A 288,358-nucleotide genomic window follows, 5' to 3' on the forward strand; every position below is an offset into this window, starting at 1 on the left:
ACATCAAATGACTGTGCAAAGAAAGGCCATTGCTGTTGTTTAGTTCCATGCGCTGAGGTCTTAAAACAGACACTGTCAGATTAAACAAATGAAAACAAATACTAAAAACAGACACCTGTTAGTCCTCTCTTTGATTGCCTTTCATTTCTTTACCACTCAGTTAAAAATGTACTTACCCAGAGAATGAAACAAGAAAAAAGATTGTATGTCTACTAAAAGATTACAAGTTCAGTGACCAGTTCAAAAATGGGCATATCAGATATATGGGAAACTGTCTTCAAGGCCCTGCTTCAGTGAACAACTTCATATTTGATTGCAAAATCTGTAGGTGGCTATGACATGCTCTGGAGAACTTCAGGAGCTCTATCCCAAATCAAGCAAAAAAACCCAAAAAGCATAATAAATTTGGTCTTCTGTAACCAAGCTGGGTTCTTCCAACAGCTGAGCACAGCAGACTCAACAGTTACCACCCTCAGACTTTTTTATGAAGGTGGGCATCTTAGGCACTATCTCCAAGCCAATTCTCTTGTGTTGAGTCACCTGTATGAATTAGCAAGATAAATCCCAAAGGTGTATGGGCATTCCTTTGTTCTACACAGCCCACACAGAAGTGATCCTGCACATGCCTGCCAAGACATGTATGGACAGAGTAAGAAAGCCCTGTTTTTTGAAGATCATAGAATCACAGAATGGCTTAGGCTGGAAGAGACCTTGAAGGCCATCTAATCCAACCTCCCTGCCATGGGCAGGGATGCCTCTCAAATAGACCATGTTAGTCTTGAACTATGGTCAAGACCATGGCCTTGAACATCTCCAGGGAGGGGGCATCCACAACCTCTCTGGACAATCCATTGGAGAGTCTTGCCACCCTTGTAGTGAAGAATTTCTTCCTAAGATCCAGTCTAAACCTATTCTCCTTCAATTTAAATCTATTTCCCCTTGTCCTATCAGCAGACACTTGTAGAAAGTCCCTCTCCAGCCTTCCTGTAGGTTCCCTTCAGGTACTGGAAGGCAATTATAAGGTTCCCCTGGAGTCTTCTCCAGGCTGAACAATCCTAGTTCCCTTAGCCTATCCTCATAGCAGTGGTGTTCCAGCCCCTGGATGATCTTTGTGGCCCTCCTCTGGACTTGTTCCAACAGATCTATGTCCCTCTTACGGTGGGGACACCAGAACTGGATGCAGCATTCGAGGTGGGGTCTTATAAGAGCAGAGTAAAGAGGAAGAATCCCCTCTCTTGATCTGCTGGCCACACTTATCCTGATGCATCCCAGGATACAGTTGGTCTTCTAGGCTGCATGAGCACACTGCCGGCTCATGTTGAGCTTCTCATCTATTAACACCCCCAAGTCCTTCTCTTCACAGCAACTCTCAACCCATTCTGTATCCAGTTTATATCTGTGACTGGGATTGGCCTGTGACTGGGATTGACCAGGTGTAAGACCTTGCACTTTGACTTGTTGAACTTCATGCAGTTTGCACTGGCCCATTTCTCAAGCCTGTCAAGGTCCCTCTGGATGGTATCCTTTTCCTCAAGTGAGTCCACCACACCACACAGCTTAGTGTTGTCAGCAAACCTGCTGAGAGTGCACTCAATGCCACTGTCCATGTCGATGACAAAGATGTTGAATAGCACTGGACCCAGAAGAGACCCCTGAGGAACTCCACTTGTCACTGGTCTCCACATGGACATTGAGCTGTTAACCACAACTCCTTGAGTGTGACCTTCTAGACAGCCTTATCCACTGAGTGGTCCATCCATCAAATCCATCTCTCTCAATCTTAGAGACAAGGATGGCATGTGGGACAGTGTCCACAAGATCCATTTGTTTGATTTGAACGCTTCCTAAGGCAGTCAGGTATAGAAATCCTCCTAGTGAATCCAGACTTGTTTTCACTTCTAAAAACATACATTTAGAATATATAGTCTAGTGCTTGTTTCATGAACTGAAAGGGAAGAGATTTCACTGACTTGGTATTAAGTATCTCTAATTAATTTGCTCCAAGATAGCTTTATGTAAGAATAATTCACTAGAATAGGGCACTCACTCATGTCTTACATCTTCCTGATGTACTTTATTCAAGCAGAGGCTGAGCTGTGTAAGCTATTTTAATTAACATTTTAAGCTGAGCCTTCACCATCTGCTCTCCTTTATAATTACAAATGTAAAGGGAATCGTATTCAGTAGTATCATTAAAATTCAAGATATTAAAGGAAAGACATAAATGAATGCCATTTTATTCATTCCGAGGGTACTCATTTGCTGCATTCCTTTTTACTGCTTCTGTCTCATCTAGGACTCAAAGGACAAAGCAGTGCTAAATGATGCCAAAATATTTCCTTGACTGAGCTCTTGGGACTGCCTTTGAAATCATGGATGACTCACATGAGCTTCTGAATCATAGAAAAGAAACACGTACTGTGGCAGTACTGCTTTCATGAAATTTAATGGAATTTTTCTATGTCAAATTCCCCAGCTTTATCTGTTATGGGAGAAAAGAGGATTCGTCAAGAACATAAAAATAAAACCAGGAGTTATACTAGCGAAAATGAAAAAAATTAATAACAGAATTACGGTTTCTTGTATTCTGCATGGACCCAGCAACTTTTAGAACAGTCTAACCATCGTTTCCTTGAGCATGGTCATCAGTGGGGAATATTCCTGGCTAGCTTCCTCAGAAATGTCCCACTGCCTCCTACAGTATCAAACAGCCATAAGCTCTACAACAAAGGGAAAACTGAGTTAAGACCCCAGGTGTGGGGGAAGAGTTCTTTCAGCAGAATTGATCAAGGATTTTGTAAAATAAACAATGACATTCTTTTTAGTTCCCAGTATATGTTGGGAAAAGTTTATTTCTAACTGTCTTCACTGGTAAAGATTACATGAAAGAGGGTATTCTATGAGTTTCTCTTCCTAACGGAAATCCAAAAAAGGACTGTGAATACTAGTTATTCTCTTGACTCCCCAAAGTCCCTCTGAAAGACCCTTTCCTTGACTTCTACACTGAAAGACATCTTCTAGAGATTTTTTCTACTGTTCATGTACACAGACAGTTCCTTCACAGAAAGGGCACAACTGATATTTTGAATATGATGAGTTATACTTGCAATTAAATGATGACTACTTTTATATATAAATAAAGAAGATGCCATGCTATAAATTATTCAACAACTGTTATACAGAAACACTAAACTCACAGAGGTTTTAACTTGTCCAGAATTGGAGTCTGATTTGTTTCCAAATGCAGAAGCAGCAGAAACAATATTTTGGAAATTAATTCAGATACAAAATTCAAATAATATATTCATATTAGATGTATAGCTATTAGTATTCCATATTTAGCTTGACTTCTTTTTTCTGTAGTTTTTGATGGTTAATATTAAATATTTTTAACTCATTACTGTCTCTAATATTTAGACTGAATTATTTCATCTTTGTTGGCTGATGTTTCCATTAGAGTTGATAATTTCTCATACAAGCACATTCCATTAATCAAACTGAAAATTGCATATAGCAAATGCTAGTAATAACTTTGGTATGATCTATTATCTCTTCAGTCAGCAATTGATTTGTAGTCTATTTTTATTTTTTAATTTCATTGTTCAAGGTAAGCTAGCAAAATATGTAATGTCATTCTAAATTTCTTGGCAAAATTAAAAGAGACGAATACCACTCCTGATTTTCTGCTTTGTAATTTGATGATCTCCCTTATAGAAACATGTCAAAGTTGTATGAAATTTAACTTTGAAATTCTTCCACTCACAGCTGGGCTTAGGACAAAACGAATTTCAGAGATGCCCTTCAAATGTCTTGTTCCATTGTTTGTATCAGTGGAACAAGCCATTCTAATGTGATGTTCAAACCTATGTTGATAAAATACATCAACACCAGCAGAAGCAGACAGACTTCAGATCTTGCTTCTACCCACCCAGGTGCCTTGATAGAACTTAGTTCCCCATCAGAAATATTACGTCAGTCTAGTGCTAAAAAGGATCTAGAAGGAGCTCAGGACCATCACTTTATTCACACTCAGACAAAGTCTCTTGCCTATTGCCTTCCTATCCCACAAGGTTGTTACGTTGATTGAGAAGTTCATAAAATAATACAGGACTCCATGGAAAGCATAAAATATACATTTTTATTTTTTGGAGTTGGTGCAACCACTGTATTTAAAGAATTGTACTTGAACATGATGAAATTAAAACGATCTGAAGAGCTTCTAAAACCTACCCAATTGTGAGTCACCACAGAGAATTTACTGGCTTAATCTTGTTCTCCAGTTTTTATACCAGCTCTTATAGGATGTTTTTTTAGAAGCAGGTGGACATTTTACAGAGTGATTTTCCCCCCTGCAATTTTTTTGGACAAAATTTCTTGTTTGCCTGAGAGTACACAAACATTTGGAAAATTATACAAGGATGCTGCATACTCAGATCTTCAACGCTACTAAATGAAGCATTCCGTACTCTGAAGATTACAAAGAGGCAATGAAATGAGATTATGGCTCTAGGAATTTGTATTCAGATGCAATAACACCCCTAGAAGTATAAGCTGTCAGAGTTACATACTTCTGATTCCTGTGTGTTGCATAAGGAGAATCAAGCACTTAAAAAAATAGCTTAAAATATAGCATGATGACTAGGGAACTGTTTAATGTTAATAATAGAACGAATATAACCTTTCTTCATAATTAGCATAAGGCACCCAAGAGGTTGCAGAAGAGCAATGCATTTTTTGTCTCCTTTTTTCCCAAAGGGATTGCTGAAAGCACCAGCACTGCTCCTGAACACTTCTGCTATTGTTGCAGTTACAGCATTGATTCAGTGGTTCTGAAACAAGGAAGGCTGAAGACCTTACTACCCTAAGTCATGAGCCTAATAGTGGAACTTCTGGATTCTGATTTCTGCTAAAGAGAGAGGTCTTTGTTGACACTAAAGTGGTCATAAAATTGTCTTAGGCATCTACAGGCTCAGGGCTATTCTTGCTTGTCCTATTGCCTCAATGAATCTGTCATCTTCTGGTAATATAAATGCACCTAAGGAATATACCTCCTTGCAGCTGTAAGACATAGCTACTTTTATGGGCAAAATAGTAAGACTTAGCTACTTTTATGGGGAAAAGAAACCCTCAGCATACCTAACAAGTGTGCACGTCACAGAAGGTTAGACATGGACACTACTGAAGAAAAACTAGACTATTCACTGCTTTTCTGTCTTCAGCACCCCAGCTCAGCTTAGCCAGAAGATATTTTATCAGATGCAGAACTTCAGCTGTATCATATACAGAATTTGCAAGCTTATCTGGGAGATGACTAATGAATTTGAAATGTTTAAAGTTCAGTTAGCAATTGAGCAGATGTTTCTCATTTGTAATTTTGAAGCTTGAGACCTGAGATTTTTCTCTATATTGTATCTGGCACTGAGGGTCTTTCCTGTATGTTTTTATTATTTTAATTACCACTGAAGAAGATTATAGTTGCTCTTTCTTAATGCCAAATTCAATTTCTGCCAGAAGCCTTTTAATTAATTCTGATGTTCAGCAGACCAATCTTCAGAGAAAGGCAAAAAGAGGCTCAAAAGATTTCATTTTGCCCATGCTTACTCCTACTTAAAATTATGACTCAGTAGAGGAGGAGGCCAATATGTAGCACTGAATGATTCATTACAAATACTTCAGAACTCTGACAGCAGTTATCATTAAAGATTTTTAAAAAGTGTTTCCTGGAAAGAATCCCATGGTACAGTGTAGGCAGACTCAGTTTCACCCAAAACTAAACTGGGCAATGGCATCTGCAAGCTAGGCTTGTAGTCTCCCAAGTTTCTACCTTCCTGTGAGATAACCTTGAGAAATTTTGGACTTATGTCCATTTCCCCCAAGCTTTCAGAACTAGCAGGTAAAGACTGCATGTGTTTCGTAGCTGCAATACAAACTTTTCTTTGTGTTCTGAGAAAGAACAAATTCTAAAGTTGAATAGAAAACTGAGTTCTTCCTGGTGTGTAAACAAACAAAAAAAAGCATATTCTTATACCTGATCATTTTGCTATGACTGATGAAGCCTTTCCATCTGAATCTCTCCAGCTGCTGTATTTTTCTTCCATTTCTATGTGTGGGTAGCCAAAGTCACCTGTAAGAACCAGATTGTGTTGACCCAAAGCTTGCTTAAGTTACTCAAATATTTCTTCGCTGGCATTATTGTCTTAGTTTGGAGGCCAGTGGCAGATGCCTACTGTAAGATCCCCTTTGGAGATACTTCTCTCATCTTGTTCCAGAGGCATTTGATAGGGTTTTTACACAATTAAGCACTGGCTGGCATCACCACTCTTCTCATAACTCCTCATGAGCCCTTCCCTGCCCAGGGCTCCTTGGCAGTCCAACAACACTGCATGACAACACCTGCCATAAAAAGTACTTCCATACAATTGCCATATTTTCCTTCCTTGATTTGCATCAAACTCAGTATTTTCAGGCTTCCTTTTGATGTATATGATGTGGATTTTGTAAAACTCTTCCGCTGTTTGTGCTGTATTCATCAGGTCTTGTCAGAAACTTTAAAAGTAACCCATTATAACCTGTGCAGATAGTCAGTAAAGACTGTCTGTTAGAGAGAAGTGTGTTCTTTAGTCTTAATTTTAAATACCTACTAAGTGCCTCCCAAGCTACCTGACTTTGTAAAAAGTCCCTTTTCAGCTTCCTTCTAGGTCCCCTTCAAGTATTGGATGGTCACTACAAGGTCTCCCTGGAGCTGTCTCTTCTCCAGGCTGATCAATCCCAACTCTCTAAGTCTCTCATTGTAGGAGGGGTGACCCAGCCCTCTGATCATTTTTATGGCCCTCCTCTGGACCCACTCCCTCAGGTCCATGTCCTAGAGCTGGACACTCCAGGTGAGGTCTCATCAGAGCAAAGTGGCAGAATCATCTCTCAATCTGCTGGCCATGCTTCTTTTGATGCAGCCCTGGATGTGATTGGTCTTCTGGGCTGCAACTGTGTATTGTTGGCTTACGACCAGCTTTTTATCCACCCGTAGCCCCAAGTCCTTTTCCACAGGGCTGCTCTCTACCACATTCTCCCTGAGCCTGTATTGATAATGGGGATTGTCCCAACCCAGGTGCAGGACTTTGCACTTGGCCTTATTGAATCTCATGAGTTTGACCTGGGTCCAGTTCTCTAGCTTGTCCAGGTCCCTTCTGGATGATATCCTGTCTCTTTGGTGTATTGATAGCACCACTCAACTTGGTGCCATCTACAAACTTGCTGAGGGTGCACCAAATCACACTGTCTGTATCACTGATGAAGATATTAAGCAGCACTAGTCCCAGTATGGACCCCTGAGGGACACCACTTATGCTGCGTTTTGGCACAAGCAACAGGACTAGATGAAATGGTTACAAGGTGTGCCAGGGGAGGTTTAGGCTGGATATTAGGAAATATTTCTTCAGTGAAAGGGTTACCAAACATTGGAATGGTCTGCCCAGGGCAGTGGTGGAGTCACCATCCCTAGGGGCATTCAAGCAGCTTGTGGACATGGTGCTTCAGGACATGGTTTAGTGTTGACCCTTCAGTGCTGGGTCAAGGGTTGGGCTGAATGATCTTTGAGGATCCTTCTAACCACATATATTGTGTGATTCTGTGAATACCATTACATCACCACAGAACAAAACTGGGATCTTAATTGTAGCTGTTATGGGCCCAGCTTCATAGATATTAATGTCTAGCTACCTGTACTCACCACTAAGCTGAATGCTGCTTTTCTCCTGTTTTCTTGCTGATCACAGAAACCTCAACTTCAGAAAAGCCCTCAAAGATTTGCCCACCCTGTTGGAAACCGAGTCCATCAGTGTTTCTCTCATTGTCCTTGTACCAGAGCAGTGTCTTTCACGTGCCCATTTCCTACTGAAGAGTCAGTCTCTGCTGGTCCCCTGGATCCCTACAGCCCTTGAAAAACCACAGCACTTGCACAGACAGTTGCCACTTTGGTTTCTCAGCATTGTCCACGTTGCACCAGGCTGAGAGCTGGCTGGAACACAGAAACTCATCCTCGTTGCTCTAAGACGCTCTGGGAAGGCTTGCAGGACATTCCATCAGAAAAAAATATGCCCCTTTGTTTTCTACTGGAAACCTTCTTGCACCCCTCAAAGGATCTTGTGCTCCTCTACCTAAGGTAGAATGGAGTGAGAAAGGTGATCTGTCAGGAACATCAATCAACTCGTTCTGGTTCGGCTCGAAAAGAAAACGAACACAGCTCAGGAACACGTCCCAGAGGGAGAAGAAGGTAGCGACTCTGGCCTGACCAGGGTAGTGAGGGGCTTCAGCACTACCCACGGCGGCGGACCGTCCCTGTTGGCCTGGGACGTCACTAGTGCTAGCACGGCTAGAGAAGCTTTCCTTGCCCGGCCCAGACGTCGGGATCGAAGCGGTTGGGGCGCGGCGGGACGGTATCGCGGACAGCCCACCTCTGCGGGGCGTCCATTTTGGGGCGGGGGTGGCGCAGTGAGACTTCCGGCTCTCCCCTAGGCAGGCGCCGGTTGTGAGGAGCGGGAGGCTCCGGCAACCTCCTAAACCATGTCTGGCGGCGCTGCAGCTCAGGCTTCCGCGGACCGAGGGGCTGTTAACGGGACCGTCCCGCTCTGCCTGCCTCCGGCTTGAGCCCTACTCCGACCCGAGGCTTGCCTTCATCTCCCACCGGAAGGGCTCGGCAGCCGCTCACCCGCAGCAGCGTCTTGCGGCGCAGCACAATACGCGTGATGTCTCTCTCTGCTGCCGGTCACTGCGTCCGCTTCGCTGATTCTTTTATTTGGCTTTGCCGCCCCATGCGGTCGTGGTATGTTTCTGCTGGCGCTGCTCAGTGCTCAGGTGGAAGCAGAGGTGCCGGTTCGCCGCTAAAAGGGCTTTCGGGTCAGGCACCAGCTGTGGGCTGGAAGCTAACGGCCGGGTAAGGTTCAGGCACCTAGGGACCTAATGCAGCACCTGTCGTCTTTGTTTATCCGCTGGTCTTGTGTCCACAGGCAAGTGCGGCTTGGACTGGAGCTGCTGGCCTTTGGGTGTCGGACAGTCTCTACTGCTTCAAGACAGATGCTGAAGCCAAGTTGGAGAGCAGGTTTTTTTTTTTTTTTTTTTTTTTTTTTTTTCCTCGATGACAGGCAAAGAGCTTGCCATTTGGATGGATGCTAGGAGAATCTCTGAGGGCGTGTGGGGCCAATCGTTGGCCTTTGCATAGGGCTGCTGCGAGAGTGCCGTTGGCATGGTATCTTCTCTGGCCTGTTCCCTCTTGAGTTTCCTCAAGTACTGGCAGAGCTCTAAACACCTTTGCTGTCCCAAAGTAATTTTACCTGAGTCCTCCAGCGCTCTAAGTGATGACATTTCTTCCTTTAGCAGAGATCTTCTGGAAGATGTTAGGTGGAAAAAAGCACTCTGAAAGACTCTGCCCATTAGGTGAAGCCCAGTAGAGCTCAGCCTGTTCATCTGGGGATGCTGATCACTTTTAGAGGAAACTTTGATTGTGTTAGTCTAAGCCACAACATGCAGTGGAGGTGGAGACTGCACATGCCAACCAACAGTGAGTATGATTTGATTCTAGGTTTCTGCGTTGATTCTAGGTTTCAAGCTGAGGGGTAGATTCATTTATGAAAGTACTTTTCTACAGCTTGAGTTGGGTACTTTCAGAGAAAGACTCTGAGCAATTATACCCTCACAATCTAACTTCCCTAGCCCTCACATGATAGTTTGGACCAACACTAATAAATATTAAGGGTCTGGGGTCTTCTTGCTTTTTACTGCATTGATTTGCTGTTTCATTACTAAGTGGTTGCTAAGTGATCATCTACAATATTACATCCCCTCAGATCGGTTTCAGCTGATTCTGTAGTTGGTTATTTGGCATATTGTAATTCAGTTGTTAAAGTTCATATGTCACAATGTATATAGGCTTTGTCTGCTTTAGCTATTATGAATATTTCAGCTGCTAGCTCTAAATTTTGACTAACTTTTTCTGAGACAAGATCCATGATAGTGGAAACCCAATAAAGTGCAAAGGAGAGAATCTGGGATAATTAGGTCATGCAGTATCTGATGAACCAACTAGTGAAATGACAGAAAGGATGGTTTGATGTTTCTTCGCCCCTGATACCAGGGAGAGCAGGTGGTTTGGGTTATTATTTCTTGGACTCATGTCTCAGCATAGCTAACATTTATGTGCAGCTAAGAGCTCCTAACAAGCAGCCTGCCTTAGGACAGTTTCCTTACACCTATGAATCTGCACATGGAGTCACTTCAGTCAGTGTCCTGTGCACCTTTCGTGTCATAATTACTTAGACTGTATTTTTCTTTCTTGTCTGCCACTCCATTTCCCCATTAATGAGGATTTATTTATTTTCTTTTTGCTTGCTACAGGTTGAGAAAGTAATGTATCAAGAGGTAGGGTAACTGGCAGAACCCTTTCGAGATAGAGCTTTCACTGTTCTCTCTTATGCAGGATTCATCTGAGGCCTATCAGACGGTAGATATTCTGTGTATAAATCAATAACCCATTTGTGTCAGGTCATAGATTTGCATCATGCTGCAAACTTTTTAAGTAACTTGTCTAACTTGGTGGCTAAAAATGAGAAGTAGAAATGAAATGTAGGCATTTTGATGTGAGGGAGAAACTGAAAATTTTAGTTGACCATTTCATTCTTATGGCTGAAGTTACCCCAAGAACTTTAATCTTTTCTCATTGCAGATTCAGAGCCATCATCATCTGAATCAGCACCTGCAAGCAGCAACTCAAAGCCACTGCTTCATGGATGTAATAACTAACTTAAAAGACTATTGGGGAAAATAAAGCTTTATATGGCTTATAGAGGTCACTATTCACATGTTTGTTAGATTGCTTTTAATAGTTGAACTCATCTCTGACTGAGAGGTTCATTTGGTTTATTATATGGATAAACTTCAGTCAGAACTTCAGCAAATAGTAAAGATGAGGCAACAGCTGTAGGTGTGTATTCCAAGACATTTTCTTAATAAACAAAATAAAGCAAATCCGAAGTTTTTTCATACATCAGCCTGGTGCTGCTTTGTTGTTGCCAAATAGGGTTACCATATTGCTATTGATTTGAGTAGGTGCAGGCATGGTATCAGTGTGTCCAACAAGATTCTTCATTTAACTACAGCTATACTTGTGACATATAGGTCACAAAGAAAGGTGGAGGAGGACTGTGTGTTATAGGATTAAATGTAAATAGAAGGAATTGAACTGTGAAAAAAAAAAATCAAGCCTCCACTGGAAAGATGGCTTCTTAGTCTCAAAGCACATTTAGGCCACATATTCAGCTTTCTAAGACAATTCTATTGCTATGTCTGCTGCACAAGATTGATCAGTCAGTGTTCAGACACATAAATTAAGTCCTGGTGGCATTTCCTGTTGTATGAAATATATATATTGTTATATAGAACATGAATCATTGGGTAACAGTAGTGTAGGCTAAGCTGTATATGGTGTCTGCACTTTCAGCTGTTAAATAAAAATTTTATTTATCCTGAACTGCAACAAAAATATTATGTGCTAGATCTCCATATTTATTCACACCAGCAAGACAGTTTGAAATAGGAATCTATATAGATTATTTTGATATTTTGAAAATGTTACATATACCGATATTTACCTACTTGGATTAGGATATATCCTTGAAATCTTATGAATAATTAAATATTTTTTATAAAGCCCATTAGGAAGTGAATGTAATTTCAATGAGATCTTTTTGCTAATTCTATCAAAAGTTAAGTGTTTTTAATAAGTAAAATGCTAATTTTTAGTTTCCTTTTCAGATTTGCCTTAGTACATTGTACACCTTTGAATCCAAGAACTGAAAAAAAAATCTATGGGTAATCTGAACCCTCAAAATTTTCAATGAAAGTTTGTGGAATTTTTGCTGTTGATGTCGTTAGACCCAGCATCTGAGTCCATCTTTGCTGTAAATTTTAACAGTTCAACTGTCTAACTTGTATTACAAAAATAAAAGACTAACACCTATGAAAATATCTAAATGTACAGTTACTCGTCAGAAAAATTTTCCAAATTAAAAAAAAAACTTACATCAAGCTGCGTTGCAGGGGGTGGGGGGAGGGAAATTATTGTCATATATGTTTTCTCTTACAATTTATAGTGTAGATTATGTTCAGATACATTGAAACCATTAATTTTGCTGTGAAAATAGAGCTTTTGGTGAAATCTACTTTTCTAGGCTAGGGGAATGCTTAGGAGATGCCAGGGCTGAAGCTCATAGCATTAGTATCTGATCAGTAGAAAAACTGTCACCTGTCATTTGTTATGTTTAACAGACAAATTGTTGATATCTTTAGGATTTCAACTATAAAATTCTACCCTAAATGCAGTCATCACCAGTAGCTGCATGAAGTTCTCATTAAAAAAATATCATTTAATGAATTTTTAAGAATTACGCATTATTTGGAAATTCACCTATCTTTATTTGATAGTTTTTGGATTTTGTAGTGTCTGTAAAAAATCTAATAGTGTTGTGCCCATTAATGGGTAAACTGCAACAATAAAGTTCTGTGAATGACAGCCTTTGTAGCATACTTTAAGGTTGCAGCTATGAGAAGAGTCCTACTTTTCAGTCTCACTTGGATCTTCTGACTCCTATTGTAGGAAACACTTTGCAAGTATGACTTGCAGTTACATGGTTTGCTGGTGAAAAAGGAAGGGGAAATACTAGATGATGAAACTCCCTGGAGTAAAATTGCTTAATGTCAAAGCAGCCGAGTGTTTGGTTTTTTTTTTTTAATGCTGATTAGTTAAGTAAGAAGGATTTTTGTTCTTAAGCATATATTGAATCCATTTAAATAACTTTGAAAAAACATTTTCTAAAAGGTGTTTAGTACATTAATGTGATGACCAAAAAGCCCCAACCAACCCCAAAGTAACTAGCATGGCTGCTTAAAAGTATTTAAAAATGTATAGATCACCTGTTCACATAGACTTGAAGGCGCGTGCTGTGCCAAAGCCCTCAAAATCTATTCCATGAAATAAAAATTATTGTGTGGTTGCAACAATGATGACCTGTAGATGAGCATTCTAATAATTCTATTCTGTATTAAAGTCACCTTTTCTCTTTAAGATCTGTACTAAGCTTCTAAAATAACATTACTTTGTGTTGTTTGGTGTCTAAATCCTCTTCACGTTTGACCCGTTCCTCAGTATTGAAGTTCAGTTGCTATTTTTTTAGTCGGTTGTTAGAAGCAGACAGAAGACTACAGAGATCCTAACTTGGTCACTCTGCACGGTTATTTTGCTTAACTGTAGCTGTGTTCTTAGAATTGTTTAAAATGCCAATTTTCAGATATTTTAAAAGTATATACCATATCCTATTGTAAAAATTGGCTTTTTTTACCTTCGTCACCGTTACGTTATACACACATGACATTCCTCAAATTCTTAGAAGTTTGCTAATGTGTCATTAATGTATATTTAGCTTTCCTTAAGTCAAGCCAAGGAGATGTTTGATCTGCAGTCAGTCAGCTGAGTCTTCATGGATCACAAGTTTGAATACCATGAGTTAGAATATTAACAGCTAAAATTTCTCTTTATAACAACAGGTGGAGAACCCTGGAATTTGTGTTTCTTCATTCAGAATAATTGAGACCTACAGTAGAAGTGTAATTTGCCAGATCAAAGTAGTGTAACAAATAAAAAAGCCCCAACTGAATGCAAGGATAGAAATGTATTGCTCAAGTTCACCTTACCCCAGTAATTATGTTGTTTTATTTACTTCTGAATCAATGCAGTCATGCAACTGGCAGTTTTCAATGTCAGCAGCAGTTCCATGTAAAAGCAGTGGAAGCCTCTGGGTTGAGAAGGGTTTTCAATGTTTGGTTTTCATTCAAAAGCTGGGCATTTACTTACAAAATGTAGCCTTATTGTTTTAAATGCTGAAACATTTAGTTTTGTTGTGCTCTATTTCTGACCTGAATGCCTTAAAGTAATGAGTTGTGGGTTTGTTTGTTTGTTTGTTTTTTATCCTGATTGCATGGCAAGCTCAAAGATAAAACAGAATTGCAGTTACACTTTAGGAATCACATCCAAGTGTACTGAATACCTGAATATTTTCAAAAGAGAATTCTAGATACATATTTTAAAATAACTTGGCAGTTTAGGTACTGAAAAGCAAGTTTGTGGTGCTTATTTTGGATTGTCCACTACCATATCTTTCAAGTGTTGACAAATATCCAGGGAACAGAAAAATGGAAGACGCATTAGGAGGTTGTGCTTCTAGTTTACCCTTTAAGAGATTTAAACAAGTTGAACAGGTGACGTTTTTCTTAAGTTTGTTGAACAGTTTCTCCTGTATGCCATTCATTGGTAGAAACACATCTGTGTGTAGGAGGTTCATCTCATATTCCCATACAAAGTCCTTTGGCCTGAGACAGGCTATTGAGAAATTTGACTCCAAATGCCCAATATGTGATTTTATAATAAATACATCTTGGAAATGTCTTTTGCCCAATCTGTTTACCCTTCTTACAGAAGGTTATGTACCAGGAAAGCTTTTGTTGCTCTATCTAACAAGAATTTTGTGCTATGACAAACTACAGTGTGGTTCTGGTAGGAAAAGTTTTTTTTTTAAATGGTAAATTCTGAATCTAATGTCTTCAATTTATAATCATAATTATGCTTACGGAGTGCTTTTTTTTTTGCTTCATTTTTGGTTTAGATTTCTTGCTAATTAATGGAAAATACTAATCCTTTAATTGTTTAATTTTTTTTCTGTTTCCAACTTGAACCAATTTTGCCAGACTAAGTTTGTCTTGAAAGAACTAAAGTTTGGTGTATATCTCTCTTACTTCGAAACTGTTCAGGAGGACTAGTCAAGACAGGTGAGGTGGAGTTGCACTGTATGTAAGGGAGAAGTTTGATGCCTACTTTCCATCATAATCTAAAACTAATGACAATCTGATGAAGTTCACACTGGCTGGAAAAAGGGAAACATAGCCCCCATCTTCAAAAGGGAAAAAAGGAAGAGTCAGAGAACTACAGTCTCACTTCAGTGCCCAGCAAAATCATATTGTAGATCCTCCTGGAAACTCTGCAAAGGCACATAAAAAATGTGGACATGACTGGTGTCATCCAACATGGCTTCACCAAGGGTAAATTGTGCCTGACAAATTTGGTGGCCTTCTATGACCAGGGTAACATCACTGTTGGACAAGGGATGGGCAACTGATGTTGTCTACCTGGTCTTCAGTAAAGCTTGTGACACTGTTCTCCATGACACATAGAATCATAGAATGGTCTTGGTTGGAAGGGACCTCTAAAGGTCATCTAGTCCTGCAGTAAGCAGGGGCATCATCGACTAGATCAGGTTGCCCAGAACCCTGTAGAGCCTCTCCTTGAATATCACCAGGGATGGGGCCTCAACTACCTCCCTGGGCAACCTGTTCCAGTGTTCCACTACCATCACGGTAAAGAACCTGTTCCTAACATCCAATCTAAACCTGCTCTTCTCTAGTTTGAAGCCATTGCCCCTTGTCCTGTAACTGCAGGCTGTAAACAGTCTTTCTCCATCCTTCTTTAGGCCCCCTTCACATACTGGAAGGCTGCTATTAGGTCTCCCTGGAGCCTCCTCTTTTCCAGGCTGAACAACCCCAGCTCTCTCAGTCTGCCTTCACAGCAGAGGTGCTCCAAGCCCCTGATCATTTTTCTGGCCCTGCTCCATCAGGTCCATGTCCTTTGTGTACTGAGGGCACCAGAGCAATACTCCAGGTGAGATCTTACCAGAGCAAAGTGGCAGAATCACCTCTCAGGATCTGCTGGCAACACATCTTTTGATGCAGCCCAGGATGTGATTTGCCTTCTGAGCTGCAAGTGCATACTGTCTGCTCATGTCCAGCTTCTCACCCATCAGCACCCCCAAGTCCTTTTCTATAGGGATGCTTTCTATCACCTCCTCCCCCAGCCTGTATATATAGGGAGGATTTTTCCAGCACAGGTGCAGAACCTTATGTGTGCTCTTGTTGAACCTCATGAGGTTCATCTGGGCCCACCTCTCCAGCTTGTCCAGGTCCCTCTGGATGACATCCTGTCCCTCTGGCATATCGACAGCTTGGTTCATCTGCAAATTTTCTGATGGTGCTCTTGATCATTGATTAAAAATATTAAACAGTACAGGTCCCGGTATGGACCCCTGAGGAACACCTCTTACCACTGCTCTTCATCTGGACTTCAAGCCATTGAGCACCATCCTCTGGATGGAACCATGCAGCCAATTCCTTATCCACTGAACAGTCCACCCATCAAATCTGTATATTTCAAACTTGGCAAGTAGGATGTTGTGTGGGATGGTGTCAAAGGCCTTGCAGAAGTCCAGATAGATCACATCCATAGGTTGTCCCTTATCCACAGACAGTCACTTTATCAGAAAAAGCCACTAGGTTGGTCACCATCATCTCTAAATTGGAAAGGTGTGGATTTGATGGGTAGACCACTCAGTGGATAAGGAATTGGCTTGCTTATTGCACTCAAAGAGTGATGCTCAGTGGCTTGATGTCTAAGTGGAGGCAAGTGAAGAATGATGTTCCTTAGGGGTTGGTACTGGGACTGATGCTGTTCAGTATCTTTGTCAGTGCTATAGACAATAGGATTCAGTGCACCCTCAGCAAGTTTGCTGATGATACCAAACTGGGTAGTGCTGTCAACTTGCTGGAGGGAAAGACAGGGTCCTTGACAGGGTTGAGATGTGGGCCACTGCCAGCTTCCCAAAGTTCAACAAAGCTAAATTCAAGGTCCTGTGCTTGAGTTGAAGTAATACCAAGAACAAACACAGGCTGGGTAGAGAATGAATAGAGAGCAGGCCTGAAGAGAAGGACTTCCGGGTGCTGGGTGGTGAGAAGTTCAGCAATCACAGTCAATATGGGTTCACAAAGGAGAATTTCTATTTAACCAATTTGATATCTTTCTAAGAGAAGGTCACTTACCTAGTGGATGGAGGTAAAGTCGTAGATGTAGTTTTCCTGGATTTTAGTAAGGCTTTTTATACTGTCCCTCACAGCATCCTTCTGAGCAAGTTGTCCAGCTGTGGGATAAGCAGGTTCATGATGTGCTGGGAAAAGAACTGGCTGAAGGGCAGATCTCAGAGGGCTGTACTGAATGGGATTACACCTGGCTGGCAGCTGGTCACCAGTGGTGTTCTGCAGGGTTTGGTTCTAGCACTAGTCCTGGTCGATGTATTTATCAATGATCTGGATGCAGGAGTTGAATGCACCATTAACAAATGTGCTGATGATACTAAACTGGGAGGTGCTGTTGACTCCCTTGAGTTGAGATGCCTTGTAGAGTGATCTAGATAGATTGGAGCACTGGGCAGTGATTAATAGGATGAAATTTAAGAAGTCCAAATGACACATCCTGCACCTAGGACAAACTAATACTAAGCACAAGTATAAACTGGGAGAGGAGTGGCCGGAGAGTAGCTCCACAGAAAAGAATCTGGGAGGGGCAGTCGACAGCAGGCTCAAGGTGTCCTAGCAGACAGGAGAGCAAGCCATATCCTGGGCTGCATCAAATACTGCATAACCTGCAGTTCAAAAGAGGTGATCATCACACTGTATTCAGCACTGGTGTGGCCTGACCTTGGGTGCTGTGTGCAGGTCTGAATCCCACAATTTAAGAAAGATATGAAGATTCTTCAATGTGTCCAGAGGAGAGCAGCAAAACTGTGAAAGGGCTGGAAGGAAAGTCCTGTGAGGAGCAGGTATGGATTTAGGGCTTGTCTAGTTTTGAAAAAAGGAGGCTGAGGGGTGGCTCATTGCTCTCCACAGATTCCTGAGGGGCTAAAGAGGAGAGTGAGGTGTTAATCTCTTCTGCCTGGTAAGCAGTGATAGGACATGTGGGAACAGTTCAAAGTTGCATGAGGGGAGATACAAACTTGACACGGGAAAACTTTTCTTTACCAAGAGGGTAGTCAAACACTGTCTTCCTAGAGAAGTGGTCGATACCCCAAGCCTGTCAGGGTTTTAGAGACATTTGGACCATGCCATTAACAGCATGCTTTCACTTGGCCAGCTCTGAACTGGCCAGGCAGTAGGATTAGATCATCATTGTAAACCCTTTCCAGATGTAATAGGCCAATCCAGTTCAGTTCTGTTGTATTCCAGTCTATTCTTTTTTTCTTCGCAGCTGTCATCTGCGCTCTTCTTTCACCACGTTTTTTTTGCTGTACCAAAGTTCTATTAAAGGAAATGCACTTAAAGACAGCCTGTGTGGACATACATTTACAGCAACAGGTACAGATACCAACGTCTGTATGAACTGTCCGGGCTCTGCCAGCCCCAGGGCACCGACGTGTTCACGGTAAGATGGCCCTGAGGCCTCACGGCAGCCCCATGGCAGCTCTCCCGAGGAACGGAGGGAGACTCGCGCCTGCAGCACAGGAGGGGCGCAGCTCTCGCTGCCCTCACGCAGCGTGTGCGGCACCGCCAAACAGCCAGTTTCCTTGTAGCCGGGCCGGCCGTCCCGTAGACCCGGCAGCGGACGTTAGCATCTGCCCTCTCACTCCGGGCGGCTCCACCTCTGGCGCGCAGGGAGTTAACCGCGCCCGGTGCTACGGCCCCGTCCCGGGGCGGGGCATTGCACGACCGCCACAGCCGGTAGACGGCTTAGCCGGCGCGCCCCACAGCCCATCGGGGACTAGCGACAGGTCCGTTTTGGTTCCCAGCGGCGGTTCCCGCTGCCTCAGGTGAGAGCTGAGTCCCGTCAGCCGCCTCCACACTGAAGGAGCGATGCGAGGTGGGATGCGAGGAGCGGCGTCGCAAGCGGGGGGACCCTCCGAGCAGTAAAATCCCTTAGGCGTGGGGGGGCGGCGGAAACATGGGTGCCGGCGGATGGAAGAACGGGTGGCTGGGAGAGCGCACCTCGCGGGCTGCGCGAAGGGCCGCGGATGTAGAGGGCTCGTCGGATGGGTATTTGCGTAGTGCCGTCGTTTCCCAGCGGAGATTCGGCAGGCACTTTCTTCCGTCGGCAGTGTTTGAGGAAGTGGTCTGGAAGTGATAGGCGTCGTGAAGGAGCCGTAATGGTTGGCACAGTCTCAAGAGGGAAGACACAGTTACAAAAAATCAATTGTGTAGTGACTTTAGTTTTCCTAATAATGGGTCAACACTAAACTAGAGGTTTTCCTTAAGGATAATATTAACGGAGGTTTTCCTTTTAAAAAATTAAGACGGGGAAGAGATAAAATGCGAGCTTTCCATCTGTCAGAGGATTTGCACACACGTTGAAGAGGGCTATGTGCTTTCGTGAGCCGTGCTGGGAGCACGTTATTCTTCATCAATTTTAAATTTGGCTGAGGAAGGCTGATGAAACTTTTGATGTATGTACAAAAATTTTCATTTATTTAGGTCGTGTGACAGTTTGTGGCTTTATATTAACTGGCAGCTCCTACCTCATTGTTGGAAGGGTCAGCCGTGGGCAAATGGCTTTTTGTTCTCCCCTTCTTTCTGTTCCTGCCAAGGCATCCCCAGTTGAGTGCTGCTGGAGAAGATACTTTGGACCTTTGGACTGTCAGAACTTTGTTCTTATTTTTTTGAAGTATGTTGTTACTTAGGGAATCACAGAACTGAGAACACCGTTAAAGATCATGTAGTTGCCTAATACTGAGAACAGCAGCTGAATATCTTCAATTTATTTGCAGCCGTTTATCATCTAGCTACATAAAAATTACTTTGCTGTTTCTTACCTTCCAGCTCCTTATTGGGACTCACAGCACTATAGTTTTCTTGGCACAAATGAGGCATTTTTCCTGTAATGTACATGGGATAATAGCAATACCCTGTGTTAACTGACTATCCATACAACTAAAGGGCTGCAAAATTGATTCTAAATGCAACTTCTATACTTTATTGCATTGAGCATAGATTCTGGTATACATTTAGTGTATATGGTACATGTGATGTTTAGGTCTGTTTAATAAAGGTTAGTATTTTAGATGTGGAAAACTAATCCAAGCTTATACCTTTTAACATATTCCCATTTTTAGTGGCTTTTAATAAACAGACTTAAGGTTTATTTCATTTGGTTCCTCAGTTCTTGGAAAGTTCAGGTATTATATAATTCTATTACAAGATTGATTTATTTATTTTTCCTTATAGTGTAATCCTGGGGGTTTTAAGGATTACAGTCCTGTCTTTATTATAAACTGTGAGAATCTCTGTGTCAGAAACTTTGTAAGGGAGGGTAAAGCAAAAGTTTGTGATTCAGTATTTCCTGTATTTCCTGTATTCTCAGGAAGGACCAATTTTGGTGTGTCTAGTTAATCACTTCTGAAAATAATAACATGTGAATCATTCTATAACTTGTCATTGTATCAGCACCAAAGCCTCAGTGATACATTTGCCTCTTTAAATGTGAAGGAGAATGCAGAAAGGAAAAGGTTTTTGGTATAAGTTAGAGTGGATTAGGAAATAATATACGAAAGGTGGGTGATAAACTAGAGTGATGTGATTTTTTGGAGTCATGCTTTGTTTTAGTCTTCCTCATGCTTAAATTGGGGCAGACAAACGTCTTAATGTCAGTAGGAGTAGTTTAATGAAGAGGATACTATGGGTAAGGTGTTTCCTTGACTCAAGTTTCAGGTGTATGACAGTTAGAGGTGAGCTTTAGAAACCTTTTGGTGCCAGAGGTGAAAGAATCATGGAATCATAGAATCAGAGTTGGAAGGGACCACAAGGATCATCTAGTTCCAACCCCCCTGCCATGGGCAGGGACACCCCACACTGGATCAGGCTGGCCAGAGCCTCATCCAGCCTGGCCTTGAACACCTCCAGGGATGGGGCCTCAACCACCTCCCTGGACAACCCATTCCAGGGTCTCAGCACCCTCATGGTGAAGAACTTCTTCTTCACGTCCAGCCTGAATCTTCCCACTTCCAGCTTTATTCCATTCTCCCTAGTCCTATCACTACCTGATATCCTAAAAAGTGCCTCCCCAGCTTTCTTGTAGGCTCCCTTCAGATACTGGAAGGCCACAATAAGGTCACCTTGGAGCCTTCTCTTCTCCAGACTGAATGGCCCCAACTCTCTCAGTCTGTCCTCATAGGAGAGGTGCTCCAGCCCTCTGATCATTCTGGTGGCCCTTCTCTGGACACGTTCCAGCATGTCCATATCCCTCTTGTAATAGAGGCTCCAGAACTGGATGCAGTACTCCAGGTGGGGTTTCACCAGAGCTGAGTAGAGGGGGAGAATCACCTCCCTCGACCTGCTGGCCACACTTCTCCTGATGCAGCCCAGGATCTGGTTGGCTTTCTGGGCTGCAATTGCACATTGACAGCTCATGTTGAGCTTCTTGTCCACCAGCACCCCCAAGCCCCTCTCCTCAGGGCTGCTTTCCAGCCAGTCAGTGCCCAGCCTGTATTTGTGCTTGGGATTGCCTCGACCCAGATGCAGGACCTTGCACTTTGTCTTGTTGAACCTCATGAGGTTGGCTATTTAGCAGTTGCTGTCACTGTGGGAGGTATAGAAGAAAGAAGGTAAGTTGGTTAGCTGTGAGATGTACCTTTCCTTGGCCTGTGAGCCAGGGGTTGCTTATACCACAGAAGAGAAATAGTGGTGAAATTGGATTTATGTTAGCCAAGACATCGCTTCAGGCTTCAGTGGTGATGCTTGGCCATAAAAAATTTGAGATGCTCATTTTGCTGTCATTGTGAAAGCTGTAGTGTGCTGGATTGTTTGCGAGGTTTAATATTCGCATTTATATGTGTCATTTATCTAGAAGGTTTTTCTCACTGTTAATGATGCTAACTTTACAGATGGGACTACTTGGATGCATTTATGTTTAATTTTTGAAATACAATTCCAGGTAAAGCATACATGGCTCCTGGCGTCTCAGATGAGAAGAAACCTGATGATGAACAGTCTTCAAAGTAAGATTCTGAAATGAATTATTTTGTCCAAATTTACACTTACCTTCTTCCACATACTCATTACATGTTCATTTACTTTAAGATAATGTTTGATACAAATGCTGATTATATACATCAAATATTAAGTAGAAGCTGTTTTGACAAATGGAGTCTTTATATGCATTAACTGCACCAACTGAGAGGGCTTTACTGGCTAGCCATTTTCATTTATCATAACAGTGGATTTTTCCAAGCACAGGTGATGTTTTTATTTGTTTATTTTTAATCCAGCAAGCTGTTGAAATGTTGACTTTGGTTGGCTGCATATGGCCAGACCTACCTGTTTCATGCATTTAAGCAAATATTTCAATCTGTTTCTCTAATTCTTATGTTAAACTTATTTTATTAAAGCCATATGTACATGTTTAGTCCTTGGATATTTGTTTTTGTGTAAACCCTCAGAAGTGGTAGGTACTTTGCAGCAATGTGAGGGGAATAAATTGTCTGCTACTTAGAGTTACAGGCCACAGATTTTTATCAGGGAAACTTTGCCTCTACTGTAAATCCATGGCATTGATCCCATGTACACATAAAATATGCTTACTTTTATTGCCCATTTTACCCCAGGGTCCAAGTCTGCAATTAGATCTGGATGGGCAGATAACCAGTACAAGTTAGTAACAGTCCCTAGCTGTAGACAGGCAGTGAGTTGAAGAGTGTTGCTCTTGATCTATGAGATTAAAAAAGGTGAACTGTAGACATTGCTGAGAAAGGAAACTATAGGCTCTATGAGGACAGTGGTCATGAATTTCCCTGTACTTTTAATTGGAGCCTCGCCTTTTCCCAGATTATTTCCTGAAGAGCAGTTTTTATTGCTGGTATTCCTGAAACAAAGGAAATATTTTTTACTTTCCTGAGAACAAATTGTAAAGTGATTTCAACTCATATCCTATTTGTGTGTAAAAGCCATTCCAATAAACACCAGCATAGACAGCTATTTGATCTGCTTTAGTGAGTGATCCATTAAACACTGGTAGAGAGTCCCACAAGACCAGACAGGAATAATTCAGAGGAGGCAGCTGGGGAATTCTGCTCATGTGAGCTGGCAAGCTCCTGGCTTGTCAGTGCCTTTCTGAAGAGCAGTAAACCTGCTTGTTGTTTCTCCTCAAGTCAGACAGGTTTCTTAGACCAAAGAACAGAAGCAGCCAAAACTGTTGATTCCATCTCAGGTGGGATTTGTGTGAAGAGAAGTAAATAGGGCGCATGAGAGACATAAAGGAATTAATGCTGAAGCAATGAATGAAACACCAGCTTTGTTTGGTTCTTTTTTCTGTTGGGTTCCTTTTCCAGTTGCTGAAGGTGGTAATCTGCGGTGGAAGGGACAAATAGCGTGGATTGGGATAATGCCTTTTTCTTTGGCTGTGCAGTAGCTGTGACTTTGGAGAGAGGATTTCAAGACCAGAAGTAGTTGTCATACTTAGAGTACTGGGACTGTAACTCTTTCTTTGCTTTCCAAGGAACAGTTCAGTGGGTGTTTAGGCTACTTTAGGATTCTTAAGGTAACCAGTTTGGCACATAAGACCTACGGAAAAGTACTGCCTTTCTGGAGAGACATTAAAAGATAGAGAAGATAACCTAAAACATCTAAAATAGTGCTAAACATCTGTGTTCAGACTTCAGAATTGTTTCTGCAACGTCTTACTAATTTTTTTGCATAAAGTCCAGGCAAACTCTTTTGTTTGTCTTCTCTGACAAGGCAGTTTGAATTTGCTGAGCTGTGCTGTGACTGCAGTGAAGCTTCATGAGGCTCTTAAGTCATGTTCTTGTGTCTGGAAAATATATATTGCTTGCTTTAATCTCTCAGAAAGTACTTTGAAGTATTTGCCATTATTTTGCTTAAGGTTGTGATTATTGACTAGTCTTTTCTGCCTGTTTCAATTGAACTTCAAACATCAAGCACAGAAGGCAGACATTTTATGAATTATTCAGCTTGCTTAGTCCACTACCAAACTTTCCAGGAGGGTAATCCCATGTGCTAAGTAGCTCAGTTTCCCTTCTTTGCCTTGTAATTTCCTGTATCTTCAGAAAGATTTTTTCTATGTCACTTAAACAGCTTAAGAGGAAGTGCATTCTTTTTACCTCTTCCTCTGTTTCCCTTTTTCTTGTATGTATATTTTTCTTTCTCTTCCATGGTTTTATCTTTGCTTCAGATTTCCATTTGCCTCTTTCCTCTCCATTTCAGATCCTCTGTGCTCATTACCAGTCTCATGCCGTATATGACACAGAGTTACAGTGAGCCAAATTGCCAGACATCTCCTTTGGACCTCTCTTTGAAGTCTGAATCTTCCCACCTCTCCCAGGTGGCTAGAAGATCGGTCAAAACATAGAGGTCAGGTTTGCTTTTCAGCTTTGCTGTAAATTGTCTATATAGTAAGGTGGTCTACTGAATATTCCCTAGTCCTTGTCCCATTGATCTGCTCACTATAAAAACCTGTCCTGGTTCACAACTTTAATATTGTTTAAGCTAAAGATTGCAGTGTTGCAAATACGTTCTACCATTTGGGCCTTTCTTCAGTAATTTTATGCTGTGCAATGACTGGAATGTTAAATATATGTGATTAATTATGAGACATAAAGTGGTCAGGAATATAACAACGCATGTGGAACAAAAATAAGGTAAATAAGCATCTGCTCAATGTAAGGATTTGCGTGTACTTTGTATGTTTCACAACACTGCTGTCCTGGCAGAGAGAATTTTATCCAGCTCCACAACCCACACTTGGAGAAAATGAAAGAAGATATCCTGTACCATTTTGCTCTTGGGACTGGTACCCATGATTTTCCAGCATTGTTTGGGGATGTAAAGGTAAGATGTTTCATTTAGCAGGCCTAAGCTTTTCTGCAGATGAAGTGAAGCTGCCTGGAAATTAAGGCTAAATGTATTAGCATACAACAAGCTGAGCAACTAATGGAAAGGGGATAGGATTTTGTGTAACCTAGACACTTTCAAGATCTGGGGATAATTGCTTCTGACCATGCCTTTTCATCCATTAAAAAGGGAAATGCTACAGCCCTTTTCAGGTAGAACTCCCTTTTCGAAAGCCTTCAAGCCAATATCTGTCTTTTGCTAGTTTAAACAAGATGAAGACATTTGAGTGCTACATGGAAGGGTGAGGCTTTTTTTCTGTAGTTTTTCTTCTTGGCCTGTTAGAATGATTATGAGAAAAATCACATCTGGGAATAGCTTTGTGGTAACTGAAGGTGTTTGCATATTCTGCAATGTACTGTGTAATGCAATTGATTCTTTGTTGAATACTGTCCACCTCAGTTTGTGTGTGTTGGAGGAAGTGCTTCACGGATGAAAGCTTTTATCACATACATGGCTGAAGAACTGGGACTTGGGAGCCCTGGTCGTGACTATCCTAACATCTGCGCGGGAACTGACCGCTACGCAATGTACAAAGTGGGACCTGTTTTGTCAGTCAGCGTAAGTACCTCACTCACCAGGCATGGGACACATTTCAGTCATGCTGTTCAAAGCAGAAAATATGAATGCAAATTTCTTTATACACTTAAAATACGTGGAGTCAGGTTTTAAAGTTTTTATCAGCCATGCTCAGAATAACAGCAGTGAGCTAATCAAAAATTCCTTTTTAGCCCTTGTAAGAAGTTAAATCTTTGAGACTGTTGTTCCTTTCTCACCTCTTTTTTCCTCATTTTACCACTGAGGTGTTGCAGGAATAGCCTTACAAACTTTTTGAGCAGACTTACTGTTGCTTTGTCCCTGTTCTGTAGCCTGAATAATAGGGGAAAAAAGGTCACATGATGTGTGTAGGGTATTAGAAAAAATGTCTGTATTACATCTAGAGCTAAATATCTGCAGTAGCATTGTCGAATGTGCCCACATAGCTTACGAGTAGCATTCTGTGGGATTTGTGCTGCCAACTCATGTAGATGTTTAAAAAGTGTATACCTTTATTTTTTACATACTTAATTGCATAACTGTAGTATCGTTCTGCACTCTTCCTTTTGAGCTGTAATTATCACATTCTCATGGAAGTTAAGGTGGACTTGTATTTGCTGAGCTTTATGACTAAACCACAATGTCTGTGTTTGGAAAAAAACTATTCACTAGCACTTCTAGTTGTTAGAATGGAGTTTTTCTTGTGTTTAAGAAAATTTCAGTGATGAAGTGCATTTGTCAGCTTCTAGAAAAGGACACTGCTTATACTTTTGAGAATATGAATATTTTATAATTCACAAATTTTAGAAACATTGTACTTCACCCATAGTCTACCAAAGCCAGTGGGAGCCTTTCTGTAAATCTGCAGTGGCATTTCAATAGGGTTTTTGTGGGAGTGAGTTAGGTGACATTTGTGAAAAAATATCAGGAAGGAGATGCTGTCCAGCTCTTTCTTCTGTGTATGTTTTTCTTGGTCTATGTGACTGTTGAATATGAATTTCTGCTTTTGTTTCAGCATGGTATGGGCATTCCTTCTATTTCAATCATGTTGCATGAACTGATCAAGCTGTTGTATCATGCCAAGTGTTCCAACATCACCATTATTCGCATTGGGACTTCTGGTGGAATAGGTATTTCCCCTTTTGATTTCTTTTTTACTTCAAATGAAAGCATCTTTGTAGGGGAGTAAAGCATCTCTCTGCAAATGATTGATGTTCAGAACAATTTTCTGCAGGAGATGAACAATTTTGCTTTCATAATTTTGATGGAAAAGGCAGTATCTGCCTCTGGATAGAGAAAATGCACTTTGGAGAACTGACAACATGAGGAGAAAGACATTCCTATACTGTATGAAAAGTATGAGATAAGAAAGAATGTATGGTGAAAAATGAAAAAAAAAAACCTTTAAAATTATTTGTAATGATAAAATGAAGCATCATGGACAAAAAAAATCTATTGGTGAATTCAAGGGCATAATTGCCACCTTTAAAAGAAGCAGGATTGGGTCAAGATGAATGTTTTATGTGCACGGAAATAAAGCATTAACTACATTGTGAAGCCATAGCTGTTTCTTTTTGCTGCAGGTCTGGAGCCAGGCTCAGTGGTTATAACTAGACAATCTGTAGATGCCACCTTCAAACCTCAGTTTGAACAGGTTGTTTTGGGAAAGACTGTGGTTCGCAGTACAAACCTAGATGAACAGCTAGCTAAGGAACTGATGCAGTGCAGTAAAGAAATCAACCAATTCAATACAGTCATTGGAAACACTATGTGCACTTTGGATTTCTATGAAGGTGAGACTGGCAACAAACTAACAAGAGTATTAGTAAGCAGCAACAGATAGATGTTGAATAATATTTTAACATTAAGGTTTCAATTCACCAAACAACACCTTCTCTACTTTGTCTTGTCAACCATAATTAACCTCTTTTGCATATGTGTAAAATCAGGCATTGTACTTACCAATTTGCTGCATTGAACTTTTAGTTTTGTGCAGGTTTATTTCCCCCCAGAACTAACAGATTTCTGAAACACATATAATCTATTATAGATTTTTCATGTAATTGTCAGTTAATATGGTTGTCACAAAATCTCTGTGATTTACTGAGGTATCCTAGAGGATTAGAGTGAGAATTATTGGTGAATGGGTGGGTTTTGTTTTTGTTTTTTTTTTTTCCCCCACTGGTTAAGTATTTAAAGTAATTATTTTCTAAAAGAAGTCCTGGAACTTGTTTCCTGTGCACATTTTGAGCAAAACAGTGATCAGACAGTATTTCTCTGAGTTGTGTCAATGCTTCTGCATAGGAGAAGCAAACTGCTTCTTTAGAAAGCTAACTTTGGATAGACATTCAGGGTCTTTTCTGATCTCCCAAGTCTGTTCACAAACATTTTTCAGGTCTTGCAGGAAAAGAATGAATGTGGCACCTGACACTACTTTCTGAGCTGTTACTGGATAGGTGACAGAGGGTGCAGTGCAGAGGTCTTCATAATATAGTGCTCAAGCTTGGTCCAAATGGGTTATACGATGTGTCTCCTCAGACACTAATCACAGGTGCAAGCTGTCAGAAATGTTTTTAACTCATACAATAAAAACTGAGAACAGGCTTAGGGTAATAATTTAGGAGTACGTCTGAAAACAAAAAAAAAACATTGTTCATAACCTGCTGCCATTTTATATATTGATGTTAGTCTTGATTAATTTGAATACACTAATTTTCTAAAAAATGGTAATAGTATTACCTAGTTACCTTAACAGACTCTTCATCTCTTACCTTAGAGAGTCTGTTAGTAATCAAGCGTTCATCGTTTTAAGGTAGCATCAGGAAGGCATTTTCAAGCCTGGCAGTTTTTCTAGACAGTGATTAAACACAGAAAAAATGCAGCACTTCCATGCAGCTTAAAGTTGGTGCTGAATTTTGATACATACTACACATGCGAGAACCTACTTATATTTTTCCTGTTTATGAAGTTGAGAATTTAACCTGCAGAAGACCAATTAAATCACTGTGATTTACATTATAAAAAATACAAGTACTATGTGGAAGTTTTAGCAGTAGCTAAAATCACTGTGTCTTATTTGTCTTGCATGTGAAGTAAAGTGTACAGCTGGATGCTGCATAGGGCAAACTTCCATAATTAGGTGTACTAGAAACGGAATTTATTCTGTGACTTAAGCACTGAAATTTTTGCAAAATTACTTCACAGGACAGGGCAGGCTGGATGGTGCAATCTGCTCATACAATGAAGAAGAGAAACTGCGCTATTTGAAGGAAGCTTATGATTCTGGTGTCAGAAACATAGAGATGGAGTCTTCTGTATTTGCTGCAATGTGTAATCTCAGCGGTGTCAAAGGTAAACTAACTTAAAGTCACTTTTCTGAGGTGTAGGAAGTCTTCTTCATTACAGTAGGTTTCTGGTAAAAACTGCAAATGGGTTAACATACCAAAACTTGGGGGTTTATGTGCAGAAGGTTATAGTTCTGCTGCTGTGATAGTTTGATTTGTGTCATACACATTAAAAATATATGCAAGCTTTGTCACATAGTTCTTACATAGCTTAGTCCTGTTGTGTGCTGTTCCAGTCCATGGCAACCACATAAAGCATTAAAGTACCTAATTACCTTATAGCATTAATTTATTTTCTTCAGTTAATTTTTGAAGTTTACAAGAAGCAACTGGCTAATTTAATCAATCATTATTCTCATACACATAAAACTCTAATCACTTTCTATACTTCCCTATCAAATAAAAAATAGATGTATTTTGTGTAATTTACAGCTTTAATTCTAAAATAGTTAAAGATTTTAAGTCTTATCATGAATAATTATAAAATGACTTTCAAATTTTTATACACGATAACTAATTTTGAGTAAAGATTAGAAGAAACAATAACTGATTACAAATAATCTAATACAGTGCCTTTCTACTTACTATGTTAACTATACTCTCCCACCTTGGCATGGAATTTGCCAATTTAAAACTCTGAGGTCTCTCAATCTTTCTTAAACTCCAAGAGGATGAAATGAAGACACAGAAGCAAAAAGACTGACAGTTATATCAGATCGCCTCAGTTCATAATGACTTCAGAGTGGTTAGAAACCCAGCCCATGCTATCTCTAAGCCTGGTCCCTTTAGCTGTCTCTACCATGTAGGTCTGTAACATATATTAGTGCTTGTGCTCTGCAGGTTGCCAGAGGTGGTACAGAAGAGTGATGGCAGAGTTCAGTCTGAGTAAAAGGAGGGATTTCACCTTTGGGACTCTGATAACCAAAAGGCAACAGATATGCCTGAGATGATCCATGAGATCCTCATGTATTTGCTGTACTCCCCATCCATGAATGTCAAAACAGCTCATCTGATGTTTCCAAAGAGATGGGATTTCAGCACAGAGGTTTGCATTGGGGATAGAGTAGATGGTTGAGGGAGGTAACTACATCTGCTAGAATAGTGTCTGATCGGTTCCTACCAGTCAAGTCCCGGGTACTTGTGAAATACAATTCCTAAAGAACATAAGAATCATGATATAACAGTAAATAAATGCAGATATCTGAGACCTCTTGTTTTTTTTTAATGTAGCTATCACTTGTCTTAAAATATTCGTAACTTTTTTCATATCCTCTATAGCAAGATAGTCCCCTAGCATCTTACAGTACTATGCACCCTTTTTTGGGATTTATTTTCTCTTATATTTCTATCTTCTGGCTGTTTGTTCAAACTGTAGAACTGGACTGAACGTGCCAGTGCCAGAATGTCATTGCTAACTAATGCTGTTTTCTAATTTCTAGCTGCCGTAGTGTGTGTCACTCTTCTGAACCGACTTGAAGGGGATCAGATTAGTAGCTCACATGATGTACTTGTGGAGTATCAGCAGAGACCACAGAAGTTAGTGGGGTATTTCATTAAGAAAAGTCTTGAAAAAGTATGAAATATCCATCTTTGCGTAACAGAAGCAGAAGGCTTTTGCACAGCTGAAGTTGTGGTCACGACATCTGTTCAGTAAAGGTCTTTTGCCTCAGAATACCTTACAGCATTCCATGTGGCTGTGGAAGTTAATCATTTATGTCACTGCTTTGGGAACTGAATGTACTGAATGGAGTTCATTTAAGTTTTGCATAGTTATATGTTGCTGGATATAAGACATATTTCTGTGAATGGGAAAGTATATCTGTTGTAAAGGACAAGCCTGCTATAATATATAGAAAAGCTTTATTTATGCTTGCTGTAAAAGAAAAACTAGGGAGAAAAAAAATGATACTGGCAAGTACTTGCAAACCACCAAATTAAAATTAACTTAATGCTAATCTCTTTCTTATGGTTATAAAATATTAGATAAATTATAATTACCTTTGTTGCCTCACTTGTAAGGAAAAACTTAGAGTGAATGCAGTTTATTTTTTGCAGACTTTGACAAATATACAATACTATTTTCATATAATAAAATCTCATTAAATTGCAAAGTGTGACTGAATTTTCTAAGCATTAAGCATTTGACACTGAGTTGGTGAATATCTGTACTTCCTAAATACTAATCCAACATTTGTATCCCATTTTAACTGCATGATTGGATCAGTATCCAGGAAATGTGCTTTAGGTATTTTCGTGTTGAAGATCTTAAAATCTTTCGCTGTATCAATGCTCCTGCTCACTGAAGAGGAACCAAAGACAGCATGTTCAGAGAACTGCATTGTGGCAGCTATTTTTTTTTCCTTTTACTTTGTTTATTTTAAAATCGGTTTTCTTCTCCATTTCTGCAGGACATAACACTCACTGTTGTATGGTTCCCAGTTCTTTTGAAGAATTGGGGAATACCTATAGACTGTACATACCATCAAAATAATTTCTGCAGTTTTTCATTCCAGTTGCCCTACTGTTTGTTTCTTTTTAAAATAATACTAATTGCTTCCTTGTTACTGTGGTTAGAATATAGTTCCATGGCCGGCTAAAGAAAAATGCATTCACCTCTTTTTCTGCCACAGTGGAAAAAGTGAAGTCACGGGTAGAAGTGTCTGAATAAACTCTTAAAACACCTGGCACACATCCAGCTAAGTGAGATTTTCTTTTCAAGGATTGTGGTCTGCAACATGTAAGAGTTAGATCTAAGAGGGAGTAATGTACTAGTAGGCATATTCACCAAGGAGTGGCAGAAACTCGAAGCAGTGTGATGAGACCATTAAAAAAGGAGTGTGTGACTCCTGTGGAAAGGAAAGCGTCAGTGAGGATTAATCTCCTTTAATTTGATGAATTTTTAACTGGAGAACATAGTGGGGATGCATAGTGGGAAAGACAAAAATACTTGGTTTGATTTTGGTTTGTTTTGTTTAAAAACCTCCAGGGTTTATTTTACTGATTTAGACTTCCTTTGATTTTAAAACCACATTTTCTCAATGTATGCTTGGCATATAGAATGAATGTGTTTTCAGAGAAAACTTTTCTCATCTTAAGGGAGGGAGTCAGGTGGGAATTGCTCCACATTTTGTGTGAATTGTTCTTTTTTTATGTAAAAAGTAACACTAATTAAAAAATAAATCTGTGCTTAGCTATGTCTAGTCTTGCTTGGGTGTTGCAAAAAGCCCTGTGAGTTCCCCTGGGAAACATGCAACAAAGCACATCCTTGCTCAGCAGCCTCCTGTTCCCAAAACAATAGCAAAGAGGTAAAAAAGAGATCACATAAGAAGCAGTGTGCTGCACTCTAGACTGAGTTGACTAACATGGGTTTGGAGGAGGCAGTTTGCTGTTGTAAAATAAGTGCTTACTATGAATTATCTACTACAAAATAAGAGGAGAAAGAATACTTTATTAGGGAAACAAAGAAATAATGTGTCCGTGTGAAGCTTTGAGGAAGCATATTGCAGCTACCCAGGAGGCATAAATCTGAAATTGTGTGATTCGTCTTTTCAAAGGAAGGACAGCAAGAACCTGGAAACTAGTTAAAAAGTTCCTTAACTGAAACTACAAATCATTTGTATTAAAAGTCATGTAAAATAGGCACTTCCATTTTGATAACTAATATGAAGACTCTTAATTGCTATGTTCTGAAATGTGACTAGCATTGTTGACTGGCCCAGTTAGAGCTAAGGTTCAAGCATTCATGGAGTGAGGCAACTATTCTATTAAATCAATTCAAAAGACCCTAGCAGAACTCCCCTGGAAGATACTAGCATTCACTTTTGCCAGTATGGCCTTTCTTCTTCTATTTTTTATGCAAAAGTGTTTTCTGCTAAAGTGTTTTCTTCTGTTCTTCCACAGAAGAAAATGCTGCGGCTTTTTTGCTTCTAATTTTATGTTGTCACACATCCCTGTGCTAATTTTATGTTGTCACACATCCCTGTGCTACAGGGATGTGTCACACGGGGCTGTGTGACAGCATAAAATTAGAATGCAGAGGAGTCCAAATATCTTCCAGTTTCTGCCGGTCACCATCCTGTAATGCTGTATTCCTAATGCAAGAGGGTGCTCTATAGACACATCTTACACACAATAAAATACTTTTCTTAGCTTCAGAGGAAACTTGTCAGAATGTCATCCTGGTATGAACAATTGCATTTTCCCTTATGACTGCAACTGGACAGAGAGATAAAGAAATGAGTCAGCTGTGTGCATCCGGTGGTGAAGTTAACTTGTATGTTTTAACAGACATCTATGAACAGTTATAAAATATTTAATACCCTTTTATATGCAAATATATTGTTTAATATTAGCCATCCGTTTTCCTTTTGAAGGACATGGATCAGAATTTGGAGGAGTGATATTTTTAAAAATATGCATAATATTACATACATGCTTGATATTACATAGTGCAGTGTGTCATGGTAGATCTACAAATCTGGCAAACATTGGAGCTGCTATTTCAAATCAAAGGCCTCTTTTGTTCTCTGTTCCACCCTGTATATAGCACCAGAGATCAGAATGGATGAAATCAAGAAGAAAGGGTGGAAGTGTGAAAGGAGAAAACAGTAGTTTCTACCCATGATTTGTACTATGATTCATGGTGTTATTCAGTTCTGTTCCTAACCTTTGTTAAATTGTTGAGACCGTAAGAAAGATTGGCTAGAATGAATATGTTTCACATTTGCAGGAGACTGAGAATGTATGGATATTAATTTTTGGCATCCATCTTGATGTACTTCAGAGAAGGATTTTCTTAAATGTACCTGGGAAGATCACGGAACAGATCCTTCTAGATGCCATGCTAAAGCACATGGAGGACAGGGAGGTGATTCAAGACACTCTGCATGGCTTTACTAGGGGCAAATCCTGCCTGACCAACCTATGGCTTTCTATGATAAAGTGATTAGATCAGTGGACAAGGGATGACCTATGGATGTGATCTATCTGGACTTCTGCAAGGCCTTTGACACCATTCCACACAACATCCTACTTGCCAAGTTTGAAAGATATGGATTTGGTGGGTGGACTGTTCAGTGGATAAGGAATTGGCTGGATGGTTCCATCCAGAATATAGTGCTCAACGGCTTGAAGTCCAGATGGAGTGCAATGACAAGTGGTGTTCCTCAGGGGTCCATACTGGGACCTGCGCTGTTTAATATTTTTTCAGTGATATAGGCAGTGGGATCAAGAACATCATCAGAAAGTTTGCAGATGAGACCAAGCTGTTGTGCCAGAGTGACCTGGACAAGTTGGAGAGGAGGGCCCAGATGAACCTCGTGAGGTTCAACAGGAGCAAGCATAAGGTTTTGCACCTGAGATGGAACAATCCTTACTATCAATACAGGCTGGGAGAGGAGGTGATAGAAAGCAGCCCTATGGAAAAGAACTTGGGGGTTCTGATGGATGAAAAGCTGGACATGAGCAGACAGTGTGTGCTTGCAGCCTAGAAGGCCAATCACATCCTGGGCTGCATCCAAAGAAGCTTGGCCAGCAGATCCTGAGAGGTGATTCTGCCACTTTGCTCTGGTGAGACATCACCTGGAGTAGTGCGTCCAGGTCTGGAGCCCTCAACACAAAAAGGACACGGACCTGATGGAGTGGTTCCGGAGGAGGTCTACGAAAATGATCAGGGGATTGGAGCACCTCTGCTATGAAGACGGGATGAGGGAGCTGGGGCTGTTTAGCCTGGAGAAGAGAATGCTCTGGGGACACTTAATAATGACCTTCCAGTGCTGAAGGGGCCCTGCTATAAGGATGGAGAGAGACTGTTTACAAAGACCTGTAATGATAGGACAAGGGACAATGGCTTCAAACTAGAGGAGAATATAATTAGGAACAAGTTCTCTACCATGAGGATAGTGGAACTCTGGACCCGGTTGCCCAGAGAAGTAGTTGAGGCCTCATCCCTGGAGATATTCAAAGAGAGGCTTGGCAAGGCTCTGCGTAACCTGATCTAGTTGAGGATGTCCCTGCTTACTGCAGCGGGTGTTGGACTAGATCACCTTTAGAGATGCCTTCCAACCCAAACCATTCTATGATTCTATGGTTTCTCTTTCAAAAATAATTGCCATTTAATGTCTTATTTCAGTGTGTAAGTGCAGTTTAAAAAAGTCTTTTGCCTGAGGAGAAAGGGGTTCACTGAACAAAGCAACATTGGCTCTGAAACTCTATGGTACAATAGTAGCAGAAAGAGTAATGCTGACAGGGGCAATGCAGCAGAAAAAGACAGAGACAGTTTTACAGGACACCGAAACCTGATTCCAGATGTTTCTTGTCATTGCTGAGCTGTGAGAAAGTTTTCAGTTTACTATCAGTCTATCATAGTACAAGAAAAAAATTTTAGAGCTGCCCAGAAGCTCAAATCAACCACTGGCATTCCTTGTGAGATTGAGCTTGTTTTGTTTCTTTAATGTATAGCTCTGTTTTAATCAACCCTATTTGACCTTTCCCACAACTACCATTTTTCATCATCCCCTTGCATGCAGACAGGAAGCATCGCCCAGGAAAGATGCTGCTAATTGATGTCATCCTGCAGGTTCTCTGTCTGTGAAACACGTCTGAGCTGTGTAAATACTTACAAGTAGTACTAAAAAGGAAAGCCTTGTGATGACACAGTAATGCTTGTGAAAGAAATTGTGGGTGGTGGTAGGAAAATATGCTAGTTTACTGGATTCCCAGCCATATTCTGACGTGATTTGACTGCATTCCTGTCTAACAAAAAGTTTTTTGGCTCTTGAGCTTTAACCTGTTTAGCATATAAAACTATGCTTTTCTGAATGTGCTTGCCAACCTACTCTAATTAGCCTATATTAACATTGTAGGCTAGGCACAGTGGATTGATGGGATTAGAGGTGGATGTTGGCAGAAGGTTCTTTGCCTTTTCTACCCCAGTGATTTTGGGTATCTTGCCTATTCTGAGTGACAGCTTTTACAATGAGACAAAGCCTGCTAAAGCGAAGCAAATAAGGGCAAGGTACTATCTTGTCCTCACTTGAAGACCAAATACTGAGGCTTGTGTTTGTTTCCATTCCAGAAGGAATGAGAGAAGCACATAATGGAATATATGACCTTCTAATTTGCTCTGCAGTATTCAAGGTGTTTCTGTTGGACTACAGCCATCCTGTTAAGGAACACTAAAAGTACAGTTTATTTAGCCTACCAGCCATGGTGCTGTATTTGAACTTTTTGAAGCCCTTCATAGCATGCAACTCCTAAACAAAGTTGCTGTTTAAGGCTGGTACTTGCACAGTTTACTGCTTGAAATGGTACTAATGAAACCTAAATCACTCAAAAGAGCTCCCAGGGTGGCAGCAATATAGCTGATGTGTATTTCCAAAATTATTCAGAACTGATTTTTCTGCCTTAACTTTTAATATTATCATCTCATTCAAGGGTTTGTTGTGGGGGGGAGTGTGTGTGTGTGTGCCTGGTGGTTTGATTTCCTATTTCTCATATTTCTATAACCTTGCAAATAATGCAATGAAGCTCATATATCCTGTTTCATCTCAAATTACTTTTAGAAATTATTTCCCAGAATGCCACTATGGGGATTGTTCTTGGGTGAATATTTATGAGGTATCTTTTACTTTTATATAGTTTCTTTTAGGAAAAAACAGGTCTACAGCTGGAGAAAGCCATACTAGGCAAAAAATAATTTCTTAAGGAAAGGACAATGATATATGAGGACAAACGAAGTTAACAGAATTCACTGGTGAAAGGTGTTTGCCTATTGGGTGTGTTATATATTAAAATGAGGAATCAGTAGTTCATTAGTACCGAATACTGATTGCATACAAAAATAGTTGTTTCCTGTATCTGTGAAAAGCTGTTTAGAATTAAAAACTAAAATGCAACAATTATGAGTATGTAATTAAATAGAGCATAATAAATTATTCATGACACACTCCAATGAGCAGAGATTTTGCAAAATTACTTGTTCAAAACAGTTTGGCAAATAATTCATGTGAGCTTCTTTAGCTTATGTACTAGTCAGGACCTTTCATATCAGCTCCTTTGAAAAATAACTGCTTGTAGTTCATTGTGCTGACTGATTAGTTTATAATTTGCTGTAAATCACACACTATAGATTCTGGTCCCCAGATTTTCAAAATGAATGTGTGAACCCATGCACACGCACACACACACACACATACATATTCACAATATTTAGTTATTGTCAGATCTTTGTTTAAAAATGCTTAAATGTGCACAGAATTTTCACCTCAGCTATCTTAGAAGTTTGCCTTTGGTCTTGATGAACAAAATTACTGTACATACACTGAAACAGCAGGGATTTTAGCGTTGCATGGCTAAAAGCAGATACATGCCTTCTGCAGGTGCCAGCCAACCGTGAAGTTGTTTTGGTGAGGTGTGCTCTTACATTTGTGTTGTTTGCTGAACTACACTCTGCCCCCTTTGGGCATGCCATGAGGAGAGCCCCAGAGATGAGGGATGTTGGGAGAGGTGAGATGGGGGGAACATGTCTGTGCATGGAGGAAGCAATGGAGGAAGCCAGAAGATGCTAACATGCTTGATGACCGCTGGATGTGCTCAATAGACTGACCTTCATACAGAATTAATCCTGCCTTAGAGGTACAAACATGCTGAATATCATCACATAAACATTGAACTACTTAGTTTTTTAGTACATTGGGAGGATGTTCACATTTCTTTTTAAAGCTAAATGATTACTTCAGTAATTTTTTCAGTCTCAGAACAGATAAAATAAAAGGAAATCCCGCCATAAAAGAGGAATGAAGGGATTCAACTAGTCATATTCTGCCATAACTACATCTGTGAATTTTGCTTTTCTGGGAAGCAATTTTCACTAGCATGTTAAAATTTATAAACATCTGATACCTATATAATCTGTTTTTTTCTCTAGTCTTTGAACCCATGGAAAAATGTAAAAATTAGAGCACACATGTGCACCATTTCAAATGATTTTAACACACTAATCAGGCAGTGAAGTAACTAAGTTTCATAGCGTGCTCTGGAGGGCCAAAAACTGCTGCTGGGTGACCCAAATATAAATCTTGGGAAAGGGAAGCTCAAGTACTGGGCATCAGACTCTAGCTGATCTTCATCCCATGCAAACTGGCAGAGCTCAGAGGACCTAAAGATGTGCTGTTGCTTTGTGCAGAAGTATCAGACTTAGTTTTTAAAATTATTTCCTTAGTTCAAATCTAGTGGGAGTCAGATTCTTCACTACTGACTTCTGTATCTTACAAACTTCTAGTTTATGGATTTCTTTTTTTAATCTGAATTTGGAAAAAAAGCTGTGAATGTTAAGATCTCTCTCTCATTCAGTAGTAATACATTCTGCAGAAACTGTAACGATACAATTTATTGAGCAATAATAACAAATAAATGATTCAGATTTTAGGTGGTTTGAATCACTTTCTTTAATGGCTGTGTCATGTGTTTCTATTGACTGCAGAGAAAGTATATAGGGATCATCAGATTCTTAGACAGTTAATTTGGGTAGAACAAAGCATACAGAAAGTTTGCTCTGATGCTCAAGGTGGCATTCCTGATCAGTAGGGCAGTCATCCTCACCCCCAGTAAAATGGCGCAGCTCTGCCCCAACAGACACCTTTTGTGTCTCCAGGTGGCTCTGCTGCAGCTCCCCTCTTGCAGCTACCCTTGCACAGCTCCAGGAACTGCTCTCCCTCCTCTTTGCTGAAGGGAATGCTGGAATACCGATTTTCATCCTGGGTGGCATGTGGCAACTCATTTACAGTTTTCTGATGTGTCAGAATATTTTGCCTTTATGTAGGTACTGTATACTGAAAAAGGAGAATGAAATGTCTAACTCATCCCCCTGATAAGATAAAATGAAACAGTCCTATGATGATGCAATGGAACCGGCACGGGTCTAGATGTGTACCTAGGAGGGTGTTCTAGAAGTATATGAACATTTACAGGGCTATGTGGTTAAAAAATGCACCTACTTCCCAGTTACTGTTTTAAAAAATAATCTAAGCATATGCACGCAAAGTGACATTAACACTGAAGTGTCAGAAATTTTTATTCCAGAAAAGTAAAAACAAGAGCAGAAAATATACTCTGGAGTAAAGCACCCTGAAGGCATTTATACAAGCCCATCCCCTTACTGTTCATTGCACTGAGAAACACAGAAAGATGAGATTCCTCAATGAATGCAAAACAAGAGGCAGAAACATAATCTCATCTTTTCTCAACAAGCATGCAAATCTCTTGCATTCTTCCCTACTGCTGGAATTAATCTTCTTCTGAATATTGTATTCAGACTTCTTGGTGAGATGATTCTGAATTAGAAAGTCCTTAAAAAGCCATTCTGCAAGTGGATGAAGGAAGGACACAACGATATGGGGCACGCTGTACACCAGTTCAAGGCTTTATTTTGGAAGAATTGGATCTGCCGTGTGAGGCATCCGGTGAGTTTTTGGAAATGATAAAACCAGGAATATTTTAAATCTCCTTTCAGTATCTGTTGGAAAGAGTGTATCTACTGATTTTCTCTTTTCACTACAGATTGTTAAAGACAGCCTGACTGCAAGTAGTACTTGTTTTGCCTTTAGTGTCCTAATTGTTGACAAGTATGAACATAAGTATGCACTACAAGTGTGTTTTAATTCTAAAATGGCCAAATACAAGCATACCCCCAATTTGCAAATGAGATAGGAAATCTCATAAACATTTTGAAGAGCCCCAGCTTATCTTTACTTCTCATTAGATAATACCAATGCTTGTAGCAGTGGTGAGGATGACAGTATTTTTTTATTCATATTACAGGTGTTCATTGGTAATGCTTTCACTTGCACAATTAGCAAAATCTAGTTATGGGGAATGCAAGAACTGTATAATAAAATTTACTTTCTTATTAATTCTACAAAGGTTAATTTAACCTTTCATATTCCTTTATGCAGAAGAATGTGACAGCTACTTCAAAGTAAAAATTAAAATCATACTCAAATAAGAGATGTCATTGTTTGCTTTCACTGTGATTGATGTGACTTTTTAATTTAAGATAGAAGGAAGTGAATTTTCTCAAGTGACATAACATTATTGTGGAAAAAAAATGTCACTTCAATTAATAGTTCCTCATTGATTTTTCCTGTCTCATATATGCTGGTATTTGGAATGAGACGTATTTGCTGCTTGAAATAGGATTGCCTGTAAACATGGAGCTTTTCTTTTCAGAAATCTTTCACATGAATAAAATTCTGATTTAGACGATGAATTTCTTCTCCAAATGATTTCAAGTGATTTTTTTTTTTAATATAAAAGACATTTTTTGGGGTGGAATACTGTTGGTTATATTATTCTCCATTCCTGAACACTTCTGTATGCTCCCTGTTCATTAAGTGACTTCTCACTATCTCCTGTTCTCTTCCATGCTTTTTTGCCTCTTTCTCTGTCTAGTTTTCCCTTATATATATATTTCTAAATGACAAAATCTTCATTCATGTAAGTTTTCAGTTTGCCTAATTGGTAGCTTTACTGATTGTGTGACGCACTGAATATTCCCCAAATGCCCATCCCCCAAACCAGGAATTACAATGAATTACCCTAAGAAATTTATATCTACCTGTTCAGAGCTGGAAGGTGCTCTGGGGAATTTGCAAAACCTTTCTGTGTGCTCATTGTGGGAACTGCTGAACCACAAAGGTGTTCAATCTGCAGTTACACGAGGAGAAATCCGTGTGTATTGTCCGCCTATGCAAACGGCAAGTTGAACCTTTGTGTATCTGAAGAGAGAAGCATCTCCTTAAAGACGTGATAAACACCAGCTCTGTATTATATTGTGTAAATCTATCTGTAGAAGGCAATTGTCTTCTTATGGTTATTTATCTGCAGTTAGGGTTAGAAGACAGGTGTGGTCTGTTGAACTAACTGTGTTTCAGAAGTGTCATGTAGCATTAGCTGATACTAAACATTGAAGGGTGAAGGGACTGTGAGAGCCTAAGTGTTCTGTAAGGAGTGGGTGTTTGGACTGAAATTCAGACAGGCATCACCACCTCTAAATAACATGGCTCAAAGGCAGCACAGGATAGCATGTGCGTTTGGACATTGCAATTGTGTAGAAGACATCTCATTTTTTTCAGAAGCTTTTGTGTATGAACTACAGAGTCTGGAAGCTCAGGAGATGCATACTAACAGGCAACTGTATTAAGTTTTCTGTCACTGCATTTCTTGACTATCGATCATATAGTGTTTATTACCATCCAAATTTGCAGCTAGGTAAAGGATGAAATGTGGTTGCCAAATTCTTTTGTTCTGATACCCTAATTTAGAGGAGAATTGGATTTACAATCATATTGTGAAATGCTTGGAGTATGTAGTTGCTAATGCATCTAATGGGAGAAACCCATGTCTTAAAAAAATTAATTATTCAAAAACTGATTATTTAAAATATATTTTTTAAATAAATAATATAACACATATATGTTTTAAATTTTGAATGAATATTATGCATGAGAGAAAATGCTGGTATAGTGCTTGCTTTTTATCTGCCCCTTTGCAGAATGTTACATTTCCTCTGCTTCCATCCTTTACAATTCACACTCCTTTCTTCCACATAGTAAAAGCCACAAGCATCCCTGAAACCTGCTTACTGACGAGTGCACTTTGTTTTGCACAAGGATGTTTTTGCATCAGTGCAAAAAAATTAAAAATAAAAGAAAATAACAGTGAATAACAGGTTACAAAGTTACGTGCTTTTATCAGGCAGTTCCTAGTGCTCCATTTCCAAATTCACCATTCTTCCCAGGCAAAAGTGACCAGAATGGCACGAGTTCTCAAACCTGTTTCCCTCAGTGCCTGGGCAAAACAGCTGTGCAAGGGCTGCCATCTTTCAAATGCTCTTTCTTTGCACCTGTTTCTGTTGATGCCTTTCCTATTGGAACAGGATGGGTATTACATGGTGGGTATTACATGGTGGGTATTACTTCCCACCTTTACCAGGAACAACTTGCTCAATAAGATCAATTTTTCTTGCTTAATGTCTGCAGCTTGCTGATGGTTCATTGTGTCTTCCCAACCTATTTCCACTTCAGCCCAACCTGTTGTTGCCTCTGCAGCTGCCTATTCAGTTCCTGGACTGATTTTAGGCCTGTCTGATCACTGCAGGCTCACCTTGAGATCCAGACTCTCAGTTGAACTCAGCTGCTTCAACCTGCTTACCTTGGGGTATGAAAGAATGGGCCCCACTGGCAAGGACCCTGATGGCTTGTCATCCCCTTTGGCTCCCTGCCTTTTAGGGAGTAGCTGGCTGGTGCTGTGCCCTAACTGCCAGCTTAGATTGTTGTGAGCCCTAGGGTGCCCAGCTTGGGGCTGCCCAAGCCTTTCCCCACCCATCATCTCCCACAGCCTGAACCTCCTCCCTGAGCTTCTTGTGGGACATCCTTTCCCCTATCCTGGCCTGGGGAGATGGTGGTGGTGTGTCTCTTTGACCCTTTCCAACCCCTAATGGGAAGTCTGGTGATACCTCCTTCAAGTCTTTTCTGCAGTGTCACTTTCCTCATCTGCTGTACCTGACGCAACCCTCCCTCCCCACAAAACAGCTCACTGGTACCCTGCAGCAGTGGCACCACTCCACAGCAAGATAGGTGGTAGGTATGGGAGCGGACAAGTTAAAGAGGGAAGGCTGCTGCCAGGGCTCTGCTAAGCCCTAATGGCTAGGCCAAGCATGACCTGGGGCCCCACCAGGGCAAATGAATCTTTTGGACTCTCAGCTCTTGCCTGGGAGACGTTGAAGGAGCACCACTTTCCAGCTTCCTCTTGAGTTTGGTCACTGTCATTCTGGCTCGACTGTGGTCCTGCCTCATTACTGTGACCTTGTCTGAGGATCCAGACTGCTGGTTGAAGTTGGCTGTGATGCTGGACTGCCCTGCTTGCCTCATGCAGTCCTACAGGGCAGGTCCCCAGCTTGCAAGGCCTTGGCCCCTGTGGGAGGTAACATACATGGCTCTCTGGGTGTTAGGGAGCACCCCTTGCAGCTCCCTAAAATCTTGAAAACACTGTGCCTTGGCTTTCCTTTGTTTGCTCTTACTAGGTTTTGAGTATGTTTAGTTTAGATAAATGGCAATTTCCCTAAATTTCAAGAGGCCTTTATCTGCTTTCCTCATAGTCAGCAGAGCAGGCCTTTTCCACAGGGAATACACTGCCTTTGGGGTTTTTTGTGTCATTACTCTTCTTCTGTATTTCTCTAAAATACCAAAGTTTAGGAATCACTTCCCCAGGTGGTATTTGAATCAGGTGTGACAGTTTAGAACTAAAAATGTTGGTTGGATTTTTTGTTTTGTTTTGTTTTTTGTTTTTTTTTTTTTTTTTTTAGAAGTGGTTTGTGGGTTTGTTTTCCTCCATTCATTCTGTTTGGGGTTTTTTGTGCTCTCTGTGGAGGCATGAGTGCGCACTGTGTATGTGCAGTTTACTCAGAGGAGACATGCTCAACGTCTGCTAGTCTGACAGTGCAGCAGCTTAGGTACCTTGGCAGGGAAGCATGAGATGTTGCAGCAAGGCTGCTGGCTTCATAGGAGACTCAGATATAGAAAAGCTGGATGTCACTGGCATCATGTTGTTAGAGTCATTGTGTTGACTAGAGGGAAATATCTACAAACTCTAAACAGAAGAAGTAAAAACTACTTTTGTATTCTGAAAGTAGTATGTTTGGCAAAGTTATAAAGATTTTAAATAGAAATTTTACTTACTAATTTACATTTAGTTGTCTTATTTTCCCTTAAATACTTGTAGAGAGCATATTTAATGTTGGTTTTGTGTTTTTTTTTTTTGATTGTTGTTAAAAGGTATATGAATTTTAATTATTTGTTCCAAAATCATGTTTTCTACAGTGCTAACAATGGTTTGATTTCCCTTTTCAGATCCTGTCTCTTACTGAAATACTCTGGCCATGTGTGCTTTTCCTGATTCTGGCTGCAATCCGCTTCCAGGAGCCCCCAAGATACAAGGAAAACTGTATGTTTGTCTCACCTGTGTAATATTTTCGTTGCCTCTGCTTGTAGAATTATTTATGAAGTATTAAAGATATCCTAGGAGGAAAGACTTAAATGTAATGGAACCAATGGAAAAAAAAATCATACAGTGGGATTCAGTCTTGTTTAACTGTGGATCTCAGGAAGTCATATTTAGGCAGAACAAAAATGCAAAAGTTGAGGTCTGATTTGTCAGACCAGTTTTAGATGTTTACTGTGAAGTAAGGTGGATTACTTGGGTTTTAGTTGTTCTCATTTCTTTTTTTACTAAGTGACAGAGTTTAGGTAACTGGTTCAGAGGTAGACAATTATGCAGTAATTAACAGAGAAGATTAACCTTAGCCCTACCCACTTCCTGGGATTTAAACTGAATGTTTTGTAATACTTTTCTTCCATTTCTATCAACACTGCTAAACTCATTATGAGTATCTCCACCCTAAAAAGTTCCTTTTGCTTTTACCTTGTCAAATATTAACTGCATAAAAAACCAAACCAAAACAAAGCCAAAAGCAAACTCAAAAACTTACTGTATTATAGTGTATTCAGTTTATTATTCTGTTATTCACAGATGTCAGAAGCTGGGGATAAAACATCTTCAGCTACACTAGAAACCAATTTAGTAAAACAGTTATAGATCTGTAGAGTGAAACACCTGGAGAGAGTCTAGCCTGCACTATATGTACATTTGCTTTAGATCAGCTCTAGTCTGTGTGTGCAATGTATGCTAATGGTTTGAGTACATTAAGTGTGCTCTTGGAGTACTTCCTCTGCTTTAGTTTTATGACAAAGTGATCTGGTATAAGTGCTTGGAGAGATTTTTACGACGTGAACCGGAGCATGCAAAGTAAAAAGAACTAATCTGCAAATGGCATCTTTCACAACTCAGAATTCATTATTTTGTACATCAGGTACAGTTCCTGAGGAATGAAAGGTGGTTTGACTAACAGTGCATTTCTAATGGTACATGTCTTGAAAATGATGGCACTTGAACATAAATAAAATTAGGATTTAAAAATATCAGGTACATGTAGTAAATTCCCCATTTCTTCATCTCACAGTTCTCAATATTCAGTATGAGTCCTCCAGTATGAGTGCTAGCCCAAACGTTAGCTTTCTTATCTCCTCCTCATTTCATTCTTCTAATTTTGATATGATGGTTGCCAAATGAAGTTTTTCCAAAGGAAAAGGGGAGCGACCCTCCAAGTCTTTCTCAAGTTTAGGTATTTTAAATAGAGAAGTAAAATAGGAAACATTCCTTAAGCTTCAAAATATGCAAAATATTCCCTTGTATTTTGAAGTTTAAATTCTCAAAATTATGGGGAGGTGTGGATAAATTCCAGAGACATAGAAAAGTTACTGTTTAGACAGTCTTGATGGATGTAAGTTCAGACATTGCTGAATACAAGTTCCTTCATCTCATGAAAGCTTGAGAGAAGGAAATACTGTTTTGTGAAGAAGTCTGTATTCTAATCTAGGTCACAAGTTTGGGCAGAAAGCCTAGAAAGCACATGGTGATGCAATGGTGTAACTACTGTGAAAATCAGCTTTTCAAAGACTGCTCTCAAATGTTACACTGTATTGACTCAGTCTGACAGAGAAGTTACTAATTTTCTGTGGTGAATTAGTTCTGAAATGGGACATCTGCCATCAGTTCAACTTCATTGTTTTGCAGGTGAAAAAGCCACTTTCTAGGGGAAGGGAACACAATGTGATGGTACAGGTTTGCAACTGTTATATCACTGTTTTAATTCTGCTGCTGCTTGGTTTTAGGTTACTTAGAAGCTCGGGATTTACCAAGCCAGGGCCTTTATCCTTTCATGCGGACCCTTTTCTGTAATGTCGGTTCAAGATGCAAGAACACTAGCTATTCAACACAGAAAATCAACCACTTACGGTAAGTTACACAAGCTTGACAGAGCTGTCAGTATCACACTGCATCTTTCTACAGCAAAGTTTGTTATTGTTTTGTAGGCAGGTAGAACAGGAACTTAATTACTCTGCTAAAAGTTTCCTTCAGCGTCCTTATGAACGTAAAAGATGCGGGGCTTAGTCATGCCTCCTTCCTAATCTTTGTTATCCCTTCTTGGGCGTTTCATGCTGTTACTAGCTACTGAAAATTGGTTTTGGGGAAAATTGGAGAGAGACCTTGTGAGTACTGCATCCATTTCTGGGCCCCCCCTCACAGGAAGGACATTGAATTATTGGGGCGGTTTCAGAGGAGGGTCACAAAGATGATCAGAGGGCTGGAGCACCTTCCCTGCAAGGACAGGCTGTGAGAGTTGGGGCTATTCAGCCTGCAGAAGAGAAGGCTCCAGGGAGACATTATAGTAGGCTTCCAGTACCTGAAAGGGGCATACAAGAAAGCTGGGGGAGGGACTGTTTACAAGGGATTGTAGTGATAGGATGAGGGGTAATGGCTTTAAGCTGGAAAAGGGTAGATTTAGACTGGATATTAGGAAAAAAGTCTTTAGAGTGAAAGTGGTGAGACACTGGGATAGGTGGCCCAGGAAAGTTGTGGATGTCCCCTTCCTGGAGGTGTTCAAGGCCATGCTGGACAAGGCCTTGAGCAATCTGGTCCAGTGGAAGGTGTCCCTGCCCATGGCAGGGGGTGGTTGGAACTGGTTGTTCTTTAAAGTCCCTTCCAACCCAAACCAGTCTATGATTCTGTGATATTCCTGCCCTTCGCTTCTGCCATGTGAGAGCATACATTTATCCTTCACTAGAATGTCTTTTATCACGCGAGTGAGATTGACCATCACACATGATTTTAATATTTGAATATTTTGGGAGCATGTATAGTGGGAGAAATAAACACGAAAACCCAAACCAAAGATAACCCTTGAGCAAGACCCACAAAGAGCCAAAAAGGAGTAGCAGAAGCTCTGTAATAAAAAAAAACAAAACCCAAAACAAACAAACCAAACCAAACCAAAACCAAAACAAAGCCCCCCACACAAAAAAAAAACCCCACAAATTTGGAAATGTAGTCTGTAAGAGGGCCTTTTCACAGTATCCTAGAGTTCAGAAAAAAAACCTATTAACTTGAATTTGGACTCTTTCTTTTAGAAATGTAGTAATTTAATCTACTTCAAAATGTTGAAAAGCATTGAGATGCAAGGACAGTTTTGCAAATTCTGAAGGGTGTAGTCATATACCAACCTTTCAAAATATATGACAATAAAGTCAAGTTGAGATGAGGTAATCAGAATATGTGTGTGTACATTCATGTTTGTTCTTAGAAAATTAAGAGTATCTACCAAAAAAAGCTCTTAGAGGTTTGAGCCTGGTAAGTGTGTAAGAACATCAAGTTTTTATGGTTTATTATTGTAGAGATTTATAGGTAGTAATACATTCATCACGCAGCAAGTTGGAAAGCTTCAGTATCACAGTAACAGGTCATAGCATCATTTGGTGTAAAAAGCCCATTCCAGTTATTTGTACATGTAAATCACTGTTTATTGAGCATAAGACCTAGTAAAATTAATTCTATTGATGGGCAAACACCTTCTACATAAAGCAGTAACTGGTTAGTAGAATTGAAATCTTAACAGTTTAGGCCACAAATTGTTATTAATGCAGATCTATTATTGCACATACTTACACACAGAAATAACAGTATTGCAGTAATATTCCCAAACAAAAATTCTCCTAATAATAACACAGTTAATTTTTTTTATGCAGCCACTTATTTTCTCCTCCTTTCCCTGGCTACAGACTGGTGGTGGTGGTATGGCAAGTCTCAATGTGGAGCATTTTATCTGGAAGAATGTGCTGCTGATTGCTTTTTTCACTTTAGGCTGCACTTAGAGTCACTTATGTTTGCTAACGTGCATTTACACCTTGCTTGTTCTCCACTGGTCTGCCTCTCTATGATAAATTTGAATATATTTGGTGCATCTGAATGTATGTGGCATCTTTTACATCTGTTAGATATCTGTTCTTTTTTCATGATACTTATAAATTGGCTTTGCCTGGCTATAGTTCTGCAATTTATCTGCCCTTTGGCAATATACAATGACTAATGAAAGTAAAGCAAATAACCATAGCAATCTGTCCAGAAAAAAAAAAAAAAGAAGAAGAAGAAAAAAAAAGAAGTTAAAACAACCACCAGGTCAAAACCAAAACTGCAGGCACATTAAGACAACTTCAGCCACAGCAAAGTTAGTAAGCCTCTGTGCCATGGTTTTGTGAACTCAATACAAAGCCTGTAGCCTGTTTTTCGCAGTGGTAATACTGTATTACTGGGCTATAGAGTTACAATGGCCTTTTAGAAATTGTTTCCTAAAATCATGGTTTTTATTAATATCACTCCTCCATATGCCATCTATGTGTGTGTTAAACCTCTGGAAACTATGAACTATATTGACTGCTCTGCATGATTATTTACGCTGCTTTAACTCAACTGCCCAAATGATATTTCAGCTCAAAAGAAAAACAGGAAAGAATTTCCTGGAGGCAGCCATAGACCTACTTAAGAATTGAGAAAATTATTCATGGCTTTCAGGTCTTCAACTGAAAAATACAATGCATTGCATACATGCATATTTATACACTTGATAGGCCACACTGAGAAGCATATAGACTAAGTAAGGAAAAGGAGTAAAAAGGTAGAGTTCATTATGAGGTCAGTCTATTCCAGCAGGTCCATCAGCATAAATTAAATCAATCTCAGGGCAGCTCTGACTTCTGTTGGCTGCCAACAGCCTTAGGAATACAGACTGTCAGTTTGATAAGACAAACATAACTGAGTCTTACAATGTCCCTGTGTTAACTGGATTGAAGGGGTGGCATAGGAATGGTAATACTAATTATCTTCCCTTTGAGGATTTATGTGAAACCATAGATGATCCTTTATAATCATTTTCAGAGACTTTTTTTTTGCATCAACAATATTGTATTTATTGTTAGCCAAACATTGTGCATAGTTTGCATAGACACTTAACCCATTTGTTTACACAGTATGTACCATATTGCTGCTAACAATTTGATATTATAGTTGTTTTCTTATGGAAAAAGTAATTCTGTTACTTTTGTTGAAGAAAATTGTAAACCACCCAAATAATTGTTTTGTCAGTGAGCAGCCTAAGCAGAGCTGCTCCATGAGTGGGGGCTGAGCCATGAGTTGAGTCATCCTGGTGCAGGCCATGCCTTTGCAGATTTGGCTTCATCCCCTCATGCAATAGGCTCCATTAACAGCCTCTGACATGTTGAAGAAATTAGCCTGGTGAAGACTACAACTACCTCATTAACTCTGATTTGCAGCAAAATCTGCCACCTCCTCTGATACCTTGAAAAACATCAATTTTTCAGCAAAGCCCTGAGGCTTTGCTCCTTGTTCCTCCCTATCAGACACTGCAAAAGCTGCTGGCTTGCAACTCTTCGATGTGATTCCTTAGCCAGTTACAGCCAGCAGTATCTCAAAGCAGAGGAGTAAGGAGATATTTAAGAGGTATATTTAGGTGCTCCCGTGACAAAGGGCATTTTTTTCTGTGTTCTTTTTGTTATCCCCAAAATGGATTCTTCACCCAGTGTGCAAAGTCCAATCCACACACAGAGATGAGACATCAAATTTATCATGATCCTGAACAGGATGTGCTGCTAGCAAGATGATGTCAAGAATGTAAGAAATCTTCTAGGACATAAACATCTTACAGTAACAAAGCAAGGAAGTCACTTTGCCCTTGCAAATTTATTCATGAAGAGAGAAATCCACCACTCCCCTATCTGTTATCTTTTGGGACCACCAGGTGCTTACCTAGGTGTGATACTGCCTTCCACTCCTCACCCCTGGTTGTGAAATCTGGGTCTGTCCAAGGGATGGGGCATCTTATTGTCCAACATTTCTAGAGCGTTCCACTCCCCACCTCATTTTAGTCGAGTACAGAGTAAACCTAAGAGTGTGCAAATGACACAAAATCCATGCAGCACAATGTCCTATGCTCTAACATCCATACCACAAATATGCATGCATAGAAACTTAATGAATTGCCAGTACTCTTAATTCCACTCCAGATACTGCAGAATGTGATAGGATTTGCTCTTGCATCTCAGACCCCTAGATCTGTGTTTGTTAGATTTCTTGATACCTAAAAGAAAATTAAACTTAGGTTTTCTTGGACTCAGAACTACAAAGATCATGAAAACAAAAGTGTTATTTCTAAGCACATCAATCTATTTCTCTGTATTTTCAGAGAGATGTTATCATGGCATTCTAATGCTTAAAGGGATCCTATAAGAAAGATGGCAACTGGCTTTTTAGTAGGGCCTGTAAAGACAGGACAAGATGTAATGATTTTAAACTATAAGAGAGTATTTTCAGAATAGATACAAGGAAGATGTTTTTCACAATGATGGTGGCAAAACACTGAAACAGGTTGCCCAGAGATATATTGTTCCTGGAAGCATTCAAGGTCAGGTTGGATGGCACTCTGAGCAGCCTGATCTAGTTGAAGGTGTCCTTGCTCACTGCAGGGGGTTAGACTAGATGAGCTTTAAAGATCCCAAAGCATTATGTGTTTGTATGGTTCTAAGATTTAGCTACAATGAGCCTCACCCTGTGTGTGTTGCAACCCCAGGTCTGTCTCTGGAACGTTTTCCTGGATGGACACCACAGTCCCACATGGTAGCAGATTTGTCTCCTTTTGCACCTGATTGGACTTCTGAGCTTATCGAGCCATGTTGGGGCTATTGCTGAAGCCTGTGACAAACTCCTGGGTCTGTCTGGTGCTGCATTAGTGAAAGCATGGCCTCCCCCAGAGTTGCCTCACTTCCTAGCTTGGTGCAGCCCCACACATGCTGGTACCTTTCTTGTTACTGTGTTTGTAGATATTTAGCCCTGAGAGATTCTTTAGTGGAGTAGTATCAGCAAAAGTACAAGAGCAGGTATGGAAAAACAAAACTGAGGAAAGTCTAAGCAACAATGCTAACACTTGCATAATAATTGCTTAGAGGGTAAAATTTTTCTTTAATGATGTGTATCTTAATAAAAAAATGTAGTTCTTCAAGACAGCTGTACATCTGCAGCATCTCATTGGGATAGTAACTATCCCAATGAGATGGGACAGCTTTTGCATTCTGTTGCTGGGTAGTTGGAAAACAGAAATATAAACAATTTTCATGATCTTGCTTATAGCTTGTCAGAGAATTGGGAAGGAAAAGAACTTTAAACATGCTTTTTCTTCATTTTATATGCTTCTGTTTGTTTTTTATATTTTTTTGTGTCCATTGCATTTTAGAAGAGTTATAATAGTATGCAACATGGAGGTGAAAGATCTGTTACAGATACACAATAAGCTGTTGTCCAGCCCATGCATTGGTGTTCATAGAGGTGTCATGTTTCCAGGCTGTGCTGAGATGCTGCAGAATGTGAGCCAGCACAACTGGAGCTTTGCAGTTTTAGAGAAATGTTTAATATGGTGACAGGGTTGAGGTTGAGATAAGAGTTTACTGAGAGACTTATGAAAATCACCAGTCTAAATGACATTGCGTATCATAGCTGTGATCTCAGATGAGGTCTGAAATATTCTTACTGTCATTCTAAGTAACTGAGCAATACAGACAGAATTATTCTTTCTGAAGTCATGGATGTAGGAAATGCCTGTTGCTTATATCTGCTTGGATACAAAGTCTGTTTGCTCTTTCACAGTGTTTTTCATGGTCAAAGCTTGTATGAACATATATCTTTAGTTTCATTCTGTCCTCATACATATTTCTGTAAATGTACAACTAAGGGAAGAGTTACTATGGATGGTAGTTAAATTTTATAAATATACACACACCCCCAGCCCTAGTTTCTCTTAACACCTAAGTTATAATTATCCATGTTCTCTCCTACCAATTACTATCTCCCTTCTTTCATATTTTTGTCATTCCATGCTTCTCCTCTTTATTGTTCCTAGCATCTGCTGCTCTTGACTTTCTTTACACATAGATAAGGAAGTTAATATCATCTTCTGCTCCAGAAAACACATATTGAAGTCTTTGGGAGAGTAGAAGTGTAGCAGTTAACTATTTTTGTTGACACACTGTCTTGACCGTTCTCTGCAGCTGGCTTTGAAGTCTAGTTTCTTTAATTTTGCCAAACTGAGCATGATAACTAACATGCCTGCTGCCATTTTATCTTCTAAAGGAGGTTACACTCATCTCCAAGGGTAAACAGAGGAAGGGCTGTGGTAAAGATGGCAAAAGAGGGTCATGAGTGCCAGCTGGCTGACATTGCTCCTGCCTTGGAAATCCCCAGTAATATAAATGTTTGGAAACAGTATGTCCAAGTGGCTGCTGTCACCCTGCTCAGAGCTTGTGCTTGGGAGTATGGGGTTCCTATGAGTTTTTCAGGTTGCACATATCATCTTCTCCTCTGTAGTATCTGGGCCTTACACTTGCGTTTTGGTCCTTCTTTGATGCCCTAAATATTTACACTCCCCTACTGTTTGCCATCTCCCTCTCCAGTTTCACCATCATCTGTCTTTATCTACACTTCCCCCTGGAGCTCTTTAGAGCCCTCACGCTCCAAGTGCTGCCATCTGTTTTCTTTAATGTTTCTAGTCTTTTTATCTATCCCAGTTCTCCCACTGTATGGGACTCTTGACAGGGCTTGTGTCCCCAGCCCTCAAGCCCAGAGACACTGAAGAGACTGCCCCCAGCTGAGCTTGCTGCCCTTCTCAAACAAAGAGCAGAGTAGGAGTGTTAAGCAAGCTGCTGCTGTTGCCTTGCACAGCACCTAAGGCAGCATGACCTGAAGCCTTTTGCCCAGCTTCTTAGTTCAAAGGAAGGGGTACAGCATTCAGTGAAACATTTTGATGCTAAATGATGAAGAGCAGACAGCATTTTTGCTTGCTCACATTAGGGGGGGGGAGGCGTAGTTCAGTTTTCTTCTTGTTTTAAAAGCAATTGGTAAACGGACCCTGGTTCTCTATTACATTTGCTACCTGTCTGCTCTGAGAACTGCTTGCTGCTCTGCTTATGCAGCATGAGGCCAAATGGTTACTGGTTTGGGATTACTTGGTAGAGATTCAAATTAACAGAAATGGTTAATGTTCACATGATTTAACCTGTGTTATGTGCACTTCTGCTGTATATCAAACAGTTGGTGATAGCACACAAAATTAGATGCAAGGCGGCTTTTTTGGGTTGCCCTACTCTTTATCAAGCCTAGCTTTGCAGATCCCAGGTACAGCAGAGTCAACGATAAGGTCAGAGAAATGGAATTACTGACTCATCTTGTCATTGTATCTGTGCAACCTGCCAGTGGCAGTGGCAGGGAGTCTGGGCAACACCAGCAACCCTGGAGTGAGCACTGCGCCCAGACATACATATGAGTAAAAGTGTCTTTGTTCCCCAGAGAATTATTGTTTGCAGTGCTTCTAAACCAAGGAGAATTGTACATGGGGTTGCAGGACCTATGTCCAGTTTGGAAGGAAAGCAACATAGATTGAAGTACTGATGTTATGCTCCACTTCTCTGAATACTTGTGATTACTTTAAGTGACCTGGTTTGTGAGTATAGTTATCAGTTTAAAGTTTGGAAGTATTTTCTAAAGAAAAAGAAAAATGTGTGGAAAATCCCATGGAAACTGAGATAGAGGTTGTTTTTTTTTTTTGGTTGGGTTTTTTTTTTTTTTTTTTTTGGTTTTGGTTTTGGTTTTGTTTTTTTAACTGTTCACTGGATTTGTGTTTTAACCAACGTGGTTGCTGTTATTCTGGTCAACCTCTGGCCACTTGTTCACACTTAAATAGCACAGTGCTAGAAAGTTTTCAGTATGTGGTTAGTATTCCTGTTCTTTGCCAAATACAAATGTTTCTATCTGTTTCAAATTTCAGGCAGTAGAAGTGTTAATAATATTGAAATTTAATTTTCAAAAGTAATAGCGAAAGTGCAGCTATTAATTATGCTAAATGCCGCCTGATGAACAACAGAAACCTGCTTTTTAAAACTTCATTTAAAAGGAAAAATAAAATATTGCAGGTAATTGCTCTGCCTCTGATCCAGTAAAGTTTTACAAAATCCTACTGGCTGTTGGCCAAGTTGGGATCAAAATAAGCTGCACTGAAACAACTTAGAACTTGATTGTTTTAAGATTAAAATTTCCTCTAATCTTATAGTCTGAAATTGCAGATAGCTCTGTGGGTGTCTGAACAAATGGAGATCAGGGAGGGAGTGAAAGAGACATGATTCTGAAAACAGCGGTTTATATTTCTGCTTTGATTTGTGAATCTATCTCATTAGTTTTTTCTTTACCAAAAAGTAAGAATTGTACTGAAAACTGGCATTCATATACAAGTTTGACAAGAAAGGAATGGAACTCTTGATTATGTTTTGGTAACTGGGGCTACGTGCCAGTTAACTGTGTTTCTAATAAAAAAGAGCAATATTTTTGCTATGCAGGATTTCCCTGTAAGATAACTTGAACTTCCTATAGGATTAAAGAGAATGCCACTGCCTAGTAAAATGCTGAAGATGATTATTCCATTAGTTATGATGCCTTAGGAGATTAAGTAGTTTTTGTACTGTAAAGAGATGTTTAGATGATGGACTTCTAATTTCACTGTGGAAGGTTGTTGGAAACTTGTTGTGCTATTGAGTAGCCACCAGATGGTAGTACGATAAAGACAATAGGGGTTTAGCTGTAAGCAAAAATGAGGGGGAATCAGTTGTGATAACAGGATACTATTTTTATAGGTTTGTCCTGCTTTTAGCTGGAAACATGCATTTGGGTGCACATATCCAAGCTGTCATATTCTAAATACAAACTGTATAGGTTTTCCTATCAACAGACACTTTGTTTGCAAAAAATATGTAACCAGAAGCACCATTCTTGCTTTTCAAGCAGAAAAGGAGCATGCCATCTGGAATCAGTGTATGATTTACCTATATTTCGTATGGTGGCACTGACCAACTTACCTGTTCTGATTCCAGCATGTTGCTTTAGATGCAATAAGAAAGGTACAGACTATCAAAGAGCCATCACCTGAACGTGTGATAAAATAGGGAGAAAAGTCAAGTGTGTTCAGAAACATCAGACTTCTCTGTGTATGTCTGTCTTTGGCTGCTGCCAGAAGCGGGTTACTGGCATAGGTGAGCAGCTCCAACTCAGTAGCTTTTCATTCCCATCTTCTCCAAATTTAAGAGTCAGTGCTGCAACTTTCATGCTAATGAGATGAACTTAAAGAAAGGTTGTGTAAATGCATAATAGTTACAAAAAACACAGAAACAGGTTATTGCTGTGATTATATACACATTTTTCAGATACTGGCTTCTAGTTTGTAATTACTTAGCCTTATTACCTCCCAATTTATTTCTGTGAAAAAGTACTGCAGGCACTCAAAGTGGTCCAGAGAGATTCACAGGACCTGATCTAGACTTCATGAAAGATATAGAAGAACTTTCAAAAGGATTTATTGAGACTACAGAGAAAACTATGAGTTTAGAAAAGCTATGGGAGGAAAACTCAAAGTTCTCAGGTAAGATGTGATCTTTCTAATAATAAACTGCTTTGTCTAGTAGTTAGTGATAACCGTGGAGCAAAGGAATACTCTTAAAAATAAATGAACAAGCTAAAATTCTAGGTGGTCTGAGAAAAGATACTTTTGTGATTACTATTAGTGTGGCTGTCATAAAATTATCAGAAAAAAAAAGTTTAGCTTTCTAAATACAAGTCCTTGGTTTACTACTTGATAGTTAACAAAATACTGTGCTGGGAAAGGTTTAAAGGTAAGGATTAATAATCTGAGTGCATAGTGTCTAACCTTGGTCTAACACCTTACCAGGATTTAAGACTTTCTCCCCAGGTTTTCCTGGTTTCCATACAGATGGAAAATCTCAGTAGCTCATATCTGTTTAGGCAAACAAGTCAGTCTTTCACTAAAAAAGTGAGACTAGAAACATGAAGGTCTGATTCCCACCAATGTTACTCAGCTTTGCTGCTGTAGCATGTAGACATTTAATTAATTACCCTGCCTTTCTGGCTAAATGTTCAAGAAGAAAGATTCAAGCGAAACAGTAATTTTCATACTTGAGTGTTTGGGAGCTAGTACGTTTATCAGGTGTTGTGATTATTTTGTTGTACTGAAAGTGAATGGTAAGTTATTTCTTTTAAAATGTTTTTGTGCTAGTAGTAAAAGTATTGGAAAGCACATAAAAATCAAGTGGATCACTCTCTCTATGGTATTGTTTATCATGCCTTTAATTCTGTTGAAATGCCCTTGTACACTACTTGCTATTGCTTATAAAACTGCTTCTTCTGAAGGTAGTAATGATTCTCTGTAAAGGAAAATATTTGATTTTACAGGGCTCCATAACATCACCAAATTTCTTACAGTAAGTATTTTTACAGTCTATTTCTGAATTACAGTGCTGGATTTTGAGGTATCTTTATTGTAATAGTAAGAAATCTGTATCCTATCAAGTTTTAGGAAACTGTCTTAAAAAAAAGGTATGCTGTTCAATGATAAAATGATGTCTTGAGAACTTGATATAGGTTCAGTGATTTCTAGATTACTGATTTAAAATAGTCTAGGTTGTTAGTAGCTATCCACAGCTCTTTGAAGGTTAGCTGTTCTTTACAGGCCATTTAAAGGTGCATCTGCCAGATCTTGTGTAGCTGTATAAAAAATCATATTACAAATTGTCTTGCAAGGAACTCTAATCTTAATGTGCAGTTACTATAAAAAAACCCCAATACAACCAACAAGTCCCAAAACCCCTCAAAACAAATAAACAAGCAAAAATCACCAAACCCAATTCAAAATTTAAAAAACAGGACTGCTGTGAGACTGAAAAGATGAGGCTCTTCCTTTGGTAAGATTACTTTGCAAGGCAAGCAGACTCAAGTGGGGGGTGAAGAAAGACAGAATTACAAGACACAGCTTAATTCCTTCCAGAATCTCTTTGTAAGTATATGTGAAAATAATTTGGTCCTTGTGCTTTCTCTAATACTTTCACCCTTACAATCTCAACAAAAACAAGGCAACTGAATGGGCACAGTAGGATCTCCATTACTGTCAATTTTGTTCATATTGCAGTTCATTGGTTTTACTTTAAAAATATTCTAGAATTAATTTTCTTCATATTTGACTTGTTGTAGCTGCTATTTCATGAAAACTAGATTCCAAATTTATAACTTCAAATTAGATGGCATTTTTATAGTAACATTTCAAAATTGCGCATGAGATACTCCATACAAATGAGCTGTATCAATATGAAATTTCATTTCAGGAATGGAATATAAAATAGAAGAAATTTATTTACCAGCATTAATAAAATATTTAGCTGAAAGTAATCTATCATTACTGTTAATGATAAACTTGTTTATTTATAAGCTATACATATATATATAGTTAATATGTATAAAGTTTATATATTTATATATATATATATATATATATATAAAATTATTACTTGATTTCCCCCAAACCCCTCAAGGAGCTGTGAGGCAAGGATGACACATCTCTAGCAGACCCCTGCTAGAGCAGACCCTAGATTTAGAAATTTATTGCAGTGCTAAAGAGCGACTTGGGTTTGATATCACAAAGGTTGTCCTTCTCTTAGGGAAAGACACTTCTGAGCAGAAAGAGATTACTTAACTTTTCTCCCAGCTTTGTTTTCCATCGCAGCAGAGAAACGTATCTGGAACAAAGCTGGCATTAAGTTCAAAGTGCCACCCAAATGATGTGGGAAATGACTATAGATCAAAGTATGTTACCAATTTAGAAAAAGAGAAAAGTTTAAAGTGGTTTAAAACTCAAGAGGGAAGAAATAGGGTAAAAACAGGCACCTGGGGTTCTTTTTCTTCTAACGGAAGTGTGTTCTCTTAACAAAGATGGATCTGAATGAAGTGGAGGAAATGATTTCTAGGGCAGAAAACCTATACAAGCAACCATATTTCTGGAGCCTTCTACGTTCACTCCCTCATCTTGAATTGAACAGCTTTTATACAGAAGATGAGTTAGTTGCCATAGCACAGTTTCTAAAAGTTATTGAAAAGTAAGTACTTTCACATTCTTGAAAGTGATCTTTTAATATTTTACATGCAATTTTTGTTCTTCTCACTATTTAGCAAGATAAGCATTCTTATCAATGTAAAGAGGCTGATTTTTTTGTCTGTTTGACAGATTCTGCTTTTCTAAAGATACAGTATGGATTTTCACCCCTTCTGATTTTTTCAATGCCTGTATTTTTCATCTCTGTTAAACTCAGCAGAAACTCCCTAGGAATCTCCAAGAAGTAGTTTTATGTTAGCAATGGCTGAAATTAGCCCATCACATCATATGGCTTTGAACTTTAACATTCAACATGTTCCCAGAGGTCAGTGCTGGGGCAGTTCTCTTTAGTGGCTTTATCAGTAATTCAGATTGAAAGCATTCTCATTAAGTTGCAGACTACACCAAGTTAGGCAGGAGTGTTGATTTGCTTGAAGGTAGGGAAGCTCTATAGAGGGATGTGGAGAGGCTGGATCAATGAGCAAAGGTGAATGGTACAAGGTTCAACAAGGCCAACTGCCAGATCTGCACTTGGATCACAAGAACTCCATGCAATGCTGGAAAGATGCCTGGCAGAAAAGGACACAGGGGTGTTGATTGATAGACAAGGTGCCCAAGAAGGCCAATAGCATCCTGGCCTGTATCAGGTATAGTGTGGCCAGCAGGAGCAGTGAAATAATTGTGCCCCTGCACCTGGCACTGGTGAGGCCGCACCTCAAATACTGTGTAGTTTTGGGCCCCTCACTAGAGGAAGGACATTGAAATGCTGGAGCATGCCCAGAGAAGAGCAACAAAGCTACTGAACGGTCTAGAGAACAACTCTTATGAGGAACAGCTGAATGAACTGGGATTGTTTATTCTGAAGAAGAGGAGGCTGAGAGGAGACCTCATTGCTCTCTACAACTACCTGAAAGTAGGTTGTAGTGATGTGAGTCAGTCTTTTCTCCCAAGTAACAAGCAATAGGACAGGAGGAAACAACCTTGAGTTGTGCCAGAGGAGGTTTAGGTTGGATATTAGGGAAGATTTTTTTCAAGGGAAGGGTTATCAACCACTGGAACAGGCTGCCCTGTGAAGTGGTGGAGTTGTCATTCCTGGAGATATTTAAAAGACATGCAGATGTGGTACTGGGGGACATGGTTTATTGGTGACTTGTCAGTTCTGGGTTAACAGTTGGACTTGATGATCTTAGAGGCCTTTTCCAATCAAAATGATTCTATGATTCTGTGAACATGCTTTTGGGAGTCTTTGAAAAACAGACTATTTGCATGTAAATATAAGATGATAGTTTGAATTCTAATCAAGTTAATATGTATGTAGCACTTGGTCAGTACCATGAAAATCACTACAATTTGTTTATCAAACCTCTTGCAAGAAATGTAAGAAAAGACTCCTATGAAAGCTTTCTGCCTCAGGTAAAAGACATTTTTATTCACAGAATCACAGAATCAATAAGGTTGGAAAAGACCTCAAGGATCAAAGGAAGACATGGTATCAAAAGTACAGACTAAGACAAGTATCTACAGAAATTTTCAGTAAAATAACAGAATTTTTAGGAAAAGATCAGTGTAGGTGCACCATAGCCATCAAAACTGGCCACGAACTTCAGCAGCCTTATCTCATGAGGATGTAAGGGCCTCAAGTCTTTGGAAAGAAAATTGCTGTGCTAGTTCATGTCAGTCTTTAGTATCCTACTGTCTTTTTCCCAAAATAAAAAGATATGAAGGCATATTTTTGGGGTGAATTTGGGAAAGAACTCTTTTTTTTTTTTTTTTAATTACAGTGTATGGATTGCCTCTATGTTGAGGTTCAATTTATTGTTTTTTTTTCCTGAATTTTTTCCTCTTTATGTCTGAGTGACTTGTAACCTTATTTCAGATTGTTCCCTGAACTATTAACGTGCAAAGCTGTATTAACTGTGCTTATCATGCTTGCACCCAAAAAGCAGAAGTATTTTGTGAAAGGTTAGCAAACTCCATCTCAGTATTTACAAGATAAAACAGGAACTTGATCATAAGTTTATGGTTATTCTTCAACAGGGGTAAGGAAAGACAGTAGTAACTGCTGGCTGCTGTGCTGGGTCAAGTTGTTAAATGGTTAATATAATCTTGGCAATGATTTCTTTGCCCTGAGCCACAAATAAGAGTGAGAAGGGACAAAAAGGGAGGATGTTCATGGTTATGGTGTTTGTTTTCCCACACAGCTGTTTTGCATACTGAGACCCTGCTTTCCCCAAAGTGGCTGGGATGGGAAGCAGTGAATAAATTCGTTGCTTTGTTTTGCTTTCCTGCACAGCTTTTCCTTCAGCTGTATAACTGTCTTTATTTTGATCTATGAGTCTTCTCACCCTCCTTTTATTTTCTCCCTGTCCTGTGGGAGAAAGGAGTGAATGAGCAGCTGTGCTGTTGCTTGTCTGCTAGTTGGAATCAAGCCACAAGTGATTAATAAGAGGAGACTCAGACATTTACATTTGGGGTTTGGGTTTTTTTTAAGGACTTTGGTGCACTTTAATGGCCAAATTTGCCATAAATGATGCAATTTGGAAAACAAACCATAAAAGCCAATGCTCATTTCTTCACTAGTTTCATGTTACTAACATATGTTTCTAGAGGTCCCGTTTCAGGCAGAACTTAGTGAACTTAGTCAGCAGAATGGATCCTAAATTTATAATTTCTCCCACTTCCTGGGATGCACCATGTTTGTTGTGTCTCCCAGCAAACAGAGACGTAATTAACAGAAACATTTCACACCTACTTAGCAAAGTTAAATAGTGTTAGGTTTTGTTGGCTTTTTTTCAGTAGTTTTCATTTGTTTGATTGTTTTCTTCCTTTTATATATGGTGGAAACTGCTGATCCACCCTAACAAAGCTGCATTCTTATTTGCATAATAACAAAGGAATACAAGATAGGAATTAAGTGGTACATTTGACATTAAGGTGAAATAATAAGTGACAGCCACATGAGCAAAAAAGTTTGTTTCACAGCTAAGGTGACTGAGACTGGGTCTTGTAAGAAATTCAATATATATTGTTATCAGTGTGTTCAGTAATGTCCTTTGTTTAATTTGTTGTGAGAATAAATATTCTGTTGCTTTAAAGGTTCTTTGTTTTCCTCTGCATGTTGAGCTGAAGTAAAATATAAATGATCTGTGTCTGTCCTGCCTTGCTGCAGGAATAACTGGGAGAATGCTTATGGTGTTTCTGCTCTTATTTTTACTCTCACTTTTAACTCTTTCTCTATCTCTCAATGCCTTTCTCTCTTATTATCATTTTTTTTTACAAAACAGCAAATTTTCAATAATAAAAAAAAGTGTTTTAAAACTTAATTGTTTGAATGTCTTCTTTTTCCACCAAGCCTTTTTACTTTTTCTGGGTGTATAGAGAGCTTGAGTTCTTATTTTATTTTTCACTTTCAGTACCCTAGCAGAACTCAAGAATTTGGGTATGATGCCATTGGGCCAAAGTTTCTATGAAGCTGTGAAAACAGCACTGAATTTAACTGTTCCATCAGGACAGGATAGGAGCTTAAAAGGTAAGGAATTTCAGATTTTCTTAGATGTACCTCATAAGCATGCTGGGAATATATGATAGCAGCTTTTGCTAAAAAAACGACCTTTTGTTAAATTACTAACTTAATAGGTCAAAGAGTTGAATTATAGTACTGTAGTACTAACCCATTTATTTATTGATCTTGTAAAAAATACTTGTAACTAAATTTCAACAGATTCTGGAAACTATTTGATAAACAAAGCACTTTGGTCTAAATGTTGTGTTTAGAATGATCTTTTAGTAGTGAGTTTTTGAGAGATTAATTCACTACAAAGGACAGTTCCTTCCATTTGATAGAAACATAGCCTCTTGGTTTGCTCATGTATGTTAAGCATTATGGCTGGCCTCATTAATTTTTTCTGTTATAAATTCTGCTATCAGCTGAAGGGTTACATTTCCCCATCTGCTGCTTGAATATTGCAGATTAATTTAATTGTAGAAGGTAGGCTGGCCCCAGGACAAATCTTTAAGAAAAGGAAAAAAGAAAGTCAGGTTAAGAATTATATACAGTCTAAATCCCACTTCATCTATCAAAAGAAAAACTGAATTTGTACAAAGGTGATATGCTGGAGCTCTTGCACAGGGGGTGAACTTGAATTACCTGAGTCTTTGGGTATTCTGGTGCTCTCCCTCTAGCAATGATGCATATCCATCCCTTGTACTCACATGCATTAGAAAAATCAAAATCATTCATGTCAGGAAGGATGTCCAAGATCATCAAGCCCAGCCATTTTGCCTACTCCACCAAGTCTGTCACTACACCATGTCCCCAAGCACCAGATCCACAAGGCTTTTAAACATGTCCAGGGATGGCAATTCAACCACCACCCTGGGCATTCTGTTCCAGCCCCTGACAACCCTTTCTGTGAAAAAAAAAATTTCTAGTGTCCTTCCCTGGCACAGCTTGAGGCCATTTCCTCTCGTTTTATCAGTAGTTACTTATGAGAAGAGACCAGTGCTTACCCCTCTACAACCTCCTTTCAGGTAGCTGTAGAGAGTAATAAGGTCTCCCCTCAGTCTCCTTCTTTGTAGGCTAAACAACCCCACTTCCCTCAGCTGCTCCTCACAGGACCTGTTCTCCAGGACCCTCACCAGCTTAGTAGCCCTTCTCTGTACCCACTCCAGTTTTTTTATGAGAATGCCATGGAAAACTGTGTAAAAGGCCTTATGGAAGTCAGGTAAACAGCATCCACAGCCTTTCCCTCATCCACCAGACAGTTCATTTTGTGATAGAATGATACCAGGTTTGTCAGGCAGGACCTGCCTTTCATAACCCATGTTAATTGGGCCCGATCAACTGGTTGCTCTGTCTGTGGTGCAGAATTAGACACACAGTTCAGAATGGCACCCTGCTGGGTTTGCTGGCAACCACTGTTCAGGGACGTCTCACCATAATCATACCATCAGCTGTCAGATACCATCAGAATACCATAGACCTGATGGAGTGGGTCTAGAGGAGAGTCAAGAAAATGATGGAGAAAGACTGTTTACAAAGGCCTGTAGTGATAGAATGAGAGGCAATGTCTTCAAGCTAGAGAAGAATAGATTTAGATTGGATGATAGTAACAAGTTCTTTACCGTGAGGGTGGTGGAGCACTGAAACAGGTTTTCTGGGAAGGTAGTTGAGGCCCCATCCTTGGAGATACTCAAGTTGAGGCTTGACAGGACTCTGGGCAACCTCATCTAGTTGAGGATGCCCCTTACTGCAGAGGTGGTTGGACTAGATGACCTTTGGAGGTACCTTCCAACCCAGATTCTATGATTAACTAACCTTGAAATACCACTAATGCAGTCATCTATTTTATCTCAACAAAGCCCAAGTTCAGCTGAGAATATCATGCTTCAATCTCATAAAAAAATGAATCACCAAGAGACAACATGAATAAAAAGCAGCAATGATGTAAACAAAAGATTCTTTTTCTTTCAGGTTTCCAATATAATCTTTCTCTTGGAGATGTTTTCTGGAATCCACATGCTGTGAGAGCAGAACTTATATCCAAGTTTGGTTTTGATGATCTTCATGTTGAAAAACTGCTAAGTTATACAGCACAATTAACAAAGGTAAATCACTTGAAAATTTCAGTGTCCCTCTATTTCACCTTTGTTTTCATTTGTGCCCTGAAATGATTGTTCATGCCTTACATAAGCTACAGTCGTATCTTTGATTTTGAAGAAGCAGCTACAAAACTGCTAAATATCCTGGCTTTGTTCTCATCAAAATAAATGTATTCAGCTTCAGCTGAAATTTCTGTGCGTGGAGATGCTAAATAGGTGCTTCTCTGAAGTCACCATTAAGTATGGCAAAATTTTGAGTTTATTACACAATCCTGTAGAGAATTTGCTAAGCTTTTAAATTAAATTCTAGATTTTAAGCTGCCTGGATTAATTTCGCTGGTGGCATTTTTCATTGGTTTGCTGGATAAAGAATGCCTGTCACTTCTGTCCGTAAATCATGCCATATCAAGATTCCTTCTCATCTGTGCAGTCTTGATATGAATATACTTGACTGAGTTGTCTCAATGGAGCTATTGAAATACACTGGTGGTGTGTCAAATTTTGAAGATTTATCAGAGATGGTCTGATTTGAACTGCAGAAAACTTGAAATATCTTTTGAATTTCTGCTGAATTCCACAGTTTTTTAATAGAACATGGTGTATCTATATGGAACATGTTTGTTCTTTGCTGAGTACAGCCTGGAGTTGTATGCTGGAAGAGCTGTTTATAAAAATAACTGATTTACACAAATGGGTAAATGATTAAAAATATCTGTTTTGAATGACCTTTTAACAAATTATAAGTGATTGTCAGTAATGATCCAAATACAACTGCAGCCTGGTAGCTATGGTTGGCTGTGGAATCCCAGACAACTCACTTGTGCACTTGTGTGAGGTCACTGAAGAGCCTCAGAAAGCATGAGGGGAAAGTCAGTGCTCTGAGCTCTTCAATTCTGTGTATAATGTCCCAGCTCATTTGGTGGCAAAACACTTGCAAAACTTTTAATAAATTTTCTAGTCACACTTCAAAGAAGTTAGGATGTAAAGTATCTCAGAAAGGCATCAATAGGAAGAATTAAAATTAGGAAAATTAGTTTTGTGTGCTCTAATAATATTCATATGATTTGAAATAATCTTTCAACATGGAATTTAGAAGCCAGACTGTGAGGAAGAAGATCTGAACTCTCTGCCACATTGAAGAAACCTGCCAACTTAAATTTAAACCTAGTTTGCTATATGTAATCATTGGTTGAGAGGTACTATTGAATACTTTTTACATCATTAATTTTTATAATTGTTTGCAAATAACTGTAGAAGTAGCAACACTGGTGTAGCCACACAGGGAAAATTCCTTGTATATAAAAGTCTCATCATTCTGCCTGCTGTATAAATCCCATAATAGGGCAACTGGTATGTGATACAGCATTATGTATATAGACTACTTTGAAGTACAAGACCATGAATATGAGGCTGGGTTAAACAGTCTTTGTTCTCAGTGAAGGACACCATGTCATACTTTTTCTTTCTTTTTTTTTTTTTTCCCCCCACTGGGTAAGTAAGCTGATAGCAAAGATAATACTCAGCAGCTCTCTTGAGATACTCATAAATTTTTTATGTCTCTGCCAGGTTCCCACAGAGGAGACACTGGAGCAGTTTGTGTGCTCTGCTCTGTCAAGTGTTTCAAAAGATGAAGCAAATAAAGAGAATAATGAGGAGGACTGTATTACTACATGGCATGAGGCCAAACTGTATCTTGTTCAAGCTGTCAGCAAGATCAGACTCTATGCACAGGTACACTTTAAGATATCAGTAGATTAAATTCCTAATTTTTGCATGTAGGCTGTCAACAGTAAGTCAGTAGAAAGAGCTGAGTTATCTGTTAAATGTTACTGTCATGAACCTTTTTCATCTTCCTAATAAGACGAAGTAATCCTTCAAAGAATTGTTACAGTAGAAGTATAATCTATCACCCTGTGTCCACTTAATCATATTTTCTCATTAACTCAAATACAGATTTGAAATATAATAGGGAATATAGTGAAATATATTGCTCTGCAGAGGTCTGACAGAAGGAAGATCCATTTATTGTTCCATCTGAGCCTGAAGTTTTGGCAAAACTGAAAGCAGACTACATGCCTCCGCTGATAGAGTATAGAATTCATTTATTTTTAATTTCTCTTCATTACCTTGGCAATAGTGGCTGAAGCATGTTGAAGGGGATGGGACTAAATGTCCAGTATAGCATCTTAAAATTCTGGTGTGGCACAAGAGCTTGGCTTGCAGTCTCTATGATGTAGTTGGATGGACAACAGGATAAACCCTTCACATGGTCCTAAGGAAAACACTTGTCTAGATGCCTTAATTCTGGTTGGTTTTCCAATTAAATATGGTATTATTTTTCCTCCAAAATATCATCTGTGTATCAATCTGCTCTGGAGATGTTTGCAGTATCATCTAAAGAAAGCTTGTGAAGCTTAATCTCTATTTCCTCAAAAATGTATCCTTTGATTTCTCCCTTGATAAAGGTTTCAGAGACGTGTGATGACATGAAGTAAAAATTAAATGTGATTACCCAAGTAAATGCACTAATTGATGTTGTAGTGATAGCTGAAATTATTGCAGGATTTTTCTATGATTTTAAAACTTTCTGTAGGACCTGACATCCTAATGATGGCAACTCAAGGTACTGTAAGGTGCTGCCTACTGGGAATTCCCTTGGTGAACAGGACATCTCTTACAGCAAAAATTTGTTATAATCACTTGGCATTGAAAAAAATAATAGTGGAAGAAAGGAGAGCAGTCGGTAGCTTGGCTAGGCCTTGATTTTAGGCTGCACAATGGGAGCATGCAGCCCAATCAGACCCCAAAAATATCAAGGCTGCTGCCTTCCTTCATGTTGGTAGCACAGACAGAAGACTTGTAAGAGAATGAAAGCCTGAGTAATTGACTGTGAAGGTTCATTTCAGTCTCCAGCCATCTTTCCACCTTTCTTGGCTCATGGGGGAAGGACAGCACAGGGTAGGATGTTAATGCTCTGTATGATGTAGGATGCTATATTGCTAGTTTGGAGGTCAGTCCAAATTGTACTAAAAATCAGTCTTTGCGAGACCATTCGTTTCTCTCTAGACACATAGGGAGAAATTTTGCTATCATTGTTAATTATGGGTTTTTATTTAAGGGCATACAAATCCTCTGTATTCTCTAAATAAGAAAGCTTTGATTACCTAATTTGTTTTGTTTTTGCATTCCAACTGCTAGGTATTTGAGCAATGGTTCGGGAGAAGCAGGCTCTCTCAGCAACTTCTTTTGGAACTTGAAAGAATCGTAGCTGGTTTAATGTCTCAGTTTCTAGATGCCAGGGTCACTGGGAAATCTTATTCAGAGATAAATATCCTGATCCAGCAACTAAATGAGAAATCAGATGCCTACTTTTCAGAAGGATATATTGCATCTCATGACCTGTAAGTTATAGTTTGCTTTCTGCAACTTGCCTCAGTAACCTGAGTATTTATTTTCATATCACATTTAATTGATTTCTGATTTTCATCTGTCTTGTGTTTTGTTTTTATTCTGTAATTCAAAGCCTGGTATAGAGTCAAATGACTGTGCTGATGTGCACATTTTGAAAAACAAATTAAATCTGTGATTTGGTTGTAGCTACTTATGATTCAGCAGAGGACCTGAGTACCTGATCAGGACTCATAGCAATCAGCAGCTGTGTATAATTAAGCATGTTGAACTAGGACCTGAATTCTTCATCTTGTTCTACAAAATTCCCGTATATAATTTCTGTGATGTTCCTTATGGATGCATGCTATTAGGATCATGTACAGCAAGTCTAGTCCATCTGAAATCTCCTAGATTTTTGTTTTAAGTCTTACTTATGTAAGTTTGTGCAGGAGATCTTGGAACAGAAGCCTACTATAGAAAACAGAATTATAACGTAACTCTATGTGTTTATGTACATTTACCTTTGAAAATTATCTAGGAAACTCTGAGGCTAAGATTTCTTTTAAAGTTTTTGAACTTTTCCTATATTTTCACATTTCCCATCTGGCTTATCACTTAATGCTACTGTAAGCTGTTATGTGAATATATAGCTATAAATTCTGTACTTATTCAGAATTATTTGTTTTGTTGCAGCTATCCAAATATTTTTGTTATTCTTTTAGCAATTGGTTACTAATGTAGTAAAACCCCTTGGTCTTGCAACTTTGGAAATGCATTCAATTCCCAGTTAGGGACAAGTGCAACTATAAGCTTGCAGAGATTGTGTTTTAATTTCAAGTGTTCTGATTTGCAGCATACATTTTAAAATAAAATGTAGACAAATGTTCTGGGTGATTTATACAACATAAAGTGGTTTAAGAGCTCTATTTTGCTATCCATTAAAAAAAAACAACAGCAACAACAACCAAAAAACCCCAAAACAACAACAACAACAAAAAAAACCCCAAAACCAAAACTGACATATATGATCAAGAAGGTTCTATACAGGATGTGAAAGCTGTAGATGAAGTGAGTTACTGTTTGTCAAAGATGTCTGAGCCTTATGAAAAGTTTGTCAGAACACAGGAACTGATACTTCTCTTTCTAACTGTACAGTGAATAGCATGCATTGCTTCTTGAAGATAGAATATTTGCCTCACTTTGACATTGATTGTAATAGCTCTACTTTAACACAGCAAAAATTGTCCTTTATTGAAGGAGATATAATCCATGCTATTCAAATTAACATCTGAGGATAAATCTGAAAATTACAATCCATTATCTACTGTTAAGAGAGACTGCAGTTGAATTTCATTAAATAGGTGGTACATATAATTTTTAATTTATTTATCAAAGTGTACTGCAATACTGTGGCTGTTGTAAACAGCTGCAAGTTAATTGGTATAGTGACTGCAAACAAACAAATGAACATATCCCATGTTTTTTTCAGCAACTCTACCTTCTTATTTGTAGTACACAATGTTTCTATGCTCTACCTCTTTTGATTGCAGAATCCTGCATCTGGAGAGAATGCAGTCTGTACTTCAGCATATACCTCAGTGGCCTGTTACAAAGAGATTGATTCTGGTAGATGGAGCTATAAGGAATGTAATAGGACAGTATTTACATTTCACTGAAGGTAATAAGCTGTAATCAAATGACTTCCATGTAATAACATGAGAAATGTGTAACATTCTACTTCTAGGAAGGTATTTGGGGTCTGTAATATACTTCACACTATATGATATTTTGTGCTGTTGTGCCTGTTGTTTAAAGATCTAACTCAAAAAAAGATCCTCTTTCATAAAAACTAAAATTATCACTGCCTGGGAATTTTGTGATGCCATCAGTCGCATGTGTGAAAAAGTCTTGGTTTTACATTTAGATGTAGTTTGACTTTTCTGGCTTGTCATTGCAAGTGAAGCAGAATGTTGAATTGGACATAAAGATCTTCTGATCCCTTGGAGTAAGGATTTGATTGAGGCTGTGAAGCACAGAGGCAGGGTTCTTCTTTCTCTGGGAGCTATGCTTTTGGACACAAAGCTGTGCTGATGGTGAAGAAATTGGAAGATGCCATTTGCAGAAGAGACGGGATCATACTGAAGAACTCAGGGCACGTGAAGGTGTATTTTACAAGAAATTGGGGAGGTATATCTATTTTCAGCAGCTTGACAGAATAAGATGAACTATCTCCCATGAAGTTCTTGTAAACATGTCTGTTCAGCAATTGTGACTTTCATATTTGGAATACATTTATGACTAGGATGCAGACTGTGTGATGCTCAGCAACGTGACAACTGGGAGATGGTCAGCAATATTGTCATATTATAAGGAGCATACAGATCTATATAAACAAATTAAAAAGAAGAAAAGAAAAAAGAAAGGAAAATTGATATCTGTCTGTGAAACCTTTTGGAGGAGATCTGCAATACTCTAAATGTTGGGCATATATATATATATATGTGTGTTTGTATATATATGTGAACGCCTGTATTACAGAGTTTCAGTCAGGTATGTGAAAAACACTTGTGTCCTTTTGGAGATATAGATAATCTTAAATACTTGATATTTGCAGATGACTTTACAGTAAACAGTAAATAATACATTGAAAGCACAAATTTTGTCCAAGATGCCACTGAAATAGTGCAATTTTGTCCTTGATTTCTAGCTCTGATATCTTCAGAGTAGAAGTAAAAACCTCTTGTTTGAAGATCACTGTTGGAAATCAGTGCAGACTCTGACATTTTAGTATTTTAGTTCCATGCATCATTACTAGAAGAAAAGGTTATGGAGGTCCCATTACAGCATTAATGGTAACAGCAGGCCCCACTTTCCTTAGATTATGTTGTATAGCACTCTGGGAGTTAAGTGAGCAGTTGTGGTGTTGATAGACACACACACAAACAAAAATATAATACAGTGTACCCTTTAGCTGTATCAGCCAACTGCACTAAACTGTAACATCTGGTTTAGCCTCTAAAACTCAAAAAGGGCTAGGTGCATAGTAGGAAGCAGCTCTCATGAGAAAATAAGTACTCTTTCAATATAATTTTCCAAGGTCCTCATGCCCAAAGATGTGATTTTTTTTTTATCCTGTGGGTTTTGTTTTATAGCACATGGCTGCATGGAGTCAGTACTGCTAGTCATATTACTGGATCCTGATTTCCTGGGGTGCCCAAACCTGTGAGAAAGCTCTGAGAACTTCAGGATAGTTTCTTTACTCTCCTTTCAAGAATGGGTCAATTTGAAGCTTGCTACACAATTTTGCCTCTGTATGGGAGTATACCTTCATGACAGTGGAGTTATACTGATTTACTACAGCTGGACATTTGCCCTGTCAGCTTAGGTCATAAAGTGCTCCTCTGCATCCAGACAAAGGAGTCTAGAGAAACATTAGCAAGGGAGAGAATCAAATGGTACCCTGACCTGGATCCTCCACGGCTGGTGCACGTTACAAACAGGGGATTACTGCCTAGGGGTATGGGACTTGTTACAGAAAACAGGGAAATAATGTTTTGAGATTGTACAAGACTTAGAGTTGTATGCTTGGAGGAAGAGCCAAAGGCCCCTGCCTTTGTTTGGGGAGAAACAAGTATGGGAAAATAGAAATAAGATGTTTACAAGGGCCTGTAGCGATAGGATGAGAGACAATGGTTTTAAATTAGAGAAGAGTAGATTTAGTTTGGGTGTTAGGAACAAGTTCTTTACCATGAGGGTGGTGGAACACTGGAACAGGTCGCCCAGGGAGGTAGTTGAGGCCCCGTTGTGGTAGGTTGAAATTACCCTCCAACTAATTTGGAGAACTACCCCAAAAATAAGTCATCAGACTGGCTCAGTTTGGAAGCAAATAAAGCTATATTTACAAGCAAATTAAAATCTAGAAATATGCAATGCAATGATTATGTACAAAATGTGCAATATATGTATATTTACAATTTATAAACAACACAGAAGCTCCTCAGCCCCCCCTGGATGGATGCAGGGGACACATTCACCTCCTCCCCAACTCCCTTCCTCCTTCCTGTTACCTCATACAGTAGTCAAAACAGAGATACCCTGGCAAGGCCATGGAAGAGAGAGAGAGAAGTTGCAAGCAGAAGCAAGAGAAGAAGAAAACAGAGAAAGAACTGTTTATGCCACTAGTCTATATCCCCATTGGCAAACCAATGAATTATTACTATTTTTCTTTTGTATTCAATGGTAATTACTTTCAGTCTTTGCAGTCAGGAATTAGGCTAAATTTCCCCCTTCAAATGGTAACACCCCATCCTTGGAGATGTTCAAGATCAGGCTCGACAAGAGTCTGAGCACCTGATCTAGTTGAGGATGTCCCTGCTTACTGCATGGGGGTTGGACTAGATGACCTTTGGAGTTGGGACTTGCAGCAGACTGCTTGGTCAGTGTTCTTGCCTGGTAATGCTGTGCATCTGAGCATTACAGGCTGATCTGCTTTCTATCAAAGCTCCATTTCTTTTTCCTGGGTACAAACTTTCTATTTTGTGTGCATGTATGTATGTGTGGTGCTCTCAATGCATCAACTCAGTTCAGACCATGGAACATATAGGGGCTCATACCAACAACTGGAAAGAATGGACTGAGTGAAACCAAGTACCAGCAAATGGAGCAGGATCTGTGTGTCCATGGTGCCAGAAACTAGAGTGAGCAAGGGTGAGCATATCAGTGTGTAATCACTAGATTATGTTGGACTGGGATAGCTGAAGGTGAGTGAGGTGGCCTGTGAGCTGGGGAGGTGTGCACTGCTATGACAGCGAGGAGTTGTCAGCTGTTGGAGGAACCAGGAGGTACAGAGCAATACCAGAGAAACTATGGGTATCAGAGTTGACTGAGAGACCTGTCTGTCTACATCCTATGTCTGAGGCAGCTGGGGAGAGCTGAGGGACCAGGCCCATCTGGAGTGCTGGATGAATTGAGTGTGCAAGAGCAGTTATTGCAGGCATACACACTGTGTATGGGCAAGTACATCTATCTGTACCAGAAGCTGGAGCAGGGCTGAAACCTTAAAGGCTCATATACACATGAGCCAGCAATTGAGGAGGGTGACAGGGATCCAGGGGCAGCTTCTGGACAGAGGTATTTAAGCCCAGCTGTAAATGGCCATTTGTGTGCATGCAGATGCTGCATGCGTTGGTCTGTGTTCGTTTGTGTGGTCAGCCATGTGCACAGAGTTATGGCAACCTCATCTGTGGAGGGCTACTTGATTTGGCAACTCCCTTACATGACCTGGTAACATTTTTGTGGTTGTTTTTTATTTGAGAAGATTAATTTTGCTCGGGAGCTTAAGGAACTAGGCCACTTTTCCATATTTCAGAGTAATTTGATGCCTAAATCAACAGTTACATATGGAAAGAGTCTGAGTTTAATTACAGCATTCATAGATGGAAGCCCCCACAAGACTTCATTTTCCTTTCCTGGAAATCAAAAAAGCTCACTGAAGTAGTTAGAGTTACTCTGATATAAACTGTGGTAGAAGATAGCTCATGCTTTTGCTGGTGTGAAAAGACTGATCTCTTCTTTCTGTCTGGTCTTAGTGGCCCTTTTTCAGTGGTGGTGCAGGAGAGGAGCAGTCTTTGCTCCTTGGAAGTACATATTTTCAGCAAAATGATAAGAGCTTTGAGTAAGGATGTAATCTAAAACAGTGTGGAACATTTATATCTCTGTAACTGCTGTATTTCTACATCATATAGTGCACAATTTTATTTTCCTGGTGCTTCCTACTGTACTGCCTGTGAATTACTCTGTATATTAAATATTTTCTTTCTGGGGTGTGTTTGGGAAATATCTTACAGAAGCTTTACATAGCCTGGAAAAACTGATTCCATTTTCCCAAAGAGATGGATTAATTCATCTAGACATCACAAAGCTCTTTGTGGAGCTAAAACAGGTATGTTGTTACTTAATGTTTGTGTACTGATTTGCATAAAATTGCAGAGGCTCATGTTGGATGATAAAAAGTACTTACTAAAGTAGTGTTCCACTTTTTATTCAGCAGCATTTTTGGTCCAGCTTTCCTTTGTATGTTTTTATCTTTTGACATGTGATTTTGAGGATTAATATGGAATACGAATTAAATCTGTACCCTCACCCTGAGTTCATTTTTAAAGTGACAGTATATTAATGAAATTTTAGATGTTGATGAAAAATGCTTCCTATGCGTGCAATGACGTGCTTACAATGTTTGAGAAGACCCTGAGACTTCCACAGAGCTCAGATGAGACTGACATTTTAGCAGTATATGTGTGTCTTGGCAATGGCTCAGGGGTGACCTTCAAACTGAGTAACCGGATCCAGTCACTAAATGAATCTGTAAGTATTTCTGATTTTTTTTCACACTTAAAGCTTGCAGTGCCTTACTTATATTGCTATTAAAAAGAAAGAAATTAGCAGAAGTTATAGTGTACTACTTAGTGTTTTCTGTTAATAAATGGTTTATTTATTATTTAAAATGATTGAAATATGATTGGGGGCAGGGCACAAGTGGTTCTATGGAGACTCTTGGGTAGATGTGATATTTTAGACATGCTACAGGTTGCTGTGGCTTCTAGAAAAAATTGAGAAGGTTTGAAAGACTCCTTCTTTATTCCATCTTATGTTGGATTTAAATGTCAACAGTAGTGCAAATTTAAGAAGCAGGCCGAAATCTCAGATGCGTTTCCCTTTTACTGATTTCAAATATTACTTTCTTTATTGTGAAAGCTCCTGCTTCTGCAGAGAGTAACTCAGGGACAACAAAGCCTGCCAGATTCAATAATGGATGATTATTTGGGATGGCAAGAAATAGAAGAACAACTAACAAAAAATTATGCTTATTATTGTGATATTGATAATTTGCTGATCACAGAGGTACCATCTGAAGAGGCTATCCATTTCAGGTCTTGTCAGGAACAGCTGCTCTTCTCACTGTATGTATCTTGTATATCTTTTTATGTATGTCATGTATGTCTTTTTATACATAAAGATGCTGATTGATACCAGCCTGTTATAAGGTAACTGCAAGTTATCAGTAACTGCATAGAATAAAATGTTAAATACCTGTGGGGTTTTTTTTTACCGTAGTAGTATTTTTTAGAGTAAGAATGGAAACAGACTGAGGATAGGCAGGTATCTAGGATCTAAAAACCTATTCTCCCTTTTTGTCTTCTCACATTCAAACATTTTCTGCTATTTCTCAGCCTGTTTTCTGATACATACATCTCTGTTACTGTGCTGCTCAAGGCACTTGAAAACTTGGCCCAGAAAGACTCCTGGAAGATGCAGGAAACCATTATAGAGGTGGTAGTTGGAAAGTGCGCCAAGAGGTGTATTGCAGCCTCAAATTGCTTTCTGAACACATCATGTAGTCACCATTGCTCTGTTTTGGCAGAAAATCCTTTCATCTTTTCATTAAGTGGTCATTTGCAATGACTCAATAAGTACTGATCTCAAGCTTTAACAGAGTATATTAGAGAAAAATCCCTGTATAAATAAAGTGCTTTAAAATAGGATTGGATTTTATTTCTCTTGCTTGGCAGTATAAAGCATGAGCATAATGCGTTAAATGTGAAGTTGCATTTATACTGGATAGATGTCCTAGGTCACAAATTTAAACATGCATAGAGGACAACTATGACATTACTGATGTGTATGAGAAACTTGACAGAGGAGTTTGCTATTGCAGCAATAAAATTATCACCTCTAAGCTTTCAAGTATCCGTTAGAAATTTCAGAAGCTGAACTGGCAGCAGGGAATAAATCCACAGATACTAATAACATCTTAGACATTACAAAAATTATGTAATTTTTTTGTCCCTTTTGCTGTTGGTTGATTGCCTACCCTCCTCCAATGTTTCTCTTGTGGAACAACTTCAGATTAATTGTTGAGTGATGCCTCTATTGTTAAGAGGTATTAACTATTTAACATGCTGTACTGATGATCACAGCTGTTAATAGATAAGAATACTTTCTAAATTACATTTCTGGACTTTGAACTTTGTTTTTCATTATGCTGCTATTTAAGTTTTTGCTAAATCATTCCTTTGTTTAGCATATCAAATGGAAATAACCACTGTCAAGGAAGTGAAAGATGATGAATCAAAAGTTTATAAATGGCAAAATTTGAATACTTCCTCCGCTATTAGACAGCTTATGTTGTGCTTTTCCTTCAAGCAGAATGTGACTGAGACCTTAGCAGCTTTATCAATACTGTTTCTAGAATCAAAGAACTTCTGGTTTGGGTTTTCAAAATATCAGATACTCTTGATATCTCGAATGTTCAGTCAGTTTTTTGGTATTCTTTCCCAACTTTGTTACAAAGATCAATATGGACGCATTTGCTAAGGCAAGGATTTGGATTTGGTCCTAAACACTGTTTCTAGAGTATGCACTATTTTGTCCACACATTATTATTAACAAAAGCACCTGACTTATTTGGGTTTTCTTTGCCATGCATGCAGGGGTATTTCTCTGACTTTGAATAGTTCTTTTTTCTCCACCCCTCCTCCCCGCCAATGATTGACATCTTGGTTTCTCTGCTGTAGACGCTATTCCAGTAATTGACACAGAAATTCCTTGACAAAGCTTTTCAATGACTTGTGTAGTTCTGCTTTTTAACTATGAAAGAAAAACATTAAGGAGAAGATCTTTTCAACCTGAGACCTTTGCATTGGAATGCTTAAAGATGTTTGACTTTGTGACTTAGAAGCTTGATAATTATGGATAAATGCACGCTTTAACCTTGCTTCCTACATTCAGATTTTGATTTAAATGTGGCTGTGCCTATTCAGTGATTTTTGTCATGTTTTTGAAAACCAAAATGATTGTAATATGTATTTCAGAATTTGTGGTGATTAATTCGTGACTGAAACTATATTCTAGAATTATAAACTATGTATTTAACTAATTCTTGTCTGCCTGATAAGTAACTAACAAGAAAAAAAATCATGCTTATTTTTTCAGGATTTTGGCATCTTTCAAAGAGTTTTTCAACAGAGAAGAAAACTTAAGGATATCTGAAAAAGAAATGGATCATATTTTTCTTCTTCTAGAGGTTGTTGAATATATTATAATGTTTGATTTCTCAGGTTCTTCAAATCAGTCTCTAATTGAAAATATATTGAATAATACAATTATATGGATGAGAAATTTTGCTGAGGGGAAGGAATCTGCCACCAATTTCTCACTTGCAGTTTCTGAAATCCATAATGAGCTACACAAAAATTTCCAGCTTCTTCAGAGATTATGGATGAAAGAGAAGACAGAATTTTTCTGGCATATAGTAAATATTGTATTATCTGAACTTGATTCTGGACTCTCTCCTCTGAGGCAAGTGGAAGAGGAGAAGATATTTGAGGCCTTATCCAGAATTGTATTATCCATTACAGAAAACAAAATCCATAATAGGAGTATGCTATTACTTCAAAATATCCTGACTGACTGGCTCGAGTTAAAAGTTGCTGCTTTGAAGTATCATGTGCTGAGTAAAACCTCCTCTTCATTTCTCTCAAATGTAACTTTTATATATAAAATACAACAATTAGAAGAAATTGTGCATGATTTCTTCAAAAAATTAAATGGTACTAGTGTGGCCTTGCTTGTTCCAACACTTTTCTCTCTGTATCAGAATGGTGATCTGATCTTAAATTCTGAGAGTAATAGCACTTTGTTAGCATTTCTTTATGAGATTTCAGAAGGTGTTTCATCTTATCAAGTATGGCATGAATTCCAGAATAGGGATCAGGTTTTTGATTTTCTGTCTGAAACATTTTATCTTTTCTGGAACTTCACCAGTAAATCTCTTTGTGAAAAGTTACTAATCATCTACAACTACACAGAGTTTCAGGCCCAGTCTCTTTCAGAAAAAGGGAAAAAAGAGATGCAAGTTGTCTATAGCACTCTGAGCAGCCTTAAAACTTTGTTTGTAGATGAAGAACTTCAAACAGCTGCCTTGTGTTATTCGGAAGAATTTCTTGTTCTTTCCCCAAATTGCCTGGTAAATAATGGGTGCACTGATTTTAATGTATCAAACATTACTTCTGTAGATCATTCAAAGGAGCTCTACAACTTATTTCTTCCACTGGACAGTGTTCTGTCTAATATAACAAACTTGGGAGATAAGATAACTGTGCCTTCTGCTTTGCGTTGCACTTTTACATGGCTTCAAACCTGGACAGAGATTTTTGAAGAAGCATCCAAAATCTTAAACTTGAATTCAACTTTTTTTGTCTGTCTAAGAAATGATTTGGCAAATCTTTCAGAAAATCTTTTAAATGGAACTCATGATGAACTGTGCAATAATACAGCCATGATTATGGCTGAAGCTACAACAATAGCAATGAAACTATTGAAAAGCATATTTGACTTAAATGACTGGAAAGATTTTGAAGTTTTCCTTGCTAATCTTCAAAGCATATTTAACAATGCAGCTGATGCCACAGGCTTACTTAAAAGTAACAGTTCAGAAAGTGTAGAAATGATGTCAGTCATGATAACTGAATTGCAGAAATCAATACTGAAGGTTGTTAATGGAGAGCTTTTGAACTCTTGGCTTGAAACTTTCATTTCAGAAGGATCTAAGGGAGAAGATACTGGTGTATTTTCTATTGGAAATTCCCTTTTTACTATTTTGAAGGTCTCCCAAAAGGAACTTGGAACCATTTTCACTGAGATAAAAGACACAACTGCTTTCTTTTTTCAAGAAAAATATATGGTTTGTATCAGCATTTTCCAGAACATAACCAAGATAATTTTGGACAATACTCTGAAAGACATAACACATTCACAAAGAAATTTTTCCCATCTTCTTAATTCCTTTGTAAACTTTCATAGTACAGTGGAAGAAATAGAAGACTGTAACCAATGGATACATGGATTAAGTAATCTTGCTGAAAAATACAAGTCACATTCTCACTTTGAAAATACAAAACATATTTTATTTCTACTGAAGTCTCTTGGAAATATTGAGACAGATACTAAGCTAATAAACACGATGGACTTTGTTAATTTGATTTTTAATTTGATACTCCCTGAATGTTCCCTGGCTGGTTCTGATGCAATTTGTGTAAATGTTTATTTCAATATTATAGCAAAAACTTTAAAATTTATTCTTCCTGAATTTTATGTAAAAGATGATATTAGTGTGCTTGAATTTATTTTTACACTTTTAAATAACTCTGGAGAACAAATACAAATGGTTGTTAGTGACTTAGTGAGGCACTCATTGCAGGCATTGAATAAGACTCATTTTAATCAGTCACTCCATGGATTTAACAGGACTTCAAGGATGTTCCTTAATCCTTTCCACCATGTTCAGCTTCTGTCAACAGAACTTTTTGCAGAAATTCAAGCTCTTCTGAAAAATAAAACTTTTGAAATCCAAGAAAATAACTCCTCTCATTTGGATATTGAGATTGATTATTTCTTGCATGAGAAAAATGTCAGTTTGTTGATGGAGTTCTTTCAATATGTGATTAGTAAAGTTAACTCAGATTTGCAGGGTGAACAGAAAATATTTCTCCAGAAACTGATAGAAAGAGCAGCTCTGAATATTGAACTGGTAAGGAAGGCACTTAAAATTTTCAAGTCCTCTAGATTTACTGGCTTTCCATTAAGAGATAAAGAGTTTCTAAAGCATATGGTAGCCTTGGTGCAAAATATGAAGAACATGGATGTTGAATTCTTGATAAGTCAATTCAAACAAGTCCAGAGGACCCTAGATAATTTCTTTAAAAACACCAAACCTTTGTATATTGAGAACTCCGAGTTAGGAAAGTTAACAGAATGGTGGGATGCTTTTGAGAACAATTTGTGTAATTGGAATCTGACTGGCTTATGGCAAATAGCAAGACTCTTTGAACAAGATGAGTTCTACGATGCAGAAGAGATGTTCCGTCTGCTCCTTGACGTTGTCAGCCTTATAGACAGATTAGCTCATGAAAACATCACAGAAGCACTGACTGAAGTATATGCTTTCATACTGACTCAGGAAGAAAAAATGCCAATGTTTACTGAAAAGGAGTTCTCTAATCAAGTAGAAGGTCTTTTAATGTTACTGAACACACTGACAGATACGCCATATAAACCTGCAGAGGTCTCAATTTGTTTTTCTGCAGCATTCTGCTGGACTTCCGCAACAGCAACACCCCAGAGTGATCCCACCTTAAAACCTTGTGACTTTGTTTTTAGCAATTCTACTCTTAGTTACGAAGCAGTCTTTGAAGTTATTAACGAGCTGAAAATCATCACACTGAAGGATAGTTCCTCATGCACTGTGGAAGACATTCAGATGGATATCACTCACAATCTGACTTGCTTTTTTCAGCAGATCCAGGAATGGAACTCTATTCTTCTGAAGTTTTCTGAGCTTCGTCATGTAAATGGCTCTGTTCTCAAAGAGCTGACAGATTTTTGGAATGAGCTATCCCTTTACACAGTACCACTGCAGGTGAATAATACATATTCAATCAATTGTTCCTCCACACCAAAGAGACAAGTGGCTTTACAAATTGTAGGAACACTAGGAAGTATGCCAGTAGCAGAAATGGAGATGGCCAAAGGTGTTCTTGAACAGCTGGATGATCTTTATGGTGACCTAAATTGGAACAGGCATTCAAGAACATCACTTATAAAGACTGTTCTTAGTAATGTTAAGAATATGACCAGTGAAATTTCTGGACTCTTGGATACAGAAGCTGTCCTTTCTTTTCTTTCTCTAGTTCAGCCTTTAATGATGCTGTCTTCCCTTGGAAACCAGACATACTCAATGCTTATGATATTATCAACTTTAAATGGAAACAGTAATATATCTGATAACTTTGAGAACTTCTGGTTTCCCATAGTTACAAGCATAGAAGATTTATTGGTGGATTTTAATGTTGGACACATAGTTGCAGTGATAGACCAAGAGTTGCAATTACTAAGGTTAGCCACTGGACAGTCCCCTTCAATGGCTCTTGATGTTCCACTACAGCAGTTTAATACATCATCTGTTGATGACATGTTGAGAAATTTTGAAGACATGCAAGAGATTGTGAACAGCTTTCTATGTGAGTGTAACAGTAAAAATTATTCTAAAATAATGTATACCATAATTCTCCTTATGGCTAATGAAAATTTATCAAATGACCTACTGCTAATCATCGAAGACTTTATTGACTTCATGGAACTATACCAAAATAAATCTAGAAGAGATGACAGTCATATATTTGTTCAGGGTCATCTTAGAGAAAAAATAAATAATACTCATTCTGCTAATTCAATTTTGCTAAACAGTTTACTTCATATAATTGCTGATCTTGCTGTTATAGAAGAAGCTCTGAACACAAAGAATAGTGAGCTTCAGATATCTGACATCATTGATTCATTTTTTGATAATGTACAATATAGACAAGTTTTTACTCAGTCCCAAAACAGAACTCTGGAGATCATGCAAGAGATGTTGCAAATGTTATTTCAATCTACCGCAGAACATGGCAGGAACAAAACAACCTTCTTGCTAAAGGATTTGCATATGGATATAATGGCAGAAATGAGGTGAGCATTTTCTACGTATACATTTTGACGGACCAGCTGAGCAACAGCATGCTAAAGTCGATGTGTTGTCAGCTCAGTATATGCTGTGGGTTCTGCATATTTCTGAAGCTGTTAAGATTTTGCTTATTTTGCTAAGGTACTTTCTAGCTCTCCTAAGTTCTTAAGAAAGCTGGTGACTTGCTACCTTGATAAAAACCCCTGGTGTTTTTTTTCTTTTGTGTTTTTTTTTTTTTTTTTTTTAGTGTGGAAGTATTATGTTCTGATTTTGAAACAGTTCAGACAAATCTATTAATTGTTAATACCTTAATGTAATTGTTAATACCTTACATGGTCCACTAAAGATTGCAACTGAACATAGTGACTTGTTAAAAATTTTCTGAGGTACAGTTTTTGTGAAAATGATGCATTCTTTTTAATCTTTCTACAGATCATCTAATATCTGCAAGATTCTTCAGAAACATTTAGACCCTACTAGTGTCCTACTATTTCAGAAGTTGCAGTTTACCATTTTGAATCTTCTTAACATTTTTTCAGGTTGGTTACCACAACAGTGACTGCATGAATCACTGTATGTGTTAATGCTATAATATTAAGCCTTTACTCCAAGCAACCTTTTATAAAATAATTTAATTTGGGTGAGGCCAAGCAAGGCAAGCATAGTGATGCTTGAAAATTAAACCAACAGAAGCACAGGAAAATATTTGATGCAGATCATATAAAGTGGTGATTTCTTTCTGGAGTGGTCACGTTGAGTCAAAATATCAGTGGAAGCAGGAGATCTTGCAGCTCCTCTTCTTTCATTTTTAGCTGTGTGCTCTTTCCATTTCTCCTGGACTTTGACACAGGAAGACCTCTTCCTGGTTTTTTTTTTTTTTTTAATTTGACTTGCAAATACAGCAGAAGACTGTATATATATTTGGGTTTTGACTTAACTTTTTTAACTTGATATTATTCTGCCAGGCTGCTGATCTCAGTCAAGTCACAGGTGTTTTTTAGATAAGCCAGAATTGCCAACAAAACAGAGCTGACAGAAAGGAAAACTGAGGTAATTGTATAAAGGAAGTGTTACCTCCCACTTCTGGCCATGCTGAACCAAAGGATTGCTAACTGTAGCTGAATACCTTCATCTTCAACTAACTGTTCAAATTTTCGTGTTAGGCTTGTTTTATTCTTTGCATATAGTCTCCTAAGATGAAAGCTTTAAGAAAGGCTCTGTATTGACGTAAGGGTGTAATTTAATTTTATGTTTTCCTCGGGGAAACCAAGGAAAACTTGTCAGACTTCATATTTTAACCCAACTGTGCACAGAATTTGTTTTCAAAGAGCAATTAGGAGGCAGTAACCTGCCATTCTAGAGCAAGGGATAAGATAAGTAATGATTTATACCTACTTAATTTTCAAACAAAACATAAAATGTAATGACAACACATTTCTGACTAGCTTCTCAAATCTCTTGTGATCTGTGTAGTTCCTGAAGAATAAGTGATTCTGAAAACGTGTTTCGGTTTCCTGGGATGTGTCTTTGACCTCATGTAATGGATTGAGCCACATCACATATCTGACACTATTATGAGTAATGGTGGCAACATGACAGAAAATGGGTGTTGCTGGAATAACACTTGTGAGATGTTTGTGGAGTGAAGGCTTGGATCTCTCTTTTTCTTGTTTAGTTTTCTTGTGCAGTGGTTTCCTGTATGGATCTTGGTCAAGTATTTTTTTCCCCTTTTTTTCCTTTCCCCTGTTTCTTTCAGTATAATCCAATACCTCTGCAGTAGAGTAGTAAATCATTTTGAGTAACTGAAGCTCTCCACTTTCCTTTTTTTTTTTTTTCACTTTCCCACCAGTGGGGAAGAGGAGGGGAGCAGGAGACGGGAGAAGGAGGAGTGGGTGGCAGATTGGAGAAAAGCAGTTGGGTTAACCTTTGACATTCCTTTAGGAATTCCTTAGGTGATCACTAAAACTCATTCACCCTTCAACAGCCCCAAGCTGGGCACTAAAAAGGATTGCACCAAAAGAGACAGGAGAAAGAAAAAAAAAATTACTTGACCAAAATTTGTACAGGAAACCTCTGCATGAAAAACAAAACTGGAAAGAGAGACCAGCTCCCACCCCATGAACATCTGGTGAATGTTATTCCAGTAACACCCATTTCTGTCATGTTGCCAACACTGCTCAGGATGTCGAATATATGATGCAGCTGAAACCATTACACCTCTATTTATTGAAAGAACTGAGATTAAGGAGCTAAAGTTTTGTCATTGTTATTTCAATACTCTGGTCAGAGGGGTGTTTCTTGATTTGGTTTACATTACTGAGTTGCATTCTATTACTTCTGTGAGAAAAGTTTGATTGCTTTAGAAGCAGTGGTGAATATTTATGATTCTTCCTTCCTGACTTTATCAAGCAAATGTAAAGGAACAAACAGGGGAAAAAATGAATGTGATACCTTCATAAACCAGGATTCAACTGTCAAGCCCAAATTCTTCCTTCTATGCTATGTGCAAACTTAGTACAGACAGGGACGTAGGGGCTGTGGGCTTGTGTACAAACTTCTCTGTGGAGGATCAGATGATGAATATCCCTTGTGTAGATTCTTTATCCTTAGATATGCAAAAAGTCAGTGTAATGCTATTAACCTCCCCTTGAAGCTAGATTTTGAAACTTACTACTTGCTGGAGGATTGGTAGTATCTTGATGTCTCCAAATTGAAATAGGATCAGGGAGTAAGCCTGAGGAGGAGATAGATGTGACTAACATAAACAGCTTCTCAAAGTTATGCTTTCTTGCTTACACAGGGCAAAAATGAAGTTTTCCTCTCTGGTTCTGTAGCATACATTGCTGTTTTTATTATTGATCAGGAAAGTGTAATGGAGAAGAGTAATGGAAATTTAATTAAAGTGTCTTGCATTGTGCAATGATAAATAAATTTAGCCAGAAATATTCCTCACTGCCTTAACACATACAACTTTCTTTGCTTTTAAAAACTTTTCTTCCCCTAACATTATTTGGTTATTTTGTTTTATCTGATTACAGTAATTTATTTACTTTTCCAACTGATTAAATCTGGACATTTTCTGTTACAGAAGTCCCAGCTGCCAGTGACAACCTTTTTTGTGTTGTTACAAAGTGTAAAGATGGATTCGTGAGTCACTTACTTCTCTCTTTCATTGAAGGAATCACTCTGGTTCAGGATCGTTATCAGGTCTGAGTGGTTTCCACGCCTAAAAGTGTTTTTTAAAATGTGCATTAAACTTTGGAAATGAATGGAAATTTTTTTTTTTCCTGCTGTAAGAATGTCCATTTTTAATTCCTTTAAATTTTGTGATACTGCTAATTTAATGAATCAGACTACATTTACACTTCATATCTTCACAGTAACAGCTGTAAAATCAAGCTGTATTATGAACTCCTTGATCAGATTCATTCAAGATTAAGTAGCAATTGTGGTTACCAATTGGTGTCAATCTGTTTTTCTTTAGCAGTGCAAGAAATTACCAGCAGGAGAGACTACCATTTGGCATTTAAAGACTCATCCAGAATCAGAAGCAGGCCTTTAGATACCACCCACGTGTGTGCACACAGACAAAATACTGAATTCAAGCTTTAAGTATAGAATTTGCCTCCTCTTAGTAAAATACCTCTTCTAGTTTGTCTGCCTGCACATGTTGCTGATATGAACAGCAACGTTAAGCTAAACAGACATCAGAGGCATCACTCATGTCAAAGTAGACTTTTGTGGAACAAATACATTTCTGTAGTCACCACTATTCCATGATCTATTTATGAAAATATTAAAAAAACCCATGCGAATTCAGAAATGTGAATACTCAGGAGAAGAGACAGAAAGGAATACTACACAAGGCATAATGTAAGAAAAACTTTGGATATGGTTATCAAGGTATTTTGGTTTGCTGAATGGAAACTGATGCTATTTACAAAAAAAATTTTTTTTTTTTGGAAAAAGATAAACATCATCATCTTAAAATAAGAAAAAACCCAAACCAAACCAAAACAGCAAACCCCCCCCAACCCTATGCAAAAACCCAATAGAAAATATAATTTCAATGAATTTGAATGAAATTTTTGACATTTCTGTTAATGAAGGAATCTCCTTGATAATCTAGATCAAGTTCACAATTATTAGTATACAGAACTTTAATTTTTAAAAATTCTTTGATTCCTGAAGACCTCTTGCCCAGTTTCAGTTGCAAATACACTGAGTGAAAGACCTTACCCCTAAGGTATGCTGTTTCAAGCTATTTCTTGTTATTATATGTTATTGCGTAATGCCATGAATTTGCTAACTATATTATCATTGTGTTTTGCAGGATATTGAAAGAATGTGGCCTGCTTTCAACAGTGGGGATTGTGAGAGTAGGGCATTTATAAACCAAAAACTTTTCAGTACTTTAGAGACCTTCCTGGGAACCTTGAAGAAAACCAGCAATGACAGCTGTGAATGTCAACTAATGTTGGAACACATCCAGAGACAACTGCAAATGTAAAGCCTTTTACATTTTGGTACCCTAAGCAGTTCTTGATAGAGATGTTTGTGCACATGTCTGTATTTACAGGTGAAATACTGTTAGAGTCTCTTTAAACATTTTTTTTTGTTTATCTGAAGATTGAGGGGATACAATGCACAAATTAAGTAATTCAGCAAAATCTGGATATTTCTAAATGTGCTTACAGTTTTGCTGAGCACTTGCAGGAAATCTTGCTGTTCCACAAGGATAAAGCTTTGAACCGCAGATTTTCAATTTTCCATTACCTCAGCTCAAAATTTTGATACCTTAATTTTTTATTTAAAGCATTTTGCTATGACCCTGTTATCTCAACATCTGGATATCTTTTGCAAAACATTAAATATTAGGTCAGTTTATCAGCTCAAATGGTCAGAAACACAGAATGGTATTTGTAAACTGATAAGCTTATTGTAAACTGACAGGGAATGAGAAGCTCAATATGAGCCACCAGTGTGCACTTGCAGCCCAGAAAGCAAACTACATCCTGGACTGCATCATGAGAAGTGTGGTCAGCAGGTCAAGAGGGGTGATTCTCCCCCTCTACACTGCTCTTGTGAGACCCCACCTGGAGTACTGCGTCCAGTTCTGGAGTACATATTACAAGAAAGATATGGATATGCTGGAACATGTCCAGAGAAGGGCCATGAGGATGATCAGAAGGCTGGAGCACCTCTCCTATGAGGACAGGCTGAGAGAGTTTGGGCTATTCAGTCTGGAGCAGAGAAGGCTGCAAGGAGACCTTATTGTGGCCTTCCAGTATCTGAAGGGGCCTACAAGAAAGCTGGGGAGGGACTTTTTAGGGTGTCAAGCAGTGATAGGAATAGGGGGAACGTATCCAAGCTAGAGGAAGGTAGATTTAGGTTAGACATTAGAAAGAATTTCTTCACCATAAGGGTGGTGAGACACTGGAACAGGTTACCCAGGTGGTGGAAGCCCCATCCCTGGATGTTTTTAAGGATGTGGCTCTAGGCAACCTGTTCTAATGGAAAGTGTCCCTGCCCATGGCAGGGGGGTTGGAAATGGATGATCCTTGACGTCCCTTCCAATCCTGACAATTCTGTGATTCAACATCAAGTAATTTTGAGATATTTCCTGCTAACCTGAGGAAAATTAGTAGATTTTAAGTAAGTGAATAAAACTGTTACTAAAGAGCATTTCAAACTTCCTGCCAGTTAGAAGTTGTCCTTGTTTGACTGTTGTATTGTTTTTCTAATGGGAGTGAAAGGTCTCTGTGAATTCTAGTAATAACACAGAAGAATTTGAGCTTAAATGCTGCTCCTAAGGACCATAGACTGATGTCCAGTTTTTGAATAGTAAATAATATCTGATGTGTCTATACTCTATATTACTTAAATTACAATTAGATAGATTTTATTGTTCCTGAACTGCAGTGCTTTGTGTCTCTAGGTTTTAAAAATATGTGTTCAGTAAGAAACATGTGGATAAGGCATAGTTAGATCTCTGAACTAGACCTGCCTAGCTACTGTTTGCTGAAACACTTGACCATCATGTAAAGATTTCTACATTTGCTGTGTCATTTAGGCATGAAATATGATGATCCCTGCACCACATAAATAGAGCACGAGAAGGACTGTAGAGATGCTTATTGCATGCAGAGCGTGTGCACAGATAACATAATGTGACCCTTATGCCTCATTTAGGGACTTTCCCTATTCATGTTATTCTTTATATACATAGTAATATCAATGACTTAGTTCTTATAATTTGTGAAACTTAGGCTCTCCTTTCAGGGTGGCTGAAAATTTGGAGCTACATTTCTCAGAAAACCCAGCAACAGCTTTTCTCAACAATTTGAATCTTTTGAATGGTGGGTTCCAATGTTCTTTACTTTTTTTGCAAATTACTGCTGTGTAATTTCATAGAACAATAACTGTTTCATTGTGTTTCAGGCATTACAGGGATAATGCTTACAGAGACTACTGTTTTAATTCAATACATTTTCTTTGTACACATGCACATAGGTGTGCTTGATTTTTGCACAGGACAGCATAGTTTACACTGTCAGAGCCCGTCCAATAAGATGTAGGGATTTATTAGAAAGAAGAGTGGAAGAAGAAAATCTAGAAGGACTAAAGGCTGCTTCACTAATTTCAGATGTTCTCATAACACAGGGATGTGGGAAAACCTGAGCTATTATATTATAATGCAAACAAATGTACAAGCCCTTCAAGTCTGCCAGGAAGACCTTTAAATTTGAAGTATAAGTGAATTACATAATAGGAAGTTTTTGTGTCCTTTACCATCCCTCAGAATAATTGTTGTGAAAATGACACAGTCTATGGGCAAATTAATTAAGGAGATTGGTACTGTTGACAGTATTTTGATCTTAAACATGGCTTTCAAAAGAAACAATTATATGATTCTACAATTTTCTTCTTTCCAGATGTAAAAGTCAAAGAGTGTGTGCAGAATCTTACTCAGTTAAGACTGGACATTGCTTCTTCTGTCAATGTTTCTGAAGAAACTATTAGTACCATCTTGGAAGCCAGTATCTCTCATTCAAAGGTAAAAGATTGAAAAGAGATATTAAATTAATGTGTCAACTTATAGCCTGATGTTGCAACTGAAATTGAACACATGACCTTGTTTGTGTGGAATCTTATATTTTCACTTGTCACTTCTAGAATATTTTAGGACTTCATAATAATAATGTAAAGCATTAAGGTATCAGTTTATAGTAGCACTGGTCTTCTGTTCTAAATGACACTACATTGCTATTTTCATCAATGTTTTACCTCTGTTTTGACACAGGATTTGAACTTTACTATCTTGGTGTGCTTTTCACTCTTTTTACATTATCCTACCAGTGTCTTGCCTTACCTCCACTTTATGTATCTGTTGTCTCTTGAATTTTTTCTGTAGGGTTAATTGTGTAAATTTTCTGAGTGAAGAAATGTGTATGTTATCACTGTCGTTTTCTGTGATGCCATTGATGAGTAGAAATAATTTAAAATTCCACCTAACCTAGAGGTTCTCTCTCCTTTAATGTTTCTATGACTGAAAAGAGTCAAGGGGTACATTTTGTATAAACTCACCAGGTCAGCTAAGCAGTCACGTCATGTCACTGATGCTCCACTTACAGAAGCAGTTGCAAGTTTTGTACATGAAAAGTGTGGCTATCGAATTGACAATTTAGACAGTTATAACTACTCATAGATGATTTGGTCTTTTGCTTCTTTGGCAGTGTGACTGCCTTTATTGTTATCTCATTATTTTGATGCCAGTAAATGCTAACGAGAGAATTAATCTGGAAGTAATTCGGTTAAATGGGATTCGGTGCACCTTTGATCTTTTGGAATAATAATAATGCTAATTGAATTGTATTTTCAAATTATTTTATTTCTTGCATTTTTGTTTGTTTGTTTGTTTTGCCAAAGTCCTATGTAGAGTTTAGATATATGTACATATATCAAATTTGCATATCTACACTGAATATTTTGTGTGCTTCAGTGTTTAACTCTTCCCCCAGTCCAGCTGGAACTTTAAAGCCTATATCTCTTACTGATTACACAAGACACACAAGTACTTTTTGAAGTTGTATTTTAGGCATGTCCATTATGTTAATGGCACATACAGCCACTGTCTGATATCCCTAAAAATAGCAGCAGGACCTCTGCAGTCCTACATTTCTGTGATTGTATACTTCTGTTGTGCTTGTGTCTGGGATGGTAAGAGTAAGGCTGTAAGCGGTTTGTGCTTACTGCGCTTACCCCTAATTTCTGCCACAGTATTATGCTCTGGCCATGTTCATTGCCATGTGATTAAGTGTATTGAAACTGCTCAAAAACCGTAACCTGAAGATTGTAAGCATCCATTTACTGAACATAGGAGTTTGAATTAGCTCTGGTACTCACAAAGCTGCAACAAAACTTCAAAGTGAGTTAATCAGAGGGGACTGAAATGGTGATATTCCTATGGGGTATGAGATGATAAATTTTGAATTGTATCACAGAGTCAAATTTCCTTCACAACGCAAAGTACAAGTCAGTATACTTTATTCTGCCAACTTAATTATATTTATATTCATGTTATTCCTTGTACATGCACCAAAAAAGCGAATATTTAAATGTACAGAAAATCCTCTGGAATTACAAAAGGAAAATTCTATTCCAGAATAAAAAATTAAAAGTCAAGTGATTAAGTTGAAAATTAAAATGGTCATAGGAATTAAAGGCTAAATTTGCATGCGTTGACCAATTTTGGCTCCTAATTTGCTTTTTCTTGTGATTCCCTCACTAAAGTACTGTTACTGAGTACAGATACATTCAGTAGAGGCAGTACAGACAGAATGTGTCCTGAGGAATATGACATAGCTCTGAGTACTGTATTTTTGGCTCCTACAGGCTCTGAACTTGTAATTTGTCTGGACTGACATTTGCTTTCCTTCAGGCATTTCAGAAGAAAGAGTAGCTATGAACTCCTGAGATATCTGGGCTGCAAGCATTTGTCTTTTGATGGGACACTAATGTAGGAAGAAATAAACTGTCATTATCCAAATAATTTTTATTTTAGTCTCTCCCATGGTCTGCTTAGGCATTTGTCCCTTTATCCACTAACACACAAAAACATTTCAAGAGAGTGTTGAACTGAGAAGTGTGAGCTGACTTAGGTTAAACATTGTGCCATACAGGCATCCCCTAATGTTACATTTCTGTGTTCTCAGAAAGAAAGAAGGTTCACATTGTTTGATTTTAGTGATCCATACCTCTAGATTTTGATCTGTAGATGTTTTTGGAATAAAGATATGTATCTACTGGAATGGGTATGATCTGCATTGTATGAGTTCTCATAGTGTGAATCACTGACCCGTGCACAAATGAAAGCAAATCTTTATAAGAAATATATTTCATCTTTTTATATGTATATAGAATAAAAAGTAAGAACATACTAATGTGATACAGAGTGGCATAACTAATTATTTCAGGTCTGTTGATGACTGCAAATTGTCATGTTCCTCTGACATGAATTCTCACATTACTGACTATAAAAGGAGTTGATGCATTTCAGAGATTTTTTTTTTAATACGCATACATTTTCATAGGTCTTTCACAGTGCCTTTGTGGTAGCTTTAACTGGAAGATGTGATGAAGAAGTGCTTAGCTTGATGTTAAACCTACCTGAACACAGTAAAACTTCCCTGGTAGTGGAAGAATTATGTTCTTTACCAGCACTGGACTTGTACACCACGTTTGTACTGATTATACAGAATTTGAATTTACGTTATATCATGTACAAGGTAAGATGCAAAAGACCCAAACATTCAGTTCCTAGTTTTACTTTTTGCAGGTGGTCTAAGCATGCAAGTAGATAAATAAATAATTCTATTATTTCTTCATATGTTCTTACTCTGTGGAAGATTTTTTTGTCTTCATTTAGGTTCACAAAGCAAACACAAGACTTGAAGAATAGGGTTGGTTCATGCTGATGTGTTCCATTTCTTGATTCCTCAGGAAAACTATCACCCAGGAGTTAATTATGAAAGCTTCATAGAAAATGCAAGAAGTCATAGATGTAGTTTTATTAATCTTTAGCAGAGTGTGCAGTTCATGCAGGTGATCACTTCTAAATTGTGTGTAGAAGACTAATGTGGCATCATCATAACTAAAACAAGCATAGGAGCTCATGTGACAAGAATTACAAATCTATTTTATAGGAAAAATTCATAACACTCCAGAATGCATTTTATTTGCTGTAGAAATCATGTTGTCAGTGTGCTGGTTTGAGGCCTGCCAGAACATCTATTGCCCCGAAAGGGACAAAAGAATGACACACGCAAACGGATTGGAGAGTGATGGAAAAAGTTTAAATGGAAAAGCGATTGGTGAAAATACAGAAAACTACAAACTACAAAGCATAGTGGAAAAGAACATCCTAAAGCATACAGAACCCCCTCACAGAATTCCCAAAAGCTTCCCAGTCCTCCCTTCTTCTCACCTGAGGGTCTACCCAATCCCTCAGGGCTCTCCCTTCCCCCCCCTCCTACTGCTAGGCAAGTCTCAGGCTGGCCAGGTCTGAGACTGCCCCCCCTCCATTCTCCTCCTGGCATTAGGCCTAGACAGGCCTAAGAGGCCTTGAGGATACTCCCCCGGCATTACCCGATAAGAGAGAGCATCTCCCATGGGAGCAGAGGGAAGAAAGAGGAAGAGAATGACTCTGCAGATGGCCTTATAGGGCGCAGGATTTATGGGTAGAAATATGCCATTTCCTGTGTCCACCCCTCTGGGTGGGCACCCACAACACCAGAGGTGTATCTCATGTAGCAGTGGCAGGGGGCATCCAGCCTAAACTGCCACAGTCAGTTCAGGTGGGTCCTTCAGGAAGAAGCTTGTCCAGCTCTCACGATGAGTCTTTTTTAAGGGCAAACCTATATTTCACACCACCAGAGGATAAACACCTCTAACAAGAATAGTACAGTGCCAATACAATAATGAAGGGAATGCAGAATTAGCTGTACAACTGTAGATAATCTGGGATCTTGTGTGGGGTTTCATTGAGATAATGTACTTGTTATAGTAAAAGCTTTGGGTGGAATTTCTGAGAGTTAGCAGATGTTTATTTCAGTTCTTTGGGGGATGATTGATTTACAGAACATAAAATGTTGTAAATAGAAATAGTTGAATCACAGAATGGTAGGGGTTTGAAAGGACCTTCAGTGACCATCTAGATCACCCTCCCCTCTAAATTAGGTTTGCCTAGAGCAGGTTGCACAGGAATTCATCCAGGTGGGTTTTGAAGGTCTCTAGAGAAGGGAACTCCACAACCTTTCTGGACGGCCTGCTCTAGTGCTGTGTCAACCTCAAAGTAAAAAATGTTTTCCTTATGCTTATGTGGGACCTTCTGTATTCTCGTTTATGCCCATTGGCCCTTGTCCTATCATGGGCACCACTGAAAAGAGCCTATCCCATTCCTCTCGACACCTGCCCTTTAGGTATTTATAAGTGTTGATAAGATCCCCTCTTGGTGTGCTGTTCTCTAGGCTAAAGAGCTCCAGATCTTTCAGCCTGTCCTTGTGAGAGAGGTATTCTAGTCCCCTAGTCATCTTTGTAGTCTTCCATTCAACTCTCTCCAGTAGTTTGCTGTCTCTCTTGTATTGGGGAACCCAGACCTGGATACAATACTCCAGGTGATTCCTCACCAGGGCAGAGTTGAAAGGGCAGAGAACCTCCCTTGGGCTGCTGGCCACACTTTTCTTAACGTGCCCCAAGACACCATTGGTGGTCTTGGCCACAAAGGCACATTGCTGACTCACAGTGAACTTGCCCACCAGGACTCCCAGGTTCTCCGCAGAGCTGCTTTCCACCAGGTCAGCCCCTAACCTGTACTCATGCATGGGGTTATTCCTGCCCTGTTGTAGGGACTCTACACTTGCCCTTGATGAATTTAATGAGATTAATCTCTGGCCAACAATCTGTCCAGGTCTTGCTGAATTTCAGCACAGATTTCTGTTGTGGCATCCACTCCTCCCAGATTTGTGTTATCAGCAAGCTTGCTGAGAGTACACTCCATCCCTTCACTGAGTTCATTGAAGATACTGAAAAAAAAACTGAACCCAGTACTGATCCCTGGGGAACACCATTAGCTACAAGCCTCCAACTAGACTATGCACCATTGATCACAACACTCTGAGCTCTGTCATTCAGCCAGTTCTGAATCCAGTTCACTGTCCACTCATCTAACACATACTTCCTAAGCTTGCCTATGAGAACATTATGGGACACAGAGTCAAAAAGTTAGCTGAAGTTGAAGTAGACAACATCCACTGCTCGCCCCACACTGACCTAGCTAGTCATGCAATCATAGACGATTATCACATTAGTCAAGCATGGTTTCCTCTTCATGAATCAGTGCTTGTTACTCCTAATACTCTTTTTATCCCTCCATAGACTTAGAGATAACCTCATGAATGAGCTGTTTCATCACCCTTTCCAGGTGTGGAGATGAGGCTGACTGGCCTTATAGTTTCCCAGTTATAACGCTGGGAGGAAGAATATTTTGTTCTAATGTCATAGATACCAGGTTATATTCTGGGTGCTGCATGCACAGTTAAACAGGTTGGCCACACACTTTTTAAAACCATGATGATTTCCCAGAATAGGTTAAGATACTAGACGGAAAAGAAAAGATTTCTGCTTTCTGAATTATTAGTCAACATAAAGGAGGTCAAAAAAATAAACCCAAAATTATTAGTGCTTATTCTGATGGGGTTTTCTATTCAACACTACTGAAGCATAATGAATTCCTAACAAAGAATAAAAAATGTTGTCAGCTCATCTTAAATCATTATGGAAGTTCTGCTCATTTTTAAACTGAATAAGATTATTTTGCTGCTTGTTTGATTTTTTTTTTTTTTAATGTGTAAGAGCAGGTAAGAGCTGAGAAGGAAATTAAGCACAGACATTATTATAGCAGGAAGTCAAATAAAACTGGATAAAATAAAGATAATTGGAGGAAGCAGAAGAAAGTATATAATGAGATTATATTTTTATTATCATGCGTAGGCAGGTTACCATAAATCAGTCTGCATTGTCATATCATCTAAATAGCCTATAAAAGCAAAGGAAATAAGAGGGAAACTTCATAATGCCAAAAATGCATGTTGGAATCAGCAAACAGCCAATTGAACTTCAGTCAAGTAGGGAATGAAGGGCACAGAATTATTTCAGGTAAAAGGCAGTGCACATGAAAAATCCAAAGGGAGAAATAATGTGACAGGAAAGTTTGTTGTCTGATAAGTTTCCTAAGGCAACTAAAGTGGCTCCTAGATTTAATTTAACTTGATTTCTTTTTAAAATATTAAACTGTTGCATTGAGCATCTTGAACCTGCTGAAGAAGTTAATTTACAGTGAATTCCAAAAAAGCAGGATGTTGCAAATCTCATTAGCATCTTGGGCAGAAGATCCCTCTTCAACTTGGTGGATATAAACATGTTCTCTGAATTTCAATTCCTGATTTGCCATAGACCAGAGAATTTTTCTTTAGCTGAATTTGAGAATAAATGGAGAGTTATACTAGAAGGTTTGTTAAACATGGTTTGCAGAAACATGTATAATCAGTTTTAGAAAAAGATTGAATAATCTTGAGTGTTTCATTGAAACATTAAAATTTGTGTCTAATTGGAATTTATTATGATCTTTCATTCTTTTCCAAGGTTAAGATACCATCTGAGATAGGCAGTGTGTTAAACACGCTACTGGATGTGGTTTCTAGTATCAACTCTCTTCTCAATGAAGTCCACCATGTCATGGAAAACCTTCCAGCATTCCTCCAAGGAATTCAAAATATTGGTGTGCCTGATATCTCTGCATTGCAGCAGGTATGTGTATAACTTCAATATACATGCTTAATTCTAATTGGTGAGGTGGTTTGTTAGGGATGTGTACCTGGTAAGGAGGAACACTACCAGAAGTTGTTTCCAAGAAAGTTGGGAACTTAGAGAGAAGAGAGTCCATAGACCCTGAGAAGATTCATTTGGTTTCTTTCAAGACCTCTGGTAGTTTTGAGACTATTGATGTGTTATCTCTGTCATCTCATTTTTTGTTAACTTATGAGATCTTAGCCCAAATCACTACTGGATTAGGCTACTGATTAATAATACAATTTATTATCTGTGATTTGGAGATAACCATGCCTTTTCTACTTATTTATTTATTTATTTATTTATTTTTTAAATGAGCAGACCATACTTTGTTTATAAGAAATAGCCTTACTTTTTTAAAGGATAAGATGTTGCTTGCAGTTCTGGTATTTGCTATGGGTCTACCTGTGTCACATTTAAAAAAAAGTCGTGAGATGTGATTGATGATATTTCTTTTGTTCCTGACTTTAAGAGTAATGCCATTTGTGCACCTATACAGCTAGCACAGTGATGGATCAAGTATTAAAAAGAATCAGAAAAAAAAATTCTTTTTCTAAGAAAGAATTCTGTAAGAAGACCTGATCCCTATGGCCTTAACTTCTGGATTAGCTGTCCTCTATGGAAAACTTTGAATTGAATCTGGTTCTAAAATTGCAAAACTCCAAAAGATCCCTCTGGTAAATGGGCAAAATGGATTAATGATTACAATGCAGGGTAAACACTGCCTTAAATACATTTTGCCTGATGTTATGAATCTCAAGATCTTCTAACCTGTGTGACAAAGAGGCATGTTGCAAAATGCTGTTTGATGCATATTAGTTTTAATTTGGGGCCATTTTCTTTGGGGTACCTCAAAAGCTACTCCACATCTCAATTTGATAGAAGACCATCTCAAAAGGTCCTATACAAAAAAAATTTGCAAAGGAAGAAATCGATCAGCAGAGGGCAATCTGGCCACAGTATTAATGCTCCATCCTTTTTTATGACATAGATTTAACCTGGGAATGTTTGTTCCTTTTTACCTGTTAACTTCTTTGGTTACTTTTTCTGACATAGTCTTTATTTTCTTTGGTTTTAGTAATTCCTTTGTTATTGAGAAATTGTAGTTTGGTTTTGTTGCCTTGTAATTTGTGGAGGATTTAAAAAGTCAATGTATACTTCTTTTGTTAATTATTAAATGTTTGATGTTTTGAAGGAATCTTCTTTCTCTGTACATTTGTTCTCATTTTTTAGACTACAAAAAGCATCTTTTCCTTTTCAGGTTTGACTGGACTTTTTTTTTTTTTATAATACATTTAATTATTGATTTTTTAAATTTTTTTTCTTCTGTTACTGAATAAATACGCTACAAAACTTCAGATTTTGCTTATATGCTTTTCTCTTTTAAATATTTTCTTCTATTTCAAAAAACCCTGTATATTTTCATAAAAACTAATAGCCAGGGAGTTCAGTGACCTTGGAAGATTACAAAGTAAAGTATGTAAAGCTTTTTAAAGTAAAAATGTGTTGACCATCAGCACAGAGTGAGACACGCTGTCTCCTTTAAATTCTAATTGAAAATTTTATTTTAAAATAAAAAAATTGCTTCTATAATGAAAAAAATTGTCAATTATGCATGTGGATTTTTGTCTGAAATACAAAATGAAAACCAAGAAATACCTTTGAAATACCTATAAAATGTGAAGTTGAACTGGTATGCTACATACTGTGTAATAAAAGATCATATAAAAATTTAAAATTTGCCAACCAGTAGCAACTGGAATACAGAACCACATCCTACTGTTAACCATATTGGTTGAATGGATAACTCCCTGAGGAAAAACACTCCTGATTTCCATAATGATCTTTGCTTATTTGCTATTTAAAATTATTTGCTTATGTGTCCATAGCTCATTTTTGGTCATCTGTGAATAGATAATCTGGAGGGGGCTTGCTGAGTTATTGAACATTGTTAGCTGTAAAAGATGACCTTGTTCTTTAATCCCTCCACTAGCTTGAACAAATTTTCTGTTAAAACTATCATTACTTAAAAGCCTCCTAGTGTCATAAAGTCTATCCATGGCTAGCAGGTTTACTCTTGTATCAAAAATGTTCTGTAGCTTTTATAACTTCTCTGACCTGTTTGTGTGTTTATGGAAGGCCTTCAGTCATCGTTCTTCTTTGTTTAGATAGGTTAAGTAGATTTTTTGTTTGGTTGGTTATATTTTTTCTTTTATAACAGGCTCTGAGTTGTCTCAGATATCCTAGTGTCATCCTCACGTGTTGTGTTAAGACTAATTTTGAATGTTGGGAACAGGAAATGTGTACAATTTTTTGGGGGGAATTATATCTGGTGACTCTTGTAGTTCGGCTTACTCATGTCTATGCCTCCTAAAAAGGCATTCTTAATCTTGCATTCACCTTTTCAAAAGCTGCATACATTTTTGTCCCTTACTTAATCAAGGATCAGTGATATACTCAGGTAAGTTTCATTTTGTAACAGTATCTCATGATTTCAGTTGATAAATAATGTTCTGCACTAGTTGTCTTTATATCCAGTTTACTTTAAATTAGGCAATTTGCTTCTCGCCATATTGCATTCCAATCATCTTTTCTCCTGCAACGCCTTTGGTATTAAATTATAGGCAAATTTCAGTCATTTGTTTCTTTCAGGGCTAAAAATAAATTGTCACAGTGGATCTAAGATCAATCTCACAAGAATAACACTAGCAACTTCTCTGCGATCCAGCGTTTTGTTTCCTTTTAACAGGGTCCCTGAAATATCTTAATGCCCTTTTTTTTACACCTCACATAGTTGTTGGATTAATGTTGATTGTTGTGGTTTAAGTCCACCTAGCTGGCACTGAAGCACTATGAAGCTGCTTACTTACTCCTAACTGGGATGGGGAGGAGAAAATACCACAAACGGCTTGAGAGCTCACTCACCATTAATGCTCGTGGGCATAAGAGAGACTCAACCTGGGGAACCAGAAATCCATCACCAATTTACCAAGTGAATCAGAGTAGGACATGGAGAGATACAATCAGATCTTAAAACTGCCTTCTTCCCTCCCCTCCCCTCCCCTCTTCCCAGGCCCAACTCATTTATCTCCTCCCCTACACCAGCACAGAGGGGTAGGGAACGGGACTCGTGGTTAGTCCCAGTATACCCCATATTGTTTCTTCTGCTCCTTCCTCCTCAGTGGTAAAACTCCTCACAGGCCTTGCATGTGGCAACATGATGTTCCTCCCACAGGAAACAGTCCTCCACTAGAGTGGATTCCTTCCATGGGCTGCAGTCTTTCCAGCAACGGACTGCTCAGTGCTGGCTTCCCTCAGCATCACAGTCTTCTTTGGGAGTAGCCACCTGCTCCAAAGAGGGGTCCTCTGCAGGCTCCAGATGGGACTCTTCTCCACTGTTGATCTCCAAGGGCTGCAAGGGCTCAGCCTGCCGTCTTACTACTGGCCGAACAGGAATGGCTGCTGTGGTGTACTTCCCTTGATCCTTCCTCACAGACCACTGTGTCCATATTGTTGCCTCCCTCACATTGCAGTCTTTTCCAAAACAAAAGGACTCACCCAAGAGGTTTTTCAGACCCTCTCAAATACATTATTGCTGATTGGCTCAGCCTTTGGCAGAAGCGGGGTCCAGCTTGGAGCTAGAGTAGATTCTTGAAGATTGTTCAGAAGTCATGTCAGTAACCCCCTTGTTCATGACTAAAACCCCAACAGAAACAAACCCAACGCACTGATTAACATTTTCTAGGACAAGAATATTAATTAGTTGTTAGAGCTCACCTAGTTTAAAGATAGCACATGTCTTTTTCTGGAAAATGCACTTGCCTTCTCACATAAATACATCATATTGATCTGGAAATATAATATGGTAATGTATTATGTCCTACTTCCCACATACTTTTTCTCTTTGCTCTCCACTTCAAAATTTATTGTATATCTTGCCCTGTTAAACATCACAATGAGATATCTATTATCTCCCCAAGCATTATGTGACTCATTCTTGAGTATAAATGATTTTTCTGATTTTCATTCAAATGTTGCCATCTCAATTTTTATAGGCTTCTGAAAAATTCTTTGACACAATTGCCAGTTTCAGGATTCCTCCCCGATTCTTTAATTTCTTTACAATAAAGACTTTGTTTTGTTTAGGACTCTACCCAGAAGTAAGAGTATCTATCTCAATGAATATATTTCTTTTTATCCCTTTTGCTTCATCCTTGTAGTTTTCCAGGAAAATCGCATTATTTTTCCCCCTCTTTCTTAATGTAGTGATTCTAAATTTATTGTAGTTTTACGTACAAGTGGCAATATGTCTTGACTTTTAGGTGTCTTTTGTAGAATAACACATATTTCTACTCCACACGAATTATTTGAATTTATTAATATTTGGGTTTTAAAAGCATACAGCTATCTAATCAGGTCAGAAGCTATGCTATGGGGTGTTCGCCCCCATTTGAGAATCCAGTTCCAGGTACCTTTTTAATCTTCAGTATGAGCCTTCCTCTTCCATGAATTTGTTGAAGAGAATGGCTTGATTGATTAATTTGTTTGTAGGAGGCTGCTTATTTGGATTCATCAGACCTACTTCATTTAGTTTAAACTAGAACAACTGGATCAAAGATAACTTCTTGTGTCAACATCCATCCTGTATAGTTCTCCTACTTTATCAAAGCCAAATTTTAGGAAACATATCCTATTGAGTCAGTAGATATTTAGTTGAAAGACAGTAAGTAGATTCAGTCTGTTGGTGGCAGCTTACTGCATAAATATTCATTATTTGAATTTCAAGTTATTTTGATTTGAACTGGAATTAATTAGCAACTTTGTGCTCTTTGACTGAAATAAGCCTCATTTATCCTTCTAGTGCAAGTAGTCACTAATAAGGATTCAAACCCACTTTTATTTATCATTGTGCATAAATAAAATTTATTCCTGCAGTAAAGTTCATGTCATCAGATTAATTCAAGAGCTGTGGATGATAACATTATGAAATATGGATATTATTTATTTACTATGCTGTATACTGAAACTGTATGCAGGTTTTGCAGTCAGATTTTGGGAGCAGCCAACACTGAGTTTTAAATTACACTTTCTAATAGTCCTCCAGTATTACTAAAGAAACACCTGGCACTTCAGTAAATAGATTTATCAGGATAAAACGCTTCTAACAGCACAATCTCTAAACTGCCTGTGATTTATTCCTTATGTAAAGTGCTATACTACTTTTAAAACTGACTCTTGTGTTTTTTTTTTTTAAATTCCAATGATAAAATGCTAATTCATTTCAGTGCCAAACGTATTTAGTTGACATATCACAGTTGTTTTTCTGTTTGCTAGTTGTGCAGAGTTCAAATGATATCTGATAGCTTAGTTATGTTTTTCTTGACAAGTATCTGCAACAGTAATGAGTGTCAGGAAGGCCAATGCATCCTTCAGTTATGCTCTAACAGCATGCTGTCTTGCAGTTATATCCTCTCAGAACCATGCTCCTGTACAGCCTTACATGAGATGGCAGTTACAACTGAGCATGCTATTTGAAAAATGAAGCTGCACAGAGGAGGCTGTGGGTTGTTTTGTTTTTGTTTTTTTCTTTGAATGCAGTGGATGATGATGCTTAAGGCATAAAAGCAGTCAAATTGCTCTTCTCATTAGATTCATGGTAGTCATGAGCAAATGGCAATAGTAAATGCTGGTATGACTCAAGATGTACAAAAGTTAACAAGTTAAAAGAAGTACTCAAAAAAAAAAAAAAGCTTTTTGTGCACATGCACTTAAATTTTATTTTTTTCTTCTTAGCAACTGTTTTTTACTGCAAACATTCATATGCCAAATGATTTTCGTTGTTTCTGCTATCTTTGTGACACAGGAATAATACACCATAAGAGCAGACTTTGTGATAACTGACATTGTAATCAAGCAATCTGTAGTCCATTTGTCTTAGTATTTTCATTCATTTTCTACCTAACTGATAAACAGTATTTATCAAAGTCTAATGTAGTATAATAAACCGTCTTTCATTGAGTATCCTGGCAATTAAAACTGCATTACCTTGACCCTCCCACATGATAAAGGTGATCAAAGGGACAAAAAAGGGCACAACAGGCCTTCATTCTTGTAGGCAGTTTCAACAGTCTAATTTTGTCAATCTCCTTGAATGGTAATATTGAGAGGTCCACAGGGCTACTCCCTAAAGTTACTAAAAGAACTTTTTTTGAATCTGTGTTTCTGTTTTTTTGTTCTAGTTCTTGCAAGGTGGGCAGTTCAGAAGTTCAGCTGTTGGATCCTTGGCATCTGTAATCAATGCAGTGTGTAAAGAAGAATCTTCATTTTTCAGCAATGCAAACCTGTTCATTGACACACCCAGAACTGTGGGACTCTTGGAGGACAATATGGCAAAATATAGCATTCCTGAAGACTCAAGTAAGAAAACCTGTCAATCATAAGTCGCATGTATGCATTTCCTAAATGGAAATGTTTGTATATCGGCTATCATCTCAGATGACATGATAAACCTGAGAACAAGGGTTGATGAATAGAAGTTATGGAAACAAGATAATTGTGGATGAGACATGAATGATTCTGGTTATTTTCTATCTTTGAAAATTATAAATAAGATTATTCCTGCCTTAGAGACCTATTTTTTAGAATTTTTAATGCACTTGGTATTAGAATACATCTTTGAGATACAGGATTGAGAATTTACTGCTCCACGGTGAACACAAAATTGTGGTATTATTGTGGAGGAAAATATCTGAGCTCACTGACTAAGATAAGTTTTTATATAGTTTTATAAGTTTTTAAATAGTTGCTATTCCTATTATTTTTGTCAAATGCCCAGAAAATCTCTTAGCTCTTCTATAATTTCACCTTTGCTCCTTTTCCTCAATATACATTTGACTTACCATGATTAATATTGTTAATAACCTTGTCAGTGCCTCAGTGGCCCTGGAATACAATGACAGAGTGTTGCTAGGGAAGGATCTATGACTGTGAAAATCGTAGCTCTATCATCTATCAATTTCTACAGTCAGAAACTGATTGATTTGTCTGGGACCCTTGGGAGAGAGCCAGAGCTCTGCTCTGGACTCTTTATGTGTGTGTGATAGCAGACAGCAGCAGACCAGCTTTTCTTTCCTATTTGAAGAATACAGTTAGCAGGTGGGTTAATTAGAGAGATTGTATGGGACTTAGTTGTCTTCAAAGCTGTTTAGACCAGAAACACTATTTCTTGCTGATTTTGTCTCTTAAATATTGTCATAACCCTGGATTGTTGTAAGACCTTTTACTTTAGGACCTTGAAATATCTTTGAAGTATCAGTTCCAACATTCCTATGAGTGAATTAATACCTTTTCCCATATTTACAAATTGGAAAATGAGGCAGTGGAAAATGAAAATAAAATTTATATCAAGCCACATAAACTTGATTTGTCCTCCTTCACAGTGATTAATTTGTCTATATTTTGTGCATCAGACACTTGCTAATGACTCTGAAAATCACAGCAAAATCATATTAGCAGGTCTTCTATATATCTAGCAAACTTCTGTTTTTTTTTTACCCCTGACTGGCCAGCTCTTAATACTTTGTGGCCATTTAGCAATGACTGTGTTTATTAATGACTGTTTCCTTGAAAAAAGTAAAAATAAGGACAAAGAACTAGATGTTGATATTGATATATTTCTTAAATTTCTTTCTTTGACTTTCAACAGAAGTTTAAATGTTTTTGGCCTAGTTTTCCAGTATGTACAACATTTTGTCTTCCTTCAGGAGTTGATGACATTACATAATATTTCCTCACAGCACTGGAAATGGGATATTTTGAAATCCACTCAATAAATAATAAACCCCCCAAAATACATGGGCTAGGCATGAAAATCTAGATGTTTCTCACAGGAAACTCATTGCCTTCACTTGAGCCCATGTTCAGTGCAGTATCTTGGAAGCTATTCCATGGGTCTAAGTTCTGAAGAACATGCACCCTAACACATGAATAAAATCATCTGATGTAGGAACGTGTTTTTCAGTTAAGGAATAGAAAAGAGTATCAGTTGCATTTTTCAAATTAAGTAGTTAAGCATCATGACAATTTTTTTCTATATTTTTCATAAATTCTTATGAAATTATATGAATAAAAAATGTCTGTATTTGTGAGAGAATTTGTGTATTTATACTTTTTTCTTAAATAGGAATAGGAAGTTATGGAACAACAGAGGGCTGTGAAGTAATTTTTTTTTTAATCCTGCAGCATTTATTTTGTGGGCAGGGGTTTTATATATCTGTCTTTCCACTCTAAAATGCACTGTTATAACTTGAAGGGTAGATGGGGTTCATAAGTGGCTTCCCACAAATGTGAGAAGCTCTTTAGATTCTGATTCTTTTCTTGTCTAATGTTTACAGTTCTGTATCCTCAGCACTATCATAGAATGTGGTTGAACAATTTCTGTTCAGGGATGGCTTAGTGGCTGTTGGACAGTATTTGGCACGGTGATGTGGCAGATCCTACATTAAGACTCAAGCTTTAATCTGAATTAAAAAAGAAAAAGAAAAAGAATCCAACCTCATCTGTGCTGTCTGTCTTAGATGTGAGTCTATCTTTTGCAGCTCCATTTTGCCTGAAGATTTATCAGGAGATTTTGCAGTCTTCTAATGGGGCTTTGCTATGGACTTTCCTGAAACCTTTATTACATGGGAAGATACTGTACAATTCTAACATCAACATGATTGACCTGGTGATGGAGAAGGTGAGTATAAAAAGGAATGCTATTTCTGTTTATTGATTTTGGGTTTGTTCTTCATTTTAAAGGTCTGCTTCTTTCAAGGTAGGTAGAAGCAATTGGATAATTGTCTTTCAGAGAACTGGATTCACCCTGTCCCCTGAGTTCTCACCTTGTTTCTGCTTTAAGCTTACTATTTCTCTTAAATTTTACCCTGCTTGTTACAGTGGTTTCACTTCAGTGTGAATAGAAGGATTTTGTTCAAAGTCCCTTAAAACTTGTATAGAGAGATTAGAAGGAACACATTAGCAGAATTGTCATATGAGTCATGCTGTATCAAGGCGTAGGATATGTGTACTTGAAGTGATCTTTTGTCCTCAATATTTTCTTATGATGTGAGCCCTAATGGCATGGCACAGGGGAAGCAATGCCCCAGGAATGTAAGCCTGTTCTGAGGGAGCTGCATTTAAAAAAAACCCACAACAGCAAACTTACAGTGCATCCTTTCTGATTATGATTCTAACATTAGTAGTATGAAAGACCAATAGTAGTTGATGACTTGATGTTATGCAATAGTTTTACTGATAGCAGAGCAGAACATAATTATCTACAATGAGACATTTGTCACATTTGTTTGGAATTGGGGCACTTCTGTGAGATGAGGGATGTTGACTCATTAAAAATACACATTGGAGTTCTGGGCAAATTTTGCAATTATCTTGCAAGTGTATAATTTTTACTCTGATATATTAATTATTGCAAGATTAGTAGTTTATGTTATTTTAAAATCTAGAAAAAAGTGTTACTGCTTGTAGGTGGTACAGAGTAATACAGTTCAGAATTAAGTTTGCTTGTGGGTTTGTTTTTTGATTTTTTTTTTTTTTTAATGCTCTGGAACAATACAGAGATTCTGGTAGATGCCTCTAGCACAATCTCTCATTCTCATTATGTATTCTCAGGCTCACAAAGGTTCCATCACCTTATTGAGGAATCTATTTAAATACACTCCCACCCTTCTCCCAAACCTGTAGGTCTAAGAAGAGATTATGCATCTGTATCTGTTAATGTGTAGATATGAAAGTAGCAGGAAAGTTCAAAGATTTTGTTTGCTTGTTTTACTACAGAAGCCTATCAGATATTGCTGGGACAGAAACAAAATTTAAATGCAAAATAGTGTCCCAAATATCTTGATCAACACTACAAAATCCTGACCCTGTAGACACAGCCAAAATATCCTGATGAAATTACAACAGAAGTTTTAATTTCCACATGGCATCTATTTACTAGGAGAAAAATAAAGAAGATTCAAGCTAAAAAGAACATTGATGTTTGTATACTAGATACATTCTACAAGCTTTTCACATAGACTATTTTGTGTCAGAGTTGTGTAGTTGACCATTTTTTGATAAATTGTGAGATTGCTGGTTTCACCTTCTGAGAAGTCAACACTTCTAATATGTAGAATAACATTGACCATTGACAGGCTGCTGACCAAGAGTAAAACTGTTCAGAGACAACTAACATCTAGGAGTTCAAAGACCATATGTGATGTCTTTGATCTTTGCTTTTACTATTGAACTTTTTGCTACTCATGAGCTGATCTCATGAAAGTATTTCTTATTTCAAAAGATTCCTTGATCTGAACTTATATTCAGGCAATCACATGGAGACAAATTTGTGGTATTTCCTTGTAATTGGAACAGCCTGAATATATACATATATATGTGTTACAGACAATATTTATTTTAATGGTTCTTCATTGATTAGGAAGTAGAGACCTTGAACAGAGTTTCTGTTCAAAGTCCAACTAGCCTTTAGTGTAGAATCTCACAGGAGTTGCTTTACCATGTAAGATTTAACATTTGTCTTACCCTAGGTTCTGATTCCTATTGAAATCAGTAAAGGCTGTATAGGCAAGAACTGAAGAACAAGTCAGTAATGTGATATTACCCCCAATACTCTCCCAAATTCCAGACTTGTAAGGGTCAAGCTTGCGTGAACTTCTCTGCTATGATTTGTTCTCTTGCTTTTTGAGCCTATAGGTGAGATGTTCTGCATCAGCCACCCCTTCCTAACTTGTTCTTCAGCTTCAACAGAGGCAACTCCTTTTTTTTTTTTAAATCCTGTGTTTATATCTCTCAACTATGTTTATTTCTATTCTCTATTTCCATTCCTAATGCTTATGGTGAATTATTGTTGCAGGCCAATTAAAATTTGCTTAGTACAGATTTTGGAGTTCTTAGTCTGTAGTCTTTTGGTTCCTTTAACACATTCTTTTAAAAACAGCATTACATTTGTATCTTCCAGTTCCCTAATATCAAGGGAATTTTAATCTGGAGGTTACACTATAGTGAGTACTTCAACTATTTAATCCTTGATCACTCTTACAATTCTTGACTGGATGTTATCCTGTCCTGGAAACTACCTATCATTCATTTTGTTCTCTAGTGTTCTCCATGTAGGAGGCTTCTGATACGGAAACTTCCCCAAGGCCTACTGTGGTGAATGAGAAAGCAAAAAAAATGTTGAACACAAATCTTTTTTTCCTAGCCTTTCATTTTTTCTTATATGTGTGTAACCTGAATTTTTGGCACATTTTGTACTAGCTTCCTGCTGTGTAATGTGTGTGTTTGCATGCATGCAGTCTTTTTTGAGTCTTTCTCAAATCATGTTTCAATAGGCAATATATATTTGTTGTTTCTTTTATGATATCTCAAATAGTCTCTGTACCTCCTGCATACAACACTGCCTTTAATTTTTTTTCAAATAAGCTTCTGCATTATATAAAGTTCACTTTTTCCAAAAATCCTTCTTCTTTTTTTTTTCTTTTGTTTGTATGAAGAGTTTGAATGCAACCAAAATATGATTACTGCAGCTCTTCGAAAGTGACTTCAGCAAAAAAACAAAAAGCAAAACAAACAAAAAAATCCTTTGCACTTTCAGGATCAAACCAAGAAACACTAAGATCTGAGCTCCGCTTCTTGATATAACAATTTATAACAGTGCCTGAAAAATCTTATCTCCTTGTGTTCTAGCGTGACCTGTGTTTGCTATGTACTGGGTAAATAGCAACTTCCCATTTTGGCTGCAGCCTTTCTGGCCTCAGCTTCTGGGTTACACGGTCTTGATCCTCAGGCCTGGGATTTCAGTGCATGAGGTTTATGCGTTGCTTATTAACAACAGAACTTGTTTAGCTGATTTGACAGCAAACTTTAATTTAGCATTTAGGATCATTCTCCCTTTGAAAGTGGAATGAATAGTCTCACCGAAGTTAAATGTGTTCTTTCAGGAAAACAAAATTATCTGCAAGGATTTCTTTGGGGGCTTCTGTGCTACAAACAGAAAGAAAACCACCACAGGTTTTTTCCATGTTGTGCTAGGAGTCAGATTTTGTAAACGGCACTTAAAATATTATGGCAAAATCTGTGTAGTTTGTGTCAGTGTGAGCTAAAATTCCCCCCACACCAACAATAACCAGGCTAGCTCAGTCTGGAAGCGAATGAAAGCTGTATTTACAAGCAAAATCTACAATCTACGATGAAATTAAATGAATATGTACAAATATACAAAATTCACAACATTTACAAGTATATAAAATCAACAGAAAAAGCACAATCAAGGTCCCTTTGCTTCCCCCCAAAGGGGACCTTTCCCAAGGGGCCTCTCTCCCAGGGGCCACCCCCCAGGCCCCCCTGGCAGAAAGGAGTTAGTTAAAAGCAAAGAGTCTGTTAACTTAGCTCGCCAAGGTCAGTGTGTTATCTTCAGCCAGGAGAGAGGAAGAAACATCAGCCGGACAGCCCAGCAAGTTGCCCTGACTGCAGACTGCCCCACTTTGTTTTGAGTAGTAGTTCTTAAACATTTCTATCTATCCAATGGAAGTGTTTAGAACAATCATATTTTGCTTTCTTACACCCAATACTGACTTATTTACACTCTTTCACTTTCTCTGCTTGAACTTTGCAAAGAAAAATTAAAAGGACAGTTTCAAACCATCACAGTAGTTTCATTAAGCATTACTTCAAATAATGAGGTCACAAATTGGAATTTATAACTGATTACAAACACTATGATGGGAAATGTCATGACCTCTGTCATAACAATAATACTGGATTGTTCTTAAATGCAATTTTGTGATTGATAACACTAATTTAATCAAAAAGATACTGCAGTATTTTCTAATTTTGAGTAAGCTTGTGATCTGTTTAAGACAAGCTATATTTTGCTATACATGTCTTTCTCTGTGAGAGTGTTTTGAAAATAGATTGACTGGTCAGTTGAATTTTTTGTCCAGACCATATTTCCAACTTTCACTTTTATTATATATTTTTTAATGTCCTAGCTGTTTTATTTCTTTCTGAATCACTGATATGATACTCTGTGTGAAAATGTCATTCTAAAATAAAGAAGTAATTTTGATACTTTAGGTAGGAAACACACACTGCGGGAAAACTTTTCTTTGATTTGCTTGGAATTCAGAGATTGCGACCAAATAGTTTTTACTTCTTAAGTAGAAAAAAGAAAGCATACATTTTTACTTCTGACTACCAAAGTGAAATGGAAAGAAGATGCATAAGATCTGAAGCATGCCAGTTTCCCCTGTTTCTTAAGATTTATTATGCACAGTTTTTACTTTATTTGTCTCCGTGTACTCTTTTTCCTAGGCTAATTTCACTTTTGGTTTTGTGGAAAGCTTGAAGACATATTCTGAGACATGGCTTAGAATGTCTGAGGTTTTTAAAACTAGTGGAAGTGTCCTCATGGTCTCACGACTGCAGGTAGGTGAACTGTGGGTTCTATTTTCCAATTGTTTGCTCTCTAATCTGGACAGAATTTTTATACATTTAAAACCGCCCATCTATCTGACTTCAGGTTTAAAAAGAGTTAAAAAGGAGGCAGATTAGCTTTAGGTTATGAGCCTACAGTGTGATACTGAGAAACTTCTGAGGTGAAAATACCCAAAAGCAGTGTTACCCCACAATCTCCACAATTACCAGGCAATAGACAAAAAGAAAAGAAGTAGATATACCTACAAGCTTTATACACTTATTGGAAACGAATGTAAGATTGTAGGAAATAAAATATTTTCTAGAACTTGCTTATCACTTGCTTTTTCCAATGTGTGCAACAGATAAAAGATACTGATGTGGAAATAATGACTTTAAAAAAAGAATATTGTTGTTACTGATATTTCTCCCATTCTACATTCTGTGTCCTTTGTTTTCCCCAACAAAATTTGCCATGTTTGATTTGTGTGGCTATTACACTTTGGGAAAATAAGCATAATCCTGTCATGGCCCACATGTATCAACTGACCTGTTACTTAAGTTCAATTAAGGAATGATGGTAGTAATCATGTATTAGATTTACAGATCCCAGGATGGTCTTGTAGAGCTAATAATGCTCGCCACCCCCGAACCCCCCATCCTCCCCTTAGAATTTGGCAAATGAGGTAAAATTAAAATAACATCAAAGGAATTCCCAGTTTAGAAAATATATTTATTGACTGCTACTAGTAGTAATAGTGCTAATAGTACAATGGCCCAAAGGTCTTGCAGGAAAACAAAATATGTTTCTGTTACAGCACACTTGCAAGGTCGTTAGAGTGGACTCACAGTTAAAACATTTGCAATGAAGGTGGACAGTGATCTACAGTAATGGGGAGTATATCTTCTGCTGTTTATTTGAAATGTGTGGAGTTAACATGTTAAGAGGGGGAGACTGAAGAAGATGCTAAGTGGCTTCATCAGTGTTATGCAGGAAATCTTGATAATAGAATTGAACATGGGTGTATATGTGTATCTTACGTTTCTTTAGAGAAGATAAACATGATATAACATCTACCACTTTTCGTTTTAGGAAACCCTGCAAAGTAATTTCATGAAACACTTTATAGAAAGTAATTTGGATATTGACATAGAAGAACTCTTGACAAAAATGCAAGTATATGGTATGTACATAAAAGCACACGTGCTGATTACTGTTATTAGATTTTAACTTGAACTTAGAAATACGTTCAGTTGAAATTGAATGTTTTACCTAGTTAATGATGGAAAAGTACCAGACTTTAACTCAACAAGAGAATTTAGTCTCAAATATTTCTAATTGTCTTTTTCCTTCTGCTTGACTTGCATTTCAAAATATTGAAAGACTTGAAAAAATCTGTTAACAAAATAGAATTGGAAAACTGTCATGAAAGCTGTGTCAGAAATATAAGACTATACTTAAAAGGAGAGAAGGGAGAAAAGGAGAGAAGGGTGGAGTAATCTGAGCTGCCACAGATCTATTAGGTAGCAGTAAATTTCTGTAGTAAATTTTGAAGGAAAGATATACACTTTAAATGGAAATAAATAGAAAATGACACAAGGTGTTTAATTAAAAGCTGTCTGTTTTGCTTTTTGTTTGTTTGTTTGTTTTCTATTTCCATTAATAAAGAGTTGATTATGATCTCATTGAGCCTCAGAAAAGGTTGAGACATGGTTATCATCAGGAAGAAGCAATGTTGGGCTCTAGTCAGTATAATCAGGGTCAGACCCAGCCCTGGGATGACCGTGAAGGGCCATGACAGTAATTCTGAGGCCAGGCCAGGACGTCACCCTTCAGGTGGGGGTCTGGACCTGGATCAGCAGGTCCATGACCAGGTCCACACTCAGGCTGTGATGTGGTAGGAGCTGCAGCCTGGGGCAGGCCCAGCCACAGCTCTGTGCAGCTCTAATGGGAATGGAATGGCCACTCAGATGTCTGCACAGGGCTGCCCAGCAGCATCCCCCTAAGTCACAGCAATCCTTAGCTGCACCCATTCTGCACTGGTACTGAGACCCTAAAACCTCAGCAGTGGAGAGCATGCCCTGCAGGGTCAGATACATATCCCAAGGGAGGAGATGCGGATTATTATGAGTAATTTTGAATATACAGGTATACAAGGAAAAGAGAAAGAATTATGCTTGAAATTTAAGTGTCTTAAAGATTTTATAAGAATTTAATAATTAAAAAGAAATCAGTATGTCCTGCTGTCAGTAGGGTAGGTGGACGATAATTAAAATGGCTGCTAATATGTGCCAGAAGGAACTGTCCATAGCAAAGCAGAGTCTAATGCCTTTTAAGAAAAGTTCATGAAAGAGAAAAAACTGGGATAAAATGCATAACAGATACATCATGCACAAAGGCAACTGGGTGCTTCTTTCAGAAGATTAGTGGTAGAGAGGATAGATCTGTGTAGTTTGTTATCAGTGAGTGTTAGGATATGAGCCAGACATAAATTCTTCCCAGTCATTTGTTGGAGAAGGCAATGGTGAGCTCTCAGGTGCCCCCATGAAGGGGCTGTGTAGCCCTCATTGCTGGAAAAAATGGACTTTACAAGTTTATTAAGTCTGATCTACAGTCAGAGGATTAAGTCTAAACCTAAAATAAAAAAATATACCTGAAGTGCAACTTTGGCTGAGTTTCAGTACCTCCTTCTAAGCTCAGAGCTTAGGAATGGTTAAATGTGTTCCCAGTTTTAAATTGTACTGTTTCCCTGAACTGGTGCTGCCATTGTTGGTGTCAGCTGAAGTTCTTGACTTTTCTTTTACACACAAGAAATGAAATTTAATTTGAAGGCTAAGACTAGCTGCACATATTTTCACTAAGAAAAATGGCAAAGTGTCCATAATTAAAACTAGAAAGTAAGAATCTGGGCTCAGAATCATCCTTAGGTGAGGAACTCAAACTTGAATCCATTATCTCTCAGAAAGATTTTCTTAACCATGAACTGTTTTCTAGTCAGTGTCAGGCACAGCTCACCCTCTATGGTGAAGCTGGATCACAACAGTACTGAACCACCCCCTGCCTCCCCCAGAATCACACACCTGAAAAGAGAAAATAGGAAAGAGGCACAAGGCTTGCTGGAAACATAGCTGTCTCAAAATACTAGTAGATGAATTTCATTTGCTTGGATGCAACATTGGGAACTGCATAATAGGTTATGGGCAAAGAATATTTTGTGGAGTAGATATCAACATCTCTTGAGTTATCAGGTCTGTCTTTGCTGTTTCATCATAGAAATCTGTGTTTCTCAAAGTTTAACTCTTTAACAGAGCTAAGGATATTTGACAATAATGAATGGTTAATAGTCTTGGATGGTGAATACAGGAAATGATTTAAGTAGAATGGCTTATGGAACTAGAATTTCTTCGTTTTAATGGAATGCAGTTGGTAATATTAATATCATGTAAGAGGTGAAAATCAATATGGGCTATAGATCACAACAGCATTTTTGCCTTTGTGAAACGGATCTGTTCAAAGGGCCAGAGCACTGCTCTGCAGTTACACTTTGATTAAACTTCTCTTTACAAATTTGCTTTGTCATTTTTCCTTTTGAAAATGACTATGCTACCTTAGTTTTATGTTGATTTTGTAAATGGGTTTTTTGTCTAATTTTATTAGTCTGTAATCATGTTCAGCTGTTACTGTATGTTTCTATTGATAGAATCATACAATCATTAAGGTTGGAAAAGACCTCAAATCCAACTGTCAACTGTGACCACTAAGTGGTAAAACATTTGGTCTTTTTAATTTTATTACTCTTATACTACACCAGCATTTTATCCCTGTAATAATTTTGTTTTGATGCAATTAAAGTCTTAAATGTATCCATAAAGTTAGCAGTTTTACCATGCACAATCTATTTCCATGCAAAGTACGAGTTTTCTACAGTCACCTATTCTTTGTGATTACGTATTTTTTCTTCTAACTAAAACAAATATTCCCTTGATTTATTACATGTACATTTGCATTAAGCTGACTTCTAATTATGCTCAAATAGAAGGTGCTTGTGTCCCCCTCTGCTGCTCTCACTGAATGTAATAGTTTTGTGTGTGTATAGAAAAGAAGGAAACAAATAGCTCTAATATCATCACTGAGAATTCTGCCACCTGGTAACTAGAAACTTTCTCCTAATTTCTAACCTAAATTCATTCATTGCTGGTTGATTCATTTTGTTTTAAATATATCCATAATTGTTACATTTGCTAAAATGGGAAAAATACAAGAGAGGAAGTTCTATAGGCCTTAATTATAAAACTTCCCTGTGGATTCTGTCTTTCATATGTATGTATGTTATTTCTGCAATACATCATTTCACATGTTGTGAAAGACAATATTTTGTTCCCAGAAATATTAAAATATGACATATTCCAAGAAGCAGCAAGCTAGTTGGTATTTCCTAAGCAAGAATATTCAGTAATTTAATGCATAAGAGACTTCCTAATTAAACTGTTGATTTAAAATTATAGTCTTTCAAAGATGTGTGTATTTTTATATATAAGGCTATATATAATTGCAAAAATAAATATAAAGACAGATATGAAAGCTTAATCCTGCTACTTAGTCTTAATATTAGGAATATTAAGACTGGTCTTAATATTAGGAATATTCCCTTCTCTCTAATGCTACAAAATAAGTAGCAGCATACACAGTTCCTTTGTTGTATTCCTTAAGGATAACAAAAAATAAGAAATATGTCACCTACATTTGGTGCTTTTCTTTCAACCCATGGATTCACCCAGTCATTGCTTACCTGTCTTATGAGTTTTAAACTGTCAGCTCCTCTACTTTTTCTCCTTGTGATCTTTACCCTTTTTCACTGCTTAATCATGTCCCTTCTCCAGAATACTCCATACATTTTCCCACTTATCTGCATTTGTATTGTAATATTTCATGCTGACACTGAATAACGTCTGTATTCCAGGGTTTGCTTATAACAGAGTTTGTCACTACTGTTATCAAATGAGGTCATCACCTATCCTTTATAAAGCCTATGTCTTCAAGTGAGTCTTAAAAACTTAAGATAAAAGCTTGTACTAGGTATTTTATATCACTGTTTATTGCCTGAGAAATTCAGACATTTCCATTAAATCCAGATAAATTAAGGTTGTTTCTTGATGATGTTATCCTGGCTGCTCTCTCAGACATAAGAATATAACACTCTACATTCATTATTAGTGGATGAAGGTCTAAATTCTGTTTTTGGAAACAAGGGTTGGTTGAGGTACATGTTCATGTTGAATCCACAGATAAGATCAAATTCAAAATGGAGGTGTTGCAGGCTTTATTTCAGATGCTTTTTAAATATAAGGCTCAAGCCAAAATGCTTATGCGCTATATAAAAAGGTGCTTGAGATATTAGCAGTGTCAAGGATAGAACTGTCCAATACATTACTAGATGAAAGAGATGGATTTCCATGGTAAAGTTCTAAGTACAGTAACTCACTCATATTTGGAAGTATTTATGGAAAGATAATGAAATCTTTCAAGACCTGCAGATTCAAGGACATGTTCTCTTTCCAGAACTTCACCCTTCTTGCTCTGAAATGGAAGGAAAACATAGCTGAGGACTTGCAAAAGCCACTGAAACATGGGCTATGCTTCCACAAGTTCACGCTAAAATTCCTGTTTTTAAAACTTCTTCTTTTTTTCTTTTTTTTTTTTTAATACAAGGGGTGGTTACTCTAATAAGATGTGAAAGTGAGAACATACCTTCCTGTTCTGTTCATGAAAACTAAGGAAATCCAATTTGTTTCCTTATCTTAGAATCTACAATGAACAAGATGTTTAACAGCTCAGCAAGTAAACAGATTGACCTGATGTCACAGCTTGTAGTAAATATCTCTTCCTGTGTCTTACTGGACCGTTTCCAGTCTTTTGATTCTATTGAGAAACTGGAAGAGAAGGCTCATGAACTCATGCAGCAAAACAATTTTTTGGCTAGTAAGTATCTTATTTAAACTGCATACTGATGGAAAACATCAGATTTTTTAGTTATTGTCTATGTAGGTAGGTAAAGGTTGCACAGTTTTAAAGTATATATTAAAACACGTATAAGACAGGCAAAATAAAGCACATTTAGCTTAGAGGTATTCCTTAAACCTTGAATGCTCTAATATATGCTATAAAGACTAATTATATTATTGCTTTAACTATGGAACTATGAAATCTTGAAGTCTTTGTTATTTTTAACAAAATATTGAAAAAAGTAGTCATAAATATTTACAGCAGAAAGAGCTGAAAATGTATAGTAATGAGGAAAGTTATGACAAGATCATCTAGTTTATATCCTTTTGAATTTTAATATTTTTGGTTTTGCAAATAATGATAATAAAAAAGGACAGAAAGAGGGTTTTGTGTAAGTTTTATTCTTAAGCCAACACCTCAGAGAAATTAACTTGTTCATTCAGAGTAAACAAATTATTAAGCAATGGATAGATTTATTTTCTTCCCTGAAGTTATACTCCCTTATTTTCCTGCATTATATCCTTATTGCTGAGAATCAATTGTACAAAAGAGTTTAAAAGTCAAGAATGTTTTTCTTATTACACATGCTTTCTCTTCTTGCATAAAATAATTTAATTTACATGTAGCCTTAAAAAAAAAACACCAAAACAACAGAACCACCACTTAAATCTGTATAAAATATGCCACATTTTTTGTCCCCTGATTTGTTTTTCATTGTACTGCTGTTAATACACAGCAGAAGACGTGTCAAAGCAATCCTAGAGAATGAAACCACTCAGTCTGGACACCTATGCTGGTTTTGTAACCTGCACAGTATTTGCATTTGCAGAATGTGGACATGACTAGTCTCCATCAATATAAAAACAAATGGCCATACCATGAAAATTTCTCAGGAGTACTTAACAGGGAGTGAAATAATTTGCCCCTTGAGGGGGAGAAACTGGTACATCTTGGCCCTCAGAAAACTGAATTATTTAATTCATTTAATTCCACTTACATAGGGAAATGTTATATGCTAACTGTAAATGAAGACATTTCTTGGGATTTTTTTTCCAGTACTGTGGCTTTATAATCTCTTCACGTAGTTAAAGAGGGTAGATGGTATTTTGAGGGACCTAATGTGTCAAACGTGTCACTATTACATGCTTGTATAAAGACATGCATTCCTTTCCATACTAAGATAACATGGATTTTTCCTTCCTTGTTTTGTTTGTATTTTTCAAAGTCTTCTTAGTCTCATGAAATGTCTTAGGAAATTAAATGTTTGAATAAATGGGTAAAATGAGCTTTACAGAAGAGTAATGATTTCTATATCATATTACCTGGTTAAGTCTGGCTACCATGAGAATAAACCACAATTAAAAAAAAATCAAATCACAGAAGCAAGTTTCTCAGATAGAAATGATTGTTTCAAACCCATTTATGTGAATAATTTTCTACATTTCTGTCATAGTTTTAGAGCAGACAGAAGCTCTTTGGCTCCTCTCCAAAAGAGTAAAAGAAAAAGCGCTCCACACAGGATTGAAAAGAATTGGAAATTTAACTGGAAGTACTATTCATAACTATATACAACAGTACAAAACCACAAAATACACAAAATTCATATTCAGCCTCAGCCCAGGCATCTCCAACCAGGGCTTTTTTCCAAAACCTTATGAGGCCAGAAACTTCCAAGGTCTTCCCCCAACCAGGCCAAAACCCCAAGCCTCAACACCCCTCTTCCCCCATGCCTCCCTACCCAGGCCCGAATGATGCAGTAAAAATTAGCCAGGCCACTTAAGACTGAAAGCCTCTACTCCCCTGTAAATATCCAAGAGATGCTGGTTCGGCATGCTGGAAAAAGAGAGAGAGAGGAAAAGCGCAGAATAACTTGTGCTGTCCATATGTATAGGAGAGATGCAGGCATGATGCGATGAAATAAGAAAAGATTACACTTTCTGGTGTCCACCCCTGACTATCTAGTCCCTCTAGAGGACTGTACTCTCTGGCTAAGATGTCCAGTTGTAAACTCACAACAATTTAATATTGAGGAATGTAAGTCTCTATGAAACCTACCATTCTTGTGTTGAGGGTCAGGATACTTTAGAAGCCTGCCCTGGCAGATGAATATATTGTATGTGATAATTGGCCCTGACTTAGCTACATCAATAGCGTAAACCATGTGAGATTGGGTATGAAGCTTCTTTTCTGTGTGTGTCAGGTATCATCTTCGATACGCCAAAGGACAAGATGCAAGATTCTAGCAGTGGCCTTCCACGACACATTTCTTATACAGTTAGAACCAATGTTCTCTATAGCATGAGAACAGATATAATTAAAAACCCAGCGTGGAAATCCCACCCCCAGAAGTTGCCAGCTGATGGGTTTAAATACAACCACATCTTTATTCCTCTTCAAGACATAATTGAAAGGGCAATTATTTCAACACAGACTGGGACAGACACTTCAGAGCCAGCAATTCAGGTGCAAGCTATGCCTTACCCTTGTCATACCAGTGATCTGTAAGTAAACTTTTCAACTATTTAATTCAATGTATTTTGCTTATTAGATTAGTGCTAGATCAGTCAGAAAGCTGTGGGATATTGTAGCGAGTGAATGTATATGTCAACATAGGATTAAAGCAATATGTCCAATACTACAATATGACAGCGTAGGAAATGTTATTTAACATCTGTGACCACAATACTTATGAAAAGTCTGCCTGGTAAATGGCCCCTTATGTTTGCAGCTGTGCTGCAGAGTAGTCTGGTGGGTAGAAACCATGTCAAGATAGTGCAAAACTAACTTAGATTATGCTAACCTCCCCCCTCCCTCCACCCCCAATCAGAGGTAATAAATCTGTTAAAATGGAGCAAAAGTTGACTGCTTGTCCAAATATATCACTTTGCCATAGATACAAATCTGATTTTTTTCTTACTTTGAATGTATCCTTGAAGAGTGTGGTATTTTTTACAAATACCAATACAGTATTATAGTACCAATACGTATATTCAGCTTGTTACATGAAAAATAAGCAATTGTAATTCCTTCTTTACTTCATTCTCATGAGACCACACCTACAGTACCGTGTCAAGCTCTGGGGTCCCCAAGAAAAGGACATGGAACAGTTAAATTGGGTCAAGAGGAGGGCCACAAAGATGACCAGAGGGCTGGAGCACCTCTTTCATGAAGAAAGGCTTAAAGAGTTGGGACTGTTCAACCTGGAGAAGAGAAGGCTCTGAGGAGACCTTATAGCAGCCTTGCAGTATTTGAAAGGGGCCTACAGGACAGTTGGAGAAGGACTTTTTACAAAAACATGTAGTGACAGAACAAGGTGTAATGGCTTCAAACTGGAAGAAGCTATATTTAGATTAGATATTAGGAAGATACTCTTCACCATGATGGTTGTGAAACACTGGGAGAGGCTGCCCAGAGAATTTGCGCAAGTTCCAACCCTGGAAGTGTTTAAAGCCATGTTGGATGGGACTTTTAGCAACCTGGTCTAGTACATGGTTTCCCTGCCCATGGCAGGGTGTTTGGAACTAGATGATCTTTAAAATCCCTTGCAACTCAAACCATTCTATGATTCCAGTTAGAACAAGAGTAAGTCTTATTGTTCATATCAGATCTTATTTTGTGCATACTTTGAGAATAGTCCTGCTATCAACCTGTTAACATCCTGCTAAAAAAAAAAATCACATTTTGACTTTAGGGGCTAACAGCTCTACATATACGTTCTTTCATAGCTTCTTGAACAAGATAAGCTTTTTTTTCCCACTTATGATGATGTTAACATGGATGGTTTCAGTTGCTGGCATGGTTCGCAAGCTGGTTTATGAAAGAGAAATTCATCTTGAAGAGGTAAGAGGCAGATTAGCCTTTGAAAATAAAGTTCATTTATTAAAGTGTACTGAAATAAAAAACTTACTTTGAGGTACTTGTATGTGCTCATAATCCAGCTGGCTTTATTTCCTCCATTTTTTTCCTTTGGGCAGTAAATTCTAGTTTTAGCTGCCAACTCAGATTCACATCATTATGTGAGCATCAGTCCTCTTAGTATGCAAATATTCTCTCTGAGACAAAAAGCAGCAAGCGAAAGATCCATAAAATTTGAATCTGGAAACTGTTGTTTGGAAAAAGTCCCTGTGATTGGAATAGTCTTTATTTTTGATTCTTTTTATATTTTGCTATGTGGTCTAAAATGATAAAACTTCCTAAACCAAATAAAAGATTTACCATATACTGTATAATTATCAAAAACACAATGGAAGATGACACAGAAAAAAAAAGAGACAATTGTTTTCTAATATAAATGTCTAGTCTTAACTAGTTACTAAGCACATGGAATGACAAGGGTTTTTATGATACCTTTATGATACAGATAAATATATATTTTAAAAAAATTATACTCATCTTTATACTGCTGGAGTAAGCATTTTTAATTATGGAAATTATCTAATTTCTCTGAACTTTGTAAGATAGACCTTATTTTTAATGCTTTAAAATATTAAATTAACTCAAAAGTTAATTTTGATCATCTTATAAAAATGCTTCAGAAGTACTATTAGCTTTTTTTCTAACCGTTTTTTTTTTAATTGTTTTTTTAGAATGATGGTAACCCATACTTTGCTAAATTATTATTTGCATGGCAACACATAAAAGTTTACAAACATACCCATGTTACTGTTAATTGAGCAACAGGTTGGGAAAGTTTTTTTTTGTGCTGTAGATATCCTCAGTACTTTTTAAGAGATTAAAAAGGCAGACTGGAGGATACAGTAATCTGACATCTGGTCCAGCAATGCTATACAAAAGGGAGTTGTGCCTGAGCACTAGGATTCCTTGTACACTGAATCCTGATGAAATTTCCTGTAGGAACAAGTCTTGCCAAGAAACTCATTAAACTTGCTTCTCCTAATATGATGGTATTTTGGCAAGCAAAATTGTGGCAAGACACTATGGTGGAGTACCTCTTACTGTTGGTTATTTTACTGACCACATGAGGCAATTGGAGGATCGTCTCACACCTTTTTCTTTGGTCTCAGTCATTAAAATTCTGACTGGAGAGGTAAAGTTTTGAGCAGCTCAGAACCACATCAGATGCAGGAGAGAACAGCAGGAAGTATATAGCACTTGAAAAAGGAAAATAAATGAGTAATTTAAGGGGAAGATGACATCCTTCGGGGAGCTGGTAAAGTTTTGGTGGCAATATGGTTTAAAAAAAAAAAGAGAGAGAGGGAGAGGCTGACAATTCGTTTCCTAACTTTACATTCTTTGCTGTGTTGTCTTGCAGTACATGAAGACAATGGGTGTACATCCAGCCATTCATTTCTTTGCTTGGTTTCTGGAGAATGTCATTGTGCTCACCATAAGCAGCTGTACTCTAGCCATCATTTTAAAAGCAAGTGGTATCTTTGCTTACAGCAATGGCTTCCTCATCTTCCTTTTTTTCTTGGATTTTGGAGTTACAGTTATTATGTTAAGCTATTTTTTGGGAGCATTTTTTAGCAGTGCTGATACAGCAGCTCTGTGTGCCAGCCTTGTGTATATGATCAGTTTTTTACCCTACATAGTTTTGTCAGTCTTGCAAAGCCAATTGAGTTTCACCAAACAGATTATAATGGTAAATATTTCTTTTACTTTTCTAATTTTTCTCCTCTGGCAAGGCTCTTGATTTCCATACTTTTGAAACTTTAGTCTGTAATTTCTTACTTTTATCCTGGTTTCTGTTTTTTTTTTTTTTTTTTAATGTTTCACTGGAAATAAATTACTAGATATCAAATTGAGAAAATGTCTTGAATGTAGAAAGGAATAAACCAGGGGATTTTTCAGGGAATTTTTTTAAACCTATACAAACTATAAGGAAATCACTTTCCTCGTGCTCATGAATTCTCTTTTGTTTTGGCCTCAAAATATTTGTAACGTTAGTATACTTTCAAACATACCTGATGACATGCCACTCCCCCACATCATTATTTATTTGGATGAAAACCAGTGATTGTTTTTCTGCTGAGTGCAATTTGGGATTAGATCAGAAATTTGTCTAATATTTATCTAGCAATACAATCTTACATATAAATTTCTTCAGCATCGATTCTTCTATGTCGTTTCCTGTTTTACGTATGCCATAGGCTGTTTTATATCTTTATGTTTTCTTAACATATTATATCACTGCTTAGTGCATCAAATATCACCATCATACAATGCAAACCATATTTCACAAATCGTGGCTTAACTCATTGAAAACGTATAAACCAAATTAAGCTAGTGGCAAACAACTAGAGGAAATGGATACAAGCTGTGCCAGGGGAGGTTTAGGCTAGTTATTGGGAAACATTTCTTCACTGAAAGGGTTATCAAACATTGGAATAGTGTCCCCAGAACAGTGGAGGAGTCACCACCCTGGTGGTGTTTAAATGGCCTGTGGACCTGGTGCTTAGGGATGTGGTTTAGTGTTGACCTTGATGTGCTGGGTTGAAGCATCCTGAACGTCTCTTCCAATCAGGTATATTCTGCAATTCTGTGGTTCATACCATACTGAAAAAAATGGACACTTTTTCAGTGTCAATCAAAGATATTGTTTCTTTGCATATAGATAAGCACACATATGACTGTGGAATGTGAGCATAAATAGGCAGGGTGGATTTTTTTTTTCCCTGTATTTGGGACACAAAGAGAGAAATGTATGCATCAGATAGCTTGCATACTTTAAAACCAGCTATTTCAAAATAACTGTTCAGATATCCTGCATTTGCTGAAAATCAGAGGCATCAGCATGAGAAAAAGGCAATAATTTTTAAAGACAGGACAGACAGTCAAGTGAAATGGTGAAACCTTAGCAATGTAAGAGGAAGCACACAGTTGAAGGGAATTAACATGAACTTCTCTGTTCAAGAGTGATCCAAGCCACTAATGATTTTGATTTTTTTTTCCAAGTAGCAGCCTATGTCATACTTCTTTCTTCCAACAGCTGTCAGGATGTATACTTTGTGATACAGCAAGACTATGTTGCTTCTTGGAAGTCAAATATTGTCTCAGCTTATAGTACTCAGTGTGTCTGTTCTTTCTGCCTCTGTCTTTTCCTGAGTTCTGGTCTTACAAAAACAAGTAGGACCATTGCTCTTATGACAGAAAGTATATTCCTTTGCATGCTTGTACTGTGTTAACACATTATATGTTTTTAGTATAGGGTAGATTTATGATGGTGTATAACATTATAAAGTTAATTAATATTTTCTAATATTAATAACTAGGTGAGTGGAGCTCTTTAAGTGGAGCAAAGCACATTGCAGTATGTGGGGGAGCATTGTTAAGCATAAAAGGAAATTAGCCCACATGAAAGAAAGGTCTATTTGTTTCATGAAGCTTGTTAATGACATGTTTTATTTGATGTTCATAACCTCTTTTTCTTCTGGTGTTCTAGTGTCTTCTTTCTACAACTGCCTTTGGGCAAGGAATATTCTTCATTACGTTCTTTGAGAGCCAAGAAATAGGTAAACTCCTGTTAGAGAAAAAGCTTTGTAATTATTATTAAAAACTCCTACAGTTAGAAAAGCTTTTCACTATGTTCACAAAAAAAAAAAAAAAAAAAAAAAGTCTGAGTTTTTGCCAAGGCATTTAGAGCAATTCCTTGGAATTCCTCTTTGATGTCAGTGGCAGCTCGAATCATAGCATGTTTTATGTTAACAGACCTTTAATAGACTAATGAATCCAGTCCAATTCACCTCACAGTGAGCAGGGACATCTTTAACTAGATCAGGTGGCTCAGAGCCCTGTCCAACCTGACTTTGAATATTTCCAAGAATGGTTCTTCTACCACCTCTCTGGGCAACCTGGTGACAATATCAATTTTGTAGGATCGCAACATGGTTGAGGTTGGAAGGTCATATAGCCAACCTCTGTTGCTCAGGCAGGGCCACCTATAACAGATGGACTGAGACCATGTCCAGAGGGCTTTGGAATATGTCCAAGATTGGAGACTTCACAGCCTCCCTAGGGAACCTGTATCAGTGCTCAGTCATCTTCACACTGAAAAAGTGTTTTCTGGTATTCAGAGGGAACTTCCTGTTTCTCAGTTTGTGCCCACTGCCTCTTGTCCTGTCACTGGGCACCACTGAAAAGAATCTCACCTGAAAGGAGAGTTCAAATAAGACGGAGTATTTGTGTAAGTTCAAAAACCTCTCTTAAGCCTTATCTTCAGGCTGTACATTTCCAGCTATCTCAGCCTTTCCTTATAGGAGAGATGCTCCAGTCCCATAATGATCTCTGTGGCTCTTTGCTGGACTCTCTGTAGTACCTGCATGCCTCAACAGTACAGGGGAGCCCAGAATTGGACCCAGTGCTCCAGGGGTGTCCTTACCAGTGCTGAAGAAATGGGAAGAATAGCAATGCATTGCCTAAGGCAGCCCAGGATATCTTCATCATCTTTGTTGCAAGGGTGTATTGCACCAGATATTGGTACACAGGATTGTTCCTCTACAGGACGTTGCACTTCTTGTCAAACTATATAAGGTTCCTGTCAGCCTATTTCACCAGCCTGTTGAGGCCTCTCTATACGGCAGTGTTAACCTCTGGCATATTAGCCACTCCTCCCAGTTTTGTGTCATCAGCAGACTTGCTGACAATACACTCTGTCCTGTTTTCCAGACCATCAATAAAAATGTTAAACAGGATCAGACTCAGGATTGGCCCCTGGAGTTCATTGCAAGTTGCTGGCTTTCAGCTAGATTTCATGCTGCTGATCACCACTCTCTTGGCCTGGTCAGTCAGCCAATTTACTATCCACCTTACTGTGTACTCTTCCAGCCCATACTTCATTAGCTTCTTTAGGAGTATCTTATGGAATACAGTGTCAGAAGCTTTACTGAAGTACAGGTAGACAAGATCCACTACTTTCCCCTTGTTTACCAGAATAGTCCTTTTATTGTAGAATTTTAATCAAATTCATCAAGCATGACTTTCCTCTTGGTGAAGCTATACTGATTACTCCTGATGATGTTTTTTTTCCTTCTTATGCCTGGAAATTGTTTCCAGGATTCATTTCTCCAACACCTTCCCAGGAACTGAAATAAGGTTGACTGGTCTGTAGTCACCTGGATACTCCTTCTTGAAGACAGCAGTGATATTTCCTTTCCACCAGTCTTTGGGTAGTTCCCTCTGTTGCCACACTTGATCAAAGATTATTGAGGGTGGCTTTGCAATGACATTTGCCAGCTCCATCAGTGCTTTTGGGTTCATCTCATTAGGGAGTATGCAGAGTTTGCATAAGTATTCTGCTTTTTCACCAAAAGTACTTTCTCCAGAATTCTGCTTAGTCTCCGGGATTTCTGTTTGCTCTAGTTTACTCCTGAATACATTCAATGCATGTAAATACTTGCTTCATAGTTAGAATTCACATAGTCAAGTTGTCATATTAACCATTATAGTAATGATGTTAAACTTTGTGTAACTCATATTATAAAATATTAGAAGAATGGAATGAAACCTGATTTGGTGAAGAGGTCAGTGTCCAGTTTTGTCAGAAAATCGTATTTTTCTATTGCTAAATGAAGGGCCAGCTAAAACTTCATAAACTGTACTTTCTATAACAACTTCTCTGCATGTCCCCAGCAACAATGCCACTCACTGTTCAGAACAGAGGCTTATAAATGCATAGTAATTTATTATTATTCATTAGGGTTACTGTTATTAACAATGGTCTTTTTTGTGTAAGTAGTGAAACACTAAGAAGTGTGTGGTGTTGATGTGTTTGTGGTCTTTAATGGTGCACTGATTTAGCTTTGACTTCTTAAAAATCATTATCACTATTATTGCTATTATTACCAGGAGTTCAGTGGAGTAATGTGCACCAGTCAGTGGCACAAGGAGGATACATAACCTTTGGATGGATGTGCTGGATGATGTTCTTTGACTCCATTTTATATTTTATAGGGGGCTGGTATTTCAGCAATATTATTCCTGGTAAGATCATGGAGTTCTAATTTCATGGTTTTGAACAACGTATGGAGCAGGTACAATTGGCAACTAAACCAAAACTGTCTTTTTCTGAGTTGAGATTTTAATGTGCCTGATTGCCTTTAGGGACTGGGTAAAAAAGTCTACTCAATACATAAATATTGCTACTAACACATGGACTGGAATTTGTAGCCAAACACAAAATATATTTAGATTTCTTATGGCAATGATAGATGTTTGAAGGACTCAGGACTGTGAAACTGGTGAATCTTCTGTCAGTACATGGGCTGAAAGTCATGAACAACAACACTCTTAGATCATCTCAAAGACTTCAAACCAATATGAAGTTTTATGAATATCATTGTGTTGGTTGATGAGTTTTTAAACGTAGTCCAATGACACACTATCAGTTCCTCTGATTTGCATATGTCACCTTTTTTTTCCAGCTGCTCTGTATTTGTTTTAAAAATGTAAAAAAAAAAAAAAAAAAGTGAAATTTGCCTTGAAAGATAGAGTTGTGTGAAATGTACAACTGAATTTTAAAAACTTTAGCTTAAGTTGACACCTGACCTTCAATGCCAATTGAAATCCAAACATATAGAGGTTGCAAGTGTGATTGATAAGTGAAGCCTGGAAAGATCAGGCAATGCCAAAGTGTAGGCTGTGTGTAGGAGCATATTTTTTGCTCCTTTCTGTTTGCATGCTACAAAAGTATTTCTTAAATTATGCAGTAATATAAGAATAGTTTTTAATAATCAATGTGACAGTTTATTGTTATAATAAAAAATAATACTGTTTGGCTTGGCAGGACATTTGGTGCATTTTCTTTCCTCTAGGTTACAAGATTATGTTAGACTGTGCCTATATGGTCTATGATTCTGTTACACTTTAAAGGTGATTTAGGGATAGTGTAAAGTATGATATCACTAAGGACTGATTACTTTATGGCAGGACCTTGTGCTATGGCCAGATGAAGTTTTTCCACTTTATTACAGTCAGTCAAGAGCAGATAAGAGTTTGAGCTAATTAAATGGCCTAATCCGCTCTTTGTAAGTAGTGATGGGACATTACTATTCTATAGACAAATATGAAATTACTGTAAATTTTGCAACAATTTCTATCATAATTATAATTTAGGACATTTTGGATTAAAAAAACGATGGTACTTTCCTGTCACTGTTTCCTACTGGAAGAACCTGTGTGGAGCAGAGAGGAGGAAGAGACATTATCTGAATTCTAATATGTTTTTCTTCAATGAAAATCTCCAAGAAAAAGGTTTGTAGTCATAATATGATTTTAACAATGGCCCTTTTCTGAATGATGTGCTGATTTTGATCAATCTGCTTTTATCATGGCTTGGTCCTATATTATGTGTTTAGATCTTTCCTCCTTCCTCCATTATATAGTGTATGCTAACACTACATAGTGTATATAACATTGTATACTAGCTGTTAATTATGCTTTCAATGGCCAAGCTGGGTCACAGGTTGGACTCAATGAACTCTGAGGTCTCTTCCAACTAGATATATTCTGTGATTCTGTGAATTATTAAATTAAAACTATTGTACACAAATATTTAAGAAAACTGGAAAAAATGTGAAATAATTACTTCTTGGGTTCATCCTGTCACAGTGTATTTTCTTTTTGCTTTCTTAGAATTTTCTGGAGAGTCTGAACCATTTAATGGTCTTACTGAATCTGAAAAGTCTTGTGCCTTATTAACCCTCTTTTCCCCTGCATTTTGATTTTTCTTCGTCTTCCACTGCTGTTTTTATTTGCTTCTTGTTTCAGTGAAAAAATTAACGATGCCTATTTCTTTCCCTTCTATTTCATATTTCTCTCTTCTATAGTCACTTTTTGTCCTGTCTCTGCTTCTTAACCTTTTGCTGTTATTGTAACTAATTTTTATCTTCCTCCAGATACTTTCACTTCTATTTCTTTGCTCATAGCTTAAAATTAATTAATTTTGTAAAGTTAATTTTTCCCACTTCCAGGTCTCTTTAAGGGCATTCTTCCTTTTCATTTATGTTTTGTGAATGACTATTCCCTCTTTGAACTTAGGGAAACACAACAGGTTATTGTGGTTCTTTTAGCAGTTACAGTATCTTTGAAATGATCCAGTTGTCTGTAGCATAGGTGAAGAAGGTGAAAAAGTCATCATTTCTGTGTATTGGTTCTACTAAACTAAGCTTCAAAAGGTCTTCAGGATCATTTGATCATTTGTGACAAAGCTATCAGTATGAAATTTGTCTGAATTTCTGCAATTTGGAACAATTCCATTTTGTTGAGATGACTTTCCCTTTGTGTTAGCTTTCCACAGAGAACGTGGTGGAGAAAAAAACCCTCTCCTCTGCCTGAAAACTTGCTAGTGTTATCACTGGGTCAAGCTACCCAAATGATTGCCTACAACTTTGTGCTTTGTTCATCTCAGTACTCTGCTTAAACTTATGCTTAGTAGCAACTTGCCTGTGTGTGAGCTTTAAGGGTGCCATGCATGCAGAGAAACTTGCTCTCTTTCATAAGAATTGGGCATCATTGTACTGATAATGGGAGAAATGGATTGATGGATAATCTACTTGAAACAGGTAAGGTCTGGTTCAATAGGGGTGAAAAGCACTTTGGAAATCAGAGGTGTGTCAGGGAAGGGCTGAAGTATAGATCCTGTGAACTGGAACTACAACTAGCATAGGGCTGTCAGAGAGCTCGGTGCTGAGTATACACTTGGAATTCACAGGTTCACAGATCGCATAGGGTTGGAAGGGACCCTCATAGGTCATCTTGTCCAAACCTGTTGTAGTCAGCAGGGACACCTCCCAGTAGATCAGGCTGCACAGGGCCATGTCAAGTACTATCTTGAATGTCTCCAGGGATAGGGCCTCAACCACATCCCTGGGCTATTTTTTCCAGTATTTTACCACTCTCATCGTAAAGAACTGCCTCTGTATGTCTAACCTAAATTTACCCTGCTCCTGTTTAAAATGATTGCCTTGTCTTCTAAACAGTCCTTTCCCTTCTAAACAGTCCTTTCTAAGCCTTCTTTTAGGTCCCCTTCAGATATTGTAATGCAGCTATAAGGTCTCCCCAGAGCCTTCTCCAGGCTGAACAGCCCCAATTCTTTCATCCTGTCTTCATAGAAGTGGTACTCCAGCCCTTTGATCATCTTTGTGACCTTCCTTTGGACCCAGCCCATCAGGTCCATGTCTCTTTTGTGTTAGGGGCCACAGAGCTGGACACAAAACTCCAGGTGAGGTTTCAGCAGAGCAGAGTGGCAGAACCACCTCTCTTGACCTGCTGGCCATGCTTCTTTTGATGCAGCCATTAGGGCTGACCATTTGCCTTCTGGGCTGCAAGTACGCCTTGTTGGCTCATGTCTAGCTTCTTACCCATAAGTACCCCCAAGTCCTTTTCTGCAGGGCTGCTCTCAATTTTATCATCCTCCAGCCTGTATTGATGTTGAGGAGTGCCCTGACCTAGGTGAAGGACCTTGCATTTTGCCTTTTGAATGTCATGAGATTCTCCTCAGCCCACCTCTCCGGCCTATACAGGTCCCTCTGGAAGGCATCCTGTCCTTCAATTTTATCAATTGCATCACTCAGCTTGGTATCATCTGTAAATTTGCTGAATTTCTCTTAGGAGATGTCCTAGGGTGATCACTTTAGTGCTTGCAAGTAATTTCAAGCTCTTCCTTAGAATCTTACCTGAGACAAATTTTCTGAGGCTCACTCTGCACATGAAGTTTTTTTGTTAAGTTCCAGGATGTACTTGAAAGTTTAGGAAGCAGTGGAGAGGGCATGAAAGGGTGGTTTTAGTCTCCAGACCAAAAGATAGAGAAGCTAACTGGAAGAGAGTTTCATGGGCTAAAGAACCTCAGAAATGTCAGAGCTATTGGTAGTGCCTTGCTGGAACGTAACCTCAAATTTCTGTAAAAAGTTCTTTATAAACTTAAAATCAGTTATTAAAGGAACTAAAATTTTCTTCATTCATAGCAGAAAAAATGTGATCCTCAAAATCATATAATTTTAAATTTGATTTATATTACTTTTTATATTTTATATAATGCATTATTATTTCTTCTGGTGATATTTATATTTAATTATACAAAAATAAATAAAATATAAATAGATACTATATTATATACAAATATATAATTTATATATTTTGTTTAAAACATTTAATTAATATATATATATTATAAAGAATAATTCTCTTCATCGTAATTTTTATCTGTAAGAATTTTTGTTTCTTTGGTTTAACATTCCAATCTGACTTGTCTTTGTTAAGAAGAAGCAAAAATCCCACTGCCAAATAGAAGCTATGCTAAAGCAAAGTAAGGACAGGAAGGTGATTTGAGTAGCTGGCATGGCTTCACCAAGAGCAGGTCCTACCTGACTGGCCTTCTATGATGAACTGAGTTCATCAGTCAACAAGGGAAAAGCTGTGGATATCAACATCCTGAGGGATGGGATACCATCTAGAGGGATCTAGACAATCTCGAGAAGTGCGTCTATGCAAGCTTCAACAAGACTAAATGCAAGGTCCTGAACCTGAGTCAAAGCAATCCTCAGTATCAGTGCAGGCTGAGTGGATGAGTGGATTGAGAGCAGCCCTGTTGAGAAGGATTTGGAGGTATTGATGGATGGAAAGCTGGACATGAACCAGCAATGTGCACTCACAGCCCAGAAGGTCCTGGCTTACACCAAAGGAAGCATGACTGTCATGGTGAGGGAGGTGATTCTTCACTCTACTCTGCACTGGTAAGACCTCATCTGGAGTACAGTGTCCAGTTCTGGAGTCCTTGACACAAGGACATGAACCTTGTGGAGCAGGTTCAGAAGAAGACTGCAAAAATGATCAGGGGCCTGGACCATCTCTCCTACGAAGAAAGGCTGAGAGAGTTCAGTCTGCAGAAGAGAAGGCTCCAGGGAGACATTATAGCAGTCTTTCAGAAGTTCAAGGGGTTCTATAACATAGATTGGGACAGACTTTTAATTAGGGCTTGTAGCAATTAGACAAAGGGTAATAGTTCTAAACTTAAAGAGGGTAAATTTGGACTAGATATAAGGAAGGAATTTTACATAAAGGGTGATGAAATGTTGGCACAGGTTGTCCAGAGAGATGTATTCAAGGTCTGTTTGGATGGGGCTCTGAGCAACATGATCTAGTTGAAGATGTCCCTGTTTACTGCAGGGATGTTGGACTAGATGACTTGCTACAGTCCTTTACAACCCAAAGCATTCTATGATTGTATGATTTCTCAGTTTTAAAGAGTCCATAAAATATGTTAATAATATATTTATAGGGTTGGTGATTGACTGAGCTCATGTTTGGAAAGTATTGCCAGTCTTTCTTCCTGACATAGAAAGGAAGTTGACTTGATCTCTGTCATACGAACATCAGTTTGCTGAGCCGGTTTCAGCACAGTCAGAAAAATGCTGAGCATCTACCTTTACTGAGGACCTTGAATTATGTTTACACTAAACTGTTGCTTTGAATAATTTCATGACGACATCTGCCTTGCTTTATTGACTGAGGGAATTAACAAGATTAACTTGCCATGCCTGCCAATGTTACGTTATGTGCCTGAGACTGCATGGGATATATACGGAGTAGTTCACACAGATATTTCTTGCAGGCATAAAACAATGTTGAGCAATGTTACTTTAAGTGTTTTTTCTACTAGAAATAAAACAACAGTTTTGTGACTCTGTGCAGATGTATGTGGACACGCAAACAACTTGATATCATTGTCCCAGGTAGATTTTTAACACTGCAAATAGGCCAAATTACTAACCAAACTAACCAAATTAATTGACATGGTATCTTTGATTTTACTGGACCTTATGTCACTTAGGACCATGTGAACATCTGTTCCAGGATTTGGCAAATGGCAACAGGGATTAAGTTAATTTATTTCCCCCCCCACCACACATGTTTAGATTCAGCAACTCTCTTGATGTGATACTCTTGCCCACACAGCCCCAGCACCTCCAAGATGGAAAGGCTCTTGCACTGAGGGAACCACCATTGGCGTTGTGCTGCTGTCACTCACCAAAGAGCATACGGATGGCCAGAAGGCTGCTGTTAAAGATCTCAGCCTCACTTTCCATAGAGGTCAGATAACAGCACTCTTGGGACCTAATGGAGCTGGCAAGACAACGCTTATGTAAGTCTGCCATGTAATGATATTACACTCCCCTCTTTGCTATGGTTTTTCACTTCAAACTGTTTGTGAACTCTTTCTTATGTCCTTTTCCTAAGAAAAAAATAAACCCCCCCAAACCACAACAAAAACCCAACCCAAACTACCAAAACCACAAACAACTTCCCCATAGCACATGAAAAGTGAAGGCTATATATCTACAACAAAACCTGTGTAATGAGTCCTCTGTGCTTCTTGAAAGCATGCTGTAATAGTTCAGGAGCAGCTTAAGTAGGAGCTGGGCATGTCTAGTTGTGGATATCTCAGGACATGTATAAGAAAAGGGTTTTCTGGTGTCCTGTTTGCAGTCCTACAACATGCAGAGTGTGGAATTTTACAGTGCTTTGTTCCTAGTTGATGCAAGTGAAGTCTTTTTGGAGTGTTTACCAGAGACAATAACAAAATAAAAATCACATTTCTTATTTACTTCAATTAAGAATTTTGTGGGTTTCTGCCTTTATGTTAAATATTACTATCTTTAATAAAACCAGTGATGCAGGATGTGACCCTTTTAGGAATTACTCCTCATCCAGAATACACACGTGAAAAAGGAAAAGATGGTCTGTTATATTTCATTTGAAAAAAGGTGGACTTTGTTCTTGTGAAGTTCCTTCACCAGTAAGGAAGTGAAGGATTGTTGAGGTCTTAGTGTTGTTTTGTTTGTGTGTTTGTTTAAGTAACTCCCAAACTATTAGTGGCATTTTTATAACTGTACTCAATGGAATGAGTGTTGCTCTAAGGATGTTAGGATGTGCCTCAGGAAATCCAAGCGTGAGCTTTGTTATATACAGTCGTTACACAGGAGATCTTGTTGAATTTTTTTTCTTTATCAGATCACTGTTGACTGGTGTGTATCCACCAAGCTCTGGTACCATTATTATTAATGGAAAGGACATTCGTACAGATTTGTCTGCCATCAGATCAGAGCTGGGTGTTTGCCCACAGTATGATGTCCTGTTCAACATACTAACGGTGCGAGAGCATCTACTGCTGTATGGATCAGTGAAGGCACCTGGCTGGACAAAGGAACAGTTGAATCAGCAGATCAGTGGGTAAGTTTTCCTCTCATTTATCAAAATAATCAGTAGTGTCTATTGAAACCACTCAAACAAGAAAGTGCTAAACAATAATTCAAGTAAATGTGAATGGAAGCCACAGATTTTCCATGAGCTTTTGTCACATTCATGTTCTGAAATTGTGCTTTGAAAATAGATTTCTTAGTTTCTAACTTTTACTTGAATGTATTTGTAGTGAAAATATCAATGTTTAAAACTTAGTGTAAAGAACCATCCAATAATCATGTTTTGACTGGTCATGGTTAGCCTGGTAACAGCTGTGGTGCTGCTGCCTCATACTGTCTGTCTTACTGCTCTCCTTGATGAAGCACCAAGTTGAAAGTAAATACTGTGTGTTCACCCTGAGTTTTCAGGTAAGTTAACACTGACTTTGTGTGATCCTATGTTCCCTCACCAGCCACAAAAGGGCAGGCTATAAGACCAGAAAATGGAGGTAAAAGCAGTGCTTGTTACAGTCTTTTTAAATAGGCTATCATCTTTTTTCCTTTGTCAAATCCAGACATTAAATGTATTTGATAAGTGAAGGTTTTTAAACCAAAAAATCCAATAGGAAAAATAAGCCAGAACTCTGACATGACCTCAGAAGATTTGCCACTAGTCAGGTTGAGAATATTTTCTAGTGCTTTTAGGCTACTACTTCTCTGATATAAAACTAGATTATCTTCATTTTTGCTTCATGTGTATTAAACTACTATTAAACTGTACAAGGTGAGATCTTGTTCTCAAACAGCAAACTGCATTTTCAGAACCTTAGGAATAAACTATATGCTCTTTTAATAGTATGACAGTATACATAATTTCTGTCTACCTTCTGATTCATACTAGGCTCTATGAAGGACTGGACATTTCCACACTTCAATGGAAATATATGCCAGGTTGACAGGACTTCTCCAGAAGCTCACAAATAGGAATGCAAAGACACATTTGTGGCAAAAAAAGACAACCCAAATCTAGTGTTTGGTTAAAATATATGCAAAGTAATATTCTGTATTTTATTGTGCCTTGACTGCTGATTTGTAGTTTCAGCAGCAGTATGTCATACCAATGGCACATAAGAATACTCAGGACTTTGCAGGCCTTGCTACTAAGAAAACTGTATTTTTATATATGTATATAAACATTTTTTAATGACAATGAATAGAAAAATAGCAAAATAATGAAATAAAGTTTGCCTCTTAGGCAGTGTCTGTGAGGTGTCTCTCAATCCTTAACACAAGAATTAGATTAGTTTGGATTAGGTAGTATTATCCTACCCAGGAAAGGCAAATCTGCTTATTTCACAAAACCATGTTTTATGAATTGTGCTCTGAGCAGACATCATGTGACTGGAAAAACACTTTCAAAATTGATATATTTTCTGTTCTATTTCAGAGCTCTGGAAGATCTGGGTTTGTCTCAACATCAGTACAAACCCGTTGCAGCCCTTTCTGGTGGAATGAAAAGAAGGCTTTCAATTGCCATCTCCTTTATTGGAAACTCTAAGACAGTTGTTCTAGATGAGCCCACCAGCGGAGTAGATCCATGCTCTCGCCGTAGCATCTGGGATGTTCTTCTGAAGTACAAAGCTGGTACAAAGCTTATGTACATAATCTGCTGCTTGTTCTCCTTTACGGAATTCTGTTTCAATACATTCGAACAGGATAGTCAAGATATTAGTGTTGCTATTTACTAAGTAAATATATTTATTTCAGAGGCAATATTTAACTGATTTTGGGAAACTTTAAAGCAGCCAAGTGAGATTACAAAAATTTTTTGCTATGTCACAGAAAGAAGCCAAATCTAACAGCAGATCAAGCTTAATTTTGAGTGCTGTCCTGAAGTTTCTTTTCTCTTACCTACTTCTTTTTTGTTAGCTCCTCAAAATTATTTTGTGGTTTTCATTTCCCATTTTGCATATACTTGCACATATATTCTTCTAATGAGAATAGACTCATCAGACTGGAACATTTTTAATTGCCATAAGGTTAAAAACTGATCGTGGGAAGCACACTCTCCAGCTAGTGAGCACTAAATTATCTGTAATAATGCACAGTGAATGATTAATTGAAACAGATTCTGCTGTTACACGGTTTTAAGGAATCTCTTAATCTCATAAAACAGCTCGAAGTTGTAATGACTTAATTCTGCTTATTATGTATAGTACAAGGCAAAGCAATTTGAGGCCTGATTCTAACTCAGACTGCAAATCTCAATGCAGGTTTTGTTCACGTCTTGCAATTATGTTTTGAAGGGACCTGAAACATGTTTCCTTAAAGTACCTTCCTGAAAGCAAATTGTGTTTCTCTAGAAACAACATTTTCTAAGCATGTCCCAATCTTTCTGCTACAGGTTGTACACTGATCTTTACCACTCACCATCTTGATGAGGCAGAAGCGCTCAGCGATCGCATTGCCATCTTACAGCACGGCCAGTTGAGGTGCTGTGGTTCTCCCTCTTATCTGAGGGAAACCTATGGCCAGGGACACAGTCTAACACTTATAAAAAAGGTATACAAAAAATGTGCTGCACCATACACTTAACTGTGTATAGCTAATACCTGCGCATATTCTAAGGGAGCCTGGTGTCCTTACCAGGAAGTAACATGTAATAGATTACTAGAGAGCCAGCAAAACATATTTTTATTAGCTTTCTTGGTTATTTTGAGTGGATTATTAGTGTTTACTATTCTTATTTATAAGGACACAATGGCATCTTTTAAAATGATGATGGCTTTGTCTCATCATTCCTGGGAAGTAATCTCTGCATCACAGGTCTGATGCAATTTCATCAGTGGAAATTTTTCTGTATGAATTCTACTATCATATGCCATACTTACGGTAACATTTAATTTTTTTGTGCGTGGTTATCTTTCTTTCCTCATAGCCTTCTGTGACTGAAATGCAGGATCCTAAGCATGTTACTGAGGTCACATCTCTGGTGCAGACCCACATCCCAGAAGCCTTCTTGAAAGACAACAGTGGGACTGAGCTGACCTATGTGATTCCTGAAAGAACAGATAAGACCTCTTTTAAAGGTCTTTTTCAGGCTCTAGATCAAAGTCTGAATCATCTACATGTGACTGGCTATGGCATTTCTGACACCACCTTGGAAGAGGTAATTTTAGCTTTTCTGTGTAATATTTTTGGGGTTTTTTTTTTTGGATAAAGAACATAGCACTAGCTTCTGGCTACTCTTAATTGTACCTTTCATATTGTACAAGCACATTATCTAAACAAAACAGAACAAACCAAACCAGACCAAACCAAAACCCAACAAAAAAACCTAAAACTCATATCTTATTTCAAGAATCTGATGTGAAGACTGAGGAACTGTATAACTCTTTAACGTTTGTTTCCACATTTACTTAAGGAAAAAATCGTGTGCATTGATTTAATGAGAATCGCTGTTGTCCTGAATCTCTAGCACTAGAATGAGCTTTGAACTTGCAAGACTGAATATTCAATTTGGGTAGCTCTTGGGATAGAAAAAAAAATGCTGAGAATACTTAGAATGTTCTAAAGCTTGGGACTTAACAAAACTGTATGTTTAAATCTCTAAAGTGTATTCTCTGTGTGTATCTAGAGAGATGTATATATATAGAGAGAGAGAGAAAGAGAGAGAGAGGGAGAGGGGTGTGTGTATAATTATATATAGGTATACATGAACATATATGTACACTAATACATATACATATATAGGGGTGCATATATATATGCACACATCCAAAGTGGATCAGAGATAGAGACTCTGTTATGCTTCTTCATCACTTCTGAATAGCCAGATCAATGACAAGTTATTTTCCTTGGATTATTTTTGTCCTGACTATAACTTCTAAATACCAAAATTCCCTTAAACCACCAATGTTCGATTACTGTATTACAAATCCCTTTGAATTGTGTTTCTTAACTTCTTCAAGTAATAATAAAAGACTAATATCAGTAGTTTTTGAGGCACAAACATACCTATTTTTGATTGCATAATTCATTCAGTATCACTTTGTGAAACTGATTTCTCCAGTGATTACCCGTAGTGTTAAATACAGACAAAGTTGAACTCTTTTCTGGTATTATAAAGGTGATACATTTTAAGGCCTGTCAGACATCATGTACTTACTGTATTTTTGCTGTGTGAGCTATAAATACAAAAATTAATGAGGTCAGATATTTGAAACTGCATCAGCAGGTCTGAGTTTTGGTTTTTTGTGAGTTTAGGACTGATCATCTTATACAATCAGTGAGGGAAAAAAAATAAAACTCAAGTAAACCTAAACTGACAATTGTTCATGAGATTTATAGGACCAATATGCCATCATGTATAGCTGCTGTATCCTGAAGTGATCCAATGAGAGATATCTTTAGGACTATACTGAATTTCCCTGTATGTTTTAGGACCCTGCACAAAGATAGAGGATATGGGTTTGTATATTTTTTTTAAAACTAGAATCTAAAAAATGAACTGTCAGCCAGTATATGGTTTCCTTTGAAGCTAAGCTCTATATGACTGAGTTATTTATAAAGAAAAAAAATTTTAAAAAGCACCTCTTCACTCATGATACACAAAATTCGGGTGGCAAATATTTTCTGTGGTGGGGGGAAGAGAAAATGTTTAGTAAAAATTGTTGTAATGCTATAAAGTAAACTATGTTTCTACTGTACAATTCTACAAAAGAAGTCAATATCATATTAAGAAACTATTTTCTTTCAAGTTATGTATAATGATTAACATGCCATAAGAAAGAATACTGTTCCCTATGAAAAAATATACATTCTCTGTTAAGGCATATATTGAGATCTTTCCAGAACTGGCACCTGTAAATTATGTGAGAAGTTGTCACAGAACATGAGGAATCTTCCTCAGTGTGCTGCATGTGCCATTCATTTTGAGAGCTTGCTTTTGGTTGTTTTCTGCAGGGGAGATTAAAAAAAGAGCTTTAAAGGTAGTATTATATATTGATGTATCATTCTTCAGCTTGAAGTTTTAATGTATTAATTGGAGTGATTTCTGTCGTCTCTGCATCTCTTCATTAGTAATTTCAAATTCAGTTCTCCGTTTTCTTATCAAAAGCCTCTTTGCCTTGGCAAAGCATTGATAGCACATAATAGTGCTATTTAGTCTATTCAAGCAATTCAGTGTGGAAACAAAGAACTCTGACTTACAAGAAAGAGATGTGTTATAGTTATTTTCCATTCTTTTTGTTCTCTCATACACTCACCATTATTATTTTTCAGTCTGAGGGACACTCGCACTCTAAAAATCTTTCTCTTCAAGGGAACCAAGCTTCCATTCATACTTCAGAGGAATCCTGAAGTTCTGTCAAAATCAGTTCCTGATGCTTTCAACTCTCACTAATATATTTGCTTTGTTTTAGTTTTATTTTCCAACAACTTGAATTTGGCTATTTTGTAACACTTGCAATCCAAAGAGTGTTAGTAGAACCAAAAGGAAAATAGAAGGCTTGTTATTTAAGTTTAGTGTATACTGAATGCTCTGATGATATTTCACTCTTTGGCAGCTCTGTAGATTTCAAACCTTAGCACTTTTTTGCTTTGCTTTGAGAAGAGAGCAGACTATTGAAACATGTTTGCAAAACAAGGTGTGCCTGTTAATGGAGTACTGCTTTAAATTATCTTCCTTGAAATGACCAGAAAGTTCACCCAAAAATTTCAAGGGAAAGCTATGTACTTTCTTGAAACGTTTTAGCATTAAAACACTTCGTAGCTTCTGGTGAGATTCAGTTTTACTGAGAGTGCTTTAACATCTAGTAATGGCACAGTCATATTAATTTGTTTCACTGTAGCATTGCCCTCTGGACAGATCTTTTCCTAGAATGAAAAAGCACTTCCTCAACGGTTTTTGTCAGCTCAGTTTAGTTTGGTTTGCTTGACAGAATTGGTGTGCTGAGAGCCCATTAGCAAGCAGGTCCAAGGCACCAAATTGGAATGTGCCTTTGAGCAGTCAGGATCTTCTTTCAGGGTCTAATACAGAAATGTCAGAAGTTATTAATGTGTTATTAATGTCTTCTGGCCTTACAATTGTTAACGGTCAAAAGCATTCCCTGAAAGCTGGCAGGTAACAATTGCAATCAATAACTAATTATTTTGGCTAAACAAAACATGGTTTATGTACCAGTCAGACCTTAGCAAGTCAAGAAATATCTTTCCATAACAACAAAGTACTTCAAAATGACTGTTTTTTATTGTCTGTTGTATATATGAAGCAGTCTTTCATAAAATGGATTTTTAATTATTTTTTCCTATTCCATGAAAGATATTTCTGAAGCTACTGCAGGACTCAGAGAAGATGCCCTGTGTTCCACAAGTAGCACACTTGGATCATACAAACACTGCTGAATCAGCCTGTAAGTAGAACATTAGGTACCTTCTGAAGCAGCTAGCTTCATAAAGATCACAAATGTGAAGATAAACATGCATAAATTTCCAAAAGTAGAGGAATGCATAAACAAATGGAGAATACTGCCTGCTGCTGTTTGATAATTATTTTTGTCTTTATGTGTGATGTGATTTGCCATGAGTAGTAAGTTTTTATGTGTCTACTGTGATTCACTTCTCTACCAGTTCACAGTCATCTTCCCACCCTTCTACTATATGTAAACATGCACACAAGCATTCTCTTGCTGCTATCTACCAGTCCCTGGTGACTAATTACCCTCTTAGACTCATGCTGAAAATGGATAAATATTTCTGTGATACACCACTGATATAAAGTCTGTGAGGTCTTTGGAAGGTGTATTCATCTCTATCCATGTGCAAATTAAAAAAAAAAAAAAGGAGGCATATTTTTTCAAGTTACATATTTGTTTAAAAACAAGTTCGTTCATGTTTTTTGTTTTCCTTACCTGCAAGCCTGAGAGAAGTTCTTTAGTAACATTTCTGATACCTTAAGAAGTTTATTCTCTTTGAAAACTCTTCTGAGAAATCATTGATGTGATACCTTGCAAAATGCAAGGTTCAGGTTCTTTAATGACAGTTCCACCAAGCTTATATTTTCTCATTTTCCCCAGAATTCTCATGCTTCTGTACTTCCATGTTTCTTTCTATTTGATGATTTATATTTAGATTATAGTTTCCATAGAACACAATCAGAGATATGTCCTGACAGTGACTGAGGACCTTCATTGTTGCAGTAAATGGAACAATAATTTTGAACCAAGCTCTTTTAAGATAAATTCCATTTGATCTGAGTAATCAGTGCCAAGAATAGTGGCCTAAGATGAGACCTTTTCTCACAAAACACAAGCTTGATTTCATGACTTTTTCACATGATCTTTTTTTTTTGGAACTATTTAAATCCCTGTTGAATCAGTGAGTATGTAATTATAATACCAAAACCCTCTCACTAAGCAAATAAAATATCTACTCCAGTGAGTGGTGAGAACAAGACTTCCATGTAAAATACAGCTTTGTTGTGTATTTCTTCAAGGCCAATTTCAAATCATAGAATCATAGAATTGTTTTGGATAGAAAAGACATCTAATATCAAGTCCAACCACTGACCTAACACCACTGTGGCTATTAAACCATGTCCCAAAGTGCCATGTCTACAAGTTTCTTGGACACCTCCAAGAAATTCCATATTTCCGTAAAGAAATTTCCATAAAGAAATTTTTCCTAATATCCAACCTAAACCTCCCCTGGCACAATTTCTGGCCATCCTATTTCCTGTCATCCTATTACCTGATACAAGAGAGACAAGGCCAACTTCCTCCTCACTACAACCTCTTTTAAGGCCTCCTCTTCTCCAGACTAAGCAATCCCAGCTCTCTCGGCTATTTTCTTAACACTTGTTCTCTAGACCCTTCACCAGCAATGTTGCCCTTCTCAGGATATGCTCCAGCAACTCAATGTCTGTCTTGTAGCAAGGGGCCCAAAAGCGAACAAAGCATTTAAAGCACGGCCTCACCAGTGCCAAGTACAGGGGCATGGTCACTTCCCTATTCCTGCTGATCACAATATTCCTAGTCCAAGCCAGAATGCTGCTGGTGTTCTTGTCCACCTGAGCACATTGTTGGCTCATGTTCAGATGGCTATCAACCAGATGGCTATCAACAGCCCGAGGTACTTTTCTGCTGAGCAGTTTTCCAGCCGCTCTGCCCTAAGCCTGTACCACTGCATGGGGTTGGTGTGACCCTTGTGGAGGACCTGGCACTCGGCTTTGTTAAACCTCATACAATTGGCTTGTCCAGATCTCTTTGCAGAGCCTTTCTATCCTCAAGCAGATCAACACTCTCATCCAATTTAGTGTCATCTTTAAACTTACTGAGGGTGCTCTCAATTTTCTCATTCAGCAAACTGATATAGATATTAAAGAGGAAAAAAAAATCCTAACAATCTCTCTGCTCCACATTGAAGTTTCATTAAAATTTACAGTTCCTAAAATAGTGCAAGGAGAGTATACTGTTCCTAACAACTTGGTATCTTTTACCATCTGTATTCCAAAACCCATAACTCAGTATTTGTTCAAGTTATTACATTAATAAAGAATCTAGTAATCATAGAGTCTGTATTTTCAGTCTGACAAATTATAGAAAGAAACTGTCATGGTAATGCCATTCCTTTGTTCCTTTGCGGATGCAAGTACTGGAAAATTATCATTCATTGCAGGTGACTGTCGTTCATCATTAACGACAGTTGGAAAGTATAGGCATAAGGGATCTGGAAAATGGTCATGAAAGGTATCCATCATTGTCAAAGATAACTAGAATACTCCATGGGCAATAGCTTGACCTGTATAATTTTGCCTTTGAAAGCAGATTCAAAGGCAGTCAAACTTTCTGTTGTCAAAGTAGTCAAATGAATTCTCAAGCCCCCTAGAGCAAACATCTGGGTTACTGAGAATATCACAGGATGCTGCAATTTGATTTGTAAAAGAATTTGGACTTGAGGCCTGCTTTGACAAAGCATGGATCTGAATGTAAGAAGGGCTATTTGCTATCCTTTACTGGTACTGAGCCCTTGAAGTGTTAGGATTGTGCAGAAACCAAAATGGCGTCTCTTCTCTCCCAGACCAGAAGATGTAGTGGGTGGTGTGCATGTCCTTTCTTATATGAAACTGCAGAAAATCAGTACATGATTTAGGCTGATGACCAATTGCAAAAACAGATAAGAGACATTACTTCCTCAAAATATGTCAATATCTCACGGAAGTTGGAGCTTTAATAATTTCTGGTTATGTTTTACAATGTCTTATTCAAAAGTCTGGCTGGAATGGAGCTTATTTCCTTCATAGCAGCCCTTACAGTGCTGTGCTTTGAATTTGTGACTAAAACAATGTTGATAACATAAGAGTGTTTTGGCTATTGCTAAGCAGTACTTGTAGTGTCATTGCTGTGGTGAGGGTGAGCAAGAATCTGAGAAAGACCATGACCTAGACAACTGAGCCAAATTGAGCAGTGTCATTCAATTCTATATAATGTCATGCTCAGCAGTAAAAACTGAGGGGAGGGGGTTTTTAGATCCTGGTAGAGGAGGGGGAGTGTGATTGAACAGCTGTGTGCTGCTTAGCTGCTGGCCATGGTCAAAAAATTGCAATAATGCAAATTAAACTCAGAATAATTTGACTCTTTCTAAATGCAAATATTAGAGGTAAGTAGCATCCTATTAACGAAAATAACATAATAATTGTAACAATTATCACATTGGTAATTTTAAAGAAATAAAACATACTGTAATTTCTGGTGGTTTAAGTTTCCTTTGTGGAAGTTTTACTATTTTATTTTTATTTTTATTTCTAGGCTTATTCAAAACAATGTACAAACAAAGAAAACTTGGAATAAATCTCATCTTTTGGTGAGAAGAGTTAACATTTTAAATCAGGGAATGCTTTTATGTGAGGGTATAATCCATGCATATATTATAATACAGATATGTGTAATTAATTTTGGTGCAGCTGGGACATGTGACTGATAGTTACTGTTTTGTAGATGTATATAGAGTAGGCAGAAAAAAGGTTAGACTGAGCTTGAATGACTGCATAACAAGATCATTGAACCAGATAGCCTTGAGAAAATGAAGAAACCAACTCCATGGAGTTCAAAAGAATTATCATAAACTACAACAGGCAGTATATATACACAAATATGCAAGACTGCTAAGAACAAGTATAAGGGCTGACTAGCTAACCATGGATAAACCCCAAAATATTTAGAGCATAAGCAAAAGCAGGCAGTAGCCCAGGGAGTGGGCTCATTGGATCATTAAGAGACATGCTGCAGAATTAAGATATTTGGATATCTTGCTGAAGAGTCAAATGAATTAATTTTGTAGCATTCTAAATCCTGAGTCATCCTGAGTGCCATCACAGGGCACACACAAGACAAGCAGGAGATCAGGCCCTGTCAATACAGGTTTATGAAAGGCAGGTCCTACCTGCCTAACCTCATCTGTTTCTACAAGGTGACCTTCCTCATGGCTGAGGGAAGTGCTGTGTCCATTGTCTACCTTGACTTTAATAAAGCCTTTGACACTGTTTCCCACAGCATTCTCCTTCAGAAGCTCATGGCACAAGGCCACGCTCCAATACTCTCCAAGGTGGAGTATATATTTTATTGTTGTTTTTTTTTCCCCAAGCGTGCCAGTATATGTATATAATTATATAGTTTTACAGATCAAGGTAGTGTATGCACACATAAATGCATTTTAAAGCATAACTTGCCTTTGTTAGTGCTGTTGTATCAGCAAATACAGATACTTCAATGGTGTAAGTAATTTCATGTTAATGGTCAATTTTTTAAAAGACATGTTTATCATGATTGAGTTTACTTATTCTGAAATGGAACATTGCTTAGGGATGAGCCTTTGTGGAGTCTTCTTCACATTTTGCTTCATCTGATGAGTAAATATCATACAAACATAGAAGATGTGGCACACGTCTTTGTTGTGCTACCAAGGCTGTATTTGAGGTTGATATTTGCATGTGAAACTAGATTTTCATGTATGCAGTACCTTCCTAAAGGTATCTCTTTTGGCGTAATTGTTTCTGCTCAGCCACTAAAATGATTCTGTAACAAAAGCCCATTACTGATACAAAAGGTGTCAATAGCTATACATCTGTTTTCTCAACTGTATCAACATATTGCAGGACTACAAGGTTTTTGTTTCTCGAAGCTAACAAGAAACTGTCTTGTGAGTTGCAAGGGACAACATCCAAAATAGAGTCAGTATAAAAGGCAGTATGCTAAGCAGGCAGGACTTAGGACTGCACTTTTTGCTAATTGTTGGTGCAATAAACTTATATGTCACAAGGTGACACCTTGATAAGATTTGTGTATTACAGTGTTAACAGTTAATTCCGTGTTTAAAATATATGAGTGGGACTGCATTATACAGAGACCTGGTACTGATCTTCTGTATCGGTGGAAATTTTAATCTATATAATTTTTTCTCTTTATATGTCTTGATCTGTTTTGCTATTTATCTAGGTTACCCTATTAATTGAAGGCATTAGAAAAAAAAAACGGAACAGTTGGTTCTGTTAATCAGGATCCTTGTGGCAATTTAATACCACTATTTATGAGATTCCAGAATGCCTGAGGAAAGAGATTATTCATCAAATACATTTTTCAGTTGTTTTTTATATCTGTGGGTCTGAATAAAACATGTCTTGTGAAATACTCAGTCAATTCTCAGTTTTGAATTGTTTCCCTGCACAAACTCTGATATGATTTTATTGTTAATAGAATGATTCCAGCAGAGATAGTGTCTAAAATTATTCTTTATGGAATTGCAATATTTTAGATCAATTACTTTGTTCATATAAAGCCAATACTTGTAAAAAATGTAAAAGTTAAAAGTGGTGAGGAATGTCCTTGTTTATCAGAATGAAACCTCCATTTGTGGTCTGAGATATCTCTGAGCAGTTCCAGCAGGCTTGTTCCAGAGTGCTTTATACAGTGTCTCCAAAGGCTGCTCACTGGAAATTGAGTAACTATATGAGAAAAGTAATCTACAGTGCAGAACTGGACATCTAGAATTTAAAAGTCCCCTTTCTGGGAAGCAAGTTACCACTGGGAAGTACTTGAGGACATCTGGTTTGAATATATAGTTCTTCCAGCCCTCACTGTATTTAATCTGTCTAGTTTGATGATGATAAGATATTTAGCATTAAGTCTCACACTCAGTGTTAAATGCTGTGGTAGAGAGAACATTCAGATTGTATTGCTGTCCTGCTCTTTCATCAAATTTTCACAAAACACAGCAATACACTGTGTGTTTTAACCCTAATATTTATGTTGCATTCAATGTTAAAATGTCTACAGGTTAAATTATCACACAGAATTGTGAGGGTTAGAAGAGACCTCAAGGATCATCTAGTTCTAACCCCCCTGCCATGAGCAGAGACACCTCACACTAGATCAGGTTGTCCAGAGCCGCATCCAGCTGGCCTTAAAAACTTCGAGGGGTGGGGCTTCCATCACCTCCCTGGGCAACCTGTTCCCATGTCTCACCACCCTCATGGGAAGAACTTCTTAACATCTAATCTAAATCTACCCTCCTCTAGCTTGGATCCATTCCCTGAAGTCCTATCACTACCTGACACCCTAAAATGTCCCTCACCAGCTTTCTTGTAGGCCTCCTTCAGATACTGTATGGCCACAAATAGTTCTTCTTGGAGCCTTCTATTCTCCAAATTGAACAACCCCAACTCTCTCAGCCTGTCCTTATAGGAAAGGTTCTCTCCCCTCTGATCATTCTCATGGCCCTTCTCTGTACATGTTCCAGCATGACCATCTCTTTCTTGTAATAGCGGTTGCAGAACTGGACTCAGTACTCCAGGTGGGGTCTCACGAGAGTGGTGTAGAGGGGGAGAATCATCTGTCTTGACCTGCTGGCCACACTTCTCTTGATACAGGCCAGAATTGCTTGGTTCTGCTGGTCAGGTGGTCTGTAACAGACCCCTACTGTAACATCACCTACCCCTGTCTTCCCTTTAATCTTCACCCCTGCGCTCTCAACCAGATCATCATCTTTCCCCAGGTGGAGCTCCATCTATTCCAGCTGGTCACTGATATAGAAAGCAACACCTCCCCACCTACCCTGCCTGTCCTTTCTAAAGAATTTGTACCTGTCTATCCCTACATGCCAGTCATGGGAATCATCCCACCAAGTTTCAGTAACAGCCACTATGCCATGGCATTCCAGCAATGCAGTGGCCCTTAATTCCTCCTGTTTATTGCATTCGCATGGAGGTACTTTAGCTGGGCTGGCTGTGTCACCATTCTTAGGTGAATCCCTCTTGATTCCCTTAGGGTGTCTTGGTGCCAGTGAGTTGAGTTTGAATAGCTTTCTGAGCATTGATTTACACTTCTACAAAGAAAAGGAATTGATCTCAGTATGCTGGTTATTATCGTAGGAGTATATTCTAGTGTAGCAGATGCATCTAATGGATGTTTGCCTGTGCATGTACAAACATATTCTTTCTCTCTGCCAAATCTGATAGGTGGATGAAAGAATTAAATCAGCTGGTACTTTTCCTGGCAATTCTGACAGACTGTGTTCTTTGCTTTTGTGCTTTTAAAGAATGCATATAAAACATGCAAATAGGCTTCCATTTTGTAGCTGTCACTCTATGACTTTTTTTTCAACTATTCTTCCCCTTGTTCCTCCTCCATGTGGCAATTCATTGCAGGCACATCACTGCAGGGTAGATAGTACTACAATAAAAGCACATCTATTTGGAAAATTATCTGCTAGAAATTGAAATTAACATATTTGTTAATGTTGCACATCAATCATGCAGAAACTCAGAATGAGAGTACTAGGGCTCCTGACACTGCAGCAGTTTTCCTTTTTGGGGCATGACAGATTGTATCCACTTGGCTACATATTTGTCTTTCATTTGTTTCTGAAGAATATATCTATCTTATGCTGACGGTGTTTTGGACACAGTAGAGTTTGTCACACAAATAGAAAGCTAAAAAAATACTTAGTGCTTAGGTTCGACTTCTCTTTTAGTATGTTTTAGGCTGGCAGCAACCCCAACTGAAATAAAGAGAAGAGATATCAGTCAAGGCAAAGCTGAAGAAAACATGGAACTGTAACAACAGAGATTGTATTAAGTATTTAGGAATTATGGAAACAGTGCATTCAGTAATGCATCCTTCTCTTCAATCAGTTTGGACTAGTCTGGATGGCCACTCAGCAAATCAACTTGACAGTCAGTGAAACCAGTCAGGAAATGCTATCTGTAATTCAGTGTTAGTTATATGTGAATTCAAGAGACTGGCTTACCTTCTTTGTATCTTGTATGGCAATTACAAATGCTTAAATGAGTACTTCATATGATAGAATTGTAAATAGTTATAGACATATGTGAAGGAAAGAAAAATTGCCATCTAATTTTTTAATCTTTATCCATTTTGTATAATTGCTAAGGCATATTTGGTTTGGATTCAGTGATGCTCATCTATTTGTGTAATACAGGTAACAGTACATTCTAACTCTGAAAAAAATGTAAATTCTTGAAATTAAAAGGTGGTACACATAATGTGGATGAGGCTATGCTATGTCTGGAAAGAATGAGTAAACGCCTTGAGCTGAATTCTTTCTTTTACTAAAAATGTTCTGACTGTTTTGTAAACCTTTGCGGCAGCATACTCTAATGCTGGACTGCTGTAGGATGTAGTGTCAGATGGACTCTGTTTGAGTTCACCTAGTAATCTGTACAAAAGCTGAAGAGGTTCGGGGGTCAGGAATCAATCTTTTAGGGGTAGTCATTTGTTACATAGATGCTTGCATTTTTGAAGCTGTGATTTCATATTTTTACCTCTAATTGCTTAGGCCTTGTCAGCAAAGGCAATATATTCATTTAATGAGCTGCTAAGAATCTAGATAATGTGCTCTATTCAGTTTATTATTGGTAACTATAATGTATTCTATTCAACTGGTTATTCAGTACCCCATAATTAGTCTTGCTTTTCATTATTTCTCAGTTTACTAGTTAGCCACCACAAAGCTATCTCTTGGAAGGTGGGGTTAAGATGCATTAGTGTGCAAGAGTAGTGGAGATGGAAGAGGAATTATAAGCTTTACTGAAAATTTGATTTTCTGGACAGGATGTTCTTAAGATGGAAAAAAAATTGAATTAACTTTTTAGAAGAAATATTCACAATACTTAGAATGAAAAGTGCTAGAAGAAAATTTCTCATGTGAAAATCCCCCCAGTATATAATTTTTTTTATAGAGACATATCATGATCCTGTTACATATAAACAAGAATTGTATGAAGCATTCCTTTATATCTCATGCTGTCAAAATACCTTTTGTTTAAATACCTTACATGAAAATCAGTCCTTAAAATCCTTCTGGAAACAAGATCAATATTATATTTATTTTTAAAAGAAGCATGCAAATGTGTAAGAAGATGAAAGACTTGTTTATACCTTCTAATAGAATGCTGTGTACATATTGGCAGGCTAGCACAGACTCTATGCCAATATGGCATATGAAATGAAGAACCATGTCAGATGACTAGCTCAGCCTTGAACTACTTTCTGACATAGAAATCCTGATAATCTAATAAATATATGCAGCTTCCAAATGCAACCAGTTTCATGTGAGCTAGTTAACTGTTTTGCCAGAGCATTTCAGTTCCAGGATTGTCTTTCCAAAAGCTGGACCTCTTCTAAATGGCTTGTCTAAATGTCAAAATGACAGAGGCAGAATTGAAAGTGTCTCCTCCTGGCTGTTTACACAGCCATTGCATAGTTTATTTTTCCTTATTTTATGGTACTATGAAAAATATTAGGAAAAAAAGGGGAGAAAAAGACCATCTAAGTTAGAGATTCTTAAAGTATTTGGTTCTACTTTTAATTCTAGAGCAGTGTATAGGTAAGGATTTTCAAAATCTTGGTTCCCAAATGTTAGGATTTTTTGCTTTGCTTTCCCATACCTGATATTAACTCTATGAATTTGAAAGTGGCAAAAAATCTTTTCCATATTACAAGGAAGTGTCTGGATGAATTGGGAAGTACAGCTTCATGGTGAACATAATTGCACTTCTTGCAGGTAACTGAAATAGTAAGTCAAGCAAGAGCTTCTAACAGTTGGGTCAGGTGTTTAATTTTATGATCTAAATTATTAATAAATATTTTTCCATAAGTTTTCTGTTGCCCTGTTTTCCTGCAGGAGGGAGGGGAGAGAAAGGGACCCTGACTAGACATCTTAAGGCCTGTCTGGGTTTGTACTGGGCCATGTCATGGCCCTACCAAGACACTAAGTGAAGGACAATTAATTTGAAGTTACAAATAATTGTTAATATGTAACATGGAAATGCTGTGTAGAGTGGTACCAATACATAGAAGAGAAGGTAGTAAGAGATAAATCACAAGGGATTATAAAATATGGTATGTCTTTGAGCACTATGCTAAGAAGACTATTCTCTTGTGCTTCAGTGCCTGGTAAATTTACTACCACATACACTGCTGTGCTATGAGGAAGAAAAGAGGACATTGTTTGGCAAGGCCACAAGTAAAAGAAGCTGGTAATAACCTGCATGTACCTGGAAGCCATTAGGATTGAAAATGGGGGCAAAGTCATTGGTGTGATTCAGAAGCATCTAACAGGACTCAAAGAATAACATTAAGAATAGCAAAAAATAAAATGAAATTAAGGGTCAGTCTGTCAGGAAAATGTCCAACTGGTGAGGTGTAAAAAGCTGTGGACATACTCCCATGGGAATTGGAGACAGCCCATGAGCTACAATTATGAAACTGCATTGACTAGCACATGAGAAAATTTTATCAATAACATGTAAACAGAGAAATGAAGGGAATGTTTTCATGAGAATCCATGTCTCAGGCATGTATGAAGTTCTTTTAAGTACTCTGAAGATGTCCGACTGAAATCCCTGTGGATTTCCATTGATTTCAGTCAAGGAGGGTTAAGACCTTAGTACTAATACAGGCCATGTTTGCCATAGTAATTTGTCAAAGAAAAAGGTGGCAGTACATAAGAAATGGTGGTACCAGTGCAAGGACTGTGAGAAAAATAGGTATTCAGTACTCCTTTAACTGTGTACAGGGAGTTACAGAGATAATGAATTATCTGAGTATCTCTTTCCCTTAAAGGAAGAGCTAGGTATGCTTGGGGATTTACACAATTCAATCCAGAAGAACGCTGTAGGGAGTTTTTTTTCTATCAAAAAGACTATTCGATTAGAAAATACGATTTTTTTGTTTGTTTGTTAAGAGGTTGGTTTTCTTCTGTTTCATTTAGATATCTCACTCACAGGAGCCTCAAGTGTATGCGGAGCCTATCTTGTTCTTGCACAGATTGTTGCCGTTCTGATGAAGAGATTTCACCACACTAGGCGAGACTGGAGAGGAAGTCTGACAAATGTACTACTGCCTGTCCTCTTTGTTGCACTGGCAATGGCCTTGTTTAGTGTGAAGCCGCTGACTGTTGAATATCCTTCTCTCAAGCTGACACCAAGACTTTATGACAATGCAGAATCCTTCTTTAGGTAAAGGACTCATCCATCATTATCCAATATCCAGGTTTCAGGGACCTTTACCCTTGAGTTCTTGTATTCTGAAGACTCTTTGTATTCTGGGAAGAATAATAGGTTACTTTTTACATTACCTGTTATTTTTCATATGTTTAGTACATTGTTTTAGATTACTATGAGGGAGAGATAAAATTAGAAAAACACTGTGCAAAGCATCTTTTTGTAGGAAAGGGCAAAGACTTCGGAGCAGATTGAATTTGGTAATCTGTTTCAGTGCCACCCATGGCCATTTATATGTAAATGTGCAAGTGTTTTTAAATAAGTCTTTGCATGGTTCATTCTAACTAACTGCTTAGGTCTGAAGCCATTTTCTCAAAATAATTCTCAGTATCACACAGTATTAACACAGACTGGTGCCCTTCTTAGTCTCTAGTTTCAATATATTCAGATATGAAACAGATTTATTTCTTTTCTTACAGGGTCTACAGCTTGGCTATGAATTGCATCAAGTGCATAGCATATACAGACCACCTTCTCTACTGCTCAAATATTCAGATATCTTCATAAATGTAGCATAACACTTAAATCATGCTACCACTTAGGACTGCATGTTTATGAAGAGAAAGATAGCCATGGGAAGACACTGAGATTTGTTTAGTTCTAATTGCACTGGATTTTCTTTACATGTTCTCATAGAATCATAGAATGGTCTGGGTTGGAAGGGACCTCTGAATATCATCTAGTTCAGTCCCCTCTGCAGTAAGCAGGGGCATCCTCAACTCGACCGGGTTGCCCAGAGCCCTGTTGAGCTTCACCTTTAATATCTTCAGGGATAGGGCCCCAACCACCTCTCTGGGCAACCTGTTCCAGTGTTCCACTACCCTCATGGTAAAGAACATGTTCTTAATATTCAATCTAAATCAACTCTTCTCCACTTTGAGGCCATTGCCCCTCATCCTATTACTCTAGGCCTTTGTAAACAGTCTCTCTCCATCCTTCTTGTAGGCCTACTTCAAGTACTGGAAGGCTGCTATTAGGTCTCCCTGGAGCCTCCTCTTCTCCACGCTGAACAACCCCAGCTCCCTCAGCCTGTCCTCATAGCAGAGGTGCTCCAACTGCTGGATCATTTTCGTGATCCTCCTCTGTATCTGCTCCTTCAGGTTCATGTCCTTCCTATATTGAGGGCTTCAGACCTGGGCATAGTACTCCAGGTGAGGTCTCATCAGAGCAGAGCAAAGTGGCAGAACCAACTCAGTTGATCTGCTGGCCACGCATCTTTTGATGCAGTCTAGGATGTGATTGGCCTTCTGGGCTGCAAGAGCACACTGTGTGCTCATGTCCAGCTTCTTGTCCATCAGCACCCCCGAGTCATTTTTCCACAGGGCTGCTTTCTATCACCTCATTCCCTAGTCTGTAGTGATAGTGAGGATTATTCTGGCCCATGTGCAGAACCCTGCATCTGCTCTTGCTGAACCTCAGGAGGTTCACCTCGGCCCATCCTCTCTAGCTTGTCCAGGTCCCTCTGGATGACATCCTGTCCCTCTGGCATATTGACAGCACCACTCAGATTGGTATTGTCTGCAAACTTTTTGATGGTGCACTCGATCCCACCGTCAGTGTCATTGATAAAAATATTAAACAGCACTGGTCCCAATACGGACTCCTGAGGAGCATCACTTATCACTGCTCTCCATCTGGACTTCAAGCCACTGAGCACTATCCTTCAGATGTGACTATCCAGCCAATTCCTTATCTACTGAGCAGTCCACCCATCAAATCCATATCTCTCCAACTTGGCAAGTAGGATGTTGTGGGAGACCATGTCAAAGGCCTTGCAGAAGTCCAGATAGATCACATCCATAGGTCATCCCTTATCCACTGATATAGTCACTTTATCATAGAAAGCCACTAGGTTGGTCAGGCAGGATTTGCCCCTAGTAATGCCATGTTGGCTGTCTTGAATCACCTCCCTGTCCTCTGTGTGCCTTAGCATGTCATCTAGAAGGATCTATTCCATGATCTTCCCAGCTATAGAGTTGAGGCTGACAGGATGGTAGTTCCCAGGGTCCTCCTTTCTACCCTTTTTAAAAGTGGATGTAATGTATCCCTTCTTCCAGTCACCAGGGACTTCACCTGACTGCCAGTACTTTTCAAATATCATGAAGAGTGGCTTGGCAACTACATCAGCTAATTTCCTCAGGACTATAGGATGCATCTCATCAGGTCGCATGGACTCGTATATCTTCAGATTCCTCAGATGGTCATGTACCTTGTCTTTGCTAATAGTGGGACTCTGTCTCCCTGGTCTTCATCTTGTGGGCCATCCATGTGAGAGCCATAAGGAGACAGGTTGCCAGTGAAGACTGAGGCAAAAAAATTCTTGAGAATCTTTACCTTCTCTTCATCTGTTGATACAAGTTCCCCACTGTTGCTAATCGGGGCAGTGGGAGGAGGTGGCTGGGTATGCTTTCTTTAACCTTTCTTTTCTGGTTAACATACCTGCAGAAGCCTTTCTTGTTTTTCTTTACGTCCCTTGCTGAGTTCAGTTCCAGCTGTGCCTTCCTACCTCGACCCTACACAACCAGGCAACATCCCTATAGTCTTCCCAGGATGCCTGTCCCTTCTTCCATTTCCTGTGTAGGAACTTGCCCTTTGGTTTGACCATCAGGTCACGACTCAACCATGGTGGGCTCTTGCCTTCCTTGTTCAATTTCTTACATGTGGAGATTGAAATTTCTTGTGCTCTGTAGAAAGCATCCTTAAAGATCTGCCAGCTCTGTTCTGCTCCCTTGTCCCTGCGGGCTGTTTCTCACAGGGTCCTATTTACAAACTCCCTGAAGAGCTGGAAGTTTGTTTTATTACAATTTAGAGTCCTAAATGTGCTCCTCATAGGCTTCAAACCCCTTAGGACAGTGAACTGCACTAGTGCATGCTCACTGCAGACCAGACTGCCTTTGACGTCCCTGATGACTTCACTTACATTTGTGACCAACATGTCCAATAATTCATCTCCTCATGTAAGGCTGTTAATTTCTTGTCTTAAGAAGTTATCCATGCACCCCAGGAGCCTCCTGGATTGCCTGTAGCTAGCCATGCTACTTTTCCAACAGATGTTGGGGTGGTTAAAATGCTCCAGCAGGATGAGAGTCTGTGATGTCTCCTCAAGCTGGAGTAAGAAGGCTTCATCGATAGGCTCCATTTGATCATGTGGCCTGTAGTAGACTCCTACCACAAGGCTGTTTTTATTGTCTTGATCCCTAATTCCTACCTGTAGGCTTTCAATCTGCTTGTGGCCATTCTTTAGCTACAACTCTTTGCACTCTATCCACATGTAGATCTTGAAAAGAGAACTTCTCCCCCCCCCCATTTTGGTGTATTTTTTATGCATGGGTTTTATAGTTCTTTAATTTTTGGTAAGCTTGTAGGATCCTAAGCCTGAAAGTTAATAGAAGTAGATATATTAACATGTCTGTGTTTTTCTTTTTGCCTCCCTGGGGCCCACTTGAAACAGCATTGAAGATGATTACCTAGGAAATCTTTCTCATATTCTGCTGAGATCTTTCTCTGATTGGGACCATACATGCATGCATTCTAAGCAAGGGTAAGTATGAATAACATAACTATGACCTTTACAATAGATTGCAAATATTGTAAATTCTTTATTTTTTTTTTCACTGTCATGTGGATTGTCTTTATCTTTTCTTGGTAGCGTGAGGTTAGTGACTAACCTGTTCTGATGATGAAGATGGCATCCATGTAAAGTGTGCAAGTAGACCTCATTGTTAAAGGTGTGATTCAAATCCCTTTGGAGTCAGTCAAGAGGATTTTGATCAAGTCTAGTGTCCACATGAATGAAGGCTAGACAGGAAATACAATATTTACTAGGATGCATTCCAGATTTCCAAATTTGGAAAGGCAGAGTGATGACCATGTTTTTCTTATTGCTGCAAAGATAAGGCATGTAACTCCTTTGCTGCTTTACTTATAAAAATATCAGCTGTCACTGGTAAAATGCTGAAAGTTGTTCAGTATGCCAGATCTGGGTTTTGCTCTGTGGATGTCCTCTTACATTCCTTTCATTTAATATTTATTCTTATTAGGAAAAATAATTCATGTTGGGAGATGGAATCTATATCACTCAATGATTCATGTGGATGTGTAGCAGAACAAGAGGTATGTAACTTTGTATTTACTTAGGTGTGTAAAAATTATACATGTACATATTACATCTAGTACCTTGACTCTTCTTTTTTATGGGCTAGAGAAAGAGATGAGGGAATAAACCCTCAGAGCACTGTCTTTGTTATTATTGAAGAGTTCCTTCTGATTCGTCTAATGTTTGAGCTACAAAGTGTTGAGGGAAAGAGCTAGCACATTTTTGATATGTATTTGTGTATGGATGTATGAACTAGAAATGGCTATAGACTGATCTGAAATAATAGGAATCAGAGATGGCTGAACTATTTATTCTCTGCAGATCCAACTTTGCTTTAGGTATATTGTAGGACCATAGAATAGTCTGGGTTGGAAGGAACCTTAAACATCATTTAGTTCCAACCCTCCTGTCATGGCCGGGGACGCTAGATCAGGTTGCTCAAAGCCTCATTGAGCTTGGCCTTTAACACTTCCAGAGAAGGTACATCCGACCACTTCTCTGGGCAAACTGTTACAGTGGCTCACCATCCTCACAGTGAATAATTTCTTCCTTATATCTAATTTAAATATACCTTAAGTTTAAACCTTTCCTAACGCTACAAATCTCTCAGGTTTTTGGTGAGTGGTGGCAGCCTCATGTGAGCAGGTTTAATGTCACTTGCTTTATATGTTATTTCATTAGTGTTATTGTTATTTCTGTTGTTTCTACATTCCTTGTATTGTTCTATTAAACTGCTTAACTCAACCTTAAGGTTTTTGCATTTTGTTCCAAATTTCTCTTCTCATCCCACTGGGGGAGCAGGGGAGAAAGGCGGCAGTGTGCAAGCACCTGTGTGGTGTTCAGCTGCCAGATGGATCTAAACCACAACAACATATGAATGAGATTTAATTGTTAGAGTTTGATTTTGATTTGGATTGTTTATTTGAATATAAAACAGCCTTCAAGGAAAGAAAGGATTTTTAAAATGATAATGAATTTCTGACCTTCTTGACTAATGAGTTCTCCTGCTAACTTGGCTCTGAAGTTTTGTCATAAAAAAAGAACATGAAACTGTGTAATGACAAATATACTTCCCTGGGTGGGACCATTCTGTAAAATAATTTCTCTCTTTCATAAAGATATAAATTTAGAATAAGTGTTATGACTGAAATATAGAAGTACAGTTTTGGGAAAAGTGGAAGGAGGAAACAAATGTTTTACTTTGCTGGGCAAAGTGAGATGTATACTTAAAATATGAGAAGCTTAAATAAATAAACAGAGAATGGGAACTCACAACAGGAGAGGTCCATTAGCCATGAAAACTCAAAGGGGAGAAGACAGGACCTGTATCTGTGAGCTATGAGAAATCAGAATCTGTGAGAGTGAATTTCAATTTCTGTAGGGTAGAGATGTCAAATAAACATTAAAATTTTTTGGCTGATATACATAATCTACTTTATGAGGCTTCTGAGATATCTGATCATAATATCTGTCTCCTTTTCTTTGGTTGGGAGAATACCCCACTGATTCATTAGAAAACATCTTCCTTTATTCTTGTTTGCTGTCCATCAATGAAGTTTTGAGAAGCATGTTGCTTTAATTAGAATTTTGTTTTCAGCTCATATTCATCTGGTGCCTTTTTTGTGTTTCTTCTCAGGCAAAAGTGAATAGCAGTGTTGTATTTTTTTTTAATTACTGTAAACCTTTCTAAACTTACATAAAAGGTTTGATGTTTTCAAAAATACCTGACTGACAGGATTGCAAGATAAATCAAAGGTGGTTCTAGTATGTAGTGACACAATTATCTGAGATGCCTTATTAACATAAATCCATGTATAATTTATTAAAAAGTTATCAAAGCTGAGAAAGGCAAATACAGTTGTAAAATCTATATAAAATTAAAAATATGTCTAAATGTAGTGCCACTGATTTTTAAGAGAGCTTTACTTACCACATGTATACTGTTTTACAGATTTGTTCAAGTTTCAATATATCTGCTCCCTATGTGAAGAATAAGAAAGGACATATTTTGTACAATCTTTCAGGGTTCCTTGTAGAAGAATATTTAGTGAGAGCTTCCAACAAAGCAAGGTAACCTTAAAATATGTAGATGTCTAAATGTCTATCTAAAAAACGTTTATCTTTTTCTAAATACTACAGTCCCTCCTGATTCAATGCCTAGACTTATGTCACTGAGAATATAAGGAGCAGTTGCCTTTTTCTGTTGGTTGTTGTCAAGGTGTAGAGTCATGCTAATGTAATAAGGAACCTGCTCCATGGTCACTTCCCAGAGTTTCCTCCAGCCGTAGCATAATTGCTTCTAGGCATACCCTGGGCTCTTCTTGCCATATGGTGAGTTATTTCAGCATCTGAATGAAAGAGATGCATATGCAAGTCAGATGAACAATACAGTTTCCATTCATCAGAGACTCAAATCAGATAGAGTTGGATATTCTCTGGCTAATCGTTTATTTGAAGTAAAAGACTGATATCCTCTGGTAAGACCTCATAATGTGTGATACCAGCCATAGAGGTTATAATCTACTGTGTTTTGCGGTTTATTTATGTGCCTTTACAGCTTAACCACTACCTTTGATGCAAGTGGAAATACTAGACCATGTATAATTTTATCAAGGAAAACAAAGCATAAGCCATTTATGCATTAAAAAAAGGTGTATAGAATTTGATAAGAATAGAGGTAAATATCAGGATGAAACATCTGAGCTAGAGTATGAATGGAGGAGAAAGAGGTCAAGCTATTTAGGACATTTCTGAAGGTTGCTTGCTCACAAACCCTTCTGTAGCTAAGGGATTTTAGCATTTGCAAATTCCAAATTCCTATATGAATGAAACTTTTTACCAAAAGGATCTGTCTAGCCTCAAACCAGTACAAATAGTAATAATTTTCACCTGGTTCAAGAGAATACCAAACCCCTTATTTTTGACAGGGAGGGCTTTGAGGGGTGAAGTTCTACTTTCAGTTGAAAATTATGAATCAGTGTATTTATTACTTCATTTTCTATTACCAGGTATGGTGGTTGGTCTTTTAGAGGGAGTCAAGTATTTGAACATCAAGATAAAAAACTGAATAACACCAAATCTAAGGCTCTGGCTAAGGTATGTGTTGTGTGTGTGTGTGTGTTTCTACCTTTGTTTACATATTCAGAGTCCAGACTTCACAGCAGAGGGGCTTGGACTAAATGATCTTCCAAGGTCCCTTCCAGCCTCTAACATTCTGTGGTTCTGTGATTCTGTAAGTAGATTGTGCTGTCTTCAGATGCTGTACAGAGACATTGTTTTGTCTCTGAAGCTACCTCTGAAGTCAGGAAAAGAGGGATTATTCTATGCAAAATTGAAATTGAGAGCTTTTCCTTATGACCTTTTTGGTATACACTGGAAGAATATATCATGTCCATACAGTGAAAAGTCTACATGGGCCCTAGATGCTAACAGGCAGTTATTACTCCAAGTGATTTTACTTTCCTTGGGAGTGCTTTGAGAGGTTCTTTTGAGATCCATTCAGATTTAGCAGTGAGCAGAGGAAGAGAGTATTGGAGGAGTATTAAAGAATACCATGGAGGGGTCCCCATTTTTGTATTCGAGGCAAAACATATTTGCTAAGAGAAAGCTGTAAATTTTTCAGATTCCAAATCATAATATGAAAGAAAGGTACTTCTACCTTTAAATTGTTTTATGGAGATAGAGAAACTAGATTTTAATTGTTTTTATTAAAGAAGAGGAGAAGGAACAATGTAAATCAGCTCTATCCCCAAATCTATGTTAGAGCAAAGTGTTAAAACATCCATGTGTTAAACAACAGATAGACATTCTCCCATCTAATATAATAACATGTTTAGTTTTGCAAAATCAGTGACTATTTGGAATGCCTTTTTCCATGTAGTTTTGTTAAAAATCTCTCTGCCTTATATATATACACACCTTACATTACATATCTATTTATTTCATTTTGGGCATTTGTGATCTCCCTTACCTCCAGTTTTCTTATAGCTTTGGAAGTCCTATTCCATCAATCCCTCATTAGGAACTTGAAGTCCTACAGGACTGCAGTGAGATGTGTTTTCTTGACTGCTGATTTTGTCCTATATATCTTTAATCACTTTAGACTCTTGCTTTGACACGCCTGCACGGTGGTTTTTATCAGGGTCCTTTTTTTGCTCTACTTGTCATCAAGACAGCAATAAATTATATTTATACCATTAGTAGTAAGCTTCATATTTCAGATCCAAAGAATATAGTGGAGTAGGTTTATAAAGGGCACTGTGTTATCTAAAATACCTCCTGGAAGTGGTTTCAACTGATGCAATGTCAAATTATTGCATTAACCTTTCAGTAATTAATGACCAGACTTTTACTTTGACCTTTCAGGCTTGTTCATGAGACAGTGAATATACAATTTACATAGCTTGGTATGAAAGAAAATGAGAAATTTGCATTTGAAGAGACTTATTGTATGATTCATTTAATTTTAGAAAATTTCTGAGTATTTACATGTTTTTCTCCTAAAGCCAACATTTTTTCCAGTTCAAATTAAAAGAACCTACTTAATACCAATTTACTTTACCTAATCCTACCATGCTGCATATACTGCATACATAGTGCATGAATGGGCCTGGAGAATGTGTAAGTGTGCATGCATGAGATATAGAATTTAGCCACCTTGTGACAAATGTGGCTGATTAAAAACATTGATTATTGACATTCATTGACAATCACTGCTACATGGCAAAAACACAACTCCTCAAATCCTTTGTAATTTCATGACTGTATATTCTTTGACTTCCTTTGATAATGTGGGCAAAAACTGTTCCATAATAATTTCTCAGTTGCTTTTATTCATAACACAAATAAATATTGGAGAAACGCAGTAATTTCACACAGTCCTGAAAGGCAGTTTGCACTGTTTACTTGGCATTCTGAAGTGTGCAATTCTCTAATCTTAAAGGTAGAGATTAGAGGCTTTACTGTACAGTAATGGTAAAAGTGTTCAGAGTAAGTGACATCTCTCCAGTCTAATACCCCTTCTGTCTGACTCCTCCTCACGAATCTGACCCAGCAGCGTCTAAACAGTCCTCTGCATTGCCTCACCCTTTTTTCTTGACAGGCCATGGGTTAGTCAAAATGTTAGTCCAGCATTGTTCTGAAGTATTAATGACAGGTGTGGAATAATAGAAATATGTCTTTAGAGAACTGATACCTAACATGTGGCATTTTCCTTGGGGACAAATTTTATTGATCATGGATAGAAGATAAAATAATGAAGATAAAAATTAATCATCTTAATCTATATATTTTTCCATTGTTCATATATTTTCTTCACTGTATAAATAATTACATGTTGAACACAAAAAAAAAAAAGAAAGATATTTCAGGAAATGAATATTTTTCCTTTTACGTATTTTACTTTGCAATCAATTTAATATAAGACACAAGACTTTAGAAAAAAGAGCTTAGATATATTGTCTGATGATGTGAACAACCTCAAATACCTCTTTTGCCAGATCACAAACAATGAAATATCCAGTTTCACTGTGGTTATTTCCTGGTGGTTTGATTCAGTTAGATATAACACAGCTTGAAAGAATAATTCTAATTAATGCGTGGGTTATTGAAATGTATCGTTACATTGTTTGAATATTAGTCACAATATTTCTAAGGTGTTCTGTGAACACTTGAGACCTTTCCCTGCATCAGTTAAATGTGGCTATGCCATCAGATTTTTGCCTTTTTTTTTTTTTAAACACAATGAACACAATTGTTGTGGAGTGTCATTATGCAGATATAACTTTCTATTTAGCACATTTTTTTTCCTGAAAAATAGAATAAGGAATAGGTGTGTATGGAGAGGGTGAAAAAGGTTACCTTTGATCACTTGTTTATATTTCTTTACTCTCAATACTATTTGCACAGAAGATCCACCAGTGAAAGATTTGCAGTTTTCCTCAGGACTCCGAGGTTCTATTTCACTTAATTTCTTTAAAGAACTCTTTTGTTGATTAAAGAATGGGAAATCTAGTTTGTGTAGACTGAACTGCAGGAGAACAAAGGAGTTACATATGAGTTTCCAAAAGAGAGAAAGAGTTTGGGATTTGTTCTCTTTTTTTTTTTTTCCTTTTCATTAAATGTGGGGCCATAAGATTCTGTCAAGAAATCACACAGTTGTGAAGACCACATAAAGAAGCATAAAAATTGCAAAATCTAGTGTAAGCAAGAGCAGTCATAGACCAAAGCTGCTCATTTTTTTCAATAATGGGTAACAGATTTTATGTCAAAAAAGGTTCAAGTGTGAGAGGCACAGAATAAATGACAGTGGAGCTCAGAGTAGTATTTCATAGCATGATATAGGATAGACTACAGGAAAATAGAATTGTATTTGGATACCACTAGAAAGAGAAAACAGAATTATCTGCAAGTAACTAGTAATAATAATAAATACACCGGTATTAGCTGATTCTGTTTTACCTAGTTCACCTTCTGTAAATAACTGTCATAACAGGAGAATTAGATATCTTCAATGTGTGGGAAGTTTTCTACAAGCATTCAGATTCAAATAATTTTTATTCACAATTTCCATTTTCCCTTGCAGGTGTGGTACAACCAAAAAGGTTTCCATTCACTGCCATCTTACTTAAATGAACTTAATAACTTCATTCTCTGGTTTAATTTGCCTCCTGATGTGGACTGGAGACAGTATGGTAATAGTCCTTCTTTAAGTCTTTTTTCATATCTTTTGAAAATTCATTTTAAAATAAAGTAAAATTATTTAAAGTATGAACATTTTTCATAATATAAAGTAGAATTGCAGTGTCACACATTTCTTGGAAAGATTTATAAGTGGAACTTTTATTTGTGTTTGTTTGTGTGAAGAATATAGTGCACAATAAGGTAAAATGTGAGTTTACATCTCACTATGCCATTATCAGTGTTTTACAAGGGACATTCCTATAAGTGTAAATTGGTTCTTTACACCTTGGATCATAGAATCACTAAAGTAGCACAAAAACCTCTAAGATCATGAAGTCCAAACTTGTACCCAACACCTCTAAGACACCTATATCGTGTTCCAAAATGCCACACCTGCTCATTTTTTTTCGAACACCTCCATGGTTGGTAGCTCCATCACTTCCCTGGGCAGCCTGTTTCAACACCTCACAACTCTTTCAGGGAAGAAATTCTTCCATCTTTTCTGGTTAAACAATCACAGCTCCCTCAGCCTCCCCTCATAAGACGTGCTCTCCAAACCACTCACCAGCTTTGCTGCCCTTCTTGGTACCTTCTCCAGGACTTCAGTGTCTCTTATACTGCAGTACCCAATACCGGATGCAGAACTCAAGGTGCAGTCTCACCGATGTACAAAGTACAGGGGCACAATCACTTCCTTACTCCTGCTGGCCATGGCATTTCTGATCCAGGCCAGGATGCTTTCGGCCTTTCTGACCACCTGAGTACACCCCTGGCTCAACCAATGCCCTTTTTCTGCCAGGCAGCTTTCTGACTGCTATTGTCTGTCCCTGTGAAACTACTGTTACTACTGTTACAGCTTGCTTAACTGGGATGATTAATACACAACAGAGTATAATTTAATAATGTCTTTGTCACTTTAGTCTCTCCTTATGTAAATATCCAGGGCAAACCCAGAATGTCCTGAAAATTCATACTGCAACATGACTTTCTGTAGAGTCTCCTGTTACTCAAGGAATAGGAGAATCTGGCATATCTTATTATTATATATAAAAACAGAGACATCAGTATATTTCATATCTGGATTCTCTGATTCAGATATCCCTGAATTGTATAAGAACTAGTTAAAAAAATAATTTACAAAATAACCTGCAGCTAAAGGATCATCTGTTAACACAGGTGAACTTTAAGGAAGTTGCCAACTGGTTTGAAATCTGGGCTCAATATTTCAGGGTAATGTCTGTTCATTCCTCTTCTGAATTGTTATGGTTCAGCTAAAGTGTGAATTAGTTTGGTTTAAACAAATTAAAAATTAGACTATGGCAAATTTTTAAGTTTTTTTAAAAGATAGGATGGTTATCTGTAATGGTAAAATGATTTTCAGTGTGTTTAGGGCAACGAGGCTGGTGAGAGGTCTCGAACACAAACCCTACGAGGAGAGGCTGAAGGAGCTGCGATTGTTTGCCTGGAGAAGAGGAGGCTCAGGGGTGACCTCATTGCTGTCTACAACTACCTGAAGGGAGGTTGTAGCCAGGAGGGATTTGGTCTCTTCTCCCAGGCAACCAGCACCAGAACAAGAGGACACAGTCTCAAGCTATGCCAGGGGAGGTTTTAGGCTCGATGTGAGGAGAAAGTTCTTCACAGAGAGAGTTATTAGACATTGGAATGTGCTGCCCAGGGAGGTGGTGGAGTCACCATCCCTGGAGGTGTTCAAGAGGGGATTGGACATGGCACTTGGTGACATGGTTTAGTAGTCATGAGGTCTTGGCTGACAGGTTGGACTTGATGATCCTTGAGGTCTTTTCCAACCTTATTGATTCTGTGATTCTGTTTATAATGAATATGGAAGAAAGAAGAGGAAAACCAGTGAAAAGAGAGAAGGAATGCTGAGTAACTGAAAATGGAAATTCATTAAGAAAAGCTTCCATAATGGCAATGAAAATAAAATTCATTACTTGCTCTCAAGGTGTCTAGGATTTTATTTTTCTAAATGAATTACGAAAACAAATAAAAGGTAATATATTTCTGCAGAAACTTTTAATGAAACAAAGTCAGTTATTTTAATGAGAATTTTTAATACTAATCAATTTTAAATCAACTTTCCCTGCAGCTCATGATCAGTGTTAACGCTAGCTTGTTTTCTGTAGCATTAGATATCCCATTCTGGAACTGAAATGTTTATGTACTCACACTTTTATGTCTGTCATGGGAGCTTACCATCCAGACTACAGTTGGAGACCAAGGATTTTGGAAATGTTGTATTTTATTTTGTTGCATGACACAGATGCAAAATAAGTAAAACAGTGCTTAACAAATATTTGAAGCTCTGGACTGTCATCTATACAAATGTGTGCTCATTATGTAATCTGACAGATTATGTTGGCTAAGTCTCTTCACAAGTAGTGTTTACAGACTGGAAAGTAGTTTATTTTTGTGTATAAGGAAGGTTTGACTGTGCTCTTGAGACACAATGCAGAGGGACCTGTTAGAGAAATGCTAAAAAGAGAAGTCATTTACCTATCTATGTGCATGTATATGTACATACAAATCTGTATGTGTGTGTATATGTCTAGAGACAAATATATATATTTTTTTTTTCTTAAGAAACTCAACAGTTTTCCAATTCTATACAGGTTGCTTATGTTCAGTTCTCTTTGACTTTTATCTATTTCTTATTTAAGGATACTTCTCTGATAGAGAAGAAATATTTTTTGTTGTTGTTTAAAATTAAAATAGTTACTTGCAGCCTTGTAAATTATCAGTCAGAAGACTACATACTGTATTTTAGCACTGAAATAGATTCTTTTATATATTTTATATGATTTTTTTTCCTCTTGCAAAGTCTGTTTATATAAAGGGCCAATTATAGAATATCATTAGAAATTGCTACAGGGAAGTTTGTCAGGATGTTGTAGAAATGTGTTTTTTTAATTCTGATTTGCATTAATGCCATGATTTATTTTTCATGATAATCTTTTCCTGTCAACATAACAAGTGCTTCTGTATTGCTTTACTGCAAGTGACTTAATTCAATAGTGTAGAGCATTGCCATGGACATGGAGTAGTGACTACTGTGATACTTCAACAACATTAAAAAAAGCTTATTTTGAATGCTTGTATAAATACTGAGAAACCCTTTCACTAAGCAGTTATATTCTGTGGATACTTCTTGAACATGATCCCACTTGGAGTTCTCTGAAATTCTCCTGAAGAGGAAAGGGTTGTTCAAGACAGCATGCCTAACTCTACCCATTTAATTCACAGGGACAGACCTAGTAGCTTTCGTAGAAGATTGGTAGTACTGGTCCTAGTTTGTGATAGGTTTTAGTTACAAAGAGTTAAGAAGGAGGCTAAATGCTTTTGTCTAAGGATACAGGGCATATAGACTAAGGATTCTGTGAGAGTTTGAAAAAAAATTGTGCCAAAGAATACAGAGGACATATGCTACCTTGTACTGTTTTATACCCCAAGGGATTTGTATTTGTTCAAAAAACTGTGAAAAGAATTGATCATTGGGTGTTTTTTGGGTGTTTGTTGTGTTTGTTGTTGTTTTGTTTTGTGTTTTGTAGTTTTGTTTTGGGTTTTTTTGCATCAATCCAAGTTAATGATGCTTGATCATCCTGAGCAGGAAAGAGCAAGAAATTATCATTATTTGGTGATCAGAAATACTTCATTTTTATTATTGTGTAATCTGATATTCAAATCCTTTCTTTGTGATACATTCACACACACATACCTCCACCGACTTGCTAGTAAAGTTCTCTGTGAGGTTGCTTGGAAGGTTAAAAGGTTTTCTTCTAGTAATTTTCATGTAAAGACTGGTATAATTGAAGAAAATGTGTGCTACTTGGAGATTTATGTAAATAGAGCAACAGAAGTTAGCCAGATTGATTTGCATCAGTTTATCACAGTTAATGGATCAGATGTTTATTTTAGAACTGCAGTTCAGGAATAGCTCATCTTCTGTATCATGTGGAGAGCCACATCTAGCTTCATAATCATGTAAGTCTGTGCTTTGAGCGTGGAAAAAAATCTTAACTCGTTTGTCTTAACTGCAGATGAAACCAAATACATTTTGTTTTCCAATAAGTTATAAATTCAGTGACAGATAATGAAAACCAACACGTGAAACAAACTAGCAAACAAACAAGCCATAAAGTATTCAACAGAGAAGGTAGGGTGTACTAGGTTTTTATCAAAACTCTAGCTTGGGCAGGTCTTCAAGTTTACATGAATGATATTTGTTTTTAAATATTTTCCTGAAATGCTGCATTTCTACAATTCGATAATGTGATTGTGAGCAAATAAATAATGGAATAATTAAGAGGAATAAAGAACTAAAAGATGACTTGCTTAATTGCAAGTTTTTTCAGACCTTACTGTATACAGGTGAGTCATAATGTGTTTATACTGCCAGAGTATAGGGGAAGGACTGTTGGCTTCCTCTTTACATTATATGAAAAAAAAAAGGAGTGGTAGTTATATATAATGATGTCTGTAAAGTACATTGATTTAAAAAGCTCTTACATCACTACTCAAAGAACAGAAATGTATCAATATAGAAAGGCCTTGTGGGATGCAGCTGCTCCATCTCAAGGACTTCTATCAAAGTCATTGATTTTTAAAAACCTTTCATGTTAGGGCTCATTGTAAGCTTTCATATAGCATCCTCATTTTTTTTAGATTCAGTTCTTCAAAAGAGCTGAAGGGATCAAGAGACCCATTTTCTCCTGAGTTTTGGTGGAAAGTGACTGAATAGTTTCCTGATTGCTTTGTGAATTGTAACTTCAAACCCCTTTTCAAAGGAAACTGTGAAATGGCATTTAGTAGAAAGCTCTTTAACCATATCTGGTTAGTGTGGGAAAAGTAAAATGAAAATAATTAATGTGGCTACTCCATGTGAATTTGACATAAAATATAAGTTGTCATTTTCAGTAAATAATGATGTCTCAATTTGGACAATTAGATACACTGCTGTAAATTTTAAATGATTACAAAGAAAAGCTTGTTAAAAGACACTATTTTGTTATACAAAATATTTAATGTTATTCTACTCTGAAACAAATTATCTGGAATGAAGAAACCAAGACTGGTCTTCTATTCAAGTCTTTAACAGTTAGAATTAGTAGCACATATCCAAACTAATCAAGACTCAACATGCTACAAGAGGTTGTTTACAAAGGAGTGCCAAAAGACAGGCTCAGATACCCAAAATACAGTGCAGAACCACAAAATATACCAAGGACAATTCTGATTAGCCTGTGGTGATGACATGTAATCTTGAAGAAACCTGAGATTTTTTTTCTACTATTAAGCATGGAGCATGGAGCAATTAGTGGCATTTCCAATGTACTTACTCACCCCTGTCCCAGCTGTGTTATTCATGAAATTTATAGTTAAAACTGTGAAGCTTTTACTTTCCTCCTTCCAGGACTGGTAAAAATGCCCTTGCATCTCAGTTTGGTGAAGTCTTTCCATGAAAAATACAAGAGATAGCAACAGAATTTTCACTTTTTTTTTTTTTTTGAGAAAAAAGGAGAAAAGAAAAAAAAAAGTAAAAAGGACACACCACAAAAAAAGTAGTTGACTGTAGGCAAAACAACTGAGGAAAGAAAGGGAACAAAGTTTCTTACCTGAAAGCCAGATTAAAAATATATTACCAAATAATTTTTGCTTGGTCTCTATTGGGATTGACATCTTGCTTCATTCCTTTTCAGAACTATACATGCATAAATAGATCAGTTAATGAATATATACAATCATGTTTCTTTCTTGAAGATGCTCTTCACTCTAATCAGGGAAATAGTGCCTTCTCATTTCTCACACTCTTATTTCTTATAGTGCAGATTAATTTGTCTAAGAACATCTTGGCATCATGTTCACTTACTCTCTGAATATCGCATTAAAATCCTGATACGCTGTATCTGTCTCCATGGTCAGAGTTTTTCCTTTTCTGGATTTGCTAATACAGGGCTTTGGAAAGATTGGAATTGGTGGCTATTACAACTTTTCACTTACATCCATAAAGAAGCATAAATAGTAAAAATAACTCTGTGCCGAAGACATAGACAAAGGATGTTTTAGGAGAATTGGGAAAATTCTAGTTGTTATTAAGTAAGGGAAATATCATAGCAATCTGTATATACAGAAAACATAATTTTAGATTGAGAAATTTATGAGAGGAAGCACACAGAGTTAGAGCTGAATCATATATTTTTTGTTGATATTGCCTCTCTTGTATTTCCCTTGTGAATACTGATTTATTAAATTTGCCTTGAAGATTGTTTGCTCAAGACTTGCAAACATAATCCTTAAAAGACATTTTTCCATAAACACCACATGCATCTGTTTAATAGGAGCTTTGTCATTTAGAAATTCTTGGTTTTTTTGTCATTTATGGTCTTTATTTTAAGTCCTCAAAGATGGCTTTTAGTCTTCAACTTAATGAACATCATTAAGCTTTACATAATAAGAAGGTTTATTAAGGCAAGAAAGTGTCAATAAATACATTTTACATCATGTTAACAGCTGTGTTGGGAAAGAGATGTATGTAAACAAAGATAGTTTAGATGTATAGGAAAAATTTAGGAAGAAATACATTATAGAAGTACACAGAAGGAATTTTTTAAACTAAACAAGAAAACCACAGTCTAGCAAAGCAGTGTTATATCAAATGTCTTGGCTTATCTTGCTGTTGGAAGATAGTTTATAATTTGCTTTGCTTTAGGTTCAAGGGAACTTTTTCCCTCTGAACTGCAAGACAGTTTGACGGTTTTATATAGATTCATCATCTATCTTTAGCCAGTGAGGGGGAAGGAAGAAATCATTGTACCAAAAAATGTACCATGGTCCAGATTAATCAAAAACCATTAAATAATAAATGAAAGGCAAGTATTATATTTATTACATTGATATAGTTTTGAATTCTAATATAGTAGTGTAGAACTGAGCTTATATTAGCATGGTCATATTTCAGTTAATTTTAATTCAGCCATCCTGGGAAATGTAATCTGATTTGTAGGAGTAAATTTTTAAAAATGCAATCTTTTGTTTTATTACATGGTGGTTTGAGTGGAAATTGACTGTAAAAAAAGGGTTACTACTTTTAAGAAAACCAGGATTCTCATTTTCCAAAGTTCCATTGTAATTAAGTTAATTCTGAAAATCAGGTTTGTTTGTTTTTTTTTTTCCACTAACTGGATCTGAAAATAAATTCAGATTGGTTTCAGCTTGTCTGTGTGGTAAAAATCTGGTTTAAATCTATTTTTGACTACTAGTTTCTAATTCAATAAAAACTTTATATTTATATATATGGAGTAAGTAATTCTTCTAGTATGTGAACTATGGGAGATGTTTAGTAAAAAAATCTGGGAATGAAGCTTTTTTTGTCATGCTACTTTTCCTTTACATAAAAGAAATTTTGATTAATACTTAGTTCTGGTGGGGAAAATGTTGGGTTGGTTTTTGTTTTTGTTTTAATATGCCATTTTTTGCTTCAGAACAAATAGCAGCTGTTGTTTAAAACATTAATGGTGCAAATGAATAACAAATGCAAACTTTAAACAGCCCCTCTAGGCAAATGACATGAAAGATTTCTTCAAATAACACGTCCACTAATGGTGAATCAACACCTTATTAACATGAACCTTCTTTTGATTTGCCAACTACTGCTGGGCTTCAGTGTACAGCTTTTGAAAAAAAAAGATTTGAAAAAATCTTTACATTGTACTAGTTTTTATGCAAGTTAACCATCACCTTCTGTTGTTCAGCTTTTTACTGCCTAGTAACTTAGTGGTTTAGATTACTTTGATTTGAAGATGAAGAATGAATAATTACGGGGACAAAAATAAATGTATAGATATATTCAGAAAAATTGCACCTATTACTGGAACAAAGACAATTTTTACCATTTTATAGATGGACTCTAACAGAATATGACAAAGCACATTCAATTAAGTGACATCCTGCAGAGTTAATCTAAGGCTGCCAACAATTTATTTTTTTTTGCCAGAGAGATACTGAGAAGATTGCAGCTGCCGTGAGGACAGAGTTATTTATTTCTTTTTCTTTTAATTGTCAACCGCATATTTTTATTAAATACTCCAATCAGATAGTGGTGGCTTGATCTTATTGTAAGAATGTTCAGTTGATATTAAATTATTGCTGGCACACCTGTCAGATACACATGCAGAAATAAGTCATGAAGATCTGTTAGACAGAAACTTTTGCACTGAAAATTTCTCCTCCCCCTGCCTTTTTTTCATGTTTTGCTTGAAAGGAAAAAAAAAAAACCCAAAAGCTACAGTTTTTATACATAAACTACCTTCCATTTATGAATTTCAGTTTTCTAGATTGCTACAGGCTGGTTGTGTCAAGAATCAAAATAAGCCTAACAGTGCATTGCTACTCAGAATTTTTCTTGGTCTCCCAACTGGATAGCTTTTTAATTTAAAGCTCCACACTTTCAGTCTGAGGTGTTCTCTATTCTGTAAATTTAGTGAAAGTTTTTCTCTGCAAAGTATCAGCAATCTAGAAATGTTTTAAAATTTTAAAATACCAATATATAAATGTTGGTAACAACCTACCTTACTCCAGAACATTAGTGGTATAAACAAATTATACCTTAGGTTTTGCATTTGGTCTCTTCTGTATAACTCAAGAGGTGGACATTCTTGATCTGGACTTCTCTAAGGCTTTTGGCACTGCCCTCCATAGCCTTCTCCTAGAGAAACTGGCACATTACAGTCTAGACAAGTGGTCTCTGTGGTGGGTGGGGAACTGGCTGACAAACTCAAACTGGCAGCCAGTCAGAAGTGGGGTTCCTCAGGGTTTGATATTGGCCCCCTGTTTAATATCTTAAGTGAACTAAATGTTGGTATCAAGAGCACTCTGCTGAATTTTGCAGATGACATCAAATGAGTGGAGAGGTTGATACTCAAGAAGGGAGAGCCACCTCCAGGAAGACCTGTACAGGCTGAAGGAGTGGGCTAGCAAGAACCTTATGAAGTTCAGTGGGGATAGATGTAGGGTGTTGCAGTGAAGAATGCATAACCCAGGAGTGCAGGTGGGATCTACCTGGCTGGAGAGCAGCCCTGTGGAAAGGGACCTGAAGGGCTTGGTTGACAATAATCTCAACATGAGTGAACAATGTACTGCAGTGGCAAAGACAGACAACTAGATATTGGATTGTATTGACAAGAGTATTGCCAGCAGAGATAAAGAAGTCATTATCCTACTTCACTCAGTGCTTGTCAGACCACACCTGGAGTACTGTGTGCAGTTTTGGTCCCCACTGTATGGAAAAGATGCAGACAGGCTGGAAATTGTCCATAGAAGTGCCGCAAGAGTGATCAAAGGACTGGAAGACCTGTCATATGAAGAAAGGCTGAGAGAACTGGGGTTGTTCAGCCTTGAGAAGAGAAGGCTTAGGGGATTAGGGGAGACCTTATTACTGTGTACCAGTACATAAAGCATGGCTACCAGGATGATGTAGACTCCCTTCTTACAAAGAATCACATGGAAAAGACTAGGGGTAATGTGTACAAGCTGCTCCTGTGGAAATTCTGATTGGACCACAGGAAAAAAATTTTTATCATGAGAACAGTTAGACATTGGAATAATCTCCCAAGAGAAATAGTGGATTTCCCTACATTGGACACTTTTAAGACTCAGCTTGACAGGGTTCTGGACCATGTCATTTAAACTATAATATTACCTTGAAAGGTTGGAACAGATGATCTTTGGAGTCCCTTCCAACCTGGAATTCTATGAATCTATGATGTCATATTCCAGAACACTAACTATATGAACAAATTCTACCTTGGTTTTGCATTTGGTCTCTTCTGTGATATAAATCCTGCAGCAATACACAGCACTGTTGAACTAATTTCTACATTCCCAAATGTGGAAAAGCAGATACTATTTATGTTTACCCATTAAATGTCGGTGAACCCAGATTCTGGAAATCACTAAACAAAAGACAGTATTTGATTTTGCAACTTGGTGGTTGACATCTTTCTGTTTCTTACTAAACATTTAGCTTTTTCATTCATTTTGTGTATTAAGGTGTCAACAATGTACTTTACAACTTGAAGTTGTGATGCAGCTTTCAGTATATCATAATTTAGTTTTGTTTTCACAGGGATCACACTCTATAGCCAACCATATGGAGGAGCTTTGCTGGATGAGGATAAAATGTGAGCAAACTGTTAAAATATGTAACAGCTCATAATTGAAACTATTAATTCAATAAGCGTGTACGTTGCAAGCAACAGATGTTATGACTTGATTGATTCAGTTCAGTTCCACTGAATGAAGCATTTTCAGTAGTCTGGTGTTTATATGTCAAGACTAGTGTCTATATCAGATATAGTTGCACTATTTTCTAGAGAATTATCCCAAATTTATACTGACTGCCCTTTACAGAGCATTTGTGAACAGGTCATCACATTTTCAAACAGGTAATTGCTTCAAATGATTGTCAAGGTTTTAAAATTTAGTTTTCTGTAGGTGAGGAAATATTTGCAAAAGCTTAACTTTACTCTTCAGACTTTAAACTGGTGCTGTGCTGTGTATAGTTCGTGTATAGTTCATGTATAGTTTTGTTACTTACATCATCTTGCTCCTGTTCTATAATTAGAGGTTTACACTGTACAAACATGCTTGGGAACAGGACTAAGGTCCTGATGTCTAGTGTTGTTTTGGTAAGAAGGTGGCCTTGAAAATGTTTGGGTTTTGTGAGGTTTTATTGACATAGTGTTTGCAATGTGCCATTTTGCTTTGTACCCTAGAATGGAGAATGTTCGTCAGTGTGGGGTAGCCCTGTGTATCATGCTGGGCTTCTCTATCCTTACCGCTTCTATTGGAAGTGCCATTGTGAAAGACAGAGTAGCTGGCACAAAACGCTTGCAGCACATCACAGGCCTGGGCTACAAAACTTACTGGCTTGCTCACTTCTGCTGTGATATGGTATGTATGGTGCGGGGCAGCATGCATTCAGGTGCATATTTTTAACTACTGTGATTGAATTGTGTAGAGCAACAGTTCTTGCCTGTCATGTTAACAAGCACTGGGACACCATTCCTACTTCAATATTGTCAGATGAACTGAGATGGGGAACTGGAGAGAGTCCAGCAGAGAGTACAGAGATGACTGGGGGACTGGAGCACATCTCTCTTATGAGGGGATCCTGAGAGACCTGGGGCTCTTTATCCTGGAGAAGACTGAGAGGGGATTTTAACAATGCCTATCAATATGTAAAGGGTGCGTGTGCCCAGTTTCTCTCAGTGGTTACCAACGACATTACAAAGGACAATGCACACCACTAAAACATGGGAAATTCCACCTAAGCATAAGGAAAAAAATCTTTTATGATGACACAGCACTGGAACAGGCTGCCCAGGGAGACTGTGCAGTCTCCGTTCTGGAGTCTTTCAAAACTCACCTGAATACATTCTTGATCAACCTCATCTAGGTGAGCTTACTTTAGCAGGGGGGTTGAACTAGATGATCTCCAGACATCCCTTCCTACCCCTAACATTCTGCAATTTCATGAAAATTCTTGAAGGTGGTGTTTTTATTCTTCATTTTCAAAGCTGAATGTAGGTAAAGCATATGCTGGCTTTAGGTACTTACACTGTTATACAAAAAAGAGGAAGCTGGTTAAACAAACTAGACAGAGAGAATCTTCCACACAGCTGTTCATAGCAGGAATTTCTGTGCTTTGAATTACCACTGGCAAAATCTTTCAGGTAGTTACAGAATCCTAAAGATATTTGTCAGATACTTTAAAGGCTGTTGTAGTTTAACCCCAGCCAGCAACTAAGCACCATGCAGCTACTTGTTCATTCCTGCCCCCTCCCAGTGGAACGGGGAGGAGAATTGGAAAGACAAAAGTAAATCTTTCATGATGAGATAGGAGTAGCCTAATAACAAAACCAAAATATCATAATACCAATTAATAATAACAAAACCCCCCACAAACAACAATAACAACAACATAAGGATGATGATAATGATGACAAGAAATATAACAAAACTAAAGAGAAATAAAACCCAAGAGAAGACAAGTGATACACAAAGCAATTGCTCACCACCTGCTGATCAATGGTCATACAGGAGTCTGCTCCTCCGGGCCATCTCTACCCAGTTTACATGCTAAGTATGATGTTTTGTGTTATGGAATATCCCTTTGGCTAGCTCGTATCAACTGTCCTGGCCATGCTCCTTCCCAGCTTCTTGTGTTCCTTCTTGCTGGCAGAGCATGGGAAATACTTAGGATAAGTGCTGCTTAACCACAATTAAAATATCAGTGTGTTATCAACATTATTCTTGCACTAAATCCAAAACACAGCACTGTACCAGTTACCAGAAAATTAACTCTATCTCAGCTAAAACTAAGAAAAAGGCATGATTTTGTTTGTTGCTGGGTAATATGAGAGGTACTTGCAACTGGTGCCCTTTTATTTCTGGCAGGATAGACAACAGAAAATATTATTTATGAATTCATATATACAGAATGACCTAGATCAGAAATGGGTGGAGTCTCTGTCCTGAAGAACTATTTTTCTCACACATAGTAATTTCTATCATTGTTAGCATTACAAATAATATGAATCATAGAATCACTTGAATTGGAAGGGACCTTAAAGACCATCTACTTCCAACACCCTTGCCATGGGCAGGGATACCTCCCACTAAACCAGGTTCCTCAAAGCCTCATCCAGCCTGGTCTTAAACACTTCCAGTGTTTCATCACCTTCAAAGTAAAGAAATTCTTCCTAATGTCTAATCTAAGTCTACCTTGCTCTAGTTTAAAGCCCATTGCCCCTTGTCCTGTCACTGCATGCTCATAAAAAGTCCCACCCCAGGTTTCCTGTAGGCCCCCTTCAGGTAGTGGAAGGCTGCTATAAGGTCTCTCGGGAGCTTTCCCTTCTCCAGGCTGAACACACCCAATTCTTTCAATCTGTCTTCGTAGAAGTCCTCCAGTCCTCTGATCACCTTTGTGGCCTTCTCTGGACTCTCTACACAGATCCATGTCTTTTTGTGCTGGGTGTTCCAGAGCTGGACACAGTACTCCTGGTGAGGTCTCACAAGAGCAGAGTACGGGGGCGGAACCACCTCCCTTGACTTACTGGCCATACATGTTTTGATGTGCCCAGAGTATGGTTGGCTTTTTGGGCTGCCAGTGCACATTGCTGGTTCATTGTCTGCATATAGTTCATTAGTAAATCTGAAAATCTTCTCTTCTTCTGAAAGTACCACAAAAATTATTTTTTTCTTAAATCTTACCCTTTTAATGGAATGTAAAGACAGAGACCTGACTTCAGCAGGTGAGACTTAACCCAATGTAATTATATGAAAAAGGAATTTTTACTTTTTGAAGCCCAGGATTTTAATTTTATTCAGGCCAATAAGCAAAGGTAGTGAAACAGAATTAACTTTCTCATGTCACTGCTAGTTCCTCATCATTGATTTTTCATTGGCTGTGTAAGGGAGCTTGTTTAGATTCCATTTAAGCATGAATTCCAGAAATGATCTTCAAATATGTTTTCCAAAGGTAACTTTTAAAAACTAAGATTAAAAATTATGCCACTATATATGTTTACAAATCATGTGAATATATATGTTTATACATATATAAGGCATATGTATATCCTCCTTACTGAAAGGCTTTTTCATAATTCACTTGTGTTGAGTGTTTCGTAAAAAATTGAGATTGGTCCTCTACTTCTGGAAAAGGGATAGAATTGTTGCTTTCAAAGAACTAGGGTGCTGATAGTTCACTTCTCAAAGAAGGTGTTTTGGATTAGGAGACTGGTTTTGGAGGCAATAGTGAGCAATTGGAGTCACCTGGGTTATTCAAAAGTAAAACAATTCTTGGCCCCAGAAGAGGGACATAACACTACTGCACCTTTCTTAGCACACTGAGTCATGGAAGGAGTTGCTTCAATCCAGCATAGGCAACACAAAGTAGTCTGGTCAGAAACAAGTATTTTTGGAACACTCTCCCTTCTCATTCAGACTGTTCTAAGTCTGAAACATTAAAGCTTCACCCATCTGTGGTTGAAATCAGAGTTTTCACACCCGAGCAAGCTTTAAGTAAGAGCATACAGTTGTCCAATTATTTACTTGGTCAGTCAATCTTTGCATTCCTTTTTCTGCCATGTCAGATAAGAGAGCTTAGTTAGAAACTCAGTCCTTCATCATTCAGTTTCTCCTTGTGAAGCAAAGTCAATTCCTCATTATTTTCTGCCAATCTCTTCCCTTCAAAATGTTCTCACGAATTCAGCTCTGTACTGCATGATCAATCATTATCTGGGAAAGATCAGACACTGCTTTTAATGCTGATTTTGCCACAGATCATCTAGGGACGCTGAACATATGAATATATGGACTGTCAAATTTGATATCCCTTTACACATTTTGAGTTTTGCAGAATGTGCATTGTATTATTGGTAGCATAATCTTTAGTGGACCTGAAGGAGTATTTGATTTATGAAATTGCTGTAATGAAAATCAGGCTGGTTTTACGGTATTTATACATATGAATGGTCTTCTTACTATATTCAACAAATGGAAAATGTGTAAGTGCTAAGAAAATTTTGTGACAAACAGAGATTTTTTTTCAGATTATGCTTTGTGAGTTCTCTACCATATTTTTAAAAGCAGCTCCAGAATAACTGAAGGCTAAATCTGTGGATTGGTATGGTATATTTGTATATGGCACTAAGTAAGGTACCCTGAGAACAAGGTGTGGTGGGATGAAAATTCCCCCCCGACATTAACTTTGCCAGTTTAAGAGCATAATATCTGTCTACATTTCACTCCATTGTCCTTCTCTTAAGAAAAGATCTATCTTCCCATTGGCAAATAAGTGAGGCCCTCTAGTTTAATTTTAGACAGGTTTGTATTGTACTTCAGTATGAAAGTCCTATTTTAACAGTAAGTGTTCTACATTGAATATTTAAGAAGACCTTGAATAAGGTTAAATATTATACAGGCAGAAATAGAGGCACAGAGCAGTCCGACACTGAGGGTGGAACTGAGGACAGCTTTTCACATATTGACACTGCTAGTTGAAATCAGAATCCATCTCTCTTGAATAGTTAGATATGAATCCCCTATAATAATCACATCCCCCTTACCATTACGCCAAGAGTACAAGCAAACTGCTTTCCCTGTTGCCTGGTGGCTGAAACTTTTCTAAACATTACTGAGTGTGGCAAACAGAAGTAGGGAAGTGATTGTGCCCCTGTACTTAGCACTGGTGAGGCCACACCTTGAGTACTGTGTTCAGTTTTGGGCTCCTCACTTCAAAAAGGACATTAAGGTGCTGGAGCATGTCCAGAGAAGGCCAAACAAGGTGGTGAAGGGCCTCAAATACAGGTCTTATGAGGAATGGCTGAGGGAACTGGGGTTATTTAAGTCTTCAGAAGGGGAGGGTTTTAAAGTGGAGCAGGATAGATTTAGGTTGGACATAAGGAAGGAGTTCTTCACAATGAGTGGTAAAATATCAGAGCAGGCTGCCCAGGAATGTGGTTGAAGCCTCATCCTTGGAGACATTCAAGATCAAACTCAATGTGGACTTGGGCAGCCTGATGTAGTTGGAGGTGTCCCTGCTCACTGCAGGGCAGGTTGGACAAGATGACCTTTGAGGGTCGCTTCTAAACTAATGCAATCTGTGAATCTGTGAACACCTCAAAAGAAGTTGAAGCAAGGTGGGGATCAGTGTCTTCGCACATGCAACAAGTGACAGGACAAGAGGAAATGGTCTCAAGTTTTTTCAGGGGAGGTTCAGGTTGGATATTAGGAAAAATTTCTTCACAGAGAGGGCTATCAAGCATTGGAACAGGCTGCCCAGGGAAGTGGTGGACTCACCATCACTGGAGTTATTTACAAGACACATGGATATGGCACTCAGAGGCATCCATCCCTGGAGATATTCAATGTAGGCTCAAAGGACTCTGGGCAAACTGATCTAGTTGAGAATGCCCTGGCTTACTGCAGAGGGGGTTGGACTACACAACCTTTGGGGGACCCTTCCAAACCAGACCATGATTTAGTGATAGTGGATTAGCAGTAGTGGTGGCATTGTGATCTCAGGGCGAGCAGTTGGACTTGATGATCTCTCCCAATCTCAACAGGTCTATGATTCTATGATCTTATCTGTTTCCATTAAAAGTTGTCATTTGCTTCATCAGCACACATGGTCCTTCATTAACTTATCTTTTATAATTGTATCTTTACTATTGGTTTGACTCAATGGTCTTAAAGGTTTTCTCCAACCTAAATGATTCTATGATTCTGTGATTCTGCTCTCTTATGACTGAAGCACCAACCAGTGATACTGGTGTTTCTGAATCTAAGACTGTATTCACAGCATAATTTGATGTTTTGGAGCGCAATAGTCCCATAAGGACTCATTATCTGGAACACTTAGCTTGTTAAATGGATGTTTTGGAAAGGTGAATAGAAATGGAATTAAAGAGAATATTCTGTAGTTGGATTTTATTTTGTCTAGCCATTTCGTGTGTGTGTGTAATAGAGGGGCAGTTTCACAGTAAGTGTGGACTGTGAAGTCTCCGAACTCTTCTATGTAATTCTTCCTAATTTATGGTGTAATCATATTGCAAATATGAAAAAATTTGTAGAGCCTTGCTATGTTAAATAAGTAAGACTTATAAAAGATGGTGACTGGCTAAGTGACTTTTTTATTCTGTTTCTAGATGGTTTACATGGTTCCAGTTACCCTCTGTGTTGGTGTTATTAGCGCCTTCCAGCTATCAGCCTTCACTTTCCGAAAGAACTTGGCAGCCACTGTTCTCCTGCTGATACTCTTTGGGTATGTGATTGGAAATGTTACCATGGAATTATAGTTTGTAAGGAACAAACAAAAATCTTTAGACTTGATTCGCACCTGCTGCTGGATGTATGATTTTCTTTCTTTAGGACTGATTATGGATCAGGACAGAAAACAGGCTGAAACGTAACTTTGAAAGTTCTGTGAAGAAAGTGGAGAGAGATTTGCTCACACATATAAAAAAAGAAAGAAAAAAAATTTAAAAAAGGACTGGTAATGTCTCAGGTGATACCTGGCCTATGTAACAATCATTTACTGTTTGATATTTGTTGTATGTTATCCTCTAGAAAATGAGGGAATAATAATCAGGTCAGAATTTCAGTGTTTAGCTGTGCAGAATATCATCAAGGAGACAAGATGTGGATGTCTCCTATTATGGTTCTATCAATTTTCTGTAATTCTGTAATTTTACATAGCTCACAGAATGTACTCTTCCAATGGAGATTTGTCTTCAAATAGTACTGACAGAGAGAAAAGTCCTCCCATATCACCCTCTTGCTTAACTTCACTTGAAAAAAAATGTTATAAATATTATAATACCTGGTTAAACAGAGAATTGGATTTTTCTGTAGAAATAGGACTGTTGAGCCCTGGGCTCTATGAAACTAATGGTCTGTCTATTCTGTTGCTTTAACTCTTCCTATGTGCAACACTAGGTGATAGGAGAAATGCTGAAGATGAATAGGTACAGGATAAGCATTCTTCCTTATCTCAAGCAACTAGTTGCTCTTTATGTAGGGGGGAATGCATCTCTAACAAGACAAATATTTAGGTAGGGAAATATAACCATGAGAGAATCACAGGGAAGGAAATTAGAATGGACATTCTGCAAGATCGGGATATCAACAGCTCCTTTTTTTTTTCCCTTTTAACTTTACAATTGTTGAATCCATCTTGTAATGCAGTTACTGCGGCCCTAACATAGAATAAGAATACACGTGTATAGAGACCTTAGTCGAGCAGCAAATCGATGACACCGTCCATACTTGTACACCTGCTGAAGTCATGACGTGTTTGTTCGGTTGTGCTATAGACTTTGGTCCTGCCGAGCGTACTACTAAATCCCAGGTGCTAAGAGGTATGCTGGCATTGTTCTAACAGAATCACAGAACACACCTGTTTGGAAGAGACCTCAAAGATCATCCAGTCCAACTTTTGACCCAGTTTAAGGTCAATCCTAAACCATGTCCGTAACACCACGACCACATGCTGCTTAAACACCTCCAGGGATGGCAACTCCACCACTGCCCTGGGCAGACCATTCCAATGTTTTATAGCCCTCTCTGTGAAGAAATATCTAGCATCCACACTGAACCTCCCTTGGTGCAGCTTGAAACCATTTCCTCTAGTCCTGTTGCTTGACACCAAGGAGAAGAGGCTGGCCCCCTCCTCACTCCAGTCTCCCTTCAGGTAGTTGTAGAGAGTGATGAGGTCTCCTCTCAGCCTCCTCTTCTCTTGATTGAACAACCCCAGCTCCTTCAGATGCTCCTTATAGGCCATGTGCTCCAGGCCCTTCTCCAGCCTCATTGTCTTTCTCTGGACATGATCCAGAACCTCAATGTCTTTCTTATAGTGAGTGGCCCAGAACTGAATACAGTACTTGAGGTTTGGCCTCACTAGTGCTGAGTACTAGGGGATGATCACCTCCCTGTTCCTGCTGGCCACGTGTGTTTCTAATACCAGTCGGGATGCCATTGGCTTTCTTGGCCACCTGGGCACACTGCTGACTGATATTTAATTGACTGTCAACCAATACCTCCAGGTCCCTCTCCTGGTCAGCTTTCCAACCACACATCCCCAAGTCTGTAGCTTACCATAGGGTTGTTGTGACCCAGGTGGAGGACCTGGAACTTGGCTTAGTTAAACTTCATATAGTTAGCCTTAGCCCATCAGTCTAACCTGTCCTAATCAACCATTGAGTTAAAGTTTGCATGTTTCAGAAAAAAAGAAAAACAAAACAAAGCATTGACTGAAAAGCTGTACTGTCTTCTAAATTTCTTTTGCTGACTGCACAAACAGCTCACTGTTCATCTTTGTCTGATGTAGTGATTTTTAACAAGAAGTTCTATGTATTCAAGGTATATTAGCATGTATTAAAATACAATAATCACCATTTAGTAAGTTTAACATGTCTCAAGGAGTCTTCCACAAATGTCAGAGTTGCCACTCTTCCTGTCATACCCTTACTCAGCCGGACTATACAGCAAGTGTAGTGAAGCCTATTGCGGTCATTTTATCCTTCCTGGTACTGTGCATGCATTATCTGCATTCCATAATGCTTTTTTAGCTCTTAAAATTTTATTTTTCTTTTCAGCGTATTTTTGTGCAGCATTTCTGATCTAGAATAATGATAAAAATAGCCTAGTTATGTGAAAAAATTAAGCTATATGTCAGAAGGGGTTGTGCTTGAAAGAATACTCCACAATTTCCTAGTGTGATACTTCAAAACTGATTTCCTAAAATGTTTAAGTGTTTTATAGGGCAACTGCTTAAGCACTTTGGTCCAAAATGGTCTATCTTTAATACTTACAAAACTGACAAATTACAGGTGAAGCTGTAAGAAAAGAGTTAGAGTAGAGATGTGGGCATTACTGGCAGCTACTCTAAAGGTTTCGTTTGAGTGTCATACAAATTTAGTATTCTGAAAGTCTTACTCCTTAGCAACTATAAGCAAACAAATCAAATTTTGCTTTTATTGACAGCAGAGTAATAGCACTCTAAATCATGTCTCTTCAATGAGCTGTTGCCAAGGATGGGCTTGTATTTGCATTCTAGTAATTCAAAGCAAAACTTAGAAGAGTGATTTTGTTATGTACACAAGGGGAAGAAAAGATTCAGTGATTAAGACTGGCAACAGGATGCTGAAAAGTATAGTGTAATGTTGAATACTCCAAAGTATAGTGTAATGTTGAATGCTCTTCATTTGAGACCCAAACAAATAATTTACCTTCCTGTAAATTGAAGATAACATCACTATTACTTCACAACAGCTGAAAGTTTGTTTCTAAGGGAAAAAGATTTTGTACATCTGTAATGTACACCAGTCTGAAGTTTAAAAGAACTGAATTAAAGGGATGTTTTATAAAAAATGATGGCTGCTCCATTTTGGATAGATGACATATGACTTGCCAGAATGAAGGATGCTTTCCCTCCTCTTTTAAAAATTTGCCCTGAAAATGCTGTAGCCAAGTCTTACCAATATTGCTATGAAGTGTTATGAAGTATCTTTGCACTCATTTTGAATACTGCTACTCTACTAACTACTAATATGTTTTAGATAATAACAATGATAACATGATCTCTGGCAAATTTCAGTTCTCAAGTATCACTGGCACAAATTTTTTTTCAGTTCAAGGATTAATGTTTTTATTCCTTTTTTTAAATTTATTTTCCCTCCCTTTTTCTCATTCTCTGTAGGCTCACTGTCTTTCATTTTTTGTTCTTTTTTTTTTCTTTCTCTGAAATACTCTAAAATATGCTGGTTGATCAGCATCCATGATTTAAGCTTCAAATATTTGGTTTCAATTTTTTTTCCTAAGAAGCTTGTTAAGATGCATCATTTTGCAATCATTCAGAAACCAGGATTGTGAGGTTTGTAGAAGAGTAAAAATAAATGCCTGCAGTTGATATATGCAAACCCAGATCATATCTGCCAATCACATGGCAGTAGCTGTGCATATGTCTACAGAATCATAAGATAGTTTAATAAAGAGAACATACCCCTAATTTGTCCTTTTGTCAAAAGAATTTATTGCAATTATTGGTTTTGGGCTTGTTGCTTGGTGTTCTGTTGTTTGGGTTGTTTTTTTTTTTTTGTTCTCTTTTTTTTTTTTTTTTGTGAGATGAAAACATAAGTTATTTGTGATAATTTTGTTTCTTTAAACTTCCAGATATGCAACTTTACCATGGATGTATCTTGTATCCAGATTCTTCTCAAGTCCAGATGTAGCTTTTATTTCTTACATCTCCTTAAATTTTGTGTTTGGTTTATGTACCATGCTGGTGACTCTCTTACCTCGTTTGTTAGCTATAATTTCCAAAGTACAGGTCAGTATAAAATCGTTGCTTTATGTTGCTCAGGGGTGAGATGTATGCACAAATGTGCATGTGTGTTTATGTTCATGTATATATGCATGTTTATAAATACACACACGCAAGATGTTTTCCAGATGAAAAACCTTTATTTTAAACATTAATGATTTTTCTATCCTAGTATGTACTGCATTGCTTACTACTGAATTTTAACTTGTGTATAACAAAAAAACCCCCAAACCAAACCCAAAAAACCAAAAAATTACAAAATTGCAATTTAATAAAGAAAGAAGAGTATTAATTGAAACCTTGACATTTTCCAGACCATTAAGTTGCAATTGGCACATAATAGGAGCTGTTCTAGTCCATTGAATAGATTACACACATTGAAAAATATATTTGAATAATATTGTCATAAGAAAGAAGCCACATATTCCTAGGATCTGTAATGCACTGTATGAATAGTAATATGCATTCTCACTTCATGTATGTAATTTTCTTAATGGTAACTAAGCCACTTGATGGGGGCGAGATCCAGCATGCATAGGAATGCATGTACTGGGTCCAAAATTCCGTGTTCAAAGCCAAACCCAGGTTTGGAGACAGATTGAATGTTCACTTGGGTTAAGATGGTAATTTGGAATTAATATCATTCAGACAATTAGAATTTAAAGAAAATAAAATTATCATGGCCACATGTGGATTTGTTACTCTTTCTGAATCTCGAAATCAGAATCCCAGACCTGAAATAGAATAACAAGTGAAGTCTGGCCAGAAAACAAGTAAATCACAATATAATATTTTGAGTGAGATTTGAAGACTATATCCAGTTTTGCATGTGAGCTTAATATTCTGTTGGAGAAAACTAATATTTTTTTTCTTTATTTCTCTCTTCCCCTCTCCACCCCCAACCCCTTGCTGAATCTTAATACAGAGTTTTCAGAACATCTACAATATCCTCAAATGGGTGTTCATTGTATTCCCACAATTCTGCTTAGGCCAAGGTTTAATAGAACTTTCATACAATCAGATCAAGTTTGACCTGACCAGCAACTTTGGAATAGATTCATATGTAAGCCCCTTTGAGATGAATTTCCTGGGCTGGATTTTCATGGAAATGGCCCTGCAGGGAACACTATTTCTTCTTTTACGGCTGTTTCTTCATTGGGATCTCCTCCAGAAAGCAAGGTATGTCAGCATTTGTGTTCTGCCATAGTGGAAACAGAACTTGTTGAAGAAAGAAAATGGTGGATTCCTTCAAACACCTAAAGATAAATACTTCTGATAGCACGATGTACCTGAATTAGTAGAAACTGCAGAAACAATACAAGAAGTAGGTGTTTGCCTAGGTTCTGCTGAGATTTGATCAGTGAGCTGTAAGGGATCGTAACCAAGGAAATAAAAGTGTATTATACAGAATGCAGAAATGCCTGATTTTCCATGTATCAGTTGTTATCATCTTCTGTTTTAGGGGTCAGTGCTCAGTTAACAGCATGATCATTACTTCTGAAGATGCTGATGTAGAAAAGGAGCGGCAGCGAATCTTTGGTGGAAGAACTGGTAACGATGTCCTTCTTCTGTACAACCTCAGGAAGTGTTATGGAGGTTTCAGTAAGAAGAACACAGCTGTTGAAAGCATAAGCTTGGGAATACCAAGGGGAGAGGTAAAGAAGTCTTTTACTTTCAGAAAATGACACGATTCTGAGCAATTGATCTGGCATACTCAGGAGGTCTACAATCAAAGATCTGTAGACAGCAGCAGAACAATTTCAGTCTTAGTAATTTCTGAAAACCAGTACCTGGATACAAGATGTTTAAGAAGCAACTGTTCACTTATTTTATTTGGGTTACAAATTATTGAGTCTTATTTTTTCCCCCTTTTACTTATCTTTCCCAAGTCACTGTTTTATAGACCAAAAAAAAAAAAAAAAAAAAAAAAGCAAAGCAGTTCAATGTATGAAGAGAAAGCAAAGAATGTCTAGCTCAATTGTAAGCTGTGGACTGAATACTGAAGTTGTCGCCAAGACAACTCACCCTCATGTGCTGGGTTAACACAGACTGCTCTCAGCCCCTCCTCCACTGCTCACTGATGTAGGAAAAGGGCCCTGGAGCAGAGCTGAGATAAGGACAATTTACTACTCTATTGCAGGGATATCAGATTACACAAAAGAAAACAGGAAAGAAAATACCTTCTGACAGAATCCTGGCTGCAAAACATGTGAGCCCTGCTAAACTGAAACCAGAACCAAAAGGACAAACCCCATTCCAGAAATTGGGGAAGAAACACAGAAAACCTGCAACAAGAAACTTTACAAACTATGGAATGTATCACAAGTCCCACAAATCCTGGCCAACCCCTTTCTTGTCATGCAGTGAGCATGGTGGTCAGCATGGTGTAGAATACACGATCCAGTGTGTTCTGTTGCTCCGTGCCACTAAGCAGGGGGCAGCCCTGTTCCTCTGTTCATCATCCCCACTGGTGGGGCCAGTCAGTTTAAACCAATATACCATGCTGAGAACATCACACAATGGTATATTTTAATACAGTATATAATATACTACATGAATGAACTGACATTTAATGCTGAATATGGTAATCCTAAAGATTTCAGAAGGTTTTTTTTCTCATTCTTTTATTGCTTTGGGGAACTGTAGATATTAAGACTTCTCTTGTTCCTAATAGCAAATTGGAAGATAAAAAAAGTATGGGTCCAGTGATGTCCTGACAGTTATAGATCACAGATTCATAGACTGCATAGGGCTAGGGACCCTCAAAGTTAATATTGTCCAACCTCCCCTGCAAATGAGCAGGGACACTTCCAACTAGATCAGACTGACCAGGGCCACATCAAGTCTGTTCTTGAATGTCTTCAGGGACAGGTAGGTTGCATTACCAGGAGGATGTTATTGCCAATTAAAACCTATTTATCAATAAGGAAGTTAATGAAACATGTATTTTAAAAGCTATGAATTGCTGTGTGCAAACTTAATACAAATCGTGTCCTAGCTTAAGCATGTATTCATTGCAGCTAAGGACCTGAAATAACTGTTCAGTCATTGTTTATTTATACAGAGTGAAGCTGCTCATGAGAAACAGAAATACTGACTCTGTGGAGTGGCAGTCAGGGCTCTCAAGTAGGATTTGAGATCCTCAGATTCAAATTTAGCTTTAATAATAATATGGATAATTAATGCATTTAGTTACTGGGGAAGGTATTTAAATGGAGGTCTAGAATCCTAAATAAATCACTTTTAGGAATTAGAGAGTAATCAAAATATTATATATAGTATTTTTCTTCTTCTCTCTTTTTTAAATTTTATTTTATTTTTAATCTCTGCTAGTGTTTTGGACTCCTGGGAACAAATGGAGCTGGAAAAAGCACAACATTTAAGATGTTGACTGGAGATATCATCCCATCTGCAGGACGTGCTGTTATCAGGACTCCTACAGGGTAAATAACAGAGGCTTTGATTAGAATAGTGCTAATTGATAAAGTCAATGATCAAAGACTCAGCACGTCTTCAGTAATTTATACTGTACTCTGAGGACTTATTTTCTTCTCTTCTAAATGTATATTGCTTTATTGATGTTATGTCTTTGCAGAAAAGCATTTTATCTGTGTTTGCTTCCATCTGACAGCTCTATAATAAAATAACAGGCTCTAGGATGACTCAAGATATAGCCTTTTAAAATTGTGACAAAAACCTTGACATACAGTAGGTTCATATGCATGGACATATATTGCCCCAGACTAGTACTGCACTGGAAGGTTTCCAAGACTAGGCTGATGAGCAGTGCTTCAAGTGCATAATAAATGTTTGCTGATCCCTATTTCCTTCAGAATCATAAATGAATTACTTGATCAATATAGTGTGTACTTAGGATACACATTAGAAGGCATAGTTGGTGATATTTGGGCTAACTTTGATGGAGTGATAGTGAATAATGGACTTTTTGTTTTAGATGTAACCAATGTTTACCATTTTTCTCAGCAAACTTGGAGGAGAAGTGAAGTTATTTTTAAGTCAGGCCAAAGCAAAACTTGTTATGTGTATACACTAATGTATTCTGAGCTAGCCAACAATTTAAAAACTCTTCCTAAAGGATGTCTATTTCAAAATATGTGGTTCAGGGAAGGACAGATGAAGGGTTTAATTCAGAAAAATTTTGAAGGAAGCATTTTGAAATTTTTAAAACAACAAGTTTCATTTCTTTGTTCAAAAAAATTAAATGCTTTTAAAGGTCAGTGTTTGCTCACTTCTTAAAAAAGATAATAATCAGCAAGTTTACTTTCAAAACATAAGTAGTTCCAGTAATTGCAAAATTATGTTTCCTGTGTTGGTGAGGCTGCATCTCGAATGCTGTGTTCAGTTTTGGGCCCCTCAAGGACGCTGAGTAGCTGGACTGTGTCCCCAGAGGAGGACAACAAAACTGGTGAAGGGTCTAGAGAGCAAGTCCTATGACGAATGGCTGAGGGAACTGGGATTATTTATTGTGAAGGAGAGGAGGCTGAGGGGAGACCTCATTGCTCTCTACAACTATCTGAAAGGAGGTTGTAGTCTTTCTAGTATCAGGGGATGAGAAGCCCTAGGCGTGTAATTGTGCCAGGGGAGGTTTAGATTGGATATTAGTTAAAAAAAACCTTTGTGGAAAGAGTGGTCAGGCATTGGAACAGGCTGCTCAGGGAGGTGAGGGAGTCACCGTTACTAGAGGTGTTAAAAAGATGTACAGACATCTCACTTCATTTTAATAGCCATGGTGGTGTTAGTTTGATAGTTGGACCCGATGATCTTAGAGGTCTTATCCAACCAAAAAAGTTCTATGATTCTATGAAAATAATCTGTAATAATTTTTCATAAGATATCAGCCTTGAGACAGTATTTAAACTTTCAAGTTTTGTTTAGATTTTGATGGATATTTTTATCCAGATTTTAATGGGACCAGCTTTTGGTCCCACCTATGCATTCATGGCATATGGCTTTCCCTGCACAATGTGGTACAAAGTATATATTTGGGCAAATTATTTGCCCTGGTGTAAGAATTCCAAAATTTTGTTCTCTACTTGAAAGCAAATATAAAGTTATAAGAATATGTTTTATTTTCATGTGTATTGGAACTTATGCGGTATTTGACTACATGACTTTTGATCAGAGCCTCTAAAGATATATTTAAAAAAAAACAGTGTGGGAACCCAGACTTGGCAGATAATAAGATGTTTACTGATTTTCAGACTTGTATGGGAACAGATGGGAAAGTGTAGCGATAATGGAAAACTGTATCACTGGAATGAGTGAGAAATAGGTGTAGAAAACAGTCTGTGAAGGTATAAGATAAGAGTGATTAATAAACAGGTTGGTAGGTGTGGGAAGGTAAGTAAAGCATGTAAGCATGTCCTAATCAATAGGAGCTTGTCTACTGAAAAGGGTCTTTCAGCCCTTCTGCAGCAAGTGACCACTTCTCCATGAATCTGTGTCAGTGTGCTTGTACCCAGGCACATTGTCCTGGGACCCAGCTCGCCAGGTCCAAGATATTGGAGCTCACAGATTGAAACCAACAAATCAGAAAACAAACAAACAAACAAACAATCCTTATTAGTAGGCACATTATGTACCTATGGTTTTAGATGACTGATCAAACAAGGAATGACAGAGGATGATGGGGACAACTACCCCCCTTCCTGCAGTGGTTGCTGGGACTGGTGCTGCAGAGCAAACCAGGTGGGGCAGAGTGTTAATGAGTTATTCAATACCACACTGACATCATGATTGTTGTAAAAGAAAAGGGCTGGCTGGGGGCAACAAGGATTTAGGGGACTTGGAGTTCATCTTACTGAGATCATGAGAAATGAGTCTTGTTTAGAGCAGACAGTTTTAAAACAGGTGTTTCCTGATTTTTAAAAAAAGCAAACCAAAACAAAAGAACCCCAAACAAAACCTATGTTCAACCCTAACCATCTTGGAAGTGCATCTAGTTAAATAAAAAGAGCCTCACATGTTGAAAATCACTCCTTTTTTCAAAGAAAATAAATATACTTCTAAGTGGCAGCTGCCTTTCTAAAAGAGCAGAAGAGCAGACACACCACATTTTAATGTACTTCTAAAGAAATTGTTAGCCTGTCTGCTTTCATAACAAAAGCTTAGTAAAATGCATAAAAGCTGGATGTTATTAACAGTTTTCAATATCACTGAGATTCATTAAATGAGGTGTCATTAAACTGGAATGTTTACTAGGAAGGAGATTGTTTTGCTTTATAAAGTATGATGATATAAAACATTAGGAGACTGGCTTTTGAACAACATACAAAAGTTATCAGTCTTAAGTGTAACAGTTAACTGCATGGTCTGCTGATGTTTGGTTTTTTTTTTTTTTTGTGTTCTCTGTAGGACAGCTATTCCTCTTTAATAGTACAAATGGACTCAAATTATCTTACTCTTAGCTCTACTGCCATAACTAGATTGCCACTGGTGTGTGAGCTGGCTAAATGAAAGCTAGTGTATAAATGTAAGCACTTTTGTAGTTACATTTTGTACCAAATGTCTTGAAGAACTAAAGCTGGTATTAAATATGTACTAAGAAAAGCTGACACTTATAATAATACATAAAACAAAGGAGAACAAAGTGAGTACTCATTGTCTTTAGATCTCTGCTGTGCTGATGTATCAGCAGATATTCTTTATCTGTTCCAATTTTTTTTTTAATGGATGTTGGCCATTCTTTCTTTTCTTCCCTTTTCTATATCTGTGTCTAGACCCTTCTTAAGTGACTGTGTCTCATAAAGCTGTCTTCAACTGAGGAGGGTCAAGGACATCCTAGAAGAGAAGTGTCAAAATCTTTTAAACTGTCATGTCATGATCAGTGTGAAATAACAAATAATATGCTTTGTGGCTTACTTGCCTTTCTGGCACTCTATTTTTCCAGTCTTTTCCATTGCAGTTTGCTGAATAGATTTTACTTTAGGTTTATACTTATGGTGAAATATCACTTGTAGTGGTATGTGTAGAGAAAGAAACAGATAAGCTGGGTGTCATCATGATCATAGGTTGCCTGAAGCATTTGGCCGTATTCCTCATGTAATTAATTTATCTCCCATGAATTTCCATCTTACTTTTGCATAGAGAGATTCTCCATGAAAGCAATTCCCTGTCTGATTTGAATTGTGTCAATCATCTCAGCAGTTGGATTACAAAGTCATAGCACCAAAGAACTGCTTTTCAAAGAGGGGAAAGTAAAATATTTCTTTATAGCTAGAACTTGGACTCTTCTGAGGACTATGATATTCAGCTTGATAAATAATTTAAAATGTAATTTAAATAGCTTTACTTGAAAGGCAGAATAAATTTCCATCAAAATAATGGCTGAGATAGCTGTTGTAACACTGTAGATCAGTATAATTAGTTTAATTACAACTAAGCTATAGTTACATTAATCATATTTTAACTTTGAATTTTTGTAATGTTAGTTGAGCATTAGTATGCACTTAATTAAATGTGTAGTTGAGAGTACAACTACTTTTGCAATTTGTAAATTTGTATTTCATTGTGACTAATTAATATGATTTATATTTCTACAAAAGCCATCTTAAGTACTGTATATATCACTGCCTTTATTTTAGCTGCATGCAAAAACTGCCAAAAAAGCATTAAAAAGTCAACTTCCCCATTTATTTTTGTGTTGTTTTGTGTTCTATGTCTTAACTGGATCAGGATACGTAACCAAAGTCACTAACATAATTTAATGATAACCCTCACTCCATATTTTTGTCATAATGCAGAAAGTCCTGTATCAGAGTAAAAGTCTGGCTTTCCTTCCTGCAGTTTTTCGATATCACATTGGAATTCATTGTGTCTGCTGTGTTGTGGACAAAAAACTGAGACTAGTTGGAATCTGTACTTATATGTTATTCATAAAAGAAGCATATTCTTTCTTCCTTTATATCCTGTTTATATAAATGGCCTAAAGCAAAAATGCTAGCAAACTGATAATAAAGGGCAGAAAACAAATATCTGTTTTTTTCTAGCTTTGGAAAATAATCAGCATTTTCCTGAATGATAACCTGTATTTTAGAAAATATTGAAAAATATATTTCCAGTTTGATTTTCATAATATTGTGTATCACAATGTTTGTGAAGGAAGAAGAGAATTATAAACAATATAAGGAATGGCATCAAATTTTTTTGAATAAGGAAAAAAACATTTACAGTATGTCATTTAGTGAAAAGGTTTTCAGGTATCATGCCACCACTACTTTAAACATTAATTTTATTTAGACTCATGAAAATTAAATCTGAGAGATTAACTGAATTTCAAGAAAAAATAATTTCCAGAGATGAGGGCAGTTTTCTGTTGGAATATATGTACTGTAAATAAAACTATACTGTGTTCTTCTTTCATCTGTTCTTGCAGCTTTCAGAAAAAGCTTAGAATCTTGAAAAAAAAAAAAAACACCCAAAAATGAAGGATGATCTCTAGCCTTTTGATTTGGAAATATACTCAGTGATATTGCTGAGAGAAGAACAGACATTGTATTATACACACCAAAGAAGTCCAATGAAAGACCAGAATCCTCATATGTTTGGGTTTTTTTTCTTCTGGCAAGGTTATTTGGTACTTTGACAGATATGGAGATGTTAGAAAAATAGGGCCGTGAGTTCTTTAAAGACTACATTAGAATTGCTTTATTAATGGGAAATCACTAACTGTTCAAGATCAGCACTAAAGGTTAAAGCTGCAAGACAAGGGCCAAACTGAGTAAGACTATTAAATGGTCTACTCTCACTGCACTCTTCCTTTATGAAAACTAAACAGCTACAGGTGAAATATTGTTCATATAAGGGCATGTACTTTATGGGAGGCACAGTACTAAAATCATGTCTGTACAGTTAGCACTAGGGACACCGTTATTTTTTTTTTTTTTAACCTGATGCAAACTGAGTAACTACTGTTTAATATAATTGTAGCTAAATAATTTTAGGTTTTTTCAGCCTTGTGTACATATTGTTTGTTCTTCGTGGTATGGACCCATTACAGACTAGCTGTTTCTACCCAGCTACAGTACTCGTGCTGAGTAAATGTCCCTGAAATTACCCCTGAGTGTGATTTGTTCTCTTGTGACTGAACTTGGCACATTACTAAGAGCTCAGTCTCTTTTTTTCTCTAAACACAGCAGCTGCACCAAAATGAGATCTTGTTAATGTGCCTGAATCCTCCTAGTAAAACAAACCTCAGACACATCTCTCTGTCTTTGGCAGCATCTAGATGGCATTTCACTGTGGGTAGTGTTTTCCCTTATCCCCCGTTTTCTTTTTTTGCTAAGTCTCTGTCAAAGAGATGTCTACTGGTGGTTAATTTCCTTGACACCATCCAAACTTACAAATATATTAAAACTTTATACCTTTGTCATTAAGACCAAAAGACCATTCTAATTGATTCATTATAAGCATAATTTATCTTTTGATGCTGTGGTTCATTCTGCAAAATGCAGAATTTGTGTTCTCTTTTTCTCCCCAAAATCCTAAGCCTTGTTGACAGGAGACATATTTATAATTTCTCTAGTGCTGATATTTGTACATCTTGCATTTAAGACATACAGTTTGTAATGTATGTAATGATTAAATATATGATTAATAATATATTTAGTTCTCTTAACCAGAAACATTGAAATCCACTCAGAAGAAAACCATTCTGCTACTCAAAACCTTTTGAAAACTTTTTTCTTTCAAAACTCAGATTTTTTTTTATTAAGTATCTTAGTTTTGACAAGTCTTTTATGAACATGTAAATCAGCACCATTGAATGTTGAATTAGATGTTGGAATAAATAGGATAGATTTAGTGTCATTATGGGTAATGAGACACCCCTGCTTCTTAGCAATTAATGTAATTGCAGTTAATGCTGTGCAGCTACAAAGTGATGTCCAAAGTCTCTTAAATCAGGATCATTTACTATTTTTTCCCCTGTATTGTGTTTTAACCTACTAGGCATTCTGCATTTTGTTTTGCTCATGCTGTTCAGAGAATACATGCCTGCATATGTGTGTGCATAGACACACAACACAAACCAACATTTTCCTCTCTCAACTGCTGCCCCTTTGATATTGAATATGATGCACACAGTATGGTTTTGAAGTATGTTTCCTTAGAATAGGGTCTACCAAAGAGATAAGGGAGGTAAATCTGGTAGGAATTAGAATCATAGAATCAGCCAGGGTTGGAAGAGACCACAAGGATCATCTAGTTCCAACCCCCCTGCCATGGGCAGGGACAGCTCACACTAGATCAGCCTGGCCAGAGCCACATCCAGCCTGGCCTTAAACACCTCCAGGGATGGGGCCTCAACCACCTCCCTGGACAACCCATTCCAGGCTCTCACCACTCTCATGGGGAAGAACTTCTTCCTCACGTCCAGCCTGAATCTCCCCACTTCCAGCTTTATTCCATTCTCCCTAGTCCTATCACTACCTGATATCCTAAAAAGTCCCTCCCCAGCTCTCTTGTAGGCCCCCTTCAGATACTGGAAGGCCACAACAGGTCACCTCAGAGCCTTCTTTTCTCCAGACTGAACAGCCCCAACTCTTTCAGTCTGTAATTAATTAATTTCAGTCTGAATTAATTGTCATAGATGTGTTCTTCTCCTCTGTGATCTGCTCATCTTGACTTATGGTGGAAGTGCTAATCTGAAAGGGACAAAAATGGCAAGTGATTGTAGCAAAAAAATTCAAACTCCTTTATCTATAGACTTTTGGGTAAATGTGCTTCTCTTGAAGACTCTGTATCCCAAGGATGAAACCCAGGGCTCTGTGTTTCTAATTTTAAACAACATTCAAGTCTTTTGCTTTTTCCTTAAATAGGTCTGAAATGGATATACTGTCTGCTAGCTCTGAAGGCATTCTTATTGGCTATTGTCCACAGCAAGATGCCCTGGATGAACTTTTAACGGGTTGGGAACATCTTTACTATTACTGCACACTGCGTGGAATTCCAAAACAGGATATCCACAAGGTAATTATGCAGAACAGCTTTGCCTGGGGAACTGAAGCCATGCAACAGTTGGGCTGTGGCATTTATGAAACAATTATACTTATTATACTATGAAACAATTAGACATAAGGGAATGTCTAATGTTTCATCTTAACAGCCTTACTAATATTTTTTTTCATTGCTAACACTTTATTTAAATAATTTTTTTGTCTATTATTCAAGTTCAAAACAAAATAGCATAATTGAGGATAGAAAAATATCACTAATGAAAATGAAATCTTAGGCACAGAAACTCTAAAGGAAATGAAATTTATGAATGGTTTGACAACATCATTATCACACTTAGAGAACTGTGAAGGAATGTCACATGTTCTGAGTCATGCATGTCTGAAAAACTCTATATTGGATTGAACTCTGGAGGAATTAAAAATTGTTTAAAGATTAAACCCAATATCTGAGTGAAATGGAAGCAACCACCGATTTGCTAGTAAGTATCTTCAGCTTTGTGAGATGATTGCTGCATTTAAACTGCCTGTTGGGAGCAGTCCCTAAAATTTTCCAGCTTCCATACCAAGTCTGGGGTTGTCCAAGAAGAGGCCAAACCCATGTCAGAAAATGGAGAGCCTACTAGCATAGATAAAGGTGGTACCTGGGAATGTTATTGAGAGGTTTTGAATTTACAAGGGAAAGATGTGACTGTTCTGAGCAGCAAACAGTGCTCTTTTTTGGTAATGAGGCAATCACTCAACCTGTATCAGAAATTAAGTACCAAATGGATATAGAGTAAAACATGCATGTTTTCTGTCTGTGAAGATGGAAATTTCTGATCTGAACTGGACCTGAGCAGCTCAGTCTCTTGTGCTTAATTGCATCACTATTAAAATTGGAAAACTGGAGTGTCACATGCAATCAGTCCTGTATATTTCTGCTATATAGATTGGTCCCATGTAGTTACACCAGAACAGGCAAAATTTGAATTTTTCTTGTCTTAAGCTAATGACTTGGGTATTTCTTGATGAGAAACTGAGGCAGGGGCTGGAGAAAAGATTTTTACAAGTCTTTGCCCCTTCTCTTGGGCAATATCCTGCCTGGCTGGACTTCCAACGGACAGTTTTGAAAGTACATTATTGCAGGCTGATTAGAAATCATCATACAGTCTTTTATTTAGTTTGCTCTTCAGTAGTCTTCGGTGGTAGTTTTTTGCCTCAGAGTACTAACAGAGTACTGGAAACTTGAATATGTTTCCCTTGATCTATAGGAAATGTATTAAGGCATAATGGTTATTGCACTAAACTCCTCAACTATAATTACCTGTTTTCTCCATGAAATGACAGCTCCTCTCTAGCAGATGGGTTAAAAGCCTACCATAATCAGCATCTGTTATGGTAACACTTTAATAGACACAAAAGTGGCAACAGATGCTGACATCTCTAAAGCTTTGTAGTCATCCAAAAGGCTCACGTTAAATATCCATATACTTCACATATGTTATTGACTGCTTTTGGTCCTAAGTGTAATTTGAAACAGGAATCAAAGTTTGTTTAATTATGCATCAGTGGTCTTACAATGCTCTAAACATATCTTTTAAACTGTTCTGTCTTATAATTTTCCTAAGCAAAACCAATATATTCTTTTACTGCATATGTTCCAATGGTCCACCACATACTATAAGTGAAGCAGTTTTTCAGATACCCTAAGGAGACTGCAGAATAGAATTTGTTGCCATATACTTGCGATCAAAGGTCTCAAAGGGCTCCTGCAAGCAATACTTAGCAAATCTGGTTTACCTTCATCAAAAACTGAAATGCACCTATCTCAGAGGAAAACAAATGCTTTTGTCAGCAGACCCTTCAGGCTGTGTGGCACTGCTGTCAAGTGTTGAACAGCTACTGTGTTTCAATTCAGGAATGGCTAGTGCCTGGAGAAAGTGTGCATTCTAGCTGGCTGTGATGCAAATAAGGCCTGGCAGTGCTTTGGAGCAGCAGTTATATGTTAGCCCTGTTGAAGTGCTAACTTCAAGGATCAGATCCTTTGCCTGACATATTTATCAGCAGCAGCAGTTAAGTGTCTGACATAAAGTTGAGTGCACTTAATGTTTCAAAACAGTAATTAACGGAATGAGAAAGGAGGAGGAAAATGGGTCATTATACAAAGCAGGAGGTGATGTTATTCATCAGTATCTGTGCACTGAATGCTTGAGTATGGATCAGAAAGTTGGGAGAATTCTACATGTAGAATAACAAAGTTGGTTCTTTTTAATGCTTTTTCCTACAATGAGTATTCTGATACATGATTGACTATCCTTGGCAACTACAAACTACGGTAAGACTTAGATTATTTGAATTTTTTTTTCTTTCTCTCTCTGACAAAATTCCTTGGCTTCTAAATTCTTCCCTGTGCAGCATTCACTGTCTCTTTCAAAGAATAGCATTTTGCTGACTTAGACTAAGATTCTTGGTAACACTTCAAAGCAGTCTCAGAAATAGTGGTTCTGGTCATAGCTAGAGGATAGTTTTCACTGCCTTTCAGCTGTGGTACATAATCTCATTTTCCTTTTTGTTTAATAAGTCCTGAAGCTTGTTGTAGTTTGCAATGTATGCTAATTTTGTTGCAAACAAGAGATAACACATTATTTCATGTTCTGGTCTTAATTTTTATGAGCTTTTCTTTTCAATTCTCTATTGTCCCTGGACTAGTAGGAGCATAATCCCTCTGTCACTAACATGCATGTGTTCCCTGTGGTAGTAAAGCTGAGTAAATTTAGTAGAGTGGATAAGCAGTCTATCACATGCTTTAGAGGTGATCACTTTGCAAGCTGTTTTGATTGAAAAAAAACCCCAAAACACAAAAAGCCGATCAAGCAAAATAAAAGCCCAATGAACAAACCTAACAAAACAAACAAAAAAGTTCAGCTACTATATCTTAGACTATAGCTTAGATGTTTGATAAGTTCTAGTGCTATTCAGTGTTTGAATTTGCAGCACTTCTACTCATATAAAGCAATAGTGTCCTAACAAATGTAAACCACTGTGAAGTAAATCTGAAATAGCAGAAGACTTGAACATTTCATCTGTGAGTGGTTTAACGGCTGTTGATTAAGCATTAAAAAAACCCAAAACCAATAAAAAACAACCAACCAATCAAACCTGCTTGCATTTAATGTAGTAAGAGTAGTATTTATGACATGCAGGTTTCATCTCAGAACATGAATTGCTGTCAATTTATATATGAAAGCACACCAAACACAAGCAACTGTTTAACATCCATGCCATGAACCACACTAGAACACTGCAGATCCTCACTATTGCAGCATTGTTCCTGCTTATAGAGAACTTGGTCTCAGAAGTGTCTCTTATTTTTAATATATAACAGTGAAAAATCCTGCTAAAGAGATCATTAATATCTTAATAACTTCTTAAGGGATTTGCAAAAAACTCTCTTCTAAAGAAATATGATTATGCTCCTGACAGTTTATTTGAAATGGATGGTGAATATTAATTCACAATATTGATTGTCAATACATTTTTCCTGTTGGATTTTCTGAATTGATTTGAGACTGTCCATCTGATCTGATTATTCCTTCCAGTCCTTCCTTACGTTTTGCTGAAGATAGTGCAAAGGGAAGAAAAAGAATGCACCATAATATTGGGGATGCTTTGGCATGTTTTTCTCAAGTAATAGGGCACCATGCATCTATTTTTTTTTTACAAGAATTTCCCAGCCACAGTACATACAGGTTGAAGACATATTGCATATTTGATCACCCCTTGTTGATAGAGCCACCCAGCATCATGACACTAAACACCTGCTGATTTGCAGGGTGCATCTGACAGTGATGAGCAGAAGTGCTGTTGTGTCTGTCATGTTTTTGCTTGAGGTCTTTCTGGATGGTTCTGCAGTGACAGTTGAAACAGCTGGAGAAAGGCTTTTGCTACATTTAAAATTCTACAGCACCAGTACCTGAGGGATCCTTGTACATTAGGACAGCATAAACATTTTCTCCAGCTCTTCTCATGTGCCTGCTCAGCCTACTTGGATCACAACCAAACAGGCTGGGTCAGCTTACCCCTCTCAGTTATTAGAAAGGTATAGTAATTTAATCCTAAATTACCTTTTGTCTTTAGGAAACTCTAAATCTGAGGATTTAAAAAGAAACCTGTGACTTGCTTTACTGCCATTTCCATCTTTTTCATGGCTGATGTAGAATTTCGTCTTCTGAATTTTCAGTTGCTAAGACGTTTTGTCAGATAAGTACTGGAGAACAAGGTGGAATGAAGAACATTGTAGGTCATTGGCCCATCAACACAAAATGAATGCAAATGTCTGTTGCAAGCAATGACAAACCCAGATTTTTTTCTAGAAGGAAATCCTGATCCTTTGTGGAGAACTAAGGAGTCCTGGAGCAGAATTTAATAATGTGCAGGGAATGGGGTAAATAAGGAAATAACATATATAACAGTGTTCTTTCAATCTGGGCACCAGTGCTACCTAATTTGGCTCATCTTTGCTGGCCTTCAAATTTCTAAACCACAGGTCGCAGAGGATCTCATTAATCGGTTACACCTCGGTGCCCATGCTGACAAACTAGTGAGAACATACAGCGCTGGCACGAAGAGGAAGCTCTCTACTGCTGTAGCTTTAGTTGGTAAACCCCAAATACTTTTACTGGTGAGTAAAGATAACAGTCTATGATGAATGGGTTAAATTGAGTTTTGTCCTGTGTTTGGCTCTAAGTTGGGGAGTAATTAATGCATAGATGTACAACTGTCCTCTTTGTTCTAGTGTATGAACACTTATTTTATTTTCCAAGATCCACAAAAATAGAAAGTGAAGTTGTTTATTCTTTTTTTCCCCTGTCCTTTATTTTCCTCCTTTTTTTTTTTTTACTTTTTTTTTTTTTTTAACTTTTTTTCCCCCATTGGGGTAGTCGAGTGATCAGGGAGGAAAATAATAAAAAGGATCCTAAAGACACACAAATGGCCAAATGGATATGTAATTTTAAAAATGTGATTTCCTTATGTGAGTACTGTCTACTTTGTATGTAACATGAAGAAATATGTATGGACAAGTCTACTGGCTTCTTTAAGAAGGAAGATTCTTATTTTAATGTATAGTTTGAAGATGGTCCTATTATTGGCCCATCTTTTTCAGGATATTCATATTCCTTGATATATTATGCACCATAAGTCTGGCTAGTTATTTTTTTTTTTATTTTATTTATTCACAAATCACACAATCAAATGAATACTGCACTATATTAATATGAATTATATATTACATATTGTTTTGATGCTTGCATCCTCAGCTCATTTAGGCTTGAAACTTTCTAGTTTAAAAAATGTCTTTTGCCTATTTTTTCACTACAGAAGATACATTTCTTAGACATTGGCTAGGAAATACTAATCCAGTTTAGCAGTAGAATAAACCTGTGAGGGAATCTGCTTCCCATGTTGGGGGAGGGAGAGGGTGGGGGGAGAAACAGTGCTTCCAGATCACAGGCTAACCAGAACCAGGTTTCATATTTCAGATCAGACAGGTTTGATGCTTCTAACTCCCTATCACTTCTGTGTTGGTTTATTTATCTGGATTTTATGCTTAAACTGTCCTTGGTTCAGTTAGTAAAAGGAGGAGATAATTTTAAATCAGTGCTTTTCCTGATCTTAAAATGTTTTAATTGGTTTTTAATGTCTTTATGAAAGCATGCCACTGCAAGTATCCATTTCAATCTACTTGCTGCAGGGCGCAAATTATTGCATATGTAATGACAAGGGCAAAGAAAAATGTCTTCACATGTCAAATGCTTAAAAACTTTTGGCTGGCTTTAGAAAGCTAGGGAATGTTTTGTTTGCCTTGTTTCTTGAGAACTTTGCTTGAGGGTTTCAGCTGGAATTCTTTGATGCAAATACATTGGCCAAGGCCATATCACCCTAATAGCTGCTGACAACCCTCTGAAATATAAAGGACAACTGGAAGAGTTTCCTTCTCCTGGTTTTGTAGTGACAAAGACTCTCTTTTGACCATCAGAAATCATACCTTCTGTTTCCATGAGTAGATGAAGTCAGAATTTGATTCAGTGAGGACAGCAGGATTAGGTAGGAAGGGAAAATGTAGGTTTTGTAGCTGCACTTCTTCATGAAAGCCATGTGAAGGGGAAATGGATTTGTGAGGTGGTTTGCATTGGGCAGCACTGACTAGGTGGTTATTTAATTCTGTGGATTCTCCCATGTGGGTGAGAGTTCCTCTTGAAGAGACTCTGGGAGTAACTACTAGAGGACATCAAATCCAACTATACACATCTACAGAACGGGTAGTGCAGGCAGCCAGGAGTTACAGGACTTTTCCAGTCATTTGTCCTCATGATAGATGTCCATGTATGGAAGAAAAGGGAATCAAACCCTCCCAGAAAGTGAAGAAAACACCTGGAAGTCTCCCCTATTGAAAAGTTTATATGTATATCCATGTTATTAAATATATATTGATAAATATTCTATTATTATTATTATATAATATAAAAGCATTTTTTATATATGTGTTTATTTAATAGAAAGTGCCTTCTATAAATTTAGAAATTATATGTTAAAGCAAAAAAAATGGTCAGAATGTCTCTTATGTCACTTCCTGGCTTTTTTGTTGTTGTTGTTTGTTTTGTTTTGTTTTAGGAAAAAAATATTTCATAGTGAATTTTTAAAATTCTTCTGGCTGGGCTGGAGCTCTAATATGTTTTTCCCATGCTGCTGTATTGTGATTTTCATTTTTCCTGTAGGATGAGCCAAGCTCTGGGATGGATCCCTGCTCTAAACGCTACCTTTGGAAAACCATCCTGAAGGAAGTTCAGGATGGCTGTGCAGCTGTGCTGACATCCCATAGGTAAGACCCTTATCCCAGCAGCTAGCATATTTCCTTTCTCTCTCCTTACCTGCTGTCAAATGACAGCAAAAAAGTATATTCTGAAAGTATGTTTACTCTGCAGTGAAATGTGAAATATACCTTGTTATCTTATGGCAAATCCTTCCTAATTGTGAAAATTGAACTTGTATTGATCCTAAATATGCCATGGCATCCTAGAGACAGATGCCTCAGCTATTCTCTGTGTGCACTACTGGAAATGGCAGGAGTGACCTTGTTCTCTTAGAAGAGTCTGTCTACATTAAATACCTTGTCAGTTCTCTGGTATGGTCATTGGTACATTGGTTTAATGGAGGAAACATCAATACTGTTTTGTAACATCTATAATAAAATGGAATAAATGGAATGTTTCCTTAGGGAATATAGTGTAGTACATATAATCATATATAAAATGGCTTTAAATGGGGGAGAGAATATGAAAACATGCCCAGAGAGGACAGAACTCATTAACCAAAATAGTAATGTAACATTTTAGCCAAAGCATAGGTGAAGCATAGACAAAGCAAAACTTTCTTCAGTATTTTGTAGGTGTTGTTAATATTTTTCTTCAGATATTCTCAAAATGTATTTTTTGTCTCTGTCCATGTATATGTTTATGTCATTGAAGGAAAAATGCCCTCAAAGGTTTTATAGTATTCTATTTACAGAACCTGAATCTTAAATATCATGTACCTGCATTTGATCCCCAAGTACTTACCAGCTCACTCATTTAGGAACTTATGCTATGTATTGTGAATTGAGATGAGCAATTTTCACAAAACAATATGTTTTGACTTTTCTGTCCAGATTAAAAATCCTCAGCACTCATTATTAACATACTGTAAAAAAACAAACAAAATCCATCAAACTGTCACTAATTACTTATTTAGTTCTACAGATGAATGACCTGAAGCAGATGTAAGTACATTGATAGTGTATATATTGTATTTCTATTTGATAAGACACTGTGTGCCAAGGTGATGAAAGGGAGAAATTATTTTATACTATTTGCTCAAGGCCACTGGAGGTTTATTTGAGATTCTTTCAAAGACTGCTTACATAGGTAAAGGAATTTTTCTTATGAAGTGAATCTTCATGCTACCAGAAAATAAGTATAACAGTTACAGAGATGATTTCCTACATAAAAAATTAGTTTTTGAGATCTATTTGCTTAATTTTCAGAGACAATGCTTAACTTTTATTTTGAAGAAAGAGGAGTGAGATCGTATTAACTGTCCACAAAGACCTGAATTTTTGCTATTTTCCCACAGCTGGGCAATGCTATGCCTAGGTGAGAATTAGGAGTTACTGCACTCCAGAGACTCAGATATAACTTCCTGATTTGTGGGAAGATACATTAGCATCTCCCCGTCTGTTCCAAATATAGTGGTGTGGCAATTGTCATGATATACCTATCCTATTTTAAGGAAATTATTTATAGGAGGATACTTAATTGCCATGCCTGTTCACTAAAAAGCACTTTAATTTGGACTGGCACATGCTAATTGTTGTGCTTAGCCCCAGCCAGCAACTAAGCACCACACATCTGCTAACTCACTGCCCCCTTCCCAGTGGGATGGAAAGGAGAATCAAAATAACAGAAGTAACACTCATGGATTGAGATAAGAATGTTTTAATAGATAAAATAAAAGATAATATAATAACAACAATAATAAAAATATAGTAATAATTAATAATTGTAATGAAAAAATATAATAATAATAATAATAATTAAAAAAAGATAAAAGAGAGAGAAATTAAACCAAAGAGGAGACAAGTGATGTACAAAACTCATCACTCACTGATTGATGCCCAAGCAGATATCTGCCCCTCCTGTCTAACTCCCCCCTTGTTTATAGAATCATAGAATCATAGAATCAAGAAGGCTGGAAGAGACCTCAAAGATCATCGAGTCCAACCTGTCACCCTACACCTCATGCCTATCTAAACCATGGCACCAAGTGCCACGTCCAATCCCCTCGTGAACACCTGCAGGGATGGTGACTCCACCACCTCCCTGGGCAGCCCATTCCAATGGCCAACCACTCTCTCTATGAAGAACTTTCTCCTCACCTCCAGCCTAAACTTCCCCTGGTGCAGCTTGAGACTGTGTCCTCTTGTTCTGGTGCTGGTTGCCTAGGAGAAGAGACCAAACCCCTTCTGGCTACAACCTCCCTTCAGGTAGTTGTAGACAGCAATGAGGTCACCCCTGAGCCTCCTCTTCTCCAGGCTAAACAGTCCCAGCTCCCTCAGCCTCTCCTCATAGGGCTTGTGCTCAAGGCCTCTCACCAGCCTCGTTGCCCTTCTCTGGACATGCTCCAGCAATTCAACATCTTTCCTAAACTGAGGGGCCCAGAACTGGACACAGTACTCAAGGTGTGGCCTAACCAGTGCTGTGTACAGGGGTACAATGACCTCCCTGCTCCTGCTGGCCACACTATTCCTGATGCAAGCCAGGATGCCATTGGCTCTCTTGGCCACCTGGGCACACTGCTGGCTCATGTTCAGGTGGCTGTCAACCAGTACCCCCAGGTCCCTTTCCACCTGGCTGCTCTCCAGCCACAATATATATACTATATACTGAGCATGCAATTTTATGTTATGGAATATCCCTGTCCTGGTCATGTTCCCTCCCATCTTCTTATGCTCCTGCTTGCTGGCAGAGCATGAGAAACTGAGAAATGCTTAACTTAGGATAAACACTATTTGGCCACAACTAAAACATCAGTGTGTTTTCAACATTATTCTTGCACTAAATCCAAAACACAACTAAATACTAGAAGAACTAGTACTAGTTACTAGAAGAAAATTAGCTCTCTCCCAGCTGAAATCAGAACACTGAGACATACAAGACAATTCTCGTTTAGCTTATTTTGGAAGGGTTGGGGAGAATACACAACAGTTGCAGGAACATGAGACAACTTTGTCTCCTATTTGAGATGATGAATATGTCCTGATTTATATCCTATGCCTGAAGCAATGCTTTGGAAGAACTACTCACAGAATTCTGTAAAATATTTAGAATGGCAGCCCATATGTACTAAGCTTTACAAGTCAAAGTTATTATTTATCACCTAAAGTAGCTACATATAACTGGAACCTGCTTTTCTGTTCAGCTTCATTCCCATGTCCTAAATTCTCTTTGGATTGTAGTGTTTTGCATCTCCTTCTGTCTGTCAATCAGAATAAGGGTAACTACTTTTTAAAGTTATGCACTATGTAAGAGGTGCACCTTTTCAAAGGTATGCACTGAGCAAACTTCATTCTTCTCCCTGTAGCCTTTAGATCAGAATGACCACAAACATGTTACAGAGAATAACAGAGTTCATGTCTGTCACACTCAGTGGCATTTCTGAGATTGCTTATCAGATATTTGCTTGTGGTAATAAAACCTTTGTATTGTGGCCAGAATTGTCCAGTTAGCTTTGGAGTAAAAACATAAATTCTGATTTATGGTTGTCTTCTAGCTGTCGTCATAATATTTGGTATGTACTGACTAAAGTTATAATTTAGACTGTTGCCTTTAAAGTCAAAGGATTCATGTTCTCATTTTTGCAGCTGTCCAGATTCCTTCCACTTCAATTAAAGTTAGGTATAAATAATATTATCATTTTTTCCCACTATTATTAAAATAATAATAATTTATTTGAATAATAACAGGGTTTTTTTGTTTGTTTTGTTTAGTATGGAAGAATGTGAAGCCCTCTGCACACGGCTTGCTATTATGGTCAATGGAAGTTTCAAGTGTCTTGGTTCTCCCCAGCACATTAAAAACAGGTATTTTATGTCAGTGTCAAACCTCTGCAGCTGTATTCAATCTAAGAACCAACTTTAGTAGCAGATACTTTAGTAGTGCCAAGGCATAAATGCTCATGACTGCTAAGCACATCTTTCTTTTCCTGCCAACAGTGAAGTTAAAAATGAGCCAATTAAGATATCTTAGCATGCTGAATTGACATATGGCAATGCTAAAATACTTTGTAGTCTGCACCAGTAACAGAAAGACATGGATTTGTGTCTAAAATGAAGCACTTCTGCACTCAACTTGAGAATTAAATGTGTTGAGATAAAATACAATTTGGATCCTTGTAAGAGGAAGAAACACTTTTAACAGGTCAGCAGCCAGTAAGAGAATGTATTTTGAACCATCTCGGCTTCCTACCAAATTCACTGGCAGCTGCAGATATTTGTGTTTTCTGCATCCTTTTCCTGATGTGCACAAGTCTCTCTTCTGCTTGAATTCTGCTCATGAGTTAATTTAATCTCTCTTAATGAGAATGTTTGATTACACATTCAAAGCACCATACATGAAGGAGGATTAGAAGCATAAAGGAAAGTTGCTGCAACTATTGGATAGAATGACTGTGAGAGGGAAGAGGATCCTGGGTCATGAACTGGCAGGGCTCATTGAGAGGGCTTTAAACTAGATATGAAGGGGGAAGGGGACAAAACCATCCTGACTAAAGATGACCTTAGGAATGGCATAACAGCCCTGGTGGCAAAACCATTAGCTCAGCTGAAGAGCATCCACACTTCACCAGGGGCCCAGCTCAAATGCCTTTATGCAAATGCAGGCATCATGGACAATAAATAGGAGGAGCTGGAGATGCTGGCATGCCTGCAGTGCTATGATCTAATCAGGATCACAGAAACACAGTGGAATGAATCCTACAATTGGTGTGTTGGACTAGAAGGGTACAACCTCTTCAGGAAGCACAGGCATGGGAGCCATGAGGGGGTGTTGCCCTCAGTGATCAGCTAGGGTGCCTGGATCTCCTCCTGGTGGGCAATGAAGACCGAGTGCCTATGGGTCAGAATCAACCCACCACAGAGTAGGCGACATTACAGTGGGGGTCAGCTACAGACCACCTAACCAAGAAGACCAAGTGGGTGAAGGCTTTCATAGACAGACAGGAGTCACTGCTCTTTCACAAGTCCTGGTCCTCAGGGTAACTTTAATCATGCTGACATCAGTTGTAGAGACAACACTGCAAGGCATAGGTAATAAAGGAGATTCCTGGAATGCATTCATGATAACTTCCTCCTCCCAGTGACAGAAGAACCAATGAGGAGAGGTGCCATGCTAAGATCTTGTTCTCACCAATAGGGAGGGGCTGGTGGGGAATGTGAAGCTCATGGACAGTCTTGGCTGCAGTGACCATGAGATGGTGGAGTTTGAGATCTTGAGGGTGGCAAACGAGGATTTTGAGAAAGCTTGAAACCCTTGACTTTGGAAGAGTTGACTCAGGAGCTTCTTTGTAGTGTACAATAGGATGAAGCCCTGGAGGGATTTGGAGTTCAAGAAAGCTGGTTGATTTTCAAGGATCATCCCCTCTGAGCTTAAAGGCAAAGTATCCCAAAAAGAAAAAGTCAGGCAAAAATACCAGGAGGTCTATATGGATGAACAAGGAACTCCTGGTCAACATCAGAGGGGAGCCTACAAATGGTGGAAGCAAGGACAGGTAACCTGGGGCTAATATAAAGAAATTTTTCAGGGAACCTGAAACCAGTTTAGGAAAACTAAAGCCCTGACAGAATTAAATTTGTTGGGCACATTAAAGATAACAGAAAATGATTTTACAGGTATGTCAGGGAGAAAAGGGAAGCAAGAGAGAATGTAGGCCCCCTCTGGAGGGAATCAGGTGACCTGTTTACTGATGATATGGAAAAGCCTGAAGTACTCAAGGACTTCTTTGCTTCAGTCTTCACTGGTAACCATTTAAGCCACACCACTGAAGTCACACAGGGCAATGGTTGTGTCTGGGAAAGTGGAGAACCACCCACTGTAAGTGCAGATTAGGTCTGGGAACACCTAGAGAACCTGGAGGTGCACAAATCCGTGGGATCTGATGAGATATATCCACGGATCTTGAAGGAACTGGCAGCCAAGGTTATTAGGCCACTAGGCATTGTATTTGAGAAGTCATGGCAGTCTGGAGAAGTTGGGGAAACATAGGGAAACAAAGGGGAAACACAGCCCCCATTTTTAAAAAAAGGAGGAAAGAAAAGCCAGGGAACTACAGACCAGTCAGTCTCACCTCTATGTCAGGTAAGATCATGGAGCAGATCCTCCTGCTAACTTTGCTAAGGTGCATGGAAAATAACAAGCCACCATGGCTTCACAAAGGACAAATCATACATGATGAATCCTTGGCCTTCTAAGACAGAGTTACAGCTCTGGTAGTGTAGTGGTTTGAGCCACATAATATTCTCCACTGTCAGAATTATGAATTTATGACATTTTACGACTGTAGAGTATTACCATCCTGGGCAGGAGATTCTTGGTCTGTCTTTCACTTTTCCAGGTCTTGAGCATGTGGATCCATTCTTGCTTGTTTTGGGACCTCAACAGTACTTTTCCTTTCCCTTTCTTTCTGTTATATTTATATCTACACACACACACATATATATATATACACACACACATGCATATATATATGTGTGTGTGTAATCTGATACTTTTGTAATGGAGTAAAATATTCTGTGTAAATCAACAGAGAGAACTCTCCCTCTGTCTTTTTATTTTTCCTCTCTTTCTTATCTCTTGGTAAGAAGGGAGGGAGGAGGTTGGAAGGGGAAGGGGGGAAGTGAGGGAGTATTTTTTGCTCTTGCACTAAAACCATTACAGGCAGATATGGGAAGAGCATATGGCGTCATGTACCTGGACTTGTGCAAAGCATTTGACAGTGTCCTGAATGACATCCTTGATGGAGAGGTGTAGATTTCATGGATGGACCACCTGACAAATAAGGAACTGGTTAGATGAGCAGACTCAAAGGGTTGTGATCAATGGCTCAGTGTCCAGGTGGAGACTAATGACAACTGGAGGTCCTCAGGGATCTATACCGGCACCAGTGCTGTTTAACATATTTGTCAGCAACATGGACAGTGGCATCAAGCACACCCTCAGCAAGTTTGCTGATGACACTAAGCTGTGTGTAGTGGTGGACTCACTTAAGGGAAGGGATGCCTTCTGAAGGATCTTGACAGTCTTGAGAAGTGGGCCAGTGACAACTGTATGAGGATCAATAAGCGAAAGTGAAAGGTGCTGTGTCTGGGTTGGGCCAATCCGCGGCACAAATACAGGCTGGGTGCAGAGTGCGTTGAGAGTAGCTGTGAAGAAAGATACTTGGGTGTACTGATTGATGAGAAGCTCAATGTGAGCCACCAGTGCACTCATGCAGCCCTGCAGGCAAACTGGTGCCCAGGCTGCATCAAGAGGAGTGTGGCCAGCAGGTCAAGAGAGGTGATTCTTCCCCTTTACTCTGCTCTTGTGAGACTCCACCTCGAATATTGTATCCAGTTCTGGTGTCCCCATCATAAGAAGGACACAGAGCTATTGGATCAAGAGGAGGGTCTCAAAGATAATCCAAGGGCTGGAACACCTCTGCTATGAGGATAAACTGAGGCAGCTGGGGTTGTTCAGCCCAGTGAAAGAAGACTTTGGGGCACATTATAGCTGCCTTCCAATACCTGAAGGGATCCTACAGGAAGGCTGGAGAGGGACTTATCATAAGGTTGTCTAGAGGGAATGGTTTTAAGCAGAAAGAGTACATATAGACTGGATCTTAGGAAGAAGTTCTTCAATATGAGGGTGGTGAGACTGCAACAGGCTGGCCAGGAAGGTTGTGGATGCCTCCTCCCTGGGTATGTTCAAGGCCAGGTTGGATGAGGCCTCGAGCAGCTGAGTGTATTTGAGAGGCTTCCCGGCTCATGGTGGGGAGGTTGGAGTAGATGATTTCTAAGGTCTCCTCCAAGCTAAGCCATTCTATGATTCTATGATTAATATTTGCATTCATTAAGAATTTTGTGACAGTCAGCTGTGTAAAATGATACAGCTCGTTTACAAGCATCAGAGCTACAGTACTTTGTACTAGCTCAGCATTTAGCACTCCTAACTGCAGATACATTTGACAATATAAACAAGCTCTTCAGAAACACATTGAAATTGCGGTCTGCCAGGGTTACAGGCAGGAATTATCTGTGTTACCCGTGTCTCAGATAACTTCTTGTCCTTTAGGGCACTGTTGGCTTTCTGTCCTTCCCTTTTAATAGAACAGTAGGCCCTTATTTCATATGTTTCATAGATACATTAGAATGGCAGTAGTCCTGATTCACATTTAGTTTAATAATCTCTTCTTCCAAAGTTTTTTTCATCAAGACAAGCATTCAGCTAGTGGCCTTGATTTGCTTAGGCCAAAGTAAGGAGTCTTACACCATAGAGACTTGGACAAACTGGAGAACTGGGCAAAAAAGGAACCTAATGAGGTTTAACAAGGATAAATTCAGAGTCCTGCATCTGGGAAGGAGTAATAAACTGCACCAGTACAGGTTAGGAAGTGGTCAACCAGAGACCAGCCCTGTGGAGAAGGACCTGGGAGTCCTGGTGGACAGCAAGTTATCCATGGGACAGCAATGTGCTCTGCTCTTGTGGTGAAAAAGGCCAATAGTATCCTGGGATGCATTAAGAGGAGTGTTTCCAGCAGATTGAGGGAGGTTCTCCTCCCCTTCTACTCTGCCCTAGTAAGGCCCACCTGGAATACTGCATCCAGTTCTGGGCTCCCTAGTTCAAGAGGGACAAGGATCTACTGGAGAGAGTCCAACTGAGGACTACAAGGATGATTAAGGGATTGGAACACTGCCTTACGAGGAAAGGCTGAGAGCCCTGGGGCTTTTCAGTCTGGAGAGGAGAAGACTGAGAGGGGACTTAATAAATGTATATAAATATATGAGGGCTGGGTGTTAAAAAGGAAGGGACAACCTCTTCTCACTTGTTCCTTGTAATAGGACAAGGGGCAATGGATACAAACTGCAGCACAGGAAGTTCAACCTCCACACGAGGAAGAACTTTACTGTAAGGGTACTGGAACAGGCTCCCCAGAGGGGTTGTGGAGTCTCCTTCTCTGGAGACTTTCAAGACCCTTCTAGATGCGTTCCTGTGTGACCTGTGCTGGATCCTGCTCTTGCAGGGGGATTGGACTTGAAGATCTCCAGTGATCCCTTCTAGCCCCTAACATCTTATGATCGTGTGACAGGTCCATACAAAACTGGGATTTAATTGTTAACTGCCAGACTAAATTTGTATGTGTGTATATATAGACATATATGTGTGTGTGTGTGATGTGTCAAGAAAAAACGGGTAGAGGGAGTAGAGAGAAAGATCCAGACCACCACCCAGGATTCCAGTGATTTCTCACCTGGTCCATTTGTTAGGTCGTTGGTGGTGGCTGCACACCTGCCAGTGTGATAAATTTCTTTTTATTCCCTGCCAAGAGAAGCATTGTTCATTTCTTTGTCATGTAACCCTTAATTTACATGGGAAGAGCTGAAGGGAGGTGCCTACCTACCAATGTACATGTGTGAGGGAGGAAGAGCAGCTTTAACCCTTTCCACCAGTTGAGTCGAGGGGCACAGAGACCCTGTATATTATTATCCATTGCACAGTATGCAGCAAACTTTCTTATCTCAATGGAACATATGCAGATTTGGCAAGGGAGTGAGATCAATCATCCTCCAATACATTTCAAACCTTCCTGAGCTAGCATACTTTGTTCCTTCATTTAACTGCAAGGCACATATTTGTCTTAACTGTAAAGCCACTGCCTCGCAGTTTTGAGATACTAACCCATTTGGATGAGAGTCTGACAGACCTTACAAACTGGATGGTGAAAAAAACTGAGGTCTGCATCTATGTTCTGGATTGTTCCATGTGATCATACCCTTCCCTTCATGTTTGTGTACCTTTCTGAGAGCAGTTGCCTCAGTTTCTGGAAGCATGAGAAGTCAATCACTCAGCAGTTTCTACTTCTTTTGTATTTAGCTCTTCGTCTTTTTCATCCTGTTTTCTTACTCTCAAATTTCATAGCATAGAGTGACCTGTTTTCCCACTAGCTGGAGTACTTTAGCATGAGAGCAGGCACCCATCTGTGGTAAGAGAGACGTATATATGTAGGGGACAATGCAGACCCTGGACAAATGAAACTGTTTTTTGAATGTTTGTGTGTCCTATAATAATGAAAAATAGTGTTACTTAGGCATTTCATTTGAGTGCATAAAGTTAGCTGGGATAAATGTGAATTTTCTCTTTTTATCTTTTAGATTCTCTGGAGTGTGTGTCTGTCTTCTCCTCTTGCAAAATCAGATATTCCACAAAGGCTAGATGCAGATTTATCTTTGCAGTGACTTTTTGCCATTGTTTTGCCACTCCTGATGTTTTTGTTAGCAGCATCTTTCATCCACCTTCTTAGGAAGGAAGACATAATAAACAATTCATAAGTACTCACCATATTCATATAAATAAGAAAGTATTTCTCAGTCTGCCACACTGTCTCTGTACATAATACCTCTTTCAGATCACAGCAAATAAATGCGGAAGAATAAACTATCTGACACTCTGGAAATATCTTCAAATTAATCCTGAAGATATTATGACATTCACATATTAGCCATTCAAGAATCAAGTCTGCATGTGTGCCCTTTTTAAATTCTTCAAAGCAAGATCATGATAGGAATGTTTGGCAGTCATATTTGTAGCAATTAGTTGTTTAAATTAATTGTAACTTTAAGAAAAACCACATACCTTCTTGATGGTAAGAGTATTTCATACTACTTGTGTTCCTTGTATTGTCATGACAGTTCCTTAATATATTTCAGTGATATTCAGTGCAGGATAATATGTGCACTGGATATCAATATTACTGAGGCTTTCCATAGAAATTGTGTGGTGGAAGTTGCACTAAGATTTTTCATTTAAGGCAGGAATAAAATCCCTTTCACTCTTAGTTTTTCTAAAATTTTAGAATCTTTCACAGGAGAAGAAGAGTCACTAGCTTATACAGTAATCTAATTTGCTAATCTAATTTTGCAGCCAAAGCTTGTTTGCCTTTTTTTTTTTTTTTAAGTTAAGCATAGAGTACAGATATTTCCATACTTTCATTGGAAAACTTTTGATAAGCGCAGGGGAGGAACCAAAGAGTGTCTTTGTACTCCTATTATTTTGTTACTTTAGCTACCAAAGTTCCTTCCCTTGCTTGCCAATAGAGTGCTCCATCATAAAGCTCAGGCTATCATATATCTAACAAATAAAGTAATTGTTATGAAATTAGGAAACCCAGTAGGTCTGTGTAGTTCATGTCTCGAACTTACTTGACAATAATTTCTGGATGTGCTGCCATGTACCTTATGGAGGACTTCTCTATCTACATGAGATGGGAAAGAAGAGAAGAAGAATTCTTTTACTTACTACTCCGATGAAAACCAATTAAATAATTTAACTTTAAATTATTTAGGAGTTTTCATTTTCTTACTTTCCACTCTTCCTGTGCAAAACATTGTTGCTTCTAAAGTGGTAGATTGTAAGAATTCCTAGATCTACTATAAGGAAACACCTACTGGCAGAAGACCACTTTCATTAACAGGCACTCTCTGCTAGTAGTCACTAATCTATTTTTCAGTGCTTTCCTGCAATACACTCTGTCTAGAGTATTTGTCCCTGGCACCACCATCACCTTGCATGTTGTACTGTGAAACAATGTAAGTGAAGGAAACCATGAGCAGAACTGATTTTTCTACATCTGATTTAATCTGAGTGACTTATAATATAAAAACTGGGGTTTGATGTTGCCTTTGTGTGCTATTGTTATGAATATGACTTATGATTTATTAATAAGGCAAACATCATATTAATAAAATATTAATTGTTATTTATTAATATTAAAAACTGCCAACAAACATATTAATAGGTACGGATTACAGCTGTAGTATATTTACCATGGATATGTACAATATATAGGCAATATAAACAATTTAAACAGTACTAAGCAAACTAGGAAAATCACACCGGGAAAGACAATCTGCTGCTTGTCCACTAGGGGCAGATTCAACAGGAACCTTGCCAAAATGGCAACAGTTAAGGCAGAACCTTTTTCAAAGAGGCTTTATAGAGATAACCAGTTACAAATATTATTCTCTCAGGGGCTGCAATATAGTCTGGGTTACACAGACCAGTGGCAGCTCCACCCATGCGGAGGGGTGCTGCTGCTGTACGTTAGTTGGTAGCAACTTCTGGGACGCTCTCAGGCGCTGGTTTCCTGTATGGTTGTGTCACTGTCCCAATGGCCGGGCTGGCTGTGGCATGACAACAGGTGGCTCTCGAAGCTTCCCAGGATTTGCTCTCCTGGGGTTTCAGGCTCTGGGCATAGTCTGTTTCTTGGCGCTTTGCTGCAAGGTCTGGATTTGAACATTGGGCGCTTGAGCTGGAAGCAACTTGTTGCTGCAAGGGGACAGTTCTTGGGGTCTTGGCTCACCCAGGATTTGTCCCTTCTGCCCGGCAAGACACTTCTGTCTGCTCCTGGGCTTTTGCGACATGAAGAGGCTGACTACGATTTCAGTGCAGCTTCATGTGAAGGGGCTGGCGTCTTTCCAGGTAAACCGAGGCACAGCAAAGATGGAGTTGCAAGGCTCGTGGCTTCTTTTCCCAGATCCTCGGTAAGACAAGGCACCTTGTTTACCCTTGGTCTTTGCTTTTATCATTTGCTAAGGATCAATTTGGCCAATTGGCAACAAATAGAATGGGATTTCGCCTGGCCGTGACCATGTAAGGTAAAGACATAAACCTAGTCTAAGTGAAGCATGGGCAGTGCAGGTGCCTGTTTACCACAAAGAGAGGACACATCCCTTGTTTACCAGACTTTCTGACACCTGTATTCTTTTGTCTTTTTCCTGCATTCCCTGGACCCTTGCAGGAGTGAGGGGGAGAGGGAGATCACACCTGGACATGCCAGGACTTGTTCTAGGTTTGTGCTGGGCCCATTTGGCCCTACCAATACATGTGTGGATAAACTATACTAGTAATATATGTATTTATATTCAAAAGCAAGAATGGTACAGAAATAAATTAATGGAGATTGTAGTTACAGATTATTGTGGGGTTTCTGTTAGATTTTACAACTCATTTTTTTAATTGATATTCTCTAGTCTGTCTTCAGATTGTATTTATAAATCAAATTGAACAAATATTTTAAAATCAAGTACAAGTGATCTGATCTAGGTTTGAAGATTGGAAGAAGGAAAGAAATCTAAACACTCTATGAACACTTAAACCAAAGAAAACTTTCATACAACATTTATTTATGATAGAATGATTTCTGTGTTGTAAGAGATAATGAATGAATTCTGTGTTGTAATATCAAAATTAAGTTGGATATTACACTAGCATGTCTCAAGATTTTCTGCCCCTCTTTTAAATGTAAATACATCCACTAAAATCCTCTTGGTGATTCTGTCCATCTTGATGGAAATCCTCAGAATAGTTTTATTTTCTTTTCTTTTAGTACCATTCCAACATGTAAAGTCTAGAATATGATCACCTTTTTAACAGATACTTGATGAAGGTTTAATGAATCTTCCTTCCAGCCCCATTAAATTTCTTTGCTGCGATGGGAAGTTTCAAGGATTCAACTTTCTGTCTGTAATGGTTTATTGCAAGGGCTAAACTCACCCCACTCTCCCTCCTGTTTCCTCTGTCCTTACTAGGAGATAAGAGAGGGAGGGGAAAAAAAAAAGCTGTGGGAGAGTTTTCCGCTGATTTACACAGAATATTTTACTCCTATGCTACAAGGATATCAGATTACATCAGTATATATAGAGAACACAAATAAAAGTGAAAGGCATGCCCATCTGAATCCTGTATTGGGCAAAACCACAGCCACCTGCTCAAGGACCAGAAAGGTGAGAGAGCCTGAGACTCCTTTTCCAGGGCCATAACAGCCATGAAAGCTGTAGTCATAAATTCACGATTCTGGTAGTGGGGAATATTACATGGTTCAAACCACTACACTCTCTCACTACATTTTCAGCCCTTGGCAGATGGGAAAGACCACAATCTTGGACTGAATACAGCTTTGTCAGGTGGCAGTACAAAATTCTGCTATGAAGGGTATGGGTGAGCTCCAGGAAGATGCTAATGTGGAACATAAAAGCTTCCTAGGGATGTATAAAGTGATGCTGCTTCTAATGTGCGAGATTTGATTAATTTTTCTGGCTCTTGTGTAAAACTCTAACAAAATGCTCATCCAAAAATATCTTGCTACAGATGTGTTTGGGTTTCTGCTCCCAACTGTTAAGCCCTGACTGTATGTATCTATGTTTAAACAGATTCAAAGCACCCTCATATGTTTCTCAGTAGAACAGTAAATGTTGGACCTCCTTAGTAAGCTCAATTTTTTGCAGGTGGAAAATAAGGAATAATGCCAAAAAAGTAGTTAGCTGGTGTGCTGGTTTAAGACAGCCTGTTCTAACAAGCGAGCCCAGCCCCCTCTACCTGCCCCCACCTCCCCCCCCAAACAAAAAAAAAGAAAAAAAGAAAAAGAAAAAAGGGAGGGAAGGGAAGGGAGGGAAAAAGCCCTGTGGTTGAGATGAGTTTAATGCAAGCAATACAATGGACAATTACCTTAGCCTATTTTGCAGACAAAGCACAGCAAAAGCAGAAGCAGCAGCATAAGCCAGTGATAAAAAATGACCCCCCAAGCCTGCAGCCAGCCTAGCAGAAAAGACCAGCTCCCCACCCAAAACCAGGAACCAGAAGCAGCAACAGAAAGTCTCTCATGTTACAATCCAAACTATGAGCCCCATGATAATCTGGTCCAGACAGCACTTTCATTTTAAAGCTGGCATGATGTCAGGAATGCATTGAATACTCATCCTCAGATTCAACTGGCCAAGCCCATGACAGCTGGAAAGATGTAACTGAAGAGCAATTTCCAAAAACTTAGCATCTTAGTTCTAGATGTAGTTTGAGATAGATGCATTAGCAGTTGCGCCCTTTAAAATGTAATTTGAGACAACTCCTGCCAATTGACTTAATTATTCTAAATTGTGAATGGGTTACATTTAAATACTCTCTCCAGTATTCTTCATTGTACTTAATGTTTTTTTTTTTAAATTCACAGAAACCTTTCCATGTTAGATACAGCTGGCCAGCCCTCTGGGAACAACTTTTTGAATATTATTGCTCAGTTCTAGGGCCATCTGTACAGACTTCTCATAGCGAAAAAACGCATACCAATTTTTCAAGCGCTGGACACATATCAAGTCTTGGCTCAAATTTGATCATCAAGCCATCTGACTAAATTACTCAATGATTGATCCATTTGTTATAGCAAAGTTAGAATGGAAATGTGTTGGCAAGGTACTGATAACATACCTTTTTAAAAAAGGTTAATTGAAAATATTTTGTTACTTTTCTCAAACTCACACATGTAGATTTCTTAAATGAAAAAGAGAATTAAATTTAAATATCTATTCAATTTTTCAGACTTTAGTGTTATCATACTAACAAATACACTATCAGGAAACTCTGCCCTGGTGAGGCCACTTCTGGAATATTTTGTCCAGTTCTGGGCCCCACGGTTCAAGAAGGACAGGGAACTGCTTGGATGAGTCCAGTGCAGAGCTACAAAGATGCTGAAGTGGAACATCTCCCTTATGTGGAAAGGCTGAGGGAGCTGGGTCTCTTTAGCTTGGAGAAGAGGAGACTGAGTGGTGACCTCATTGTTTTTTATAAATATGTGAAGAGTGAGTGTCAGGAGGACAGAGCCAAGCTCTTCTTGATGATGTCCAATGATAGGACAAGGGACAATGGGTGCAAGCTGGAGCATAGGAGGTTCCATGTAAACATAAGGAAAAATTAGCAATAACTTTTTTCCTTCCTAGATATTGCTTGCTACTTAATGGAGAAAAAAATTAAATTTTTTGTGTGATTTAAAATTATCTTAAATTCTGATGATTTTTTTTAATTATTCTATTTAAAATTTTCTTTCTTTTACCAGTGTTTTTTAAAGTAATTTTTCTTCAATGTTGCTTTGTAAATTGTATTTTTGTAAGAAGAATGACCTGAATCTGTATCCCATGCTTCAGCAATCACAGTGGAATAGCTAAGTTAGCTTGTCTAGATCAGGCATATCTACTTATGGAAAGTAGAACCATTTCTGTCTTCAAATGAATGTAAAACAAAGCAAAGGGGAGAACAGTAAAAAATTATCTTCCCTCTATGATAGCTGGCATATATATATATATAAAAAATAAGATGCTGTTCCTTGCTGACATTAAGTGCCAATGATTTCCTTTTTATATATTTTTATTTTGTTATCCAACAATGACATTTTTAAGTAGTTTTTTGATCAATCAGACTAGTGCATACGTAAAGTATGCACATTATATTTCCACCAGTAAACCCTCCAGGAGATGGAATTTTTTGATGTATATATATATAGCAGAACGTTCTCCAGGAAATATAATCTTTGATTAATAGAAAAAAAAAAGGCATGTGTATTATTAGATACTTTTCTTATTCATCAAGGTTTAAGAAACTGGGCCATGCTGATTTTAGTTTAGTTTCAGTCTCATTGTGGCATTTTAGCAGGTAAAGCACTCAGAAAGTAATAAACCCAGAACTGCTAATTTTTTCACTGTGAGGGTGACAAAAGTCAGGAATGGGCTACCCATAGAGGTTGTAGAGTCTCCTTCTCTGGAGACATTCAAAACCCTCCTGGCCTGGATGTGTTTCTGTGTGACCTAGTCAGGGTGATCATGTTCTGGCAGGCAGGTTGAGCTAGATGATCTTTCAAGTTCCCTTCCAACCCCTAGCATTCTGTGATTCTGTGATACTACAGGATGTTTCACTACTCAATGTGATAAACAACTAACAAGATTTTTGAGGGTTTTAGCACATATTTGGAAATCATGCCTAAATACTGAAATGCCTACATTCAGAGAGCGAGGCAAAGTTGTGTGTTTCTCCCAATTGGAGGTTTTGTTGAAGTGATAGAGTAGGAATTAACAGTGGAAATATCTTTGTTGAATAGGTTTGAAGAGGTGGTGATTCTTTTGCAGAAGGCAGCTGTTCAGCAGGTGTGCTGGCTCAACCAAAGCCGTGTTCATGACAATATTTCACTCCTAAGGTCTTAAAATATCAGACGCTAAAGTTTCAATGCTAACAGTGCTGATCAAACCAGATTGTACTGTTCTCTGCAATTCCACTTTGGGTTTCTGAATTAATTATATTATCTGAATCTGAGAGGAAAACAGAGTGGAAAAAAAAAAAGACAAAAAACGCTTCCATTGTTTCAGTTTGTTGCTGACTGCAACTTGCAAGCGGAAGTTTTTATAGCAAATCAGCTTACTCTATATTTGGAGAGCTCTGGTACTAAAGTGGATTAAAATATCAAGGTATAGAAGCATCATAATTTGACTAGCTAAAGGAAAAACCTATTTTAAAGCTGTTTATTTGTACCATGCTGGTGTTTATACTATTTACCACTTTGAATTAACTTAAAGTTTCACAGATTTCTGTCTTTGCTAACCAGGATTTTGATTAATTTTCCTTGGAAACTTCATTGCATAAATCAATTTTGTTTTATGAGACTGTTGAACATCTCCATGAGCCAGTATTTTTCAAAGTGTAATTCAATAGTGGCTGTGTAGAGATGACAAAAAACTGATCAGAATCTATGATCTCTTGTAAAATTTTGCCTCTGATTGGCTGCCAACTGACACCCTTGTTAACTATATCCATCTCTGTAACTTTTTTATTGTAATTTTTTTTTCCAGGGATGATGCTATACATTTCAAATATTTAATTAGAGATTTATTATGTGTTAATATTTTTTTTGCAAAACAGATCAGTCAGCCACTACATTGGATTCCACTTTATTCTAGACCTATCTGCTGCAACAGCACTGTTCATCTGTCAGGTCACATTTCCCAGAGAGTACTTGGTGCCCTGCAGCTTGGACCCAATACGATTTAATTCATATATTGTCCCTCAGAAACCAACAAAAAGGACACTGCCTCAAGAATGTTTCTTCTTACTCTCAAGCAACTCACTTAATTGTTGAAATAGCTGAAATTCCCTGAGATAGCTGAAAAAACAAACCAAAACACAAATCCGAAACGCAACAAAAGAAATCTACCCCCCAAAATGACCAAAATCCCCTGCCATAGTTTATTTGTAAAAGAACATTTCTGTAGAAGCTGCCACTCATACTAAAGTGTAGCAACTGCACTTGCGCTCTACACATGGAAACAGGATTCTTGACTGAGCAGACACTTGGAAATTATATTTTGATTTCACGTGAAATTCTTAATTGAATAAAATCTGCAGTGTAGTACTCTTTAGTGAGGAAACTTGCCTTACTCTGAAATCAGTGAAGACTTTGTTGTTGTAGACAAAGAGAGGCTCTAATCCAATATAAAATAAAAGTTAAAACCATTGAACTGCTATATGTGTATTGTAGATAAAGAGCATATGGTGCTTCATGTGAAGTATTTTGCCTGGGGTCACTCAGACAGTGGTGAAACTGGACTCAGAATTGTCCTTTCTAATTTTTATTACATTTTGATTGACAGTATGTAGTAATTATTATTTTTAAAAATATATTGGGAAAGGACAGCACTGTAGAGTGTGCCAGGATTTATATTGCTTTGATCACATAAACATGTGCTTCACACCTGTCAGATCCTGTCAGCTGCTACCCTGAATCACAAGTTGTATAAAGGGAAGACATGGGAGAGGAGAGTATTGGCATGAGAGAGTAATACAGAGGATAGTTGCTAGGACCTGAAGAACTGGATCAAAAGATTTGTCAATGAGTAATTATGGAGCTGGAGGCTGATGAAGAGGAAGTAATGCTGGAGTGAAGGGTGTGGGAATGGTGGTGGTCAGTGGGAAAACTGAGGAAGTGGCAGGTTTCTTCGGTAATGTGGGCAGTGAAATCTGAGCTCCATGTCCCTCTACCATCTCAGCCTTTCTATTGCTCTCTAGTATAGAGAGAACAGCAATGGAAGAGAAAATCTCTTCTGATTTAGCTCCTGCTGTTCTTTTATCCCGAGAAGATGAACCCAAAGGCAGGATGTGTAGCCACAAAGGAGGACTGGGTAGAAAGAAACACAGCAGCAGCCCCATGTCACCCTAGTTCTGCTCAGCTCTGCCCTTGCACCTTGCTCTGAGAACTGGTGGAGCAAAACTTTCATTGCTTAAGCAAATACACAATTTTCTAATATATATATGTAAGCAATATACAAACCATATAAGAATATGGCTGCCATTGTAGTGTTTATGGGTTTACTGTAACCTGCCCACCTATATATTTGCAGTGAGTAAATCTAATGAAAAATACTGTGATGGTTAGATTGTCTATACTTTTTTTCTCAGCATACATGTAATAAGAGAAATTCATACCCTTAATTTTGTGTAGCTTGTAGAACACAGTTTTACTCACATAGCTGAAGTATGAATATGAATGCACAGCTTTGGAAAAATAGTGTTACATGCCATTTTTTATCAGAAAAATTAAAGGATTTTTTTTTCTGTGTTTCTGATTGGCAATGTTTTGCTAACTATTCAAAGCAATATATCAATTAAAACAGTTTAGTTAAGTTCAGATACATTGAGTAGTGAAACATCCTTTAGTATCACAGAAGCACAGAATGCTAAGGGTTGGAAGGGACCTTGAAAGATCATCTAGTCCAACCCCCCTGCCACAGTAGGGTCACTTATACCAGATCACACAGAAATACATCCAGGCAGGTTTTGAATATCTCCAGAGGGGGAGACTCCACAACACCCCTTGGCAGCCTGTTCCAGTGTTCTGTCACCCTCACAGCAATTAGTTTTTCCTGCAATGTATTTGAAGAAACTCTTTCTTTTGTCTTTGACCTCCCTTGCAAGGTTGAATTCCAATGAGGCCTTAGCCTTCCTAGTTGCCTCCCTACATCTTCTGACAACAGTTTTATACTCCTCCCAAGTGGCCAGCTTCTCCTTCCATGATCTGTAGATTTTCTTCTTCCACTTGAGTAATTTTATACATAAACACAGCACGCTTCTGTTTGTTATCATTAATTTAACAACTTTTTCATTTAAATTCTATTCTTCAGTAGTATAATACTAAAACCACAGTGGCAGTCTAGTAGGTATACTTGATGTTATTTGATGTAATTATAGGAAAATCAATTGAAGCAAATATTCTTCTTGTCTTCTTCATGGGGACAAATAGATTTATGTTTCTGTGTATCATTTGCAGGTTTGGAGATGGCTATTCTATCAAGGTTTGGCTTAGTAAAGAAAGAAGATCTCAAAGAATGATTTTGGACTGTTTACAAATGCATTTTCCTGGAACACAATTTAAGGTACAGATAAAACTCCTTGTCATAGTGTTTTTTCTATGGCAGGATTGAGTATGGGGTGCTAAGAACCATGTATACATGTTTGGATATATTACCTTTTTGAAAAAAGTAAGTATGACCATTCTTTTTATTTTCCTGTTAAGCAATTCTTAAAAATCTGACTTGTGATATTGATTAAATCAACTCCAAACAGACATTTAGGCAGTGTGAGTAAATAGACTCTTTCTCTAAGTGAAAATTTCATTTTGCTTTAATTGTTGGTGAAGTTAAACTTGCCTTTGCATTCATCTGAAGTCAGAATGCAGTGTAGTTACTGAGACTACTTGTTTGATTTCTTTCTTATAAGGTCCAGAAATTAGAAGTCTTGCTCTTCACTGACATTCTGTTATTTGATACAAAGCCTTACAGAAGACCTGTAGTAATTACTTTCCAAGAGAAACTCTAGGGGCCTTTGATTATTTGTTTAGGGGGTTTTGTTTGTTTCTTTATTTTTATTTTATCTCTTTTAGGGAAAGAATCATATAAAACTACGTCTACTTTAGATATGAACCTATTTCTTTACATGTTTATCTGTGTGTATTCACTCAGTCTTTTCCTAGATTACATTGCAAAAGCACTAATCTGTTGAATTAAAAACCTTTAACATTTGTTCTAAATCTGTCTGTCTTTTATGAAACTAACAAAATGTCATCTCAGAACACGCACAAAATGTGTGCTGTGAGTACGAACATTTCTTTGTACAGCCAATGTAGACAAAATGTGTTAATCGGTAATGAGAGCCGACTGAAGCTAGAATTGCTTATGAGCATATGTAATTTCATGATCAAGTGTATTTACTTCTATTGTTTTTTAACATTTTTTGCTTGTTTTAAGGGACAACATCTTAATCTGCTCGAGTACCACGTACCACAAAGTCAGGGATGCTTAGCAGAGCTCTTCAGAGTCCTGGAGAATCACAAAGCTTTTCTCCAAATCAAGCATTACTCCATTAGCCAAACCACATTAGAGCAGGTATTCTTTTCTTTTGCTTGAGTTGATTTATTTTTCTTTTTACCCCTAAACATGTTGTGTACTGTAAATATTGATAGAATACTGCCATATCATTTGTTGGATTACTCAAATGTATGAGATATAGGAGCAGTTGCAGGACATCTCAAGTCTGCACAGTAAGTACATGAACCATACTGCTTTTATTCTGGAGGTGAGCACAGTGAGAACATCACAGTATGCTACATATTTGTGCTGTGCACAAGCACAAGCAGTGTTTAGATGGACCTAGACGTGTGCAGAATGAAAGGTATGAAAGTGAACTGCCACCTCTGCAGTCCAAAAATTGGTATTTTACTAATGTACTTGAAAAGACTGAACTAGTCTCTGTAAATTACAGTAAATCTTAGACTTACAGGATGTCTTCCTTTGAGAATTTTCTCTTGCAGTGAAAATCATGCTGCACATTAGTGAACAGTGGAAATGCACAAGTGGACAGAATATCTCCCACTACTAAAGGCTGTAAAATCCTATGTGGGCAAAAGGAAGAATAGAATGATGGCAATAACGGGATTTCTGGGTGGCAGTGAATGTGCTACAGTGTCTTCATGTGCAGTTTCTTGATATGTATTCTACAATCTGAGAGTCATATCTAGTCAAAATGCAAATTTTCCATGATGGTGTGAACTTATTCCTTTTCCCCATATGCAAATCACTGATGAAGTATTCTGATCTGTTAGCTGCTTGTAAATTATCTATTCACTGAATGGCTAAATATAGAGTAATTTTAGCCTGTTGATTGTTTGGGCATTGTTCACTCAAGCTTACTTCCTCTCCATTATTCGTAATGATTCATCACCTCAGTCACCTACCATTATTTCCTTTCCCTGATGAGTGCCAGTTTTAAACAGGAAAAGAGTTCTGAATAACAAACACTCGTATAACATATACGAAGTTTGCATATGAATATGTTCATTTGAATCAAAAATAGCCATCTTTCCTTCTACATGTCTTGCTGTCAAATAGTTGTGTGATTAAAAATAAGTGAGCCTCTCTGTAGTAAGAAAAATAAATCAAGGAGGCACATTAGCTGCTGAGTCCTCACTCTGCAATGTTCAGAAACATGCTTTCACCTTGAAATATCTAGACTGTCATCTGTTTGATAAGAAATTGCAGGCTCAAGTTCTTCTGGTATGTCATTTCAAAGCAAATGAAAACAATTGTTTCCCACTAACCTGTGCAGAGGTAAAACAGAGTTTTCATACATGTTAGTAACTCATTTTACCAGTATGTTTATAACTCATTAAGTACTGTGTATAGCTGGTGAGGTGAAGAGGGATTACTGCCAGAGTTTACAAAACACCTCTCTAGAAGAGTTCCCTCTACATGTATTATTGATGTTTTGTGTCACAAAAACTTGAGACCAACTGAAAAATATCATCAGCTGTGTCTCCAAAGTTTCAATTCAAGTACTGTTATTTTGAAAGTCCAACTTTTTTTCCATGTCTTACAGGTATTCATTAATTTTGCTACACAGCAGGAGGGAATCTCACATTCTTTGCAAGAATCTCCAATTGTTCGTAACGGCCACCTGCCAGTCTAGGCTCAGAGCAGAATACAGCTTCAGCAGATAATATGTGTGTTTATGTTTGCATATGTACATGGATTTTACATGTAATAACTTTTCAACTGTTAACTGGTTTCATGTAGACCAAAAAATCTGACAAAAAGTAATGCTCTGTAATTAACTGGAATTTTTATATTATAAATGACCCAATTCTAATAAGATGGGAGGGGTTCTTGGTGGCTCTGCATTCTACTACAGTATTTTTTTTGCATGAACACTTAATAACATAGTTTTTACTGACAAGGCAAGACCATGGAAGGTAGCAATAGTTAGGCTATCACCCAATAGTTGTATTTAATTGCACAAATTTGGAGTCTTTTGACTTCTGTATTAATTCAGTTCTGTGTTGTGACAAGTTATATCAGCCTTTTTATTGTGTATAGGATGTGCTATATTCTGTAAGATTTCATGTTAAAGAGATTATTAGTGGTCTAGTTTACCTCCCAGTAGCCTTAAGAAAATTTAACAAGGTTTTATAAATCACACTTTAAAATGAGTTTTCCCTTATGCCTACTTATGCTGGAGGAATTCTCAAGTATCTTTTCCTTTTTCCTTATCTTTTTGTTTCCTTTTGGTTTTATTTTTTTTTTCCTGAAAAGAATGTCAAAAACTTGTTTAATGGGCATGTTAAAGGAAAATAAGTATTGAGATGTTATGATACTAGATGCTGCAGAGAAGGACATAGCACATCCTTCAGTCAGTACATGCCTAAAAGATGTGAACATTTAATGGATAAAGACTTGTTGTGTATTATGGTGGGAGAAAAAAAAAATCAAAAATACTTTGGAGTAAAATGCTGCCTTTTCCAAAACAAGACTTTGGGGCTTCTGTGAAAAGTAGCTGATGCCACTTTTATTGGACTATGTTGTCTAATAGTTGAGACTGTCAAACCAGTTACTTAGAAGTGAATTGCTGCAATATTGTTCTGGGGTGGGCAGGCAATGGGGAATTGTACTTCAAGATGAAATAACTTGATTTTAAATAGACAATTTTGCAGTGCTGCTGCTCTATTCCCCTTCTGTATGATGGTGGAATATTAAAAAATATGTGTTTGTGGTTTAAGCTTTACAAGTGAGCTCAGAAGACTGTTTATTGAGGCTTGGTTTGTTGGTGTGGTTTTGGCCCACTATGCCTTTTCAAACTCAGAATTCAGGTTACCTATTTGTATAAAGGTGAAATTAGATCCTGAGAAAATTTTTTCAAAAGTGAACATTTACAGACTTGTTCTAAGTATACATATGGATCAGAGTGAGTGAGTTTATGAAACTGCTTTATCATTAGAATGGCTTGATATATACAATCTGCCACACAGAACTCTGCCATGCTCCTGAAGATCCAAAACACTGATGAGCCTTTAAACCCTGACAGTCACCATCCTAGTAGATATTTCATGGCACAAAGGGATGGCCAGGCTGGAGATGAAACCAGTTATCTTTAACTTCTGCACGAGACTGGGAGTGGAAATTTTCTGAGGTCTCCAGTTGGAACCAATGAGATCAATATAAAAAAGCAGAGTGTGAAAGAAGTAGCAGAGATGAAAAAAAAAGAAGGCAGATGCAGGAAATTTGGGCAGAAACAGGGGTATACTGTCAGAAAAATGTTTTGCTTAATTCCAGGATCCTAGGGTGGAAGAAACTGAATGTACAACGCACAGCCAAGCACCTTTGAATCATAGTCTGAAACTCTTAACAGAAGTTTAAGAAGCTCTTGCTCAGATGAAAAAAAATAGAAGAGAATATATGGCAAGATCAAGTTTATAGGACTTTTGGGTTATGTCTTGTTCTTTAAATTTCTGACACAATTATTGTTTGGAGTTTTTTTTTTTCTTTGTTTTTGATTTGGTTGGTTGGTTTGGGGTTTTGTTTGTTTTGTTTTTACAAACTAACACCTCTCTTTGAATCCTTACAAGTCCTTAAAACATGAAAGGTACACAAGGAAATTTAGCAGGTGAATTTGGAAAAGGAGATGGTGCCAGTTCTTGGGGTGTAAGGCAGTTGAGCTAAAAGGTGGCAGTTGTATAAAATTGTGATGAGTACCTATTCCTGCTTAGAGAGTATGCCAGGGAATTGAATTGTAGCTTGCTTAAACTAAGGGAAGTGTAAAAGCATGCAAGACTCACTGTGGTGAGACTGGAAATTGGTAGCTTAGCTGAATGCTTAGACAGGAGAGCTTTTGAAGGCCTTGGCTATGTAACACTAATTAAATGTAATTTTTTTTTCTGATTAAAACGTGAAAGATTACATTAGTTGAATAGTTGAATACAGTAAATAAGGTTTACTTCAGAAAAATTTCAGTGAGTAATTTCAGTTAACATTTTTTTCTTTTTAAAAATTGCTTCATATGCATCTCAAGAGATCCAATTTAATTATAGCCAAGTGTCAAATAATGTCTGTCTTTCAGTCCTTTATGGCTGAAGAAGGTAAAAATCTAATTGAATTCCAGTGTACTGGATTCTCTTTCAAAGGATGTTTTCTTTCTCCTTGACCTGCTCTTTTCCCCCCTCCCCCCCACCCCCCCACTCCTCTGGGCTCCAACACAGGAATTGGGTCCCTTATGAGATTGTTTGTTCTTGTGGAATTTGAATCACTAGTCTGAAATCTCATATATTAGGGAGTTGAATCTGACTCTTGCTGGAACTGTACTACTCCCATATCAGTCTAAACCAAATACTAATTTCCTAGCCTTTTCCCAGTAAGTAGTAAAGGTGACACTTTGAATTAATTTAATATGATTTAATTATTTTATGTCAACACTTTCAATTTTTCTTTCTAATGAATAGAGACATGAAGCTAGTAGTGCAAAGATCTTTCTTTAAGTGATTGAGAGTTGACTAAGTCAGACAGGTTCCCTGAGACCTATAACAACTAAAAAGAAAATGCTTCCTGAGCTGAGTGTTAGATAACTCACAAATAAAACCCATGCTGCAAATGCAATGAAGGTGGGCAACAGGGAAAGAGCAAAAACCTCAGCTATCTTATTTTTGCATGGAAAGGAGTACTGCTATCAACAGGCAAGGCATTGCTGAATGTTTTAATAGATGAATTCACTATGATATGAATTACTGAAAGAAATCAAAACTTTTTTCTTCTTAAATTTTTGTTCCACAGTAAATATTGTTCAAACAGAGCTCTTGTGTCTATTACTACATGGAAATACATGTTGGGATAAACCTAGCTCCTTCCACAATGGCTCTGTAAAAGCCAAAATCAGAATCATCTGCACTGTAGAAGTACATAGACATCTTTAGCTTAGCCTGAGAAATCACCAGTATTCGTACTCAAACCATAACACCCACAAAATACAAATGTTTAAGTCAATAGATAAGATTTCTATATGCACCTAATTTGTTCTAGCTATAGGACAGCAAACATACACAATTTTGCTGCCTGTTAGACTGCTGGTGCATGCCATGGACAAAGTAAAGTGCCTTAAAAATAGAATCCTCTAACTTTCTACATTAAAAGGTAAGATCAATCAGGAGTCATTCCATCTTCATGCTTAGACAATAAATGCTAGTTTATAATTAAGTGTAATGTACGTAGTTAAAGAGGAGTATTCAGTAATTTGTATGGAAATAGAGAACTTGCAAACTATTACATATAACATTTTGACACCACTCCGAATTCCTGATCTACATACCTTACTGTATGCAAAATACAGACCCTTCAGAAACCTCACCTCTACCCTCAGACTTAACTATTTGGAAACTTGATTCAACTTCCATAAAACATGAACATTTGTGATTATTTTTTTGTCTCTAATTTTATTCAGAGCTGGTTCTTAAGATTTTACTAATTATAGCTGAAAAATTTAGTGAAGGAGTCTGTGATGTTTATTTTGAATCAAATGAAATATGCATGTGATGATCTATCTGAGGAGTTATAGTCATCAAGTACTTTGTACCTAATGATAATTGTCTAATAAAAGGAACCTGAATTGTTTTCTTTGAAATCTGTTGTTATGAATAATTCTGTTAGCAACACGTGAATCTAAAACAGGTTGAATCTAGATGAAAGAGTATGCTAAGTATGTGAATAGTAAGAATCAAGGTCATGCACAACATTTTAAAGTGACTTTTGTTAACTTGTTTTTGTGTTTGTTTAGTTTTTTCCGCTTTCAAAGTTAACTAAGTGATTAGAAGTGGCACTTGCCAGTGGCAAACTATTCACTGAAAATGCTTGTTGATGACGCAGAGCTGAGACTGTTTACATGATGGTCGTTAACACAACCCTGTTCCCATTTTAGTAGTCTCTCTTTTACTAATTTCAGGTCTTTTATGAACTTGTAGTAAAAGTTAAGGCACAGAATTCGATTGTATTTTCAAGACTTTGCAAGCTGTTCAATTAAAAATAGAATTTCTAGATATTCAGCAGCTGGGTAACACAGATAAACTTAAGTATTTGTATATATACATTTCTATTTTTTTAAAAAAAGTAGATTTTAAAAATAACATTCACATAAATGTCTTACAAAGTTGTGAGTTTGTGTGCATACATAGTACATAAACTTCTACCTCAAATCTACGTGTGAATAAATAAGTCCACAATTATACATTTCTAATTGTGAAAAGAATAGGTATACCTTTAAGCCATCTGGAAACTCTTGATTCCATAGTCCTGACTATTATCCAAGCTATTTCTTTTATTCATGCTAACTGTAAGAAAAGCATAACTATTTCCATCTTTACATTTCCAAATTTCTGACAGGTAAATTTCAGTTACAATGTCATTTTGTTCATGAATTTGAAGTGGGCCTTGCCCCAGTTCCAGGTTAAATAATAATCAAAATAAATCAAGAACTCTGCAATGACTGAAGGCATGGAAGGAATGGAGGGATACTGTTCAATGGGTATGTAATCTTGAACCTCATAGCCATCATATAATACGAGAAACACAAAATAACTTACAACAAATGGCTACTATTCAAGAAGTTTAGTTAGAAATATATATGATTGCAAGACTTCCTGTCACTTAGGTGAAAAAAGTTCCTTTAACTTTTCATCCATTTTTGTTTTTATAGGAAACCAGCAAAATATCCCAGAGAAATCTCATTGCTTTTCCCCTTTATGAACTCTGTATCAGAAGTAAAGATATTACTTCTAGTATTACAGTTAAACAAATACAAATCCTCCAAAGTTAGGTCTGATCCAGTGCAACCCTATACTAGCAGTGTCTTACAGATCTATCTTTTAAAATTCCTTCATATCTACCCTTTCGTTGTGCCAAAGAAGTAGGTATTATCTGGATCAGATGGAGAAGGTGATTGGAGACATTTTCTACAATGGTACAGTCTTATTTTGAGTAAATTGTGGTAGATAAGAATGGACTGTGAAAACTGCAGTCCAGTTGTCTGACGTGCCCTGAAGGCATGACAGTCCATGATTCAAAAACTTAGAGTGTAAGTGGTCAAAACAGTTTAGGAAACAAGAAAGTAAGCACAGAATGACTAAATCACTTGTCTGTGATTGCAAAGGAGGATAGTGGCAAAAAGAGGAAAAGGACTCTTCCCCCCCACCCTCCCAATATTATTAGAGCACATATAAAATCTTGTTATTGAGTTTAGAGACAGGCATTTTACCTGAGTACCTGGATTTTTTCAGTCCATTGGTCATGTATTCAAGTTTCACTGTACTTATGACTAAATAGAAGAAGACTCTGTATCTTAGTGGATTTGAAAATGAGATACAGAGTCTTATCCATCTGTCAGTTCTTCAAACCTAGCTGGTGTAAAAAGCCAGACCAAAAAAGTATGAGAGGAAAGAGGGAACAGAGTGAAACAAAAAGCTTTTCTGAGAGAATTTGTATTGCTGTAAGATTGAAGTAGAGGAACCTTGCAGGTAGCCTGCCAGCAGTGTGATCTTAGAGCCAGAGAAATTTGAAAAAGATCATATAAAATATTTTGTGGAGGAAAAGATAGGGCTTTTATAAGGCAGGAAAGAAAATCTTTAATATTGGAAAAGAAACCTGGCATAATTCAACATTCTTCTCCTTTTTTAATGTCTATGAACACTACGAAACCTTGCTAGGCCAACTTTATTTTCCATTTGGAGGGTTGCTCATGATATATGAATTTAGCTGATATTGTGTTGATCACCTACAAATCTGCTTATTTCTAAGGCTTTTTCTTGATTTTTAACATCCTGTTGCCCAAGAAAAAGAATGTTTAGGATGAAACATTGACACATCGAGATGGTAGAATTATGCATTCCCAGGTAAGTGTGAATCAATAGAGCATCAGGACCTGGCCTTCAATGGAAACTGGGCTACTTCAGTGCTGTGGGTTGACCCTGTTTGGACACCAGGTGCTCAACAAAGTGACCCTATCAGTCCCCTCCTCAGCTGAACAGGAGAGAAAAAGCTTATGGGTCAGAATAAAGACAGGGATATTGTTCAGCAATTATTGTAATGGGCAAAACAAACTCGACTTGAGAAAATCAGTTTATTTCCAATTAAATCAGAGTAGGACAATGTGAAATCCAAATCTTAAACCACCTTGCCACTCTCTCCCTTCTTCCTGGATTTAGCTTCACTATGAAGTTCTCTTCCTCCTCTCTCACAGTAGCACAGAGAAGTGGAGATTGTGGTACATTCATCACACATTGTCTCTTCTACTCCTTCCTCACAGTCTTCCTATTCTTCAGCATGAGGTCCCTCCTACAGAAGACTCTGCTCCACGAACTTTTCTGATGTGACTACTTCCCAGGGGCATAGTCCTTCAGGAGCAAACTACTACAGTGTGCGTTCCCCATGGGTTGCAAGTACTTCCAAAAAACCTGCTTCACCGTGGGCTCCTCTCTCCATGGGTCTTCAGGTCCTCCTAGGAGCCTTGTTCAGCATGGTCTTCCCATGTGGTCAGAGCCTCCTTTGGACATCCACCTATTCTGGGATGACATCCTGCATGGGCTACATGTTGATATCTGCACCACCATTGACCTCTACCGGCTGCAGGGGGACAACCTGCCTCACTGTAATCTTCACCATGGGTTGCAGGAGAATCTGCTTTGGTACATGAGGCGTCTCCTCCCACTCTGTGTTCACTGACCTTGATATCTGCAGAGTTGTTCCTCTCTCTGCCTGCAATTGCTGTCGCACAGCAAGTTTTTCACCTTCTTGAATATGTCATCACAGAGGTGGTGCTACCATCACCAACGAGCTTGTCCTTGGCCAGCAGCAGGTCTGTCTTGGAGATAGCTGGCATTGGATCTATCAGATACACAGGAAGCCACTTCTGCAGCCCCCTCACTACCAAAGCTTTGCCATGTAAACACAATACATTCAGAATATCACAGAGCTTCAGCCTACGTTTTCATTGCTATTGCTTGTGCTGATTTTTCTTGCCATACACATCTCTACAAAGAATGAGTAAAATTCTGTTTTCTCAAAAATTTAATTCACTATTTTCCTATCATAGTTCATTTAGAGATTGTCAAAACTTTAGCAAAATAGCTTACTTTGCCTGCTCCACCATCCAGGGAGTCAGTCTGAATCTTCAAGAAGACATAATGAGCAAAAAAAAAAAAAAAAGTGTAGATTTAAATTAGATATGAAGGAGAAATTCTTTACTCTGGGGGTAGTGAGTCACTGGAACAGTTAGCCCAGAGAAGATGTGGATGCCTCCTTCTTGAAGGTATTCAAGGTCAGACTGGATGGAGCTTTGAGCAGCCCGATCTAGTGGAAGGTGTCCCTGGCCTTGGCAGGGAAGCTAGAATTAGATGATCTTTAAGGTTCCTTCCAATCCAAACCATTCTATGATTCCATGATTTTCCTGTTTATATAACACCATATCATTTTCTACTCACTTGCCTCCCTCATACCCTGTTACTTAGTTCCTGCTCATATGATCATGAATTTATTCCCATATGTATGTCCTGTTTATAATTAGATTATATCTAATAATATATCTAATAGTTAAAAAAATGTATGTGTTACACAGCATTTAATATAAATTTTTAATTCATCTTCTAATGAAGTTTTGGTAAGAAGGCAGAGAGGAGACTTTTGGCTTTAAGAGTATGATGAAATGTGATGCAGTGTTTGAGGAAGAACTGGCTATGCATATTATTAAAAGCTGACTAGAGGCTACAACTTGATTATACAAAAAGGTGTTATGAAAAGAAATAAAGGGCAAAAGAACAGTGATACTCAATTTCTACAAACATTAACAAGCCTTAAATTACTAATTTGCAATTACAGTTCACTGAATTAGCTACATGAATACAATAAAGCGTGTTCTCTCAGGCAGGTTCTCAACAAGGGTGTTAGAAAAGAAAGGTTAGAGAGGGCAAAGAATGAGTACCATTGTTTTGAACTTGTTCAATACATTGATACATTGATTGACTTTTCATGTCCTCTGTGCCCTTTTGTCTTTCTTTGTCTTCTGTGCCTCATACCTAAAGATGAGAGTAGCAGGAGTGCCAAGGATCTGCTATGAGTCTGAATTCAAGGACGAAGTCTGACAGCAAATATGGGATCTCTGACAGATCTTGGATGTGAAAAACTTGCCCTAAACTATCGTTGTAGGGAATACTAATGAGCTGGGACATCTTTTTCTGTTGATCATTATTTTGCTTCATTTCTGCTAAATCATTAGAATATTTTCTCTAGATAAATGTGCTGCTCTTGGAGAACACTTGCAATGTCTTTCTTCTGTTCTGCTCAGTACCAGATCTCATGCTTGCTCTTATTTTAGTGTCTTCCATCAGAGGGTGCACTAGGAGGTGTTAGAGAAAAAATGCTTTGCTCAGGAAGACTCAAAAGAAAACATTGGTGCTTTTCACTATTTCAAAAAAATGTGTGCAGTGCTTGATTTATTAGATAATGTCTCCTAGTAGCTGCATTCACAATACTTTCAGAAAAAAAGAATCATAGAAAGTAAATTTTGTGGCTGTTTGAGTCAACACTTAAGATTCAAAGGTGACAGTCAGAGTTGTCTTTGCTCCATCACTCCTTGGGCATTGCCCAGGTGCCCGATCAGATCTAAGTGCTAGAGTTTCAACATGATTCTTCAGTAGCTGCAGAAAGTTATGGAGGGCTTTTGCCAGCTAATTTTCATTGATAACTTTACAAAATTGGTTACTAGACTTTTTTCATGTGACTGTGGAAGTGGTGGAAAATGTGCATGTTTCACAGAAAGGTCATTATTAACACAATCAAGATGCCAAATAGTAAAAGTTTGTCAAAAGTTTTTGGCTTGTTTTTGGGCTTTTATTCAGTGGGTCTGAGCAGTGTTGGAAATCTACTATAAAATTAATTTCTTCTGTTCAAGGTTTGAATTTTTGGAGGCCAGAATAGGTGAGGCTGTGATTACCAGTCTGACTGGTTGGTCCTTTCCTCCTGAACTCAATGGGAAGTATAGAAATGCATGAAATGGTGCAGATGACTCCAGTTGTGGCATTTCCTGCCTTTGTTGCTAAGCAGCACATAAAGTAGTTATGACACTGATTTAAATCACAGTAATGGAGAGTGGCATAAAAGCAAACAGTATTTTGCATGTAGTCTTTTGGCTTTAATGAATCCCAGAGGCAGTGTAGCAGTCCAAGTCTTAATTATATTATGAAGTAAAACCCTGATGGCAAGAGCTTTCTCTAAAGGACAATGCCTGCCTAGAAAAGCTAATATACGAGGTGTAAAATAAATAGAGAAATGTCTGAAAACAATGGCAGTACATCAGTGAGCACAAAGAAACCAAAGATGTGCTCTTTCATGTACTTTGTTCCAGAAGAAAGCATGTATGTTAACTAGCAGCACTGGAAAAGCAGGACTGTGATTGTTTGGGATATAATAGTTCTTTTTTCTCTTTTATTTTGTTAAGGAAAAGGAACAAACCTTACATAGACTTGTCATCTATTGTAATATGCAATTGTTAGGGTCATCTAGTCTGCAATTATGAAATTTAGCTACTGAAAAGCATTGCCATTTATGTTTTGCAAAGAATAACGAATATTCTTTGATGAAAGACTGCTTAAATACAGGCCATTTTTATAGAATCACAGAAAGGTTTGGGTGGGAAGGGACCTCCCAAGGTCATCTAGTCCAACTCCCCCGTAATAAGCAGGGACATCCTCCACTAGATCAGGTTGCTTTGAGTCTTGTCAAGCCTGACCTTGAATATCTTCAAGAATGGAGTCTCAACTACCTCCCTGGGCAACCTGTTCCAGTGTTCCACCACCCTCATGCTAAAGAACTTGTTCCTAACATTCAATCTAAATTTATTCTTCTCTAATTTAAAATCGTTGTCCCTTGTCCTGTCACTACAAGTATTTATATACAGTCCCTTTCCATCCCTCCTGTAGGGCCCCTTCAGGTAGTGGAAGGATGCTATTCGGTCTCCCCTGGAGCCTTCTCTTCTCCAGGCTGAACAACCCCAGCTCCCTCAGCCTGTCCTCTCAGCAGAGGTTGTTCTGGGTTTTTATTTGTTATTCACACTTCCTTTCTTTATTCCTTATATTTTCTTTTCGGTATTTTTTGGGGGGAGAGGAGGTGTGTGTTTTGGGTAGGTTTTCTGATTCGGTTTTTTTTTTTTTTCCATTTAGGAAAGCAGAAAGTTGGTAGCAAAAGTAGATGAATAAATATTTTAACTGTGAAGTTTTTCAGACAAAATCGAGGATCTTTTCAAACAATACAAAATATATTTTTTGTTTTGTTTTTGTTTAATGAATAAAAATTACTCTGAAAATTAATGTTTTTTGTTCCTTTCCTTTGCAAATTCTATGCTTTTATACTGTACAGATTTGACCAAATAAATACAAATGCTTATTTTGATAATAGATATATTCATTAATGTTGTATTTAACTTCTGTGTTTCTACCTTGTAAGTGCAGAAAAAATATTTACTGAGTTTAAACCTTCATCTTATTTAAACACATTGTATTGCCTTTTCTTACCAAAACACAATAAAACAAAATACATGAAGTATTATTCATTAGCTAAAAGGAAATGTATTTTAGGCAGATATGAATAACAGATTAGAAGAATCTTTACTTCACTTTTATCTTGTTTTGATCTGACGTGAAACTATGAGCAGCCAGAAACATTAAGATTGGGAGGAAATAAGGATGACTATTTTCTTGATTCACAATGAACTGGTTTTTCTAAAGAAGGGAATATCACCCTGTTTGTTAAACCAACATTCTGTGGACCCTTTAAAACATTTTGAGTTAGAATCATAACTCAAGGAATTGTCAAGGATCATCCAGTTTCAACCCCCCTGCCATGGGCAGGGACACCCTCCACTAGATCAGGCTGCTCAGAGTCACATCCAGCATGGCCTTAAAAACCTCCAGGGATGAGGCTTTTATCATCTCCCTGGGCAACCTGTTCCAGTGTCTCACCACCCTCATGGTGAAAAACTTCTTCCTAACATCCAATACGAATCTACCCACTTATAGTTTTGCTCCATTCCCCCTAGTCCTATCACTATCTGACACCCTAAAAAGTCCCTCCCCAGCTTTCTTGTAGCCCCCTTCAGATACTGGAAGGCCACAACAAGGTGTCCTCATAGCCTCCTCTTCTCCAGGCTGAATAGCCCAAACTCTTTCAGTCTGTCTCCATAGCAGAGGTGCCTCAGCCCTCTGATCATCCTCGTAGCCATTCTTTGGACATGTTCCAGCTCATCCAGATCTTTCTTGTAATAGGGGCTCCAGAACTGGACCCAGTACTCCAGGTGGGGTCTCACTAGAATGGAGTAGAGGGGCAGAATCATCTCCCTCAACCTGCTGGCAATGCTTCTTTGGATGAAGCTGAAGTTGTGATTTCCTTTCTGAGGAAATCTTAAGAGGAAGATGAATAGATGAATGCCTTCAGCAAACAGATGAAACAATTACAGGAAGAAAAATACACCATCACTTGAAGACCTTGCTGTGATGGTTTGAATCAGGACAAAAAGGGGTCAAAATGAACCAGCAGGTTAATCTGTCTATTTTCCCAACACAGAAGTGAGGGAAAAGTAACACTCAAAACACTTGAGACCGAGGAAAAAAAAAAGAAAAGAAAAATAAAAAAGGGCTTACTGATCAAAGCCAGATCAACATAGTACAGAATGCATACTTCCCTTAGCCTATTTGCAGAAAAAGCACAGCACAAAGCAGCAGCAAGCAGAAGCAAGACAGCCAAAAGCCCAAGCCAGAAAACTACTCCCCCATCCCTCCATGTCTCCCTGCCAACCCAGTGGAAAAGACAAACAACAAAGAATCCAGAACCCAGAAGCAGCAACTGGAACAGGAAGCCTCCCATATTGCAATCTGAACTTCAAGCCCCATACTTTGCTCCAGTTAGCACTTTCATTTTTGCAGCTGGCATGACTGCAGCATGGTATGAACAATAGCAGCAGGTTTGACTCAATCTGTGACACTTGCACTTGTTCTTTTAGCTTTTTCTAGCATATTTTTCATCAGGTTGTAATCATAAAAGGGTTTTCCAGGAGCTTGTCATATGTCAGAAGTGTCAAGACAGAGTCTGAGGTTGCCTTCCCATCCTTGATATGAGCCTTACCCTGATTTAAGGCTATCCTCAGATTTGGCAACACTTGCATGAGTCCATCTGCACTTGGGCATCCACAAATTGAGTTTCACCAACAGGTGTTTCTCGTGATCTCCCTTGAATTCTGAAACAAAATTCTGAAGTAGGTTGTTAGGGTTGTGTTTGGACTACCTAATCTTCCAACTCAAAACATTTTATGATTCTTATTATATCTTCAGTGGCATTGTTTACTGGATCATACCAACATGAATTATTCCATTATTTGTTGACTTATGTGTATAGTTTCCTCCTCTCAGAAACTGTGACATTAGCCTTGCTAAGCTGAACAACTTCTAATAACACTTAAGAACAAACGGAGGCAAAGCTGCATCAGCTTCAACACACACAAGGGAAGTACATGTGCATTCTCACTCCATTGCTTTGAAAATCAGTGTCCAAAACACATCCTTAGCATTGGAGCATGAGAAGTAACTACACAAGAGAATGAAGACAAATTAAAATAATTTTATCATTGAATATTGATAAATTCTTTGAGACTTTCTACAATGCCATGCTTTCACCCAGGGGAAATCATGTTTGACCACCCTGATGGCCTTTTATAAGGACATAACCCGGTGGATAGATGATGGCAGAACAGTGGATGTGGTTTATCTTGATTTCAGTAAAGTATTTGACACACTCTTCCACAGCATCCTTCTGGTCTGGATGATCAGGTAGTGAGGTGGATTGTGAACTGGTTGAAGGAAAGAAGTCAGAGACTTGTGGTCAATGGAGTCTAGTTGGAAGCCTGCACCTAGTGGAGTCCCTCAGGGGACAATACTGGGGCCAATACTGTTCAATATATTCATCAATGACCTGAATAAGGGTACAGAGTGCACTGTCAGCAAGTTTGCTGATGACACCAAACTGGGTGGAATGGCTGACACACTGGAGGGTTGTGCTGCCATTCAGTGAGACACAGACAAGATGAAGACTTGGGAGGGCAGAAATTTAATGACATTTAAAAAAGGTAAGTGTAGAGTCTTGCACCTGGGAAAAAACAATGCCATGTATCAGTATAGGTTGGGGCCTGACCTGTTGGAGAGCAGTGAAGGGGAAAGGGACCTGGAGGTCCTAGTGGATGGAAGGATGACCACGAGCCAACAATGTGCTCTTGTGTCCAAGAAGGCCAATGCCATTCTGAGGTATATTAGAAGAGGTGTGCTCTGCCCTGGTGAGGCCACATCTGGAATACTGTGTCATCATGTGTGTCGGTGTGAGCTGAAATTCCCCCCCCACCAACAATAACCAGGCTAGCCCAGTCTGGAAGCAAATGAAAAGCTGTATTTACAAGCAAAGTCTAAAATCTACAATGAAATGCAATGGATATGTACAAATATACAAAATTCACAACATTCACAAATATATACAATCAACAGAAAAAGCACAACCGATCTCCCTTTGCTTCCCCCCAAGGGGACCCTCCCAAAGGGGCCTCTCTCTCTCCCAGGAGCATCCCCCCCAGACCCCCCTGGACAGAGAAGCAGAGTTAGTTAAGCAGAAAGTTGTTAACTTAGCTGCCAAGGTCAGTACGTGTTATCTTCAGCCAGAAGAGAAGAAGAAACAGCAGCCAGACAGCCCAGCAACTGCCCCCACTGCCGAACGCAGAATGTGCCGAATGCCTACTTTGTTTTGGGTAATAGTTCTTAAACATTTCTATCTATCCAACGGAAGTGTTTAGAACAATCGTTATTTTGCTTTCTTACACCCAATAGTGACTTATTTACATTCTTTCACTTTCTCTGTTCTGAACTTTGCAAGGAAAAATTAAAAAGACAGTTTCAAACCATCACAGTCCACCCCTTCTAAACAATTCCATTGGCTGCTACTATCATTTATCTAATCTAAAATAATATCTACAACAATAGGTGAATAAAGACCATAGTCCATTCCGGCTATCTCAGATGTAGATGATTCAAAAGAGTCAAATCACAGGAAAAACAGCAAACAGCTTGTTTCCTCGCAGATGGAGCGAAGGAAGGAACAGGGACTCTCAGGTGACTCAGGGCTCTCAGGGTTCGTGCACCGTAGATCTCATAAACTCTCCTCTTGGGCGCGATGCTGTATCTGCGCAACACTCTGAATTTAACCGCTCTCAGCCAAAGCTAGATTTCTTTGTGGAATACACTGAATTTCACCATTTTCTTGCATTACCCAATAGGTGTGACCAGGACCTTCAGCAGAAACCACCCCTCGGACAGGTTTGGCCTCTCCTGAAGGAGAAAATACCCAAACAGTTTTGCCTAACAGATTCTTTTCTCTGATAACAGGAACTCTATCACCTTCCTCCTTTCGCAACAAATCTGATTGGGCAGGTCCAGCTCGATTCACTGAACCTCTACTATTCACCAACCAGGTTGCTTGTGCTAAATGTTTCTCCCAGTTTTTCAAAGATCCACCCCCCATGGCTTTGAGAGTGGTTTTCAGCAAACCGTTGTAGCGTTCGATCTTCCCTGCAGCTGGTGCATAGTAGGGAATGTGGAATATCCACTCGATGCCGTGCTCTTTGGCCCAGTTTTTTACAAGATTGTTCTTGAAATGAGTTCCGTTGTCTGACTCAATCCTCTCTGGAGTTCCGTGTCTCCACAGGATTTGTCTCTCCAGGCCAAGAATGGTGTTACGTGCAGTTGCATGAGGAACTGGATAAGTTTCCAGCCATCCAGTGCTTGCCTCTACCATAGTCAGCACATACTGCTTACCAGATTGAGAACGAGGTAGAGTGATGTAGTCAATCTGCCAGGCTTCACCATACTTGTACTTGGACCATCGGTCACCGTACCACAAGGGCTTGATCTGCTTTGCCTGCTTAATAGCAGCACAAATGTCACAGTCATGGATGACTTGTGTGATAGCATCCATGGAAATGTCAATGGATCTGTCACGAGCCCATCGGTAGGTTGCATCTCTGCCTTGATGTCCTGACGAGTCATGGGCCCACCGAGCTAAGAACAGCTCACCTCGGTGTTTCCAGTCAAGATCAGGATCAGGATCAGAGTTTGTGTCCACTTGGGAAACTCTTGCAGCTAGATCTGCCTGATGGTTGTGTTGTTGTTCCTCAGTAGCTTTGCTCTTAGGAATGTGAGCATCGATGTGTCTCACTTTCACTGGGATTCTCTCAATGCGAGCAGCAATGTCTTGCCACAGATCTGCAGCCCAGATTGGCTTTCCTTTCCTGTGCCAGCCATTCTTCTTCCAGTCTTTCAGCCAACCCCACAAGGCATTGGCTACCATCCACGAGTCGGTGTAGAGATAAAGCTTTGGCCATCTCTCACGTTCAGCTACGTTAAGAGCTAGCTGGACAGCTTTTACCTCTGCGAATTGACTGGATTCTCCTTCTCCATCTCTCGCTTCTGCAACTCTGCGCATTGGGCTCCACACTGCAGATTTCCATCTCCGCTTGTTCCCAACAAGACGACAGGAACCGTCTGTGAACAAAGCATATCTCTTTTCATCATCAGACAGATCACTGTAAGGAGGAGCTTCCTCAGCACGAGCTACTCTCTCCTCTGGAGGTTTAGCACAGCTTGTGCCTTCTGGCCAGTTTGTGATCACCTCCACCAAACCAGGCCTTTCGAGATTTCCCATTCGAGCTCTCTGTGTTATCAGAGCCATCCACTTAGACCAGGTAGCATCTGTTGCATGATGTGGTGAAGAACCTTTGCCTTTGAACATCCAATTCAGAACTGGCAATCTAGGAGCTACAAGAAGTTGTGACTCAGTTCCAATCACTTCAGAAGCAGCTTTCACTCCTTCATAAGCAGCTAAAATCTCTTTCTCTGTTGGAGTGTAGTTTGCCTCTGAGCCTCTGTAGCCACGACCCCAGAAACCAAGAGGACGTCCTCGTGTCTCCCCTGGAGCTCTTTGCCATAAGCACCAGGTTGGACCATTGTCACTGGCGGCCGTGTACAGAATGTTCTTAATGTCTGGACCAGTTCGGACAGGTCCCAGACCCATCGCTTGGACTACCTCTCACTTGATCTGGTCAAAGGCTGCTTGTTGCTCAGGACCCCATTGGAAACTGTTTCTCTTTCGAGTCACATCATAGAGAGGTTTCACAATCTGACTGTATCCAGGAATGTGCAGTCTCCAAAATCCCACTATGCCTAAGAAACGCAGAGTTTCTTTCTTGTTGATGGGATTTGCCATAGTGGAGACTCTGTTTATTACATCCATTGGGATGTGACGGCGACCATCTTGCCACCGCACTCCCAGAAACTGGATTTCTCTGGCAGGTCCTTTCACCTTGTCTCGCTTGATAGCGAAACCAGCTTGCAAGAGAATGTCAAGGATTTTGTTACCTTTCTCGAAGACTTCTTCAGCAGTCTCACCCCAGACGATGATGTCATCGATGAACTGAATGTGTTCTGGAGCTCCACCTTTCTCCAAAGCATCATGGATCACTGCATGGCAGATGGTTGAACTGTGAATCCACCCCTGGGGCAAACGATTGAATGTGTACTGAATGCCTCTCCAGGTGAAAGCAAACTGAGGCCTGCATTCCTCTGCTATGGGAATAGAGAAGAAAGCATTAGCAATGTCTATGGTAGCATACCATTTGGCCTGCTTGGATTCCAGCTCATATTGGAGTTCCATCATGTCTGGTACAGCTGCACTCATGGGTGGAGTTACTTCATTCAAGGCACGGAAATCAACTGTCAGACGCCACTCTCCATTCTGCTTTCTCACAGGCCAGATTGGACTGTTGAAAGGTGAATGAGTTTTGCTGATGACCTTCTGACTCTCCAACTGACGAATCAAGTTTTGAATGGGCACCAAAGAGTCACGGTTGGTTCTGTATTGTCTGTGATGCACAGTTTGAGAAGCAACTGGCAGCTTTACATCCTCTATCTCATGTTGTCCCACAACTGCAGATTCATCTGAAAGCTCAGGTCTAATGGACAACTTCAATTTTCCTCCATCAATTTCTACAGTTGCTATTCCAAAAGCCCATTTGTAACCCTTAGGGTCTTTAAAACGCCCTTCTCTCAGAAAGTCAATTCCCAAAATACAAGGTGCATTAGGACCTGTTACAATAGTATGTTTCTTCCACTGCTTCCCAGTTAAACTTATATCAACCTCTATCTTAAACAACTCTTGAGATCCACCAGTGACTCCCTGAATAGTTATAGATTCTCCCCCTTGATAATTTGATGGTATTATGGTGCACTGAGCTCCTGTGTCAACCAAGGCCCTGTACTTCTGAAATTTTGAAGTGCCAGGCCACTGGATGTACACATCCCAATAGATTCTGTTATCTCCATTATCCCTTACCTCCCCCTGGCAGAAGGCAGGGCACCCCTAGTTGTGGGGATTACCTCCACATGTACAGCTGGCACAACGTCCAGCACCAGAATTAGGATCACTGTTGGAGCTATCAGAGTTGTTCTGGGAAACTGAGGAAGCGACAGCTACCCTCCTGGTATTGCTACCTCGGGATCTGCCCCTCTGCAGCTCCCGTAACCTCTTGAAAAGATCAGAAGTTGGTTGACCATCCCATCTGTTCATGTTCTCACCAAACTGATCACGCAGAGTTATCCAGATACTGCCACGTGATTGCCTCTGCTGTCTGTTTTGGTTTGACCTATTCTGGAATGGCCTTCTTGGAGCACGTCTGTTTCTGACAGCTGAAACTTGTATCCATCTGGAGGAAGAGGAATTAGAATCATCCCCCTTCATCAAGTTGGATATGGAGGTTTTAAGTTCCTCCTTCAGCTCTTTCATGCAATTCTTCATTTCTCCAGACAGAGTTTCAATGGCTGAAACCAAAGAAGTACGTGCAAGACTATCCTCCAATTGCCTCATTTGGTCAGTGAAATGGCCAACAGTAGGAGGTGCTCCACCATAATTTCTTGCCACAATCCTGCTTGCCAGAATAGTGGCATAATTAGGAGGAGCAAGCTTAATGAGCTTTTTGGCAAGGCCTGTTCCAACAGGAATTTCATCAGGATTCAGAGTCTTATGATCTCCATACATTACTTCTCTCACAGCAAACTCTCTCAGACGCTTGATTCCCTCAGCTATTGTGGTCCAAGGCTTAGGGTTCCATGGTAAATCATCTCTGCTGGGGTACCTCAGCGAGACTGCCAGTAGGAGGCGTGCCCACAGAGAAACTTTACCAATGCACTTGCCTAGATGCCTGTCTATGCCTGTATCCTTTGAGAGCATCCCCAACTGAGAGGCCGACTTGTCACCTACCACCAATGCTGGGGCTCCCATATCAAAACACCTGGCTAGCCAAGACAGGACTGGCTCGTTATCTCCTCTGATGTAATCCTTCCTCACATGTCTAATTTCCTGTCTGGGTGCATTAGCTGACTGTATGTCATCCTCATCATCATCATCATCATCATCCTGAGGTTGCTGTCCCCATAATCCTGTTGTAATCCTCCGTTGAATTTCCTTGAGTTCAGAGGCTCTGCCAGCAGTTGCTAATCTACCAGGGTCTACATCCTGACCTACATCTCCATCATCCATGTGGGGTCTCAAGAGGTCTACCAGAGTTTTAAGGCTAACCCTCTCTTCCTCATCGGAAGGATCTTTCTTAACAGAGGGACCCTGAGTAGAAGGACCCTCATCTCCATCTGCACCATCTCCTGCAGCATCTGTCCTAGTCGATGGAAGGATGACCACGAGCCAACAATATGCTCTTGTGTCCAAGAAGGCCAATGCCATTCTGAGGTATATTAGAAGAGGTGTGCTCTGCCCTGGTGAGGCCACATCTGGAATACTGTGTCATCATGATGTTCATTTCCTCTTTCATTTAGGTTGGTTCAGGGTGATTAAGGACTGGAATGGACTGCCCAGGGAAGTGGCAGAGTCACTGCCCCTGGAGGTCTTTAAGAAAAGATTGGACATGGCATTTCTGGCATGGTTTAGCTGATGTCGTGGTGTTAGGTCATAGGCTGGACTCGATGATCTCAGCGGTCTTTTCCAGCCTCAGTAATTCTGTGAGAACTGCAGGAGGCTCTCAGACTGCGGACTGCGAGGCACCGGCATCGGCACCGGCTAGCTCCGGTCAGACAGCGTGAGCTTTAGAGCTGTTCAGCTAAATGTATCTCTGCTAATTAAAAGAAACCCCAGCAGCATAGCAGACTTAGAATTATTACAGAATCACTAATGTCACCCTGTTGGCCCCTAGGCAGTCACACCAGGGCTGTGTAAAGTGGGACATTCACACAGGAAAAGGACAAAAGAGCTTCTTCAGTGTGAGAGGCCTGGGTGGTCAAATATTACTTATGACTCCTTCATGTCAATGGATTTTCTGCTGCCAGACTGATGCTAACATGACAACAGCCTTAACAAGAAGCTCGACAGCATACAAAGGATAAATGCTGTTAACATCAGTGTTCTCTCCATGTTACAAGACGAAAACTCTCAACGAAAGGCTGTGAGAATTGAGTCTTCTCAGCCTGGAGAAAAGAAGGTTTAGGGGAGACTTTTTTACCATGTTCTGGAGTTTAAAAGATGGCTAAGGAAAAAGTGGAGGCTTCTTTTTTAAAAGGATTCACATGGAAAATAAGAGAGGTAACAGGCACAAGTTCCTCTTGTGGAGATTCCAGCTGGACACAAGAGAAATATTATTTAATGACAATCAGCCATTGGGATAGTTTCCCCAGGGAAGTGTTCAATTCTACAGACACCTATTGGAGAGAGTCCAGGGGAGAGCTACAAGGATGATGAAAGGACTTGAACATCTCTCTATGAAGAAAGACTGAGAGCCCTGTCGTTGTTTAGTCTGGAGAAGCTGAGGTGAGAGGGGATCTTATGAATGTCCCTAAGTATCTGAGGGGTGGGTGTCAAGATGGAGGTGCCAGGCTCTTTGTGATGGTGCACAGTAATAGGACAAGGAAAAATGGGTATAAGGTGGAACACAGGAAGTTCCACCTCAAAATGAGGACAAGGGGCAATGGCTTCAAAGTAGAGAAGAGCAGATTTAGATTGGATGTTAGGAGCAAAATTCTGCACTGTGAGAGTAGTGGAATGCTGGAACAGTTTGCCTGGGGAGGTGGTTGGGGCCCCATTGTGGTGGTTTGAAACTGTCTTTTTAATTTTTCCTTGCAAAGTTCAAAACAGAGAAAGTGAAAGAATGTAAATAAGTCACTATTGGGTGTAGGAAAGCAAAATAACGATTGTTCTAAACACTTCCATTGGATAGATAGAAATGTTTAAGAACTATTACCCAAAACAAAGTAGGCACTCTGCGCATTCTGCGTTCGGCAGTGGGGGCAGTTGCTGGGCTGTCTGGCTGCTGTTTCTTCTTCTCTTCTGGCTGAAGATAACACGTACTGACCTTGGCAGCTAAGTTAACAACTTTCTGCTCTAACTAACTCTGCTTCTCTGTCCAGGGGGGTCTGGAGGGAAGCTCCTGGGAGAGAGAGAGGCCCTTTTGGGAAGGTCCCTTTGGGGGGAAGCAAAGGGAGATCGGTTGTGCTTTTCTGTTGATTGTATATATTTGTGAATGTTGTGAATTTTGTATATTTGTATATATTCATTGCATTTCATTGTAGATTTTAGACTCTGCTTGTAAATACAGCCTTCATTTGCTTCCAGACTGAGCTAGTCTGGTTATTGTTGGTGGGGGGGGAATTTCAGCTCACACCGACACACCCATCCCTGGAGATATTCAAGGTGAGGCTTGACACGGCTCTGGGCAACTTGGTCTAGTGGAGGATGCCCCTGCTGAGTGCAGAGAGGGTTGGACTGGATGACCTTTGGAGGTCCCTCCCAACCCAGACCATTCTATGTTTCTATGATTCCATGATTATGAAGAATTATGCTGCTGGAAAGAAAGACACCAGGAGTGCTAAGCATGGACCTTAACTTCCCATGGACCTGATTAATCCATGGAGGAAAATGCTTAGCCAGACCTGAAAAGGGAATTGCAGCCATGGCCTTGCCCTGCTCTTACAGCCTAATGGATCAGAATGAGAGCTGCTACCTGTGCCCTGCAGCAGAGTCTTTATTCATGTTGTAACCATGCAGCAAGGGGAGCATCCCTGCTTCTCTAGGCTCCCCCAGGGAGAAAATTCACTCTTGGAGAACTTTTTTTTTTTTTTTTTTTTTTTTTTACTAAAACTTGTTATTTTGATCTGAAAAGCACAGATTTTCCTGCCAAGCAAAATGACAGTTATGGAAAGATTTCATTGTAATAGCCACCATTGTGCTTTATTTTATGAAGTATTGATGGGTTTATTCTTTCTACATGGAGGCAAAGCAAACCATGAACTGCTGTTCTGCATTAGCAAAGATTTATGGGAAATAAAGTGATTTTAAAATCCCCTCCTTTCAGCACCTCCTCCCCTTTCCCACCAGATCTGCCCCTTTTCCAAGAGCACCTGGGCTTTGTTGGAGTCTCCTCCCACCCCAGGTGTGGCCACTTGGCCCTCCCCACCCACTCCCCTTTTTAATCCCCCCAGGAAGGGCAGAAGCCCCAAGCTGAGCCCATCTGGGCTGAGGATCCTCCTCCTCTCATCACTGGTGAGTACTCCTGGTACATACTGGGTGACTGGTGGTGGGAACAAAGGCCGGGGGGCCTGGTGGCCCCCTGGCTAGCTAGGAATAGGGCTGATGACTACTCCAATGTCATCCATGGCTGCTGCCTGAGCCTCCTGATTGGGGCTGAGTCCCTCTGTGTGGTATCTTGGCTGATTGAGGGTCTTGCCTCTGGCCCTGGGATGGTTGTGAGAATGGTGGTGGTGGAGTAGGAGCTGTTTAGGCAGGGTGGAGGATGGTGTAGGGAGAGCCGGAGCTGCTTTGGGAAGATGGGGGGGCTGATGGTGGGTGAGCAGGAACTGATTTAAGAAGATGAAGGGGGGTGGTGGGGGAGGCAGGGGGGGTTTAAACTAGAAGACCTTCAGATGTCACTTCTGACTCTGGTGATTCTATGGCTCTGTGATCTAGTTCCAACCCCCTTGCCATGGGCAGAGACCTTCCACTAGATGAAGTCAGCATCTTTAAGGGCATTTTTTTTTTTTACTCTATGTAGAAAACAAAATATAGTATGGTAGCTATGATGAACTGATGGATTCTGGATTTGTAGCCACCTTGTTTTTAAAATATGATCTTCTGTATATTGACACAAGAAATTAAATGATTGCATGAAATTCAAGAGTGAATAAAAATTATTGGCACAGGAACCATTTAAAATGCCATTGAATTTGTGGAAAGGGTTTGGCTATTTCAATGCTATTGTTCAGCAAAATTCAGTCTTTGTCTGAAGTGTAGGTAGTGGAAACACTGAAGTAAATTCACAACTCAAAGACAAATTGTCTTACCAATGTATTAAATTATGTCCTTCTAGAAAGAAAATTCCATAATCCATGCCTAATTTTGCAGCCTGACTCAAAATGTTGATTCAGAAAAAGGATAGGAAGGATAGTGGAGGAGAGTTGGGCTAGATGATCTTCAGAAGTCCTTTCCAACTCCTACCACTCCCTGATTCTGTGACAGGTATTTGTTAAGAGCTAGCTTTGCTTCCAAACACACTGAAATATATGGAAATAAATACTCTTGTGTGATTACTGATGTAATTTTATCCAGAAGTATGTTAAAGGTGATTATTTCAGCAACTAACCGCAAAATTTTGTAAGTCTTCTATTTAAACAGATTTCCTTTACAAGCCTTCATAGTACCTCAAAAATCAAGTTTGGCTTCTGACTTAGAAAAATGGTGACTGCCTTAGTAAGTGAACAACTTGTTGGAATTCTGCTGTGCCTGTGTAAGAAATAAAGGTAAATATGTAAGAAAGGACAATTACTTAATTTACTTCCTTTTAGCGGCTCTTCTCAGTGAGGTCAAAAGGAAATATGCATTGTGATATAATAAGAAATATTTTATCACTACAAATTTGTGTTTTAAGCCTTGCTGCAGCTGAGAGGTTGCACACATGTGGAAGGGTTGGGGTTTGTGTTCTATCATCTCTTTCAAGTGACAGTTGAGGTGTTCAGTCACAAGTCTCCTTGTAGGGCCCAAGCTGCTCTCTTTTTCTTTCAAACATTTTATCCATGCTTCCTGCACAGCTTGGAGATTGATAACTTGGGACAGAATAGTCTGAGTTATGGATATGAGCTACTGCACAGGAAGTTCTATCTCAATGTGAGGAGGAACTCCTCATGGAGCACTGGAACAGGCTCCCCAGAGAGATTGTGGAGTCTCCTTCTCTGGGGACTTCTGAGATCTATCTGGGTGCGTTCCTGTGTAACTTGTGCTGGATTCTAAGGCCCTGCTCTGGCAGGGGGGGTTGGATCCAAAGATCTCCAGAGGTTCCTTCCAACCCCTAACATCCTGTGGTTTAGTCCCTTTACATTTTATTGTCATGGTTAGTTTTCTAGCTTTGTTAGTTCTCTATTCTCTGCTTATATTTTGATCACAGAACAGTGTTTCCACAGCAGATCCTGCAGATACTTATACTGTAAGTACTTTTGCTTATCAGTAGAATACAATCTTGTCTTGCTACCTTGACATTTGTGACTTTAACTTGTTCGACTGATGTGCCTGGAAGCAACATTTTTTCAGGTATATTAGGTTACAGGAAGCTGTTGTGTCATGTTACACTCATGGTTTAGATCTGAGTCCTGCAACTTTTCTCTTTAAACAGAAAGACAAACCTTTAAAATGGGGTGGCAGTGGTGTTTGGGGAATAATATGCATCTGATGCTTGTTATCTTGTACGAGTGTAGCGGTGCAGTTTCTCATCTACATCAAGTAGTTCAGGCATTCATTATTCATAAATACTGCCATATGTGGAAGGCTATATGTGTAATGATGACAGCTACTGAAGGTTTGCTTTTCCTTTAAGCTTAGAAACTTGTTTTCTTGGAGCTTACAGTTGCTAGTTTTGTGTATATACACCCTGATGCAGGCAAGTAACTAAGAACAACTTGCAGACACAGTTTTACTTTGGTCATAGGAACACTTGATTGATGGCACAACTTGGGTCTATGACACCAATGTCTAATCAAAATGTATACTTAAAAGCAGCTGTTGTAATGGACATTCATATTTAATTTCTTAAAGCCAAGTATTTCTTTGTCTTCAGAAGATAAGACATGCTAATTTGAACAATGTAAAGGACCTTACAACAATTTGGATTATTTAGTAGAATGCCAGGTTAAGGTTTCTATTTCAAATTATTGCCATAATAACTTCGGTCTTGGTCCTTTCCTATCAAGTAACTTGGCTGCGATGTGACAGGAAATAGAACTATTCTGATCAGGGCTAGGTAAAACTGTGCATGATTTTTTGTAACGCTAGAGAGAGCAAGAAGGTAAAATTCTTGGGGGAGCAATTACTTCCTTCAAGCACCTGCTTGTAGGTTGAATCTTTAGTGTAAGCTAGCTGTATCAGGCAGTTAATTAAAGCAGACACTATTACACCATTAAATAAGTTAAAAAAAAAAACCCACACACAAACAAAAACCCAACTCAAAATTTTCTTTTGTATGCTTTTTGGGATTTTTTTGGGTCTTTTGGTTATTCCTTCCCCTGCCTGCACCTCCTGCCCCACTTCTCCCTTTCAATATGAGCAGCATTCCTTTCCACCTTCATCTTGTTTTGAGGGGATAATCTTGCTTTCATGTCTCTTAATGGATTACTACTGTTGGGATTTGTGAATAAGATTGCCAGTGCAATCAATTGCAAATGCAATTCTCTGGTACTGAAAAAGCCTCATGAGACTACATGGAAGTGTTCTTTTCTGTTTTTATCTATAGTTCCAGAAGTCTTAAAGCATTGCTTCGGATAAACAAAGAGCAGGACAAGTTTGAAGATGCAGTGGATGCTTTGTCTAGGAAATCTGCTGACTAATGCATGTTCTGAGGTAACTGTGAGGTTACCCTCCTAAGGCCTGTGGAGGAGCTGGGAATAGGCAATTGCCTGCAGTGTTTGCTAGAAGAATATGATTAAATGCAGAGTATGTGCAGCAGGTGGTACCCAGTATAGACACCTGGGCTTCTGTCTTTCCCGCCTTGCTGGGAGATGTTTTATTTGGACTTTGCAGCACTGTCAGCATGAGGCAAGATGAATTCCCATATACAGTTGCTTCTTCTAAGGGGGAAGTGGGAAGAAATTCTGTATTTGCTTTATTCCCTCTTATTCTTTTACACAGAAGTAGTCACTTTAAGATGTCCTTGTTGACTCTGTTGGCCTTGCTCTTGCAATACTTCTGGTAAGCACAGCAAAAATAGGACAGTCAGCACTGCCAGTTCTCACCCACAGGACTAATGGTGGCATGAAAACTAGTCTGTAGTAAGATGCAGAGCTCTTATTTAGTTCTGTATTGCATGAGACAGTACATTTTACTTCAATGTTTGTGTACTTTTATCTCTGTTGTAATAGCTTCTGACTTGCAGTTAAATTCTCCTTTGAAAATTGAGTCAACACTTTGCATAAGCTTATTTCATTGTTATATTATCTTTGTTATACCTCATCTTTCTTTGCCAGTATTGCTACAGTAAGTAAAAGTAAGTCAGTTTGCAACAACTGATGGTTGGTGATGGTTGGCGTCGGTCGTGTAAGTTTTTGGTCACCTCTTGGAATTAGCTGTGGTAAGGAGGTTTGGTGACTTCATTAAGTCCACAGAAACTCGGACATTTCTTTAGTTTCCACTGATACAAGTATAAGGACAGGTCCATTGTTTTTGCTTGAAATCACTTAGGTTTGTCTTCTGGTCCTCTTCATAAAAATCTTTTTGGCTTTATAATCTAACCCCCCCTGGTAGCTATTGTCTACATTATCTACCATTCTCCAAAACTGCTACTTTTTCATTCAGTGTTGCTATGAACAGGTAATATGATGACAGTAAGGACAGAAACACTGCTATTATGTAGTGAGAACCTTGTACTGAATTATATTCTTCCCCACTATATTTTGAATGTATGATAACACAAAATATTAATGTATTTTCCTATATTGGGATCTGTAGTAACTATCCCTCTCAAGACAATGCTGACAAAGGTATTTAATCATGATGCTTAAAGAGAACAAGAACATTCAATGCATGCTTGAAATCTAGCTTAAAATGTTTCCCCAAATAAGGACGACTTAAGTTCACCTTTGGACAGATGCCTAGCTGGATTTAAGACTCTGACATTTACTTCTTGTCTGCCTGCTCGTGAAGTCAAACTCCCTTCAGTTACAGCAGGCCACTGTTGTCAGAAGTTCACAGGCTATTTTAAGACTGTTCTGACCATCACCTGCAGGTCAGATTTCAACGTTTGCACCAAGCCCATATGTATTTGTTGAGGCAGAGCAGATCATAGGATAAAGATGCCACCTGAGTATCCAGAGCTTAAGGCTGGAAGATCAGCCATGCTGTTGGGTAACATCCCATAAGAGTTAATTACTTTTTGTATTTGTCTATTTTTTTCTGCTGTTTCATTCTTTTTAGCATCTTTGAAAAAACTTTCTTTGCTGCCTTCTGTTCTTTCATAATCTTGATACAGCTAAATTAAGAACTTTTATTTTCAATACTTTTTGTTTATGTTCTATTTCTGAAGGGTTCTGGGAGAGCAGCCCCTATAAGTACTTGTATACTGTATATATTTTCCATGAACCAGATCTTATTCCTGCAGTGTTCCAGGTGAAGTGATTAAAACTATTGGACAAGAAGCTTTGGATGAACTAAGCCACTCTTTGTAAATTATCTAGGATAATAACAATAGTCACCCTACGTGAATGTACTTCAATTATTTTTCAAAGTCAATTTCATTAAAAATTTTATTTAATATTTTTTCATAAGCACAGGTTTTTAATTTATTTCTCCTAGAGGGAAAAAAAAAAAAAACAACACTTATTTGTGAGATATTCTGACTAGAAAGAAAACTAGAAGAGTTCAAATATCCTAACAAGAACTCATAGCAGTTGCTAACTCTGGAATAATTCTACATTTATATGATGTTGAAGATGGCGAAGCTCTGAAGTTCTGAGGGGAGGAATTTCTGTTTAGGAAGCCATGGAAATTGGGAAAGCTGGTATGCTCACAGGCCCTTGATTTATTTCTTCCCTGCTTGTGTGAAGGAGTCATGTAAGTAGTAAGTGAGGTTAGATTTATTTGGTGAATTACTTCTGGTTTTGTGTAACTCTTATGTACTTACAGAGCAATGATCAAGTGAACAAGGCTTTGTAAAAATGGGTAATGTGTAGCTCATCATTGATATTCCAAATATGCTGCTGTTGTGGTAATCATACATCTTTTGTCAAAGACTTTCAGAAAGAGGAATGTTGCCTATTTGTTTCCTGGAAGAATTCAGCCTTCACAGTCTCAACGTGTATAAAAGCTGCAGGCACTTGGCACTTATTAAAATCAGGCAATTCATGTACAAAAGTACTTGCTCAATCTTTTAACTTCAACACTGTATGAATAAAGTTTTGCTGCCAACTTCAAAGAGCCATCTCAGTGCCCCTTCTTCCAAGTTTTTGCAACAGAAAGGAAAGGTTCTTGATATTATTTTATATGTATAGAGGTTGATACGTTAGCTTAGTTCTGCTTGAACGTTTATTGTCAGAAGTGCTTCCTTCCTCTAGCAGTTGTCTATGACAAGCTAGAAAATGGGGAGCTTTTTGCTTAAGGAAGACTCACCCCTTAATAGTTTAAGTGTGCTCTGTTTTGAGATGTTTGAGACACAAGTTGAATCTGTCTTTTAAAAATATTACTTTGTGGTATGTGTTGTGTTAAATCTGCTGTTATTCATACCATGTTCACATGTCAGCCTCACAATGAAACTGCTGGCTGGAGCAAAGTGTTACAGAGCTTGAAGTTCAGATTGTAACATGAAAGGCTTCCTGTTCCAGTTATTGCTTTCAGGTTCCAGGTTTGGATGCTGGTCTTTTCCGTGGGGATAGTGGAGAGATGGGTTGGAGTTGATTAGCTCACTGGCTTCTGCTTTATGCTGCTGCTTTCTGCTATTTTTTTTCTTCAAACAGGCTAAAGTAATTGTGCATTGCATCATCTCATTCTGAGTAAAGCTTTTTATCTCAACTCCTTACCTCAACCCAGAGGGGTTTTTTGGTTACTTTTTCCTTCTGTTTTGGAGGGAAAGAGGTGGGTTAACCTGTTACAATTTGTTGCCCCACTTTGATATATGAAGGGGTGAACAGAAGTGTAAAGCTATCATTGGAGACAATGTTGCTTTTCATTTGAATATACAGAGCTGTTTCTGGTCAGCTCAGCTCACAGGAATTCAACATGTTGTTCGTGTGTGGCAGTACCAGGATAATGTGGGCTGCAGAGTTTAAGCTATTCACGAAATGTTCAGAGCGCACTTTTTTCTGCTCAATGCTGAAAACTCAAAGCATGGAGCTACCTTGGCTTACGGGTGCTGCGTCATCCAGTGCTGCACATTTGCACTGTTTCTCAGAAATAATCAAGCTTTGGTTTTATTTGCTTTGCACTTCATATGACTTAGACTGTTTCAGTGTCCAAGCATGCTCAAGTTGAATGGGGACATGAAGCCCCATCTGAGACATTCAAGGCCCCAGTTGCAGATGCACATATTCCAGTGAAAATCAAATGCTGTTGGTGTAGCTTCTGCAAAGCAGGGCTGAGGTGTTTCCTTGGAACAAATGGCTTCACCACCAAAACTGGATCTCTGGGCAAGTAAGGTTACAGTGATGTGTTTTTCATGTAACTATGAAGTCTTCTAAGTGGTGGTGGAGGTTTTGATACATTGCACATTTTTGGTTTTCCATAACAGTGTTATTTACCAAATGACAAGAAAACCTCAAAATTGCTAGTAATGTATATTATACTTCATATTTTCTCTCTCACAATGGTACTCTATATAATGGAGGCAGTGATAAATATTCTGTAAACAATATATACCAATAACCTTGACAAGGAAAGGCAGCTAGCAATTTTTCCTGAACTCTGCTTTTGGCATGAAAGGAGACAGTCTGAAGAATTGCTTTTACTAAAGGAAAATTTTCTGTTCTAGAAGTATCTTTCTTTTTTTTTTTTCCCCACTTCTGCTAACAGTGGATGTCAATACCTTTGGTTTGTTAATCTTCAGCCCAAAATTCATTAGTTTAATCAGAGTAGTATGACATAACATTGTACCCACAATTAATATTTGAGTCTTCTTTAATGACTGCAAATGACAATAACTCTGTCAAGATTTGGGATTTTTTTTAATACTTTCATGTATAATTTCAAAAACCAGTCCTGAAAAAAGGAGATGCCTGGAACCATAGGTTTATAGTTGTTTGAAGCAGCTTTTTTTCTTGCATTTAACTGATTAGCAGTCTGCCTATGATTGAAAAAGAATAGCTCTTATAAATTTTTTAGAAAGAAAGCAACATAATATGCTGCTTGCAGATAGCTTAAGGCCACATCAGTTCTCTTAGACTGCGTTTTCATGTGTTTTCACTAGTTTGTAATTGATGGTCCTCCATTAGCAGCTTAAACCACTACTTTTGTTTCAGTAGTTTAGTAAATAAAAGTCAAGTTCCCAGCAGCCTCCCTTGTTCTCTCTCCAGTTATTCTAGCAAAAGCTGGACTAGTTACATTGGAGGCATGCAAATAACTCAAAAGGGAAATGCTATCAGACCCAGCACCCAGCGCACCAGGGGAGACCTTAGAATCATTGAATGGTCCAGGCCGGAAGGGATCCCAGAAGGTCATCTAGTCTGACCTCCCTGCAGTCAGCAGGGACACCCCCAACTAGACCAGGTTGCCAAGGGCCTTGTTGAGCCTCACCTTGAATATCTCCAGGAAGGAGATCTCAACCACCTCCCTGGGCAACCTGTCCCAGTGTTCCACCACCCTCATAGTGAAGAACTTGTTCCTGATATCCAATCTAAATCTGCCCTTCTTTGGTTTGAAGCCATTGCCCCTTGTCCTGTCATCATAGGCCCTTGTAAACAGTTCCTCCTGTTCCTTCCTGTGGGCCCCCTTCTTGTACTAGAAGACTGCTATTAGATCTCCCTGGAGCCTCCTCTTTTCCAGGCTGAACAACCCCAGCTCCTTCAGCCTGGCCTTGTAGCAGAGGTGCTCCAACCCCCTAATTTTTGTGGTCCTTCTCTGGAGCCCTTACCTCAGGTCCATGTCCTTCCTTAAAGGCTTATCTTCCCTGGCTGACTAATGGCAATGTTTATGCATCTGCACAACAGAATGTGGGATTTGTTAAAGTGAAACTGAGCACCTTGAATTTTAATTAAGTACATGCTCATGAACCAACTTACTGCCTTATAGAACGTGTCCAGAAAAGACTTTTCAGATAGGCTGGAGTGCTGAATGTAAGGCTCCCTTGATGGTGGTGTTGACAAGTCACATTCTGAAGACATTCAATATGCTTCAGGATTTCAGTCAACCTTAAAAAGGGTAGAGTGTCAGGGAGTGCTGAGGTTTGAAAACCAGGTGACAAGCTCTCCTGTAAGCTTTCTCTGGCTTACTACTTTTAAAGATGTGCACAGTTGCTCATTTTCTTGCATTTAGGCACTAACACATAGGTGGTATGAAGAATTTAGGACTATATAGGAGACATGAAAATGAATATGCTTTTACTTAGTTTAGTTGCCTGTACTTACAGTTTTAGAAATAAAATAAATATCTTTTAAAAAGTTACTTTTAAAGGAGCATCACCAAGTTTGTAAAGATAGATTGACCCCCTTAGTTAATTCATTTGCAATAATTACAGATGAGATTCAACTTCATGGCTCCATGTGTGAATTAGTTGGACAAAGGACACAACCTGTTAATTCACTTTCATTATGCTCATTTCTTAGAGTGATCATCCTCACACCTTCCAAGGCTTGGAAGAAAAAGCTTTCCTGGTGTATAGATTTATGCTGATTGACCCTACTAGGAGGGACAAGGGATAGACAGTGAGGGCTGGGGCTATCATCCTCCCTTCCTGTCCCCCCCACCTCCCCAACAGCAGCATGGAGCACCAGAGGAAGATGGATGAAGTATTTCACACCATGCATATTAGCTGGCCTTTCAAATTTGGTGTCATTTGGGAACCTGATGAGAGTGTGCTGTGTTGCTGCTTGCAGGTCATTAAGAAAGGTATAAAATAGACCAGGTCCCAGGATAAACTCCTGTGATACTCTGCTTGTTTTTGGCTTTCAGGAAGCATATGATCAGGTAACCATGGCCCTTCAAGCCAGATCATCCAGGTAATATTTTAAACCTCTACTTGTTCACCTATCTGCATGGTAAGATACTAATGTTTAAAAAAAAAAAAAAGGCTAGTCTAGATAAAAGATTAGTGTGGGAGAATACTGTGTGCTATGTTTTGCTAAAATTAGGATCAATGAAGTCTGTTGTTCTTTCTTCCTCTACAAGTCCAGAAGGCAACCAGGCTGGTCAGACATAATTTATATTTCATAAGTCCATGTTGGCTCTCCTGAGTCACTTTTGGATTTATAGGCACAAAAATTTGTCCCTCTAATGGGAAAAGGGAACCTGGTCCTTTTGAAACTAGTGCTGGCCTTTCACAGAATTGGCAAAGCTGGATGGCATTTGTGCTCCTATCAAGGGCAAGATGCTGTGTGTTTGAAGTGGGTGTTTTGAGCAGTTTTTTCAGTGGAAACAATTCATACCTGTAAGGTAGGAATGAATTTATTTTAAGACTGAGAAACAAGATTTTGTGTTTTTGTTTTAGATAGAACCTACAGGCTAAACAGTAATAAAGAATGAGTCCTTGCCCTGGGAGCTGCTTCACCAAGCTACTCTTTGAGTTGAAGTTTGTATGAAGTAGAATGCATTAGGAACTAACCATAGTTAGGAGATGGCTTGAGGGTCAAACCTGAACTGCCCTTTGAGCTACCCTCAGCAGCAGTATTGAAAATATTATATACTTTTAGGTTTTTCTATCTTTTTATTTTATTAAAATTTGTAGTCCCTAGATAATTAATTTGAGACTACATATCCTAATGTTAAAAGAAAAAGGCAGGGAGGCACACCATCAAGGAAGGCAACTGCTTTGTATTACTGACTGATAAAATAATTTGTGATGTATTTTTTTTCTCTCCTGTTGTTTATATTTGATTCTCACATTTTTTCCGAGTTAAATTTATACTGTATACTAACACAGTTCCTGAAAAGGGGTGCTTTATTAGCTACATAATCAAAGAGTTTTGTGCCATCTTTAGTGCTCAGAAAATAACCATATCCTATACATGCTGCTATGTTCTACAGCTGGTAAAAATTTAAATCATTTGACCAAAAGGATGTTCTTTGCCAGGACTAAAAAGATAAGCACATTTCAGGAATGGTTTAATTCATCTCTATCTCTGTTGCCCATACATGGAGGTTTGGATAGTTAGGTTCTTATGTATGTGCCTTACTACAGTAAACACCATGTTTTCATCAAATGTCCATGTTTTCATCAAATTTTGGGAAAACTTTATTGCAACAAAGGAATGAGTAACTTTTTCAACCACTTTCAGACATTTGAAAGATTTAGATACTTTTCTTCCTCTTTTTGTATGTTCTTGCAAGAACAAGTTGGGATGGGAGGGGGAAGAAGATAAGAGATAATTTGAGCAAAAAGTTCATTGAGTGGATTTTAATTTTCTGTTTTTAATGATTTTATGTCCATGGTAACAGAGGAACCAGTGACAGTTGGGAAGGAGTCAGCTATTTCTTGTAATAAATTGAGTACAGCTGGAGGTAAAAGCTTCAAGAAAGCCTGCACAAGAAGGAACAGGAAAAAAATATCTGTGTGAGAAGTTTGTTCAGTGTACTTGACTTAACTGGTAAAGCTATACTAGAGAAGGCTTTAGGTGAGATGCAAATCTCTCTTGGATTGACAAACTGGTCTATGGTACGTACTCTTTTCTTTTTACTTGTATTCTCATAATGTTGCAGAAGTGCAAAGCTGGTGTCAGCTGCAGCCTGTGGGTGTTACTTGGTGTTTCCATAGTAATTATAGCCATTGCAGATCTACTCAGATGTAGGAATAAGGGGAGAAGGTGATCTGGTATAAAAGAGCATTTAGTGCTGATATTTGTGGGATATGTGGGCATTGTTGTTAGCAGGGTACTGGTAAGTACATTAAAGTCTAGAGGTATTAAAACTGTTTGTCATAAATTGTGCAGTAAACGTGCAGAAAAGCATGAAAAGAATTAGAGTGAAGACTCAGGGGCTGACTCAACAGTGCTGCATGTTTTTACTCAGCTTCTTAACAGTGAATTCTTCACAACCTAATGTGAGATGTGTTTTCACTTATTTGATTCCTTTTTCCAGTCCAACCTTCCTGCTGCCTTAATCAGCTGAGATTCCAAACTCAAAAAGAAACTGATAGCATATGACATCCTCTTGCTTTTTTGAAATGTTATGTACCGTATACTTTTGTGGAACAGTTATAACAAATGCAGAAAATAGCTTAACCCTTTTTGCAGTAATATCTTAGAATTTTTAGGCATTCCATGTTGGAAGAAAACACAAGAGATGCTTCAAACAGCTTTCCCCTACTGCATATATGATATTTCACAGAAGTATTTGCAGTCATAACACACTAGCAGTTACCACTGGGCTTTATTAATCCTTTATATCTGAACTCAAAAATAAATCTCAAAAGTCTGAACTGTAGCAAATTCTGTGGCAGTACTTGAAAGCATGGTATTTCCCACAAAGTGCACCAGTGGTCTGAGGTTGCACACCCACGACGTGATAAAGAGTCTCTTGGTTTAAACTGAAACAGTTCAGCTTCTCTTAAGCTGTAGCAATTTTTTCACTTAACTAACCATCCTTCCTCTGGGCTAGTTTTCAAACATTACTCTTTATTTACTCTCTACAGTTGTACCTAGGGAAGGAAGAGACTCTAACACACAGAGGTATTTTTCTCATTTCTTCCCTTAAATGAAGTGGGAAAAAAAAACCTCTCAATGTTAAGGAGCAAAAAAGCTCAGGGAAAATTTTCATTAAAACTCTGCTGGCAGCAAAGCCTGTTCCTCTGGCACTGAAGTTTTCCTGTGTGGTGTTTGGTTCTTAGCTGCTTTAATAGACTGCATAATTTCTTCCTGTTGAAGTGATTCCATGTGGAGATGGAACCTTATTTTATATTTTTGTCAGTGCATTTAAAGCCTTTGAAAATACTAAGGCAAGGAAAAAGATGCTACAGAGGTAAGGTTTTACTTGTAAGATCATCCTATACTTTGGCAAAAGGCATTTATACTCCTCTAATACATCTGACTTGGAAAGATGTACTACCAATGGAAATGGCCAATTCCTTTTCGCCCAAGCAACTGGTTGTGAAAATGCCACCCAAAAGTCACAGAATCACAGAATTTTCAGGGTTGGAAGGGACCTCAAGGATCATCCAGTCCCAACTCCCCTGTCATGGGCAGGGATACTTTCCACTAAATGGTTGCTCACAGCCACATCCAGCCTGGCCTTAAAAACATCCAGGGATGAGGTTTCCACCACCTCCCTGGGCAACCTGTTCCAGCATCTCACTGCCCTCATGGTGAAAAACTTCGTCCTAATGCGTAATTTAAAGGTACCCTCCTCCAGCTTGGATCCATTCCCCATAGTCCTATGGCTACCTGACATCCTAAAAAATCTCTCACCAACTTTCTTGTAGGCCCCCTTTAAATGCTGGAAGATGACAGAGAAGGGTCATGGGCATCATCAGAAGGCTGGAGCTCCTCTCCTAAGAGGACAGGCTGAGATTTGGGGTTGTTCAGTTTGGAGGTGAGAAGGCTTGGAGCCCAACTCTCTCATCCTGTCCTCCAGCCCTCTAATCATCCTCATGGCCCTTCTCTGGACCAGCATGGAAAAGAGAAGGAACCATTCTGAGAATCCAGTGATGCTAGGTGGAGACATGCATGTGTACAATAACACAGATGAATATCCTGTTTCTCCTGCTAGCTGTTTTGACAAATGCATAAATTAGGAAACCTTCAGACTGATTTCATATCAGTTGAGGCATTTTCATATGTTCTCAAGAAACCTTATTGATAGCAAGAGTATAATGACTAATGATGATTCAGTCTAATGACAACTCCTCCCAAAAATGAGCCTTCCTCTTCTTTAAAGCTATTTCTTTAGTATATTGTTATATTGCATATGATCATATTCTTCAGCTGGCATGATTTTCTGCATTATTTTTTTCAAGATTTATGACATTGAGACTTTTTTTCTCTCCAGATTTTCTGTTTGTCACTGTAAAATGTCTTGCTTAATTTGGTTTAGTAGGCTTAACTCTTTGTGTATGTAAGAACCAGTGGCAAATAATTCTGCATATTTAAGCAGGTCTAAGGATGTTCTCTCCCCCTCTACTCTTTCCTGGTGAGACCACACCTGGAATACTTTGTACAGTTTTGAGCCTGCAGTTTGAGAGGGACAGGGACCTTCTGGAGAGACATGAGGATGATTAGGGGACTTGGGCATCTCCCCTCTGAAGAGAGACTGAAAGACCTGGGACTTTCTAGTCTTGAGAAGACTTCAAATTTTCATCTTGGAAGTGTTTTTTGTCCTGCAACATAAATGCTGGAGAGAAGGGGAAGTGTAAAGCTTTGACCTTGTGTGCAGAGACAATGTTTTGTATTCTATTGTCTTGCTTCCCATAGAAAGTGAGAAGTGAAGACTCAGGAAGTCAGAAGTGATAAGAAGGAGGAGATGACCCAATGAAAGCCTGTGAATGCACAGTAGTTTAACTTTTGCAAGTGCCTTTTGGATGATTTATGTTAGTATCACTAATTTGATAAAGCCGAAAAGAAAATAAAGACAGAATGCAAACTGTTTCTGTAAATGTAGAAAATGGAAGATCTGAGAATGCTGTTTATTGTGGCTGCTCACTTTCATGAGCTGGATAGGCTACCACTCCTCTCTAGGTGGAACTCTCATCAGGGTGTATGGAAACCTTAGTGTAAGCAGTGTTGGAGGTTGAGCGGTTTTCTTTGTGGGAGTGAGATTTTTGTATGTATACTATTGCATCTTTTGTATGTAAAGAGAAGATTATGTATGTGTGTGTATATATATATTTAGCTTTTGTATTATGGTGGCATTTACTAAAAAAAATGCCCACAATGATCCTCCTCAAAGGATGAGGAAAACAATGTGACTTATGCCCATCTCAGTGGAGCAACATGAGAGAAGTTTCTTGTTAATGAATAATAAACCAAAGATTTATTTCAAATACTAAGTCTATTGAGATTTTTTTTCAGTCAGACCAAAAGACTGCTTGTGTAACTATCCCTACATCCCTGCCCCAGACACATATGGGTGTATGCTGCTAGAGCTCCTCATTTCAGTGTTCCCTGGAAAAGTCTGGTAAAATATGCTGATGACAAATAAGCTTCTTTTTTGTCAGCTGTGCATAGCTGTATAAATGCTTTGCTGGTATGTCTGAAGAGTATTTGACATACTGACTGCTTGAATTAAAGCTGAGATGGAAGACTAGCTGACTAGGGCCCCCGGGAGCAAAGCACTCTTTATTTTTCCTTTTATTATTCTTTTCAAAAGAAAGAGCTTTGTTGTGTACACAAAATTATAGCTAGTTACACATACATGTGTCAAGGTATTATTCTTGCAGGTGCAGTTATGAGCATGTCAAGACTGCTAACAATTGTGCCTGGAATTATTTATATTTCCTGTTACTGAAATTCATACACTCTCAACTTCTTTGAGTAAAATAGTTCACAGTATACATATTCTTACAAATCCAAATTGACATCTAATAAATACACACGGTGATTTGCTTGTAAAAATGTGGAGTTGTAAGAACTGTGTTTCCTCCTCTTGTGAAGTGAGTTACTACTACCCTGTACAGTTCTTGGATGAAAATTTCTATTATTGAAACAACACCACCACCACTAATGTCCCTGGCACATAAAATTGCAATGTGTCCTGTGAAAGTACAATAGCACAGTTACATCAGGGATCAAGAAGGACAAGTAGATTAGGGACTAAGAAAAACAGTGGGAGAAAATTCTCTCTAAATTTGCCCAAGTGTACATTAATATTCAAGTATTTCCCTGAACAAAAGTATCCTTTTCTATAAGTCCAAAACCTTGCTTCAATCTGTATCCTGGGTTCTTCAATGTGACAGGTTTAAATAACGTTGAAGCACCCATCCCTGCATCCTTTAGTATTTTCTGAATGAGGTCTGTTAATTTATTTCTCAAAGAATAAAAGTGGTGTTCCTTTACATCCTCTATTTTGGCTAAATTCACACAGTGCCTTAAACTTTCTGGTTGCCATCTGTTCTAATTTTTCCTTTGATTGTAAATTTCATTGTCCAAGCATCCTACTAGTGTAAATTAACAAAGTCTTATTCACTTAAACGTAATAATGATGGATTATAGCATCTGGTGGGTTTGGTGTTATGTCTTAAATATGTAAATGAAAATCATGATGTTGCTATTTTCTACACCTAATTCCAATAATGCTCTCAAAGTTATTTATTTTTCCTCTGTGTGTTGCTGCATGGAGGTTTTTTTGTTGTTTCAGCTAGTACAATCTATAGATGTCTTTCCTTTATTTGCCTTTTTTTTCAGAATATGTAAATTGGGACTAGCATTCATTTTGTTATGTTTTATTCTGTAGTAACCTGTCTTTCTAGATCCTTGCTTTCCATCATAAAAGAAATGTCATTAACCATTTTCTGAGAAGGTGTAAAATGTCTCTATCTCTGAAGGAAACATAAATTATTAATTTAGATCGACTAGGAAAAGTTAAATTAAACAAATTCTGCTTGTAGAAACTATTTACTGACTTTGTCAAATGGCCCCTTTTTGAGCATATATTGATATTTTTGAACTCAGGTAAATGTAACTTGATGTTTATATATTTCAATGATAAGCAAAAAAGAATATATGAATTCTGGAGTTGTATGTACCATTGGTTTACAAAAATACAACTCAACCTGCACCATTTGTTTCTATTCCTTTGGCTAATCTCTGTTTATAGATTCTTCAAAACATTTTGCTATGTCAGAGGTATACCCAAACAACTTGGCTAAGTCTCTTATCTTGCCCACAGTTGGTTAAACAATTGTCTTCTTTCTTGGTGAATAGGATATTAAAGAGAATTATTTCAGTTGTGGCTCAATATTTAAATCTTCAAATTTGGCAGTTATGCATTTTCTTTTACTGTTTGTGTGTTCTAGGGCTGTTCCATTTGGGGTTTGCCATCAACCACTAATCTAAACAGCATGATCCTTTGTAATAATGTGCAGGGAAGTCTCAAAACAGTGGAATCTGAAAAGTTCAGTGACAAAATTCACGTATATGAGATTTTCAAATTAGAAAGAAAGGTCATTCAGTGGCAGCCCTGTAAATAGGAACGTAATGAAAAGTGCAGATGGAAAAAAATAAGGGAATGTAGGTCAGGGCTGATTCTACTGATGTAGCCAGAAAATAACTGATGCGTGTACAAGAGGGTCTGTCATTTCCATGAAGATCTCTATTTTACAAAGCCAGCAAAAAATAGAGTTGAAAGTGCAAGTACTATATGAAGTATGTTTGCATTTCAGAGACAAACATGGGTAACATGTAGTCAAGAGTTTGAAACTTCAACAAGAAGAAATATTGTGTAACTTGTTGGATGCTATTTTTCCCCTTCTTTTTAATCAAATAATTGACATGGTGCTGTGTAAAATTAATGTTTTTAGAGTGATGCCATTAGTCAGGTGTGATAACACTGCTGAAGATTTTGAAAATCTCTTCAAAGCTGTTGTTGGCCTCTGATTTTAGTTAGGCCCGATAGGGAAGCCTCATGGGTGTTAGTTTTGGTAATATTTTTAAACCTCACTACCCTGCTTGAAAGTGGTCAGAATCTGTGCAGACTTGGGGCTCTTTAGGATTTATTTGTATTCACAGCATATATTGTTTCAAAGGACAGCATCAATCAGGGCCTTTGTATTGAGCAGAGATATGTCAGTTTGACTGGAAGTGTCTTAAGCTGCACATTCACTGTGTGAACTGTTTCAGTGGTGCTAATTTAAGTTTCTCTCCATGTTACTGGTGCTGTCTTGTCTGTAATAGACTGTTGCTCAACATACACATGCTCTTTGTTTGGATAGTGTATATTATGAGAGTTCTCTTTCTTTATGTTTGCAGTTGCTTTCGGATACTTCACTAGTACAAAATGGTGGTAAAATTTTCTGGAACAGATCTTGAGCTCCCAGAGTTCCTTCTGTACAGGGAAATATGTTGGATGCATTGTGTTTGCCCAGTAGGAACAGTGAATTAGTAGTAGTCAATGGAATCAGGAAATTCGCTAGAGTGTTCCAAAAGCTAACACAAATCTAAAAACGTCTAGATAATAGCAAGTCACCTAAACTTAATAGGTTTCTTTTCTAATTAACCTTTTGTTTATTGTCTGCATTTAAGCAGAGGGCAGCATGTACTTCTGTCACTTGAGAAACACTTTTCATTCTTAAATTCAGACATTGTCTTTTGTTTTTTCCTGAACTCATTATTTTAATGCTTTACTAATTGTCAGTCTGGATCATTTGATAAGTAGGCTTCAAACTATTCAAAATTGATCAACATTATAGCTCTGATTAGCACTTTAAACAATCATTGATTCCAACCTAAGACTTTTCATCCACAGTGCCTGTTTTTTCAGGTTTTCAGTTAAGTTTGTACCTGTTATAAAACAGTTATGTTAACTTTGAAAGTCATTTATATAGGCAATGTTTCTGTTCAATCTAATTTGTTACAAGTCAATTCTATGTTTTCTACAAAGGATTCCTCTTGAATATTCAGTGAAGAACAGCATATTTTTTTGACTGTTATGAGCATTGTTTTTTAACTAATAGAAACAGTTGTTGAGAGATTTTGTCTGTTTAAAACTCAGGTTTGAAAACAATCTTTAAAGTCCTTTCTTTCCCTTCCATCTTCTTGCCAGTAATAGCACTGACAGTGGACAGATGCGTGTATGTAAATTTAAACTGTTTATACATTGCTAAACAGAACACACAGCTTTTGTTTTTTAACTCAATATGACAGTGTTGAAATTATAGAATAATAGAATTGTTTCATTTGGAAAAGACCTCCAAGATCATTGAGTCCACCATTGACTTAACACCACTGTGGTCATTAACCCATGTCCCAGCATGCCATGTCTTCAAATTTTTTTAACACTTCCAGGGACAGTGACTGCACCATCTCCCTGTACAGCCTATTCCAAAGCCTAACCACCCTTTCAGGAAAGAAATTTTTCCTAATATCCTTTTGCTTTCATTTTATTGCTTGATACTAGGGAGAAGAGACCAACACCTACCTTACTGCAACCTCCTTTCAGGTAGTTGTAGAGAACAGTGAGGTCTCCTCTCATCCTCCTTCAGGCTGAACAATCCCACTTCCCTCAGCTTCTCTTTGTAAGAGTTGTTGTCTAGACCTTTCACAAATGTAACATACAATTAGTAGTCAGACTTACTGTCAGGAGCTGGGACAAGATTGGTCATCTCTGACAAGTTCATGCATTTCCATTCTAAGCAGTAATATGGAAGGTAGAAAAAAAATTGTTTTTCTTTCTTCTCATCATTCTTAAATATAAGCCCTGAAATTTGGATATAATATTCATATTTTCTGCATTCAAATTGAAATACAAATATTTGCTATATATATTCTTAGCCTCATTACATTTTCTTCCTTTTCAAATACAGCTAAGTTAAGGAAACTGACTTGCCTTTTTCACACACTAGTGTACTCATCTCCATGGTGCTTCTCGTTGAAACAAAAAGAACTGATAGTGCAGAAGTGAAGGTGGTGTTCCAACTCTTCTTATGGCTTTTTCACATCTTGACTTCCTTTCAGCTGCATCCTGTGAGCTCACCTAATCCTGAGGAAGACATTTGGAGTTGTAAGCACTTTGCCTTAGCTTTGTCTACAAGAGCAGAGATGTTTATCATCAAAGAGTGAAGCACAGTGCAAATTCTAATCTTGAACCGGAGATCAAACAATAATCCTCCACACAGTCCTTTCAAATATTTTGATTGTCTTGGTGCCTGAGGGCAGCTTGAAAATTAGATTTGCTGCCAATAAAACTGCATAGCCCAATATCTTTGGTTTCAAAATCCAGTTGTGCTCTGTTCAACACAAGATGAAGATAACTTTTAAGCTCAAAGGCTTTGCTTATACTGACATCATCAAACTTGACTTCCTAAACCACCCGTTCAAAGCAATAATAGAAAAAAAGTGTATTTTTTGGTCATTTTTTTAAAATAGCAATTGTTTCCCCATTGTGTATCATCTTGAAAAGGACAGCTCTTAATCTTTGAATACAAAAGATATAAAATCAAAGTCAAATTCATTCAAAACAAGCAAAAATGCACTGTGTCAACTGTTGTGGCATTAGTTTTATCTTTTAAAACAAAAGAGAGTTGAGTGATAAAATAACAATATGAATGCTGGTGAGTTTCTTCAGAGTCTTGGAGGGGGAGGGGTTAGGATTTGGTTCCTAAATTAGCTGCAAACTAGGACAGACAATTTCAGTTTGTAATTTCAAAGTTATCTGATGCATAAGTTTCTCTGACATCAAACAGTGAACATAGAGGTTCATGAGGTTTTTGCATGCCCCATTACCCATTCAGAAAATGGAAGCATTAACGTTTTCTTCTTCCCAGCTTTTCCCTTTCCTGCATACAGCTAAGCTCTGCAGGCAGAAGTCTGATTTAGAGCATGTTTGTACAGTACTCAAGTATAAATGTGCCTCCTTCTTAGCTGGAATTTCTAGATAATACTGCTGTATTCAGAATTATATCAACAGATAGGATAACAACCTTATATTTGCAGGAGGTGATATAGCAAAACCGAATGGTGGCTTATTATTTTCTTCTAACTGAATGGATATTTCAGTGTTACCAATTACCCCCTGTAACAGGTTAATGTAAGGGCTAACCTGCCTTCTCCCCCAACACAATAGTGAGGGGAAAAGTAGCACACACAACTCAGAGTTGATAAAGAGATAAGAGTTTAATATAACATAAAATATCATAATCATAATGCATAATTACCTTAGCTAATTATCTAATTAATCTAATAATTCAATGCCTAATTACCTTATCTCAGCCTATCTGCAGAAAAAAGTGAAATACAGGAAAAAAACAGCATAAAACAGCGAACCGAAACCAGTGAGCTACTCAACTCCCACTGGTCTCACCACCATGCCTCCAGAAAGGAACCAACACCCAAGACCCAGAACCCAGAAGCAGCAACTGGAACAGGAAGCTTCTCATGTTGTAACATGAACTTCAAGCTCCATAATATTTTTCTCCAGTTAGCCCTTCCATTTTTTAAAGCTGGCATGACTGTAGCATGGTGTGAATAACAGCAGCAGATTGGACTCAACCCATGACACCCATATAGATAGATGATTAATGTCAAAATGGCTGTTTTCCATCTGTCCTTGATCTGAGTCCTTATGCAAATACTCCAAATTTATGGATCCAAATATTCAGTTATCATCATCAACATCTCTCATGCCCACTTGAGCTACTCCCTGTCTGCAAATATTTTAATAATGATGAAAAAAAAACATCTTAAGACCTGTGGCATACAATTAGCCACATCACAATATAAATCCAACTATCCCTTCTGCATAAAATGGAACCTTTTTATACACTCCAATAAATCTATCTTGAAATTACTTAAATTTGGGTGTTTGTGGTTTTGTTTTTTGGGTTTGTTTGTTTGTTTGTTTAGTATACAGATCTAAACTGTATGTTTCAGAACTTGGTGTTTTACTCAGAATTTATCCTCATGCCTCTTCCTCCAAGTAAGAACTTCCTCCCAAGGGTTATGCTGTAGAAGACACCTAAATCACAGAAGTAGAGGCTATCATTAAATAACAGATTGCTACACTTGCATAAAATGAATTTTACAAGGTTTTCTACAGCAAAGATATGCAGGTAATAAACTACTTGTCCACTAAGACTATCAGTCAGTACATCCTCACGCATACTGAGGAATATTACGTTCAACACAAATACATGTAATTAGGCTTATTCTCTTTACACTTTAGTATTTTCAGAGTATATTTTGATCCCAGTTATGTATCTCAGAAGAAGCACAAGTGAACAACTCACACTGAAAGCAGGGGTCATTATTAGGGAATTTAATATCTGTCATGTACACTACATTCAATAATAAAAATATTACAGAAAGTGGATGGCTAAAGTTGAGATGTTAATTCCTTATTTAAATTTGTGACTTTTATTTTCAAAAACACATGACAGTCTCAGGTGCCTGTATTTAAAGCATAACACTCCTTGGGTATCACGTTTACACATATGCACTCACTATTTTTTGCCAAATACATACCCTCTCTTCGTTGCTGCATGGAGGCTTATGTTTTTCAGAGTACAATCTTACCTGAGAAACGGCAGCCTCCTATTTTCCAGATGCATGTTACAGAACAAGTAATAAAAGGGACAGAGCTGAGATTGCTCCTGTTCTTTCTCTGTAGCTCCTGTTTGAACTGAGGGTTGGGGTTATGAGCAGGACTGCAGTGACTCCAGGTCACATTGCTCAAGTTTGTTTTAAAAGGGCCAGTTGAAGTACTCCTGGCAGTGCAGTTTATGACAACACAGATCTTAGCTTAGCCAAATTGCTCAAATACTTAACACAGCTTCTCTGGAGGGTTTTACAGCCTGTGCTGAAGCACTCTACCTTCCTCACCCAAGCTAGCACTTTTAAAAGTAGTTCAGATGTGTGTACACAAGCTGCAGTCCCACATTCAACAGCTGAGAGGGTGTATACTCTTAGGGCAATCAGGCTTGACCTGTAGGAGTTTGATAGCTTGTAACATAAAGCAACAGATCAAACTCAGACTGATAGACTACCACTTTGTATATCAACAGTATGCCCTCTTGTAGCTACTGTCTTTCTTAAAAAGAGAGGAAAGCAAGGCAACAAAAAAAAAACCTAGGAATGAAGGGAATTGAAAAATAGGCATAAAAATGCTGTCTGTGAAGAAAGATTTAAAAATCCTGGGACCAGCAGTTAAAGAGAAGACAGATTGTAGGTGATAAAATCAGGAATACTGAGTGATATGTATAACTTAAATCATGTTTTTATTAAACATCTCTCAGGATGATGGTTATGCAGTTACCACCTCTGAAAGAGTTTCAGGACTGCACGTCTCCTGACATGATGTAACAGAGGATGTTATATGAGTGTAGTCACAAATATTTTTCCAATGTATATATTTCAACTCTTTATCCATGTCTGAAAATTCCACATGCTCTAGAATTCTCTAAGGCAACATACCTTTTGACAGATGCTTATAAAAATCAAATTTCATAGATACTCACTCTGAATCACTTTAGTCCAGTACGTTCAGTTGCAGTGCTTATAATTCACAGATCATGGCACCAGGCGGCACACATGGGGATTGAAACAAAACCAAAATAGCATCAAAAGGTGAAAGCTGCAGGAATGCAGTTTCACTTTCTCTTGGCTTCTGCAGCTTGTTGTTGTAGCATATACAGGGTTTATCTCTACAGGCTATATAGCTGAAAGCTTTGTAGAAAAGCAGTTGCTGTCGATGCTTGCAGGGTTTGTCAGCTTTGTAGCTTTGCCTGTTTTGGAGAGGTTCTTCCAGCTGCAATCTTCACAGCAGTTCTTGTTGCTTCTTCCAATAAAACAAAATTGTCCAAGTGTCTTGGCTCCTCCAGGGTTTGTCTCTCATCCTAGCAAGACACCTCTGTCTGCTCCTGGGCTTTACAACATGTTACTGAGAGAGGTACTTGTGTCTTTCTGGGTAAACTGAGGCACAGCATGGATTCCAAATTGCAAGGCAAGTGAGGCTTGGTTTCTCAGGCTTGCAGGGTTAAGGCTTGTGGCTTCTCCCAGATCTTGGATAAGGCAAGGCAAGGAACTCGTTCTTTGGGCTGGTATTCATGGAATTTTCCAAGACAATGATGGCCAATGACAACAAAGATTAAGAGAGAGAAACCTGATCTTTAACCTGCAGAATCAGTTTTCTCCAAATGTGGCCAAAGGCACACGCATCTGCTCCACTTGGACCCCAGGGCATGTTCAGAGAAGCCTGGGCAACATGGAAAATATCCTGAAAAAACAGACCTCCTGGCTCCTGCTCCGTTCTCTGGTTCAGGGCATTTTTGAGACTTTGTCCCTCCAGGACACACAGGGACCTGGAGAAGCTGGAGAGATGGGCCCAGGTGAACCTCATGAAGTTCCACAAGAGCAAGTGCTAGGTTCTGCACCTGGGACAGAACAATCCTTCATATCAATACAGACTGGGGCATGAGGTGTTAGAAAGCAGCTCTGTGGAAAAGGATTTGTGGGTGCTGATGGACAAGAAGCTGAATACGAGTAGCCCGTGTACCCTTGTATCCCAGAAGGCCAATCACATCCTGGGCTACATCAAAAGATGTGTTGCCAGAAGACCCAGAGAGGTAATTCTGCCACTTTGCTCTGGTGAGACCTTACCTGGAGCACTGTGTACAGGTCTGGAGCCCTCAGTATAGAAAGAACATTGACCTGACAGAGAGGGTCCAGAGGAGGGTCACGTAAATGATCAGGGGGTTGGAGCACCTCTGCTATGAGGACAGGCTGAAGGAGCTGGGGTTGTTCAGCCTGGAAAACAGGAGGCTCCAGGGAGATCGAATAGAGACCTTCCAGTACCTGAAGGGGGTCTACAAGAAGGATGGAGAGAGACTGTTTACAAAGGCCTGCGGTGACAGGACAAGGGGCAATGGCTTCAAACCAAAGAAGGGCAGATTTAGACTGGATATTAGGAACAAGTTCTTTACTATGAGGGTAGTGGAACATTGGAACAGATTTCCCAGGGACGTGGTTGAGGCCCCTTCCTGGAGATATTCAAGGTGAGGCTCAACAAGGCTCTTGGCAACCTGGTCTAGTTGGGGATGTCCCTGCTGACTGCGGGGAGGTCAGACTAGATGACTTTTGGAGGTTCCTTCTGGCCTATACCTTTCTATGATTCCTGAGGGCACATAATGAAAATTATGCTGTTATCAGAGGGAACTTAAAAGCTGACAGCCGAATTTGACTCCTGTATTTGACTTGCCTCTTTCTCTTTCAGTTTGATGGTTTGACATCTCCATCAAGCTAGATCTGAACTCAGTAATTTAAATAATTTGAGTAAGTATTAATCTTATTTCCCCACCATCATTTTTGTGTCAGTGACAGCATGCAATTCCATGTACAGCCAAACAGATCCATATCTCTAGAATTCTCTTTTGTCTTCTCTGGTGGAATAGTGATTTGTAGTTTTGCAGATTTCTAAATTTGCATAGAGTTTGCAGGGGTTTGGTTATGTTCTCTATCATCTGTATAGAGATCTGACTGTAGCTGGGTACAGCTTGCAAGGAAAATTTGAGAAGATTCTGTGATAATTCTCTGGTTGCTCATGGAACTGTGTTAACCAGTTGTAATGGCTGGATACTTGTTCAACATAATTGGACAACTTCATGTTGTTGGGTTGCTGATTGATTTAATTAAGACAGTTTCTGAGGTCCGTCATATAGTACACACAGACAGGCTAATACCGGATTTCCAATGCTTACTGCAAACAAAAAGCAACATATTTTCATCTCAAGCTACTGTCCTGCTATGCAGAACTTGGTTCCTGTCCTGATGAGTGATCATGCTGTCTTGCAGTACCTCATTGCAGGTATCATGACTCGTATCAGTGGGCTAGAAACAAACACAGAGCATTGAATTGCTGGTAGCAACTGTGAGCGAACAGTTCTTCAGTATGTGATTAGGAATGAAGTAGAAATCTTAAAATAGCCACTATGCCTTGTGACTTGTATAAAACAGGTTATAAAAAATATTGCATAGAGAGGTGTGTAGTGTCATGCAGGCTTTTCTATGCAGAGAAGTTAGAAAAAAAAAGTATCTACGTCTTTTATTGTTAATGTAAAGAAACAATCCAACCAGTAGCTGAAAAATGATCTTCTAGGTAATTTAAGTGCTTTATATCCATATAAGGTAAATAACTGTTGTAGTGGGTTGTCTTTTAGATGATTTTAATAGAAACGGTTCAATTACAAGAATGTTCTTTTCCACTGAGACAATGTTAATTGAAAGAAGTACATTCCTCAGCAGGTGACATCCATGAGTACCCTGGCTATCTCTACACTGCACAGTTTCCACTAGTTTTTGATTGGAAAATCTATTATAAACGTGAATTGGAAAAGCTAAAAAAATGAAATAATTCTAAATTTATATTCTTGAGTATACTTATTGATCAGGCTTTCAGGGTACGTGTCATGGCTTGTCACATTGTCATGGCTTGAGTTGAATCTGCTGCTGATATTCAATATCATGCTGCTGTCATGCCAGTTTCAAAACGGAAGTGCTGGCTGAAGCTAAGTATTATAGGACTTGAAGTTCAGACTGCAACATGAGAGGTTTCCTGTTCCAGTTGTGGCTTTCATTTTCTGAATAAGGGATTTTGGTCTTTTCTGCTGTGCTGGCTGCAGGTCAGGGAGGTGAGTGGGTCGGTCTTTAGCTTCTACTACTGCTTCTGCATTTTGCTGTACTTTTCTGCAAACAGGCTAATGAAATTGTGCATTGTATCATCTCCTTTCCAGTAAAACTCTTTATCTCAACTCTTTATCTCAACCCAGAGTTTTTGTTGTTGTTGTGTTACTTTCCCTTACTTCTGTGCTGGGGGAGAAGGAGTGTGAAAGCAGACTTTATTAACCCAGCATGGCACATATTTGGTGTACCAAGGTGTGCCTCAGAAGCAGTTGTCTTAACCAAGATGGGAGTGAAAAGGGTTGAGGTAACAAGAAGCAAGATAATGAAAAGATTTAATTAAGGCTTGAAGCTTGTTAAAAGAGTTTTACATACTTCTGTTTTGCTTTCACCCCCCCCTGTGGTGTGTTCACTGTGTTGATGCCTGTGTGTTCCAGGAGTAGCTGGGGCCGATGTGCTGGTGTCCTGTGTATATTTGTTGTGATGCTGAGTGTCACCTTAGGGGAATGGCTTAGAACTGTGCTGTTGCTGTGCTGGTTGCTGGCATGACAGGTTTTGTTCAGAGCAATACAACACTGTCTGAAGAATAGCACAGAGGGACCTGTGCCAACCCTGGATAATTATGAGTGGCAGGGTGTACAGGAGGGTGTGAGTAAATGCCTAGGACAGTGGCCACCTCTGGTGTTTTGGAATTTCACCCTGAGCAAGTGCAAAATCCTGACAAGCTGGTGAAACGCTTAGAAAAAGCCTGTTGTCAGCCCACAAGTTCCCGAGAGACAGAAATCACTGCAATGTGTTGGGACTTGGCCCATGCCTATCAAGCCCTTCTCATTACTATTCAGAGTGCTCAGGGGCAAAAGAAGGTCTCTGGGCCTACAAACAGGTTAATAGACATGGCAGTTGCACCAGAGAACCAGACTGTGATAGTATCAGCTGCCCCTGTATGGAAAACGAAGCATACAAGGAAAGCAGCTCCTCTGGCAAAGGGTGAGGATGAATCACTCAGTCTTTATCTCTGGCTTTGGATGATGGCAAAGGACAAATGTTAGATGAAATGACCCCTTCCTGGTCCCAAACCACCAATGTGGTTTCCCAGCCAGGTATCATCCTGTCACCATCCCTGCGGCTGACACTGGACCTTGTGTCGGTCCCTTGGCTAGGACTCAAAGGGCTGGCAATGGAAGTTACGGCCCTCAAATCTCCCACTCCCTAAAAATTACTGTCAAAAGAGGAAGTCTTCCATTAAAAGGGCAGATGCAGCCACCATCTCCATCTCTTCACATTTGGTACCTTATGTCAAACTGGAAAAATGTATGACAACAAAGGTCCTGACGCACTGTATTTCTTACAACAAATATGTGTATATATATTTCCTATGTTCAAATATCTAGCTGTCCAGACTTTTATTCAGTAATCTCAAACCCAATTTTGAAGTGATTGATTTTGGAGCTGTGTGTTCATTCCTGCTACTTATAGCAGAATTACTACATAGAAAACATCCTACTTTTTACAGAATCACAGAGAGATTCAGGTTGGAAAAGACCCTCAGGATCAGATAGATCCTTATGCCAGCTGAGAACATATACTGATATTCTCAATTCCAATGCAAGATATTTTTAAGCATTGTAAAACTTCATCCTCATACCATGTGCTTTTGAACACCTTGTATGAGGCAGCCTGCTGGCTTGTTTGTTCTTTAGGGTATTCTAAAGAGTATTCTGGTTGGATGGCTTTTAGGCTGAAAAACTCTTATAACTGCAGAGATGCAATGGACAAGATTGGATAAAGCACCAAGAATGGAAACTTTTCTAAGCAAAAGAGACATACTTGTGTTTATAATGCTTAGGAGCCAAAAAAAAAAAAAAAAAAAAAAAAAAAAAAAAAAAAAAAAAAGTCTTGAATGAAAGTTTATTTGGCAAGAAGAAATCATGAGTCTTATTGCCTACAAATAATTAAAGATCCATCACTGAGGTTGCAGGCTTAGGTCATGTATTTTAGAAGGACAGAATGCAAGAGGGAAACAAAGCCTAGTAATATTCATTAGATGAATGTAATTAAAAGTGTAAAATGAATGAATCTGTTATGGCTTGCATTACAGCAGAGGAGAACTAATGGCCAAAATCAGAGATTAGCCTGAAGAAGTCTAAACTGTTGTAAATCACAGTTTACATAAAACCTTCCCTGAAGGACTGATCCATTGTTCATTTAGAAACATTTCATTTTAGCTCTGCAGAGAAGACCTTAATTCTACACATGGAGCACCCTCATTGGCTGTGAGTTCCCCATAATTATGCCTGTGGCACAGGAGACAGAAAAAAAATACTGAATAGTTGCTATATGTCACAAATCTCCTTCTTTCTGCATCCCAGGCTAGGAAGTTGAAGTTGTGTCGAAGACAGTACCAAAAGTTACATGCGTTGCCTGCTTCATCCAAAGGGCACAATGTTACTGGTTTTCATGCTTGGAGATAATGAAACAATGAATTTTTAATAGAAATAATTTTTAATTGAAAGCTAAATGATCTATATCTACCAAGAATATAGAATTTGAGTGAAGGAGATGGGACTCGCAGATTACATCTTGGATTTAGGGCATTACTAGTATTGCTTTATGTCAGACTTAAATTTTTATGCAATTATTATTTGTAACAGTAAAAAAAGAAGCTTATGAAAGCTTCCAGTGAACAGAAGTGAACTTGAGTGAAATATGAAGGACTCAAAAATAAATAGCTTATATAAATATGTATTCAACATAAAATCAATCCTGACTTAATACAGTGTAAACTTACTAGACTAATTTAGAATAAAAGTCAACAGCTCTGTGAAAAGTGTAACAACAGAAGAGAACATTGTGATGGTTTGAAACTGTCTTTTTAATTTTTCCTTGCAAAGTTCAAAACAGAGAAAGTGAAAGAATGTAAATAAGTCACTATTGGGTGTAAGAAAGCAAAATAACGATTGTTCTAAACACTTCCATTGGATAGATAGAAATGTTTAAGAACTATTACCCAAAACAAAGCAGGCATTCGGCACATTCTGCGTTCGGCAGTGGGGGCAGTTGCTGGGCTGTCTGGCTGCTGTTTCTTCTTCTCTTCTGGCTGAAGATAACACGTACTGACCTTGGCAGCTAAGTTAACAACTTTCTGCTCTAACTAAACTCTGCTTCTCTGTCCAGGGGGGTTGGGGGGGGAAGCTCCTGGGAGAGGGAGGCCCCTTTGGGAGGGTCCCCTTGGGGGGAAGCAAAGGGAGATTGGTTGTGTTTTTCTGTTGATTGTATATATTTGTAAATGTTGTGAATTTTGTATATTTGTACATATTCATTGCATTTCATCTGCTTGTAAATACAGCTTTTCATTTGCTTCCAGACTGAGCTAGCCTGGTTATTGTCGGTGGGGGGGGGAATTTCAGCTCACACCGATACACTTTTTATTTTTGGCGCTCCAACACGGGGCTCGATTGCTTGTATGATTTATTCCTGCTCAGATTAGGAAGCAAAATGAAGCTGTTTTGGGTTCTGAGTCATTCTATTTTATCTATTATCAGTGTGATTGTCTACAGATGGGCCATTTCCTGCATGATAGACAAGATTGTGAGATATGTGGCATATAAGTCGTTTCTTTGGGTTAAGAACAAGTTACTGAATGCTGTTGAATTCTGTTGTGGTCTTATTGGGCTTAGAAGATATGGTAACTCAACTATGAATCTGCTAGCAGACACATTTGAGTTTGTTACTCCTCTTACAACTACAGAGGGTCTTTGGAACCAGTGGTACCCTAGATACCTTGTGCTAGCCTTAATTTTGTTGTTTCTTGGAATAATCATATGGCTGCTGATAGCACTGTGTCAAGAAAGACGTAAGGCTACTTGCTCTTCCGACCTGCGTAGATGTAAGAAGAAACATAGAAAAGCTCAGAGAGGTTCGGAATTGGTTTCTGATTCTGATTACGGTGACCAGGAAATCACAGTTCAGGTTTGTGAGAAAGCTGCCAACAGCCTTGACTCAGAGCCAGCAGCAGTAGCTGCGGGACCTTTGCCAGAATCTGAGATAACAGACTCGGGTACACAGGCAGACATAGTTACACAGACAGACTCGGCGACACAGACAGACTTGATTACACAGGCAGAGAGGGGTGCATGGGCAGAGAGGGGTACACAAACAAACATAGTTACACAGAGAGAAATGGTTGTCCAGGCAGACATAGTTACACAGAGAGAAATGGTTGTGCAGACAGACATAGTTACACAGAGAGAAATGGTTGTCCAGGCAGACATAGTTACACAGAGAGAAATGGTTGTCCAGGCAGACATAGTTACACAGAGAGAAATGGATGCGCAGACAGACATAGTTACACAGAGAGAAATGGTTGTGCAGACAGACATGGTTACACAGAGAGAAATGGTTGTGCAGACAGACATAGTTACACAGAGAGAAATGGTTGTGCAGACAGACATAGTTACACAGAGAGAAATGGTTGTGCAGACAGACATGGTTACACAGAGAGAAATGGTTGTGCAGACAGACATGGTTACACAGAGAGAAATGGTTGTCCAGGCAGACATAGTTACACAGAGAGAAATGGCTGCGCAGACAGCCATAGCTGTGCAGGCAGACGCCATTAACGAGGCACAGTCTCCTCCTCCTCCCTCTGCTGCCCAGACGGACGCAGCAGTGTCTGCAGGATCTCAAAGCACACCTCCTGCCAACCCTGCACAGACTCCCTCTGCTCCTGCTAACCCTGCACAAAATTCCTCTACTCCCTCCAACTCTGCTGTGAATGTGAAAGCCAATCCAGTAAATTTGGTGGCCACTGTAAGCAGAAAGCGCAAAGGAGCTGCAGGAGGAGATGCAGATGCTGCAGGAAATGGTGCAGATGGAGATGAGGGTCCTTCTACTCAGGGTCCCTCTGTTAAGAAAGATCCTTCTGGTGAGGAAGAGAAGGTTAGCCTTAAAACTCTGGCAGACCTCTTGAGACCCCACATGGATGATGGAGATGTAGACCCTGCTGAATTAGCAACTGCAGGCAGTGCCTCTGAACTCAAGGAAATTCAACGGAGGATTAAAATAGGATTATGGGGACAGCGACCTCAGGATGATGATGATGATGATGATGAGGATGACATACAGTCAGCTAATGCACCCAGACAGGAAATTAGACATGTGAGGAAGGATTACATCAGAGGAGATAATGAGCCAGTCCTGTCTTGGCTAGCCAGGTGTTTTGATATGGGAGCCCCAGCATTGGTGGTAGGCGACAAGTCGGCCTCTCAGTTGGGGATGCTCTCAAAGGATACAGGCATAGACAGGCACCTAGGCAAGTGCATTGGTAAAGCTTCTCTGTGGGCACGCCTCCTACTGGCAGTCTCGCTGAGGTAGAGGGGTACAAAAAATAAAAAGTGTATCGGTGTGAGCTGAAATTCCCCCCCCCACCGACAATAACCAGGCTAGCTCAGTCTGGAAGCAAATGAAAAGCTGTATTTACAAGCAGATGAAATGCAATGAATATGTACAAATATACAAAATTCACAACATTTACAAATATATACAATCAACAGAAAAACACAACCAATCTCCCTTTGCTTCCCCCCAAGGGGACCCTCCCAAAGGGGGCCTCCCTCTCCCAGGAGCTTCCCCCCCCGACCCCCCTGGACAGAGAAGCAGAGTTTAGTTAGAGCAGAAAGTTGTTAACTTAGCTGCCAAGGTCAGTACGTGTTATCTTCAGCCAGAAGAGAAGAAGAAACAGCAGCCAGACAGCCCAGCAACTGCCCCCACTGCCGAACGCAGAATGTGCAGAATGCCTACTTTGTTTTGGGTAATAGTTCTTAAACATTTCTATCTATCCAATGGAAGTGTTTAGAACAATCGTTATTTTGCTTTCTTACACCCAATAGTGACTTATTTACATTCTTTCACTTTCTCTGTTTTGAACTTTGCAAGGAAAAATTAAAAAGACAGTTTCAAACCATCACAAACATAAATAATGGAAAGAGTTTAAGCAAAGTATTGAATAATATTCAAAGAAAAATGCATTAGCAATTGTTAGAAGAACTAAAATTAAACCTATAAAAACACATATACAAGACATTTTGAGGTTACAAAACAGAATTCACAGATGAAAAAAACCATGAGAAAATATGAGAAATATGCCATTTGACATTGCTTGTGTATGCAGAATTATGAATGACATTGTGACTGGTGAAACATAAGCATTTAGTAATTTAGAACAAATGAAAACTATCAAGATTCCAAGACTTCTTCTAAGGTTTTATTAAGGAGACTGAGGAAGAAATTTGCAGGCCAGTGAAAAGCAGCATAGAACAATTGTCAGGCTACAGTAGGTTAAGAGAAAAAAAGATCACAATAAAAGCAGTCATTGTGAAGTTCATTTGTTGCCCTTAAGCAGTAAGGTAGATCTCTAATCAAACACCATAGTGGAGTTTTGTTTGAATTAGGATGTCTAGTGGATTTGATCAGGGTCTGAACCCATGATTTGCATTCTAAAGGAGTACTCTAGTCTGGTGACTGTAATGAAGCCTGAAGGTGACTTCTCTGAGGCTGTTCTCTGTTGATACAAATAAATACATTTTCAGAGGAAAAGCAAGAGGGAGAAAGTGGTTCAGCAAATTGGTTTAGCAAATACCTTAGCTTCATGCTGACAAAATGAAAAATCTATTTTCCATAAAGCTTGATAAGTCTAAAAGATTGATCAAAGCACAAGTGAAGAGGACAGAAAGGCTTGTTTTTCTGATAAAGATCATAGAAAAAGTAAATAAAAGGAAACAAGATTCATCAGTTTGTTTAAGTGAGCTGAGCTGTCTGGCCAAATTCATGCATTGATCTTGGAAAATGTTTTCTTTTGCTTTCAATGTACAAAATACCTCATGAGGGAAGGTCTGCTTGTGCCCTATGCTGTTCCTGTTCATAGGGTTAATGGAAAACTGCAACTGCCTTTCACCACCTTAGATTTTAAATCCTAAATATGCAAAGCACTACCTCTATTTTACATCAGCTACACATTTGTCTCTTCTGACAAATGAGGCAGAAGGCGAATATGATCTGGCTTGTATTTTGTTTTCCCTGCAGTACCTTATTTCTAGTAACTAATGAACAGCTACACATTTTGTTCATGTTACTTGATGTTTCTAGCTGTCTCTCTTAAAATTCTATACTCTTCAGGCAGCTTAAATGATTGTGGTACATACATACTTTCTACTTGAAATTTCAGGATCAAAAAGTACAGAGACATAATTTTCTCTCATATTTGTGACCACCCAAAGTTTTTATTTCCACATATATATTTTAATGCCAGTTTGAAGCTGACACCTTGTGGTTCATTGCTACACACCTTCACTGGTTAAAAAAAAAGAGCTGTTTTATGGAAGTGTTTGTTCAACATTGTTCAAAGTAAATGTGTCTGCACATACTTCTGTTAATTTATTTTTATTTTTACACCTGGAAAGTGTAATTTAGAAAATATGATACTTTCCTGTACAGGTAATTGAGATTAGACAGTCATAAATCCATTTTCCTTTCTTTCTTCCATATGTTTTCTTGTCAGTTCCGATGAGTAAATGTGTCATTGAGACAACACGTTGGAAACTTTCAGCTCATACATTGCCCATCCAACTTTTAACAGAAAATATTAGCCTGGGATTGATACTGGAGTAAGAGAGAATGTAATTTAAATATCAGATCCCAAGCTGAATTTGCAAGTCAAACAGCTCCATGAAGTAGTATTTTTAGTTCTAAACGCAGCAGATTTTTTTTCAAGACTTAAGAGATAATACAGTTACACTTTTTTAATATGGTCAGTTTTCCCAGGAAAGACAGTTATTACCATCTTACATAATAAAAGTGAGAAGGAATAAATGCTGAAGAGGATCTAAGATTCTAAATTGATTAATTTTGTATATGACTTCCTTTTTATATATAATAAGATCTGATCTCCTGGCTCTTATTTATTTATTTATTTGTTTGTTTGTTTGTTTATTCTGGAAGTAGAAGAGGATTGTCAGGAAGTAGGATTTTGCATACATTCATACAATATATTTGATTCGGGAACTGTGACATTTCATTATGGGCTGTTAAGAGCAGTTAGTGACATGGACAGTGGCATTGAGTGCACCCTCAGCAAGTGTGGTGATGACACCAAGCTGTGTGGTGTGGCTGACACACTGGAGGGAAGGGATGCCACCCAAAGGGTCCTTGACAGGCTGGAGAGTTGGGCACAAGCCAACCTCATGAAGTTCAACAAGACCAAGAGCAAGGTTCTGCATCTGGGTTGGGGCAATCCCAAGCACCAATACAGGCTGGGCAGTGACTGGCTTGAGAGCAGCCCTGAAGAAAAGGACTTGGGGGTGCTGGTGGATGAGAAGCTCAATATGAGCCACCAGCATGCGCTTGCAGCCCAGAAAGCCAACTGTGTCCTGGCCTGCATCACAAGAAGCGTGGTCAGCAGGTTGAGGGAGGTGATTCTTTCCCTCTACTCCTTTCTAGTGAGATGCCCACCTTGAGTACTGCATACAGTTCTCGAACAGCTATGACAGGAAATATATGGACATGCTGGAACATGTCCAAAGATGGACCACGAGGCTGATCAGAGGGCTGGAACATCTCTCCTGTGGAGACAGACTGAGAGTTGGGGTTATTCAGTTTGGAGAAGAGAAGGCTCTGAGCAGGCCTTTCTGTGGCCTCCCAGTATCTGAAGGAGGCCTACAAAAAAGCTGGGGAGGGTCTTTTTAGGGTGTCAGGTAGTGATGGGACTAGGCAAAATTAAGCAAAACTAGAAGTGGTTAGATTCAGATTGGATATTAGGGAAATGTTCTTCATCATGAGGGAGGTGAGACACTGGAACAGGCTGCCCAGGGAGGTGGTGGAAGCCCCAACCCTGGAAGTTCTTAAGGCCAGGTAGGATGGTGCTCTGGGCAACCTGATCGAGTGGAAAGTGTCCCTGTAAATGGCAGCAGGGTGGGGCTAGATGACCCTTGAGATCACTTCCAACCCTGACAATTCTGTGATATCTATTGCAGCTGAGATAGGGTTTCCATAAGTTCATATAGAAGTAATAAATAATTTCCAGGCACAATGTCTGAGATTGTCAGAATTTAACAAATGTTTCCTTGTGCAAAAGGCCAAGTGGGATGTTTAACTGTGCCAAGAATCTAACTTCACATACAACTCCAAACCTCCAGACACAATGGTCATGCATTTTCTCCTGAGGAAAAGTTGTGTTATTGTACAGATGGATGGGGGTTTTTTTAATAAAACTTTGATTTATGGATTTTAATATTAAGCAAAACAGTGCTTGCAAGTGAATTGATCTTGTTATAAACAAGTGTGCTGTCATTTAACCATATGCTTAACGGTACGCTACTTATAAATGTAATTATTGTTTGCCAAGCATAATTTCAAATACAGAAAGAAATGCACAGATGTTTTTCTTATTTAAGTTCATTAAAATGCATATAGAATGTTTAGAAATGCAAATCCTTTACATCAACTACTTGACAATATCAGGCTTTGTTCCAAGTAGCTGTAATAGAGTCTCTTGCCCATAAATAAAAGATTGTGTTACAGAAAGAGGGTATAAGTCATCTGCAGAGCAGCAGCCAAAAATTGGAGCCTGAGAAAGGTGAAAACACAGGGCTTTTATAGTACTGAGAAGTTAGAAAGGCTGGAGAAGTAAGTTGTCTGCAGTTATTTCTGTGGCTGATTGTACAGTAGCAGATTATATTGATGCATTTGCTCCATTATAGCAACTTAGGAGAGATTTAACTTCCTTTAACTCCTCAGCACCAGAAGTCAGTTTTGATTTATTTTTATTTGTAACATTATTAGCACAGTTTATACTTCAGCGCCCTTTCTTAATCCATTTATGGTGTTATACCAGTTTCTCTTGGATTTCAGTAGTTTCTTCAGTACCACAGTAATTTTCCAAGGAAATATATGTTAAACCGATGCTAACTGTGATTTATGAGTTCTGTGCTCCTTGATGATTGCCATGGGTATATTCACAGGCACCTATAAAGAACTATCGGAGCCAGACACCTGAAATTTCAGTTTTGATCTGATAAAAATTTAAAGTGGGGAAGTGAAATAAGACCAGACTACTAGGAAATGAAGCAAAATGTTTAAGTAGTTGAAAAATTATTTACAAAAGAAAAAAATAACTTATTTTTATTTGCTCTGATGAGCATACTCTGGTGATACAACGTTTTCTATAGGGCAAATGACAGAGGGTAGCCAAGGCTGAAATATTTTTATATATAATATGGCTTCTTGAAGTAATAATCCAACCTATTAGAAAGCAAACGTAGGGGGAAAAGGTATATGAAAAAAAGGAAATTACTCTACTTAGTCTCATTTTTTACCTTATTACTTCTTTTAAGTCACAAAAATGTTTGTCATTATTGTCACTGAGGGTAACTTGGAATCTAAATATGTTGAAGGGGTAAACAGTCAGCTTTCCTGACTGGGGAGACTACTCTCCCCAGATTTTCTTCCCCTGCAATTATTTTGCATGTCATCATAGCTATTTATCTTGGGTTTGACTGGGATACAGTCAGTTTTCACAAGAGAGAGGGAGGTGAAACAGCTGGTATAGCTGGCCTGAACCAGCTAAGGGGATATTTGATAACATATAACATCATACTTTGTGTATAAACTGGAGAGGCTGGCTGGGAGATGAGAGGAGGGATCGTGGCTTGGAAACTGCTGGATATGAGGTTCTGGGTGAAGACCGATTTCATTGTGCCACTTTGTATGTTCTTTTTTTAGTATTATTGATATTTTATTCTCTCGTTGTGTTGCCCTATTAAACCGTCCTTATCTCAAGCCATAATTTTTGACTTTTTCCTTCCAATTGTCCTCTCCATCCTTCTGGAGTTGGGGAGGAGTGAGCAAGCAGCACATGGTGCCATGACATTACTGATTTACAGTTCTACCTCCAAGCATTCGTTTTTCTCCTGATAGCAATAATTAATAACAATGGGCAAGAGATATAGGAAGCTATTTTGCACACTTAAAAAATATTTATTTTTCCTGCCTTTGTGTATTTTCATGGGGAGAAAAGGTCCTCTGTTATGACTCGGTCTGTGAACAAGACGACAGTGGCAATGGTAAGTGCTGTGGCTGCACGCCATGATTTGAGGCAGTGAGTTCCTGAAGCCAGGGTAGGCCAAAATAGAGCAGAAAGAAGAGATAGAAGTCAGCATATCTCTCATGAGAGGCTGACATGGCTGGGGGTTTTGCTGAGATGACCATGGGACATTTAAACACACAGACTTCCCAAGAGTAGTGGACAGCACTCAGCAACACGGCAATCTGGGTACACAGGAGAGCATGCAGGGCAGAGCGTTCTACCCTCTTGACAGGTGAGCCCCACTGGTGCTGGACCATCTCATTTAAAACATTCTATTGCCTAAAATGTTTGGCCCACATGATCCATGGGGTCCCTTCCAACCTGGCATTCTGTGATTCTGTGATTCATGATGTAGTTCTCTGATTTTTGTGTCATGAGTAGAGTTGAATCTGCTGCTGTTACCCATACCATGCTGCAGTCATGCCAGCTTCAAAAATGAAAGTACTGGTTGGAGCAAAGTATTATGGGGCTTGAACTTCAGACTGTAACATTCCTGTTTCCATTGCTGCTTCTGGATTCCAGGTTTTTGAGTGTTGTCTTTCCACTGGGATGGCAGCAGGACAAGGAGGGATGGGTTTTCTGGCTTGGGTTTTTGGCTCACCTGCTTCTGCTTGCTGCTGCTTTTTGCAGTGCTTTTTCTACAAATAAGCTCAGGTAATTATGAATTTTGTACAATGTTTATCTGATTTTGATCAGTAAACTCTATTCTTGTCTCACTTCTTTTTTTTTTTGGTGGTGTCAATCCCAAGTTTTTGTGTTACTTTCCCCTCACTTCTGTGTTGGGAAAATACATAAGTTAACCCACTGGTTCAGTCTGACCCAGTTATGTTCGTATTTATACCATTACATTGTGTTAAATCTTTAGCATTTTATTGTTCTGGCAATGCTGTCTACTCTCAAATGCCCGAAGAATATTCATTAAAGGTACATTTCAGTGTAATTGTATTTTCCAGCATACTATGTATTTCAATAAACAATTCTTCATCTAATCCCTAGACATTTGAAGTCCTGTCACATTGATGAAAGAAACACCAGTGACAGATGATGGGAATGGGACTCAGCAATTATTTACATCTTTCCTCTCTCATTAAATAAAAGAGGCTCATAGAAAGATGTGAGCGTAGCTGCCGCTGCCACATGAGATATCTGTCAAAATATGATGAATTTTAAGTCTTACCCTAGCCTCCTAATTGTTTATACAGAATAACTAGAGGAAGGTCTTGTTTTCTTCTGAATTACCATCACATTTATGCTGTAAAATACATTAACTGTAACCTCTGACATTGGGATTTAAGGGCGGTAGCTTTTTAGCTTAGCAAGTTACTGGTTTTTTTGCTAATCTGCTCAAATTTACATTTACCTAGGGGATTAGTTAAGAGTGTAAGTGGTCACTTACTGCGTCTGGGTGCCTGAAGGCTGTAGGTTCAATGCTAGTTCACTTGCCTTTCCCCTAAATATTTCACCTTGTGACGGAGATTAATTTCTACTCTAGGAACCAGTGCAGCTATTCAGTGGATAGTAGGTGAATCTTAGGTATGTGTGTCTCTGCTGTTCTCTGCCATGTGCTCTGTCCTACAAAGCTTTGCTGGCTCTGAATTCTACTGATTTCTCAGGTCTTGCAGAGAATATATTAATAAGGAAAATGCATCCCATACAGCTTGCAATTTCTCCCACCAATGTTAACATTTTGAATTGTTTTCTGAATTATAGAAAACTCTGTAGTGGATCAATATTAAATATTTTCAGGTGGAATCTTTGTTCACCAATGAGGTGTTAAGTCCTGAGAAATGTATGAATTGCTTACTATTCAAATATTAGTTGAAAATGTTTAGGAGAAGAAATGAAGATAAATACCACAGACATTTGAAACTGCATGGGGAATTTCAGGCAGGAAAAATGAAACTTACATATCACATATTTAACTGAGATGCTAGAGGCTCTTTTTAAGTCATTATCCTGTACCATTCTTCAAATCTGTGTAATTTATATTTTAGCTCTTGAATCTGTGCAGATAAATTTATAAAGATACCCTATCTATTCTGAAATAGCTACACATTTATCTGCAGTAAAATTGCATTTGCCATATACTAAGCTAGGTGCTTAATATAAATGACATAATACTTTGGGTTTGATTGCATAAAACCCAAGCGATTTACAAAGTTGCTATGGCAATTGAAAACGTGGAGGGTTTGTGGTTTTCTTTTTTTTTAATTCATTTTTTAAACAATTTAAAAGAATTTTCTTTAAAGTTAGTCCATGCACATCTTTCTGCCACAAAAGAAGAGGAGCCAATAATTTCAGATTATTGCTGTAATTGTTTTCAGCAGTATGAATTTTGGAACAGATTAGTTACTAACAAACATACAGGCTCATGTTAATTCTAAATTCTAGAAGTGCTAAAATGATAATCTATAGCCTGTTTCATTCTTAAAGTATCTCAAAATGCAAACGGTAAGTTATCTCTGACCAGTCTTGGCTTTAAAGGCATAGAGAGCTCATTCAAACATGTACAGTATTGAGAATGAAAAAAGGGATATTCTATCCTAACTCAATCTACAGTAAAAGTACCTCTGAAGGAATATAAAGTGAGTGGAGACTCAGGATCAACAGTAGAATAGATAATGATGAAATATATGGGAAACACTTTAAGGAACCTAGTACATCAATGAGTTACATATTCATTGCCAGCTAAAGCAGAGTGTGCCATTCATGGAGACATCAGGCCCATATCTCTACACATACTGCGATTTCTGAACTGAAAAAGGAAGGTATGCATTTGAAATTGACTCTTCCTTATTTGCAAGAACAATCAAGAATCACACTACTTGAGGTACTCTGTGAAAAGCTTCTAAAAATACATTGTCTCGTATTAACTTTCTCATTTACTGTTTCCGTGATGTTCTTTTACCATACCCATAGTGAACACAGTCCCTTCTGGAAAATGCTTGTCTATTTATTAACAGCTTGTTACCTTTGTTTTCTTTTAATGCCTTTGTGTTTTTTAAAGTACCTCACAGATAAAAAATAAAATATTATATCCAATTTCTGAAATACCTTTACCTACCTGTTCCTAGTCTTGAGTGAACTCTTGACAATGAACTGAAAATTCTGTTCAAATCCAGGACACGTATGTCTAAGTTCTTCTGTGATTATCTTGTACCTAATTTCTTTCTTAAATACAGTTCAGAATAAAGCTATACTCTTGTTTATAATATATGAAAAGTTATTTAAGCTGATGCTAATTTTACAACAGCAGAAATGTGACCAACAATATAATGGAAGATTTATACCTTTATACCTTTATAAAGTAAAACCACATCCAGAATGGTAAAATGATTACTAGTAAACAGTATAAATTTTTGCCCCAGGCACCTGTTGGTTCCAATACAATCTAAGATGTTCATGGCCCTGCACTACATATTTAAAACATCTCAAGAGGTCATGTGGTCCCAGAGTAGAATCAGCTACACCTCCGTTATTTCATAAGTAATATTTGCTCACCTAACTATCAAAAGAATGTATTCTAAAACTTTACTAATTTTACCATAACAATATGGAATTGGAAGGAGAGAATGCTTCAAAGCAAGTTCTTCTTGACCTACATATCTTGAGAACTTAAGAAACGCCTCACTGCATAAGCAAAATTATGTTTAGGGAGAACACATCAGCACATCTGCTGTCTGTGCTCTTGTACTTCACTAGAACCCAGGAGTATTAAAGTTTAGATGCCCAGTCCTGAAATCCCTTAAAGAGTTCAGTCCTTTTGTTGTTTGCTTATGGATCCATACCATTCTCTCATCCTCTTTTTGAAGCAGCCTCCTCAGGCTCCTTTTACAGCAAATTCCAGAAAGTCACTGCCCAGTGCGTAAAATACTCATTTTTATTTTATTTAAATATTTCCTACTACTTTAATCACATTTCCCCTGTTTCTGCAAACTTCTATGGAAAAGTATTGTGCATTTGCCTTATGATAAGCATTATTACCTTTATGATATAGATACCAATTTTCAAGTTTGCTCCCTTTTTTTTCCATGTTGCTTTGATTACTTCAGGAATATAATGACTTCTAGGTAATTTTATCTTTCAACAATACAGATTGCAATACTTTCTTTTTTTTTTCTGATTACTTTTTCTTTTCCCCAGTTCTGTTTTGGTTATGTGAAAACAGCACTTCATATCCAGCCTGAAACAAAACATCCTTGCTCAAAGCCATGTCAATGCAGAGTAAATCAGAAGGGTCCCTCCATGCCTCTCCCTCTGCTCTTCTGCGTCAGCCCATTTACCTGTCTTGCCTTACACTGTTGATATTTGCTCAGCTTGCAATTTCCAAATAATTCTCTAAAGATATGCTCTCTTGTAGCTCATTCTATATGTGCAGGTGGTTATCCATACCTAGTAACTCAAAGTACCTGCAGTTACTTAGTCTCTAAAAATTCCAGTGTACTTGTGATGCCTCTTAGTTTCCTCATATGTGAAAATAGAATGCACATCAGCTTTATGCAGACTACATTCCAACATTCAGGTTATTGATAATGTTTAGACTCTCACAAAGTCACACTTAGTACACCTGTACACTTTGACAGTAAGCCACCTTTAGCTAGTCTTTGGCTGCTTTTTAAAGTTTTATTCTCTCGTTATAGAAGTTCCATCCACCAATTTATTTTTCAGAATGCCACTTTGAGGTAGTTAAGATCTATGGTTTCCTCCCTGTCTGCAAATCCTGTTACTGCAATAGAGGTAGATTGGCTTGGCATGAATTCTGTATTTTTGTGTTAGTGATCACACGTTTCTTTCCATTTTCCACATGGTCAAAAATGATTACAGAATTTTTCCATATTTATCAAACTGAATAAATTCTATTCAATCAATTAATTTTGTATTTTTGGTTTTAGTTAATTGCCCCAGAATCACAGATGAGAACGAGTGTAAAATTCTCATTGTTGCCAGTAAATTACTCTGGCTTTTTGGATTTAGCTGCCAGTCTCAGTATGTTCATAATCAGAGAAGTTTAGGCACAGGCAAGAGTGTAGATTTAGGATTGTTTTATTGGCAGAAATGCAGCATCATTCTTCAGTACAACTTGCTCTAAATATACTGTGGTGTCAGCAGATCTGGGTAGCTCAAAATGTAGTCAAGTGTTCTCACAGAGACAAGGGCAGAAAGCAAAGACCTCAAATCCAAAGACAGTGACCAGCAAACTTGCAATTCTTTCCTTTCTTTATGAGCACAGTGCTACATATCCAGAAACAACACTATGCTCCTGTTCTTAGTTGCTCCCATTACACAACTGCTAGTTTGGCAATAGCTGTCCTATAATTGATATAAGACTGGAATGAGGTAATGATGGAGGGGATAGTCCTCTATTTTAAACAGAACAGTAAAATTATTGTGAATACCAGAGTGGCACCATTCTGTTAACTTAAACAGGTTTTTTTCCTGTATTAAGTGGAATAAATCCAAACAAACAACTAAAAAAAAAAAAAAAAAAAAAAAGAGTTACCATGATCTCACAAATATTAAACAAAAATATTAAGATGGAAAGTTCCATCCTATAAAGTGGAAATATATCATAGAATCATAGAATCAGTCAGAGTTGGAAGGGACCACAAGGATCATCTAGTTCCAACCCCCCTGCCATGGGCAGGGACACCCCACACTGGATCAGGCTGGCCAGAGCCTCATCCAGCCTGGCCTTAAACACCTCCAGGGATGGGGCCTCACCCACCTCCCTGGACAACCCATTCCAGGCTCTCACCACTCTCATGGGGAAGAACTTCTTCCTCACTTCCAGCCTGAATCTCCCCACTTCCAGCTTTATTCCATTCTCCCTAGTCCTGTCACTACCTGATATCCTAAAAAGTCCCTCCCCAGCTTTCTTGTAGCCCCCTTCAGATCCTGGAAGGCCACAATAAGGTCACCTCAGAGCCTTCTTTTCTCCAGACTGAACAGCCCCAACTCTTTCAGTCTGTCCTCACAGGAGAGGTGCTCCAGCTTTCTGATCATCCTCGTGGCCCTTCTCAGGACTCCAGCACAGGTTTCAGAGGAAATCACTGGCAGTATGCTTCTCTGCTGTTCAAAAGGCTTTGATTTCATGACAGTAGGGGAAAAAAAGAAACATTTTGAAGTCTTTCAGAGAAAACTACCACCCACCGAATTCTATATCAAGTAGCTCTGAAAGATTGAAGGAAAAAATATACATTTTTTTCTTATTTAGCTGTTGCATTAGGTTTTTTTCCTTTTCAGTCAGTCTTCAGACTGACTCTCTTTAATTCCAAGCTGTTACAAACTCCTTGAAATGGAGTGATGAAATGGAAACTTGGTGATGAAAGTGCTGAGCAACATTTGCAGCTTGCCAAAGTGGCACATCTGTCCCTATAAAAGCTGAACTCTGTTGTGGCATAAGAAAGTCATTACATAAGATGCTTTTTAAATGATGAAACTAAGGCAAAACAAGGGAGGGGGATTTGTAGAATAGACCTGGCCTGACCCAATTCTATTTGTGCAGTGTTTACTTTTCAGATGTCTAATTTATGTAACAAACCAGTTAGGAATATATATAATATGTTTCTTTATACTTCTCTTCTAGCACGAATTACAGTCTCTGAATGAGGCATTAGCTCCTGCTCCTTTTAAAATATGTTTCTAACTATTTTTACAGGCTCTTCCTGGATCACTGACAATATTTTATAATTATTGTTTAGCAGTATCACAGGAAGTAATCCTGTTAGAACTGAAATATGCTCATTCAATCTCTCTCCTCAAGTGATGTCTCTTGATAACTCATTTAAAAATGGGAACTGACACCTCATCTGTCTCCCCTAATCATATCCTTTTCTTCTTTCATAAGCCACTGCTCAGGGGAAATTCCATTTTACTGTAGTTTTGATGTCTTGTGAAGCCCTGTTACAGGTAAAGGGGTAGTTGGAGGTGTAGAGGCTCCATTTTACCCTCATAAAATGGTAAACTCAACTTTGTTTGTATCAAATTGAACTCCATAAAAGTTGCATGAGGGCAAATGGAACTGAAGTTCAGCTGCTTTCAATTTTGGTTGCTTAAATGCTTAGATGTTGATGAGAGTAGTAATAGGTTGTGTATAAGACAAACACTAGAAATAATTTAAGTCTAGGGTATTCTATCAATGCAGGCAAATGGGCCTTTTGCTTTAAAAATCTAGATAGGCAGTCTGCATCAACCTGCCACAGCTGAAGTGCCTTACTTAGGTGTGTAGTCACTGTATGGTCTCTCTCTAGCCAATGGGAAGAGAGGGGCTCTTGATGGAGAAGAGAGTTTAGTCCTCTTCATATCTGAATTACCTTTGTGGACTTGTATCTACCTACCAATGAGAAATAGAGTCCAATTTCAGTAACCTCCCCAAAGAAGTTGCATACCATACAGCGAATTTGTGTCATGTTGTAGAATGTAGTGCAGAACTGCAATTGCAGAGTGAAAGGAAAGAGAGAAACTTTGTTTTGCAGAACCATATGTTAACATAAAAAATTAAAATCCAAACTGGACTAAACACATTTCAGTGAACATTTTCACAAGTGTTGTTTTCCTCTGTGTGGGCAGTTTGATTGTGACTGTGTTTCAAAGATCTTAGTGAGGATCTTTGTAGACAATAGATTGTTTCCTTCTTGAGCAGGTTTGTAAATCTCTCTGAAACAGCAGAAAAAGGAGGTGCTGATCTTGGAACAGCATCAGGTCTGTGAGGACCTATTCAATGCAGTTTTGAAAATTAGGTTTAGATTTTTTTTTTTTTAAGCAAGCTTCCTTTTTCTTATTTCAGGGAAAAATAATCAGGTTCTCAAACACTTGCAGTTGTCTCTTTTTATTACCTTAACATATAAATTTTTAATTACATTATTTGCTCTTTACAAAGCTCTCATGAGACAAAAAAAACCAAAGCCCCCCAAAAAACCCCAATACCTCACACAATTTCTTCAGTGGCTGTGTAAAACCATAAAGCCCAGTGGTTGTTTTTGCTTTTTTTTCCTATTTAATACAGTGTCAGGTGATGTTGATTGTATGTGTGATGCCACGACCTGAGTTCTCACATAAGATGTCTGACTGATTTAGCATCCTTAGAAAAGACTCTTCAGCAAGAAGAACTGTAGAGTGTACTCCCTGATTCTTCCCCACTGGCACTAAACCTTTCATTGAGCTGAACTGGAGACTGTGTAGCAAAGTGAAGATTACAATTCGCTGTGTTACTGAGAATAAAAGAAAACAAACAGGTAGAGATAACATCAAAAGCTTTTGAACTGATAGCAAGAGATTATTGTCAGCTGATGTACTATATGCAAGGAAACAGCATCTAGTGTTTTGGTGCTTCCTGGGATCACAAAGATATTTGATTCATAAAAGTAACTAATAGGGTTAGGCTGAGATAGTTTTTCAATAATACACGATTAAAATGTTCATTGATATGTCTATATCTAACTTCTGTAATACCATTTAAATACAGTAAATTGAATTCTGTCTAGTTTTCCATTTATCTTTTCATAAGACAATAAGTGAGGCACAACAGAGTAGGTCACAAGACCTGTTTTGTATGCTACATTTATTACTGTTCTTAGAGGAGACAGAGCAGGAATGTAAAGGACTTTCCCAGCTGAAATGCACAGACTATTGAAATTATGTCTTTTCTTTTTTCTTTTCCCTTGCTAGTCATAGTGTCTCCATGGAATGGAGAGC

General features: G+C 38.3%; 2 protein-coding genes across 2 annotated transcripts; both read left to right on the plus strand.

Annotated features, from left to right (window-relative positions):
• Nucleotides 1-21,849: 21,849 nt before the first annotated feature.
• On the plus strand, nt 21,850-30,561 carry UPP1 (uridine phosphorylase 1). The gene is made up of 7 exons (XM_054381770.1): nt 21,850-21,902; nt 24,630-24,747; nt 25,210-25,368; nt 26,360-26,474; nt 26,928-27,137; nt 28,549-28,695; nt 30,128-30,561. The coding sequence occupies exons 1-7, from the start codon at nt 21,850-21,852 to the stop codon at nt 30,265-30,267; spliced, it is 942 nt and encodes a 313-aa protein (XP_054237745.1). The 3' UTR covers nt 30,268-30,561.
• An 8,518-nt stretch (nt 30,562-39,079) lies between these two features.
• On the plus strand, nt 39,080-220,625 carry ABCA13 (ATP binding cassette subfamily A member 13). The gene is made up of 56 exons (XM_054381689.1): nt 39,080-39,148; nt 43,595-43,688; nt 45,476-45,599; nt 45,659-45,661; nt 55,013-55,164; nt 55,992-56,020; nt 57,522-57,685; nt 61,095-61,210; nt 63,155-63,288; nt 64,849-65,013; nt 66,481-66,683; nt 75,664-80,235; nt 80,663-80,769; nt 83,319-83,437; nt 84,564-84,736; nt 86,513-86,589; nt 87,166-87,287; nt 89,824-90,018; nt 93,932-94,096; nt 100,378-100,555; nt 102,736-102,875; nt 107,510-107,623; nt 108,705-108,795; nt 113,415-113,591; nt 115,816-116,116; nt 117,341-117,455; nt 118,888-119,217; nt 121,018-121,087; nt 123,420-123,554; nt 124,686-124,823; nt 129,525-129,711; nt 130,581-130,799; nt 132,195-132,391; nt 133,152-133,309; nt 133,686-133,916; nt 137,070-137,160; nt 148,034-148,280; nt 151,777-151,866; nt 152,366-152,438; nt 154,373-154,491; nt 155,430-155,517; nt 159,005-159,113; nt 169,241-169,295; nt 169,890-170,067; nt 175,827-175,942; nt 179,851-180,007; nt 180,927-181,180; nt 181,464-181,656; nt 183,335-183,444; nt 190,840-190,990; nt 195,503-195,637; nt 197,733-197,836; nt 201,539-201,631; nt 217,933-218,038; nt 218,909-219,046; nt 220,536-220,625. The coding sequence occupies exons 1-56, from the start codon at nt 39,080-39,082 to the stop codon at nt 220,623-220,625; spliced, it is 12,261 nt and encodes a 4,086-aa protein (XP_054237664.1).
• The last annotated feature ends 67,733 nt before the right edge of the window (nt 220,626-288,358 follow it).

Source organism: Indicator indicator, chromosome 6 (assembly GCF_027791375.1).
Source record: "Indicator indicator isolate 239-I01 chromosome 6, UM_Iind_1.1, whole genome shotgun sequence".
NCBI classification, from domain to species: domain Eukaryota; kingdom Metazoa; phylum Chordata; class Aves; order Piciformes; family Indicatoridae; genus Indicator; species Indicator indicator.

Bases quoted from the DNA above. Each gene is read 5' to 3' on its own strand.
- UPP1 (XM_054381770.1), top strand. From the start codon at position 21,850: ATGGCTCCTGGCGTCTCAGATGAGAAGAAACCTGATGATGAACAGTCT. The intron at 24,748-25,209 runs GTAAGATGTTTC...TGTCCACCTCAG, and splicing joins CATTGTTTGGGGATGTAAAG to TTTGTGTGTGTTGGAGGAAG. The intron at 26,475-26,927 runs GTATTTCCCCTT...TTTTTGCTGCAG, and splicing joins TGGGACTTCTGGTGGAATAG to GTCTGGAGCCAGGCTCAGTG.
- ABCA13 (XM_054381689.1), top strand. From the start codon at position 39,080: ATGGGGCACGCTGTACACCAGTTCAAGGCTTTATTTTGGAAGAATTGG. The intron at 123,555-124,685 runs GTAAGATCATGG...ATTATAATTTAG, and splicing joins TTTCAGCAATATTATTCCTG to GACATTTTGGATTAAAAAAA. The intron at 169,296-169,889 runs GTGAGCAAACTG...TTTGTACCCTAG, and splicing joins TTGCTGGATGAGGATAAAAT to AATGGAGAATGTTCGTCAGT.